Source organism: Falco cherrug, chromosome 2 (assembly GCF_023634085.1).
Source record: "Falco cherrug isolate bFalChe1 chromosome 2, bFalChe1.pri, whole genome shotgun sequence".
NCBI lineage: Eukaryota > Metazoa > Chordata > Aves > Falconiformes > Falconidae > Falco > Falco cherrug.
Window position 1 is genome coordinate 5434560 of NC_073698.1, and position 288358 is coordinate 5722917.

Here is a 288358-nt window from a genome sequence, read left to right on the forward strand (position 1 = left end):
CCTCTCAACACACAGGATCTTACCAGTTTCATTCAGAAGAAAACTGTCTAATATAACAAGATTGCCGTTACGCACCCCTTTCTAGTCCTTTCCTCTGCCTCATCTTTACTAATTCAATTGAGATAGAGCACCTTCTTCTCACCCCTTCTTGGACCTCCCATTTGCCCCATTCTGTCCCATCCCCTCCAGCACTTCTCGTTCTCCGCTTGTCCTTTCAAAATAGAAAACCACCAGACTTTCCAGGAATTGCAGACAGTAATTCCAAAACATCTTTTAAGAATCTTCATCTCCTCCCAACTCCGCTCTCCTCCATGCCTAAAGCCAGCACACCTGTGACAACCGCTGCAGACCCCAACCTCCAGCATTTCAGACCTTTCCATGTCTTGCACCTCGCTGCAGCCACTCCTGCCAACATCTCTAATGAGTCAAGTATCCTTTGCCACATCTTAACAACTTGATTTTCATACATTTCCTCCCTATTTTATCAGCTGCCCCAAACAGCCAACTATTCAGTCTCTCAGTTCTGATGCTTTGCCCTCCTGTGGCTACCTCAGTTCCTCTCCAGGTTATCTTGGTTGTCTTTTTCCCCTTTGATAAATCTGCTTTATTCCTCATTCCAACTCTGCATGCCTTCTCTCACTACATTCCATCTCTGTAATCTAACCCACAAACTTAACTTCACTATTAACATTAGGCAGATGTACCGGGTCCCCGTGCCCGGGCGCTGGCGGGGGCCGGGTGCCGGTGCCGCGGGCAGCTCCCCCCGGCCGGCAGAGCCGCTGCCCCCCGGCTCCAGGCCGGGCCCGCCGCTGGCCGAGGCCGAGCCCCGCAGCCGCGGGGGCAGCGCCGCGGGGAGAAGGGGCTGAGAAGGGGAAAAACCCCCGCGGGGGGGAACAGCGGCGGCAGCGAGGGGGGCCGGGAGGGGCGAGCAGCAGCCCCGCAGCCCCCCGGGGCAGGGCCGGGCCGGGCCGGGCCGGAGGAGGCCGGGGGGGCTCCGGGCGCCGCAGCAGAGGCTCCCCGGCAGCCCGCGGGGCAGGGCAGGGCAGGGCAGGGCAGGGCAGGGCAGCCCCCGGCGGGGCAGGCTGTGCCCCTCAGCCCACGGAGCCCGCGGGGGAGCAGCTCCCCCCCGCAGCCCGGGGCAGGGGGTGCCCGCGGGGGGCTGTGACCCGCGGGGGCCGCGCTGGAGCCGGCTCCGGGCAGGGCCCGTGGCCCCGCGGGGAGGAGCCCGGGCCGGGGCCGGGCTGCGGGCAGGGCCGGTGCCCCCGGGGGGGCTGGAGCCGGCTGGGCCTGAGGGGCTGCGCCCCGCGGGGGGCCCCGCGCTGGGGCCGGGCAGGGGGTGAGGACCCTCCCCCGGCGGGGCAGCAGCGGCCGGGACAGCGGGGGCGGCAGCGGCCGCGGCCCCGGGACAGCCCCGGCCCGGCTGGGCGCAGGGGCAGGGCGGCGGCGGCACCCGGGCCCGCCGGGTCAGCCCGGCACAGCACATGCTGATACGAGGGATAGGAGGGACAATGCTGTACCGCTGCTCGGTGGCGCAGGGGGCCTGGTGACAGAGGACATGGGAAAGGTACTCAGTGCCTTGTTGGTGTTGGCCTCTATGGGTAAGACACATCCTCAGCTGTCCCAGGTGTCTGAGCCTAGTGAGATAGTCTGGAGCAAGGAGGACATATCCTTGGTGGAAGAGGATCAGGTCAGGGAGCAAACTGGATATGCTTGAGTCCATGAGACCTGATAGGACATATCCATGAATGCTGAGATCTGGCTGATCTTCTTGTGAGGTTACTCTCAATTATCATTGAAAACTTGTAGCAATTGAGAAAGGTTCCTGAGGCCCAAACACAAACATCACTCCTATCTTTAGTACTGCAAAAAGGAGGATTCAGGGAACTATTGGCTGGTCAGCCTCAGTCCCTGGGAAGGTGACAGAGCATATCTTGGAAATTTCAAAGCATATGAAGTTCAAAAAGGTGGTTGGGAATAGTCAGCATGGATTTATGAAGGAGAAATCATGCTTAACCATCCCAATCACTGTCTGCAGGGAGGTGAGTGGCTCAGTGGATGAACGGAGAGCAGTGGATGTTGCCTATCTTGACTTAGTAATGTGTTGACAGTCTCCCATGACATCCTTATCGATAAACTGAAGACATATGACCTAAATAAATGGACAGGGAGGTGGACTGAAAACTGCCTGAACTGCCACGCTCAAAGTACGAGCAGCACAAAGTCCAGCCAGAGGCCAGTCGCTGGAGATATACCCCAGGGGTTGATACTGGGTCCAATACTATTAAGCCTCTCATTAATGGTCTGGAAGAGGCAGAGTGCAGCTTCAGCAAGTTTTCAGATGATACAAAACTGGAAGGAGTGGCTGATACACCAGAGGGTTGCACTGCTATTCAGAGGGACCTGAGCAGGCTAAAGAAATGAGCCCACAGAAACCTCCTGAAGTTCATCAAAGGAAAATGCCAAATCCTGCCCCTGGGAAGGAATAACCCCAGGCACCACCACAGGCTGGGGATAACTGGCTGGAAAGCAGCTTGGCAGAAAAGGACCCAGTAGGGGTCCTGGTAGATGCCATGTTGACCATGAGCGAGCAATGAGCAAGGCAAAAGGTTAATTGCCTCCTGAGCTACATTGCCAGCAGGTTGAGGGAGGTGATCCTTCCTCCGTACTCAGCCCTGCTGGGACACATCCAGGTGCTGGGTACCTTTCCAGGCTCCCCAGTACAAGAGAGACATGGACATACTGGAGCAAGTTGTGTGAACGGCTGTGATACTCCTTAAGGGACTGGAATATCTCTAATATGAGGAGAGGGTGAGAGAGTTGGGAGTTTTGTTAGTGTGCATAAAACCTGATGGGTAGTGTAAAAAAGATGGAGCCAGATGTTTCTTAGTGGAACATAGTGACAGGACAAGAGGCAATGGACACAACCCAAAATATGGGAAATTCCATTTGAACGTTAGTAAAACCTTATTTGCACTGAGCATGGTCAAACATTGGAACAAGTTCCCCAGAGAGGTTATGGAGGCCTCACTCACCGAGTTACTAAAAACTCAGCTGGACACAGCACTGAGCAACCTTCTTTAGGAAAGCTTGCTTTGAGCAGGTGGTTGGACTAGATGATTTCCAGTAGACCCTGCCAACCTCAAATAATCTCTGATTCTTTGATTCATGGTTCTACTTCTCTACCCTTTCCTGGTCTGTGTACTCAGTTGTCTCAGCTTTGCTTTCCTTCCATTTGAGGAGTCCCAGCTATGATCTCCAAGCAACCTTCCTTCTCTTTCACTGTGGACAATGCCACCATCCTGTCACATGCCTATAACCTTGATATCAGATTCAACTCATGCTCCTCTCCCAGATGCCACTTCCCAGTTAAATCACAGTCTTGCAGATCTGTTCTGTGCAACACACTGAAGATGTCTTTCCTCTCTATCTAGCCGTCTAGGTGAATCTCTTATCTCAGACTTTATCATTGAACATCTTAATTACTGCAGAATCCCTTTTTCTCATTGTTCACAGATGTTAATTTGCTCTGATGATATTCCCTGGATGCAAAGGCCCTTTTCCCACATATACCATTGATTTCCCTTCAGCATTTATATCAAAACTAGGCTGTCCGCATCCAGTCAACCCACACAACCATTTTCCTCAGTCCATGTGCTGGATTTTCAAATGACTGCTTTTGTATTTTCTTCCATGCTACTCTCCATAAATATCTATAAAATAACCTTTCTATTCTCTTCCTTTCACTGCAGCAATATCTAGAAAGCACTGACAAGGGCTAGGCTGCAGATGCTCTATTCGCCTTGCCTGTCATACTGACCAGCAGTTCTTTATTACATCTGTGGGTCTCCATCTGTCTGTCACTATCCATGGCTTCTTGATTTGTACTTAGATGTAAATAATTTCATGCAGAGAATGTCTATGTTTCTGGAGTGCCTGCCACAGGGAAAATGAGTCCTTGACTGGGACTGTAATGCAAATTACAATTGTCAGATAACAAAAATAAACACAGATCAATAATAGACATGTTCTAAAGAAATTAGGGAAATTCTTCATAACTGATTAGAGAAATCCACACAAGAAACATTACAACTATCGTAATTTGATTTTAAACAACAAAACATAATTAAAACACCCCAGGTACTGGAATTAGTACTCACTTTTTGTATTTACCTTCTTAGAAATGTCTAGGAATAATCCATCAAATACTTCTTGTAGGATACAGTTTTAATCTGGACATGTGTTACTCTCAGTCTACCTGCAAAAAGACACACACACACACACACACAAATCAGTGTTTTATTTAGTGATTTTTAACTTATTTGCTACCCTAAATGATTTAAAAACAAATTATAACAGTTAGACAGGGCACATAAAACAGTTATCTATACGTATGTGGTTCCTAGTATAATATCACATCAGCACTGTACTAAGGTATGCTTAATCATCTCCTGGAAATAAATGTGTTTGTTAAATACAATCTAAGGCTTCCTGTACAGCTCTTAGATTTAAATGCCTGTCCATGGCTAACTGTGCAAATATCCATCCCTTTGCCAAAAGAGTAATTTACCAGTTGCTCTATTGTAGTTTCAAAGGTTTCCAATTAACATGGTAGTTGTTCCTTTCATTGTGTGATTTTGCAGTCCTCGGGTGAAAAAAATCTTTTTATTTATGTGGTATCCCAAGTATTTCCTTCCTTAAATCTTATACCTTTGTTAGAGCGAAACGACTGAGATCTTACACAGATGCTTCTTGTTGTTTCCACTCACATCAGTAAATTTTGTCTTATCTGAGCTGCTTGTGGTGGAAGAGCCTCAGTTTAAAAGTGATGATTCATGTGTGACAAACCTGTCACACCACAAGCAGGAGGTTCAAAGGAAGTGTAGTACAGCACTGGGGCTCCTCTTCTCTTGCACCTCTCATTAGCTGATTAGCCTCAAGCCCCTCCTCTTAGCTCCTTTTCTCGTCTCAGGGAGACAAAGTCCCATAGGGTCTGGGGAGGTGGAGAAGAGACCACAGCAACTCGGTGTGTGTAGTTTCATTGAAAGACAACTTTGCCAGGGCCAGCAACTTTCCTAGGCTACCCATTTTGCTTGATATGCATCTATTTTACATGCATTCTGGTCTACAAGGTCTTACAGAATTGGAAAACACTAAAATTAAGAAGCCTGAATGATGTGATAACATGCTATTATAGAGGTGGGCTTCCACATAATTTCTTGGCAACTTGTTTCTGCATATATGGTCCAAAACTACACTGACCTTTTAATCCTGCCAATTGTAAATTAATTTTGAATCCAAGCTGTCCACTGAAAAGGTGCAAAGGTCACCTTTAAATATCTTCTCTGCTAGGTTGCCCTTTACTCCATGGTCCACATCCTTTGGCTTCCTCCCAATTATTCTGCTTCTTGAACAACCCTCCTTTCTGCTGATTGCGTCCTTGTACAGATTATTTCTCCCCCACATGCATTTTTCGAGGCTGCATCTCATTTTGTCATTTCCTGCCTAAGGTTTCTAATCTCTCTATCTTCACTGATTTATGCAGTGCCTCCCAATTTGGATCATCTGTGATTTTAATTAACATGTACTCTTTTCCTGTCTTTTGGCTAATGAATGAAGATGTTTAAAGAAGACTGGACTCAAGACTGCTCCCTGATGTTCCCCCACTGGAAAACTCATGCAATTCAATGCATTTTCATTTATTATCTCACTTTGCTAATGGCCCTGTGGATGGTTTTTAATCAACATCACAGGGTCCTTATCTAAGCCAATCTGAATTAATTTTGTGAGTCTCCTCTCTCACTGGTGTTCACTTCAATGAGAGGGAAAACAAAAGCAGAAGAGGCTATCGCTCACCAGAATGCTTTTCTGGGAGATCTGGAAATGAGGAGGATGTGAGAATAAATTGTTCATTCTCCTTTCTCAGGACTCTGGTAAACTTACGGTCCCCCACTACCATAGCATCTATACTTCTCCTGATTTTTAATATATGTATTTTTAAACTGCTTGTCAAGGTAGGGAAGTGCTATTATTTCCACTTTTGTGAATAGGCTCCAGCATAGAGAGAATAAGGAGGTGGTCAGCTCTGCTCTTTTAGCAGTCATGGTTACAAATTGAAAAGTTACAGTTGCTTGTGCATTTGCACCTCTCTTCTGGAAGTTACAGTGCCCTGCCTGCCTGTGTATCTCTGAGATAACCCATCAAATGCACCATCAAGGTGATTTCTTCTCTTTAAAACAAAAAAATCTATGCTTATATGTCAGTATGTACGTATCTATGTCATGACCTGAATGCCATTTTGAAAGACCAAGCCCAAGTAGATGTAAAGCGATGCCAGAAAGTGAGCATCAGGCACCCAGAGCACATAACTGCTTAATCCAGACCACAGGCTATAGAATAAGACATACAGCAATACCATTTGGATCTGGTCCTGAAAGTTATTTGGGTACCTCCTGCTCACTCAGCAGGGTGGTGAGGGATTTTGGAGGACCTGGTCCACAGTGATTTCCGTGATGTTATACAGGAAGTTTGTCCTGAATTTAAACCTAGATCTGTAAAGCTTAAAATGTGTCCCCCACCTAAGGACTTCCTTAATTTCCTCTCAAGAGGACAGTAACACTATGGGATGGACATTTAAGCTCTAGTCACTGCTCTATGACTGCACTCTTTTTTTCCCTCAAATGTAGGGTCTCACCTGGTCTGCATGCACAACTTCCTCTACTGTCACCTCCTGATAAACAGTTTTAATGCAGTAGTAACATTCATTTTGGATGAAAATAAAAACCAACTTTCTGCTACAGAGAAAAGGATTAGGAAAAGCATTTGTAGTATGGACTTACTTTACATGGGTTGTTTGTTTTCTGAAATAAAATACTGATGTTTCTGAATCAGCTTTGAAATAGTCTCAAAAACTTCAAGTTTTTGATCCAGCAGAATTAAAGAAAAAGAAGACAATCATCCCCTCTTCTCTCCCACCCCCCTCACCAATCAAAACTCATAGGGGGGGAAAAATAAAACAAAAAACAAACAACAACAACAACAACAACAAAAAGGAAAGAAAAAGAAGGAAAAAGGAAAGGGACCAAATATTTTCAGGAGCTTCAGCAGTCACAAAAAGCTAATCATGAGCTAAGATATGATCTATGGGAGCATAAAGGGAGGTAAAAACATGAAGAAGACAAATGTAGAAAATATTTGCAGGAGCAAAATTTATAAATATGCATTATATTTTTTAAACACATGTCAAAATTAATATGTGTTGTTGCTTTTGCCTTTCTCATTGATGTATTCATTGCAAAAAGATGTGTAGGACAAAATATTTGTCACCAATATTCTCATCCTATTAGGAAGTAATTACAGGCTTTTCACTCTAAACTTTTAAACACGGCATAGCTGGAAATGAATTGCCTTCGACTTGCTAAAAATAAGCATAAGAAACTTAATCTAAGTCCACTGCCAGTGCAATTTATACTGTACACAACTTCAGTGAGGTGTAATTAGCAGTGCATTGCAATAATTTATTATTGGTTTAAAAAGCCTGAACAATCAGGACCTTACAGCAAAATGGGAAAATGGGAAGCTGTGCTCCAGACATATTATTCTGGTTTATATTAATTCAGTTATTTTACCTTTGGTGCACATTCATCTATCCATACAATGCAAATGCTCCATTGAGAAGGATGCTGGATATTGAACCTTTGGCTCAATATGAAATATGAACTCTGAGGCATAGCTGCAATAATACTTTAATTTGCATTATTATGATTAACATTCCTCTGAATAGGAAGCATCCAGTAATATTAATTGCAGAAATAGTGAGATTCCAATTGTCATAAATCACTGTGCAGTGTAAAGCAAGCTCTCTGAAAACCTTATAGAAAAACTCTTTTTTTGTCTGTTTTTTGGAGTTAATTTCAACCTCATTTGCACCAGGCTTTCCCATTTGTGTCTGTTGACAAGACAGTAATTATGCTTTTCTCTTGATTAACACATTCTTTTCAGTAAGGTCCCAAACAGCTTTCACATGAAAGGCTGAATGCAACAGAGCATGTTTCTTCTCATTAAAGACTTAGCATTCACCCATAGTTAATTTATCACACAGATACTTCCTGTCTCAGAGGAAGAAGGGTGGCCTTGAAGCTAATGCTCTTGATTTGATCAGAAGTTTTCTCCACAGCAGTTTAAATGAATGCTTTTTCAATATGAAGATTACTGAATTCATTTAATAAGTGAAAATGGGGTGGGGGGGTGGGGGGATGTGGGAAATGGTGTACAGTTTCTTTACCAAATCACAGATCCAAGGGAGATTTTGCCTTACTTGAAAAAAATATCATCTCTAAATCTATATAAACTTATCATATCAATATCTTATATATTTATGTCTTTGTAATGATTCAATATTTCCTCCTTCACTACCATTTTTTCCCTCAACACTGTTAGAAAAATTGGCAATATTCATTGATTAATCAAAGTGAGCAACCTTGACATTTGGTGCATCAGCTTTTATTCGCAACAGGCGTATGACGCAATGATTTATTTTGATGCATTACATTGTGCCCTAAAGAGCATCCAAAAAGAAAATGTTTTCATTGTAAGTGTTGTGAAAATAAGGCACCTGCATTAGGGACCACACAGAAGGAGAGAACAATTTTTGCCACCTGTGGTCTTTAATCCAGATTTTTGATGGTTGGATTGTTTTGGGGTTTACTTGCTTGGGGCCTTTTCGGATATGTTATTTCCAAATGTATTATATATTCCAAAAGCAATTGAAGGGTCAAAGCAGTGCTCAGCCCTAGAAATAGCAGAGCTTTTCCTGGCTAGCCTGCTGCTGTGGTCCCTCCTTGATTAACTCACAGTAGGTGGGATGCCTCTGAATTACTGTGGTACCAATTGAATTCCTAATGACAGTGCCCACTTTGCAAGCAAACACCACCCCTGAGATGGCAGTAATTAGTGCCATCCTCAACAGCACAAGAAATGGTGGTAGATGGCCTGGTTGCTGCTGGGAGGCTGAGTGAAGGAGGTAGATCATGAATGTGCCCTCACCATGGATGTTCAGACTAACTGTGCATTTGTGGCAAGCAATACTTTAGTCCCCACCTCTGGGCCTGAACTGAGGATCCTGCAAAGCAGTTCGCCATGTTCTGTGGTCCCCTCCATCCCCAAATAATGCTTTTAGCAGACGTTTACCATTAAGCATAAGTTTAAGTCTTGCTGGAGTTAGTAGAGCTTCACTATGTCCCTGAAGTCAGGTGTTCCTTCAAAATACCGTGGCCAAATGAGGACAGTCTGATAAGTTGGAGACACTTACTCATGACCAGGATTAAATAAATGCATACATATATAAACCGGTCACTGCAGCACACTTCTCTCCATCTCTTTTTCCATTATCACCCTCTGCTGTAAGCGATGGCTGGGGGTTTGCTGTCTAACACAGCAGCTAAGTAGAGTGAGGTGGGAAGCGGAGACAGCGCATGCGGAAATGAGCTGAAAATCATCCTCCCAATTGAAGCCCTGCTCACAGGACAACCTCTCATTATTTTGTTCCCCCATGGAGAACAGGAAGGCATGGCTGATATATTCCAGAGATCACAGGCATGTTCCAAAAGGCAGCAAATGAAAGCAGAAGAGAATCTCGTTGGGTTCAGCAGAATCAAAGAACATCTTTCTGTAAGCATATTCCTTTGCAATGACTGAAGCCAAACCACCACCATAATCTTCTCGCTCTCTACAGCTACCTGACAGGAGGTTGTAGCAAGGTGGGGTCAGTCTCTTCTCCCAAGTTACAAGTGACAGGACAAGAAGAAATGGCCTCAAGTTGCACCAGGGGAGGTTTAGATTGGGTATTAGGAAAAATTCCTTCCCTGAAAGGCTGTCAAGAAGTGGAACAGGCTGCCCAGGGAGGTGGTGGAGTCACCATCCCTGGAGGTGTTTAAAAGACACATAGATAAGGCACTGAGGGACGTGGTTTAGTGGTAGACTTGGCAGTCCTGGGTTAACAGTTGGGCTCAATGATCTTAAAGGTCTTTTCCATATTAAATGATTCTGTGATTCTATAGGCACGCTCCAGACCTGCACAGGTTTTCCTTTTTACACCAAATTGACACTCCATGTAGAAATACTCATTGGTTTTGGCCTTATGTTTCATTATCATATATGCTCACAGATTGTCATAAGAAAAAACAAATTAGTATAATTATCATCACAATTGTCATCCACACAATCAGCCCGTGGTGGCAAACACATGGGGAAGGCAGAGCTTAGAAATCTGGGAGGAGGTCCTTCATAACCAACCCATAACAGGTGGCAAGGTTTGCCTGAAGGGACCATCATCCCCAGACACTGAGTCAGTTGGGGAAGAGTTAAGGCTTGTTATCCATCCCTCTTTTGGATAAAAAGGAAACAAGGGAGGACCATTAGAGGGAGGATGGAGAGTGCAGTCTGAGCCACCCTTGGGGAGGAACTACAAAAGCAGTTAAGCCTGGAGAGCTGTTCTTCCCCTAAGCACCTCTTCTTTTTAGCCCACATATCAACTCAATTTTGAACCCCATCAGCCAGGACAGCTAGCTCCCAGCAGAGTGAGTCTTTTGCGCATCCCAATCTGTTCCAATTGTTGTAGGGGCCATTTCACGGTATTTTCTGTTTGCTGTTTTTTTGGGGGTTCTTTGAAGAAGGGTGAGGCTGTTTTTTAAGCAGTCTGTAGAGCAGGTTGGAAAAGGTTACACAGTGGAGGCTTCTCAGAATTAAGATAATTTTCTCAGTGTGTAATAATTTCAGGTGAAAAACTGGATTTCTGGGAAATGGTTCCACAAGTAAAGGATGTAGAATGGGTCCTGTCGAGCTTCAGCAGAATTACATTTTAACATTCATCAAAGAATTACTGTCCTGTGCTCTTTGTATACCAAGCTCTTCTTCCTCACTTGTTGCAAGATCACGAGATATGCTTTGTGCAAAAAGTTAGCTTTCATGTTCTACTTTTAATTGTGCCATATGTAAGTCTTATTTGCTTGTATATGCTTTGGTAATCACAGATTTCTCTCAGCTGACTTTAGACATGTGCATATTAGACTTTAAAGAGTTATTAACCTAGACTTGCTTAGATGCCTAGTTTTTAGTTGCATAAATTAACAAAGAATCTCAGCCCAAACTATATTTTCTCAGTACAAGTGAATACCTACCCCTCCAGCCAATAACTATAATGTTGCCTTGACGAAGGCTGAGCAGCATTTCAGTAATGACACTGTTCAAAACGTTACAGTTGGCCATGATAATGAACTGTTAAATAACTTATTTTAGCAAAACAGGAGAAGCTGAGGACAAAATATCCAATTTTGGCCAACTGGAACAAAGAACAGGGCATTTTCATCAGCCTGAAGTGTAGCGACCTTAATTGAGTTGCTTCTGTTGTGGGAATTTGATTCATTAAACTTAGATTTCAGGTGGGCTAAGTGATTGTACAGAAATGCAACAGCTTCTTTTTTGTAGTGAATTAGTTGCCTAATTTAAAATTAACATACCCATCTGATCAAGGCTTGCAAAGCAGTTTAGAAAGCAGCCTTCCTGCATGTGTAAAACCTTTCTTTGGCTCTTACCACAAAATTTGCTTTGAAATTATCATAATCCATATCACTATATTCAAAGCATTAAAATACATCTTTTGTGCAATAACATCTCCAAGATAAATATTTTTCTGGTCTACTGTGAAAAATAAAATGTCGTCTTTGGCTACTGGATCATTTTTTCAGCTACTCCTTTTTCTGTGGGAAAAAATATTTTTTCTGTTGGGTTCATTTCATAAGTAAAACCAGTTCTCCTTGCCTATTTTAACTGGCTATTAAAAATGTCCCTGTAGAAGAAAGAATTTCTGTATGGCCTAGAAAAGTATCACAGTATGTTTCCCAGTTCACAACAGATGTTTCTATAATTGTTGCTCAATTGTTGTCCTGTAATGGCTTCAGGTCTTTCATCATTGACTTGACCGACAATAAAACATAATCTCACAGTCAATACACTTTTCATTAAAGCTGTTAAATGGAGACAATAATCTTTTGCTTTATCCAGTGCCGATCTTTAATCCAGACCCCTTCAAATGCTCTGCAACGAAGGGTAATTTCTGCCCCTGCTTTTTTCGGCAATGGGTAGGTAAGCTGACATTGAGAAGTTCACAGGAGCACAGCTATTGATCTCATGGATGGAAAACTTGACCCTAATACAGGCTGGCAATTGTGGGCTAACCTATGTGGAGCTCAAGTTTCTTGTAGACTATAAACACTCCTGCATACCTCCTTATACATGCTATCTGGTCATTTTGTAGGTTATTTGTACACCTCAGCTTTGACATACTCTGACTTGAAAATGTTGAGAAAAATTACAATTCCTTGCAATGCTTTTATCCCATTTGCCACAGATGACACATTGTCCACAAAAACTCCACTGGAATATTTGTGTTTGCAAATGTCTTAAAAGTAGAATAAGCATAAAAAAATGTGAGACACCAGTGATTAACGAGATGTACAAAGCAAAAGCTCCTGGTATAACTGTTGTAACAAATTAATGGTACGTGAAATGGATATTAAATAATCTTTTAACATCTTTTTAAAAGCTGTTTTCTCAGAATTTAAAATGTTACATAGCTGCTGGACCAACAGGTAGATTGGGCGAGATAGTTCTGCACTGCCTGGGGGCACATTGTGCCTGATACAGGCTGCTGCACCCATTCCTTAATTTGTAATTGATTTACTGGTGTAAATCAGCTGGCTGTTGCATTGGTGTGACCAGTACTAGGTCAACAGAGGCCAAGGACACTGTTCCTTGAAGCTCAGTGCTTCTGGGTTAGGAGGATGTGCTCCTCAGCATTGTCTCCTGACTTCCTAGGGGGTGTAACACTGCTGGGGGACACTGCTGAGAAAGAGGGGCACTCAAGGTGGGCCACATAGGGACTCCATGTACCGTCCCCTGTGCCTGTGCCACAGCCTTTCTCCTCCAGCTCAATGTGATTACAGCCCAACACAGGACAGGTCCAAAGAGGAATGGGCAGTACTTCTCCAAGGGTGCTTCTGACCCTGAGAGATGCCATCACCTATCTGAGGCATCTTCTGGGCTGGCAGGTTTGACACAATACTTAAGAAAGACCTGCCCCTTTCCAAACCAGCAAAGAGAGGCCACATTGAATGTCCTAGGACATCCCGAATGACTCAAACTTTTAATCCATCAGAGAATACATTCATAACTGTACTCTTTCTTTGCAGCCCACCACATGCTATGTCTACCCCATTGCTACATGCTTAGCAGCCTGTCCTGCTGGCCATCATGCTGAGGCAAATGTAGGCATGCTGTGATGCTCTTTCTAGAAACCATGGAAGAATTTACCTCCTGCATTTAGGTGACATATTGGCATTTGAATGGCTTTAACGAGGATCCCCACTGAAAGGAGCAATCAAGGGCAGAGCTATGAAAAGGTTTTCATTTGTGGTGACAGGAGAGGTCTGTGGCCTCTGAATGCCCTTCTCTCCCTCCGTTGGTTGCCTATCCTGGAATCCCAGAATGAGTGATTTAGATACTTCTGGAAAGCCCCAGGAATGAGGTGGTATTAAAAAGGGTCAAAGCATACACTTCATTTATGTGGCTGCACATGCGCACACAAATGTATGTATGTAGGTATACATACACATACATATACACACACTGTGACCTTTGCTGTTACCAGAACTACAAACTCCAAATACGGGCTGAACATCTGGAGCTGGATTGCCATGTTGTACTGTACTGTAATGACTCAGCACAGGAGTATTTAATTTCCTCCCAGAGGCAAAATGTCTGTCCTTCTCAACTGGAAAGACTGGGGTGGCTGAGCCGCCTTTGCTTTTTGCTGAGTACATACAATGACACTAAGTGCTATACTTCAATGAAGAAGATGCTGTGGATCAGAATTGCAGTATTTATTTATTTATTTATTTATTTCCCTTGGAATGCGAAGAAAATGGGCATTCAAGTATTAGCTACACAGAAGAACTCAAACGTCTCAGTATTCACAGCCAAATGCAAAAATACCGTTCAGTTCCTACCTCTGCCAGAAATAACTTCTGTGTCATGGGAAAAGCCCTATCACTAACCCTTGCTTCAGACCTTCTTTCTGCTCAATCCCTTAATAAAACCAGAACACACCCTCTGTCGAGTGCTGGGACTGCAAGAAGGAACCTGTTTAATGAGATGCCGGAACAGCCTCTCCACCAGACTTGCCATAAGTAACTTTACAGCTGTGATTGTACCAGGAATAGTTGACTGGATTATTTTTTTATAACCAGCCTCAATATTCTCCACGCCCTTCCCAGTTAATAGTTTGTATAAAGATAACATTTCAGTTTTTATATAAAATTTGGAATTCTCTGGTGGCCACAGCCCCCCTCTCCAGGCTACTTCCCTAGGACAATATGTTGTACAAATAGCATTAAGGTTTGACTTTGAGCTACTCTTCCTCATTTCATTATTTAATACATCTCAAGGCAGGCTTGAAGCTAATGCTATCATCTTGAGCAAATTGATGGGATCTTTCCCTGCACAATAGAAGCTGAATAAAAGCAGAGAATCCTCATGCACCCCCCTCACCCATGCTGCAGCTCTGCTCCCAGCAGCTCCATCCCTCCTGACGATGCTGTGTACTTTAGATTGGCATTTTACTGCTTACCAATAGATCTCCATCATTCTGTGAATGAGAATGACATTCCTTCAGACCTGGTTTTGTCAGGCAAACCTATATCCATACGAGCAATTAGTCCCCTGCTGTGAGTTTAGACACGCCAGCTATACTGCAGCTGCTCTCTGTTGCCAGCACTAAATTTTCCTCAGTAGTGGATCAACGTGTTTAAACACTTTGATCTTCTTTATCTCAGCAACGAGATTTGAAAGCCTCCTGGATGAACAAGTTTTCTTTCGGGTGCAACTCCATCTCATCCACCATTTCAGTGCTGACCTGAAACTTTTGTGCTTTATTTACTGGAGTGTCATCGTCTTTTGAAATGGCTTCTCACATCCTCTCAGAAAGATTCTCCTCCCCGCATCCCCCCGCCCCAGCCCCCAACGCTGAGCTTAAGTAACGGTACTTCAAACAGCAGATAAGAGGCACAAAGGGGACTCAGTCTTATAAACAGCAATTCAGAATCATCTTAATCTCCGTCATGCACTTTCTGATTTTCTTTTAAATCTCCCACAGCACAGTATGCACCAAACACAGCTGAGAACTTGCTATTTAAGCTGCCTGATTACTGTTACGCTATGAAAGCTTAACTAATGTTTAGAATATATGAGCACAAATAAACTGAAGCAAGGGAACGTGCACGTTGCATGTGGCTACAGGTAAGTAGATGATGTGAGATAAGAATTAGTGTCACCATCCTCTTTCTGGTGGGTTGAGGCTCATTCTGTTTTCTCACTTCTCAAGGAGCCACAGGTGAACTATTAGTTACATGAAACTGCTGAGCAGAAAAAAGCATGGGGTGACTGCCAGGCTTATTCCTCCAACCACTGCAGAATTCCTGATTTTCCTACCCAAACTAGCTCTCTGTCCCTTTGCATGCCATGGGGTTGGTACAGTTGTGAATGGGCAATACAACTCATATCATATTAATAAAATTACTTATCTGAGCTTTGGACTGTAGATTGGTTTAACCCCAAATGGATCTAATTCATATAAAATGTTTCCTCCTGTGATAAAGGCGAGTGAGTTACTCTGCCTGTAAAGCGGGTGGGAGGAGATGAAGGAGAGACCTTACTGTGGCCTTCCGGTACTTAAAGGGGGCTTATAAGAAAGATGGGGACAGACCTTTTAGTAGGGCCTGTGGCAATAGGACAAGAGGTAATGGTTTTAAACTGAAAGAGGGGAGATATACATTAGATAGAAAGAAGAAATATTTTATGCTGACGGTGGTGAGACACTGACACAGGTTGCCCAGAGAGGTGGTAGATGCCCCATCCCTGGGAACATTCAAAGCCAGGCTAGATGGGGCTCTGAGCAACCTGGTCTAGTGGAAGGTGTCTCTGCTTATGGCAGGTGGTTGGACTAGATGACTTTTAAAGGTCTGTGATTCTATAAGGAGCCCAGAGAGTATAATTGATATTACAACTTTCTGAACGTTAGGACCAAATTAACAGGGCTGCGATCTTAACAAAATCCTTGCTCAGCAATGCAGATGAGGCATTTTCCCTCACCCCCGTATTTGGTGCTGGCTGTGACACAGAGCTCTAGAATAAACAGCATAATAAGAAACCTTTTTTCATGAAGGTTTGCTCCCTAGGCATGATTTTAGTACCCCAGCCGATCAGGAGAGTTGATGGAGAGACAGATAACTGAGTCAAAATTTAGGTGAAGATTATTTCTGCTGCGGTTTGAGTGCTCCCACCCTGCACTGGCTGGTTTTATTACGCAGATGGATGGAATGTGCTCTGTTCCATTTCCAAAGGAGCTACACAAGCCCAGCATAAATCAGTCAGCAAGTACCTTGAACTGCACATATTAGGAATGCAAGTGAGAGGAATTCCAAAATGAAGCATGTTTAGACAAAGAGGCAATTATGGCATGAAGAGAAAGGAAGTGCAAAAATTTCATCTGGAACTAGGGACAGAGTACAGTAGCTCAAGGAGGTGGAAAGTCTGATTCTGTATTTATACAGCCTCATAAATGGGGTGATTTTAATCTCCTGAATATGATATAGCAATGTCTATTGGAAGTGAATATTACAGGCTGGTTCCCAAAGAGGATTTTGGAGACTGGTCTTCTAATATCCATACAGTTCAGAGAGCCAAATTATGGTCTCGTTTACAAAAGGGCTGCCCAGGTGTGCTTTTATGGACGTTGATGTGCAACACAGAATGGAGGCAAATGATATCCAAGTAACTCGTGTTTGCACTGCAGAAAAAGGAGGGGAGAACAGAGGGATTCGTATGAATGCATGCTGCAAGTTTGACCATAAAAATGCATTCCCAGTGGGTCAGCACCTGTTTAGATAAATGGTTTACTTGAATACACAATGCAGTAGAGCTCGCACATTTATCCATATGGCACTAACACGAACTGCCAGCTGTGGCCAGTCGTCCAATATGTTCTCCCTCCATCTATGACATATGAAACCATATGGAATCATCTATCCATTAGGAAGAGATCATTTTCAGACAGGAAGGTTTTCTGACACAATTATTAGCTGTGACGTTCTTGACCAGGAACAGGCAGAAATAGCCAGGAAACAAAAAGGAGCTTATGTTGTCTTAAAGCGTCATGTGAAGAATTTTCTGTTTCTAAACCATCTTTCAAGCTGGTCCTTTTATTTTGAAGACTGCCTTTTATCTCTCAGCTTAATGTCATTCTGCTGCATGGGTTTCTTTTCTCTCCACCCATTTCTGCGATGAGTGATCATGGTGCGTGAGGGCTACTGGTTTCCCCTGAGTTTGGGTTTCATTAGGGCCAGCAGACAGGTACGTGACTTGCTAGAAACAATCTGTTTTAGGGGCAACTGCTACACACTCTATTCACAAAAGAGTGGTCCCAGAACAGGGACTCAATTGTATTTCCCTCCCAAGCGACCTTCTCTTTGGCTTCACTGTGAACCAAAGCTAAACACTGTGTATCAGCATAAAATCAAAGGAAAACAGTGACAAAACAGAGTCAGTGGCTGAATTCAATAATATTTTTATTGAGAGAGAAAATCCTATTAGAGCAGTTTGCCTGCTCTCAATCTGGAATAACTCAATTACTCTTGATTTGCACCAATGCAAATGAGATGAGAATCTGCCCCCAGAACACTTGCTAGCTGCGCTCATTGACATGATCAGAAGTACAGTGTTCCCTGTAATCATCCCAGGTTTACCTCTAATGGATATAAGCAGAGACAAGAGCCTCAGGCATTTCAGGCTCTGTAGTGAATAGCTGATCCCTGTCTGCCTGTAAAGTATGCAGATTATGTATGGAGAGTATGAGAAGCTTATTTTGGAAATGATGTGGCCCCCAAATGAGTCTGAAATCTGGAAATATTTCTTAACAGTAGCACTCAGATATACTGGACCTCTCTCACCTAATCCAGCAGAAGAACTGAGTTAAATCAGCATGAGATGAAAATCAGCTCTGACCTGTGGTACAGCATGAACTATCCAAGCAAGAGAAAGATAGCATAACTACTGCTGGTATTAAAAATAAATTTGAAGTAAGAAATTATTCGATCTAGCACCCTGGTACTTGATTTGGGCTCCTACATGCTTTAGTGATTCTGGATAGACCAGTCGGTATTAACAAGTTCAAAACTCAGGTGTGAGAATTGCAGACTTGGTAAGATGCCATCAAACAGAGGTGAAGTTTTCTAAAGTGATCGGTTACTGTTTTCCCTTTAACATAGCCACAGCCCACCTCCGGTCCGTTTCTTCCCCTTCCCTTTTTATAGGAGCTGATTGTCACTGAAAGAATCTAAAGCTGGGTAACAAGTTGTGTGCTGCCCTGCTGACACCATCGTATCACGTATTCTGGAAAAGGAAGATCCACACTGCTTGTGGTCCCACCACAGCCCACAGTTAGGGATGTAAAATGGGAAGCCAGGAAAATCACAACACTTTTTTTTTTCTTTTTCTTTTTTTGTTAAAGTAATCTTCACATCAGCAAGCCAGTCTCTGCACATGTCCAGTTGTTTAGATGTGTTTTCTATACCCAAATAATGGTATCCACACCGTATTTCCTTTCTTGTCAGCTGTGCCAGTTTCTGTAGTCATAGACCTGAAAGTGTCCACTGTCCCCAGCAACGGTTATCAGAGCATTAGTGAGAAAAGACTAAGAACCTTTGCAACCAGACTAGGAGATACTCACACCACAACAGGGCAATTTAAAGTGTAGTAAGTGGAGGCTGCAGACAACTTTTTCCTGGTTAGATGGCCACATGCAGAAGGTGACCACGATGGACACAGTAAACACAAATTCATATCATACACTTCAGAATATTTTAGGCACCTAATTTCATGCAACGCAAAACACCTGAAAGGGGGAACCTAAATCCTCTGCCTAGTTAACGCAGACATTTCCAGATAAACTAACATTTTAAACTAACATTTAAAACTAACAACTAACATTTAAAATCAAATGGCGTGAATGCACCCGTAATTGTCCACTTTGCTGGCAAAATCAACAAGGAGGTAGTAAGCGTCAGTCTTGCCTAGAGACAGAGCACTAACTGGAAGCAAGATACATGGATTTGTTTCCTATCTACATTAAATTACCTCCATATGCTAATAATTCCAGGGATGTTAGTCCACATTTTTCTGGTCCTGTTTTGCTGGCACTCCAGCTGATAAGGGATGGTGTTGTCCATCTACTAGCCACAAGCAGTTGTTCCAGACTTCTCCCTTTTTCCCATGACCAGGGACAATTTTGTGATGCATCTGATGCTCAGATGTTTCTGAATACGTTTTGCTTTCCTGAGCTACAGCACTGAGCAACACTGGCATACTGGCATCTCGGGAGGTTTCTCATAGTCTGAAGATTATAATCCCAGTTCCTTTTGCAGTCATTTGTTTATTTTTATGACATTGTGACAATCGTTCACCCACTGATGATTTGCCTTTCTTTGGTCCTGTAACTGCTTATACTTCAGCAGCATGCCTTTATCATGCATCCCCGACATATTTTGAAACACTGCATGGAAGCATCTCACCACATGAGCAGTTTAGCTCAATGCCATGCCGTGCATAGATAGTTCAACCTATTGCTTTCCTAACTTTAAATCCATAGCAAAAATTTCCTCACTTCTATTTGTCACTGGCTGCCAGCTACCAAGTCAACATATCACTTTAGCTCTGACATATATCTCTGCTTGAGACTACAATCTGGATCAGATAGCTTCCTAAATCTACAGAGTGTATTGATTGGGACTACAAAGATCATAATCAATCAGGAAGTGATAAAACAAGCTAATCCATATGCTTCAATACATCTATATGTACAGTCAGGTTGTTTAAAACATACAGATCCCTAAAAATATTTACATAGCCACCAACATTTTATAAATCAACATTTGCTGCTTTTTTAACTGTATTTGAACAAAACATCTGAGAAATTCAGCAAAACTTAGAGGTTGCCATTCCAACCTGGTATTTTTGCTGGGAATTGATAGGATTATTTGCTTTGTTCAATCTTTCCCTGTACTTCCACACCCACCACAAACAAGTGCTATGCCACCAGTGCCAACCTAAAAGCTTGTATCCTGAGAACATGGTTGATAGTAACAGAATTTATCTCAAGCACAAAGCATTTTGCATATATGAAGCACTAACAAAGCCCTCATGCTGCACAGATCAGGCTACCAGTCTTGAGTAAGTAGTCTGTTCTACAAAATGTTGCAGCCCAGCTGCAGGAGCAGCAAGCTCCAGAGCTGCCCATCAGCCAATCTCAGAGCCATTACACTAAAAACCCTGGAGAAGAAAAGTCAACTGAAGTTGACTGCTTTAGTATATTTGTCACACCGAGCCTCAAAGAAAATTCTGCAGGAGCATTTATTTTCACACTTTCTCAAGCACCTCTTGTTACAAGTTGAAGCCAACTTGCCAAATGTGGCAGGAACTCTACCAAACTGTAACAGGACCTGAATTCATTCTTATTTCTGTTTTAGTTAGTGATTGGGAAGAAGATGCCCAAGACACTCTTCAAGGTGGATCAGACTATTAAGTGCTCTTTCAGGCTGCAAAACAAAGGTGCCAGCCAGATACTTTTTGAGAAGCCCCTGGCACATAACTCCCCAGAGCTGAAGATAACAAACCAGACGTTTAGACAGCTGGGGCCTAATTAGAATTACCCTGGCTTTTCATTAACTTCAGTAGAGCTGCATTGACACTGATGTGGAATTAGAGTGAAGACTAGTTTGCCTCCTCCTGTAGCAAGCAAATGCCAGCCCAGATCCAGGGATGAGACATGCACCTTGTCCAGCATGACCATTCAACAGATTTATGACTCATTTATGCCTCTGATTCCTTTCCCACTTGTTGCCTACTGAGACGTGATGCCTTCTGGGGCAGGGTCTGTCTTAACACGCATTTACCCGTGGACTCACGTTGCCTGAAACTATGGCAGCACTCAACTGCTGCAGCTGCATGCAAATATAAATACTCAACAGAAAAATGTTTACACCTGCATCATATCTTTCCTGTGTCGGAAGAGGAATAAGCTGCAAAAGGAAAAGGTGGATTTACTGTCATGCAATACTATGGCTTGTAACAATATACTTATTTTAGTAGAATATTTATATTCTCAGGTGACATCGTTATACTGCTAAAAACTTCCAGTGCTCACCCAGTCTGTGCTGGAGCAGAATCTCTCACAGTGCTGCTGCAGTCCTGACTGGTACCCGTGAATGTTATCATAATGTAAATAATGAATAACAAAAAGTAATAATTGGACATGAACTGCATGCACTGTGCTGTCATGGGTAGGCAATACAAATTACTTGCAGAACTGTTTCCTACTCCCCTCTATTCTGCTCTAGGTGACAAGCTCTTTGTTAACTTTTCCTTCACTGTTAGCAATGAAAATGTGCATATGTGGCAGCTAGTAACTCAAGCTTCCCATGGGGACAGTTAATTCTCTGCTCCTTGGTCCTGTGCTGAGTTCCCTGAGTCACTTTTCCCCTACGGATCCAGTAACAGAGCAGAAGACATGCTGGAAAGAGAATAAGAGCAATAATTAACCACAAGGAATGGAGAAACAGGACTGGTTAGAAAGAGCAAGAAACAATGGCATGTCAAACAGCAAAACATCAGTGCTTAATGGTTTAAACAAGTAACATGAAAGCCTTTTCTTTCTTGTCCAGTGACACAGGAGTCTCCCTATCCACAGAAATATCTCGCTGTTAAAGGATAACATTAAACAATCCAATCTTTAATAAGCCAGTGGAAACCCAGAGGCACAAGACAGACCCCCTTTGTTTATCACAGACCCTGTAGCTCAGAGGTCTTCAGATGAATGAGGTGCCAGACAGCAGTCTGGAAAGGCTGGGGGTGTTAACTCAACACCCTCCGTCAGCTTCACAAACCCATCACTGCATGCACTCAGCTGCACCCTGCCTTTCTCACAGTGGCTGAGGATAATGAGGAAATTATTCCAAAATTACTAAAAGTCTAAAATAATTCCTCTTCTATCTAAAAGTAAAGTTTTATGCCATATATTTACTACTGGATTGACATGCCAAGAAAAAAATCTTCACTTTCATGAGTTCAACAGTAAAACTCCAAAAGAGTCACTCACTCACCTAAGTAGGAACATCTAGTCCTGTTTGAGATCTCCTGAGGTATCCCAGGGCTTCTTTCCCATCTCATGCACATCTTTTGGAATACCTCCTGACATCTTATCTAGCAGTGAATGCCTATGTTTAGGTACCTGAATTGCTTTTCAGTCTTTACAGGGCCACAGTTTCACCCTAAGGCTAGTTTGTGATGAGATAGCAGAGTTTGCAGAAAGCTTCCTTTCCTTGCTTGGATCACAATAGCAGTTAGTCCTTGGAGAACAAACATTGCAGAAACAGGATGAAAATATGTGACCAGTGTAGAGCTCGTTTACCCTCTCTGGCTTGCAGCATGGAGAACAGATCATGCATTTCAACCCACAGGAAGCATTAGAAGAAAAAAACCACACCTTAGTTCTGGATGTCAGGATTGTAAGATTTTTCTTATTTGTAGGCTGAAGACTGAAAACTGTAACCTCTTAAATAGGGATTTACCTAATGCCTTATATAAAGCTTGCTGAGTTCTGCTCTAATACCAGCTCTACACGTGCATGACAATGTTAGCTTCCACATTCGCACCACTGGGGCACCAAGTCTACATTAATTTCATTGCAAGAATTAGATCTACCTGCAGACGGGCAGTTTCAAGACTCGGGATTTAGAAGATCCATCCAAATCCTTGATTAAGACAAGGAAACCCCAATCTACCTGTTTAATGTTTCTCTTTCAACAGCAAACTAACATAGGGGATAAAACAAGGCTTCTGTGCTTTGCATGAGGGCTGAGCTGGCAGGTTCCGCTCAGGACTTCCTTCACATCAAGCTCCAAGCATGGCCACCTGGGAGTTACTCGGCTCCCAGACTTGGTCAGACTCATGGCAACTTCCCAAGCATTCTTACGCTTGCTCTAAGAAAAGAGATCCAGCACTATCTTTAAAATTGAAGCAACCCAGAGCTCTGTCCCATTAGCTCCTCAGGACAGATAAGTTCAAAAGCACTTTGGCAGGGAACATGTATCTGACACCTTTCCTTTCCGTGATGCCTCTCCGAGTAGACTCCTAAGTTAACCTGCAGTCTTTGATAGGACACTTGGTAAAACCTAAAGGGGATTCAGAAAGGTATCTGGCAAAAACGGCCTAGTTGATAATGCGCATTATGCCCAGAAAACTCCTTTGAGCTTGCACTTCATCAGGCTAGATGATTCCCTCTGTGAAGAGTAATCTAAAAAGGTGGTGAGGCACATGCAAATAGGTAAGTGAATCCCTGCACAAAGTGCAGCCCCTCTCTGAAAGGTGTTATGGAGAATTAAATGCACGTGGGCTGGGTGAAAATTCCTCATTTGCACCAGGGCAAGAGTGTATAACAGCCTCCTTTCCCGTCCTCACTCCTCACACTTGCAGAATAAAGGCTCCCAAAACCTTTAAAGATGCCAGCATAGTGTTTACATCTTGCTACAAAGAGCAGCGAGCAGCAGGGTTTTGATCATGAAAAACTTCTTCAGGGTGAAATAATCACATGAAGGGAGAGTGGGAAAATAGGTTGACTGTAGATGTGACATAAAAAGATACTATGATTTTTCTTGAACTTACGGAGTTAATTTATGAGAATTTACAATACTGCCAAGCTTCTAAGAAAATCCTTGGTGTAGGATGAGCTTACACATGATCAGTTTGCTCTTCCTTGTATTTTCCCCTTCTGACAGACCTTAGAGATGGATTTGCCAGGCAGATGGAGCTGGACATTTTTTGGAAGGAGGCATCGCGGGCAGGGAAGGGTTACAACCACAGATGCCCCACATTTGCAGCACTTCTCTAAGCCCGGTGTGCACACAAACAAGAGACACTGCTGTGCCCCTCTTCACTTTAAGAAAGATAAAATCAGGTCACAAGACAGGCAGAAGAAAGAACAAAACCAAACCAGAGTTCAGAAATCACTACTGAGGGAACATCCTGTACAAGTATGAGTAAGGCAAAGGAAGAAGTGAAATTCCTGCAGACTCCAGTTCTTGCCCCAATTCCCTCTGTTGCCGTGAGATTTTTTTTCCTGCCTTTATATCCCCACCTACAAAATGGGGACAGTACTTACATCATTGCTTTGCAAAGTGCATAGGAGGATTAGCTGACTATTATTTGTCATCTAAACAGAGCTATGAAAGTGCAAAGGTATATTTTTAATAATTAGCTCATTACCTTGTTATATCTTTTACTTCAGTTCTTCCCAAGAAGGTCAATAAAATTTTATTTTTTCTGCCACCACCCCCCCCCACCTCCAAACTGCAGACCCCTTATCTGATGAGCTGTCTTTATCTAAAATGACTTACACACGACACCTACTTTTATACAATGTGCTTCTCTTGGTCAGTCATGTATGCGAGCCACAGTGAGCAGCACATTAAACAATAACAGATTGATTTGTATTTTAATAATCTGACCTTGTTTTAGCTGGACAGGCAATGTTGTTATATATCCCGTCATGCTGCAGACACGACAGGTTATGGATCCTTGTTAGGCTGCTGTGAATATTGAGTGACTCCAGTGAAGGCTTCAGACTTCTGCCACAGAAACGGAGATCAAAGCAATTTTAAATAATTTGGGATATTTAAATAACTTGGAAGTGGCTGCAGCCTTGCTCTTCAGGCTTTAACCTGCACAAGCTTGAGAGATTTTGTGTCCTTTGCAACTAAGGGTCGGGGCAAATTTCTTTTCCAGCGTACCCAAAGCCTATTTTATTTGTTCTAATCAGATTGACCTGGATTCAGTTGGCTTCCTCCAAGCAAAATTCACTGAACTGCTCATGGGAAAAAAAAAAGGCCTCACAATATCTGCCAGATGTAGTGACCCTCAGCTAAAAAAAAAAAAAAAAAAAAAAATTTCATCAGCATATTATTTTATTTCTTCAGCTGATTTGCTTTTGTCTTCTAAAAGCCTGTGGGACACAAAGGCAGCACTAACTTTCCTCCCCATCACAATGCTCAGCGCTAACATTAGCTGACCCACTTCAGTGCTGCGATGAGTTGTGCTGTTAAAGGACTGAAGGCAAATTGACTCTCCTGTCTTTCTGCAATGCAAGTCTCAATGCATATGAAGAAACTTCTATATTTTTTTACATTATAAAAGCTTACCACTTAACCGAAGAGTGCTTTCTAGGGAGAAGAAAGCTGCCATATTACCTGTGTAAAGATGGTAAACAGTAATTTAGACTGTTTACTTTGCACATTACACAAGAGAACGGCTATAATAGGTCTGAATTAACAGTGGAGGGTAACTCGTTTTTCTGTCTTTGGTCAACTCAGTGCAGAAGGACAGGTGCGATGGATGTGGCACCTGGGCTGTGCTGCAGACATTCAAATAGATAGACTCAGAAAACAGCAGGAAAATGGAAAAGGATTCAGCCTAACTGTGATCCAGGTCTTTCCATGGGATTTTTCTAAAGGTGGCCCAGCTGCCTTCACAAAAGTAGATTATAGAACAACTTCTGTTCCTATTTTCTGACTATGTCTGCATGCTGGAACAGGGTGCTGCCCGTGGCAGACTTTGCTCATGCCAGAATGCAGTTCTCTGCCCTCTTTGCTTCCTTAGATGTTGTCACTGCACCAGATGACTGGATCCACTCCTACTCTTGAAGTGACTGAAAGCCTTCTTCACCTTTCTGTCATTCCTGAGTTGAGGTCTCACTCATCTTCCTTCATCAGGCTGTGGTAAATGATCTTCCTCCCTCTCTTGCGTACAAGGCATGCAGAAACAGAAATAACTGTTTGCTTCTGAACCCTTGTGAGCACATGCAGATCTCAGTGGCTGCTGATAGCTACATCCAGACTTGACCCCTCCTCCACTTTTTTTTGACATTGCCCCGGTAGGAGGTGGAATTTCCTCCTGCTCCAATCCTGCTAGAAGGCAAGCATAGACTCATAGAAGCATAGAATGGTTTGGATTGGAAGGGACTTTAAAATCATCTAGTTCCAACTCCTCACCACAGGCAGGGCCCCCTCCCCCCAGCCCAGGCTGCTCCCAGCCCCGTCCAGCCTGGCCTTGAGCCCTGCCAGGGATGGGGCACCCACAGCTGCTCTGGGCAGCCTGGGCCAGCGCCTCGCCGCCCTCATGGTAAAGAATTTCTTCCTTATATCTAATTTCAATCTCCTCTCTTTCAGTCTAAAGCCATTCCCCCTTGTGGTATCACTACAGGTCCTTGTAAGAAGCCCCTCCCCAGCTTTCCTGTCGGCCCCTCCAGGCACTGGCAGCTGCTCTAAGGTCTCCCCGGAGCCTTCTCCTCCCCAGGCTGCACAGCCCCAGCTCTCCCAGCCTGTCCCCATAGCAGAGGGGCTCCAGCCCTCTGACTATCTCTGTGGCCTCCTCTGGGACCGCCCCAACAGGTCCATGTCCCCCTGATGTTGGGGGGCCCAGAGATGAACACAGTAGTGCAGGTGGGGAGCTTAGGCATCAGCCTAAGCTGGCCTTGTCATCAAATCTTATTGGACTTGGAAGTAAATGATTGCAAATGGGCTGCTTTGAGAAAATGATAATACAGTCCGATAGATACATCTGTTCCCCCTTGAAGTCTAGGGAGATACTTGTCTGATATGAGATGAAGAGAAAAATTGGGATGAAAAGCAGCTGGGTTTGGGCTCATTTTAAAGAGGCTTCCTCATTCAGTCATAAAATATTCTGACTATTCACAGCAGGGTTGGTTCAGGGATGGATGTATCTTCCAGGGCAGAGGAAGGGATGGTCTCCATCCACTGCTTACTTATAACCAAAGGGCTCACTGAATGCTGGCATTTAGTTAGGCAAAATGGAAGGAAGGGATGGGAAGGCCATCAGCTTAGTTAAATTCATTATCAATCCATTGTTAATATGCTTAATATATAATGATGACCTTTTTTTCCACATCAGAAAGCAGTTCATGCTAACAGAGCGTTATAATGAGAACAGGAGAACAACATTTCCCAGATCAAAGCAGATGGGCACATATTTTGAATACCACGCTGGGGGAAGGGGAGGATACCTTCATGGGTTGGGAACTCTTAACAAGCAGGATGGAATTGCACAATAAACTGCATGCTGGGCATGTATTACAGTAATCTCCACCACTAGGGACTCACTAATTGGGCATTTAAGAGCAGGCACATAAATAAAATACCTCCAGATTGTAGACAGATTACATGCACGCATTCAGTTCTGTTATGGCTACACTTTCTTCATGATTCCTGTTACATGGCCCATTGATAGGATTTTAAAATTTAATCCCCTAGGCCAGCAAGTCCAGAAAGTACTTCCTAAATAACATTTTGCCAATACTGATCTGAATTAAGACCAGCCTGTAAATGCTGTACCACGCTATTGATTTGGCTTTACACTGTTTGTTTTGTTTGGTTTTTTTTTTCTTTTCGTTCCATTCTTCCCAGATGATATAAAACAATAATGCATTTCGAGGAGGGGGGCAGGGTGGGAGGGAAAGACAAGGAGATAATTGTTATTTTGGTATTTAGCTGAGAAACAAGAGTAATACCTCTGAGGGTTTGAAAGAACACTGTTAAGCAGTTTCAGAACATAATTTTAGTTTTGTGAAAGCAAAGATAGTAACAGTTTACATAGCTGCACTGCCTTCCATTTCAGAAGATCCTGAAAATCTTTACAAATTGAAATTTGTGGAAAAGTGTCATACGGCAATCTGACTAAAACTCTGGCAACTCTGTATGAACATTTAGCAACAAGACAGTGAATTCTGTGAAAAATGCCCTGTTGATGTGCACTGTGTGTGAAATATATCCACTATCTCAAAATTATTTCCATTTTTTTCTAATGCACATATGATAGATGAAGTACTCAGTTTGTCTGATGAAGCAATTTTCAGTTCCTCAGCAGATCAAAAATAATTGCTCTTTATAAATTTGGTATATTTGCCAGATCTTGAAGATTTGGTCATTTTTCTTCGGAAGTCCAGTTTCAGTTGTGATCCATAACTTTATAACTGACAATCAAATAAAAAAACAGTCAACAAAGCTGGTGATAGATGGCCACCAGGTCTATGAGTTGGTTATTCTTATTTTTAAACAAAAAGATTTCAAACTTTCATTCCAAAGAAAGTCTTAGATTTTAAATATGCTCTTGGTTACTCATCATTTTCTTTTTCAAAATGTTTAAAAACTCTAAAAGAATGGAAGCATTTACATCAACCCCAAATACATGCATTTGTTTTTTCCCCTAGGCAGTCTTTTATATATCTGCTTCAGGTCTGCTTGACACAATATCTCTGCCCTCTATTTTTGGAACACCCTCTGTTTTGGTGAATCCCAAACTTATTACACAGCTGCCCTGTTTCATTCTGTCTTACTTCAGGCTGGGGAGAGCATGTCTGAACAGAGCCTGAGCTCTCCTTCAACACTTCTGCGTACGTACAGGTGGCTCATGAAATGTCGAGTATTTGTTGGTTTAGCTGTAGAAAAGAGCCAGGCGTGGAGGAAATTGTGACTCAGAGATGAACACTTTGTAGTACTTCCTGGCTTCTTCAGGGCTGCTGTAAGTGACTCATGATGCGCAGCCCTTGCTGAGGGCTGTACACACGACGGGATGATGCTTTCACACTTGGTGGAGGTCAGTACATGCCCCGTGAGTCAATAGAGGGATGCTGACTTGCACCAAGATGGAGCATGGCCCAGGCTCTAACCCTGATCTTCCAGGGGAATGCAATCTTGTCCCAGGTATCACAGGACACCTCTGTACTGTCAGCTACCATGGGCCAGGGGCTGAGCTCCAGCACTGGCTCTCCAGTTGCTGGCACTGTTTGGCTGCTGGTGCTCCATAGCTGTGTTTTGGACCATTACTGCTTGGTCTCACCAAAATAGCTCTGGAGAGGGTAGCTATGACGATATGAACTTCTTGCCACTTGTCCTTTGGTCTATAAGTAAGTTCCTAGCACTCTTTTACCTTTTTTTTTTTTTTTTTTTTTTTTCCCCTCACAGCATAGACACTGCTGTAGAGACCACAGACAAGCCATCTTCTTCCAGGGGAGGTTTCCCCAGGTGCATTTCTGAGTGTCTTCCTTTTTTGTGATCATATTTTTTTTTCTTTACCTTTTTTAAATGCATATTCTTCAGAAGCTGCACCGCTGATCTACTTTCTAAAATGCATCATAGAAGCCCCTGGTTCTTCGAACGTTTAATACCAAATTTATACTGCAAAGGTTAGTCAGAGCAGGTAGCAGGCCAAAGCAAACGTTTACTATAGCATGTGTGAAATGAAAAAATAAAAATAATACTGAGATTTTGTCAGTCCCGTGAATAATGCAAACAGTGAGCTGAACTGTGTCGAAACATAAACCAGGCAATTCTTTTTAGCCATGCAAATCTTCTGTAGCCAGTCTGAAGTCTCAATCACAAAGCTTTTTCTGCAATATTAAAGAGAAGACTTTCCTTTCACCGCAGAGTGATAAAGAGGCACTAAGCCCTGCTCCGTCGTTAGTCACAAGTCATTTTAATGTGGGTCTGTAACACTGTGAAAGATGACCTGCAAAAGGCAAGTGGCAGGCTATAATTCTGTGCCTTGGAAGGTAACACCGGGATCTGCTAGCTGATAATTGACTTTCCTGTTATACACTTATCATCTGTAACACTGTTAGACCCTCACTGGCTCCTTGCTAGCGGTGTGTGTGTTAATCCCTGCGACAGGCACAGGGCAGCAAGCTTTCCATAGCATGGAAATGACTGTCCCATCCTGTCTGAAAGCAGCAGCAGCAAACACTTAACTCTGAACCCAATTCCAGTTGCCAACCACTAATTATCATTCTTTTCTATGACACAGGTACTACCTGGCCTTGAAATTTACTGGTATCCTGTTGTACAAGCACAGTGGAATATTTTCTTTCTGCCCTGAAGAATGTATTATCTGGCCAGGTGAAGGACTGTGAGAGTATTTGGGAAATGCCATGTTTTCAAACACCTCCCTAAGCTCTGACAAGTGGCTACTGCCAGAGACAGATACGAGCCTAGATGGACCTTTGATTTGCCTGTCTGAGTGTGAAAAGCAGTGAGAGAAAATCCCTGTACTAAGGACTGAAGTGATTTAGGCAGAGCCAGGTCAACAGCTGAAGAGGGCAGAGAGCCCAGGGGTTGCAGCCTGGAGCCCAGCCTGGGAACTGCTGCAGTGCATCCAGTTGAGGCTTCTCCTCCTCCTCCTCCCCGGGCGCTGCAGACAGCCTAATAAGACTTGTATCCACTTTAAGACGGGATTTCCAGAGTGTGGCAAGAGCGCTGACACAGACATTGCTTGGGCTGCTTGCATTGCTGCTTCTACACCTCTGACACCGCAGAGTGGCAGGACTAGCTGCAAAAGCCAGCCTGGTTAACACAGATAGTGAAGCCATCTGCGCGTACCTGCTCAGCCCAAGCAGTGACATGTTCACATGTGTATTCCAGTTACTTGAGGAGTTTGATATTCACCTCCATGTGATGAGACAGCCTTTAAAGCAGCACTGCTGAAACCAGCAGAGGCTGCAGACGGCTCCTCTACAGATACACGGATTTAAGCAAGGAAGGAGAACCACCAGAGCAGGCGGAGAAGAAAAAGTACAGCTGGGTATTTCTGTACTGCTCCCTGCTAGCCTGGAGGAAGGTGTAACGGGTGTAGGAACATGAGCCAGCAGCATTGCTCAGCTTAAGAAATGCGAGAAGAGATAAAGCCTTGGCTTTATGCCCCTTTGCTGCCTTGATGAGGGGTGTCTCCCACCTGCGATTCCTAGTTTGCGCTGTCATCCTCACCTGCCTCGGTGTGTATATTTTGGATACAGACTTGAAAGTCGTGATGGTGTCTGGTTTTCAATAAAGTCTCCCCAGCCATACCTAGCAGGTAATTTGGCTCTGGTTTATTTTGTAAATTTGATACATCTCTTCCTAAGGCAACTAGATGTGTTTGTTTTTGGACGGCAGAGAAGGAAGGAGCAGAGAAAAGGGATGGGAAGATTCAGCAAAGTCTACATTAAAAAAATGCTAAAATCCTCTAGATCTATGGACCCATTTTTTCCCTTTCTTTGGTTTCTTTAACTGACTAAGGAACTAATGCTGATTTTTATCTGGTAACTCATTTGGGATGTTGCGTATGTGATGAGTCCTAAAGCAATAAGTTTTGTTATTCTAATTTGTTATTACTGAACTGAATTTCACCAAAGCAAGCTGGTAGATGTAGAAAAATGTCTTCAGCCAGTTTCAGTTCTGAACCAGACCATGAAATTATACATAAGAGTCATGTCCTCTATAAACCAGTGGAAATATGTCTGTAAAACAGTTTACTTTTGGGCCATGACTAAACTCGAACATCTGAACGTAGTTTAGAAGGACTATGTGTATGTGAAGGAGAAAAAAAATTGAAAAGTATCTAGAAGTGGAAGTGGGTTATGATCCTTTATTTAAACTCATCATGTCTGTCTTCTTGGAATTGGGTACCCCTAAATACTTGTCAAGAACTGCAGCTATTTGAAATCATGATACCAAACTGAAAAACATCCTTTCACCTTGAATGCAAGAGTCAATACTGATTCCCTTTACTATGTGATAGCGGATTTCAAGGTCAGTCTCCCACTGGCGATGTGGAGCCAGGATACATGCTGCAGTGCAAGTCTTCTATTTCCATATTGCCTCATTTATCTGGAGCAAAATACATATGAGCTTTATCTTGGCAATACCCTGTTTCCCAACCAACTCAGATACCACAGTCCTGAAACTCAACCACTTTCTCCCTTGATTTCTTCCCCTCTTGAGAATGTCCTGTCTTTTTTTACCTATTTCTCTTCCCTGTCCCTTCTCTATTAAACTCAGAAACTCCCTCACTCAAAACATGGCCCTTAGTAACATGCCACTACTATTCAAGTTTTTGGAATTCGGGTTCAATCCACCAGCGGGAAAGATTACTTCTCACTTCTGAAGTCCAAAATGAGGAAAATATAATTCTACCTGCAGAATCCAGAGCAGAGCCATATTTGTATAAGCTAATAAGTATACCTATCTTAATCTCTTCAGCCACTCATGTATTTTAGTACTGACAAATGACAAACTAAGTCAGGGTTTCTGAAGAGATGTTCCTCAATAAGTCATTAAGAAGAGAAGTCACAAACCCTGATTTGGGCTGCCTTATGAGATCTAGAGCTCAGTGTGAAAAATGAAGAAGTTTTGTGAGCTTCCGGATTTTTTTTTTGTCATGTTCACTTGTACTCAAAAAAAAAAAAAAAACAACCAAAAAAAAATTGGCAGGAAGCTTAAATAACATATTACGTCTATGCAATTCTTTAAAACAATATCTGATTGTTAGATATATTGTTTAGATATATTACTTGGGGGGTTTGTAATGATTTTTTTTTTTTACTTAGGAAAAAAATATTTCTTTCGACAGGACGTCAATTGTTGCAAGGAAACAATTTATCTGTTTTTGTGTGTCCTTTGTCTTCTAGAGCTACATGGTGTGAGAAGGTCTGTTCTGTTTAGGGGAACCAAACTGTGACAATCATTTTGTTCTGAGACATACTGCTTCTGCCTGGTGCTTTTGAAGATCTGGTGGCCTAAATTCAAGCACGTCTGAAGGACGTTACTTGATGCTTGGCTGAAAATGTTGCTTTCTTTCTAACTGGACTTTTTTATAAAACATGGATATTGAGAAGGGAGTTCCAGTGGCAAGGGAAGGCACTGAACACTGGGTATGTCATTCTCTAATGCATGTTGGCATAGATTTACATAAATATATGTCTACACATATAGAATTATATATAAATAAGCTTTATATATAATGCTGTATGTACAGCTGTGGTCTCTGTACAGAACAACGCACAAACAGGAAAATGTATTTTTATATCTATAAATAAGGCAAGATTCAATGTTATTAATCTATACCACCAAGACCTGTTGCCATGATGTAGTTAGAACACCTCAAATCACTTTTTTCACTAGCATAAAAAAAAGCATCCAGGGAGCTAGTGAATGGTCAAAATCATTTGCCAGTATAAATATAAGTCCTCATAAACCTGGTTTCCAGGTACAGCTACACTCTCAAATCTGGCACTATGTAGACCATGCTTATGCCCTCAAAGGGAAAACAAGCCCCATGGTTGTATCTAAATTGGTGTCATGTATTTCCTTTCTCTGCGAGGTGAGGAGCCACATGGAAAAAAATCAGTCACCGCTTTTCAGAGCTACTTAAGGGGTTGTACATACCCAATTCCCTTTCACTTTAGTGGCCATTCAGTTTTAAGCTCTAGAATTCTACCCTGAATTCCTCAAAGCACCATGAGTTTGTGATAAAGTAAATCAGTCTTATCCCTTAGCAAAAATGATAAACCTAAGGAGAGGCATTTTAAGATTTTGGAAACATAACAAAGAAAATCTGCAGGTAAGAGGTACTATGCCTTAGGGGGAACACTTCTTTCCCTTGACCAGGGTGGCTTTGGCTATCAAGAGGTGAAGATCACTAGAAGAATTCTGTAACTTTCTGAGCAACTTTTTTCAGCTGGCCCAGAAGAGGGCACTTATATGTCATTCATGGTACTCAATGTTGTGTATTGCCCTTGACTACAATTCTTGGTGCTCAGAGGCAGAAGGTTCTCCCACAGTCTGCACAGAAGAGCAAGGAAAAGTAGAGAGACAAAGTACTTTTCCAAGGTCACTTTGCATGTTGAGACTTAAAATTTGGGTGTTAAACTACATGTGCTGCACCCTGGAGAAGAACAGCTTTCAAATTTCACTGAAGCCTCTGGCTAAGCAGGAGAACACAAGAACAGCCTACTTTCCAGTTAAAAACTCAACTTGGCCAATATGCAACAACTGAGTTCAAAGACGAAGCCAAGTTCTGAGTCTTTCCCACTAATTAATGCATGACTGACAGGTTGCCAGTGAATGCTTTATAAAATATTTAATTAATCCTGAAATTATTTTCCAATTCGATTTTATTTTTTCTTTCCTGAGAACATCCCCATCCTTGAGACATCTAAACAAATCCTTATTTCCAATGAAACCACTAAGAGAAAAGCTCATTAGCTACTTTTTAATTTGGAGCAATGAACCTCTTAAAGTTTTCAATGAGGTTTAGCACTTCCTGATGGTTTCTTGCTTCAAGCAGAGCTCAGTGTTCATGAAAAACACAAAGGGGCAATAAAGACATCAAGAAGTGAATGGATTTGTCTAGGATCCCCTATTTTACAGCACCGGAGACAGAGAGACTACCTGAATCTACTGATATTTCCATCACTGAGATCTCCAATAACCCACATTCACTGCCTTCCTTTTGTGATGAGGACCATGCAGGATATGCCGCTAGATGAATAGGGAGCAAAGAGCTGTGGGTTCCTGTAAGGTGTCCTGCCATGCTCAGGCAGCCTCAGCATATCTAAGCCAACCTCTGAGGCACCTCGTTAGGCTCTGCAATCCCACTAGGACTCCCTAGCCAACTCACCCTCTACCACAAAGCCCTTTCTGTCTTGCTCCCATCCTTTATACAACAGAATTCATTTTCCCATTTGGTATTTTATTTTGATGTTCCAGACATAAAAAAGCAAATGGTTCCCTCAAGCCATTTCCTCTCTATGAAACTGTGAAATAGCTTTGCAATTTTGGAGCAGTTTAAAATACATTGTTATATTGAGAAAGAAAAGGGGAGGAGGGGAGAAGCTTCTTTTCTAACTTTGAATACTGAATGCTATAGGGAAACCAAATTGAAATTTTTCAAATAAGGATTTCATAGCTTCTGCAGTTATCAAGGCGGATGGCTCCCTATTTGCATACTGCCATCTATATAAAAGAAATGAGACTCAACGGTTTTATTATAATTATATAGCTCGGTTTTTAGTATTAATAAGCCTATTGTTATCACCACTGCCTTTCAAAAAAACCTCCACATTTCTGTCACACAAACTGAAATATTGGAATTTATTTTTATGGCACGTACTAAAAAAGTAAATCCTTTCCAAAGACTCTCCTTGGTTTGTTGCTCATCACTGAACTAGTTTTGCCAGAGATTATCACCAAGGACTGTGTTTGATCATTGGGTTTTTCAATACTCCCGTGCTTGCTGAGTGCAGCTCAGGATGCACAGTGCTGTATTTAAAATTCACAGCGGAAGGGAGATGCATACTTTAAAGATGGTATCAGTGCCATTTTCTGTGGGACTTCAGGCAGTTCCTAGGTGCCTGCCTTGATGTTCTATTAAAATGGAGCTTACTTCATTGAAGCACAAAAGAAGGTGACTGATAATTAAAGTGAAAATGCTGCTCTCCTGTCTACGCTGCAGAACTCTTATCAGACGTGTGAACTCTTATCAGGCGCCCTCTTATCTCTCCTCCTGTGCATCCTGTGCTGGAATCCCACACCGCACTCCCATGGAGATCAACAGGAGCTCTGCTCTGGGTTGTGAAAGCACAATAGCTGGTGGAGTCTCCCCAAGTCTGGCTCTGCAAGAACAACGTGGTCTTGGGGACATGGTACACACAGGGGAAATGTAAAAGTAAAATCAATGGCTTTGGAGGCTGATACAATATATATGTTCATATACAGCAAAATTGTTTATTTGGTGTCACAGCCAGAAGAAGAAGCGAAGGCTCAAAGCAGAAATGCTTCATCTTCGGATATTCATGGGGACACATTCTGATGGGGTGAAAAAAGTTTTTTCTCCCAGGGTAGGGAAATGTAAAGAAACCTGCGGCTCAGTTTCAGAGTCTTTTTGCATAGGAAAAACAGAAGCTTAACTTTTTCAAGCAGATAATACAAAGGAGCCTTGTGGAGAAGGTCACAGTCATAAAAGCAGGGGTTTATCTAAGCTAAATCTCGGCATGTCAGTCACTTCAACTTCAGAAATATCAGAGGTCCAATTTGCCATCTCTGTGGCTGATCTCAATCCATTTCTTATGGGCACAGTGATAGAATTGGGTTTTCGGGGAGAGGCTGGAAAAGGATAGATATTTGAGGTATTTGGGGGAGGCAGGCAGAGGCTTTGAACACCACAAGAGGTTTGAACATCAGGTGGTGAGAGAGAGTGCTGTCAAAAGAGATAAAAGGTAGATGAAGAAGAATGGTAGAAAGATTTTTTTACAGTCAAACAACACTAAAGAGAAATTTCTAGAGCGGGCAGAAAACACAGGTATATGATATGGCAGAGAAGGGGCTACTATAATCCACAAAGGAGATACTCAAGCTTTACGGCAACTTTCTTAGAAATATCAAGCCCACAAGCTGATTCTGAGCATGCGGTTGAATGAACCTTTGATAATACCCTTTTGTTAGGATTTCACCCTAAGACTTCACTTGCATGCTTCTGGATGCCCTGAATTCCCCCTAAGCCCTGAAATTGGGCACAAGTATAGGAAATGCAGGCCCTAACCCTTTTCAGTTAATATAAACCCGTATCATTAAACTACTGAACCACAGGTACTTTTTGAAGAACTATAGTGTAGGAGTTACTAGGCATGTGACTCTTTTATACTGTCTTTCATGGCAACCGCATGACTACAACACTGCCTGGTGCCTGAAAAAATTACCATTGAGATTTGTTCCTCTCCACGAAAACAGTTCTAGCTCATTCTTCACCTACCATGAAAAAGACCTTGTCCAGATTTATCATCTCCCTGCATACTTGTCAGCTTGCATTATCCTGACAGAATACAAAAAAACTTGAACACATATCCTCTAGTAAAGAATTCATAGACTCCCAGTGTGGGAAGGATTAAGCATCGTCATAGCCAAACCAAACAGTTTCTTCAGAGTTTCATATAAAGTCTGTCAAACATGCTCCATAGCTCTGAGAAGAAAAACAAATGCATATGTGAACCACCTCTAGGAAAGGCAACTTCTGTTGGGTGTCCAAATCCGCTAAATGAATCTATTTATTTTCATTTGGGCAGAGTCCACAAGCTTTCACCATCTACAGAACCACACGACGAGGGAGCACACTGACTATGTTTGGCATGTTTGTATTGGAAGTTCCCAGGGCAGTTTACTAAACTGAAGGTACCTTAAAAAAATTCAACTCAGCTGAAAGAGCTTCAGCAATGAAGGAAAAAAATAGTATTAAGGATTTGACCACTGCCAAAGAAACTCCATCTTCTGCATCTTCCATCATCACAATTTGAGAATTATGCCTTTGACTTAACATGTGAACACACGGACCCAAACTGTCATCCAACATAATATACAGCTATGAGCTACAGGCTCTGGAAGATTTAGCCAGAATTGACACCAGACTCGGAAACTTAATTGCAGGTTAGTTTGGAAGAATCTAGACCTACAAAATTATTGACTGTCTCAGTAAGTATGGTAATCTGAATTACTGAAGAAACTGCACACCTCATTCTTTGTCATGTCTCTCAGACACACTTAAATCAACAAATTCCTTCCAGTATCAAAGAAAAGAGCTGAATGCTGGAAGAGTGCTTGATAAGCAGTTCCAGTTTCCATGCCAGCTTCAAAGGTCTGTTCCTTCATTAAGGGTTAACTTGTGTCACAAAGAATACCCTTGGTATGGAGTGAAATGCACCTGCTAGCAGAGGAATTGTCGAAAGAAGAGACAGCAAAATTTACTGTCTGAAAACAGAAGCTAGATAAACTCCGACTAAAATTATTGAAACTCATAGAACAGCGAGAATAGTTAAGAGTCTGCCAAAAGTTCCAGTGGAGTAACCAATAATGCCAATTTCTGGCATTGGATGAGCAATTCTCCAGCACACAAAGACATGATGTGCTGTAGTTCAGAAAGGAAGCTGCTCAGGGGAATGCTGTAGCCCCTGTGACAAAACAGATGTTGGTGGTGTGCTTTTCTGGCTTTCTCGACTGAGTCCTTCAGCTTCATCAAGTCAACAAGACAGAGAGCTCCTGTTCGCACTCACTATTTGTTAGACCTTGAGACAACCTTTATGCCTCTGCTCCCTCCCATCTCTTAACCTGTCTGAGGCTGAGGACTCTTCTGGGGACACCATGTCTGTATATTTGTCTACGTCTCAGGAACCTGCTCCCGTGTAGGGTGATATAGCTAAGCATTACTGTAATTTCAATGGAATCCATTTGTAACACCTTTTTTTGTTGTTGTTGCTAGGTAGGGCCTGGCAGCCGGAAGATGTCGCGCTGTACGGAAACATAGGGCCCCCCTCCAGGTAGCCAACAGCTTTTAGCTTATGACGTAAGAAGACGGAAGTGACACTGTAAACCTAGGCTATATAGTGTGGTGCCGCTCAGCAATAAACGCCATTTGCCATCCACCACATTGGTGTCTGTGAGCTGATGGACCGCGCGGCCAGGGGTTGGCCGCCGTGCCGTTCCTGAACCAGGTCACTGCACGCCTGTGAAGGCAACAGTTGTTGTTCCCCTTCTCAGCGGTATCTCTCAGCAACTTTCCCTATGTTAGTTAATGCAACAAATGAGATTACACTATCTGCTACTGTTGATATGCCCAGACAGCATGCTGCCCATGTTATCAATGTCACTCCCCACCATCCTTTCTCATTCTTGCTAACTTAAACCTTTCAAAACCACTAGCCAACATGGACTAATCTATTACTAATCTCTGACAAATCCTTTGTTAATCCTTCCTCACTTGTGGCCTGATCGGTTCCTATTCAAACCAATGGGAATTTGACTCAAAAAGGACATGAATTTATGACCGTGATGCACAGACATAGTTCATATATGGAGTAAAAATAGATCTGATTCCTACCAAACAGAGTTTCAGGGAAACGGACAGATCAGGTTGCTTATTATCTTCTAGAGGATTAATGAAACAACTGTGCATAGTGGTTTTGTGCTTCATAACACACTGTTTTATGCAACAGTGTTTTTCTGGAGTGAGCTGATAAATTCTTTAAAAAATTGTCTTATACTCTCTGGTTGGTGTAGCTGGTACATGAGATGTACAAGTACAGTTGAAAGATTCATCCTCTCTGTTATAAGAATGATAAAGCTGACCCTCCAATACACTGTATCGTTTGTTAGAGAGCAAGAAGAATTTTGTGACAACCCATAATTTGGTAAGTTTAATTTCCTTTTCTAACCTGTTTTTCTCCCTGGACTTATAGCAAATATTTTCTGATATGAAATTCTAAAAGTCATCCTCTCACATTTTTGCAAATTCTAAGTTTTATTTGCTGGTATTTTTTATTCTTCATCTTCTAGCAACTACCAGGAAGAGCAATCTGGAATCAAGACTTTCTTACTCTATATGCTGGACAGACAAATATTTAAAACAAATATTCTGCAAACACTATGTACCGTCTGGATCAGAGAAGAGATTAAATAAACACAGGAAGAAGAAGAGTGAAAATGAAGGAGTTCACAAAATGAGAAAATTATCTGACACAATGAGTTTCAATTTATTTTTCCGTCCATTAATGTGAAAAGATCTTATTAACAGTCACAAAAATCTCTATGCTCTAATAATTGTCACATTGTTTCATTCAAGAGTGCAGTTGGTACCTTAAATCTGAAAAGTGAGAAGTTTGAGTGAAACTCCAAGTGTAAGGTGAAGGATAGCCCTGTTTCCTTCACTTTGGAGTTAATATTTTTGAAACATGTAAAGTGTATCAGTGTGCCTGAAGACTACAATCTTTTTTTGTGTGGGTTTTTTTTTTGTTTGTTTGTTTTTAATATATAGAAAGAAAATACAAAGATTAAGTGATTTAGGCAGGGTCACACAGGGAGCTTGGTGATGAAAGTAGAATCCAAGGGCCTTACCCTCAAGTTTGTTCTTTATATTGTGAGATCCTCTTTCTTGAAAACAAAACAAAACAAAAAAACCAAAACAAAACAGAAAACCCAAAACAAACAAAAAACCCAAAAACCCCAAAACCCCCTCACAACCAAAAAACCCAACCAAATAGAAAAAAATATACAAGCAGCCAGTGGGGAATTACCCTAAAAAATTAAAAGTCAGTCATGCTTGCCCAAACAATTGACACTACATTTTGGAGAGTAGAGGCACTCTTTTAGGCATATGTGCTCCCTTGCTAACTTGTGAAATTTGTAATAAATATTTGCTGTAATGTACTGTGGTATTTGTCACTCACTCACAGGTTTTTGCTTCAACAAAATAAAATTTCCTATGAATCACTGGAGAAGTAAGTAAATGTGAGAATGCATCCTTGTGGTGTGTTTAAGTGTTATCTTCATTTTATAGATTGGGAAAATGAGGAATAGAAAACTTAAGTGTTAACCTCCATATTCAAGAAAAAAATGGAGATATTAAAATTTAAACCCAAAACCTACTTAATTCTCTTCCTTGAGTTTTGTGCCCTGGACCAATTTTAAGTAGGATATGTGACTGTAGTACCTCCAACAAAAGACTTGTAAATAAACAGGTCAATGACAGTACTTTTGTCTTGATTAAAAGTCTAATGTTCCCTTATTGGAAGTCTACTAAAGTGTAATTTGGTTTCTATAGAGATTATGCTAAATGCTATTTTAATAAAGAAATCCTTACAATAGGACTTTTTAAAGCATCCTATAAGATTCCATACAAGAGTTATGACTCTCCATATACTCCAGCAAAGCATTTATTAAAGATGACAAAAGTAAAAGCACAGAAAGTAAGTGACATCCTATTACATTCAGCTGAAATTTCCTACATGTGTGGATTGCAAAAAATCCAGGAGACCTTTTTCCCAAACTCTCCCATGCAAAGGGATCCAGATATGAAACATCTCTTCCCAGTTGTGTACGTTCCCAGTGAATTAGCATTAAGGTTACCAAAGCCCTTTTCTGTCCTTCCCCATACCGCTGGGTTTGTTTCATGGAAATGGCACCTTGTTCTTGCCTCCTTATGTTGCAATGATCGGTCTTGACAAGGGTTTTTCAAGGCGGGGGAGCAGTCATGGCTGTGGGCAAAATCACAGCTTCTGAACTTCATGCTTGTCAATAGCTGTTTTAGTTTGCATCGCCATACTAATGTGCCTTATAAATATTCCCCGGGGCTCTACACACCACCACGTTGCTGTTGTCTTATTCATCAATACAGTCAAAACAGAAGCAGATGCTGTCAGTTAAGGTCAAGACGTGCTTCTTCCAGATCTCTGGAGTAAAAAGGCCTCGATCCCATCATATAAAAGAGGGCTTTTCATATTCTATAAATTCTATATAAATTGTATATATAAAAATGTAATAAAATATATATATTCTGTATTTATTTTAAGTAACTCTCGGGGCTCAGACTTCTCCCATGATGACCCCAACAATTAACCTTAACTGCTGTACACAGATTTACCCTTCGTGCCATCCTCTCCGCTCTCCTCATTTTACTTGCTCTTTTCTCCTGGAGTGTTTTTAGCACTTGGCACCCACACCGCCGCACTGTCTGCAGGCCATGCTGTGTGAGGTGGCACCTAACAGGATAGGAAATGACAGCCCAGCCTTCATCCCAAACGAATGAAAAATCAAGTGAAAGACTGGAGTGTGAAAGGTTTTGGGAAGGACAGCCTCTTCTTGTCTACAAGATGGGTGAAGATGGAGGTGCTGCCGGCTGGAGTTTTCCCAGCATTGAAAACTCCAGCTCTAGAGACGTTTCTGAAGGTACTTACACAAATTAGTACATCAGTTCTTAGCTTATTTTCTTCTTTTTTTTTTTATTTATTTTTTATTTATTGTATTTTATTTTTGAAAGTTTCACCCTGAAGCAGTGCACCCATTTGGAACGAGATTTTCAAACAAACTCTGTTTCCTTTAAACCTGAAAATACATGCTACTATATACCAATAAATACAGATTCCCACAGCTCTTTAAGTCCTTTGAAAATCTTGCTATGAGCTTCACACTGGAAATCAGTGACTTTGAACATTATGGTCAGTGTGTTTCTATTTAGGCGCTGATGTGGGATTGATTCGGAAACCAAGGGGAGCTGAACACTTCAAAATGTAGCTCCAGGGAAGAGTAATTTTTCACAAAGTCCTTGGCTTTTCTGCTAAGACTAGTGACAAAGCAAACATCTGGCATGTGTGTGGATGTCTGCGTTACATGCACTTATGTTTGTGGAGACCTGGTGGCGTTGCCCAGAGATGTTGTCTTCTCAGAGCTTGCCCTTGTGCATCTTCATAATGAAACTTGCTTTATTAGTGCCTCCTCGTGCTCCCTGCCTGAACTATTCCCACCAAACTTATTCCTGGGCAAATCATGTTGTTTGATGGAGAAATTCTGCTGCCGTGGATTATTACATGTCTTTAAATGTGCTACAGCACTTGTAAATAAGCAGCTTACCAACAATTTCACGTAGTATCAGTAACTCACGCAGCACAGTTTGATGACCTCAGTCTCAAAGCACAGTGAACCCATTTGTGGTGCCCTAATTGCTATGTGCCGTACCTAACAGAGAGGTTTACTCTTATTTTAATGCTAGTCGTCTTCTACAAAAGATACGGCATGTCAGCAAAGTAAGACAACTGCCTACAGAGCCGGAGACACAGTGATTGTCTGAAGACTTTAATAATAGTGGCAGCAATAAGAGAGAAGTAAAATATAGCCTCCATTTCTCATGCAAGCCTTGTTTGATAAAATCTGTTATCATTCAGCAAGCACACAAATTACAAAGAAGACATGCTGAGCGTGCAGAGCGGGCAGACTTATCTGGGGAGCAGTAGGTGCTGCAGACCCCCTGTGGCATTGCCTGCCTCTCTTCTCATGAAGGGAAGACCTGTCCTGCCCCCCTCTTTCCTCTGCTGCTCTGCCATCATGTGACTGATTTGATAAACTGTCCTCTTCAAGATACCCATTCCTGGAAAGAAGGATTTACTCAAAATTTTCCCTGCACGCTCCGATATCCTTAGAACTGTTTGTCTGGCATGACCTCACCTTGATGGGGTTATTTGGCCATGCAAAGAAGTTTTGTACTCATCTGGGTGAAAGTTTTCTCATTGTGCAAAAATACCGCTCATTCTTCTCTGGAAACAAAATCTTTCTGAGTATTGATGCATGAAAAATATGTAATGTCTGCCCCACTTTACAGCACATACTTAAACACATCACTTTTATAAATCAGCCTCAGCTTCCTAAAACTCTCTGGATGGATGGCTGTCAGCCCGTTGGCCTATGGCTAACAAGAAGTGTTAAGAAAAAAGAGCCACCAAAGTCACATCGTACATGGAGAGTGCACGCCACACTGAACAGGGGGAACAGCAACATCTGGAATTGGCTTATGAACAAGGACCATCTTAAAGCCAACTCATGCAGATGTGTTTGGCTCCAAGGAAGCTTACAGTGCTCATCCTTAACCTAAAGAAATGCAATAAGCTCCAGAAAGAAAAATGGGATCAAAATATGTATTTGATTTAGTATGAAGGGGTGGAGTGGTGGTGGTGTAGGAAGAAGAATGTGAAACTTTCCATTGGCTTATTAAACTCTTCTTTTTAAAGTTGTTCCTGTTCAAACGAGAGCCTTGCCAGTTTAGCTAAGCTGGTAACTTCAGAGCCAAATGTGTTCAGTTCCAGTGCCATCAAAAAGGATAGATTATAGAGCTGCTGCTCATTTATGTGTTTGCTCTGATGAAATACAGACATTTATCTTTGTGGAACTAGTAAAACAATTGCATCATTTTCCACTGCAAATTGAATCAATGTACCCAGTGGCTGCTGAGCTAGGAGCAGAGCTGAAAACTGTATCTTCTGCTGTGCAGTGGCTCTGATGGTAGGATCCACTTCTCACTCATCTGCAGTGCCTTCACCTTCCTTGTCCATTCTCAAGCCTCTTTTAGAAAAACCTCACATACATACAACAAACTTTTCTTTTCTTTTCTTTTCCTTTTTTTTTTTTTTTTTTTTTTATCCACAGGCCCTCACCTTGTGAGCCTGAGGGCCTTAACACTGGTGGTCCCTTGTCCAAGTACAAATTGCTGAGGAGACTACCATACCTCCATGCAAAATGCAGATCCCACCTGGAATTCCTCCCAATGCATAGCAATGTTTGCCTCTGGGATTTTCACCCAGGTCACCTCTCCTTACAGAGCATCAAACAGTGCTCCATTCTCTTGTCAGACCCCACACAGAGCAAGCAATTTGGTAAAATATCATAGCCGTTTATTCAAACAAAGAAGACAAGGACACTTCCTTTGAGACCTCATGCCCCCCGGGCAAGTCTAAATGTCTGGAATCGCCTATCAAAGTGTAATCGCTACCATAAACAAAAAAGACTGCTCCAGAGAATACAACTTCGTGTGGGGAAGGAAGCAAGTGCTATGATACATATGGTGGAACTGCCAAAGAGCCCTGTGGAAATGCAACAAATGTTAATTATAAATAGTTTCTTACCAGTATTCCCATGATACGCTCATTAACTATATCTTACATCACTAATGTTCTCGGGGTCCCCAAGTAAGACCAGCCAGGTAGATTTTAGTGACCTGGGTATTATCCTGCTTGGTTTCCATCTGCCATCCCAGAAGGTGGTGGATTTCTTGCAGATCCTAAGTCACAGCTACCATTCCAAGGTGGAAAGCTCAGATACTGCTGGGTTTATACAAAGGCAGGAAATACCAGTGTTTATGCACCTGAATCCCATCTGGCACATCAGCAAAACCAAGAACTCCTTTCCATCGAGGAACTCTGCCACTGACAAATTATATGGCAAGAGGTAAGAGAAGAAGGCAGGCAGAAGGGAGAGCACAAGAAAATGATGACACTCTAGCACAGTGCTGCAATCACAGCTGGCCCACAGCTGGCTGGTCGTTGGGACTTCTTTAGCACTCGATGAAGGACGGTTTCAAAAGGTATCTCAGGTAGGAATGTGATGCAGCTGTATTGTATTAAGGAGCAAAGTTGCCCCCCCTAGGCATGACAGTCAGCAGCGGAAGAAAGCATGGAAGTGCCCGGCGCACTGCTATGAAGACATTCACATGTTAGGCAGAACATATTGCAAATGTGAGGGGTTTTTGTTTTTTGGTTTGTTTGTTTGTTTGTTTGTTTGTTTGTTTGTGTGTGTGTGGTTTGGGTTTTTTTGTGGTTTTGGAGTGTGGTTTTTTTTTTTTTGGGGGGGTGGTATTGTTGGGGGGTTTTTTATGTGGGTCTTTCAGCTTCTATTTCTATAACTCTGAAGCAAGAAAAAAATAGTCCTGCAAAGAAACAATAGTGAAGTGCCTAACTATGAAAGTAAACAGTACTCTGAAGACGATGTTGGAAATGCACTTATTTATGCTATAACAGATGATTTAAAAAATCTCCGGCTGGATTAGGTAGCTGTCCTTGTTCCACAACTTGTCTCATTCCTGAAATGGTTTTGTAAATCTGTAGTTCCTGATTTTATTTATGCACATTCCAGTAGTGTCTAGGGACTCTAAACAGCATTATTGGTGCCTACCATACAAACCTAGATAAAAGACAGTGTTTTCCCTGAAGGCAAATAGAAACAGGGAGAAGATGCATCTGTGGTATAGAAAACTGCAGAAAGGAAAAAGCTGTCATGAGAAAGGATCCAAAGAAAAGCCAAGATTTGCAAAAGTGTTTGGTTGTTTATAGGGCCTCAGGGTTTAACTGCTCCAGCTGAGATGCTTCCAAAGGGGCTTGATAATGTGAAGCATTCATTGCCATAAAACAGGATTTGAGCCTGCCTCAAGTTAGTCACTTATCGTACACTTCTAAAGTATTCTCCGTTTAGACTCCCACAAATTAATCTTCATCCAGTGCTAATGGTGCTTGGTACTGGCTCTTAAAACTCCACACAAGAATAGTTCACAGTCATGTTGCCTTCAGGTTTTTCTAGTTATTATGAGAAAAAACCCCAAACACTGAAGTAAATCTAAAATAGGCTTTGAAAGAGGCAACATTTGTGGGGAGAGATTTTATCTTTTATTAGCCCAACAGATAAATGTGGAGAAAATGAGTGAGCTTTTAGACACATGCTCAGGCTTGAAGCAGAAGCAGGAAAATTCAAGCTGAATAAAAACTAAGAATAATTGCTCCAAAGTTATCATTCTACAATACTTTGGCAAAAAAAAGTTAGTGTAAGACTTCATAGTCCCACGCAGTCAGTCCTGCTGGATCCCTATTACTCTCCATTCACTGACTTGGGCTAATACCATCTGCATGACTGTGATTTTAAGAAGGGTATTAGATTATATTTATTTAAAAGTGGTGTTTCCTTTTCTTTTTATCTGAATTGAGTGACTGCACGACAACACCTACAAACTATGTAACAAAATGAGGCAGCAGACTGCAGAAGAAACAAGAAGGTGAGGACAAGAATTTCTTAAAACGGCTTTAGTGCCAAAAGCAACATACTGGGTTATTACATCCTCAAGTTTAATTAATCTGTGTTACTCAATTAAAAAATTCAAGGGAAAAAAGATTGCTAGTGCCTTTGGAGCAGAGTGAGCTGCTGGCCAAAGAGAGATGATTTGCCTTGACAGAAGAGAAACAGGGATTCATTTAGTTATCCAAGTCACTAGTGTGAGGATTGTATTGCACTTCATTGAAAACATTTGTACTGTTCACCTGTGTCCTGTACCGAAATATCCTTCACCAGGTAGTTCCAGGTCATCACCAGTGCACCAGCAGGGCTTCACTGCCCACTACTGCATATGGGCAACAGCATGGAACTGGGCAACAGCACGAAACCCCCACTGTCTGACAAACAGCCCCTATATCAGAATTTACCTGGCTCCGCTGCTGCTGCTTTTCCTCCCCCCGTAGAACGCCACAGGCTACAGACAGATGAAACGGGAAATATTATAGCCTTTCAAAAGACCAGTGTAACTCTTAAGGGGAAATTATCCTTTGATTGTACAACAGAGATTCCTGAACACAGCTGATATTAGGAAACACCCATGTAACACTACCTTCAATAAAGAGGCACAACAAAACATAAGTGTTTCTCAAGTCAAAAGAATGAGACCTGGCAGCTTTGCACGGCTGTTTGGCAAGGAATATGAGTGCTCTAAAGTGGCTGGTTAAATGCTAGAATTATAATGGGAACTGGAAATGGAAAAGTCTGGAAACCTTCTAATTTTGGAGGTTGAAAGCTATTTTCTGTTTCTCCTGACCAGTATATAATGAGACACTGTGGCTGCTCTCTGTTGCTGCTCTTTTGCATAAATACATTCCAGAAATAGGAGCGGACAGCTGCAGAAAAATCCATTGAGATCTACTAAACACAAAGATACCACCTCTGGCTCAAGTAGTCCCAGCACAGCAGATTGCTGGGAGCTGGGAGGTGGTGCAGGGGAACTGCACCCTGTGTCTGTCCTGCACCCGCATCTCAGTACGAGGGGGATCGGGTACCGCAGCTGGCAGCTTCTGCCCTTACCCACTACAGCTCTTTGTATGCTGTGCTGGTAAATGAGCTCTTTGTCATATGGCATTCACTAGGCGCTTTTCGAAACAGATGTTTCACAAAGATGCTTTCATGACTGCTTTGGGCCAGTTAAAGTGGCTTTCAGGAAAAAAGACACCTCCACATTCAGTGAAATCTACCCTTTGCAAGGGCTTACAGGCTGTTGTCTCTTGTACCACGCTAAATCCCCACCAAACATGGTTATACGGCCAGAGGCTGGATTCCACTGAAAAATACAGATCCTAAAATAAAGTTTTTTAAAGTGCAAAGGTATTTGGATGTCAGGAAGAGACAGCTCTTTCAGGTCAGCCTCTACTTACAAGTTACCCATCCTTTTTACTGTGAGGATGCAGGGCTCAGTTCCCATCTCAAATCCCACACTTTACCAAGCATTTAGCCAAGTCCCCATAGTCTGGTCAGAAAAGAAAAGAAATTACAGCATATCTAGCTTGTTTAGACAACGGAATGCTTTTTTCTTTCCTTGCTCTTCCACATGTGAGAAAAAAGCCTAAAAAGAATTTACTTTCCAACCTGGGAGTGAAAAACCCCACCTTTAAGCAAAGCCACCCTCAGAAAGTTTCATTTGATGAAATGATCTTTTCAGAAACTTCATCAGCAGGAAAAGAGCTGTAAAGAACCATCTGTAACACAAAACTTAACAGTGGGCCCCAACAGAAAACTGCGGCTTATATGTTTGCGCATGTACATACACACAGGTATGTAAAAATGTGCCAAAGTTATTCAGAAAATAAAAAGACTAACACATAAAGATGAAAAGGAGGAACTTCAGAATGAAGTAGTATGTGGGGATGGCAGGGGGGAAGGAATCAGAAATATTTATGAAGCCACCATCTAACCATCATCTTAAAAACATTTCATCATGTACCAATCACAGTTGGTGGACCTGGTTAGGTCAGCGGTCCCAAAAAACAGAGGTCTGGGAAGCTCATAACCTGACAGGAGGCCTGTTAGTGTTATGCACCCGAACCCTGTCGAGTTTAGGCTGGATTTGGGACACTCAAGAGCTATAAGCTCTTTTAAAGTTGAGCTGCAGGTGTCAGAGCCTAAAAGCTCTGGCCATTTATTCCTCTTCTAGAAACTTGTGTGACCCTTTTGTCAAACTCAGTAACATTTTCAAAATTGAGGGGAGTCAGAACAACAGACTTTTGGAGTCCATAAAGTGTCTGCCATATGGGAAAAGTTAAAAAAGAAATAGGCACACGCGTAAGACAGCTTGAGAAATGATGGCTTTGCTTGGCCTGGGCAGCACTTGTCCTCTCCTCAAAGGATTTTCAGCTTCCTGGGCAATCAATCCAAGCACTAAATTTGCCGCTTCTTGTCTTTGTTAAGGCAAATCTACCAATAAATCCCCATAAGAGTTTGTGTAACCCAGATCAGTCAGTTATTTCCCTCTCCCTCAGCATTCACAGCTCCACCAGCCAGCTTTCGCGCTGCCCAAGCACGGATCTTGTTAGGCACCGGAGGCTGATGGAGACAGCCTGCAAGTTGCTTTCGTGTTGCATTTCTGGGATGCAGACACACCCTGAACGCTCCAGAATATACTTTTTGTGTAAAAAACAAATAAGCAGGAAAGCCCCACAGTAATTTGTTTTCTTTTATGCTAAACAGGAAGATGTATGGGAAGAGGAGCACTGCTTATTAATCCCAACCAAACAGTCAGCTCCAGCTGAGCAAACTCTGCCATTTGGTGGATGGAATTTCTTAATCAGGAAAACATATGGGGAGGCAGTTTTCAGCAACCGAGACAGAAGCAGTTGCAAATGCTTTCCAATTGGTGCAAACCAGAAAGACAGCACAGTTTGCATTAAAAAAAACCTGGAAATATTTTTGCTTTTCTTCCTTGCATGAGCAAATTAATGTTAAGGGAATTCAACAGCTTCCCTGTAGTGTTGTGAGAGCAGCAGAACTGGTAAAGATGGCTCAATTAGAAAAATAAGAAAGTTGTATACAAGCTGAAAATCAAATGAAGCAAAACTAACCCATGCTTCTGTTCTGCTCATCCACCCACCCCAGGAATGTATGGCAAGATAACAGCTCAAAATCTGGATTCTATTGCCAGCGAAAAGAGGCAGAAAACCACTCAAAGTAGCCCAATAAATGGCAAAAGCAAAGCCCGGAGAGGAAACCTGCTGCATTTCCATACAGTCATAGAATCATAGAATGGTTTGGGTTGGAAGTGACCTCTAAAGGTCATCTAGTTCAACCCCCTTCCATGAGCACGGACATCTTCAACCAGACCAGGTTGCTCAGAGCCCCGTCCAACCTGACCTTGAACGTTCCCAGGGATGGGGCATCTACCGCCTCTCTGGGCAACCTGTGCCAGTCTCTCACCACCCTCATCGTAAAAAATTTCTTACTTAAATCTAGTCTAAGTCTACCCTCATTTAGTTTAAACCCATTACCCCTCGTCCTATTGAAACAGGCCCTACTAAAAAGTCTGTCCCCAATTTTTTACCAGCAGGTATATTTAGCCAGTAACATCTTTTCCTCCCTAGCTACTGTATTGGTGAAGACACAGTCTCTCAGACTTCAAAAAAACAATCTCTTGAATATTTATGATCATGTTTGGGACCAGCACTAAGTCCATCAGCTTTTGCCTGCGGCCAAAGAGGTTATGAGTGGATGGAGCAGATGCCATATTGCTGGGGCATTTTGGTAAAATGATTCCTCTGTGCCCTCTGTAGCTTAAAACAAACTGTGAGTGCCCCAAAACTTAAAGTCAGACAAACAAGTTGACCCTGCAGGTCAATAAATGTATGCAGAAGCAATGTCCCCAGGCTAGGTAGCAAGGGGCAAACAACAGTCCTGTAATACAGTGGAAAGGTGGAGTATAATTATGTACATGGCATTGCTGGGATGTAAAGTAGGCAGAGGGTGAGAAATTAACTCTGAAGTTTCAGGCTGATCTGGTCAACAGCTTTTTTGTTATTACCTCTCAGTGTTTCATCAAGTTGTGTATATTAAAAGAAAATCATCTGCAAAACCTTTATTAAAAGAGGAAAGGCACAGATTCAAGGCAGCTTGTAAAGAGATATATGGAAACTGAGTGTTAGCACCTCAAGAGATTTCTGTGGTGAAGGGACATGTGTCATTAATTGTTCACAACCAGAGAACCCTGCAGGTGAAAATGAGTGACTAACTGGAAATGCCCTTGACCAGGCAACGGTAGCAGGTAGGTACCTAGAATCCACAAAGAAGCCCTGACTCTTGCTTTCACATATAATAAAACTCTATATGCAGCATTAATTACAATCCAAAGTATAATTGCAATTAATTCATAAGCTGTTCTATAAAAGCAACTGAATTGCTCTTTCTTTACCCCATCAACGGAAATTGTGAGATCCAGCCTTCCCACAATGATCTCATTCTCTTTAGATGCTTGCTTATCAGTAGAAAAACATATTAAACTGTAAGTAAGCCTCATCCTTCCTTCCTTTCACAACAGTATAGGATCAAGAGTAACCCCCTGCCGGTAAGAAATGGCCTGACCCCACCGTGAAAGAGAGGCAAGAGAGGCCAGATGGATACCCAACACCACATTGAGCATCAAGGGCTGGAGGGAGCAGGACGACACCAGAAGAAAAAGGGCTTTGCAGATCTCGCCATGAAGTAACTGTAGGGATTTTTTCACCTTCTCAAGGCACTGCACCAACATCTGTTTGTCACTGATATTAATACAGCAGCCTCACAGCCATGACTGAGTTAGATGGCCCTGTCACGACTCGGTGTGAAAGCATCCAAAAGCAGTAGCTGGCACTGGAATGTGATGTGGAGGGGGACAGGCAGGGCAAAAAATGTCACTAACCATTGACCAAATCATCTCGAACAAAGCGGGAGCTGTCTTCAAGCAAGGGTCACAAAATAGGATCACAGACCCTGAGAAAAGCCCTCCTGGCAAGTTTAGAAGTTGGAAGGGGTGGGGGGGAAGGCGCAATGACAAACTTGCTACCTGCCAACATGTCACTCCAGCTTGTAAAATAACAGCCCAGGTGAGTGTCATCCAGCAGCAAAGCTCTGCTTTACTTTCTTTTGCTGCAGGAACTCACACCACACTCCTCAGAGGGGTTTCTGACCATTTTAAAGCATGGATTTGAAAGGACATTATCCACCTTAGATCAGTTGAAATGTTCAGAAGACTACAAGTTTTGTGGGTTTTGACAAGATTCATCTCTCCTGTCTTTAGACATCTACAAAGTACATCTCGGCGTCTGAGCTGGTCCTTTGATATTCACTTTAGAGCAAAGGAAGGTGCTTCTGGGGCGTGATTCATTCCATCCCAAGGTAGACATCTGAAACAGGTCAGGGAAATCACACCTGAAAAGTGTCTATTTTGCCCCTCCATTGACTGCAGGAGTTTAGTTGGGGAGCTGACATGCAGAAAACTTAACTACACTAAAACGTCTGAAGCTGGAGGAGGCAAATCCCACCCTAGAATTAATCTTTCCCAGGAGCTGCCAAAGCTCTTCACTGAAACTCTTTGAGGCAAGGAATTATTTAGACTGCAGAGCTTTAGGTGATCTCTTACTGTGGGCTTGAAAAGTTATTGACATATTGGAAACTCAGTTTCAATGAAAGTCTTTACACACTGTAGCGATAACAACCTGGTGGGAGTTTCAGATTATTCCTGTTTAAAAGAAAAAGGGACACGATCTGTTGCTTGTGGCTAAACATGGTCCCACTCTCCACTATACAAAATACCATAGCTAATGAGTCTGTCTCATCTAAATTGCCTTAATGCAATGAGAAGTGGTACCACCAAAATCTGTAAAATTACATTGGTCTAAACCTTAGAGAAAGGAAATCCAGGATCAGGCCTATCCCATTCCATGTTGATTTCTAAGTTTTCCCTATGTTTAGCTCTCAAAATGGCTCAAATATTGATGACATGCAGGAATGAAGTCCTGTAAAATGTCATCTTTGATGTTTATTTAATTCTGCTAATTGTGAATTGGTACCCTCCGCCTCTCATTTGTACATTTAAAACATATTCAATTCCCTGCTAGTGAAATTCTCTTGACAAAGGAGATTCAGCCTTTGTCGCTAGCTTGGGCTCACAGCCTCATCTGAGGAAAAGATAAATACAATTGTTTAGATAAATGCAGAGAGATAATTTAATAAAACCTAAAGCGAATGCAAACACTTAAAAACTTAAAATACGTTTAATAAAAATCCTTTGTCTTGCTGGTGTGGAGGATTTTTTGTCCTTTCAGTGAGGCTGAACGTTTTGGCCTAAGAACAGAGGTCTGTTAAGCATTTCAGAAGGTAAAAATCTGATGCTGTTCATAAGAATTCTTTAAAGTAATTTCTCCAAATAATTTTATTAGTTGTTTTAACACATAACACACAGCTCTGCATTGCCTTCAGTGCATGACCCACAACAGCTTTACCACCATTTCCTTGCTCTTCTGTGATGCAAGTCAGTAAGAGCATTTCCAAGCTCTCTGGTTCTGCATTTTGGTCCTTACATCAGGGCTCCTTTGCCTACGATGGGTGGGCGTTCAGAAGAGCATCCCTGTGAGAACAGCCTGTTTGCCAGCCCACCCACCTTGCCAATGTGTGGCTGTGGCATGACAGTGAGTGGGCTTTTCTGGGGAAGCTCAAAGACCAGCTGCCCTCATGTGCTGGGTGGGGACATGCATGTGTGGGGACATGGCATCGCAACTGCTTTCGTGGGAACCTGGTGGCACTGCTGGGGCCGTGTGGAGTGCGTGATCTCTTGTGTGGTTTCAGAGCAATCCTCAAATAACAGGAACCTTTGGGGAGAGAGGACCCCTGGGGCGTGCTGGTGCAGCACCTTTCTGTGCTGGTTTCCCTTCTGTTTGTGGGATGGTGAGTCCTCCACACATCAGTGAAGAATAAAACCAGACGTAATAGCAGCTTCACAATAGCTGTCATGGCAAGATAGAAACTTGGAAAAAAAAGGAGATCTGCTGTGCCCTAATATTAATATATGATAATTTCCATCCCAATGGCATTTTACCAAAAGGGAGGATGTTCACATGCCCTGAGGATGTCAGAAGAACAAGAATACAAGGCAGAAAAAGAAACAAACTTCTCTACTTCAGAGTCTCAAGCTCAATGAAGTGTGCCTGTGCACGTGGGTGCATGTGCATACACACAAATACTCAGGGAGGCTGGATGGGGGAAATTATATTTTCAAAAATATAAAAACTTACCAGTTTCTTACCCTCCAGAACACTAAATACAGCACAGAGAAGGGACATATTTAACAACTCTGACTCAAAACTGACTGAGCTCTGGGAAATCACCTGTTGATTTCACACTCGTTATAGATCAAGCTCACTGTGCAGGAATGCGATTTCTTTCATCAGAAGATGTCTACATTTAATTGGGTGACTGTATTTTTTATTGTGTGTTAATTCTCCCTGTTCTTGTCATTAGGATTTTTATTTACAATAGTGGTGAACACTTCAATAATAAAAAAATCTTGAATGCAAGTTTATTAGAATTCTCTTCCTTAAGCAAAAGTAAACCAACATCCAAAGCTGTTAATTACACATGCTGTCCTTTGTGAGAAGTGTTTTCAAATGCAATGTCTCTAACAACTTTGTTCTACTGTTGTGACTTATGTTCACAGATTCTGTGAGGTCTAAATGAAGCAGAAGGATTAATTGCATACAGATGCTTTCCTAGTTTTGCTTGCCACCATTTTTTATTATTCTTTTGTGTTTTTTTTTTAAAAAACCCCAAACCCAATAAAAGGAATTTACATTATACTAAGAAAGTTAAACACAACCTGTGAGAAGTAATTACAGGCACAAAACATATGGAAATGCCATCTCTTGTTTTGGTTACATTTGCACATAATGTATGCAGAACAAGTCATGATTAGCAGACAGGAAGCGCGGTCTGTGATTATGCAGGATTTGGTAATTGAATCCACCAAGGATAATGATGCTGACCTTCCCATTTGAAAATAAACTAGGCATTCAAGTTTAAAGTGGTTTGCATTAATTCTAATTGCATAGACATGTCTACGCAGAGCTGCTGCTGGGAGGACATGGGACAGGTAAATAATGATTACCTTAGTGTGTTTTATTACCAACTAAAGTAATACTGTTTACAGCAAAGGTGTTTGGACCTTATAAAACTGAAATTTAAATATCTAGGAGCCATCATTTTCACTGAGGTAGACATGCTTATGCTGTATCAACCGCAATGAGAAGTTACCTGAGAGGGTTGATGATTATAGTCTACCACTTGCAAACTCACACAGAAGAACCAAGTAGCTAGTTAATTCAGGATAGGTCTGGTTTCTTACCTCATCTATTAACCTTCCATCCTTCAGGAATGAAAGGGTTCCAAAAGGCTGAAAATTCACTGGAACTTGTATAAATAAATGCAATATTTGTCCTGCAGACATGGCATGGTTTGAACTATCTACTAAACCACAGGTTGTTGGGGATATTTTTATTTTCTTTTGCAGTGGTTCTCTTTTGCAGAGTTATTAACTTGGTTCTACTACTGCAGTTCAAGAACAGAGGCTATTTGTCATGCAGAAACAGACCACTGGTGTGCTGAATCTGCTATCTTGCCGCCACTACAAGGTGACCCAGTTCTCAGTCCAGCGAACCCACCCACAAGTCCATCTGTGATGCTCTTTCCTAAGCCCTGAAGGCAAAGTTGCCTCAGTCCAAAGCCTGCAGCATAATTTTACTTACTGTACCACCAAGTCTGTGTTTCCCCATCTGCAGTGTGACAAATTTGTCAGGGAACAGAGGGGAAAAGCAAAGACTGGTGGCTTAGAGAAAGCTGTAGGCCCCATATTCCCAGGGTCACAGCAGAAACACGTTGCTGATTGGGAACAGAGTAAAGGCCACGGCCTCCTACCAGTTTTGTCTGCTAGAGCTATAGTCTGTTTAGAGTAATTTGGGTTTTCTTCTGGGGAAAAAAAAAAAAAAAAAAGGTTACAGATTTTTACATTTCTCCTAGATTTCTCATGTGTGTCAGCCCCAGTCAGATACAGGATCCAGTTGCCTGCCTCAGGTCTGGAAATTACAGACATTTCCATGTTGCTTGCACAGATCAGCTCTGTGGCGCAGGCATGGAAAACAAACATTTTCTCCCTGGAAATTCTGGACTTATACATGCTCTGTAGTCCCAGGCTGCAACAACAGTGCACCAAATTCTTGCAGGAAACACCAGGCACGCACAGGACTCACCTGGGAAGGTGTCCAGCATGTGCATTGCAAGTCCAGTGTGTTCACTAAGCATTAGGCTTATTACTTGTGTGCTTTACAGCTATGCACAGACATTTACACCTGGACAACAGCAGGAAGAAATACTGCAGCTTAATTTCTGCTTTTCTTTGCCCCCCTGATCCAAATAAAACTAAGCCATTGACTGGTTTCCACCTGGCCCTTAATGCAGATGATTGAAGTCTATAGGAATAGCTCAGGGACTCAAGCACTGCAAATTCTGGGAGTTTGGCCTCAGTCAGGGTATGTGTGATCCAGAACTGCAGAAACATCTCTGGAGTGTCCAACCACCAGGGCAGACTGACTGCACCATCTCTGCTAGGACACACAGGTGGGAATGATCATTCATTGGCGATTATAGAGCAAGAAGCTCCCAGCAATAGTAAAAATAATGGATGGCTGTTCTATGGTGGATCTATCAAGCTGAGAGTGCTTAGAATCTAAATTATTGGAAAACAAATTAGAGGACTCACACCAAAGCTCTATAACTGCACTGAAATTTAGTTATATAGTTAGATTTTGCATATGTAATAAATTTGCAATATGGAACGCAGAGGCTTTTCACCTCTGGGTCACTGGCTTACTGCTCCATTATTTTTTATGTACAAACAGAAAAACATTATGTAGTCCTCACTTAGAGTGTATTTATGTCTCAACAACACACTGAAAGTATGTCCAAAACCATTTTTTCAGCTCATTAGAATAACTGCAGGAGGGAACCATGATAGTCTGGGGTTTGTAAGGTGATGTGGAGGTCAAATACATCCCAAAATCACTGTAACCAGAAGTTTTTTTAGTTACTTCCCACTCTCTGCTGTCTACAGTATGGATTGATGGTCTCAGTCCAAGTCCAAGTGGTTAGATATATCTGTCATGTGTGCCTCACATAGGACATAGGTAAAGAAAGGATAAATGTCACTTGCTTGTCCAGAAAGAAAAAAAACCCAAAACCAAACAAAAAACAACAACAACAACAACAAAAAAACAACCCCCAAAAAACCCATCCTGTATCTTTGAGCACAAAAGTCAAGCCTTCAGTCTAGATAATGGCCTTTTGGCCTCCCGGACAATGGGAGAGACCTTTATCGACTGCTTCTTTCACTCTTACCTCATCTCCAAGGTCCTGGATACAAGCATTTATAAGAGCAACAACTCAACTCAAAGGCCAAAAAGAGTTTGTGAAACTGTAGGGACACACAATGAGCTGTTCACTGGCTGTGTAACGTTGCCTTTTCTCCCTTGCCCCTACACATCAGGCTCTGCTTCCAAGGGAATTTAACAGCAACGTGGGAGGGATGGGAGCTTGAAACCTGGGGATAACAACAGTGATGGCAGCAGCAAGAGCTCAGCGCTAAGGTGTTGAACTGCCTTGTGTCTTGTGGTGTTGGTAAAGATAAAGCAATGTGGCAGAGGCAGCGGGGCAGCTCTTCGCATCCACCATTGCAGGAAAGAAGCAAGCAGGCTCTATCAGCACCCACCAGTTGCTCTCAGCCTCAGTTTCTCTTTCATGAAAAAGGTCATCGAATCTGCTGCACAATCTCTAGCAAGAGGCAAGAGACACAAGGACCGGAATTAGAAATGTTCCCCTCCCTTTCCTAGACTTCCCCATCTGCAGAAAAATAGGCTAAAAGGAAATTTGAGTCACAATCGTCTCGCTTAGTGAAAGACTCCTGGGATCAGCTGATAGAGGCAGCTTTTCTCTTTTCAAGGGTGACTAGCACCCAGAATGAATGCTTGTGATAGTCAAACCAGAAATTAAGAGAAATAGCTACACGGAATCCCCTCCTGATGCAGACAGGCAGCGTGCTCACAGCCGGCCCTGGATCAAGCTGATAATAGTCTGCTTCTGTTCACAGATGAAGGAAAATGAGTTTCAAATTACCAGACCTGTCCCTGGGTTTTGATACTATCATGCACACTGCTGCTATCCAGCCTCAAAGTCATAACAGGGGCAAGCAGCATGGCACCAACAAGGGACAACGCGGTTCAGAAAAGCACATGCAGACACACCAAAAAAAAAAAAAAAAAGAAAGAAAAGCACATCCTTTCTGATATCCACCATCCAACTTATTTAGTATCATGATCCTTAGTTTCTTATGCTATCACATCACATGGGGCCCAAAATATTCCTCAAGTTAATAAATGGCAAAGTCAGGCACAAAAGCTACAACTATTCTGATAAATTAAACAGGGATGGCATTTTGGCTTGAGGACTTGAGCGCAACAGCCCATATTGCTTAATTTCAGCACCCTTTCTGGTTTGGGTTTGGTCCATGATAACAAGTAATCTTCTAGATAAAGCCCAGATGTATTTTGCGGGATATATGAAACAGGAGAATAAAGCCGTTGATAATGTGAGGATATGACAAAATGCATAGCAGACCTATGGAGAGCTTGACTTCACTTTGTTATCACCAGCTAACTAGCTTGATACTTGCTCCTTCCAAACCTCTTTCTCTAAATAACGCTACTGAGACATTAAAGGATCAGGGCAAAGGACAGTCAGCTGCAACCCACAATATTAATTATGGCTCTGGCACTGGTTTCTGAGGAATCACAATCTTTCTGTCTGCTAAGTGAGAAGATGGCTATCGCAAATCCTTACCACATACCAGGAAGGAGAGACTTAAATAATACTCAGAAAGTGCTTTGGAGACTAAATGTGCAAGTCTTAATGTCATGTGAGCTAAATATTATTACTGAATTCAGATTCATAGGTTTGGGCAGAGGTTCCCAGAAAGAAAAGCATCAAGGGCAGGAAGCAAAGAATGCTCTTACAGAAAAATACTTGATGTAACTTGTTCTGAAGCTCTTTCCCAACAGCAATGTGATTGTTTTCCTCTAGGTACAAGGTTAAAAGCCTTTCTGCTAAATTCTAGGAATTTATCAGCATTTAGGATTATGATATGAGCCACAATCTTCTCCAAAACAGCTCTCATTATTAGGAGGAGCATACACGTAGTTAACTGATTCCTTAGGTGCAGGCATGGCTTTGCGGAGTTGGGGTTTCCACTCTCTGTACCCTCTGACGAGCAGTCTTTAGTAGACAGCTAAAGAAAAAGTGTTAAATATGGGCAATAGACACCAGCTCTGATTGCTTTTTAGTCTCTTGCTTCCCTATATGGTACAGTCAGAAGACTGGGAGTTCATCTCAAATGTAATGGAAGTTGGGCCATAAAGGAAGGAGTAAGGGAGGGTCCAAAGGGACAGCTACCAGAGACTAAAACGAAGCTCCAGCAGTCAAAGGCAAGGCTCTTGCCCAGAGCAAAAAGCATCCAACAGTGCTTTTATTTAGTGCTTTATATTCCCCAATCCTTCTGGAAAATGAGCTATTTCAAAGGTCTACCTTCTTGAACAGGTCAATTTTCCCCCCAGTAGAAAAGAAAGCAGTGAAGTGTTACTGCATAGGTGGCCACAGAAGAGCTCTCAGTGTGAGGAATGGGATGAGCTAACAAAGCAGATGTAGAAAAGCATGGATCTTTCATCAGTGAAACTAATCTGAATTTTGCCACAGGTTCTGGCAAGAATGCACATAATTGCTATATGCTGATGCTCAGAGATTCATGGATTTTAAAGGACCTTCACAATCACCGTTCTGCAATCCTGCATAATGTCTTTGAACAAGATCCTATATTGTAAGAAGATATCTTATCTTGATTTTAAAATCCCCATTTATTTGCAGGATTAAATACAACCCTTGAAAAACTGGTGCCTAATTTCAAGAAGGTTGTCTAGGTTCAGGCTGTATCAAGATCTTCTCAGCTCTTTTCAACAGATTGAAGAGCTATTCACAATGTTTATTTTCTGCAAAAGTATATGTAAGGACCTAATCAAGTCACTTTCTACTTAACTCAAACAATATTTATGGTATCCTGAAATCTTCCATTATGTGCATGTGTCTTAATTGCTTAATCATTCCTGAGAATCTTGCCTGAAACTTCCCCGTTTTTTTTAACATCTATGTCGATACCACATGCAATATTCTGATAGCAGTTTCATCAGCGCAAAATACAAAGGTGACACAGTTAGTTTTACTCAAGATCCCCCAAAAGCTACATTACTTATTTTTGGCACTGATAAGCAGTGAGTGATAAGCCAGGACCCCTCAAACATATCTCTGAATCACCACTTCTGAAAATAGAATCAGTCTGTGGCCTTTGTTCCTACACATTTGACTTTACTTTTGTCTCATACCCTGCTATCAAAGCAGTCCAGATTGTTCTGTATCACCGATCAGTCCTATTCATGATTTATGACTCCCTCAAACTGTGAAATCTGAAAGCTTTATCAGTAATGAGTACATCTTCTTCCATATTGTTCCTAGAAATATCAAACAGCTGAGGCTCAGCAAATCGTATGCGCTTGGCCCACTAGAAACAGACCTGCTTGATGTTCCCATTCACAAACACGTTTCAAGACCTGATATTCAGCCATGTTTTATCCTTTTAATAAGTTCTGGTTTGAGCTTGTATCATTCTGGTTTCTTAATCAGCATGTCATGCAGCACAAAGTCAAGCCTTATAGAAGTCTAAGTCTATTACATCAAAACTCTTACCTTTCTATACCAAACTTGTAATCTCATAAAAAAGACATCAGGATGATTTGACAAGATATATAGGGGTTTTTTTTTCAGAAAACTACATTGATTGGCATTAATTACATTACCCTCCTGTATGTCTTTACTGTTTGAGAGCTGCATCAGCCATTCCATTATTTTCCCTGGGATCGATGTCAATCTGACAAGACTATAATTACCTGGGTTGTTCCATTTACCCTTTTAAAACATCAGTACAACGTTAGGTTTCCTTAAGCTTCGTTACGAATGGAGGGTTTCAGGGGAGTTTTCACATCATCCCAGCCCATTTTGACATCTCAAGGCCATGACAGAGACTGGTGCCTCTATGGGTGAAGTTCCCAGTACAATAATTATTACTTCAGATCTGCCATGCTTGCAAAGATTAAAAGGTCAGCATTACTCTCCAGAACCCCAGCCTAAGAAAGTCTGCTTGAAGAGAAGCGCCGCAGCAGCATACGAAGTCTCATGCACTGAGAATGATGATGACCTGATACCACCAGAATGAGGTTGATCTGATACCATCTCACATGCTTCCATCACTGTATGTCCGAACACCTTTACTGTGGGCATCCATGGCTTACTCTGCCATCCTCTTTCCTGCTCCCTGGCCCCACACATTTCTGGCTGGTCATGAGCCACGAGCTAGTTGTGTGTGAAGTCACCAGTGAAAAGAAGCCTCCAGCCCTGCACTGCCGGGGATGCCTTGCCTCTGAAGAAGGCCATTCGAGCCATACCTGGTCAACATGGTCAGAATGGGAGGGTTTGCTTGGAGAGAAGCTATGGCTGAGGCAGCACAGAGAAGGGCTAGTTCAACACATTTCCAAGACCACTCTGCTGGAAGAGCTTCTAAGAAGCCCTCTGAGCAGCAAAGTTGTATTTGCAGTGAAGAATGGAAATTTTTTTTTATCTTTTCTGTTGCTTCACAGGGACTAAGATGCTGCTAGAAACACAAGGCTGAGGTGTAGACTACTACAGCCCTGTTGGGAAAAAACAGTCTTTGGCAGCAAAGGAAAGATGCAAGAAGAGAAAATCTGGCCAAAACAAGTATTACCTCTAACAAGTGTTAGCTCTATCAGGCTGAGTTTTAAGACTCTGTCCAAGTTCAAGGTTGGCAGAAGCAGGCACTGCTGCAACACCTCAGTTTACCCAAAGCTCCCATCAGTGTTCCTCCCTTTCAATGCACTGACCTGAAGGAGGCTGGCTGCGCTGCCTATCTCTGGCACACAGCAGCTCGCTCAGACCCACAGTCACATAAAGCTGTATTCCCGAGACACAGAGGTCAAGATGCTCCCTTAAAACCTGCAGAAACAGGTCCTTTTTCACAGCTCTTGTAGCTGGAGGTCTCGCAGCACGTCACCCGTGCTCCCTAGGTGAGCAGAGATTATGCCTGGCCATGACATCTGCTCTCGGCTGTAACCAAGGTCTCAGCCTTCCAGATCAGTTATTTTTATTCTGTTCTGTTATCAGGGCACTTTGAAATATCTGCTTTGTTAATACATGTTTTATCCACAGTGTTTATTTCAGTGGTCAATTCCAGCACTACTAATTTGAAAAAAATACTTCTTTCAACTATTCAAAGCTTATCAGACTGCATAAAGCTACAAAAGATCTGATCATCAGCCACAAATTCATAGGCATCACATGCAACTATGTCTAAAATTATTTCCTAGACCAAGATGACAATACAAAGAGCTGTATTTGGTGCATGATATGCAGTTTAAATTTCAAACCAGTATGGTCTGAAGTAAGGATTCATTCATGGTACTCACTTATATTGGTATGCTCATTCTGCAGCAGCTCAGAGAAGCAAACCATTGTATTAAATTTTATCCATCCCCCCAAATGCGGGAAAAAATTCTGTATTTTCTTTTGAATAAAACGTACCTCAAAAGTACTCCATCTACTTGATGATGTAGAAAACAAAGACATGCAGGACTAAAAACAAGGAGAAAGCACATCCTGTGTACAATTAAATATGGCCATACTGCCTATAATTTAATTAAGACACTTTAATGTGCTCCTGTGTTCTTGTTGCCTAGTACCTGCACTCAGGCAGCGGTTAATTAAACATGCAGCTTAGCATGGTGACTGCATCACACATTTCACAATGCCTTGTATTAAAATTTTATCTGTGGCTCAAACAAAAAAAAAATAAATTACTTGTTCAGTTTTCTCATCTCGGGTAAGTGTGAAGAACTACAATCAATCCGAAAATGTGCAATGTTTATGACTTTTAATACTGAGTAAGACCAAGAAGAAATAGGCAAATGCGGAAAATACATGACAGCTCTTTGGGGATCACCCATGTTGGGAGAGAATAGACTCTGGTGCTATATCTCATTTTTGTATTTAATGTAAAATAAGTAAAAAAAAAGAAGACGTGTTGAAATATGCCTAGGTTAGAAACGAAACACCTCCTTCATAATTTATAAATGATGAACAAAGTATTTCTTTTCCTCATCTGCTGAGGATATTTTAAATACATTTTGTATTATCTGCTGTATTTGGTGAGGCTTCTTTTTGTATGGGGATGGCACATGCCATCTGAAATGACTGAATACATGTAGCTGCATTCACGATGTAAGACCCATCACTTCTGACAGATCCAGAAGCTCTCAATTTTCCCCTTTGCTTGTGCCCCATGAACAAAGACAGACTCGGGCCTGGCTTGTGTGAATAAGTGAGTAGACACCTATTCTGTAGCTATCTTACCTGGTGGTGAGCTTGCCATCACGGTGTGCACACCTATCCCTAGCAGCATCTTCACGGGTTTTCCCATACAGCCTTCTAGGACGCTTATTGACACAATATCCTCAGGAAGGCTCTTTGGAATGCATCTCATTATAACGTATAGAAAGATTATTGTGAAGTGATGCACTTTGTCAGTATGTTAAGTGGCCACATATTCAATCCCAGGCAATTAACTGCCCAACACAGTCAATTATCAAATAATAAAACCGGACCCTTCAAGATTTCCAACTAAATTAAAGGGTCTCCTGCAGAAGAAACAGACAGCCATAAAACTCTCTGCGACTTAACACTGTTAGAAGAGTCTAAACATTTCCTGAGTCCATTTGGAATATAGATTTTTTTATTTTCTTCCCAAATGACCACAGGAAACAGGTTATATCATTTTAATTATTGCTGATGCTGCTCAGAGGTTCTGAGGGCAAGTCAGTAATTCCGAAAACAGGTCTCTTCTAATATGCAGTTCCTCTTCACCTTCTACTCCCACACTTAAACTCTCCATCCACCTTACATGCTGCCTTTTTTAAAGAAGCCTTGAATATTGTACCTAAAACACTTTCATTCTCCCTCTTCTCCTCTTTCTCTTGCTCCTTCCCCCATCGTTAACTGCAAAGTCCAGATTGTGAGACTCGCAGGCTAATGGAATGTCTAATGCAGAGCAGCTGTACATTTTTAATGCAAAAGGGGAAAAATAAAGGCAGCATATGGTTTTATGTAATCTTCCTATGAATTTTTAACTGAGCGTCCTAATTCATGTTGGACAGAAAGAGCTTTTTTACTGGTCCTTTGTGGTTAGAGCCTGCTAGCATGAAGCATGCAGTACTTTAAAGCCACAGTGAGTGCAGGTGGGATTGCTCGGCAGTAGATGCTGGTGTGGGTGGCACTTCGTTGGTACTGATGACTTTAAACATCCCAATTCAGTAGCTGGAAAAGCAAAAGAATGTATAAATAGGACAGATGAACTGATCTCCTCTGGACATGCGTGTTCTTGAGGGTTCCTGCACTTTTTTTCTTGTAAAGTGCTCACAAAGCCCAAAAAGAAAGGGGGGTGGGGGTGGGTGGGAGGGGGTGAAGGCAGTTTTGCGGTTTTGCTTTTTGGTTTGTTTTTGTTTTCCCTAGAAGTTCATATTTAAGGATAATATATGTTGACTCTGCTCTCTGACCTATCATATGTCACTATGCAGCTCACCAGGAGGTTTGAATTCCTTCAGTCCTAACTGACATTCATTTTTTCCCTACGTGGCTAGTTCCAGTAGCCTAGATATACATTATACATTGCACTGTGAGTTACCAGTGCTTGCATAGAAGATCGTCCTGGGACCCTGCTGGTGGACTGAGCTCTATGGTCCTTATCTCTATGCAAACAGCAGTAGACATGAGAACCCCAGCCCAGCTAAGGAAGATGTTGACATATTCAAGATGTCCTCCTAAAGAGCTGCTCCCAAAATACCACCTGAGCATCTTCTGGTATATAAGTAAACTGGATGGTAGAAAAGTCTCAACGTGGGAGCAAGCCTGAAAAAAAAAAGAATTGTTCAGTTTTGAGCCCTTTGCTTCAAAGAAGGTGTGGATCACCTGGAAAGACTTCAGAAGACAACATTTTGAGGATTGCCAGAACAAGTGGATGCACAGTAACTGTGGTGAAATGCATACAAGGCTGCTACAAAGAGGAAAAGAGTAATTTCTCCTCCACATCCACTGAGGCCAGGAGAAGAACTAACTACTTCCAAATAATGCAAGGAGAGTTCAGATATAACATTCAGAGGAACTTTCTAAGAGTAAGGAAAATGCTGAAATCGATGGTCTAGGGAGGCTGTAGACTTTCCATCAAAGGAAGTCGTCAAAACAAATTATGGAAACGTGCCAGAAATGACAGTGATACAGCTGATCCTGCTTTTGTCTTTTGAGTCCCTTCCAGACTTATGTTCCTATGATTCCTTTATTATTAACTGCCAGCATGGATGTACCCTCTGTAGCCTCAGAGCTGATCAATACAGATTCCTCTGTTACTTAGCTACCACACTCTGAATGTCCCCACATTAAGCCGATCTCTCACATTCCTCCATTTTCGTTGCTTTCAGTTTCCTTCCTTCCCCAGCTTGTTGCTCACTCAATTTTTTTCTAATGCTACATTTAAGAATTGTCTGCTTCCCCCTTTTTTGTCTCCAAAGTGGCTGCCCTCCTCTCTAACATATCAGCTCCACTCTTCATATTCAGCTTTTTCAGCAATCAGTAGAACTCAGAAGTGTTTTAGGAAGGAGGCCATTTTACAGGTGAATAAACTGAATCTGTGGGAAGAAAGTAACTTGCTAAATTGCCAGCAAAGAAGCCAGTCTGCCATGCCGGTGTGAAATCCAGCAGGCAATACTTCTTCATTGTTATCCATTCAGGATGACCTGATGTAATTTTCTTCTCAGACAAACAGAGAGGAGGGCTGGGAAGGCGGGGTGAGAAACCCTAAGGAGGAGATGAAGAGAACATTTGTGGTGGTGTTGCCATCCAATAAGGTTAACACATTCTGTAATAGCAATTATGGACCAAACAAATGCCATCTTTTCTTATACCACACAGTCTTCCTAAGTCCATACATCTTCATATGTCATTAAAAGTTTCATTAAAAAGGGGAAAAAAATCCAAAGAAAAAGTGTAAAAGTTTTTCCCTTGGATCTTAACAATTTGTTCCAGAATTAGGGCATGTTTTCAAGCTAATACCTTGTGACTAGAAAATCTGAGAACCTTTTCCTTTTTAAGCAAAGGGTGAAATCTTTGTCTAATTATCTGACTCCAAGATCTCAAGAATCACAAACACGGTTGAACTCACAATAAGCTTTCTACTATTCTTAATACTGAAACCAATCCTCTAAGAAGAGCATTCCATCATATTTCCACCCTCAAATACTCCTACTTTGTGATTAGTCTTTGTCTTATATCACACTTACAATGTAAATGCCTACAGAAAAAACAGTAAAATTAGAGAGATTTGGTCCTAATTTTCATCCAAAGGTGGGTTATCTGGAGCTCTGTTTTCTAGTGCTACCTGAAATTGCATATGGAGACGTCTTCTGTGAGATTCCAGCACTGTGCTATATACCCCAAGTGCCTTGATTTTCTCCTTTATGGGTCTTTATTTGCTTTTACCATTAGAATGAATCATAACCAAATATTAAGGACTACACATGGATGCCTAAATTATAAATGCATATAAGGATGCAGCCCCATGCAATTGTGCCTGAAGACAAAGATAGTCCTTACTGACTTAGATCAAAAAGCTGGATCGCATTGCAAAGATGTTGCTGCTTTTACCAGTATCTTGTCATGGGGCTTGCTATGGACTCAGTTCTTCTTTGGTACAGTGATGCAAGTCTGCATTAATGCAGTAAACTCAAATAATTCTGAAGTTATTCTGCAATTACAGGAGAATAACATTTGCCATATAGTCATGGGCCTCATTCAGCCAGAAGATGTCAAGAATTTACAAACGCAAAAAGCAAAACTGAAGCAATTAACTGGCAGACTGCAGTGCTTGGAAGCAATCAGCATGGTTGTTCAGAGGAAGAAATGTATATGAATCCAGTATGACTGATCCAAAGACTGAGTCCAAAGACTTATCCAAAGGCAGATAAAAACAACCAGAACACATCCTTTCTTGCCTTACACATTTATCAATGCTTTATGTCTGACTTTATGGTCATATGGACAATCCATAATGAAACTCACATTTTTTAGGTCTTATTTTAAGGAGAATAAGGAGTTGGGTAGTATCTGTCCTCCCTTTATGGGGAGGAAAACGAAGAATTCTCTGCCCTGGCCAGTGTAGCCATTAAAGAGAGAAGAATTCAATCTTAAATATCATGCAGACTCATGAGAGTATTCACCATTACAAAGTCAACCTTTTACCTAACATAAATGCAGTGACACAAAAAATAACCCAGCCCAACCCAAACAAAAACCAACTGGATTTTCTATGAAAAGGGACAGAACTTTATTTCTCCTCCCAAACCATCTTTACATGGTTCAAAAATATCTTTCAAGTACTGGAGGACAAGTTTATAGGCTTAGCTCCACCTTCTCTGGACTTACTCACTTTTCTAGTTATTTTACTTTACCATCACCTCCTTCCCTTCATATGAAATGGACTACTATACCTTGTTTATATATAGAACACTCTGAAACCCTTTACTTAGATATGGCCTGAGTGAAAGAGATGTATGTAGCAGCATTAACAACTGAGTCACAGCAGTAGCTTAAATAAAGCTTATATTATTTTTAGGTTTGATGTAATATAATTTCTTTTGAATTGTGTTTTCATTGCACACCTCTCCCTGCCCCTTTTCTGCTGCATGCCTTTCTGTTGCAAATATTTTGTTTCACTCATAGCTTTTCTGGTGCTGGCCATGCAAACAGATGACTGTGTGCCACAGAGATCTGAAAACTGGAGGATGCAGGGCAGATCACAATGGAAAACTTTGACTATTAGACACTAACAAAAAAGCTTTAGAAATTATAAGAGTAAAAAAAAAAATATTTGGAAAACACTAGTCAAGGTGAAAGTTGCCATTATTTTTTAGTTGGAATGATAAACCTGTTGGGATTACCTTGAAAATGCTCCTTGTCTAAGATTAAAGTGCAATCATTACATACTACTAGTACGATAGTTTACTGATTGTGCATCTTTACCTTCTGGATCAGTGAATAATTGGTTCAAGCTACGGCAGGAATTCATTCATTCTTGACATCTGAATGAGTAAGAGATTAAAAACTCCAAGGATTTCCTGCAAGAAGGGAGTCTCTTCTCCCAACGCTGTATTTGTCGAGGTTTCATTGTTCGTTTGCAGTCCTGCTCTGATGATCCACAGAAGATCATAAGAAGCATAGCTTCCTGGGACTATTGCTGCACTCATAACCACAAGTCTCATGAAGCCTAAAATATGTCAGAACAGCAGGGGTTCATTAAATGTGGTCACTGTCGTAGCACTTTATTCACAGGAATGTATAAGGATTCACTAATGAGGAATGACTTCTGAAGGTAAATATACAGAATATGGTTATATGATGACAAAGGTGTCCAAAGAGCGCACAGACTTTGGGACACGTCAGCATCTTTGAGTCGAGGGAACTGTTTAAAGCAGTGCAAAATGCTTGGAGCATGGGGATGTATTTAAGAAACGGAAATACTGTGGTTATTAGGGAAGGAAGCCATAAAAATACTGATGATAAAATGGTTTATCCAAAATAGCTGCCTTGTCAGTAGATTCAACTGCGCAGAATACATTGACAGAGAATAGAAAGTTACTGCCTTTGTTAGGGAAGCCTGCCTTTCCACCTTTAAATCGCAGAGATTGTCATTCAGCTATGGGATCCAAGTGGGTTTACAAAATTTCCTTCCCCCCCACCCCCCTTTGTTTATATTTATTTGCTGTCTGTGCTCACAGCGGCAGTGCAGAGAGCTGAACGCACACCCACGTGGCAGCAGTTAAACACTCCCTTGCTAGTGCTAAAGATATGTCACAGACTCCATAGACAACGTTCCTACTCTTCCTATCCTGTTAGCTTTAATAATCAGTAGGGATTTTAGAAAGATAAGACTTAGCAGCCAAGCAAAGAGTCTCAGACTACATTCCAGCACTCATCTCAAATGCCATTGGAACCCAGGAGCCTTGAATCCTTGGTGGAACATACTGCTGCGGGGATCCAGATTTGAAACAGGGTATTTTGAAACTGTTGGCAGCTTTGGTCAACTCTACATGAAAACGATTGCTAACAAAACCACCGCCATCTTAAGTCCAAGCATCTAAAAAGCATGAACTAGGTCCTCAGATACTGAGTGGCTTAAAAACCTTTATGGTCCTTCTGGATTTTTAATCTCTCTTCTGAACTCAGGCCATGTTTCCATGGCCCAGAAGTACGAACTGTCTCTATTAGAGGTGACAGTGACAATGAACTTGTGGCTGTGTTAAGTCATGCCAGCCCACTGGCTTAGGTTTCCCTTGAAGCATCTTGTGCTTTTCACTTTTAGAGTCAGGAGAGTTAAAGGGATTAACTTGGGAAATTGCTCCTTGATATTCTCCAGTAGCATGCTTTTTTCCCCCAGGTTTTGCATAGAAGTATATATTGGGAAAAGAGAGAATGTGGGCAGAAAGGCATCCTTTTTCACCTTTCAGTCACTACCTTCCATAGTGTTTATAGTCTGGGCAATACCTTGTGAGCAGATAACGATACTTCTGTGGATACAAGACTCAGCTCCAGGTCAAAACATGTGACTATGTTGTCAGGAATACAGCTCTGAGCTGATATATCCCATTAATACCGAGACGATTAGTATGGGCTTGGCCACATGCTATATGGTGACAACTTCTGCTTGTCCTGGAGATGGAGACCGCCGGAGCACATGCCAGCCCATGCCACACCACAACGCAGAGAGTATTACAGGTTTCTCCACCTGTGAGTGGGACTGTCACCAGAGTCTATCTGGAAGCTTTATGCTTCCCAAATGGCAGTAAAGGAGGAGTCATCTCTTGTATGTACTGACAACATGGGGAGGAACATGGTAACACACAGTGATGGGTACTCATCCCTTTGGAAAACAGAATAAAGACTGTTTCCAAAACCAAGAGGTACCCAAGAAAAATCATGAGGAGAAGAGTGGAAGCAAAGAGCATCTTTCAGGTTCACAGTCCAGTTGAGTATGTTTGTGTTTACCCCCTCGCTGTGGGGATTAAATGGCCTGCTACATTGCAGCACATCCAAATGTCACGTCTCAGAACACTGAGCACGTGCATTGGCTGCAGGAGGTGTGGATTTCATTGCAAGAATTTAATCCATGCAGCTGGAAGGCTGTTTGTGTGCACGTTTCAAGTAACGCAAACTTTTTCAAACATCAGGTAGTAAATCATACAGATAACCATTTCAAGCCTGAAGAGAGGGTTATGGTTCATTTCTGGCTTTTGGGGGCTGCCAGGAGAGAGCAAATACGGCTTTCTCTGAACTGGCGTGCATTCCCATAATGAGCCCTGGTGCTTTTTCTTGACTAACTAGACTGTGACCCCTGGAGCCAGTACTTTACGCTTAGAAATGCACAGAAAATGGTCTGCATAATGCTGCAAAGAGTTGGGAATTACAGATTGTTATCAATAATTAGTACGATTTTTTGCCATTTACTTAACAAAAAGACAGAAAGAGGCTGGGTCAGTGGCAGTGGTTCAGGCTTGTCACTTTTCATCAGCTTAAGTGCTGAGAGCAGATGTGAATCAGGTTACAGCTAAAAGCTTTATACACCAGTATTCGCAGCCAAGAGTGCATCAGCCATGAGCATTTGGTTAACTTTTATATGTTGTGATTCCTAAAAGGGGAAGGTTCTTGATGACTAAGAACCCATTTGAGGTAATGAGAGCTCACTTGGAGCTAACAGGCTCAACTTCATTAAGTAGTGCATGCAAATAACCTGGATCCTGCTGCAAGCTATGCTGACAACTCAAGCACCCAACACAGCCGTCCACAGACTACAGCAAACTTCAGCCCGCATCATCACGTAGCTCATATGAGCATCTCCACCGCCTTTTTAAGCAGATAAGCCACGTTTGTTGATCTTAATGTCCAATAGGTGACTAATATATGTAACATTCAGAAAAAGCTGTATATACTTGGGGAAGGGGGCCTACTCCATGGAACAACTCAACATAGACACCGCACTTCTCTTCCCAAGCTACCTTGTATAAATTTCCTGTCTCCATCTAACTGCTCAGTTAGCTGAAAACAAGCAACCATGTTAAGAAGGTAAAGCCTTTTTATGGTTTCTGAGTTGCAAGCTCCCATTTTGCATTTGGAAGTGTTCGGAGATCGGCTGCGTGAACACCCACCTGCTTGCTTGCCAGAGCAAAAGCAGCTCCTTACCCCTTATTAAAGTTCTGTCTGGGGCACTGCCTGTGGGTGGCAGAGAGTCACTAGTCAGAGCTTTCCGATTTTTAGTTTATTGGATGATCTTATTATTAACCAACCATATTGTGGCCTCGGGACCTGTGGATACATAAATCATGAATCCGACACAGCAATACTAAACTTTTTATCAAATAGTCAAATACCTGTCTGAAAAGTGTCATTGAGTTTTAAGGTGGTTCCAGACAAGTGAGGTGAATTTGAGCCTTGATCTGTGGAAGATGTTGTTGGAATGAGCCTGCATCAGCCCAGTAAATATTTTTTTTGCTGGCTGGCATATCCTTCCCACCATAAGAAATCACCCAATCTGTGCACTGACTTGCAGAAAGGTACAAAACAAATAGGATTTTTTTTTCTTTGTAAAACAATATGCAGTCTGTATTAAGAGCCATGTCTTAGAAAGTTCCTGACTGCAGCTGTCAAGCAAGAAATGCAAATAACAACTCTACACTGGGTTAAAAGTAACAGCTTTCTAAAATCCTGTTGTCTGTATAGTTTCCATGTTTCCTGCCTTTTAGTAACTCTACCCTATCATAAGAAAAATGTCAATTGTCTTCCTGTGCAGATCTAGGATTAATGATATAGTAAACAGATGCACTGCAGGAGCAACAGACAGTGATATTTTTTGCTTAACTTAAGTTGTAGGTAAGGCTTAAGGCTGCAAGTAAGGTGTATAGGAGAAAGAGATAAGGTTTTAAGAAAAAGCCTAATGGATCCAAGCATGGTTTACAATCTGGTCTCCCCACTATGTAAAAGGTTGGATTGTGATGAAGACACATCTATACATGCACAAATGCACACACATAAATACATAGAAGTGAAGCAAAATAGATGGGTCTGTGGCAAAACTGCCACTGAAACAGCTAACAGTGGCAATCACCACCAGTGATCAAAGTCTGATCATATATTTTTGCTTCTAACTGCTGGACCAGTTCCAGCCAGTACTCTAATCATATTGCTAAATCTGTTAATCCTGTAGAGGAGCCGGGTGCATCTCAGGTCACCTGGATGTGAGCAAAGACAGTAAGGAAAGGTTAACAGCATCAAAGGCTAATTTTCCAGTAAAACCAGCAACTAGGATAGTGCTAGATATCACTGATCTTCATGATTTGAGTGGTACACTAACCACCAGGTGGAGTCAGGAAAAACTAGTGGGGGCTATCATGAAGTATATATAATTTTGTTTTCTTCTGCAGTTTGTAACTTTTGTTGTTTCAGCTCTGGTAGAGCAAAGGTGGGTTAAGGTCCAGATTCAGACACCTAAAATTAGACCTCTACACGAGGGGCAGATGTCTGTCTACACTTCAGTTACAGGCAGAGGAGACCTAATCAGCCCAGTTGGTGGAGTCTAGAAAGCCATTTGGCTGGTCAAATGCAGGTGTCTGCCTCAGGGTCAGATAAATAGCTCGGTAGACTCCATTGCCCATATTGAGTAGATCAAGTTTAAAGGGAGCTTCACTGCCTAGCTCACAATTCAATTCACAAGACACTACAATTCCTGCGGCTGAACATGCAGATGAATCCTGCCCAATGGTTATTTTATTTTAATATCTTTATTTATTTTGATGTGGCCATTCCCAGGTCATCTGCATGCATGCATGTATTAAGATGAAGCAATGAAACAGCTCAGGCGCAGCATGCCTGAGACATTTACCTAAAGAAGCATCCTCACTGCAATATTACAGGTACCTCTGTTGATACTACAAGGGAGCCAAAAACCGCACACCGCCTCGATTGCTGTGCAACTGCAGATTTCCAGGAAGATAATAAGCAACACATTTTTCCCAAACTGTAAAACATGTCCCCCGTTTCTACATTCTCCTTGTTCTGATAATACTCACTCTCTCCTTCAAACTAATCATCCAGCTTATCACACTTTAATGAAATTCATACCATGCATACTTACAAATATATAGATCTGAGATAGTAAACCAAGGCCAATGCAGTGAAAGTGGAGCCCTGAAATACAAGTACCTCTCCAAAACTTCTATCAAACATGTAACCCAATCAACAAAACTAACCTTACAACAATCTAAACAGTTTTTATTATATGTTAAGGGTTGTTTTATTCAGTTGCCTTCCCCCCCTGCCCCCCGAGAAATCTCTTTGTGAAGAACAAAAAGCAGCAACTGCTGCCAGACAAATGTTATTCAAAATAACCTGTACTCACAGCTCTTCATCTTTCCTCACCTTGAATCAGAAAAATCTGAAGTGAGAGCATATGATGTCCAAACACATTACTTGACCTCCTCTAGAATAGTACATCAAGAGGAAATGAAGGGAAATTGGCTTTAGCTGTCATAAAAGCTTGTGCTGTCCTTGAACAAAGTGCTAGCAAGGAAGCATTATGCTCAATTAAATTGTTTATTTCTGTAAAGTCTCCAGACCAATGTATTTTGTCACTAATTACATGGAAGCAAAGGTAGCATATTTACCAAAGATAAAAAGGGCCAAAACTGGTCATTGTGTTGACACTGAAAATCATGAGATGTGCCGAACTTTATGTAGCAATCAAAACTAAATAATGAACCTCCACACCATCTTGTTCTTGTAGAAGTAGCTCCTATGAGCCCCATCTTGTAGCAATGTAGACTGGGAACAAATATAGTAATTGAGAGAGAGATATGAAATCTCAGGAGCTCCTCCATATAAACCTGCATTCAAATAATTAAAAAAAGAAAAAAAAAAAAAAAAAAAAAAAGCTAGCGTATCATTTTTGTTTCCTATTTCTTCCAAGGTACTTTCCTAAAGGAGGTCAAGTACATCCCTTTTGGTATGAGATGGAGCCCATTAAACCTGGTAAGTTGTAAAACAACAGCAATGACATTGTTAGCTCTAGCAATCGACTTGCAAACCCCAACTTTCTTCATGGCATCAGTTCCAATGGTTTTAACAACCTTGTTGTTTTCCCACTGATATCAGTGTGGGGGGTGGGGGGGTGCAGGGGTAGGGAAGAGCACAAGTGGGCGAAGTTAGGCTTGTTTTGCAGAACAGCACCATAGAGTATAAGATACTGCACATGTCTGTTTGACTAAGTAATTTCCCACCTGTCACAGGAGAGAGTCAAATCCAATGCTTAAATCTTTGATATACCCTGAGGTTCCATCATTTCATCTCTCCTGAAACACCAAATTGTTCATTTCTCATTAATTGTCCTTTATGCAGAGAGTTTTCAATTAAATTGGGAGTAGTGTTACACTCCTTACTTTGCAATATTAGCCCCCAAAGATTAATAGATGGCTCGTAATTTCTGAATTGCCGTCTGTGTTCTATTACGCCTTTGTCATTTGTTCTGGTTATGAAACCAAAACAGAAAGTGTCTCATGGAGAGTGGCAGTAGCCATCTGGATCCCTGGGGGAGCTGTTTTGGTTGAAAGAATGGCCAACTCGGGCTGAATGCAATGACAAAACTGAAGTGATTGCATGAAAGCCTACAGCTCCGTGAAGGATGCCATCCAAATTTCCGTTCAATTTACTAACTCCTGAACAATGCAATCCAGGTGTCTTTATGCATGATCAACTTTGTGTGCTTCTGAGTTAGTGAGGTTTTTCTGTGGTGTTAAAAAAGAGACTGGAAAAAGCCCAACACCTTATAATTATAGGAAAACCTGGTTTTTAAAGCTGTGTCTTCTGAAGAGACAATAGTAAACAAATTGGAACATATTGTCTTAAAGAAGGCATATTGTATAATAAACCTGTGATACTTACTGCCCTGCTTTTATCATTCTTATTTCATATTTGTACTTGATAACTAGCATGCAGATGTCCTAACAAATATATTAAGATTAAGTATCTGCTGTAAAATTTTACCAGTTTCAGAAAAAAAAAAATTATTTTATATTCACAAAGCCTTTTATTTGGGATGTTAGTGAAGATAATCCATCCTTTAACAGCCTCAGGTTTGAAAATAAGTCCCCCTATACAGAAGCTAATCTATAATCATCCACATTAATAGTCTTGTAACTTCCAAAGAAGCATTTGCAATGGTGCATATCCCAGGATGTGGGATAAGATGGGTTAAGCCTGACCTAGCAATTCCTGTCACTTGAAAGGGGGCAGAACAACTATGAGTATGGAAGAAATAAACAGCCAAACACCTGAACGCTCACCAAAATAAAATGAGTCCTGCTCTTCACACACCAGCACTTTCTACGACAAATACGAAAAAAGTAGGAGGAGTCATAAATTGCCTGAAAAAAAAGTGTTTAACATCCAGCCTTTAGCTATGGCTTTAGCTACAGCTCAGGCCAGTGGCAGCTCAAGCTAGATGTACAGCTACTGGTAGATAGCACTCATCAGCTGTTGTAGCCTCAACAATGTCCAGCATGGCCAGTGGTCTCCTCCAAGGCTCTGCAAGACCACAGTTATCTGTCCTTGTTCACAATTGTCAATGTTCTTCATATAACCTCTGTAATTTTTTTCTAAGAAGAATGGGTTTGGTTTTGGGAAGTCATCTAATTTTGGGGGTTTTGTGCTGTAAGCTCTGGAATCCCCAGTACAAGAAAGACACGGACCTGTTAGAGCAGGCACAGAGGAGGGCCACAGAAATCATCAGAGGGCTGGAACAACTCTTTTATGAAGAAAGGATGAGAGAGGTGGGAGACTAGAAGGCTTCAGGGGGACCTTACTGCAGCTTTTCAATACTTAAAGAGGGGTTATAAGAAAGATGGAGAGAGACGTTTTGTTGAGGCGTGTAGTGAGGGACAATAGTTTCAAATTGAAAGAGGGCAAGTTTAAACTGTGCATAAGGAAGACATTTTTGACATTGAGGATGGTGAGACACTGGCACAGGCTGCCCAGAGAAGCTGTAGATGCCCCGTCCCTGGAAGTGTTCAAGGCCAGGTTGGATGGGGCTATGAGCAACTTAGTCTAGTTGAAGATGTCCCTCCTTATGGCAGGGAGGGTTGGACTAGATGATCTTTGACAGCACCTGCCAACCCAGATCTTTCTATGATTCTATATAATTGAGGGTCAAATTTATTTCTAGCTTAAATATCTGTTAGGTGATGAAGGAGAAGGCAATGTAAACTATGTATGTTATGTGGCCATTTTTGAAAATTTTTGGGTGGTCAGATATTTCAATAACTCCTTTTTGGTATGTGACACTTCCAAACAAGAGGATAAAAATAGATAAGTAAACAATGCAGAATTCAGATGAGAAGAAAAAGATATCTTGCTATAATGCAATATGTAACGTGGCCAGAATATTTCTGAATTTCAGCACGGTCTGAGGTTGCCTGATGTACTACTACATAACAAACTGCATGTCCTTAGCATATCTGGAAGAAACAAGAATACAGTAAGTGCTATAAAGACATGCACACATCAGCTAGGGGAATAAGCACCTGTGGTGGGTTGACCTTGGCTGGATGTCAGGTGTCCACCAAGCCCCTCTCTCACTCCCCTTCTCAACAGGACAGGGGGTGGGTGGCAAGAAAATAAGACGGAAAAAAATCATGGGTCAAGATAAAAGAAGTTTAATAAAGCAAAAGCAAAGGCCATGTGTGGAAGCAAAGGAAAACAGATGTTGTTCTCTACTCCCCATCAGCAGGCAACTTCCCGGGAAGCAGGGCTTCGGTACACATTGCAATTGCTCTGGAATACAAGTGTCATAATAACACATGCCCCTCCTCCTCCTCTCTCTTTGCATTTATTGCTGAGCAGATGTCACCTGGTATGGAATATCCCTCTGGTCAGCGTGGATCAGCTGTCCTGGCTGTGTCCCCTCCAAGATCTTGCCCATCCCCAGCCTGCTGGTGAGGGGGGAGTGTTTTAGAGACAACCTTGATGCTGTTCAAGCACTGCTCAGCAGCAGCCAAAACCCTGGTGCGTTATCACCACCTTCCCAGCCACCGATGCAAAGCACAGCACTATGAGGGCTGCTGTGGGCAAAATCAACTCAATCTCAGCCAGACTCAATACAGCATCCAGACTTTTTATTTCTGATATTTTAAGTTTTGGCCCATCTCAATTAAAATCAGTTAGAAGTCAATTTCACAGCTGTTGGTTTTTAAGATCTCACAAAAATGATAATTCACTGCTAGGCAATAATTTACTTCAGTGCAGCCGTTCCCAGGATAAAGCTGACATGTTTTAAGTGTCTCTCCCTCCCTTATATCCATCCTTTCATAAGCCAGGGCTGTGGAAAAGACAATGATATTTCCTCTTGAAAAGTATGGGGAGGAAGAAGGGGGTTACAGATCTATTTAAGTCACCCACAGCCACATCTCACCGAGATTATTTCCTAGGCATAAGGTGAACAGGAACTGTCCATGCCTGGTCTGCCGAGTTCTGAACCCTCCTTGTGCTTCACTTTGCCTACACACGATATTGCCAAGTAATGACATCCCATGGGAAGATGATCCTGAATGCAAGTCATTCCATGACTGGAGCTTGAGAGGGTTTTTTATATGAAATCTCCTTCTTTTTGGTTAGAATATTTGGAATATTTTTACATTTTGAAACCTACCCTAAGCACCCTCCTGACGGATCAGAACAAGATCAGTCCTTCAGTGGAATTTGTTTTTCAAGGAAAGGTTAAAAATATTGTGCTGGAAACCTTAGACACATTTTCAAGTGGATAATTAAACCAGACTGTCCCCAAGAGGGGTGGCCTTTAGTGCAAGTTGGTTGCCAGTACATGTCTATTTAATAGGTTGTATGTTATTTCTTTCAGGTTTGTTTGGCTTGTATTTGAATGCATGGAATTGAAAGTAAATTGGGTAACAGGCATTACCTAAAGTTATATGGACTTGGATTGCTCACGTGAGTGAGAATGATGAGGCAGAGGGGTATGCAGTCCTGGACCCCCAAATCCAGCCAGGAGCTGAACCTGGGTGTTAGGTTCAGTAGTGTGATGCAGTACACCTCTGAAATGCAGCCGAGAGGGATGCTGTAGGGCTTGGTGCACTTCTGTGAGGAATATAGAAAATTTTTCCCAGGTCTAGTGGGATTCATACAATTTTTCAGAGTAAATCTAAGTCCACATTGCAAAACTTGAGGATTGAATCACTTAGCTCAGCTGCCATACTACTGAATTCTGGTAAATCTTAAGCCTGTCTTTCTTTTGGGACAAAATTCAGTTTATTTGTATAGGAAGTAGAAAAATGATGCCTTGATCTCAATTAGTTGCTAATGTTATATGAATGCCCATCTTTAATAACCATAATCTACAGAGGCCTGACAAAGGATTAGGTAAAAGAGAATCTGGATTTAGTTCAACCCTGATAAAATGTGTTTCCAATACGAGATCTAAAATTATCCAAGTTTACCTTTCCTCTCCTAAAGACCATGCTTTTAACAGTAATGAATTAACACAGCTCCCACAAAGCCAGTGGGATTATGCACATACAAAACTAACTGATATTTGAAGCACATCCATTTTCTTCAACATTATTTTCGCATATTTTCCCTGATGACAGGCTTCCACTCATTTTTCTGTAAGTTATTACAGTAGATCATATACCTTTTGCTTCAACCTTACCCTCCATTACCAACATTTGACATAGGTTTGTACAGGTCTACAGCTGTAATTAATATATTCCCAATAATCTACCTTTGTTTCACTACATGCAGCTTTCTGTGTATCGAAGTATGTTTTGATGCAAATTAACAATTTCTGTATCCTGGTGTATCACTTGCAAAGTACTTTTAGATGGTGGGTCATGAATGCCACTACAGAAACCTCTCATTTATTCCTGATGTGGATGAACATGCCTTAACTGTAGACCTCTGCTAAATTTATTAAAAATAAAAAATAATTTAAAAAAGCCATTTCAAAGAGTCAAAGTTTGCCCGGTTCCAAAGGGCAGCATCAGAGCACTTAAACAAAAACACAGCAGGGAATTTAATCATGAGAAAACTGAAGTGAAAGAAGATTTTGTATGGACACAGCTAGTTTTAGTTCTTTCATGGCAAAAATAAAGGGGTCAGAGAGATCAAGAGGTCACCCATTCATGGGTTAAAAAAAAAAAGAACAAAAAAGACTTTTCTATAGTCTACTGTGCAGTGTTAGGAAATGTCCAGATCAGGGTTTCTCCACCCTGTATTCTACCCACCTTGAAGAATAAAGAAAACAAAATCCTTGGGCTTCAACCTCCCAGACAGCTTTTATCATAATCCATATTATTCGCAAAATAGACTGGAGGTGACTTATGTGGCGACCTCTCACCACAATTCAAAACGAGTCTTAATGAACTAGGGTAATTCATTCCTCTGGCAGAGCTTATGAGATAAGGCAAGACCGCACTGGTGGGCTCAGCAGACTGAAATGTTAATCTTTTGTAGTCTTTGCTCCAGGGGACCCCCAGGTCAAATCCTGGTGCTGCTGAGAAGTAGCCGTGCCTTTGTTTGGAGTTGGAGAAGCACGGTTCTTGATTTCATTGTTGCCATTCATTTTGCAGAATGCAGTGTGTGTGTGTGTGTGTGTGTGTGTGAGTAAAAACAGCCCGTAAAGTTATTTATAACCGTACAACAGAATTATCTGTTGAAAGGCAGAAAACAAAGCCTTAAAAAAAAAAAAAAAAAAGAGTTTAAGGAGGTTGAAATAAAAAAAAAAAGCCAGGACAATAAGGCTGTGCATTTGTGGTCATTGTCCTGCTCTCTAGGTCACTAAAAATCCACCATGCCATTGCTTCAGGAGTTAGCTGGAAAGAAACCCGAAGTTAACCAGTTTTGATTATTCATTACAAAACAGGAATGTGTTTATCCTCATCCTCCGGTAGCCACAGAAAAGTATGATGGACTTTATGGAATGGGGTAGCATGTAAACATCTCTCATGTTCTCCGTTCCCTGCTCCTAGACAGCTAGCTAGCTGCCTCTCAACTTCAGTGGATGGAGGAATCACTGGTATTCCTAGTTTCGAATCAGTTAAAAAAGGTGTTGAGATAGAAAAGGATATGTTTAAAGTTGCACCAGAAAAATATGGAGAGAGGAATTGAACTCGAGTTCCCAGATTCCAGGCTCCTGCCCTAATCTCCTGCTTGTGCCTTTCTCTTGGCTCTGGCAACACTTGCCAGGTATCAAAACCAGTGAGAAGGCCCTTGGATATTTGGATCAAAAACCAAGAGTGAAAATGGGAAAGTTAGAAACTGTGAGCCTGGCTGCAAACAAACTAATGGAGAAGAGTTAGCAAGGAAAAGTTGAGGAGACTTACTGGGAAAGGGAGAGTGGACATAGTTAAAAAACAGTTTTAAAGCTGATTAAATGGTTTGCTTTAGATTTAGATCTCTTTTTCAAGAAGGTAGCAAGGTAAATGTACACAGGAACCAGAGCATCCCTAATATAGTAACAGTAGACTCCAGACTGCTGAAAAATTATATATGGGTGGGGAAAGCATGCCTGGGAACTACTCATAGGCACCCTGACTTCAGCAAGTGACCCTTAAAGTGGCACTTTGGTGGCCAGCAGAGACCAGTCTCCTCGCCAGCTGCAGGGCTGGAGGCAGAAGACCAGAGAAAAATCTTAGTTTCTTAAGTCATGGAGAAATCTCCGCTGGACTTCAGTGGCATTGAGATGTTGGGCTGTATATTGTCGCCAGTGAGATGGGTATCTGTGGCAGGAGAGACTTCAAACTACTGACACATTTCTGAATTTATTGGAAAATGATACCGGTATTGACAACTACAGATGGTCTTTTGCTTTTGTGGTCAGGGTTGTTGAAGAAGGACCACTTCTGAGATCCACTCAGAATGCACTGTCCTAAAGCCTTCCTTTTTTCCCTGGTTCTTCCTCCTCCCATGTTGAACTTCAGACTGTTTGGATGATGAGCCACACGAAGCACCATTAACTGCCATGGAAACTGAATGTGATAAACTTCCTTGCACACTATTATTGTTGTTGTTGTTATTATTACTATTAATTTTTAGAAGCAGACTCTGACTTATGCACCTCTGTGTGTGGATGTAATACAGAATGAAAGGACCAATTTTCCTCGGCTTTAGTTACAATGTCACCTTTTCGCCCTTGAGTTAATTTCCGCAAAGGGGAAAGGAGGAAAGAGTTGTTGTTTCCAGCCAGGAAAGGATTCTGGGATGGGGTTTGAGCAGGGCTGAGCACCACATCACATCAGTGAGTCCACAGGGCCCTTCCTCCCAATGGAAACCTCCCTGAATAACCATGATCTCTCACACAGATGCTTGAATTGGGTAATTACGGCAGCAGGTATGTGGACCATAATTGAGGCCAAAGGGCGCTGGCCTCCAGAAAAAAAAAAAAAAAAGTCCCTCCAAATTTAATGTCAACCATCTCAAGTCAGTACAACCCGCAAACATTGCTCCCTTGCACACATTTGTGAAAGCTGTGTGAGCCAGTGGCAAATCAGACCAAGATGCTTTCTTATCATCTCTGTCAGTTGTTCCCCCCTCCCCCCCTTATTATTATTTCTGTTTGCACTCAGCTGCACAGCTCACAGACTTCTTTTCAAGCCTGATCCTACAACCAATTCATGAACAGAAACCCAAGCAGAACTGGAAATTGCATTTGAGCACCCGTATTATGAAGGCTCCTCCCTTTACCTCTGGGTAATTAAAGCTACCCATGGTTAGATTTGCTGCAGCAACAAGGAGGCATGGTTTCAACAAGTTGATGATTATTTTCTTTTGCAGCCAAGCATTTGAAGAATATTTCTACTGTGAATGCAACTCGTGTCAATGCAAGCTAGTCATCTGAGTTTGAAGAATACTGCTGCTCCAAAGGCTGCATTTCTATAATATTATAGAGAAAGAATTTTCTTCGTCTTCGTTTTTATTACCTTCCTTAAATTGGATCTGTAATGACTTCTAAAAAAAAAAAAAAAAAAAAAAAAAAGAAAAGGGGAGAAAGGAAGAAAGAAGGATTTGTACTGCAAAGCAATATACTCGGAGAGCTCAAATAAAATATACGGCTATGTTATCTCAGAGTAATGCCCTATAATTACACCTTTTCCTTTATTTCCTACAAGTTTGTATATAACAATCCACTAAACCAAAAGGACAGATCACTCAGCTATCTAGATCCCTTGCAGTCTACTTAGCCAAGGGTGAAATTAATTGAAATTCAATGGTGATATGCTGATTTACAAGTAGAGGATCTTTCTCAGAGTACCATAAAAGTCTCTTTTGCTTTTGAATGGTTGAGTGGTTAGATTTAGATTAGAGAACTTATATAAACACAAAAAGATAAACAGTTCCCATAGCCTTTTCTCAGATCATAAAAAATAATTGGATGCAGGGTTAGCTTTCTAAAAAGAACAATCTACAGAAGGAAAAAATAAAGGAGCATCTTAAGCTGCTGTCACCGTACTCTGAAGTGCCCACACAATAGGTTCACTTCAGAGTGAAACCAGTTCTCCTTTTGGTTCATTTGCTGACATTGTCTGATGGGCAGCTTTGCTCTTTGCAAATAACGGTTCAGAAATCCTGAGTGAAAGGTTCAGAGCTGGATGGAGAAGACAGTCATTCATCCATTCTGCCATCACAAAATTCAGGCTCCTGTGTGGCTTGTGAGGAGGCAACTACACTTAAAGCCAGGATGGGAGAAGAGCTGCCTGCTCCTAGAACAAGTGTCTGAACTTGGGCCCCCAGAAGTATTTAACCAGAAATTTGCCTAGAGGGTCTGGTTGCCAGTTGTCTTTTCTGCTTCCCTCGGTCTCTGAAAGGGGTTCTTTTTGATGAATGATTGCTATCTGCCACTGTTCCCCTTAAGGTGAACCTTTATGCCCTTTAAACAGCATTGACCAAAGACCAAGAAGTAAAATAAAAGGAAGAAGAAGGAAAACACCTCTGGCAGGAAGTGTTGGATGTCCAGGAGAGCAAACCTGGGTCTCTTTCATTGATCAGTTATTGAAAACACAAGATCATGCCCTTAAACACCCCCGAAGCATCACATTTAACCTCTGCCTGACTAACACATGGAGGAAGGTCCAAAGTAGTCGGTGCCTTGGCAGGGATGCATTTGTGACCTGAGAAGCAGCTGTCTCCAGATAGCAGGTCTTTGTGTCAGCAGAGACCTCACACCATGTCTGAGTATCCTAGTCGCTGACCCAAAAAGTAAGATTCTGCCTGTGACTCTGTGCCCACCTAGCTACTTTCCCTTGCTCAAGCACCCTGATGAGAAACACTGTCCCTGGCAGAAGGGTGGCATGGGTGTGGGAGGCTCAGACCACGAGGATCTTGAGGTCACATCAGGCCAAAATATTGTTGCCAAAGACATGATTGGGAAAAAAAAAAGAAAAAAGCTTTGAGCATTAAATCTGCTTTGCTTTTCATACCTAAGGTCCCCTCTCAGTCAAAAAAAAAAAAAAAAAAAAAAAAAAAAAGAAGAAAATAAATCAATTAGATTTCCCTTGACTGAAGGCTAATAAAGAGACAAGGAAAGTGAGCAGGACTTGTCTGACTTTCTGACCTCAGTAGCATGTTCCAGTTTTGTCCAATTTCAACATTGCAGGGATCAGCTAAGGATGAGATCTAGGAGCCACACATTTCACAAAAAGCCAGTATTATGTAAACCCATATTTTCACTACAGAACCTCCTTAAGAAAGACTTGGCCCTTTCTGCTTGATATTCTGATCCTACATAGACTTCTTAACATTGGCGTTTCTAATTCACAGTCTCAGCCAAAGTATGAGCTGGAGTAAACTGAAAAGCTGTTGTACCACTGTGCTCCTTAGAGACAAGATAACCAGTACAAGATGTTCTCTTCCTCCCTGAGGTCCCCCCCCACTGGATTGAGGAGCCAGTCCGGTGTGTTCCTTCGCTCACTAAATTGCCACTTAGAGGAAGACACTGTTAAACATGGTCACCTCTGGTGATCTGCCTTCTGCACAGTGATGAAGCCGTCAGGGGGCCACTAGATAAGCCAGCTAAAGAGGGTCAAGAAAGCTGTCCTCTACTTGATAGCAGCATCTTAATAGCTTTCTAAAAACAGCGGGCCATCAAGTACCCGGACAATTTAATTTCACTTCTCAGCTGGAAAATAAGTACAGTACTTGCTTTCATTCAGAAAAGAGAGGAAAAAGAAGAACTCATCTGCCTAATGATTCATTTGTTCACTCCTTTCCTGTGTTTACTTTGCCATACTGCAAGTTGCAAACTTTCAGAAAACTTTCTGAGCTGATACATGATGACACTTTCATCTACCATCAGTACTTTCCTTGTCACTTTTATAAGCTTTTAGGGTGCTCGGTTATCTTGTGATGCTATAGGCAATGTCTAGATAATATTCAGAGATGATAGTAATTGCATGACTGTATTTCTGCTACCCTGCCTCATAGTGATACAGCTAAAAACATCAATGTATGGAGTGGGGCACCTGTGTCTCCTCAAGCTTTTGAAAAAGTCCCATGCTGAATAAGTTTCAAATTCGGCATACATTACAATAAAGTGAGAGCAACTCACCATCTTTCAAAGAGTTTCTTGCAGACTTGGGCAGACACTGACAGACTTACTGTTAAATCTTATTCTGTAGTGAATGGTTAAAACAAAATCTGGCAATGATCCAGTTTTTCCAAACTTCTTCATAAATGGTTCAGTCCAGACATTCTTTCATTTTGTCATTAACTGGACTGAAATTGTAGTTCATTATGCAAACAGCAGTGTTGGGAGTTTTGTATAATTTTGTGTGTGTGTGTGTGTGTGTTTAGCTTTTAAAAAGTTATCAAATGACTTAGATGAAGCAGAGGTTTGCTTTCTGCTTTTCTCAGTGTTCATCACAGTGGGTCTGCAGTCCCAGCATACAACCACAGTAAAGATCCCAGCCACAGGGCTCCCCACAGCAAAGCCACCGATTGCTGTGAGATTAATGCGGATTGGCACCAGAGCAACAGGCAGTCTGGAGTGGCAAGAGCAAACCCGTGATTTATCTGCCAAATTGGGGATAAGTTGTATACAGTGACTTACAGTAGTATTTAAAACATCTTTTGCTCCAGTGATGCACTTTAACCAGTGCTTTGATATACCTACAGCTCCTCAGCCCTGCGTATCAGACTTGATAAGCTGAAGACATGCCTATAAGGCTACAACATCATGAAAAGGACTCCATCAGTGCTGGGCTGCATGGCATTTAACCACAAGTAATAAAGGTCCTTACTTGCTTGGGTGGAACTGTTTTGACTAGTCAACAAATGTCTGTGTAGTAATCAAAAAAATTTAAATTATATTATTAGTTATTAGGGTGATCAGAATAATCTCTTCCAGTTTTCTAATCTAAAAGACATGCTTTTTTAAATCACTGCGTGTGAATGCTTTCAAATAAGTAAAGACAGCCTGGAAATCCCTTGAATTGCTCCCACCAATGCCCTACTGGCAGTCTTTTATATATTCTGTGCAACTTTGCAGGCAGAAATCTCATCAAGGTACCAAATTAAACTGTCATGCTGCTCTGTGACTCCTGAACTACTGGCACGCCCCAGCTGTAGTGCATGTTATTAATAACACCAAGTTGTTGGGAAAACAGTTTCCAGGTCATATTGTAAAGGCATCTAATTGGTAACAATGAATGGCAGATTCCCTTTAAAGTTCAGGAAATAACTGAATGTGCCACACAATGATGCAAAATGTAGAGACAGCCAAGATTAAGACCTAGTTTTGGCACAGGTGTACCTCGCTAAGGCCCAAAAGCCAAACCAAAGCATCTGCAGAGAATCTTAAGCATCCAAATGTTTCATTTTCCATGCAGGAATTAGTTGCAGACAGTGTAGCAGGAGAATGAATAAATAATGTGGGTCACAGCTGATTATTATCATTAATCTATAATAACTAGCTAACCAAACATAAAGTAAAGGTTAAATTTCCAGAGGTGTTGAGATATTATCGATAGGTTTGCATGACCAAATTAAGACCACCAAGTTTATACCTTAGATTTTCTCTTTAACCTTTGAGGAAACAGAGGCACTGCTAGGGCATGATTCATCACATCTTAAAGGTGACATCTGCAATAGCTGTGACCGATCACTCCTTTAATAGTGCCTTTTCCTTAGCATGGATTACAAATAAAGCCCAGGGTGCCCAGCTTAGATGAAGACATCTAAGTTTAAGCAAGGTGAATCCCAGCCTTTGAGAACGAAAGCCACGTAAGGTGTGGCCCACCCAGAAAGATGGGTGGAAGGATGCACTACATATGCCCCAGGTGGGTAAGTTTGATAACCAAACTTTCCCACACTGATTTCTCCCTCAGTGGTCACAGGTTTGTGAGCAGGAATAACTGCAAAAAGAAAAAAAAAAAAAAAATCACATAAAGCACTGTTCAAAATGCTTCTGTTTATTGCCTAGCTTATTAAACCAAGCTGCTACCAATCTTGCATACCAAGGCATAGCCTACAGCCATTTGGGACCTGCCTTTCCGGGAGTCTCCAGGGACAGGGCAGACACATGGGATTTGAGCATCTCCTGGGGTAAGTACCGAGCAGGGTGCCTACCTCCCATGAGTGCACATCACTTCTACTTTGAGGACAGAAAGGGATTTAAGCAGTACAGAAATGTAGCCGTATCACTGCAGCAGGGTGAATTTCACCCTCGGTGCCTCAGCTCATTGTCTGCAAAATGATTCAGAGATGCTCAGGCTCTAAGGCCAGAGGGAACTTTCACCAGCCCTTCTCAACACACAGGCAAAACAGCTACTCCCGAGAGGTGGATTAAGCCATTTTTGAAAGATAAATAATCTTGTTTTAAAGAACCAGAACAATGATGAGTCTCTCGCCTCTCCTGGTAAGGTGTTGCAATGCTTAGTTACCCTCACCGCTAGAAAATTGCACATTCCTTCAAGGTTGAATCTGTTTAGCTTTGTCTTCCAGCCAATGAGCTGTGTTGTGCCTTAGCCTGCAAGACCAAAAAGACCTCCATGTCTAAAAGTTTATCTAGGTGTTGGTGCCTGCATACTGAAGCCAAGTCCCTGTCAATCTGCACTTGATAAACAGCAGACGGTGAACTCCTTAACCTCCACATCGCATGAGCGGTCTCCCTGGATCTTCTTTTTGAGCTGCCTCTCAATGCTCTGAAGCTCTCCTCCATTGCTCTCCAACTTGCTGGAGGAGGGACAGGACAGGATGGCTGCAGGGCACCCTGGGCTCGGGATACCCATAGGGCATCCTGTGCATCCGGTAACGTCTGACCCACAACACGCAGAATAGGAGCTAAGCTCGATTGCTGGGTTTCACTTGCTGTCTTAACAACTCTCCTCCGTCTCCACCCAAGCCTCATTAGCGCCTGCCCTTCTCTAATAGAATTAGCCTGTTTTAGGGTAAATTATATGCTATCCCTATAAATCTCTGATTTTTCACTGCTTCGTTCTCAAATTTTAACTGCATTTATTCCCCCCCTCCCTCCCTGCTGCCCTGAGATCCAGAGGTTAATTGTTATATTGTATGTTTTTTGGAAAAAAAATGATCTATATATCAGGCTTAAATTTGCTACCACACACTTTCATTGGATAACTTCTTCATCTTGTTTTCTTAATATGGTTTCTGACAGGTGAAATGGAAAAATCTGATTCATTTACTCACTACAAAACTTTTTCTACACAGGTTCAACTAATCATATGCCTTTCCTCTCTGAATTACTGTTTCAATCTTCTTCCTCTTATGTAGAAAGTCTCTCCTCAACTATAGCAAATTTCTTCATTTCTCTGCTGCTTCTGTTGCATCTCTCTGAAGTTTATACTGAACACATGCAAAATTATACCATTATTTCACAATATTTAAAATATTCTTTTGATAGCTGGCAAACATACAGTGTAACATTTTGCCTACTTTTTTGACTGACATTGACCTATTATGTACAGAAACTGTCACTCAACTTTGTGCAACTAGAATCCGATTTTTTTATTATTTTTTTTACTGGGGGTGCAGGTTTGCAGACACTCAGCAATCAGGTAAATATACCAGGAAAATTTGGAAAAAAACCCCTGTGATCAGCTTTCTCAGATTCAGGTTGCTTATAAGCTTTGAAGTTTAGCCTTGGTTGCAACCAAAATTATAAAAAACAGCGGCAGCTGGGCTGTAGAAATTATACAACCCAGCACAAATATTAGTATGTGTTGCACCTCTGCTGCGCTCTGGTGAGACCCCACCTGCATCACTGGCTCCAGCTCTGGAGCCCTCAGCACAGGAAAGACATGGACCTGTTGGAGCAGGTCCAGAGGAGGGACACAAATATGGTCAGAGGCCTGGAGCCCCTCTGCTGAGAGGACAGGCTGGGAGAGCTGGGGCTGTTCTGTTCAGGGAGACCTTATTGTGGCCTCTCAATGCTTAAAGGGGGCTTATAAGAAAGATGGGGATGAACTTTTTTGATAGAGCCTGTTGTGGCAGCACAAGGGGAAATGGTTTTCAACTAAAAGAGGGTAGATTCAGACAAGATAGAAGATATTTTTTACAATGAGGGTGGTGAGGCTCTGGCACAGTTTCCCAGAGAGGTGGTAGATACCCCATCCCTGGAACCATTCAAGGTCAGGTTGGACGGGGCTCTGAGCAACCTGGTCTGCTTGAAGATGTCCCTCATGGCAGGGGGGTTGGACTAGGTGACCTGTAAAGGTTCCTTCCAAACCAAACTACTCTGTGATTCTATAAGGTGGGAAGAAGGCAGGTTGTTGCATGAGAAGGAGGTGCCCATCCTAGTATTTTTGCCACTCACCTAAGCAAGGCATGGTGGGGGGGAAAGGAAAAGAAAAAAGAAAATCCTGAAGAATTATTAATCAGCTCGGTTGAGATTGCATTTGCAAAATCTGCACAATAGCAGTTCCTGGGAAGCGCTGGCAGCAGCGCAAACCTGAGTGGGGCCCTGCAACTCTAATCAGCTTCCCAATGCTGAGGGCAACGCTGCGAAAGCCATGCCTTGCGGGAACAAAGCTGCGATCACAGTGATGGATGATTCCCCAACTGCTGCTACAGGCACTGCAGGAAGGGGGTTGGAAAGGCAGGAAACAGATTCTGGGGAAGGAAGGGATGAAAAAGGAGACAGCGGTTAAGTATATAAGTAAAAGCTGAGGAGCACGGGTGGAGGGACTGATAATCATGTGGGGTTACAGGATGTGACTGGCAAAAGAACGCTTCCAAGTCATGACATGAATAGGTATTTATGTGCGAGAGAGGAAGGGCAGAAAGAGGGAAGACAGAAAAGATTAAGGCGGCAGGAGAAATGGTTAGAAAAAAAACCAAGAAATACATACCTGGACAGCAGAAAGAGTGAAAAAAAGTACCACTGCACAAAGGTCATGGGTGAACAGTAAAAGCGGCAAATGTAAATTCTGGATATCTAGGTTTGGGTAGGAATAGTCTCATTCCCATCAGACAACGAGAAATGAAGGGCTGGTAGAAAAGGGATACTTAAGAAAAAGATGTAGATTCTTTCTCTTTACTCTAACAATGCCTCTGCTGATACGCAGCCGTGGGCAAGCTATTTTAATATTGTGAGTCTCGTTTCTGTTTTGCATAAAAGATAACCATGTCAGGCACACCAAGCAGTTTGTAGACATTACTGATGTCCATACGGTATCATTTTGAAAGTACCTTACAGTTATGAGATAATTAAGCATCACAACAGCACTGTGAATAAATTGTATTGTTGTTTTAGAAACAGGTCAGTCATTCACAAGAAATGTAAGATCAGAAATTTGGCACCCATGCACATGTTAAAATCAATAGTTCAAGGCTCCTAATTTAGACTGGATGCCTGATGGTTCAGCAGTTCATTGCAATAGTGTGGAAACAGGATTTCCCTAAAGTGGGATTCCTGCTCTACTTTAAAAAATGCTAAGAATGTAAACCAGGAATTTCTGTAGTTCTAATGCAAGTGATCATAGTCTGACACTGCAGCTTTCTTAGCACCATCAATATTCATCATGTCCTGCAGAAGCTCAGCCAGCTTGGATTTCAGCTGCCAGCCTCTCCCCAGTACTCCCAGAGCTCGCTGGCCTCAGTGACCCCAAAATCCAGAACTTCATGTCCACAGTTCCCAGACAGCCAGCATGAGCTCAGCCTTGCTACAGCCAGCATCCTGGCCCTCCTATGAGCAGTTCTGGCCTCTCTCCTCTGCACTGAGTCCTTTTGCAGATTTTTCCTGCTGGGGTGGAGTGAATACCACTGGCAGAATAGCAAAATGTAGCTAAGGCAGGAGGTAGGTGCCCTTTGCAAGTGCTCAAAGCAAGGGTACTCTGGTGGTTTTCTGCCTCCCACCACCTCCTGCAGCTCTAGAGCTGCTTCAGGGCCAAACCTGTCCAAAACCCCCTGTCCTCAACCTCTTTCTTGCTCATGGGTGTAAAAATTGCCCACAAGGACTAACACAGGTGAGCACAGGTCATCTAACACAGGTCAAGCATATTTATGGCACCACCTCTCCCTGATCAATCTCGCCACCTAGACTTCAGGTGGCTAAAATAGGGTGTGTGATCGAGCCCACTCTACAGGCAAATGAACTATGGGAGGACTCTGGGGAGGCTGTTCCACAAAGATCCCGATCATGAGCACCAGGGTATCATGTCTAATAAGGCAGGAGGCAAATGGCCTCCCTTCGCCTTGCCACTCACTGCAGGCCAAAGTACCCGACTTTGTGTACACACACGCTGGGTACCACTCGTCTTCATGACACAGATGATGAAAACTTACACTGCGCTCAGGCAACGTGCTTGAGGAAGGTTTTACCTGCTGCAAATAAGTGGCACTCTACCATCTTTTCAGTATTTTAAAAAGTTCTTCCATAAAAAACATGGGTGTGATTTACTAGCATTAAATAGCGAAAAGATCTGGAGAGGCATCTATCTATCCTTCTGTCCATCCATCATTAGATGTAATTTAATACTTAATGACATTTGTGATCATCATGCCATGCTTGTAATTGAAAATGAATAATTGAAATTCCAATTACCACAGGGGTCAACATAAGGGGAATTCGTATAGTAACTTGCCAGGCAATAGCCTAAATTTGCAGTCATGTTAGGACTGCAAACAATGTGTCTCATTCTTCAATTATTTATTGGGAAATGTCTTTAATTCTTTTAGCTATTTCTGCGAACAGTCAGGACGTTGTCCTGAGAGACAGAAAATCTAGACTTCCTCATGCTCATTCAGCATCTAGCTGGAGAGTCCTGGATCAACACTCCTGTGGGTCTTCCCAATGACATCTATCCTTACCAGTGCAACTGAAGATACCACCAGCAGACTGACCAAACGTGTTTCAATACCCACCATAAGTCTTTCAGCATGGGGGAAATGGCAAGAAAGCATAGAGCTGCACAAGACCAAGAATAGATGATAACAGTGGAGCTAGCCCTAAATAATCGATTCTGGGCTTCAAACAACATCCAGTGGCAAATCAACATAACAAAAGAGACTCATTTTCAGGCCATTAGCCGCTTGCAGTACAAGGAACTTTTCTGGCTTTCTCAGAAATTTGATCCCCTAATGACTGCAGAAAGGGCATGAGGACAGAAAATAATTACAGTCTGTCAGACAGTCTGGCATTCAACCTTCCACATGGTCCAGCAGACGGTGTCAAAGATTTGACCTCAAGGGGGTTTAAAGCACATTGTCAGAAAATACTCATCTAAATGGTCTACAGAGCATCCTACAGCTGATCAATGTCTTAAGTGAGCAATACTTAGCAGCTGGAATGTGTTTGATTAGTATATCTAACCCCTGATTGATTGGTATTCTAAATAATTAATTGCCTTGTTCATGGGGGAACAAAATAAAACTTTAATAAGTGACAAGGATCTCAGTGTTTCTGTAGCAGGCTATGAGGATGTTCGCTCTGCTTTTCACTGATCAGCTTAAAATTCACGTGTGAAACCACCTGTATGTCCACCCAGAGTTGCAGAATTTCACCGCTTTCCTCATACCCAAGAACTTGGCTCGGTGGACATTTCCCTTAGACTTGCTTTGCTTCCAGGAATTTTAAATATTGCTTTCACTTACCTTTTAATCCATCTGATGTTTTCAGAAAGGTGCAATGGTTTGAGGCATTAAACACCGAACACCTGACTTTTAAACCAGCTATGACAACTACATATATTCATATTGGTTTTTTGAATAGGTCACTGATCAGCCCACATGAGACATCTGTGTGTAAGCTAGTCTCCCCTGGCTTTTCTTTGCACCCAGTGGAAATAGGTACCTCCAGAAGGCAACAGATCTGGTCTGTCTTAAGACGCATCTCTTTTAAGCGCCTGGGTTTGCGCAGTGACTCCTACTCAACATGTTAGGCTCTATGTGCCCAAACTAATCAGGCGGTGCCTTTGATCAAGGAGCTGTGACGTGACTCTGACAATCCGCTGCAGATCCAAGTTCACAGGTAGAAAGAGACATGCAGCCCGTGGTAACCAGCTCCAGTAGGGAGTTGATATACAGTCCTTCGTTAATAAAATCTGGAGGGACTGATTATTTCTGCAATCATTGGAATGTGTGCACAGCCTGACCTCAAATGCAAACTAGCTGGACTGGAATGATTTACATCCCTTCTACAGAGATACCAGACTGAAGGGCAAGAGATAATCATACCACTGTCTAGTCCTCACCCATCCCGTAATGCCCTTCTGGCCTTGTCTGATAAAAGCAAGTACCACATTTTTTCTAGAAGAAAAAAGCAACAGAAGATTTTGATGAAGTTAGCTGGGAAAGGCTCATCTGAGGACAGAAATTTCCCTCCTGTGACTAAGGACCTGCCTCCACCCCTACCTCCACCAGCAGTGCTGGTGCCCCTAATTCCAACCTCAGTCCGTCGCGCACTGTCTCACCAAGACCTAGATTTATCTTTGCAGCAAACAAATATTTCCTAAATACCTGTATCCCAGGAAATACATCAGAGCTCTTCCCCATATGGCACTCACTTTTCCTGTTCTGGTCTGGGTCTGGATCTGGATCCAGAAGCAGGACTGGATCCAAGGCACCAAAGAGCCAGCCACTCCGTCGGGGTGTTCAGGTCCTGATTTTTTTTAGATGAAGAAGAACAGGCACCTCAACATGCAACTAACATCCTTTACTCTTTGGGCCAGCAATGCCACCACAGGACACACAATATGGCCAAGCTAAGTAATGGTTGGTCCTCCATACTGAGCCAGCCCCTTCTACTGCAGGTCTATAGCATGGAAGAATTTTTTTCTATACTGCAATCTCAACTTTAACATTTTCTGGTATATAACTGGTAGTGTGTTAGAAAGATCTTCCTGTTGTCTGAGCCTGTGCTTTTTTTGGTCAGCACTACCACATTGCTGGGCAGGTCATGATGTTGTTATTAGTGTCAGATTTATAAGGACTATCAGTGGGTGAAGTGCCCTTGGAGAGGCTTTTTAAACAAACCTGATTTCAGCTTATGGAACCAGACCATCATTATGTCTCTCACCAACCAAAGAATGTGTGTTTACACAAGAGGAGGCCACGGGTCAGAGGCAGGGAGCAGAAGCACAGACAGTGCAAATCAATATTTTTAGATAGTTTACTGTTAAATAAACTGTAAGACCAGGCCCAGCTGGTTTGCATCAGCTTCACCACTCGGTATCAACGGAAGACGTACCGTTTACTTCTATCAGAGTTATGGATCTTGGCATAGTTATCTCGATAAATTTCTGGCTGGAAAACCTTAGAGCTTCTCTAATTAGATACTCATTGAGAAAATGGAAGAAGTATTCAGCTTCTTGGCTTACAAATAAAGCAATTAAATAGCAATTTAGAAATCAGGGTAAGATCAAATATTTAAGTTCTCAGAGCCTTTGAGTAATCAGGGACTTCTGGGTGTCATACAGGTCACAGGATTGGAAAGACATGTATTATGACCAAGACAAGCAGTTCCTCCGTCTCCTGATGCTCAGCCCAGGGTCCTTCCCTCTGGATGCAGAGCCCCATCCCTCCTATGCACGGCAAAGTCCAAAAGGCAAAAAGTTTCATAGCAGAGAAACCAAAACAGATGCCATCCCATTCGTTGACAAATTTAGGGCATCTTTTCCTACATTGCTGTGAGGTTGGCTGTGGTGGCGTGGCGGGGTGGAAAAGTTGCCTTTGCTCTGCTGCAGAGGACAAAAGCAGGCTGAGTCCAGCCACGAGAAATGTCACGCAGAATAAAGTTCCTGACAGGCTTGGCGGTGACGGCGGTCAGGGTTGTTCACCTGCTTACTGGTGAGTCATGTCCAACTTTTGGACAGCATTTCCACATCTATCCAACACAGCCTGAGGTGGGCACTAAGGAGAGGCCTGGTTTTGACGTGTGTTGACATACCCAGCGCAGCTGCCTAGTGCAGGTGCTGCTTTGCACGTATTTCTGCGCACAGTATTTGTGAGTCAAGGCGGGCTCTGGCTCAACAATGCTCACTTGGGAACTCCCCACTCCAGGCTCCAAATTCTGCCAATACCCTGCACAACTTTCATGAATACATTAAACATCTATAGATCATCTACCTTCTGGGAGGATTACTATAAGCCTTGTCTGATAACATAGTCAAAGAATTACAAAAATTCAATTTTTTTAACCAGTGAAGCTTACAATGAGGCTTTTTTTAACCTCCAAGCTATCATGTCTTCTTCCTCTGCTCTTAGCTTTCAAATACTACTTTGTAAAGTTTAACCTTTCATTTACTTTTTTCCTTACTGAAATAGTCAGAATTGATTTGTTTAATTTTTTTTTTACTAATTAAGACACAGAAACTCAAAGAAACAATCAAATTACCTGAAGGCTAAATATTATAAATGGTTCTACTCTCCTTTCACTTGAAAGCCAAAACATTTTTTTAATTGCCTGTTAAATCATGATGGAAAATGTTAATTCAAAAGCTCAATTACACATCATTCCAATGGGAATTTGGTCAAATCACCTCACTTTACAAAAGTCTAGCCAGGATACGTGTCTGATGGCTGCATTTTTAATTATTATTGTTAGGAGAAAATATTTTTGCTATAGTAGAATACCAAATTCCTGATGGGAATTACTATTATTACTACTTCAGCTCTCCTGCAGCAAGCATTATCCATATCCATGTGTAATAAGATATACTCTTACACCACTTAGTTGAATTTAATAAACAAACTCTATTCCACAGCGGACATCTTACAGACTTTTGCTCTGATGGCTTTTTGTCATTGCTGTCTTCATTGCTTTTATTTCCCCGTTTTCCCTGTATATTTTCTGGGCATCATTCCCATACAGAAGACCTTATTCATGCAGTCACTCCAACCAGGTGAAGTTTGTGCATGGTATACTCTGGCTCCAAATAAAATAGTAACATATTTCACTGCAAAATTAAAACAAATGCCAAACACTATCGTTAGTGTTTGATCTCACCTCAGTAATGCACGTTCCAGCCACTGGTTTAGGCTACTAAAGGAGTTTTGCAAGGCTGTGGCTTTGTTTCCCTTTTTGATACACCAGCTGAATCCCAGAAAATCAAAAAGGAGCAACTATGTCTTGGGCTGACTTGTGTGAGCTTTCTTAGTGTTTTTCTTTTCACTAACAAAACAGCTGCAAAAATGAAGAGGAAAAAGAGGAGAAGAAAGGAAAGGAATCAACTGAAACATTTTACTTGGACTGAAATATCATGTTTTCTTTTGTGACAGTTGGAGTTTTCCTTCTTTCTTTTACATTTTCATTTCTTTAGGCCAAGAGGCTTAAACCAACAGTTTCTACCAAGCCACTGAAATCTTTCATGTCAATGTTTTTCTAGTTCTCATTTTTCTTCTCTGGAGGAGAGAGCTGCTAAAATATATCGGTGTCACACCACATTATACAGCAAACAGACTACTCCAAAATATTATAGCCAATTCTATTTAGATGGTCATTTAACTATAAGATCAGGACATTACCAGTAGCAGCAGCAAGGAATTAGGACTCATGCAGACTCAGTACAAATTCTCCCTGTCTATCTTTTGGCAGAGAAAGGAGGTAAGAGAGTGGCCTCCTTACGCTTCCTCTGCAACAGACATTTTCAATCTTCATTCTCCTGTGACCTCCTATGGATTTTCCACTGCAGCAAGGACCTCTATGCCATGTGTAAAAGTCCACTAAAAATGTATTTGTAGATTTCTTTGTTACCATTCGAGTTCACACACAGAATTCACAGAGTCCCAGTTTCTCCAGAAAGAGAGTATAGGATGCCACCAAGGAGAGGATGTCACTTGGCTCTGCCCCCACTCCTGGTTTAAGAACTGAAATGATTTGGTTCATAGGCTGGCTAGCCCTCCTCAACCTCAGTGCCTATAACCTTTCAGTAACTCTCTCTTTGTTCTTCCAAGACATGGACAAGGGTGCGTTGGCCTGTTCCCTACTCTTTTATGCAGTGAGGTATTGACCTAAACTTTCAAAAAGAAATAGAAGTTCTACATTCAAAACTTGCTTCTTCAGGCGGAGGTGAGAAAGGGCTCCTGCTAGCGCAGGACCTAACCTCCTCCCGGCTGAGTGATCTCAGAACCAGTTTAAAGGCTGTGTAGAGGGGGATGCTCTTTTTCCTCCTTGTTGACATTTTTCAACTTTGCAGGCCAGAATGCAAGGCAGCCGAGCTACCTGCAAGAATGGGGTCACCACTTTGTAGCTGAGTAGTTAGAAGACTAATCTCCTGGTTTCTCAGCCACGGAACAGTGTCTTTCCTGCACAGTGGAGTAACGCCAACATGAGCAATAGAGAGAGATCCCATGCAGATAAGAAGGAAAATCATATAACTTTAGTCATCTCCAGTGTCCATCCAAACTTGTTACCCTGGGCTCCTTTTTTAATCCCCAGAGAAAAACAGACAATTTTAAGGGACATATTATGGGTTTCTGTATTATGTGTGTCTTTTAAAGTGAAAAGATTGCACCCTGTATGCGCTTGTTTCTCTCACTGATGAAAAAAACCTGTGGTGACCGTCTCAGCTGTGAATATTTACATTTGATCAGATGCACCTAATCCAGGCTGTTTTTCTGTAGGCTTTGCCATCTTCTTTTCCAAACAAAACTTGCCTTTTGTTAAGAAGCATCTTTCATACTATCTCAAAACAAAACTTCTATAAAACCCAGGATAAAAAAAAAAAAAAAAATCAAATTAAAACCTCCTGGTTTCAGACATTCATGTCCCAGAATAGACCCTGAAATCTAACCACTGCTATTTGGGCAACCAGAGGGAGAAACAGACTATAAACAAAACTGAAACAGATTTTATTGATTTTTCCCCGTGCAGGCTAAGCCACATGCAAAATCAAAATCAAACATAGAATATCAATAGCTAACAACAAGTCAAGTGCGTTTTCAAATGAATTCCTTCTCCATGGTCTAAGGCATTCCTGCAATGTCAGATTAAGAAAGATACCTGCAAGTTATGATTTGAAGTGGATTATGTCTATTTAAGGATTCATTTCAATGTGTTTTCATGCCAATGACCTCGATGGAATAAAGGAAGTTTTATTACCCCAGAGTGGTTAACCAGGCACAGTTCTCTATTGCTTGTGTATCATAACGGTAAAATGTTTTCAAAAAAGAGCTACCATGAGGCTTTTCTTCTTACTCCAATGCCTAACCCCTTTTCCCTGAGCTTTGTATACACATTTCCATCTTACTGAGCTATGGTACCTCACCACATCAGAGCTCTGACTCTAAGACTTGGCTCGCAATTAGCGTTTAACCTAGCAAGTTTTGGCAAAAACAGAGGGCAGGCCAGGGACATACAAGCAGACACTTACTCTGAACTACTCCACACACAGGATTCATTTTTCATTAAACTCTGAATGTTGAGGACATCTTCATGTGAGCTAGCCACCCTCAACTCCTTTTACTGTTGATGGAAAGAAACTACTACTACTGGCTCCCTCCCAGCTGGGATGAACCCCAGCCTAGGAGCGCATCTTAGGATAGAGCCAAGCTAATACAGCTCATGAGTTGCTGCAACATTACTGACCTGGGCTTCTAATATGCCCTCTGTGGGCAAGAAGATGGTTGTACTGGGATGACTCCTTTCGAATGAAATGGCTTGCTGAAGAACGGGTAACACTGAATAACTCAGTTAACTTAGTTATAACTAAGTTGCCGTGAAGACGCAACCTATATCCGTGAATCACAGATTTCTCCAGAACTGCTTGGGTGGAAAACTTCTAAAGTATTTCATTACAGTCCCAGACTCTGTATGTAGTCTGGACGGCTTATGTACATTGCATTTAAATTCCCTGGATTTTTTCATACAAATAAATATCACAAAGAAAGGACAATTCAATTTACATTTGGTGGGGTTCAAAAGTCACTGTAATTGAATGATAATTTGCCGTGAAGCATGGATGTGAGTCCTCATGTTTGCCTTTTGACCTGAAAGGATACGGCTAGTGAAAACGTCTAGCAGATAATTACTGCTAGGCTAACCCTGAGGCTTGGCTATTATTCACAGGTCAATCTCTCTAAGATAATTCCCAGGATAATATTACTGAGGAACACATTCCCCCTGCATAATGCAACACCTGCCTCTGTCGTGAGACCCCAGGGATGGGGAATTGAGCTTTACCTCTTCTTTGGTCTTTTTATTAAGCTTCCTTGTAGGGCAGAAGAGGATGGAAGCAGTAAAAGGGGACAATAAGGGAAAAGTCACCTTGCAATAGAGCACCTGATTTTATTTTTGTTACTTATCAGGGTTATGATTTTGCGCAGAGGGCGTAAAGATTAAGAACACCCCAATTCTCATGTCACATGACAGGATCAGGTTTTGCTGTTGGGGAAAGGATGGGACTGGTTTGAATTCACAAAATATTTGCTAGCCAAAAAATACTAACCAATGGGCCAGGCTACAGCATATCATCCTCGTTTGCGTCTACGATAATGCACACCTTTCACTGCTAGAAAGAACACAACTTGTAGAGTAACAATGCTGTGAGGAGATTGGCGTGTTTCAGTTTGTATTCAACCAGTTTAAAGGCCAGCAAAACATTTCTTTTTATAAATTCTATTGCGGATGACCAAGAGGAAAAATAAACATGTTGAAAAGTGCTCTCGGCAGATCACTTAAAATTATTGTTTGGTCCACTTTTTGTCAACAAAAAGATGGACTTCCAGGACCCAGGGGGAGCAGTCAGGTATGTGCTGTATGTTAGGCAGGGTCAGGATGCTCCCTGGGCTCCTACAGCATGGGGGCACATGCACGGGACAGACCAGGTCATAACCATGCCTGGGGGTGAGCCCAGCCTGCTTTATTCCCCTCATAGGAACTTAGGGCCATAAAAGATCTCTAGAGGTCATCTGGTCCGTCCCCTTGCCTCAAGGCAGGCTTAACTACAGGGAGGTCATGCCTGACAGATGTTTGTTTAACTTGCTCTCATCATGATGGAAACTCCGCAACCACTGCAGATAATCTGTGCCTGGTCTTTAGTGTCCTCAACTGCTAGAAATATTTCTTTCCCAGCTTTATAAATCCACCCTTGCTGTTGTAAGACAAGAAGCAGGAAAATGTACAGGGGGAGAAAAATTCAATACCCAAGGGAGAAAAAGGGGAATAAAAGAAAAAACATACAAGGGTGCATAGGTTGATGTGCAGTAGCTGAGATTTTGCATCTCTGAAAGCAGCGGTGAAGGGGAAAGTTTAGTGGTCCCAGTGCCAGCAGTAAGAATAATAATTAATAATAATTATGCATCTGGTCAGAGGTCAATGGTATAGTAAGGTTACATGATTAGTCTGGACAGCCACATAGAGAGGGGATGGGGAAAAGTATGTAAGGGTCTTAATTAATGCCACTTATAATGCTATTAATTATGTATGATTAACTATTTAAATATTAATAACTTTTTTTACTTTCTCTTATTTTGCTATATTGCATAGAAGGCAAAAACATCATCTCTGCCTGCAATAGCTTATATGTAAAAGTTACTGGTAGATTTTCAACACTGTATTTGGAATAAACATAGGTCTTGATGTTCTGATTTAAATTTTTATAAATCTCTTTAATTCCAATTGTGTTAATTATGTCTAGCTCTTTTGCTGAAAGAACTGGAAGTATCATAACTACTTACTTTAGTAATTAGTGTATTTTGTGTATTGTTTCTTGCTTTGCTTCAGATTTTTTTTTTTTTAGAAAATACAGTTGCATGAACTAGTTTGTCCTAGAGTAGCAACGCAGTGTGAAACAGCTCCAAAAGATACCAGTTTAAAGTGGAAACGGTTGGGAAAGGGGAAAGTCTCGAGTCACTACTACTACTGTAACTGGAAACAACTTTACAAGTGCATTTGGATAATTCATATTATTTTGCCAACACTTTGAAGTTACACTTTCCTCCTTCATTTCTTAACTCAGCAAGAAATGGTTATTAAAGGCATCTCTTTAAAAAAATGAAACTGTCAAGATGTGGCTTTGAAATCTTTGAAAAGACGCCTGCAACTTATAATGTGCTATAAGCACGTCTATTAAATCATGGCTCTTGTGGTTCTAACACAGAAATACCAGAAAAGAATTCTTTTCACATAGGATCAGTAGCTACCAAATAATGGGAAACACTTGGGCTGAAGGTAAAAGTTGGCTAAAGCAAACTCCTTCCCATCTGCTTGTTATCAGCAGTTGTGGGAGCAAAGCAGGTGACCCATAAATATTTTTTTTTTTAAATGGCAAGCTTTTGTTTCTGACTGTGTCACCATGAAGGGTCTCATTTTAACTTTATAGAGATATTGTCCAGGAGTTCAACATTAAATAGCACCTGTTAGTAAAGAAAAGAGCAGTGCTGGGAGAAACTGAAATGATTTTCCCATATTAGAAAAAAAAAAAAAAAAAAAGAAAAAAAAAGCTAATAAAAATAGTGTCCTCAGAATTTGCCAGACACTGTTGTGCTTGAAAATGAGAAGGAGACTGAAATCAATAGAGGAATTGATCAATTAATTTCCCCTGTCCCGGGTAAATGAAATGCAAAGAAAGGTAAAAGCACTGGGGAAGACCGTAAAGAGAAAAAATTATTCATGTGCACAAATAAATCCAAGAGGAGGAGACAGACACCGGAGCACACCCTTTAATATTGAAAGACAGAAACCAAGGATTGAAAGGTAAAGCTAAACAAACACACCAGAAAAAAAAGGTATAGATGCTTAACAGTGAATGCGTTCCACCACTTCAGCCCAGCTGCGATAGGCATGGTGGCATGGTGGGATCTCTATCTCTGAATGTGCTCAGTGCCTTTCTGGAAGATAAGAGTTGTCCGCACAGAAGTTGCTAGGCTCCAACTGGGAATGAATGAAATTCCATCACCCCTATTAACTGGGAGGTCAAGGTGGAAGAGCTAATGGTTTCTCTGACCTCAAAAATCTTTGAAATTATGAAACTATTAGATTAGGTTGCTGATCTAATTGTCTGGGTCACTTGGAGTTGTGGGGTGTTTTTTTATATAGGCTTTTTAATTTAATATATTGCTTATGACTTACTATAGTTGGGATAGATACAATAATTAACCTTTAGTTATTTCTCAAGACATAGCTTCTCTAAAAACAAGGGGGTTTTGTCGATTGTAAGTGCTGGTTGACATTCAGTACCTACAATGTGAAAAAAAACCCTTCAAGATCCCTTAAAGCCATTCTCTGTGCTGCATCTCCTTTTAAATGTTTTGTCATAAACAACATTAGTGAATTGCTAAACCAATTAAATATTTGTTAATTAACAGCAATAAAGAAAAATCAACTTATGTAATTATAAGTGAATTTAAAACAATGGAATTATTACTAATACTAAAGATTGGCATTCTTCCCAGAGCTGTAAGTTTAATTTTACTTGCCTTTTTAAAGCTAAATTCCTTCTCTGCAATTCATCCAGACAAAATTCTTGGTGCTTGTTTTGTCATTAAGGGTTTTGCAGATGCAGGAAAAAGAGAGTGCTCTCGCAGAGATACACTTCGTGGCCTAACGCAGTGAATATAATGATTTGAAATTCTTTAATGTTCAGGTTCAAGGACAGATGTTTCATAGCAACAAAGGAACAACTAAACTAAAACATCTTTTTATGGAATCTTCAACAGGCTTGACATGAGATTGTATTCAAGATGATCTACTGAACCTTCAGGGCAAATCTGGATGTACGTAAGCTTTTCTACTGAGGTAAAAAATAAGACCAGTCTGTCAAATTAAGACTTAGATTGTGAGTTCAGGGTTGCTCAGTTACAGGGTTTTAGTCTGTCCCATCAAGCGAGTCTTTAAGTCAAACAACAGTCCAAACCACCCTAATTTTCATGACTGTCCAGGCTAGTTCACCTTTGAGAGCTGCTCTGTCCGTGCGAAGGGGAGGTGTGATTGGAATAACGAAACCAAGTAAAGAGCCCACTTGGTTCTGCTCTGTGATGGAGCAATGTATGATTGGATTCTCTTCTTGGACTGATCTGTTGCTCATTTTAGTACACATGTGAAACACAAAGTTAGAGAAGATCAACAAAATTGCTCTTACTTGAGAATGAAGAGGCAATAACAGAAACCAAGGGTGCCCAGGCTGCATATGTGTGCCCTTGCAAGTCAGCCATCAGCCTGAACCCTGCTCCCACAGCATTAATGATGTCTCCTTGGGAATAGCTTCTATCACCAGTGCTGCTGTACTGGTTCCACACCTTCCTAAAGGCTGCGGGGAGGCAAAGGAGCAAGATGTTGACTCCAAAGAGCGGTGATTAGACTGTGGCTGGGAGAAAAGTCCAAGGGCATGAACCGCCAGGCTCAACGCAGGTTTAATCAATGAGATCCTGCTGCACAGAAGGTGAAGTAGGTGTTCTGTTGCTTTATTTTGGCATAATCTGCCTATTTATTAATTAAAAAGCAGCTGCAGAATGTGGGAAGAAATTCAGCTGCTCTTTTCCTTCAGCCCCCGCAAGTAGGCTCTCTCAGTACCTACCATCATCTTGCTCTCCTTGCTGTTTCCTTTGCTTTTGTTTGCTTAGTGCCTTCTGTCTTACCCTTGCTTTCTGTGCTGTTTGTCCTGCCTAAATGTGTTTTTTCATCTTCTATTTTGTAAATTCAGCTCTCTCAGGTCTCCCTTCTCCATTTTCTAGTGGCCAGCAGTGCTGGGGATCTGGTGCCCATCACTTTGTTCCCTGCCTGTCAGCGGTACTAACATAGGAAGCTTGAAATAAAACCAAACCTGCTGATAGGCCTGGCCAGGCAGTGGTTTGATCCAATTAAATACTAATTCAGATTCAGATTTGTGATGGTTTGTAACCAATCAATTCCCAAGGCCGCTTCGTCCTTTAGACATAGTCATGTAGTTGTCTCCTTAACACCAGCAGAATGGCTATATATATATTTACATGGTAAAAGATATGTTGTCTTGCTAAAAGCATCTTAGTCTCTCAAGGTCTGTTGGGAGACCTCCGGAGACAGCGGTGTTCTACTGCAGCCCAAATATTCATCCTGAATCCTCAAAGACCTAGCAATTATTTTTTTTTTTCCTAAAACAATTAGACAGCTGTGGTTTTAAATTATTATAAAATGGATGTGGAGCTGAAGCTCCTTGGTGAGATGGCAGGGCTGTGTATTGCCATCGTTACTTCACACCTTGGTCAGTGTTGTAGGCTGCTAGCTGCCTGTATGGCTATACTCATACAGAACCTAGTCTTCAATTAAACCTATATTAAAAGTGTCACCTTGTCCCCTTTACGACAGGGAAAGGGCAGCAACAGCGGCATAAGACGTATTCCTGCTGATAGCCAATTATTTCCACTAGGCAGAGATGTGCGTCTTCACTGACAGTGGTACAACACCTTTGAAATATGGAGCAGCCCTCAGTCAAGATGCACTAACCTTGGTCTCACCTAGATATTTTCCTGCTCAAAACATGAGGGAATAGTCCATTTATTTTACAACAAAGTCTAAATATCAGCAGAAATTGTTAGGGTCACTGTGAACACGCTAGTTCTGTCTTGGTACTGAAAAGCTGAAGATGTGAGCAACTGTTAGAAAAAAAAGTGTTCTAGTTTTCACTCTGAAACAATTTATTTATGTATTTATTTTTCATATATACATTTTGTCACAAACTTTAACTTAAGTCAAACATTTTCCTGTGGAAATTTTTACCTTCTTGACCCTCTTGAGCAAAACAGAGATCCGTGATACCCAGTTAACTGTCCCTGGTCATGCTTAAACCTACTGAAATTCTAAGCTTTTCTGTGTTCTTGATCTGTGTGCGCTTGTGTGCATTTGTGTGTGGTTTTCAAGACCTTCTGAAGACTTCACATGCGTTCACATCTCCACTCATGAACAAGAAGAAGAGAAAGCACTGATCTCAGAACTTAGGAACCTCCAAGCAAAATAGCTGTCTATGCTCCGATACACAACTTTACATTGCAGTGGAAACATGCGGGCTTTATCTGTGCGACCTCATCCTTCAGTCTGGCTCCCTGTACATCAATATCACAGCAAACTGTGTGCTATATATCACTATGCAGATCCTGAAGAAAGACACCTGTTCAATATCAGTGTTCAATCTCCTGAGTTAAAAAACACATTCAGGGAGTTATTATTATTTCATAAATATGGTTTATTAATCTGTCAGGCTGTAATGTTTGAATTTGAAATGAATCCTTCTATCTCACATGACTATTGATAGAAAATGCCATCATCAAAGACACTGTTGCACAGGCTGGTAAGAAAATTGTTTTCTTGTGCATAATAATTATTCTGCTAGAAAAGACGCTCAGCAATCCTTTGGACATACACATACTTTCACCTATTTTTACAACAGTCTAATTAAGCTGAATCTTTATGAATTTCTATTCAAGTTGTGTATAGGTGCTTTTAAATAGCACCTAAAGCCAGCTATGTTGTAGTGTGAGGTTAACTGAGTACGATGAAGTATAAGAAGTCCCAGATAATTACACCATAAGTGCAGTACACCTGTTTGCAGGAATGCCAGCAAATGTAAAATAGCTTAGTATTTCACAATACAGGGAAATGGAAATGACTGGCAACATCAGTAGGAAATACTGTTGAAGATTGTTATACATGTTCTAAGCCTGATTTTTAAAAAAAATAATAAGCACATAACTACAAGATTTCTACTAACTCCTTGGAAACTGCTAGTAATACTGTGACTGACAGAAAGGGAACATCAAATGTCCAGAGGTTAAATATCTGCTTATTTTGTATTTGACTTATAAAGAAAAGGCAAATTAACTGTCTGATGATTTTAGATTTTGTAGAATCTCACATGTATTTTGACAACTTATTGGTAATAGGGTAAATAAGATTTCAAAAAGTATCCTTTCAATATACTCTAGGGTTTTTTTGCATGTGCTTTTTGAAGGTTTTCTCATGCTTTCGCCCCGTGCACCTATTAATACAGACTTTACAATTTATTTATCTTTATCAGCAGAGAAATTCAAGGATTGAAAGAGAACAGTTCCACAATATCCTAGTTAAGATACCAGCTCGGGATTTGTTTGTGTCTTTCCAGACAGAGGCCAATTAAAAAAAAAAAGGGGAGAAAAAAAAGGGGAAAAAGTAACAATAGCAAAGGACTGATTGACAAGTGCTATCGAACAAAACTTCCTTCAAATATTTTATGAAAGGGACATTGGATTTCATTAAATTCTGTTTTCAAAAACCATCTCTACTGAAAAGAATGCATTTAGAGGAATTAACTGTTTCTGTCCTGCAGATCACATACCAAACTCAGAATTCACATTCTCGTGGCAGGAGGCCTTTCCCTCTTGCCCTATCTGCAATAGGAAGATAAGAGGCAGGTGGAAAGGTCTTGCATCCTTATTATATGCAAAGAGTAAAGGTATTTGTGCAGGGCTGGGTGCATTTTTAAGGACCAGCTTAAAATACATAATTGCTTTATCTGCTGATACACTGAGGATTGTGCTATCTAGGCCACACAGGTGAGGGAAAAGAGTACTCAGAAAACCGCTTAAAAATCTATTTTGCAAGCTCTGCAGTGAGCCTTCTCACCATGGAAACTTCCTTCACTATTTCTAATGGCACAAAACTTCAAATTACTCCTATCAGCTGAAGGCCACCAAAGTGCAATGGAAATTGACACAGCAGAAGACACAGCTCAGGCAACCCTTGGCCAAAAACACCCTCCACCCCAAGTCTGTGAATGTTTTACTACAATATGGGACTCATGCAACAGGCATGGATTTGGAGGGGGTTAAGAAAATTTTTCAAGGAGCATCTCACACAGCAATAGTAGTTGGAGGCACCAAAACCGGCACAGATCTAGATACAGAGAGGACAACACAGTGTGCGATTCTCTTCAGAGCAGTGGCTGAGGGAAAACCAGTCTGTCTACCTAGACCCAACTGCACTAAAACCTGAGGAGAAAAGGAAACATAGGAATACTACTGTTGTGAGGGTTAAAGAGCCTGAAATAGCAATTCTGGCTCAATGCACAGGTGCTGTGGAGCTTTCTTCTCAGGCCTTTGGCATGGTACACACACTGTTGATTTCCTACCTACAACCCTGCTTTCTTGTAGTACAGAAACAAGGAGACAAGCAGAAAAGTTTGCTTCCCCTGCCCATGCCACAGGTAGGAAAAGAAGCAATGATAAAGGAATGGGACTGAGTGGAGATGAGAAAGGGGGGGAGCGGATGGTAGGAGAATCCTGATGAGTATCTCAGATGTTGTCTGTATGGCCTATCTGTTAGCTGGCAGTCTGGCTTCGAGTTGAAGCAAATCACAGTGCATTTTGAGTAGGAAAATTCAAGCATGGGAGAAGCCACTTGGCCCATATCTTGACCCCCCAGGCAGTTTGGATTTGGCTATAGTGTCCATCATATTGCTGTTAGAAGCAACCTGAGTCAGGGATCCAGAAGGATTAACCTCCTTCTTAGCAGGGATATTCTGAAGTGGCTGATAACAGTTCACTTTTGTTGTTGACATACAGCCATATGAAGGAACTTACAAGGATGGAAAAGCCTCCAGCCGGGAATCTCATCCCGCTTCTTTGCATGGGGATATCTAGTGCAGAATAGGCAGTTCTAAATCCCCACTATAAAAGTGATGATATGGAGAAAGGCAAGTTCAGCTAACGTTTAGCTGAAGCTAAATGTGGGTGTCAGCAAATTCAGCTGACCTCTCCTCACACTGTTTGCAAGAGCTGTCAGAGAAGGTGGACTTGTCCTTCCCTCTGAGAAACAGATAAACAGAAAACCTCCTTGTCCCACTAAGGTATCTGTAGCTATAGAGAGGCCTTTGGATAATGACAAAGGTGCACTTTCCAGATTTTTCTTTGAACTTTCTTCTTTGATGGTCTCTCTTCCTAGAATCACAAAATAATTCAGTTTTGAGCAGGACCTCTGGAGATCTGTACTCAAACCTCCATCTCACAAGTAGGTGAGTTAGATTAGGTGGTTCAAGAACTTGTCCCACTATTTGAAAGTCATCAGGGATGGAGATTACCCAACTTCCCTGGACAAGCTGTTCAAACATCTGATCACCTTCATGTGGAAGAAGTTAAAAAAAAAATATTTGGCAGTTTTTATTTTTTAACCATTTTGTACCTATTACACAATTTATTCTCCCATAGGCTGGCAATGGTAGTGACTTCAAACCTGAAGCTACCACAGTGTCAGTCTTGTTAATTCCATTAAAAATATTAAGTTTCTAAAGATAGTTTTGGTTTCTAGGAGAGCTCTATGCCTCATTCCACATAATATAGTTATCCCTACAGGTTTATATCTGAGGAAAAGAATTACTATGCACATCAACAAATATGTTTCTTCTTGTCCCATCTCTGAAAACAGAATCAGCTTTATTTGCCAGTTTTGTGGCATTGCATGCCTTTCCCAAATCCTTCTGATAAATAATCATGCAGCAACACCAACCATGCACTATAGAAATGATCAATGTCTAATGAAACAGGTAGTGTATTTTAATATTTTCAACTAAAAGATAGGGTGCTGCAAATAAGTTTATATAGTGGAGACTGCAAGTATATGACCTATTGCCATCCTGGGCCCATTTTCTGGAAAGAGTGTATCATCAAGGGGGGGAAAGAAAAAAAAAAAAATATATATATAAACCCATGCAACTATTATGGGGTGGTTTTATTCTATTTATCTCAATGTCCTTTACAAATATCCATCAATCTGATTAATTTCATTGTATAAGTGGGCAAGACAGACTGATATAATCCATCAAACCCTTGTAAATGCAGAGTAGATGTAAGATTATTTTACCACATCTCAGCCCTGTGGTCTCCACACTAGGCTACACCACAGCTCTTAATTTTTTGCAGGATCTGAAACTGAAATGTGATCATAGAAAGAACAAACCATGTGGGATAAATGCATGAACTAAGGGCATGGTGGGATGATCATTTCTGATCATCTCCTGTGCGCCTTTTCCATTACAATACGGGTGGATCCTGACACGGAGCAATAAGTGGCTTGATTTTGTGGTGCATTCATCTTGCAGTCTGGCTACCTTGAAGCACTGTCAGCAGAAGGAAATCTCAATTTCTTAGTAGGAACCAATAAAAAGCATCCCAACCAGTGCTCATTTGACCACTTTTTATGAAAAGGAACCACAACACTTCCCATGAACAGCACTTGTACTGGCTTGGGGAAAATATTCCTACCTAGACATATTCTGCCTCCTCACTGAAATTCAGCTATGTCAAGAGCTCCAACAGCTCGAGAAGCACCGTTAATAAAAATGATTGACACTGCTGCCTTTTCTTGTCTCCATCAACACCCTACTTGTAGTAAGCAGAACAGATTTCACTTTTATAGAAGGTCTTTCAAGCTTGGGGTCCTGAAGACATGGCACCAGCAAAACAATAGCCTTGATTCAGTATATGCCTTACATAGGTTCCCTGTGTGTTTATTATGGAAGCTCAACGTGCCCAGTGTGCAACCAAGGATTATTTTTCTTCCAAAGGCCAAGCTTGCATGGAATTCTGTTAATTAAATGCACTGTGGAAATGTCAGCCTTTACCCCTCTCTATATATAGCATCCTTTGTCCTTCACATAATGATTTTAAAGTGTTCTGCAGACATCATTTGATAGAATAATAAGATATTATTATTGAATTTTTATGTCTCCTATTGTCCCAGGAGCACTGACCTTGCTTCTCCAATACAGAGGTCTGTCTATCAGGCTAATCACACTGATATCTGAGTACCTCAGAGGAGATCCTTATGGGGCAACACTTCTGCAGGAACTCAAAACTGGCCAGACATCCTGACAAGATCCATTTATTACTCCTGTGCATTTCTGCGAGGTTATAAAGCAATTCCTATTTCAAATGTAAATCCCCATCCTGGTGACATGCAGGGAGACGCATGGTTCAGATAACTCAAATTCCCCCCAGTTGTCAGGGTTCCCCATACAGGTAGGGGTGGATGGGATTTACTATCAAATAGTAACCACGGGGAACCGAGATGAATTAATCCCCTCTTCACTTTTTTTTCCAGCAGATATTTAGTACTGATTAATGTCTTGTAACTACTGAATTGCTATGGGAATAACCCTTCATTCATGTCCTTCACTTTCATTTGCTAGGACAATGTATGAACATTATGTTTTATCCATGGACAACCAGATATTAGCACACCTTCCCATAAATATTTTTTTTTTTTCCTTGACTGTATATGCTGTATAGACGTATCCATAAATATCCATGCACACAGCAGGGTATACACAATACATCTGGCAGGGAATGGTTACCCCCAGCACAATACCAATTTTTAATATAATCTTGGCTTGTTTCCATAGCTGTGAAAAAGTCTAGGTTAGGTTGATAGGTCTCTTACAAAGTATAATTTACAGCAATTGAGGGTTTTTTTCTTCTTTTTAAGAAAGTCCTGATACTTATGAGGGCTTTTTCTTCCAGGAATGAGATATTTTAATAGCTGCTGAACGAATTCTGAGATAAAAGCTCCTATCTGGAGAAATGCAGATATGTCACGGAATCATCAACATCTTTTGCATATCTACATGTCTGAGAAAATGTCCAACTGTTCCACTTTACCACTCAGAGGCTTTTCATTTTTCTTTTCTTTTCTGAAAGGAAATCTGAGTGCTCTACTGTTGCCTCACCACACTTTTCATCTGTCCTGAAAAACCTTGTTTTCTCCCCCTAACACAGTGGAGATGCCTAGGCAATAGTTTCTTTTCTTGAAATATCTCTAGGAATCCCCAAAAGAAAGAGAAAAGAGGCTTGATGTAATGACATTATTGCTATACCACTCTCTACCAAATCACTCAACTACAGTCAGAAATCTAAACACTCCTTAACATACTTTTATTTTAATAAAGACATATCAAGAACAATCTGCCTGTCATTGTTACAATGCGTATTTTCAAGAACTTGCCCAAAGCTGCAAGAATTCAGACTAGCCTCATTACTGTATAAACAGAGTAATCTGAAATATGTAATTATAGCCTGGACCGAGGGAAGAATACAAGCATAGGCTTATTGTTTAAAACAAAAGGAGAATCAGTACATTCTTGAAACACGAAATTATGCTTTGAACCCTGTCTCAGTAAAAGCATTCTCCTGTGCTGGATTTCAAAACCAGAAATGTCATAGGACTCTTAGCTCTGTCCTTTTAAGTCAGACAATTACAGCTCTTGTTGATTTCTTTCTGTACTTTGAAACATGGAGTTCCTGACTTGGAGTTGTAGAAATAAACTTAACTGTGCTTCTAAACCTTTATCTATGCCTAGTTAAAGCTTTGGTATATGTAGGACTTTAAGAACATATCAAATTTCTATCGATTTTCTTTTGGTCTCTTTGAAATACTTTGGAATGTGCACTCATTTGTAAAACTGAGGTACAGCATTCTGTGGCTGACAAGGTCTGTTTATTATTTCTTAAGCACTAATACTGTTTTATGAACAACAATACAGTTCTAAAAGGTATCTTATGCAGCATTATTAGATGAATCAGAAGTAGTAGATCCACATGATATTACAAAATCAGTGGTGGTTACATTCATTCAGCAAAAGTGTTGGTGGAAGTCAAGATAAAGTTGTCAGTTCGGAAGTCAGCATACAGTTTGTATGTGTTGGGGAAAAAGGTGTTATCTTTTTTGTATTGGGAGTGTGGAAGGGTAAAGAGGTGCGTGTTGGTAGGTATTTCATGAGATGCTGGTGAAACAGAGAATTGTGGCTCTGTAGTAAAGAATAAATTACGTTAAGTAGTATATGAGCTGCCATGAAATTATATTTAGGATATTTCTTATGCTTGAAATGAACTTCCAGAACAGCACATTAACATTGAAAATGTCATTTATTCAAGCTTCAGGAACCTGGGATCATTTATTGTCTTGATTCAATCACTTTGGTTAAATCTCTTGTTAATACAGAAAAAAATGGATCTTCCAAGTGATCACTATTTATTAGACAATAAATTTAAAATGGCACTGCAAATATAATTTCATGGTTTTGCTCTTTTCATTTCTTTAAAGAAAAGTAAGGATAGAATCAAGAGACAATTAAAGATGTTTTAAAATATCACAAGGAGTAGCTTGATTTATCAATTCCACTTCAGTGTAAACACACATTGAAAGGAAATTATAAACGTATAAATCCCACACCCAAGATAGATCGTTAGTTTTCTTTCTCTCATTTTTACAAATAAATCTAAAAAACAATAGTAATGTACTTACATATTTCAGATCCTCATCTGTCTAAGAATAGAAAGCACTCAAGTCATGTGTCAGAATAACTCAGGTGGTCTCTTCTTAATCCCCTTTTTGTGTTCACCATCCACAAAAATCAGTGCGCCACTGCCACGGTCCAGCCATTCTCACTACAGAAAAGGAGCCAGGTGTTGGGTGTCAGAAAAGACTAGCATGGGTTTATAAAGGTTGTCTGCATGGCAGCTGTCAGGATCCTCCATGTCGGATCCCTCACATGTTCAAAGACCCAGACTCCTCCTAACTGTGAGTGCTTCAGCTGAAGTACCTACATCAGAAGCATGTTCTCCCCAGGCTACCATCTCATCAGACAGCAACTAGTATCTGTCTTTATTTCTGTATTGATACAGAGAAGTGGATATCGTCTTTCATACCTACAGGACAGCCGTGCCCAAGCTGCCTTCCCATGCTTTGATTTCCCCAGGAACCTGAGCAACTAGAACAAGAGTTATGGCACGTTGCAGGCTCATCTCTACCCAAGATATAGAGGTTGTGCCACCATCCAAGGGGACCTTCACAGTGCTCCTGGATAAGAAGCAACTGCGCACCAAATGTGATGTGCTTCAAGCTGAGTGGAGTAACATTGGACTTAAGTTAGCATGAACACGTATTTAAAACTGGAGAAAGAGAAAATATGTTTTTCACGGGGCAAACCTTCTAACAGCACTAAGTTTTCTTCTTTTCTAGATTTCATGCTTAGAGCTGGTAATAAAGCACATTTCATTATTTTAAGATATCATTAAAATATTGTGGCTTTTACAAACTTGTATTGGTCTTTTTAAAGAATTTAGATGAGAGACTTCTGTGTCTGACACCTGGATACGGCCAATTGTTTCAACGTATTAAAAAACCACTGTCTCAGTCTCATGGTCCATATTGCTCAGACACTTTAAATTTAATTGGATCATGTCATGAGCATTTTTTCAGCAGCTCAATATATAATGGGGAGTTGACCACAACTCTTAATTTTGTAGGCACTTATATCTATATATAAGTTTACTGTGAAGCATATTTGATAATGTCACTCACTTTAGTGACAACACTCACAGGTGTCATATGTGGCACAGCAGTGAAATTGAGCCAGTATATGATCTTGCTAAAGGCCAACAGCTTCTGATAGGTCACAATTAGCATGCCCCTCAGTGTTATCAAAAAAAAACTTGAAAAATTGTGGCTGCAGATGTAAGACACAGCCTAGCTCAGCTGGCAACACAAAACTGTCCAGTGCCACTAGAGATGCCCTGGTTATCCTGATTGTCCTTCAGCTGCCATCCAGAAAGACAAAGGATTCCTGCAGATCCTGCATCTTCTCTGCCAATCTCCTAAATAGCATCTCAAATGGTTCTAAGTTTATTATAAAACTAAATCATGCACAAAATCACAAGTCAGACATTGATAACAGGACGCTGAGATCCCCCCACCTCACTATTGTTACTCCCCATATATAATACCAGCACACCACCCCGTTCCACATGTACCGCTCATAGGGACTGGGTGGCATATTGAGATGCCAACACTTTCATGTCGTATGCTGTTTGTGCACATGCATGCCTGCTGTATCAAGGCTCACTTTTTTGTTGTTGTTATTTAACTAATATTGCTTTTTTTTTTGGTAAAAATTAAAGCAATGGCAATTCAAAAAAGCCATTATGTTTTGATTGTTAGAAGCTAACATAAATGGAATCCAGTAGCGATAATGCTGCAAATGTTGCTCATGTTACAAGTTGGCCCACCTATCGTCACTTCAGGAAGCAGAGGTTTAAATATAAATCTCCTATTTTTAACTGAGTTAATATTAGAATTGAAGGAGGAGATGTTCAGCTGGAGTAAATAGTAGCTTCACTGATGTAAGTGGCATTATCCTGATTTACAGCAGCAAAGGAACTGTCAGAAATGGCTTATCTTCTCTCCACCAACAGCTCCATTAATGTATTTATAATATTAATTCAATAAGGAAAAGAAAAATCACAACACAAAGGAAAGTTGAGATTATTCAAAGGTATCTGGCCAGTCCTGACAAACTTCTATAAGCAGATGAATGGAAATACAGAGTGTGTGTCTTAGCCCACTAGACTGCTTCGAATCCCTGAGCTAAAACCTGCATGCTAAATAACTATGTGTTTTGTTTACAATGAGTGGTATATTCCAGACATAATCAAAATAAAGAAAATTGCTACTGGATACCTCTTGATGATAAAAAACCCAAACACACAAACAAACAAACCAAAAAAACCAAGCCCAAACCCAAGGTATTAAATGAGGTGGTTTCATATATGCTAAACATTTATTTATGTTTTCTTCTTGAAGCTGCAGTTCCTGGAGTACTGTGAGTAAATAAGATTACTATTAAAAATAAAAGCAGGACTCAGATATTGTTACTAAATTGGAAATGGGAGTTCTGTGGTTGGAAGAGAAATAAAAAGAACAAAAATATTATAACGTTTAAAACTCACAATTCTAAATACCTTTATTTATCATGAGTTGTTAAATATACTAGTGTTGGGTATTAATTCTGGGTGCCTGCTCCATAGCACTTGGGCTTTGTAATACTATATAAACAAAATTACAAAAATCTATTAAGTTTAACCCAAGAAGAACCTTACTTCTTATCCAAAACTCCGACTAAAGGAGCCAAAGTTGTGTTTTCTTTTTAAATTACTTTCTCTAGCTTAGGTGTTTAAAGACTCCATAATGAAGCATAGCACAGAGTAAAACATTGGAGGGCTGTGACTGTAGGCTTTAGGGAGATTAAGGGCTGCAAAGCTGCTCCTTTTTGTTACATTGACCTGCCCGGGAAGGCAATTCCCCCCACAGCCCCCATGCCCAGTCCCCATAAGTGGAGACATATGGCCGTTCTGTGATACAGAGAACACACTGTGGTAGTTTTATTGATACTGGGACTGCTCCTTAGCCAGTGTCTCTGCTCAGCTACGAATTGATCCCATTGACTCTTGGCAAAGGGAGAACAGTCATGCTGCCCTTGCAGTCGTATTCCTGCTCTGAATTGCCCTCCAGAGGTGCCTCTCTCCACTGACTCCAGGGAGATTTGCATATTAAATTTAGGCTAGAGCTAACTTTTGTGACCCTGCTGATTCGGTGGGATTGATTTGTAATGGTGTGCCTTTGTCTTTGTGAACAGCTGGTCCATAATTCTCAGATGTGAGCGTATTGATAGAAAACCATCAGAAGTAGCAATAAGAGTGGTGCAAGCTGAGCATGGCCATCTCTGTCTTCTCATCTGGTGGAACGTCAAGATGATCAAAGCTTCTCCCTACCTCTCTCCTCTGCCTGTCTGCCATCTAACTGAGCACGGTAACCATTAAAACATTTCAAAGCCCAGATCTCAATGCTTCCACATTGATTTAACATTATATTGTTGGTTAACATGTATTACCCTGAATCAGAGAGCTTCTATGTGTCTTGCAAGGACCTTGCAAAAGGGGTTTTCAGCTCAGATTCCTGGCTAAAGGACAAAGTGTGTTGGCTGTGTGGCACAACATTGCATGCACACAAGCACACAGAGATCGTTTCATATTTTCTGCCTCCCTCCTCAGATTTCTCTCCTCCTGCCGCCAGCTTCTCTGCTAACCTTGAAACTGCGGGAAATTTCATTCTGTGGCTTGTGTTTCCTCCAAAGCACAACTGCAGGACCTCAGTTCCCCCCTAGAAATTATGTCTTTTTGAGTCATTATCCCTCTCGGCCTCAGACCACTTCCTGCAATTTCAGAACCACTGAAAACATCAGTTTCAAATGAGCTATTAACCCATGAAGGCTAAACCAGCCTGGATCCACCAGCGTTCCTTAGATGCATTTTCCTTTTCTTCTCTCCCTGAACTTTGATTGAAACAGAACCCAAAAGATTTGTCCCCAGACAGGTTTTGTCCCATTTTAGAGAACTTATCACTGCCTGAATACTTTTTTTCTTTTCACCTCCGTTTTTCTGCTACAGACTACTATTTACCAAATTCATCTTTCTTGAAGAATTCTGATGACCTGTAAAAGCTGAAAGGTTAGCTATCAAAACCCTTGGGTATACCCACAAATGATTATGTAAGGCTGGAAGCACAATGCCAGATGAACAGACTACAGACCCATTTATCATTATTAGGAACAGGCACATTAATTGGCTATGAAACCAGTACCGTCTTCCAGCATTAACAAAACTCCTCTTGATCCTGAATGTACCACCAGAACATCCTTTATTAAATAAGATGAATATTGCGGAGGCCAAGGGTCACCCTGCTTCAGCTGAGAAAGCTCAATTATTTATGGATACTTCACTCACTAAGGCACCAACAGGTTACCAAGCCTTGTTATGAGAGATTTTTGATCTCCTGAATGAAGGTTATTATTCTGCCCATACCCATTTTCTGTATCAGGTCATCAACAGCAGAGAAATTAAAACTCTTAGGTCCTGTAAAGCTTCTGGACTGGGGGAGAGTGGTCAAACATTGGAAGAGGCTGCCCAGAGAGGTGGTGGAGTGCGCAACCTTGGTGACATTCTGGACACAACCCTGAGGTGTTGTGGCTGACCCTGCTTTGAGCAGGGTGGGTTGGTCTAGATTATCTCCATGTCCCTTCCAGTCTTTGTCATACCCCGCGGTTCCGAGTCCATAAGATGAAGCCACTCCAATGGATTCCCAGGTTTCTGTGCATGGCTTTTCCATGTACTCTCACAAAAGCCAAAATACTCATAATTGGTCACTGTTGCCAGCTGCCTCACCATGGCAAGAGGAATTCCGTCTTGAGAGACTTCAGTGCCAATTTTCTTGCATACTCTCCAACTGGGGATGTGAAAAAGGAACAAGTGGCCATTGCTTAATATTGAACCTGCAGAATTTCCTGCAGTTAAGTGAACTTGTCTGCAAAATGGAAACTACTTGACCCTGTCAGGCACAGCTGCTAGCTGCTATGCAAATATTGTATATTATTCCAGGCAAACTGGAGTAATGTGTTTGTGTGTCAGCTTTGTCACCTTGGTTAGTTCAGATGCAGTGATACAATCCAACAGCTCTGCTCATCTTTGGATTGGATATAATCCAATGGCTTTCCATCTCAGGATGGGGAAAGTAAAATACTGCTAATTTTACTGGAGTATCAGCCATACATTGCAAGTAGTGGAAACAAAACATTTCTTTCAAGTGTGTCTTTCACCTGCTTTTATATCAGTTGGCAATAAATGGTTGTGACCCATTTCACTGGAGGAAGAGCTCAAAGGTGATACTCTAATATTTCCTGTGACACTGAGAGGACCAGCTGGGTCAGGTCTGTTTTGCCAACACCAATGAATTTTTGCACTGGCACACAATTTCTGCCTGGTGGTCGCGTGTTACTACCATGGCTGCACTTGACACACATAGATTTTGATGCTACCAGCCCCCCTTCATATAGCTTGTTGACTAATTATGTGTTGCTCCTATCATAAATGATATTTCCTCCCTCTCTTTATCATCTGTTTGTTTTGTTTTGTTTTGTTTTGTTTTGTTTTGTTTTTTTTATAATGGCAAGAAAACTATTTATTTATTTATTTATTTATTTTTCTCCCCAGAGGGCTTGGGAACTTTTTTATCAGAATGTTAGAAAATTTCCTCCATACTTGGAAGGAAGCATTTTGTTTGCACACAACACACTACGGGGGAATTTTCAGTGTTGACACTATGACAGGCTGGCAGGCAGGCTTTGTACCTGTGCAGCCAAAGGAACTGGCAGATGGTTGGTGACAAAAGGAGCATCCCATGGAACTGGAGAACCATCTCAACAGTTCCAAGATTTCAGAGCCTGAAAGACACTGTGCAACAGCCCAACCGTAGCGCTGCTCAGCATTCAGCCAGAAGCAAGGCAGGTGCTTGAAACATTTGCCAGGATTCACTGACTTAAAAGGACTTAGTCTCCAAGCCAGAAATAAATCCGGCAAATCAGTGTGGGATGCTCTTGCAAAGAGACCTAAGGGCAACTGCTTGGTGTAGGACAGCATCTACAGCCTTGGCTCCTTAACTTTTTGAAAGCAAGAGGACAGACCTCTCCAAAATTGTCCCTTCCAGAAGAAGCAGAACAGGCTGTAGAGAACTAGTGGGAGCAATGATAAAACACGTCAAATGAATTGGTAGTTCAAAGAGAAGGAGATATGCTACCCAGCAAGTCTCCTTTGATCATGGGTCTGCTGGACACATCACCTGCCACCCCACAGCATTTGGTGCCAGGGACCATTCCATAGGAGATGCGGCTGTTTATGATTCAGTGCTGCATAAACACACGAGATGTAACCCTGGCTGATAGCATTGGGGAGGACCTGGGCTCAGTGTGTTAGACTTGGCAGGTCTGCATCAGTCCTGCTCCCTGCTCGACAGCTTCATGTATCATGTCATTCTACCTCTAGTAGGCGCATGACATACTTGGAGTTCTGCCTCTCATCTGAGCTAGTTAATTAATTTTTTTTCTGCATCTTTCCTTCTTCAGGTTGGTGGAAGACAGAGAAGGAAGGATACAGGTCTTCGCACTATACTGTTAATTTATTTTCTTAAATCCTTTTTCCTGTGAACTTTTCCAGTACCTGCCCCTGCTCCTGCTCCCATGCTGCAGCTGCAACTGCAACGCATTGACATGATTCACAGTTCTTGTTAAGCAATGGTGAACCTGTCCAGAATATGTTGAGCCTCCTCCTTCTACAAAAGAAATGAACTGTAGCAAAGATCATCGGAGACAATCTGTCTTCAGACTCAAGAAGTTTCTTCTGCACCTCTGCATTTCAGATGACCTTTATCAGATGTAAAGCCTACAAATATGTTTTGACTGTGTAGGGCAGACTACGGATATAGGATTTGATGTACAAATGTAACAGCTCTCCTCCTATCATGCATCACTGGTACAGCACAGATGCAATGTCACAGAAATAAAAACACAAAGCGGAGGGAACAAACATAAAAACTAGCTTATAGTTAAGTTTGCCAGTGGGGAAAAGGAGCCCGAGTAAAACAGTTTATACTGAGGTTCCAATGGAGTACTGTGAAATTAGTATCCCTAGAGCAGATAAGGGAAGCCAGCCGCAATATTATCTCTCTAAATGCAAACATTATTTGAGAGGGACAGTGTTTTTGTGATCAGGCCAGCAAGAACAAGATCAAGACAGCTATTTGCTGAGTAAGCAACTGGGCTTGCTGGTGTAGGAAGTGTTGTGCACACTGATGCCCTAGGGCATTGATTTCATGATCAGGAGACCCTGAGACCTACTTCAGCTTTCCTATAATGAGTGGATTGAGTGCATTTATCAAGCCTGAGATTTCAGGGCTCAAAGTTCAAAAAGCTACCAGAGGTGAAATCATTCCCCTCCTTCGTCCTTTTCTCATCGCTTCAAAAAACAACCCCACTATATTTTTTTTCTTCCCATTTGACTGAAATCACCTGGGGGTCAATTATCTTTCTGGGATGGAAACCATATGCCATTTCACGTTCTTGCATAAGGTTAAGCTGCATATGATGAAACTGATCAATTAAATCTTGCAGGAAGAGAAGGGAGTGTGAAGCCTGGCCAGGAGTTAACGTTCTCATTTACTGACAACCTAATCCAAGGTATCAGACACATACAGAAATTTGTTTTCCCACAAGGAACAAAGGAGAGAAAGCGCTGCCTGTGTCGGCATAAAAGGAAGCTGGAGAACATTAAAGTGGGGAACATTAATGTAAACAAGATGGGGACATGCACTACCTAAGACTTGTAAGAATTGGACTATGGAAAAGTTGAATTATTTAAAAAACAATTTTTTCAGTGGATTTTGGTCATTGCTTTTTGGGTTGGTTGGTTTGTTTGTTTGCTTGTTTACATCATGCAGTTTGCTTTGATCACAGCAGATATCCTGCTGATGTGCATTCATAAAATGCAGCCTGCTGTGTGGGTCTATGCTTGTCACTGTACTTTAGTCCAGGAACAGTCCCCTAAAATGCTTGTCTGAGTTTCCAGTCTATCTGGCATGTTGGTTCTTATCATCGTGGATGGTTTTCCTTCAAGCTAGAATATGGATTTTTCGTGCTGGTCTGGCAGGGTTTAAAGAGAAGAAGGCAAAATAGTTGCCTCACACTGGTAAAATTCCATGCCCACAGGAACTGCAAGTGGAAATAAGATCTACAGCCACAAACTACGCATGCAACTGTAGGGAAACAGTGCAACTCAGGCTGCAACCTTTTTACAAATAAGTTCTTGATAACCCCTAAAACAATAACTTTGTTGCCTGTGTCGCTTAATTTCCTTGTCAAAGAGCAACTTCCTCTTCGCCAGGGAAAAAGAAAAACGCTGAGAACCACTCAATCCACAGCTCTGAAGAGCTTAGGTTGTACCTAGGGTAACATTTCAGCGCAGTTACACTTCCCCAGCATCTAACATTTGGAAAGTGTGTTACTGAAAAGAAATAGGCAGAAACACACACAAATGTCTACTGTTCTGGCTTCAAATAACCCTTGTGGAGAAAGAGGGGCGTGTGTATATATATATGCATGGGTGGGCACGTGTGTGGGTATGCGTGGGAAAGCAAAGTGAGCTTTATTTTTACTCTGAATCCCACCTAAACAAAGATCCTAATGTTATCCCCTGGAATGAGGTAAGAAACATGATCATTTGGGTTCCAAGACCTGCCTGTAACTACAGGTTTTGTAGCCTTGAATGAGCAGCAGCCAAAGTAGGAGAGATCAGATGAACTGCATTTAGAAGCGATGCAGTGAACTGGTACAAGGGGAAAGTGCTTTTAGTGATCAATATGAAAACAGGGGGCTTTCATCTAACCACAGTGAGGATGGCAAAGAGGAATTTGGGCAATATAATATGGGATAAAAGGGTAGATAGCCTCTTATTTCAATCTAAAGACTTAATGATGCTTATTAAAAGGTTGTTACTTGGTTTCATGGAAGAATTATGGCCCTCTGCTTCTTTCTTTAGAATGAATGGCCTGACAGGGAAAGGCAAGGGTTTTTTTAAGTCCTTGGTCCTTGTTAAGGTGGTGCTCTTCTCATTTCTCTGCAACTTTGCCAAAAGATCAGCTCATGCAAACAAGCGATTCACACACATGTTTTTCTTTTGAAGGCCACCGCGTCTTGCCGTACACAATGCAACTCATCAGGCAGCATGTTCATACAACAGCACTTGGGCAGTAAATTATTATGATTTGATTCACATAAATATTAAGATTTGGGTCGCCTTTACCAATGAGTGAGAGCTGTGAAAGGGCAAATTTGCCTTATGCTTAAGAAGATGCATTGGGCCAAAATAGGTCTGGAGAAGACACATTTAAGTCAATGAACTTCCAGCAGGTGAGCTGGGCTGCACATTTCTGCTGGGGAAACCTTTCCACAACTGCAGCATTTCATTATAGCTGTCATTTTCTTTATGAATTATTGCTTTTGTGTAAGATTTACCTCCCCTTCCACTTCAAAACAGTCATCTGGGGAGCAGGCCAGCAACAAAACAAAACCTCCTGGAGGTTAATGTAGCAGCAACAACAACAACAAAAAAAGGAGTTGGTCTACCTCTTAAACAGGGGGGGAAAACCACATGGTACTTGTTCAGCTACAAGAATCCAATCTGTCCATGTCTGACTATAACAGGAAGCACTGCTGTTCTGGCACTGGATATCAACAAAGTGTTTTGAACTCACTGTTACGAGATATATTTTTAGATTATTTAGCATGCCTTAAAGCCTTACAGGTCTTCAGCAGTGACTAGCAAAGACAATTTGGATAAATTACTGCCTTAATATATTTTTTTTTTCATATATATATATATGAATTAGCTTTTCAATTAATGTTAGGAAATCCCATATTGCATTTGAATATAAGTGTACAAGGTGCTGGCATTCCTGCAGGTCTACAGTGAAGAGACAGGGAGCAGAGAGATGCCCTGGGAGACAGAAGTCCAGAGCACCCAACTGCCCCTCTTCCTGTTAGACGAATTTGTCCCATCAGTATGAACTGGCCGTCTGTAGGTTAAAGAATTATCCTCCCACTTATTGTAGAACAAATCATGGGAGATAAGTTTAGATATAGTTATCTAAAATTAGATAAACTGGGCCAAACCTATGACAAGCCATGTTGTTCCTGTATTCCACCTGAAGGTGTTCGACTTACGGGTGAAATGTAACTTCTGAGCTAAACCTAACTGGTATCCAGAGGGAGCATAACGATCCAAGATGCAGATTCAAATACCTTCAAATTGTAAAATGGGGGAAACATTTTTTAACTTAAATATTTTCAGACGTGTGGAGTGTAAGAAGGTTCCTTTAGAAATTAACATGGCATGGAATTAAGCGATGATCAAGGGAATGAAATTAAAGAGCAGTTCATCTGTTGCCTTCCTTGAATGGTCATTTATGAACCAGAAAGTAAATGCACAAATAATCTTAAATCACAATCACTCACCCTAGCAAAACTTTTACACTCATTTCACAGTACTAAATGTTTTAAAAGCCAGAACAACTGCAACAGGAGATCAAGCCCAACTTTAATGGAACAAATTATGCTTTGAATTAGGTTGGTGCAGTGCCACAGAAGTCAATGGCATATGACCTTTGGAACTAATGAAAGAGGTTCACTAAGTTTGTCCTAGTCATCTTGGTTGCACAGCCACGTTGCACATTCTGTGCACAGGCTCCTGTTGCCTCTCTTAGGATAAGTAAAAAAATAATTTTTAAAAAATCAGTTAAAATATAAGCTAGTGAATGTGAGAGACACCCTTTTACAGTAAATCCTCCTGGCATTACAGACACTACACCGGAAACTGTAGACCAGATTTACATGTAAACTGATATAACTTGATGAAGCTGACAAAGTTCTTTCGCTGTAAGATCTCTTTATAAAGGAGCAGATTTGCTATGAGGCATAGGAGATTGGTAAGCATTTTACATTTACAGCTACTGTTGCCCAGTGCAGCCCTAGTTATTGCTTGGGTGACTCCAGAGCAATCATGGAGCAGGTCCTCAATCCTTTGCCTCCTTCCCATCCACATCACATTTGATCCCAACCCTGCATATGACAGTGGGGTAAAGAAATTCCTGAGGTCCTTACACCTAAAATGTTTGGCATCAGGCGTCACCTGATGATCCTGTCAAACACACCCTTGGGAAATGCCTATAGAGATGAGTTTGTTTATTCTTTAAGCAAGAGATTCAGTTAACAAGTGGAAGGAGGGGGAAGGAGGGAGGCAGTGAAAATAATGAGAAATTAGTGTAACTATCATTACCCACAAATATTAAAGCAGATTAACAGATTATGAGATAAAAAAGCAAATGGAGCTTCCATAGTTTAAGGTTTCGTGTCAAGTTGTTATAAGTTAATTGCCATTAATTTTTCATAGCTAAATAGCAGAAGAAATGGGATTCCTGTATTAGTGGCCGTACACTCTAGCTGTGAAGGGAGTCCAACGTGAATGGAACATAGTTAAAAAGTCTCATCAGAAGATAATTGAAATTATGGCTGGAAAAGGTTTACTAATCCATACCTTGGCCACTGCATATTCTTCTTTACTATGGAGCATTCGATGAAGTATCCCACTCGAGGTTTAAAAGTGACTCAGTGATTTAGAATTTTTTCCTCTTAATTGGATAAATTACTTTTTTTAGTGAAACTTCTCAGCAAGTAGTCTTTAAATACTGTATGCTATACATTCTCACACAATTAGAAATATATTATGTATTAGAAAGGCATCTGAGCTCAGTGCAAGAAGCAGTGTTTATCCTTTCATTTTGATGCAAACAGCTCATTGCCTCCTTTCCATTTTTACAAAATGATGCTGTTTCATTCAGTGTCATGAGGAGCTTGTTCAAACCACTTTCCTTAGACATCTGACTTAAGCATCCCGAAAACTTTTCTTATTGACTATTTACAGACTTCTGGGGTCTGACAGACCCATATAGGAAAGCAGTCTAAATCAGTCATTTCTACCCTGATCTTGATGTCACAAGACATACGTTATGAGTTCTGGTATTCACAAAGTGCATATCCAAACCTTTTTTTTTCGGAAGGCTGTATCTACATCATCAACAAAATAACAGGGATGCTGGGCTTCCAACAGTGTGCATACCAGAGAAAAACCTATGCAGTGGCAGAATAAATATTAACCTATTCTGCTGAATAGGAAAGCATATATGTGTAGTGCATCAGCTAACAGGCTGCAGTCCGTGCATAAACTTCTGTGTTAAACCACCAGTAGAAGGTGGCAGAACATCACAAGGAGTTAATGGTAATGTTTATTCCCCAGGGTAGTTCAGAAAAATGACTTCATGCAAGGTCATCATGATATGTGTAATGTAACTAGCTATAAACCAGTGACACTTGCAGGATACTGCCATTGTCAAATGCGCAGAATGCACAATCTGAAGACATAGCTTACTGAATTTCATTTAGGTTTAATTTAAAAAGTTACTTAGAACAAATTAAGTTATGATTAACTTTTCAATGCTGACATCCGTTTTTAATTGCGTAAATGTCTTCTACCATATACTTCAGAAAATTCTTTAAGTTACACTGCAGCAGGAATTTCTTCCTGCTTTGCAGCTCAAATTTTCTTTTGTTTAACATAATCCCATCATGCCTGTCTTTGTCACCTTGGGATAACAGAAGCATTCTTTTCCCTTTATCCTCTGAGTGCATGACTTTTTTTTTCCTACCAAGTCAGGTTGTTCAGCCCCATAATGATTTTTGCTGCTGTTCTCGGAATTCCCTTCAATTTGTCAACATCCATCACTAGATTCAAGGTGCAATCTCATCGCTGCTGTATAGCAAGAAAATCACCTCCCTGTGGACAAAGGAATGAAGACTCTGCACGCAGACACCCAAATCACACCATCCCCTTTTGTCATCTTCTAGCATTCCAGCATGCATATATATTATTTGCTGTCTGCTAAAACCCCAAGGTCTCCTTTGACATTTCTGCTTTCCAGGTATCTTTGTCTGACTTAATAACTGTGCTTTAGATTATTTCACTCTCAGATTTATTATCCTACATTTTTCTGGGTCAAATCTCATTTTGTTACTTGAAGCACATATTTCTGACATGTCCCATTCTCCTCGTAATTAAACATAGCTTATTATTTTGAGGCAGAAGTTGGAAAGCCCTTATTAACATTTGGATAGGAATTGATCGTAGTTCAGTCCTTTTATCCTATGATGTCTTGCCCTGATCCTGCTAGGTGCTACATCCTTGTTCACTGCTAGAACACTCTTTTTTTTTTTTTTTTCATCAATGTGATGGAATATACAGGTGCCCTGGAACTATCCCATATCCTTGCATTATGGCCAGAAAGAAAAATGCAACCATCCTACCTAAGTTTTGGTATCTATACTATAGACAGTCCACACCTGAACCAGTCTAAGCTCCCCTATAGTTGTAACCTGAACTCATCCTGAAATAAGCATCAAACCCAAATTTAACAAACTACACCCTGGAAGTATTTGTTTCTTTTCAGTGACCATGTAAAGAGCCCAGTAGACCTGGCTGTAGATATGTAAGCAGCTATAGACAACTGTAGACCATTGTGGACATCTTTGACTAGCTTCATTATTTACCCTTGCACTTTTTTCTAACTACTGAAATGTAAAAGTGTAACAGCTTCTTTAGATTCAGTTGTCCTTTTTCCACGTCGTAAAGTTTTTCCTATGGGTAACTTAGGATTTTTTTTAATGATCCATGTTTAACGGTGGGTTTTACCCAGCAGATGTCTAGGCAGTTAAAGTATGACACAAATACTATACCCTGTGTCCAGCTTTTGGATAACTAGTCTAAAGAATTTATATTTTCTTTCATTTCAAGGCCTATAACAGATGCCTACAGATGTCTTTCATCCTTTGTAATTTAATCCAAAGTACTCCACTATTCTGCTATTTATTATCAAATTGTATCTTAATGACATTGCAAACACATAAAACTATTCATGGTTTCAGTGAGGAGTGGTAATGAAGGGAAAAAAAGAACCAACACAAATAAATAAACCAACCCTCTCATGTATTTACTGCCTTAAAAACTCTGTTATGTAGGACATGCTTCTCTCTATGTTATACACAACGGTCTCCAAGTGTTTCTTGCATTACTACATTAAGAAAACTTCAGATAGGTTACTACAACCATAACTGCAGCAGCCAAACAGTTCTACAAATTTTCAACTACATTAATATATTACAAACTTAAGAGTTGAAGGTGAAATTTTTATTACAACCTGACTTCTCGAACAGTGCCATGACATAATCCCTGAATCCCATTAAACCTGCCAAATACGAAGATACTTGCCCATCATATGATACTGTACATTAAGTTTATTTCAACAAGAGAAATATCTTTAAATTTTATTGTAGAAATAACGATGAATTTTATTGTTTGTTTAATAACATGGAACATTCCATAAAGACCAGAAACCTTAATTACACTCCTCTACCTAATTCTCCAGGGAATTCGTTGGAACATTTTAAGGTTTTTTTCTGGTTCTAGAGGTGGTTCTTCTCTTAGCTATTGCCATTTTCCACACATACTTTTACAAAGAAGTCAAATACAACTTCAGTAGCTCTACAAGCCAGTGGGATCTTGTTTTCTCAGTAGCCTGAAAAATGTGTGTTTACAAGGTAAGCTACATGTCTTTTTAACATCTGAAATGTTTTTGTAGAAGTTGTGGTGACAGCAACAAGTAACTTGTTAATATCTGCTGCTAAAATGAGCAATGACTATGCAGAAACAACGCCTTATTCAGCAAGTTTGTTTCCTCTTCTTCCACTACGTTCCTATTGATTTCAGGGATAAGCTTTATTGCGTAGCTGTCTTTGCATTTCCAACATGGATGCAAATGAAACTCTATTCCTGTGCATACCTCCCCAAAGTAAGTGTTAGTTATGCTCCAAATAATTGCACTGTTATAAACCAGTATACAGTGCCGGGGGTTGAATATCTATCAATGAGTACATAATTTCCGGAGGAAGTATTTACCCAGGGAAAATCAGGGGAAAAATATCCTTTCAAAGCATCACTCACTCAGAAAGGTTGGAAGAATCCTGTAGACACCCTGTCATGTTTGAAAAAAAAAACCCTGATCTAGACCAGTATATGATATGAGTCTGTACTAGACAGACCTTCAAAATGAAAGGTATAGAATGAAGTGAAAGCAGTCTTGTTCATTTTGTGTATTTAATTGTAACTGCAAAGCAATATTAATGCCAGAGCAAGGCATCCAGATGCAGGTCAAAGCGTCTCCTTGAATTAATTAGTGGTAGAATTACTGATAGTATCTTAGAAACAACGGGAAGTGACCACTCTGTAGGAAACTACTTTAATAGTTCAAAACTTTCCATGTGAGAGTGAATCCCTCCATTAATGGTGTACTTTGGGTGGTGTGGGCAGTCAGTCAGCCTTATGAGAATTTTATTAAAGGGGCAAGTGTTTTCCAGACTTTGGCTTTTTCTCAAGGAGTGAACATCACTGGAGACCACAAGAAAGGTCATGATGTCCCCCAGGAGTAAGACACAGGTTGGATCCATGGAAAGGATACATGCTAGGGAATGTGTTTACAACCTGGCCTTATGTGACTGAAACGTCCAACAGCATCAGTGGGATACACGAGCTATCCCACAGAAAAAGGCAATTTGGATTAAATTTCTGATATAAGAAGCCAATAGTTTTCAAGTGAATGTTTCAGAAGAAAGCATAAAAACTGGAGATGTTTCAGTGCTACTCATGATTTCTAGATTCTGGTAAAAAAGTACATATATCTGTAGACAATATTTTCCTCTCAGGTACAAAATCTAAATATAGTTGGTCTTGAAGAGTCAAGATTAGAGAATATTCTTGAATACTGAAAACTAGAAGCCTGCAGTAATCTTTATGAGTTGTTCTAGGAAGCTTTGAAGCCATGATTGTACAGTCCTTAGGCTGGATTAATTTGGATCTTAACTAGCATTGCTTCTTCATATACTAACAAGAAAATTCCTCCTCCTAGAAATGGTTTCTTAGCTTTTAGATGATGCCTTGACAAAAATTATTTATCTTCCCAAAAGAAGGTGGCAAAACATAGGTGGTCCGGATTGAGCACAGCATCTGGTGAGGAGAACATAATAGTATGGGACAATAAATAAAGAACACTATATCCAATTCAAAGTTGTAATGAAAGCATAAGGATAATTTTTGCTTGTGTTTGAATGTTTTCACCTTGCAGGTTAAAAATAAAATTGGATTAAATCTGCTTTATGTTTTCCACATTTTATACAAATGAGTAATTTTTCAATATTTATTGCAATTTTGCCATGGCTTTTCTTTTTCTTCAGGCAAACCAAAAAGGAAAGAAAGAAAAAAAAAAAGAAAAAAAAAAGAAAGAAAAAGAAATAATTAACCAAGCAACACAGATTTTTGGACCTCCTGCAGCTAACTGAAAAAAAAATTAAATAAACTGGGATGCCAAACAATAAAGCCAATAATGTCAGTAATTATTTTAACAGGCACGATGAAGCAGACTTGCAAGCGGGTGTCTGTTGCTGTTTCAAAACCACAAAAAAGTAGGCTGCCAATACTGCTAACTGAGAGGAAACAAATACACATGTAACTTCTCGGCACTGAATTGTAACTGGTATTTATTGCATTTAAGCTCATTTTATCTGACTTTTCATTTAATTTTACTTTGCTCCTCATAGAATGCATCATATTAAATATTTACTGTCTTGGTTAGTATATCAAGGCACACTTTACTTACTGTCTTATTAAATTACTGAATAGTAAGTAGTTCGTGTAGGAATTATTTAGGGTTGCTGAAGGTGGAAAATTAGATGTGATGGGGTGAAATTAGAAAGGGAAGAAGTATAGACAGTTAATCAAGTCATATCCAGCTGTAAACCATTCCCCAGGGAAGAACTAGATCATAGAATCATAAAATTATCTTGGTTGGAATGGACCTTAGAGATCAGCTAGTCCAACCCCCCTGCCATGGGCAGGGAATATCCTTCCTTCAGATTTTTTCAAATAGATTAGGTGGACTTACAACAGCTGTTCAATAATAAATATTCCTGCACGGTAAGAATAAATCACGGTCTTTGTTGACTTGATAGCACAATGGTCTCCTGCTGTAAGCAGTGGCCAAGGAGTCCGGAGACATTTACGCAGCTGTCACTGACTTTCTTTGTAACCTTGGTTGGCTCACCTCAGCAATTTCATTTTCCTCTCAAGTCTCTTGCAGTCTCAAAACTCGCAAAGTGAGGTCTAACTCTTAAGTGGGGCTTGTCATTGCTGCAGTGCAATCTCATTGTCATTTGCTTTAGTGTAAATAACAGAGAAATGCTGTATTTTCTAGAAATACTCACACTCTTCATCTTACACCACCTTCTGTATCTTTTTTTTTTCCCCCATCGAATTGTGGCAGGATCTAAAAGAACCCAATCACTTTCTTGAGTTCTACACCCCTGGGAAACTCTTGATGTTAAAAAAACGTTACACTCTACAAGTGAAAGGATCTCAAGTCTCAGAAAGTCATCCCTCATCATTTTCCCTAGTCCTCCATCACCTACCAGCATCCAACATCTGAAGAGCTCACCACTTAACAGCTCTTTTTCACGACACATGGCTGGTAATAGACATAACTTTCTCAGAGATAGGTGTTCCTGCTTTGTTAGTCATTGTGTTTCTTCTACAATTGAGCATTGAGAACCACCTCCACAAAACTATTTTCTTTCCCTCTATTAATGATACAGGAGGCCCAAATGATTCCCTTCGGAATGACTGTACTAGGTTGGACCAGTGATTCATCAAGTCAAGTGACCAACATGGACTTCTAGAGCAGCAGTGCATGAACAGGCAAGCATAACAGAAGTTAAGTCTGTCAAACATTATCCCAGACCTCAATAAACTGTGACTCAAGGGCCTCTCCAGTTAGAGAAAGAGATGCTGTGATTAATAGCTTTCAAAGGATATTTCTCCTTGTAGTCATTTAAAACATCCAAAACCAGCTAGATAACTAATCTTTAGATGGCTAAAATTAGCAAGAAGCAGCTCACTCTGTAACCCTTGTATTTTATCGATGTTCTACAGTAATTTTTCTTCTTTACTTCTGGTGGCCTTGATAGTCCCCTCTTTCTGCAGGAGAAGAAAACCACCATGTCTGCAGAACTGGCAGCATGAATACTATTCAGTGCCCTCTAGAAGACAGGAGGGTGGGATATCTTCCTAGGACAGACTGGATCAAGTGGTCAGGCTTCTTGCAGGGAGAGCAGAGTAACTCAAGGTTAAAGGCTAGAGAAGGAATTGAGGGATAAGGGGAATGAAAAAAAAAAAAAAAAAAGTGTGGTTCCTTTCTACCCAGCAAACAACCATACTTTCCAGGTGTGGCTTGGAGCCAGGACTCTCTTCCAAGTGCACCTCTGAACTTGGTCCACCACACTTCCCAGGAGGTTAAATCTCATTAAACTACTAATATTTTATTGAAAATTGATAGCTTGTTCTACTGATCTATAAACTCCTACTCCATACAGCAGCTGTCTTTTAAATCATGGGTTGGAGGCTTTCCCAATTTCTAACTTCTAAAGTCTACCCAGTTGTCATAAAACTACTATTATCTCCCACACTTGTTTACAGTAGGCCTGTTTTATGCTTGTTTATTTTGCTGCTGTGGATTTATTTTGATCCCAATGGATCACTGTCATGGCATGAATAATATCTTCAAAACAGCAACCATAATCCCATCTATCATCACAAAAACTTGAGCAAAAGGCAGCACAGCTCTCCTGTTCCTCTGTGAGCTACTGGACCAATTCTCATTGTATTTTCTCCCAAATTCAGCATCAGTCTGGGAAAGCATCACCATAGGAAAGCCCTGCTGGAGAATGGGAGAAGGGCTGGCTTTTTAGTGCCAATAAGCCATCAGAATTTCATGATAAAGAGCACAACTGTGTAGCCTCTCCATGCAGTTCCTACAGTTATTCTAAGGAAAGAGATGAAATGGGATTTTCTTTAAGAAACTTTTTTTCCTTGACGATTTCACATCAAGTTCAATGTAAATCAATACAAAATATGTCCTCATGCTTGTAACGGAAGATGAGATCTCGAAGATGAGATCTCCACTGTATGCTCTTCACCAAGATGCCTGATCAGCTGTCAGTTTTCTCATTTGTAAATATATGCAAAGGAGTCGTCAATGCCATGCTCCTGGGTGGACCGACCACTGCAGTCCTTGCACAAAAGCCATCTAGAAGGACCTTGTGATGACATGTTGATCTTGTGACCTTGTTGCACAGATTTATCATCCCTTGGTCAAATATCTGCTTGATGGGATGGATTCTGAGGAGGGCATGGCGAGGGTTTTAGTACTGAAGACCAAGAGTTTCTGTTACTGAATACATCTAGGGGAAGCTGGTGACAAGGTCAAGGACAAGGCGTACTGTGGGGACTAAAAGCAATAGATAGGAGTAGCGAGGGGGAAAAAAGTGACATGCCAAAGATAAGCAATAGTTTTAAACCGCCAAAATGCCCAATCAGCTGTAGTTTGCAGCTCTGTCAGATACTTTAAACCCACTTCCTGGCGTCAAAGCTGAAGTGGAATCTGCTCAGTGCTCAGCATTACTTTTCATTAAAGAAAGTGGCTGCTGGGAGCGCAAGTTGCAAGCAGGCTTTGGAGGAGAAGATGGGAAGGGAGAGGATCAAGGACATCTCAGAGAGAGAGAGAGAGAGGGGTGACTAAAAAAAACCCAGCAAGCCAGACTTGATTCACTTAAAGCAGTTTTACTTGTTAAAACAGCTAATTTCAGAAGATCTGCCCTGCGTTTACAGCACTATGAGACCAAGTGTGTTCCAGGGGAATTTATTTTACAATATGTATGGTCTCTGTATTCTTTTTTCTGCCTTTTTTGCTATCCTTCTTTGTAGTTGCTAGGAAAAATACAGTAAATAAAGTAAATACATTGCTTTATAAAGAAGATTAAAAAATAAACCAAATAAAGTGTTTTCCCAGAGTTCACATTCACAAGTCACTTATGATGGTATGACACAGATTTCTGAATTTGGACCAGTGTTATATGCAGATGATGACATATGTCAACAAGTATGGCTGTTAACAGGTCCCCTCCCCAAAAAAACAACAAATTATTACTATAATGTACAGAGGGTGACTGTCACATTTCTCATTTTGCCTTATTTAACAACAAATATCTATGTATTTGCAATAGAGAGGCCCAGGGAATATCACAAATTTTAAGGTAACTGTTAAAAGGTCAAATAACCCAGCTGAACCAGTTTTAAGGGCACACGTTTTGTATGATGCTTGCTTATTGAGTAGCCAAGTACTCTGCAATCTTAAAGGTGGTTCTGTTTACATGTGAAAGCATGAAAATGGCTATCAGGAAAAAAAATATATAAACATTGTGTTGCCTGGCCCTTGACAGTTGAGGCTATGGACAATATATTACACACAGATGTACATTTTGTAATGCTTTCATTTAAAAGGTTTAAGCTGTTTCCAAGGGGACTGCTCCAGCTCCCAGACAAACGGCCGCTTGACAGCTCTCCTAGTGCTCAAAGCTCTCATGCAATTTTGTTCAATACACAAAGTGCCAGACTGAAGGAAATTGCTGTTCCTCATCTGATGTTAAGTGATTGGCTTTCTATCTTCATTAAATGTGTGCTACTCGATGCCTCAAAGACATTTTACCTTGTCCTAGAACGTGAACTTTAGCAGCTTTGTGAAATACCCAGAAGGGCTCCATGGAAATAAGAAGAAAATTCCTAAGTCCTGCCTGCCTGTGCCCTTGCCCCTATTAAATCGATTAAAGATTGGACAGATCAGATGTTGTCTCACTAGATGCACTGAATTACCCTTAAAAGTCGGTTTCTGAATTCAAACGAGATTTTTTTTTCCAAGGACCCCAATCTCATGCGCAAAGGTGAACTAGGAATGGAGGGAAAGGTGGAAAAGAAAGGAAGTTTTTGGCTTTGGGGTGGGGATTTATGTATGACTGATTACAAAATCAAGGTAGTACCAGGGAAGCATTGGTGGTGGTTGTGACAGTAGGCTTCTCTGTGCTAGCTAAGGTGCCAGGTGCCCTCCCTTCTCGTTAATTCTGATGAGAATTCTGGTACTTATTTTCATAAAAAATGGGTCTCAGCCCAAGCATCTGAAACCAGCTACTGATCCCCAGAGCATGGTGGGATATGAGGCATCTCAAAGTCTTTGACATCTTTGACATCTCAGAGTCTTTGACCAGGCATGACAAAGAAAGGGAGACTGGTCTCTCAATGGTCATTAAAGGAATAAGCACACACACCCACACACACCCCTTTTTTTTTTCCTTTTCTTTTTTTCCATTTTGGTAATAATGAAGAGCTGCTGCACCTCTCAAAGCTTGAAAACATGACTGTGCTGTTGAAAGCCACTATAATGAGATCTCTGTTTGAGAGTCAGGTCTGATCAAATAATAGACCTTCCCTGTTTGTGTTTAAGGATGAGTAAACAACCTCAATGTGAATCCTAACCAGAAGAAATTGCATGAGCTTCTCGCATTTGTGCAGCTGGTTTATCCCAGTACTATTCAGAGCTTTACCGGCATGTGACTGGACCTAGGTCTGATCACTACTTATTTACAAAGAAAGGTGACTGTTTACCCTGCTAACAATTCAGCACACAAGAGAAAGACTGAAAAAGGCAAGAGCATTATGTCTTGTGAAGAACACAGTCACATTTGAAAGACTGGATGAATGGTAGCATGATGAGTTTTCAATCATTCCTTCCTGTACTCCCTGAGCAGCAAACGCCTATGTGTGGAAAGGATGTAACGGTGAAAGCATCATTACTGGGTTGGGCAGAATGAGGAATAGCCTATTCTAGTCAAGTGTGAGGGGACAAATTTGCATTAAAAAATCCCAGGAACAGAGTGGTGCCAGAATCCTAGTGGCAATGTCAGTGCAGCTTCCAGGTGGGAATAGTCCCCGTAACACTTTATGACCCACTAGAGAAAAGAAGATTCACACAGTTGTTGGTACACAAACATCCTCTTCCATCCCCTGAAAATGTTCCAGCCTGCACAGTCTACATCAGCTGAGAAGGAAAATCATAGTAAACTCACAGGCTGTGGAACTCTTCCAGCCCAGGGATGAGGTTAACATTCTCCAGAGGCTGCCTGCACATTTGAAGACCTTTCCAGGTGGTTCCACATGATTTACCAAAGTGAATAGCTCAACATCCTCAACAGAGCCTGGCATTGGAGGATTCTGGGGGACAGATTCTTCTCACCCTGAACTTAAACACTTAACTGAGCTGCTAAATTAAAACCATAATCCTTTTGGGGAATGGAAATAGCCCACTGCCAGATGAAGGTGCTTCTGTCCACGGGCTAAAAAGACCATCTAGAGCAACTGAAATTTTGATATCATTGTCACAGTTAGAAGCCAAAAATTAGACATTATCAATCCTGATTCTTCCCCTTGTAAGACAGGATTTCCTTGAAGATTTCAATCGCTTCACTTATGAAACCTTCTCCTATAAATGTTTAGTCTCCTTAGCTGGTCTACTTCATGACATAATCATGAAATCAGCCTAACAGACACAAAATATCCCACTTTTTTAAAAATGAAAATACTCGGGAGTAAAAATGAAGTGAATGTTCAGATTAATCATTTCCCAGTTCAGCCAAAGCCCTATGATCTAGGGGAGCAGATTGCAGTGCCAATGACATTTTCTCAACAGGGGCCCAAGAATTATTTGTGAAGCGGACAACTGAGTTTTCTCTCTTCCTTTTTTATTAAAAAAATCATAAATCAAATAAAGAGTTGACATTTTTATTTAAATTTCAGGTCTCTATTAGAATAAAAATGGAAAAATGAGATTTAGTAGTTTAAGAGTTTTCAATATTAGGTGCTGGGCAGGGACTGGCTACAGGAGAACCTACAGGAAAAAGAATGATGTTTTCCCGATGCAAGTTGCACAGGAGCAGGGATAAACAACCAATCTGCTTGGAAACACAATTCCAGCAGCAGTTGTTTGCAGTTATGAATGTACAATCCTATCTTTATATTCCACATGTGGATATAAATTGCCAGTCTTGCTCTGCACTTACCAATATGTCATACCTGTGAAATATTTTATTATATAAACAAAACAATGTTTCACTTTATATGGGCCAGTATTTCTATGTAGATCTGACATCAAAAGGGTGCTGTGCTACACACTTATTATTTTGTCTGTCAGGAAGCTCAACCAATGTCTTTTAGCATGCAGAACTGGAAGACAGCCCCTTCCACTCTAATCTTGCGACAAAGATCAAGGCATATATTCTTTCTCCCTATTTCCCTGCCTATTAAATGGGGAAAACACCTGTTTCTTCCACAGGGTGGTGAATGTTTGTGAAGTTTTCAAAAGAGTACATGAAATTATTCATGAAGAACATAAATATTAATGGCTTGATTCAACATAGCAATAATCCGTCTTTCTTTAAGACATTATAACATTCTCCATCATCACAGCATCTTAAAAAAAAAAAAAAACAACAAAAAACAAACAACAAACAAACCCCCAAACCACATAATATTTCACGAGAAACCAAGAGTGATAGAAAAGTTCTGGGACTTCATGATGGTGCAATGGCTTCTCTCTTTGGCAATAATTCTTAGGTTTTAGAAGGGAGAATTTTCCATTTTTGTTCTTCCTTTGATTTGTGGTTTTGATGGTTGATTGATTTTACTGTGTAACTGATTTTATTTTGCTGTTATTTGATTTACTGAAGTCACAGTTGTGAGAGGTAGAGGGCATGCCCATGTTCTGAACAAATTTCATGTTATGTTGGAAGGATTTTTTTCTCCCAGGTGAGTGCTAGACATTTATAACACCCATGTAACTGTAGTTTTCCGTCAGTCAAACTTTTGCATTGGTATAATGGGGAAATTGTTAGTTATCAATAACAGTGCAAAACCTCAGATTGGAGAAATTTATCAAATAAATTAAGTGGAACAGATTAGAAAGAATTTCACCAGAAACAATGCTGTAAACCAGGTATAAAAGAGTGCTGAACCTAACCCCTATTTGTTCACTGGCTCAGTACTGGTCTCTGCTATGAGGCTGAGAAGGTATGCCCAAGGTTTTGCCCTGTCTATACTGGTGGAGAAGGGTGACATCTGAACTTTGCTTATCACAGCCATGAGGACTGGCCCCAAGGATGCTTTCTCACAGGGGCTCTGCTAAATTAGGTTACACTACAGAGGTAATTTAAATGCACAAAAACCGTTCACGAGCAGAGGCCAACTGGCATGGAGCAGTCTGCCTAAGCTAGGGACCTCTCTTAGCCTCCAAAACCACACAGATATGTAAAAAGCACCTGGTGGGAATGATCTTTGGGTTTTTTTCCAGTTCCTGATCCAGATTTGGGAATTCTCTGGGAGAGCACTAGTTGATGCAGGCAAATGCCATGTCACAGATGCTTCTAACAGTGCAGAAGAGATGACTGTATTCTAGTGCCTGGGACTGTTCCCAGACACTGTTAAATTTACATGTTGGAGATAGTCTTAATGTTCCCATCAGTGAGATGAACATTAACATCTACTGCAGAGCAAAAAATTATTCAATACATGCCCTGACTATGCCAGTGCAGGATGGACTGGAAATGTTAAAGTAGTTGCCAAGCAGTAATGCACCATCTTTTAATTATTCAGAACAACTCTACCATTGTCACAGACAAAAGAGAAGGGCTTGGCAGAGAAAATTCAGATTAAAAACCCACCACCACCGCCACCACCATCAGCAAAATCAGCAGGGAATTTAGAATCACCAGGTGTTTCTTTCCAGATGTTGTGTCTGATAATGCTGTTGAGTAGATTTAACTCTTGAGCCAGAGGATAAATGTGAAAGTACTGTTCTGTACCAATGCTTATCTGCACCTTTTTAGTACAAACAGCACAATTCAGGTAGAGGAGGTTAATGATTTCCCACACAATGTAATCTAGTTTATAGATCTGTATAAAGGTTTTATGGCAACACTTGATTATGTGATGTCCCAAATGATTTATCAAAGAAGCTGATGTAAAAGACCAGCAAGAAATGCTGGGGAATTAACTATCTAATGCTTTCTGGGAAATAAACAAACACTCAGAGCCCTCAGGAAACTTGAAACCTGTCTGGTGTGGAAAACAACTCGTAATTTGTTTGCCTTTCATTACTTTCCTTAGTCGCAGGTAATAGTGATAAATTCACAACTCGTGACAAGTAAAAAGAAGAGTGGGAAAGGCACAGCGCATGTTAAATTTGTTTAATCAGCTACAGAATACGATGTCTACAAAGCAGGTTTCCCCTCACAGTGCTTTACTGCTCAAACTGGGGGGGGGGGGGGGGGGGGGGGGGGGAGGGGAGAGAAAAAACAGGCTGCACAATGGACTTTTAAAAGCTGAAATAGCAAAATACCAGGAACAGAATGGCAAATGAAATTAAGATTAGCTGAGAGAAGTGTATCATCCAGCTTCCATGTTTTTATCTCATTGCAAAAGGCTGTTCATCAGGACTGTCCCCACCACACAGGTTACCAAGACACAAACTCCATCGGTAGCGCTTTCTCTCTGTGTGACCAACACACAATGCCAGGCTCCGAGCAAGAGCTGCAGCCACCGCCGATCCGCGCCAGCTCTGACTGCGTGAGGAGCTCTGCTCTCTGCTAATGAACTTCTGAGGATGAAGCCACATGGCAAAGTTGGTCCAGGGTTCAGGATGCTGCTCTTTTAAACACTCCAGCAACCCAGTGATGGTCCTCTGATCTACTTATTTCCTGCGTGCTTGGACAAGAGAGGTAGTCGCAGATTCATCCTGAACTGTAAGCACTTACTTGAAGCATTTGAATGAGAAGTGCAGAGGTCCAGGTAGTTCCAGAGAGAAGCACAGCTCATGTGGTGATGAAAGGTCAGTTAACTACATTTTTACCTTTGGTATCTAGTTACCTTTTAAATCTAGTTTTTAAAGTCTTACCCTCTGTAAAAACAGAGGTAATCATACTTTCCTTTTTTAAAAAAAAGAGCTGTAAGAACCTAGAATAAATAATGAAACAGCTTACAATTTTTCTTGAGGAAATTTTCTATCCTGACAGTGCGTGTGCTGGCCCATCCTTTTACCAGCCTAAGAGAGTCATTATTAAAGGGACTTTAATAAAGGGACTTTAATAAAGACTTATTTTCTTCCCTGGGCAATTCCATACTTCCTACGTATACTCCTGGGAACACCTACCATTGAAGAAGCAAACAAATGAGCACAAAAGCAACAAAGTAAGGTCTGCGACCTGACCTTCTATGTCAAACATTTTTATAAGTGACCATTTGGAAAGTGATACAATATTCCTACAAGAATCAGAAATGTTTTTTGGCAAAGGATTTGCAAACAAGGCTGAAAGCCTGACCCTTGTGTTCTGTAACTGAGGTAGAAGACCCATCAGTTTATTGCTTAGAGCCATCGCAAGATGAAGATCTATTTCTGACTTAAAAGTCCAAAGGTGGCATACATATTGGCATGCAGTCACTAAACACAGTTCTGGCATAAAGGGTACTCACTGAACCCAGAACATTTTATCTAAGTAAGCAAAACTTCATAGATTTGGTCATCAGGAGCTACATCTACTCTGGGTAAATTAGAGTGTCAGAAGTACGAGCACTAACCTGTGATCGTCCCCACTGTAAAACTGCTCATATGGCCCCTGGCAGAGTTTTGATCCAGCACTTACAATTAATTTTGGGGAATAATCAGTGTTGTATGGGCAAGAGATCATTCCTAAGAGGGTTGTGCAACAGTTCAACCCCATCTGAAGGAGAAAAGAGTTTAGCAATGAAATCCTAAATAATAAAAGTTATCTGAGAGAAAAATAAAAACCAACTCGGACTCCAAGGGGAAGTGTGGTGCCTTGGTCATTATTAAAGCCTGAGAGATAAAGAAAGGGACATTCACTGGAATGTGGCCAGCTGCTTAAATTGTAGGACAAGAACAAAATGAAAGTCAAAGACGATATAATCAACAATAACTTGTAAACTTAAACTTTTAAATGGCCAAGATTAGAGGAAATGAAACCCACCTAAGCTGTTACTTGTCTGAAGAAAAGAGACAATGCTTGACATCAGCCTTTATTGCCTCTTAACTTTCAGCAAGCAGTCCCTATGGACAAAAAGTCCCAGAAGCTGAGTTTTATACGACTTTGGAGTAAGAGATCTTCCTGGCAGAACTGCAAACAGGTCATCTAAGGCTATTCAGCCCACTGTGGCAGGACAACATGTACATGTCAGCAGCAGCACGTTGCTTATGAGAAGCCTGGTAGCAAGAAGGGAAAGACACTTTGCTTCTGCCCTCACATGAAACCAATGAATTCTTGTACCATAGCAAGAGCTACTGTAAAAACTGTGCAGAATTGTGAAAAAATGCCATAATCAAAGAATCATAAAATTATAGAATGGTTTGGCTTAGAAGGGACCTTTAAAGGCCATCTAGTCCAACTCCCTGCCATGGGAAGGGGCACCTGCTGCCAGATCAGGCTGCTCAGAGCCCCGTCCAACCTGACCTTGAATGTTCCCAGGGATGGGGCATCTACCGCCTCTCTGGGCAACCTGTGCCAGTCTCTCACCACCCTCATTGTAAAAAATTTCTTACTTAAATCTAGTCTAAGTCTACCCTCTTTTAGTTTATAACCATTACCCCTTGTCTTATTGCAACAAGCCCTGGTAAAAAGTTTGTCCCATCTTTTTTATAAGCCCCCTTCAAGGCCTCAATAAGGTCTCCCCGCAGCCTTCTCCTCCCCAGGCTGCACAGTCCCAACTCTCCCAGCCTGTCTCCATAGCAGAGGGGCTCCAGCCCTCTGATCATTCTTGTGTCCCTCCTCTGGACCCGCTCCAACAGGTCCATGTCTTATATGAATACCATTTCTGCTTTATGTCTATGGCTGATGTGATATTAAATTTTTGGTTGTGAACTGTGATCTCACAGGTCTCGTTCTAGAAAAGGTGTGAGGTGCTTTGGATTGTAAAAGGACTGAAAAAAATGAAGGAGGTGACGGAAAATATTTTGAATCAACAAGAAAATATTAATGAGAAAATATTTGATCAGAAGCTTCTAGAAAAAATACAAATAAAAACCTGTTAAACAGTTTGTTGGAGATGACAGCCCAAATTGTCTATCTTCAAAACAGAATTCCAAAACTCACTTTGAATTTATGTGCTTACGTGTTTATGTATACGTACACATATATGTATACTTACATGTAGAGATATAAATAAATAGTAGGAAAAGGCTGCTTCACTTAATATAATGAATGGTACTTAATGTTTAAAAAAGACAAGAATTTGTGGCTCAAACTTGGAATAAAGCCATACTCGTTCAGTGTAAATTAGTAGTTGCATGCCAAGAGGTAGCTGGTCTGCTAAGATGTTTGCAGTGTTTTATTGCCTGGATTAATTAATGATAATGGTTAAGAGAATGATAATCTATTAGCTTCCAAGAGGGCATCAGGCAGTCTTCCCTGCTCAATGGAGTGTTAGAAGATTTGAAATATTTGAGGCACCAGAGGCTACTAGGAAGATTTATACAAGTCAATGCTCAAGCTGCCCAGTCTTAGAATTTTATTATTAGAAGGTTTCCTCGAGCTTAAGTGGATATTATTGCTTCATAATGTACTTTTATTCTTCTGTAATTTCTGGAAGTTTAAGGTTGTTCAAAAAAATACACGCAATTGATTTATTATTTTTTTTTTAATCTTTCACTTTTCAATGCATTATATGTATGTTTCAGGTTGGGTTGTCATTTTCTGTTTTGATTAGTTAGATATAGAACCAGTCATTTCAAGTGCTTGTCTAAAGTATCACTACGTAACAATCACTTACGTTCTCCTAGTATGTTTTTTTTCAAGCCATTTTTTATCAAGCCAAAAATCTTTAATTTGAAAACAGCACTGGATATATTCTGTGAAAGAGCAAATATTTTTTTTTTCTTTTTGTATGACAGCTAACCCTTCACTCAGATTTCTCGTTCTTGGAAACATACCTTTGTATCATACATGATCTGAGGAAAGAAACCATCCATGAACTCAATATTTAAAGTCTTTCAGCCACAGACAAAAAGGAGCATATTTTGAAAGAGGACTCAACATTTTTTGACTGGGATAGTAAAGACTCTTACCACTCTGTTCTTAAGGCTTCTGTATATCAATAAATGCTTTTTCTACAGAATATAATTTTCCCAATTATTATTTACAAAAATATTGGAGGTGATGTTTTAATGCACTTATTGAAAGATTACTAGAGGCACCCTAGTAGTAAAGAGCTTGTCACTCTAAAGATTAAAAAACTGGTGAATAACTGAAGTAGAAACTGAAGAGGTACATGACACTGGTACATAAACATTCTTCAAGGATTTCTTTTTTTCTTTTTACTGAAATGTTACAGAAACCATTCTTTGTTAGTTAGATGCAATCATTAAAGCTGTACATATGCAAGTGTCTAATATGAAAAAAGGAAGTATTTACATTTCTTGTATTTTCCAAACAGTACTGCTGTTTCTGCATAACCACGTTAGCTTAGCAGGAAAATAGCATTCATTTAAGTATTCCTTTAAGGGAAAAGTTTTCTGCTCTGGAGGTTTGATCCTCTTCATGACAACAGCTCAACACAGCTCTGCATCTTTAATCTGAGAAGTATGAGACAGGTGTGGAGACTATTTCTTGGCATGGACTTTTATGTTGATAAGCTCCGCTATTTTTAATTTATTTCCTCCTAGCAGCTGGTGCAGTAGATTTGTAAACCATTCCTGTAACTTTCTTGGATGAAAATTTTATACCCCTTCAAGGACACCCACAAGTCATGTACTGACTTGACAGGGGAGGCTGTCAGCTTCTTGATAGTATTTTCAGTCCCTTTAGTTTTATCCTCTGAGAACAGCCTTTGTTATCCACGAGTGGCTGTTCAGTATATGTTTTGACTGGCACTGATTCAGGCACTGCTCTTTTCACTGACGCTAGCTGGTTTAGATATCTGCCTACCCTTTCAGAAGCTGGGTCTGAAAACACAGTCTAAAAATTACTGTGGTAATCACATCTACACATAATTTAAAGCCAGAAGAGATTGCTAGATCATTTTGTCTGACTGCGTGTATGTCACAAGCCATTACATCTAAGCACTGCACCATATTAATTTCAAAAATTCAGTTTGGCTAAACTGTGTAGATCCAGATTTATCCTATGTAACAGAAGGCACCCAATGAAATGCCTGTCTTTGTTCCTTTGTAGACTAAAGTCTATGGAAAGAAATAACCCCTTGAGATTGCAAATCAGGCTGGGATATGAGCTGCTGTGTGAAGAACTCCTCTTTTTATACACAAGGATGGCCTTGAACTTGTAAAAAAATCCCTGGCAGGTTTACTGACTTCTTCTATGACCCTGTGGCTACTCACATGGCAAAAGAACATCAGAGAAATTGAGAAATAAATAGAGAACAAAAAGAAAAGTATGATTACATTATCGGATAAAGTTCCAGTGTGTCCAGTCCTCACATGTGAAATGCAGATAGACAAAGAGCTGAACTTTATATGCCAAAAAATGTGAAAACCAGATATTACAAAGGAAATGCAGATGATCAAAAGCATAGGTAAGCTTGCACATGAGGAACAACTACATGTACTGAGGTTCTTCAGCTTGCCAGAGACAGCTGAGAGAGGCTGCGATTGAGACACTTTCTGGATGCTTTCATGGTCCCTTTCAAAACCAGTTTTAGCAAACAGCAAACAAAGCCAGGTGGCAGGTTTAAGCCAAAGGGAGGGGATTTGTGTGCATGTAGGTACGCTGCATAGCATGTAGTTACGCTGTGAAACTCAGAAGTCTATTAAAATGAAATAGGAGCGTTTATTATCTAAGGCTTCAGTCCTCCAGAAGTTTTTAAACAAATCTCATCATTTAACAACTTTGCTTCCTAAATAGGAAACCATTTGGTTATTTGAATTGTGCAGGAAGTATAAATGACAAAAAGTGAGAGAAAAAAAAAAATCATCGACTTGCAGCTTTTGCAGCTCCAGGAACAGACGCTGTGTACAGGCAAAATAGCAGCTCAGGAGCAACGGTGCCTGGTGTTGGGCAAAGCAACATCTGTCTGAGAAAAAACATCTGGACTGCTGCAGCTTTCAGTAAGAAGCAAAATTTATCTTGAAGATATTCCCTGGCCACTGTCAAAAATGCACTTTTTTTACATAGAGCTGCTTTTTAGCAGTCCAATAGAACTACCAGATTTTTCAGTGTACTCTGAAGTGGCTATAACGCATGCCCTTTCAGGGAGCTGTGCTGTCAGCATCACATTGACAATACTCGAAACACTTCCAAAAGCCAATCGAGAGCCAGACTACTCTTCATATTGGAGATCAATAGAGAGACCCTCACGCTTTCTCAGTATTCCAAGGGTTTGGGTTCAGTTTCAGCTATCCTCTGCCGCACTTGAGGCACATTAAAGTACAACAGAAGGATGCGAGACCACCCTCCCAGGTGCTCTGCAGCAGCCTGCTTGAGCTCGCTCGTAAATTCAGGGTGGGGGGGTGGGGGGGAAACGCTGTCTTCAGCTGGCAGATCTGAATGTCACAAGGAACAGACATATGTTAAAGAAGATCACAGGCTGTTCTAATCTGTACCTGCAACCGGATCCAGGACAAAACACGCCCTTCTGCTTTTAGAAAACTATCTGTGTGCCAAAAGGCATATCCCAGAATTATAGTGGTTGTAACCAATTTCATATAAGCAAAATCTGCCTGATTTAAAAGAATACAGTTACTCTGTGGTTGTGAAACACAACCTTTGTAAATTCAATCAACGTTTTTTTAAACATTTAGTGATATTAAAAAGAAAGTGACTGGCTTTAGGGTATATGAAGCATCACAGCCCCATAAAGTTTAAGCGCAGGCAGAGAAGAAAAATAGTTAAAGTGAGCTGATCAGCAGCTGGCTTATTTTTGTTGATCAGCTAGTAGTGATGGGCAAGATCCTTTCTTGCATCCTTGCAGCTGGAAGAAGAGAGATGGCCTATAAAGTAAAGGGTATTGGAACCACCAAGCGATTGGAACTGGTATCCTGGTATGCGCTGCAATGTTTTCATCACAACGTTGCATCAGTAAAGAAAGATGCTGGATTGTAGTGGGACATCTCTCTGTAATAATTCTGTAGCTTTCTGCAACTTCATGTGGTGATTGAGCAGCTCTCCTGCTTTTGATCATCAAATGATGAGTGGCACCTGCCTAAGCAGGGAGACCATGCTTTTCAGATCAATGAGGTATCTGCTGAGATCAAACAGCAGAGTCACCTTTCAGATCTAACATCACGTATCCAGGATCACTCTCGGTATGACAAAAACGACTTGTGTGTCTAGTGATGAAGGATTTACATTCACCCAGTGGGAGGTGAAAGATGAGACCTTCACATTATGTACCAAAATTTCTGTGATACAGCCCACGGGGAACCCAGTCCTACTCCACACTCCACAAACGCCCACCAAGACACAAGCTGCAGATTGATGAGCCTACTTCACCTGGCAGAAAGAAGGAAAAAGTCATATCCTTTTTGACGTGTAAAACTGAAGCTGAAGTCCATATGCACAGCAGCTATTCTAAATTTCTCTCTTCAACGTTACAGCTACTATGATGACTCAGCAGTAGCAATTCAGATCATCACTCCTAAAGGCGTCCAGATCCTAACCCATCCTGTCCACTGAAAGAAGAAAAGAAACCTTTACACCAAAATTAAACATGGACAGTAAGCTGTATGATTTCATACAAATGAGTAAGGCTTACATTATTTAAAATGGCTTCCTGATTTGTGAGCAAGTATTAGCATATTCTTGTTTAAGCTATAAAAGTAAAAAAAAAAAATAAAAAAACACCAGACCACAAACTTAAAAACATAGCTCTGTTAAATCTTTTGTCATATGGGTCACCCTTAATGCTAAAAATTGAGCCCATTTAGAAATGTATATTAGACTTAATATATATTAGACTCAAATACTTAATAGATTCAAGTGGTTAACCTAGAGACTCACAGGAATTCAGCTGCAAAGCTGTGTCTCAGACACAGGGACAATCTTCCCACCTACCACCAAACAGTAATTAAGATGCCCAGACATGTGAAGAAATGTTTTTTCTTAATCTTATTAAAATTCACCCATTACTAGGAATGCACTCCGTTAAATGCATGGTTTGCTCTAAGTGTTATGCTATTACATATTACCTAGAATACTTAATTGTTTCCGAAGAATAGCAAACGCTTAACAGCTTTCCAAACAAGGGCTGTGGAGCTAGCTCCTGTAAATCACTGCAGTTCCACTGGCTGCAATCACACCAACTGAAGAGCTAGCCTTTTTTAAAAATAAAAATAAAAATAAAATAAAATAAAATAAAATAAAATAAATAAAATAAAATAAAATAAAATAAAAAAAAAAAAACCTGTGCACAGAAGAAGCAGATAAGCTTTACACATCCTAAAAGGCAACTGTGAAACCAGTGTGTGGAGCAGCTAGTCAGCTACAAAGAGGAAGCTGCCAACTGCAAGAGAGTGCAAAGTAACTCGGAGGTGTCAAAATACGCAGGTATAGCGATACGGCTTACTCAGGTTAATGGTCTGATAATATCACTGCCAAGGCTCAGAAAGCCATTGCCTTGACATCCTTTGCTGGCAATGTCAATACAAACTCCGCAGGGCTGGGGCTAGGGGCAAAATCCGGGGCTTCACATGCAGGGCTGATGAAAGAAGGGAAATCTATTTCAGTGCTTAAAGGACAGAGTGGCTTTTGGTGCAGAAGGTCAGACAGATACACGGGTAAGTTGCTGTATAGGAGTAGACTCAAAAAGGATGACTGAAATGAAAACCAGATAAGGACCTGGAACAAGATCCTACAGTCTATCAATGCCCTAGGATAGTGTAAGAGAGACACATGGGAACTCAGACATAAGGAAAGCAGGGTTTTTTTGCAGTGTTGACAATAAATATGTTTGTTCTATGGCAGAAAAAAAAACCCTTGGAACAAAAAGCCCTTGAAGGCTGATATGGGAAGAAAAGCCTGTTTGTGGTGAATACAATGGAGAATTTGTTCACACCGATGCAAACAGATGCATCACTTGAAAGCTGAAGTCATTTTTTTGACCCTGTTCACTCTACGTTATCGAGTCAACTCAACTGGGCATTTAATTCCCCCAGAGCTGGGGAAATCCATCCCTCTCCCCTCTCACGATAAAAGGAAAACTGACTGTGTCTGGGTGTTTAGGCAGAAGACTTAAGCCTGTCAGGTGCTGGATTTGTGCAGCATCCCACTGCTGGCTGGCTGCATCTTGCAAGCCTTGCTGCCACCTGCATGAGAAAGCTGCTCCATACCTGGTCCTCCACCAGTGTTTTCTTCATTTCAGACTACATCCCTCGCTAGAAATGGAATTTATTAGTTCCTCTCTAACAAATTTTAGGATGTGCTCATTTCTACAGAGCTTTCTAGCACAAGAAGTCTTTCATGACATAGGACACAATGAAGCATGAAGACCTAGAAACAAAATCAATCAAAAAATACAATCTGGAGAAGGAACAAAAATAACCAGTTTACTTGGAGTTTCAGTAGACACTCTGCTTCCATGCAAATTTCAGGTGAAGATTCAGGGAAGAGGAAAAGGATGTGCTTTTATTCTGGTCAGACTTCAAACCAGCATAGGGATCGACAGCAAAAGCATGAGAGAAATCTGGCTGAAGTCACTACTTGGGCTGCCAGTTACATGCAGGCTGTAGTTTGCTGCTGGAGTTGGGCTTTTGTGGGTTGCGAGGACAGGAAAGAGGGTCTTCAGACCGAGACAGTTTTCTCACACAAGTATCCAAGACCCTATTCCCAATTTACTTACCAGCTTAATCCCTCTCTCTTTGCTATCATTTGAGCATCCTCAGTTCTCCATCTCTGAAAAGGTTATTGCCTGCTTTTCAGGAAATGAATTGGGGCTTAAGTAATTCTCTGGGTTAAATAATTCAGGTTTCTAGAAGGAAGGCTCAGCTTCCAAGTCTTATTTTAAATTTAATAAAACAGTGTAGGTATTGAAGGAGCAGCAGAAGCAATAAACCTATTCAGATGCCTTGTGATTTTGAACTGCTGTAGCAAAGGAATTCACAGATTTCAAGGCTGGAAAGCACTTGATCTCCCAAGTCACAGACTGGAGATCTACCATGGTATCCAGCAGACCTAAGTCCAAATCTGATGGTACTCTATGCCCAAGACCTTCACACATTGCAGCCAGCCCACCTGGGTGCTGTATGGCACTGTTTCTTGATGGGTAGCATAGATGCCAAATCCAGCCCCCATGAGATAACGCGGTGGCCAAATGGTTCTCCCAGTCTGGTCTGTACAAAAGCACCCCTGAACGCTAGGGCACCGAGCATTGCATCAGATATTGCTGGGAGGGCAGAGCTGCCAGGACCTGGCTTCCCTGGGGGAGTCCTCTACTTTGAATGATGTTAGAAGGATACTGTAATGAGTCAGTCAGGGGTAACTTGACTAAACTTCTATTATCTTGTGGTCATCTTCCCTAACAAGCCATCCAGAAGAAGATGGGTGTCAGAGACAGGATGAGAGGTGAAGTGATATTGGTTGGAGGGCAGCAGGGATCAAAAGCCCAGGCAAACGGGTCAGGACATGGGTGCATGGATTTATGGGTGCATGGGTGATGGGATCAGAATGGAGAACTAAAGTTGTAATGTGGTTGTGGAAGATCTGAGACCTAGATGGGGAAACTTTCAGAGGAAGACAGCTGCTGAAAAAAGTGATCTCAGAGGATGGAGTAACAGTAGAGTTTGGGGAATAAAAAGTAGTGGCAGATCCTTCTGAACGGACACGGTGGGGAAAACAAGAGGTGGATGTAGGGGCAGAAACAGGAGTGAGGAGGAGAAAGGAAGAAAACAGAGGCCTTGAAGAAGGAAAGGCGTGGGAATCAATTTTAACTCACTATGCAAATAGTAATGGATAATAATAGTACTAAGATCTTCTGTGAGAATTTGTGTTTTTGCTGAGGGAACGAGAAGCTTTAGCCTCCATAGAAGAAGATGGGCTGGTTTATAACAGGAAGATCCTTGCGTAAAGTAACAGAAAGCTCTTTTGGCACAGGTTAGATTTACCTCTTATACAAAGATCTATCACAAAATAATGCCTCAGAACACCAAACCATCATGCACTTTAGGTTGTGACAAACACTGTAAGAAACAAGCCCAGGGGCAAGGGCAGCTCCTGCCTACATCAGCACTGCTACTCTTCCCACGGGTCCTGAGGAAGGACCAGAGCTCTGAAGAAGCTGCCTAAGGTGGAGAACTTCAAGGACACAGCATTATCCATTCTTGTCTCTTTGCCCGGAATCACACTCATCTTTCATAATCAGCAAGACAGCAGCAAAACTGTCTGGCATCACACCACGTTTTCATTTTTCTTCATTTAATTGTGCTCCATCCCACAGCACGGATCAACTAGCAAACAACAACATGCAGAAAAGGAATGAAGAATTAGTCAGCAGGCCTGGCTGACTATATTTACTTCTCAAGAGTTGGGAGCAGAGCCAGATCCACCTGATGGTGGGGCTTGCTGAGGGAGGTGGGGGCAGTGCTGGGGTTTTGTAAATAACTCAGAAAGAAGAGGCCAGAAAACCAAAATCTGAATGAAATAATCTTTCCATTTCACATAGTGGGACATAAAAGTCCACATGGGGAAATTGATTCAACTCTGAGCCGGCACCGCACAACACTTCATCCTCCATCATGGCCTCCACAGCTAGAGATTTACAAAAGCAGAGCAAGGCCAGGTGCCGTATTTTTCCGTCCTAGCAAAGGAGTTCTGTGGTTTAACTGAAATGGCTTTTCTAACACATCATATCTTAATTCTAGATTGTTCCTACCCTCCATGCCTCCCACAATCTCTTCTCCCACCCTCCCCCAAATCATGCTGTTTCAATGAACAGCTTGCGCATTTCAATGCCATCTTAATTTGATTTCCCAAAAGCTATGAAATCTCTTTTTCTCTCTTTCCCCGGCACGTGCACGCTATGCAGCAGCGATGACACCAAACCGGTTTTTGCTGTGTGCGAGCTGTTGATGCCTGCCTAGCTGTTTCCTAACGAGGCACTGAATTCTCACACATCGGTGAGATGCAGGGAAGACGTGCCCTGTGGTTAAACTCATGCAGTGGGCAAGACAGCAGGAAGGAGAGAGAAAGATGCATCCTTGTCATAGATTTCTCCAAAAGCCCTGGTAACCCTCTAGCAAACCCCCGTGACAACAGAGATAACTATGCCGTCCCCAGGAAGAGGCCAGAGGCCAAACCTCAGCGTCAATCTCATTTATGATGGGGAATGGAGGCAACCAGGAGCTATAGCATGCTTCATCCATACAGTGTTCTGAGATAAGCAACTGTAAGACCATAGCTGAGCTGTACCCGGGTTGCCTATTGCACCTGTCATTCATGAATGTCAGGAAACTTTAAAAGTATGTGTGGTTTTCAGTTTGTTGTTGTTTTTTTTTTAAAAAATATGTTTATCCCCATATTACTCATTGACCAGCTGATGCATGCTGAAGTGAGATGAATTCAGCAAAGTCATGCAGCAATGGCAAAGCTGTGAATAGCCAAGATCTTGAAGAAAAACCTCCCACTCAGAAACCATCACGTTGCCTTGACATCAACCACTGGATATTTTTGCAATACTGTTGTTCATGACATACCTGTTGTTCACGTGTAGTGACAATAGGTATGTTGTTCACGACAAAGGGATACTCTCAGGTCCCCTTGCTGTTCCCAATATGCATACAGAGTTATTTAAAGATATGGGATGTGATACAATGAGACACAATTGTTTATTTCACTAGACCTGGATAGCGCAGTCACTCCTCAAGCTGAGATCGAAGAATGGGAAGAGGGGAGGAGGTACCCACACTTCTGGCTGAAGAAACTCAGCTCAAGTAAGAAGAAAGCAAACTGGAGGATCTTCTAAAGCACAGACATGTTGCTTTTATCTAACATAGCAAAGCTGTTCTCCAGTTTTATGCAACTGACTCTACTATGTGTGTTGGTGGTGTTACTCCTTCTGCAAAGAAGACTATTATCCTATCTGGTATTCGGACTAGCTTCCTGCATTGCACTCCGTGTAGGTCTAAAAGTTTGCCCAGAAACTTCATCTGATCTTGAAGTCTAATGATCACCTTCCCTAGCCATACTTTACGTATCTATCAAGCTGAACCACTGCTCCATAGACAGGTTTTGATGTATTTTTTCATGCCGCTTAGAATTATGGTTTGTGCTCTGGTGACAGACAAGATCACTTGCCTACTTTTATTATTGCTTAAAAGTTATGACCTGCTGATAACTTCTAGATTTATTTATTATAAGGCTGTCAGAAGAGCAAAAGTCGACTTTAGCAAAAAATACTCTTTTCCATGCAACAAGTAGCTTATTACCCATCAGGGTGTACTTCAGGATCTGCCAGTGTATTTAGACATACTCTGTTGTTTGGCACGGTAGGGGATGAAAACACTATTTCAGGTCTGTTGACACTTTGTCAATGTAACTGATTTCACTAGGTGGCTTTGTTCTATATTTTTGGATAGACTCAAGATATAAATTTTTGAAAAAATGAACAGCAAGAGACATTTGGTGAATAGGGAGTTGAAACTTCAAAAACAGCAGTATCAGGAAGGAACTGGGTCTCCAGCTTTCTAGGGACTCTGTCTTCCGCTATGAAATCTGGCTTTTTGCCTCTTCCCTCAAACTTTTTCATCTAGGTAGTGATAAGCTTGTGCTACTACCTCCTGACACAAGAGGAAAGATAGCAGCTCTGTCCAGAGGAGATGGCAGCGCTGCAGTAAATGACTCTCTGATGCTTTTGTGCAGGAGTAGCCTAGCAGAAAGCTTTCATCTGATTTTCCCTGCTAGAAAAACACCACAAATGATAACTCCACTCTGCAACTTTAGCATTGCAAGCCATGGTTCTGTGAAATTTGCCAAGAAAACAAAGGTTGGTTTAACAAAGGATTTGTATAAGAACAGGGATACACAAGATACACAAGATACACAAGAGTGGGTGATACACAAGAGTCAATCCCTTGGTTCACACTGGGTGAGCAAGGAAAAGAAAATGAAGTAAGAAATTGAATCTCTGTCCTCTGTCATTTCTGGTTCCTTCTGATGGAGACGATTTCATTCTGTTTACAAGCTCTGTTTGAAAGAAAAGAGAGTGGGAAACTAGAGTTGGGTCCTTCATTCCCTCACTGTGTGTAATAATATTTAGTTACCCTGTATGTAACAACATTTAGTTTTTCTGGTCCCACGGTCTATTTGGTGATTATATCTGACCTAGGTAAGTTCTCCCTGCATCACTTGGCAGGAAAACTTCTCATTCTGTCTCAAAATTTCTCATGTAATGAGGCAGGATGCTGGTAAGTCAGTTGCTGAGCTTCACCCATAAGGTGACTGCACTACAGAGCATGGCACATTCTACATCCATACCCACAGACGTCTGTAAAACACAACAGGGTCCAGACAGGGTTTTGCAGATGCAGGAGCACAGTCATGTTACCAGGGTACTATCATTCAGATCCCCATCCCACTTCGCATTTACCAGCTGATGGCTGCACGGGTTGCCAATTCAACAAGTGAAGGACACTCATCAAACTGTTCCTCTTCTCCCTTCTATCCAGGGGCACAAACATGCCTAGAAAATTCCGCTGTTCTGCAGAGAGCAATTTAGGCCTGATGCTCCGATGTTAAACTAGCAGGTCTGTATTACAAGCAGTCATTTAGTTCAAGGAGGTGAATGTATGGTCAAGTGAGGTTGAATAATGCCTGCTCGATTTATGTCAAAAAGTTATTCTGTTAATTTCTCTGTCTGATCCTGACTCTTGCCCTGCAACTGACAACACTATTATTAATGCTAATTATTCTAGGCTAAGTAATATGATCATCATGGAAGGAACAGCTTTGATGTATGCAAGTGACATCTAATATGTGGTAAAAAATTGCTCTGTTACTACTCAATAAAATTATATTTCTGATGATTAAATACAGGAACTGGAAACTCAGTCCCATTAAGTTAATGGCAAAACTCCCAGTAACTCAAATGGGATGAGTATTGCACACTTTTATAAAAATCCACTTATTTCACCAGTTTTTACATTTGAGTAAGCAAAAGGAAATGAGGTTGTGCCACTGCCAAAGAGTTTATTTCCCCTTTTCTACAATTCATGCCTTCACTGGACTCAGTTTTAAAAATCAGATCTATGTCTTTTTCTCCCCATCTTACCATCGTTGAGCCACCGTGCTGCCTGCCCACAGCATGCATATACCACCTTAGTTAAGTGACGCAAACTCTGCTTCAGGTTCTTACACTGGGTCAGAAATTGGGCCTGCTTCTGTGACTTTATACTGTTTTAAAATATCATAAATAAATTAAGCCAACACTGACCCAGAATAAGAGCATGCACACAGCCTTTTACATCAGTTTAAATAAATCTATTCATCTTAACCTCAGGAATTTAGAAGCACACGCCTTCTTTTACTAAGCTTTTTTGTTTGGTTGGGTTTGGTGTCTTTTTTTTAAAACAACAACAACAACAACAAAACAGCTGTAATTTGAAGACTTGATTATTTGGAGTTCAAAATATCCACTATTGTAACTAGAAAAATAGGTCTATCTAGAAAAAATAAAATCACCTCCACAGTTTCCTTTCTATTCAAGCCATTCTACGACCCTAAAGTATCGGGAAATCCTGCACAAGCGCAGGTCAAATCTTTGGTGGATGCATGAGGAACATAACTCAGCTGGGATGCCCCTATCATTCCCTATGTACCTTGGATAACCCACTCATCTGTTAACAGCACGTCTAATGCATACAGTAGACATCAGACTCAGTGGGCATATCTACCCATCAGCAGCACAGCGCAGCTGTGGTAGACCTCAGGGTTTCCTAATACTTCAGTCCTATGACACGTGGCCTTCCCAGATCCACCACTTATCACCAGTAAGTATGAAATGGGTGGGACGGGTTGAGTTTCCACATTCTGTGCAGGCCATCTGTACAAACTAAAAATACTCCAGAGGGAAAGTTTAGCCTTGAGCAAACTTTCACATTATCCAGCACAGCTGTAAACACAGCCACATCTTTGCTCTGTCTATAAAGCTTGCCTGACACTTTCTCTTGCATAGTGTATAAATAATGTTGTTCTTCTATTCCCTGTCCTCATTGATCCACACTGGCCTTTACAACTTCATCTTGGATGACCCTGCAGTCGAAGGTAAGACCTGTCTGCAGAAGAGCTAAGGACCCACAGCATAAAGCAATGTTTACTATGTTGTGACTGTCACCGTAACCCGCCTGGGTGCTTTTGCTGAGTTATGCACAGCTCAGGTAGGGTTTTCTTACCTGAGCCTGAGAGGTCACCACAGAAATGGAATCACTTCTTACAGAGTTCCCTTAATCTTCCTTCCTACATCAGTGCCTCCAAATCCTATATCTGCTCTGAAAGACTATTGTCTTGGGGAAAAAAAAAAAAAGAGGGGGGGGTGCACTTCATCTAGTTTATCTTAATTACCATAACATTTAAAGAAGACACATGATTCCCTTAATCCAAAAGGCTAATGAATCATTTTTACCCATACAAAAATGCCATGTCCTATAGTGGTAAGCAGCCTAAAGAAAGCAGTAGGAGTTGGTAGGCATATGCTGGCTTGCTCTTTCTGTTGCATGAAAAAAAAATACATCAGCCTGCTGCTGGCTCCTGACTGCACATGCTTTTCTAAACTTTGGAGAAGTAATCACTTTCTCCTCTACTCGCTCGTCTCTCTTCGTCCTTTGATTGCAGATTCCAGATGGGTTTGGTAGCCAGTAATTACTTTTATAACTAAAACTCACTTGCAATGCATCAGGTTAATGTTAATGGCATTCTGTAAGACACTCATAATCTTCTCTCTGTTTTCTAACTTCTCTCCCATCCCAATATAATCGTATTTCCTTAATACTAACCAAAGAGTAATCTCTTATCTTTTTTCTTTTTTTGACAGTGGGTATGTGGGGAGGACCAATTTACATTTTTCCAGGCTCTCTCCCCTTCCTTCGCTATGTTTATTAAATCTGTATCTGTAATTTTTATGTCTTAATGCCAATGGATTTTCCTTTTAATTAAAGCAATCTGATTTCAGTTTATTTAAATGCTGATTTATGTTTATGCTATCCCCTGGTATCAATTTCATTCCAACTAGTTCCCAGTGTAACTTAATTACTTGTAGTCTTGTCATTCCAAGCTAATGCTAATTAAAACAGTTTTATTACTGCAAGGTATTAAAGATTAACCCCTCCACTGGTCTATAGGAAATGAAGTAGTAAAGTCAAGGTAGGGAAATAGAAGGCTTACAAAAAACAGAGAAAAAAGCACACAGGAATGACCACTACATCATTTTCTTTCCATCACACAATGTCCTGTAATTGCCCCAGGTTCGCAGTCTGGTTGTGTTGTTCTGGAGATGTCTACCTGTGCTCATCCCACATTGTACCCATCTCCTCTTTTTTAACCCTGTCTGTGGGCAACAGTTGCAACAGCTGAAGATGCACACCTACTAGTGGGCAGCCTCTTGACCCTTCATGTCCCCATGTCACTCTTCCTCCACCTCTGCCCACATCTCTCCATACCTGCTCTCAGTTGTGTCTCACCTGCTCTCTATCCTCCTCTTCATCACGCGTCCTACTCTTTGCCCTTCCCTCAAACAACACATTTATCCACATTCAAGAAACACAGAGTTTTAATCCAGTTCTCTTCCTTCTACACTTACAATGGATGGAGATCTTTGTCCATATCTTGCCCACTCCTTTTGTTTCCAGGAGGAGATGGAGCTGAAGAACTGACCAGCCTAAGCTTTTCATAGCAAGGGCTTTGCAACCAAAGAGGGATCAATCCCAGACCATACGTACTGCGCAATAACAGAATATATTGCGATGACTCTTCAAGCAAACTAGAGAAGTTAGTAGGACTGTAAAGCACCAGCTGAGTGCAATTATCTCCTGCACAATGCTTGTAAACTTTACCTGTCACTTCAGCGCTCCCCGTAAATCCCTCCGACTGCAGTACACCACTGCGGCGGCTGTGCACACCCTGTGGCTTCCCCAAATCCCTCTCCGTCTCATACACAGCGTTATTCCCCCCCACCTTGCCACTAAGTTCACATTTGCAGAAATGGTGATAAACTAAGGCAGTTATTTTAAGAAATTCCCCAAGTCCTTATTCTTTAATACTAAAATAAATCCACATATATCTCTTCAGGCATATATATGCACATATATGCAAATGGGTACAGTATTGTGCTCAGGTGTTGGGCTTTCCAGCATAGTTTTTCACTTGGTTGCCAGGTAACTGGAACATTTTTGATACACATGTGCAGAAGACATACTTAATTGTTTTTCACGTGCACCCAAATTAGGAGACAGCGAAGGCTAGTGTTTTTTCTGCTGATGAGTAGGTGACATCTGTGGGAAAACAGAAAACTACAGAGTGTGTCTGTCTGGGGCTAATTGATTTATAAAACTTGCCGACAGACAGATGTGAACAAACACTCCCGACAAACAACATGATTATAAATTAGCTTCTTCTTTTTATAGGTGGTAGGCTAAAAACACACAGCAAAGATAAGTAATGGGTGCAGGAGACAAGTTATTTATTTTCTGCATCCAGTGAAGCATGGCAATTGTACTCTTATTCTGTGGGCTGGTTTCCCTTCGGAGCCTGGGAGTAAGGGAAAAGAAGCTAAAGAATGAGGATGATTTTCTACAAAGTAGGAAGCATATTTGCCTGTATATCCTGTATCCCAGGAAAAGCAAGCTGTTAGGCAAGATGTAAATATGACCTCTCTGAGCTCTCAGTCTGGATCTGTGGTTTTTAGCCGAAGGCAGTGGATAGGTTGTAGTGTTATTAAGGAATTTCTGTGCTGTCTTGCTTAATGAAATTCACTCCTACGCAGCCTGAGCCACTCCATTTCAGCATCTGTGCTTTAAAGGAGAAGGGAGTGTGAACTTCATCACATTTCTTTGATGAGTGAGTATAAAGTTGTGCAATCCCTTTGAATTGTCTTTTCAGTCCATGAACACTACTGATATACTTAGGAGAAGAAGGGAAAGTGTAAGGGGGAGGTGAGCCCATGAGACAACTGAAGTCACTATGTGGTTATGTGGATGCTGACACCATTCTCCAAATGAACTAAGTGGTCTCTCCTCAGTGTCCCAGAAAAAGTTAACAGGGACAAAAAAACCTGAAGAAAACCCCCACCCAAATCTCTTAGACCTATGTTATTTCTGAAAACTAGTTCCACTTACTATTGTCTGGATGAGAATTCCGTTTCGTTTTCCCATACATAAGCAGGAGGCAATAAGAAATAGAATTTAAATTAACTGGGCTCAAAGCTATGGTCAAAACTGGGTGAAATGAAATAAATAAAAAAACCCAAACACGACAACATATCACAGAAATTCAAAACTTATCTTACATTATCTAAAGTCATTGGTAAAGCAAATGGAGAAATTTAAGATAAAGGTAAGTAAGAATCTTCTTACCATCCCTCAGACTCCAAACATCCCCTATCTGCACCTCGTCTGGGTTCTGCTGGTCCCATTGCTGAACACATGGCAGCAACGATGGGGAATAGCAGAGAGGAGTATGCTGTGCATCCACATATTTTATACACGGAGGGCTCACCGCCCATCATCACAGGTCCAGAGGGAGAGGCAATCCTAAATCTTTCCTTTCTGATGCTTTCTGCCACAATGTAAAGAGAGAGAATGAGTGCTAAGTGCACAGGCACACACATAGAAATAGAGCGGGGCGGGGGGGGGGGGGGGGGGGGGGGGGGGCGGAAATCATTACTCATCAGTCTTAAGATTTACAGCCTTCAAGGTCTGCAGTGAGGGTGGGAGCTGAGCACAGGCAGCAGCCAACATCACTGCTTCCCAGCTAAGGCATGACCTGCCCTGGGCAAGCAGATGATGGGGAGAAGGTCAGGGAAAGCTCCTGCTGCTCATTTCTGGGGATGCTGCCCTTGTGCACACCTGTGTGCCAGGCAGAAAAAGCAGTGGCATTCAGCCCTGGAGCTGGGTGGGGGGTTGGGCAGCCAGCAGCAATTTTGGTGGTCAATTAGGGATTTTTAGGACAAGACAGCTGAGTGCAATCAAGAAGTAGCTGAAGGATTCCCCAGAGCTGTGGTGTCTGGGAGCAGAAGGTGGCGGGTATAGAGGCAGACATGCAGGGGGTGCCTGGATAGGGGTTCAAGGGGTTTACCCTGCTGAGGGTCAGTGGTGCAGTGTGGTTTAGCACTGAGGGTCCTGTTCCCTCATAGCATCCAGCAGAAGCTGGTACCAAGAGGAATAAATACCAGCAAATTCTTCCTTGAGGTCCCAAAGTTCATGTGGATGCTCAAATCTAGGCTGAAGTCCTGACAGACATGCCATGCCAGTGGGACACAAGACACCAAGTATCCCTGAGAAGATGATGTTAATTATTCTTGTCATTAAGAGCAGCAGGAAATGAGTCTTTGAAAGCAGCTTGTCTCACATACATGCATGCATGCGTGCACTCAGACACAAGCCAAAGCAAGCTTTAGCAGACGAGGCTGTTGCTCAATGTAAAGGAAACTAAGTCAATATTATCTTTTAATAACAAATCCAAAAGGAGGCAAGCTGTCCCAAAGAATGAGCCAACAGAAAACATGATTCACAGGAATATGACAGATCAAGGGGCCTCAGCTGAACAAATTAGCATGTGCAAATATTTGGGCTGATGAGCTGGATGGAGATTTAAATTGTAGAGACCATATTAGCAAGTGACATCCTGAACCTGAGTTCCATAAAAAAGAACCTCCTCCCAACCCAGGAATTGTTTTCCCTGCCTTGTTTTCTTTCACTTAGTAGAAAACATTTTTCCTTCACGCTGTGAGAAACAACCTTTTTTTTTTTTTTTTTTTTTCCATCCACATGCTTGCTCTCACTTTTCTGATGACTGCTCCGAGTTTAATAAGCTGCTGTCAGACATGTGCAGTTAAAGCTCGGGGTTGTGTTTTTGTTTTCCCTTGTAGTTACACAGCACAATTCCAGCGGTGTCACTTTTACAAGGCATGATGCAACCCCTCACAGCAACAATGCAAGACAAAAGCAAGGTGTTTATGGAGCACTGAAGCATCCTTCCCCTGCTGTGGGACATATGTGCAAGGAAAAAAGGAGAAAAAAAGATCTCTTGTAGTCCCTCTTCATCTTAAACTCATCGGGGTTTTTCCAAAGTGCTTACTGAATAAACAGGGTAGGAAGGACAATGTTCTATACACATGTAAAAATAGCAATTTGCTTTCTCTTTTTTTTTTTTTTTTCCCCCACCTTAATATGTTTCCAGTTTTCATGCTTTTGCATGGGTAACAGAATAAATGTTAGGGAGGCTGAATAGAAGCCAAATTTTGCACCTGAGGAGGAAATGAGAAACAGTGAGGGAAATGAACTGTCCGCTTCTGTTTTGCTCCGATTCAGTTCTTGATCCCAAGGAGGGAGAAGATGAAGCACGAAACAAGTTCTTACATGGCCACCTTGATTTTCTCTTTTTCTCTTTACTGCCACCAAAGCAAGGAATGGAAAAAAGGGATGCTGGTAATTCTTGTGCTCCAGTGTAGGGTTAAGGCATAACTTTCTGAACTGAAAATCACGTGCCTGCCACACATGAAATAAAGGCAGGCATTTGCTTTTGTATTTACTATGGTTACGTCAATTGCTGTTCACAGTCTTAAGCCTTACTCCGGCTGCCATTTTGTGCTGATCACAGTGCTAGACGAGGCAAAGCTTATGAGCATATGGTAGCATTTGGCTGCTCACACATTCTCGGGATGTCACCCAGTTCTCATTGACTTTCAATGGCATCTGGACAACTAATTGCCACAGGCATCTTTCAAAGCCTCAGTTCACAGTACTCCCAAGTACTCAGGCTACTTTACAGTCTAACCACACAAAACAACAGGTTCCCTTCCTCCAGGCACTTGCACCTACTCTTAGATGCATATCCTTAAGTGTGGCAAAGATAAGTGAAGCAAGGCAGAGTGGTTGTGGTAAGTCTCAGGCCAGGTGTGTCTACAAGGCTTTGGGAAGAGCTGGGCTAGTACCCTGAGTTCTGTCATCCCCCTTGCAGGGACCATCACCAGGTGTAGCAGGAAAGGTGCTGAGCAGCCCGTGCTCTGAGGTGCGGTTCTTTCATTCTCTGCCACTGATGTCCAGTAGCACCTCTGTCATGTCACTTAGTATCTGTGCCATTGTTTCTCTCTTAGCTCACAAAGTGCTGGGAACAACAATCGGCTCCCGTCACCCCTGTGCAAAGGAGCTCACCTGGGAAGTTCTGGCATGGGCTGGAATCTGAACTGAAATGAGTCTATGAGAAATAATGGCAGCAAAGCCTTTCCGTGTCCTCAAAAGTGTGTGGATCCATCTGCGCTCTGTAAACTAAGGGTACCCACTTAAGTGATCTGTGAAAGTGGCTGGCCTTGATTTTGGCGAGCTTGTTTCCTTCGCAGCCCCCCGGTTTCTGCAGGGCAGAGGAAATGCTTTTGAACAAGCTGATCCAGAACAGAGGAAAACAGCGTGTCGCATAAACAACTCTCTGAAATGGAAGAAAAATGAAACCTCCTCTATCCTAAACAACAGCAAGACCACTGCAGAGGTCAGAATAGCCAGGGCTGTAAAAAGCTTCTAAAAATGTTTGTGCCACTGTTGAATTGCTTTGCCCTTGTCTCCTGAGCTTCCCAGGGAATTGTATTCAGTCTTGAGTTTTATGAAGACGAGCCCAATGAAGCTTTGATCTGCAGCATTTCTGGCTGTAGTCTGAAATGTTGCTCAGGATGTCTTTAAAGATTTAAAAGGAATTTAGCTTTAGCCTTGTCCGTGTGTGATTATTTTTTTTTTCCAAACCGCAAAATTGCTGAGAGGTTTTATACCTTTTCTATTTTCTCCCTTCAAAGATTGCAGATAGACTCATCACCTAATTATTTTGTTTCCATCTTGCAAACAAGATCTGGAGAATAAGATAGCAAAGAACATATCTTTGCTTGCATCTTACAACATGCCTACACTGAAAAAAAATTACACAAAACAAAATTTCATTTCAATTTCCTGTAACACCCTGTGTAGAGGGGAAGAAAAAATATGAGACACCGTTAGACATGGTCTGTGCTGTACAGTTGTACACTTTTGGGAAGCTCTGCTAGATGGAAATTTTCAGTTTCAAGAAACCTTTATTGACATATCCAGTAATATTAATATATTTGTCAAATATAAAAAGAATAAAATATCCACAGAAGTTATTTAAGCAGTCCTTCCCTGTCACATAGGAAAGCCAGACTTCTCAGTTTTAAAAACCTGAAAAATAAGGTGACTAGGAGGCACAAAGAAAAGCTTCTTTGGTTGCTTTTGTTTTTATTTTTTACACCTTCCTTTTCCAATTTCAGTCAAAACCAAAGAAAATAAACATGTAAACTGACATTTTTAAAGTTAAGTTTTAATAACCATCATGGTTGCTTTTAAAGAAAGTTGAGAAAAATACTTGCTTACAGTGTAATTTTAGTTTGCTGTGCTCCTTCACAAGCAGCTGGAATAATGGCCTATCTGCATTCATGTTCAGAAAATAACCCTCTGCAAACCTTCTGCAATATTTTTTTTTCCCTTCATTTTGTAGGCTGGGAACCATCTCATCAGCTTGTGAGAACCTCTGTGGAGATCATGGGTTTAAGGGAGACATTTATTTTTTAGGTACATACTACGCTTTTTAGACACGTGGTTCCTGGACTAAGGAGATCAGTGACAACACCCGGTGGTTGGTAGTAGAAAAATGGAAATATTCTAAATGGAACAGAATTCTTGCCTTATTCAAATGTTAAATAAAGCAATTACCGTATCTGGTTGCCTATTTTTCTATTATTATTTCTATTTTCTATTATATTTTCTATGATAGCAAGTCACACAGAGAAAGAAAAGTCGGGGAAAAAATAAACCCACTCTCATTAGACCTGCAGCCTGAGGACAAGAGTTTTGTAAGGACCACCTTATGATCTCCAGGGTCTGCAAAACCAGAAAATGCATGAGGGATCCAAATCACAGGCAAGTCCACTAAGCATTTTGGAGTCTACTTAATGTTCTGGTTTTCCTTTAGTAAATACTCACCCTTAAATGCCTGGCTTTTTATAGGAAAGTGCAAATGGCTGAGTTTGACCTTACAGCTTTAGACTTGCGTACAAGAAAGCATCCTGATTCGGGAAGATATAAGGAGTCATACCGATGTCAAAGGAAATCTCCTGATGTTAGGGCATCTTTAAGGCCTTAAAGGTATCAGTAGGATTTCAGCACATTCAAAGTTGATAATGTGTTTACACATCCTTTCTGATGTGGGTCCAACAGCCCAACTGAGCCTTTCAGAAAGTCTTTAATCCTGACAGACTTCAGAATGTGCTTCCCCATTTTATTCTCTACTGACTGTCTTTCCTTGAGATTTAGGTAGTGATGCATGTGTTACTATAGAATTAGAGTAGGATGAGAGGTCACCCACTTTGGAAACCCCATGAGTTCATGGTGCCTGGCTGTGTTGGGAGCTGGGGCTGTCCACTGTCCCAGTTATCCCTCTATATAGAGGACATGGAAGCGTTGGGGCTCATGGGGGGGCACCTTCCTGAAGCCCTCCATGGGCATCTCTGACTGTATGGATCTCAAACCCATGCAGCATCCAACCACCTTTGCCTTTTCTTTATGTAAAGTCTGTACAATGACAAGGGTTTCGGAATCAGTGGTGTTCCTGTAGCTTTTCCTCCAACTGTGGGGTTTTTTTGCAAATAAATTTTAAGTTGAAATTCAATTTAACTAAATGCGCAGGTCAGCTGCTGGACTCCAGTGAGTGCTGAGCATGGAAATATTTCCCAATGCTTTTACTAGCCGTTTCACCTGACGGTGATGTCTTTCAAGACTGCAAGAAATTCATCAAAAGAAAAGGTGATGGGGGAAGCCAGCTTCTTCCCACTGCTTGCAGCCAGCCCAGCGTGAAGTGAAACGAGCTGTTGGAGCTCGCACGGAGTGCAAGGGAGACTCGCAGCCCCATGCCTGTCGTGCCAGGGCATTTTGGTGGTGTGATACGTGGCACTAATCACAAGGATGGACTCTGGCAATCTGAACACTCCGTCAAAAGGCAAAGCCTTCCTTTCCCTGCCAAAAATGTACGTGAACAGTGTTTGTCAACCCCCACCCCAGTCTTTCTTACTGGTTCTGGGTAAAGTCATGTCCCGGGGTGGGATGTGGGAGCTGTACAGCACCTTCGTGGACAATGCCACCAGCTGCAGGTTTAATTAATAATGAAGTATTTTCCACAAAGGCCACTAGCCTATGCCCACCCAGATCCCAAGGCTGCAATTAATATCGTCCTTGCTGCTCTGGGGACTCCCTCCTCGGCTTAGAAGACAGATCCCCCTGCTCCTCGAGGCAAGCTTCCTTGCTTGCTCAGTATCCCTTGTTCACCAGCGAAGGGCTTCCGTGCTAAAGCAAAATTAACAGTAGAAGCCTTAACGGTAATTCTGATCATCTGTGAATGCACTAAAGGAGTGTTTGAGAGTAAGGTGCGCTTCACTCCCCAAAGAAGCGAGGAAGCATGCATTTATGCTTTAAAATCAAGGGAAATAAAGATAGAAGGCTAAAATGAAAAATAAGGTAGAAAGGCTAAAAGGAACGATTTATTTTTCTTCCCCAGGAAATCACTACTTGAAAATTTCACGGACATCACAGCCACTTGAATAATGAATAAAGTAGACGGGTTTAAATGCAGTGAAATTGCCCTCTCCTCGGCTTTCTTTTAATCCTTTGTGGCCCTACAAGGGGCCTTAGAAGAGGAGGCCCTGTGACATGCTAATCCAGCAGTCCTCCAGCAGCTCAGCTTAATCAGTCTGTAAGAGCTGAAGCCACTATGCAGATTTTCAAGCAGGATCCTCAAATTCCTTTTTTGATGGCTAAACACTTGTTTTTAGATCTGCTGAATTAACCACGGGGGTGGGGGCGGTGGGGAGAAAAAAAGAAAAAAAAAAAGGAAAAAAAAAAAAAAAAGACAGTAACCACAAACAAATTACTAAATCCACGTTGCTAATAATTCCTTAATTGCTGACCTGAAAGTCCATAACAGTCCTGATTGCTGACTGTCACTCAGGTTATTTTATAAATGCATGTTGCTTTTGAAATTGTAACGATGCTGAATGAGTAAATGGATGGGGCAGAATGGTTTTCTGAGTCAGGGGCCCTACATTATGAATGAAAAGGTTTCCCATCTGCGTAGCTCCTGGGATCTCAAAACATTTAAACAAAAATTAATTCACCATTACTCAGAACACCCTGGGAAGTAATCAGACTTTCATGTTTTGCAGAAGTTAAAACCACAGCACTAACACAAACCTGATGGCTTGTATCCTGCCACCAGGTCCGGCCGTGTGAGGCAGGACTGGGGCCAGAAAATCTGATTTTGATGGAAACTGATAGAAACCCATTTTTCTGTGGAGCTGTGTCTTGCAATTAATTACCGGTGTGTCTAGAAAGGTGCAGACTCCAGCTAGAGTCACAGTTTCATCTCTCTCTTGAGATTCCATCCTGATGCATTGCACGTGGTGAGCAATTCCTGAGCCCCCCTGCCTTAGGCTGACCACAGGGTCACCTTCCCCGCAGGACCTGAACAACCTCAGGGGCTGTTATTTGGCTGAGAAGAAGTGGTGGCAGAGGCATAGACAAAAAGAAAAAGCGAATGCATATAAGAAGAGCAGTGGGATAACATTTTTTTTTTTTTTTTTAAGAAATGAACCTAAAAATAGAATGTTTGCTTTCTATTTGTACATTTCACAAAACTGATCATTTTTAATTTTTCTATTTCCTCCTGGTGCAACCAGATAGACTGCAAGACTGGAGTGTGGTCCTTGCCAGTGGACTCTGGTAATTGGGAAAGTCTGTAGCTGGTTAGAGTTCACTGCAGCAACAGGGATTCAATGTATTTCTCCCTTGCTGTACAGACCTTTCGAAAGAACTGAAGAAAGCTTTGAACACTTTTGTGGTTTTGGGGTTGTTTTTTGTTTTTTGGGTTTGTTTTTTTTTTGTTTTGTTTGTGTGTGTGTTTTTGGTTTGTGTGTTGTTTTTGGTTGTTTTTTTTTTAATCAAATGTTACTAAGGAAATCAGGACAAAGTGCACAGTCCAGAATTGATTTTCCTTTAATGAATAAAAAAAAAGTTGAGAGTGCACCTTCAAGGAACCAGCTTGAAATTACCTAAAAAATAAGCAGAAAGCAGAACCACATTCTGGCTTTAGTTTGCTTATCTACACGCTGACCATTTGATCACCTTCACGCCTTACAGGCGTGAAGGAACTCCAGCGGGATGAAACCAACTACTTCCACTAGGAATGCATCCCAGCAGTCAGCAATCACGTTATTTAACATTAACATCAATATTTGACGTTGTTCTAATGTCCAGGTGTGCTTTTGGCCAACCTGTTGTGGATGGAAAAATGGATTTTCATATGTGAAGGGTTGACCTGCAGCTCCTCAGAAGATCTTTATGGGGTTAAAAGTCTCCTTCTGTGGAGAAGCTAGCAGCTGATGAATATATTAGCTCAACTCAACTCCATTTCCCTCCTGACTATGCAAAGAGGAGCTACACCAGCATGCCCAAGACAGGAATCAATTACCCCTCGTTCCCATGCTGCTAAATATTCAGATCTCGTTGGTGCATCTCCTACTGTTGGCTCCAGTTCTCTTGCAGGTTAGCAAGGAAATCAGATGCAAATCACATAGGTGATTCCTCTGCGGGAGGACAGAGCTGTGGCTGCCAAGAAGGAGGCAGGCTGCCTTTGTGTTTTTCAGAGTCACATAGCACTTAGCCACACGGTTCCCATTGACTTTCAAATGGCAAATATGTAGATGCGAGTCAGAGTTATGGAAATGTAGCCTTTCACTGTATCATTAGTTTTTTGTTTCCACATGACAGAAACTCATGATTTATTTTGAATATTTAAACTATGTCAGTGCAGCTTTTTTTTTTTTTTTTTTTTTGGGGGGGGGGCGTGGTGACTGTGAAATAAGCAATCCCTACAGTACTGGCAATGCAGCATTAAGAAGCTAACATAGCTGCAAAACATTGTAAAGGGGCCTATTTTGCATACCATCTAATCTAACTGCAACATATGTAGTGTCTTTGTAATTATAGGACAGGAAAATGGAGGTGGCCGCCTGGGTTGTGTTCTTCCCTGCTGGACAAATCAATTAGACTATATGCTACATCTGCAAAGTAGAAATAATGCCTTAATCACATGGAAATTTTAAAGCTTTGTCAAGGCTTGGGTAGTTCTCTGATATTCTCAGATTCAGTACAACATAGTGCCTAGGCTGTGTACAGATATCAGCAAGCTTGAGACTGTTATAGTTCCTTCGCTCACACCATCCCACTAAGCATCTTTTATTGGTATCTTGGCTGCCACTTATGTCTGTGGTTTAAGACTGGGCTACATAGGACACAGTCAGCAGGATCTTCTGTCCTCTCGTTAACACTAAAGAAACCTAGAAATTAACTCCACTGAAAGCAAGGCTACAGCCAGTTTCAAACTGAGCTGCAGAGATAAAGCCTGCTGCAATGTCTTTTTCTTTTTCTTTTTTTTTTTTTTTTATCATCTCCTCAAAGTCTTATGCAATCCTGAACATTTAGATTTAGCAGAATCCCTCACCTGATGGTTTGATTTATCTCACTGGAGCCTGCAAAGCAGTTGAGCTACTTAGCAATTCAGCTGAGATTACTGCTGAAAAGCCCGTGCTGGTGTGTCTTGCTAAATCATGTCCTTACTACAAAAACTTCGGGGGCCACCAGACGGTCTGGCCAATGTGCTAAGAGGGATCATTTCTCTTAACTAAGTTTTTCACAGAAGTAAATGGATATATGCATATTTTTACCAGTAGTATTAGGCTTTAATTAGTTATAAGGAAGGCATAACGGTATCTGCCTATAGATTATCTATTGACAGGCACCTATCTGTACGTTACTTTACTCTTCAGGACACCTCACTGGGGCTTCTGCCTTTGTGCAGAAGCAGAAATTACTGGTCTGATTCTTCTCTCAATTAAGTAACAAATCATGAACAGTTTCACCAAAACCAGTGAAACTTCAATGTTGTAAAACTGATGGGGAAAGACAAGAGGAACCTTGAACTTCATAGCTGTGTCTTTGACCACGTTTCCACAAGAGTGATGCAGAGTATTTACAAAGAATGGGGCTAAACAGGATTTTTTCATGGATCACGCAGCACGTAACACACTTTTCCCAATATTCATCTATTAAATAGAGACCAAACGGTGATCAGCTGCTTCATGACTGGGACATCTTGAAAACAGAGAAGTGTCCCCAGTAATTTACTATGTGTACTGTCCAAATTTGTGAAAGAATTTGAGTTGGGATCGATTTTTTGGCAGTAACACAGTAGTGCTAAAACTCTGAAAAAACAGCTGGGTGAAGCGGTTTGCCAAAAAAAAAAAAAACCCAAAAAAAACCCCAAACACACACACACAACTATTTTTAGCAATATCTGAATTATTATCTAATCTGTCTGGTCAAAAGGCTTGGGACAGAATATAAAAAAAAGTGAGATTACAGAAGAGGGATGAAATTGATACAGTTTTCTTGATAAGAGCATCTCCATTCCTCCCTGAAGCCATTGCAAAAGCAACAATTTGTGATGATACTGAGCTGCCTTTTGAGGGGATCTTATATTTCATAGCTTCCCAGATGCTTTTGTGTTGCATTAATCTCTGTAATGACTGAATCTCTTTCCCTAATAAGATATAATTGAGGTGGAAAAGAATTTCGATCACTGCTGTGAGAAACAAGCACTGTGTTCAGATCCTGGAAATTCAGCTCTCTCTTACCTTCCTGCAGCAACAGGGGAAAATTGGATATATGTGCGCGGGGGGCTGAGCAGGTGGAGGGGAAGAGGGCCTGGAAGAAATGAGTGCACAGCCCCTATTCCCACATGTGCCTCAGCCTCAAGGTGTTTATTGCCCTTACTATCTCTTAAAGGCATTTAAAAACTTTTTTCCAGAACATGTCTTCACCAAATTTTTCACTTCATTTTTTGTGATCTCTGCCAAGCTCCTCTCCTGAGGATAGAACAGGAAAGTTCCTTATAGGCATATTTTTATTTATTTATTTATTTATTTATTTTAAAGGCATGTGGGCAGTAATGTTGGTCACTGAGAACCAAAGGTGTTGAAACAGCGGGAGGGAAAGGGAAGAACCAGTTTTCAGACTAGGAAATGCTAGAAATTAATCAAAGGGCTCGCAGGCATGTAATCTTACTCTGTCTTTGTGCATGTGTTTTGTGATCCCAAACTGGAGAGGAAGATGAAACCAGTGTTTACAAGCTGGTGTTGCAGGTGCAGTCTGAAAGTTTCATCCCCGTGATTGTCAATTGCTTTTCATCCTTTCTTTCAGTCTTTATCCTCCCTTTCCCTGGTGATGACAAATGGGGGTACAAAGAAATAGGAAGGAACAGAGTGAAGTGCTTCTCTCCAGCAGCCACTCGAACCTTGAGCAAAATACTGAAAGAACCCACAGGAAAGAACAGAGGATTATTTTTTTTTTTCTCCACTTGCTCCTTGTTAAGCTTCACAGCTCAACAAGTGTCCTACTTTGAAAGAGAAAAAGGAACAAAAATACCCACTCACTTTTCCAACTCCCTAACTAACCTTTTCCCCGCCCCTCATCTACATTTCCCTTTAGTGCTCTCTTTCCCAATTTTGTGAGACAAAATGGTGGAAGGTGAGACAAAATGGCAGAGGAATAAACCACCAGTAATTGGGAATCTTTTCAGGAAAAACATGCTCAGAGCACATGCAAAGGTGCTGCCTCTCTACTTAGATCATTCCCTTGGCAGCAGGACAGGACAGGAAAAATCAAACCAACATTCAGAGACTTTCAGATGCAGATCTCAAGTTTTGGCAAGCTTCTTTATCGTTGTTTTCCAAATGGGAAAGCAAAGGGACAGGGAATTTGAGAACATATGGTGATAGAATAATAAAGTGGTAAACAGACCCCTTCCAGGCTGTGTCCTTCATTGAACCCAAAAGGCAATTAACAATGATAATTTCAATATGCTAATAATAGGTACAGGACACGATTTCAGAAAGCCAGAAGACAGCCCCTGAAAGTGTCTTCAGCCTCCTGTTGTCCAAGCTGAACTGATGTACAGCAAGTAAAGTTCACCTCAAAAGCATAAATCCAAACTCAGCACTGAGTTTTGCCATTTTGCTGCCTGGTGTGTTCCCACTGACTCCTGTTGAGCTAAGCTTCTGGAGATCAAACAAATCATGGAAAAGACAGGTCAAAACAGTTTTACCACTGAAATACATCCCTTATCTGCAGATGTTTCTTTCACTAAGATGCTGCAATTCTAAAAACATATCTATAAAGATGATAACAAATACAAGGATCTCCTTGGTACTGAGATATGCTTCTGACCCTGAGGCCATTATCACAATCCTGTTAATCTAAACTTTAGAAATATATTATGTGTTTAATTTAGCTATGAACAAAATAATGAGCACTATCCCAGCAAGTATTTGGTTACCTCCTCATCTGTATACCATGAGGGGACACATGGAAGAAGATCTGTTGCTGAACAAGTTACTTTCTTTTATTACACTGGTTGCCAGCACCCCTGAAGTTCACAAAAATTAAAAAATGGGAAAAGTAATTAAAGCATGCTAGGCCTAATTACTTTCCTGCCTGCTTCGGCAGTGTTTTGGGGGAGAGAAATCATAGTACTTCAAACCCCCATGTCTGCTTAGGAACTGCAATCCCCAAGCCTTCTGCTGAGTAGAAAGTTGGAATTCTCCCTTCTCAACTGGACAGCTTCCTGCTTTCATCAAGAAACTTGACATTTTCCATAGCCAGCTCCACATGGAACTCCTTCCACAAGACACCATTGAGACCCAGGGATTTGAAGAGGAAAATACAAATGAGTATTTATATGCCCGACACTGAGAATGTTGTGAATTCGATGCTGGTTGTTGAAGGATGCTGAGAATATTTAAACTTACAGGTAAATACCCAGGAATAAACAAGGTTGTTGGAAGGCAGAGGATGGTTCATGCTTCAGCAGTTCCTGTCGCTACTCTGAAGTTGGCTATTTTAGAGGCGCAAAGGTTGACACAAAAAGGCCCTGGGAACATAATAATAATAATAATAATAATAATAATAATAATAATAATAATAATAATAATAATAATAATAATAATAATAATAATAATAATAAAAAACCCAACAGATGAAAATATTTGACAAACAGTGGAAGGAAAGGGAAAATCCAAAAGGGAAGAAAACTAGTGACAAGAAAAACACAGAGAAAAGGGATGTAAAATGCAAATAGGGTAAGTAACAGCAAACATGTGGAGTAGAAGGACTGCCTACTAGATTGTTTTGTTTTGTTTTGTTTTGTTTTGTTTTGTTTTCTTTTCTTTTCTTTTCTTTTCTTTTCTTTTATTTTCTTTTCTTTTATTTTATTTTATTTTTCCCAAGAAAAAGGGATTTGAAGCCAGAAAAAAAAAATAAAAAGGTGATTGGAATAAGGGAAAATGAATATTTCAGAAGAAGTACTTTTCTCCCATTACTCGGCAGTCATCCAGTCACATCTGGAATACTGCATCCAGCTGGGCCCCCAACAAAAGAAGGCTGTTGACAAACTTCAGGGAGTCCAGCATAGGCCACCAAAGTGGTCAGGAGATTGGAGCACATGATACACAAGGAAAGGTAGAGAGGGCTGGATTTGTTCAGCCCCAATAGTCAGCGGGGACCCCGTAGCAGCCTTACAGCACCTCTGAGCAAGTTATTAAGAAGTTGAAGCCAAGCAGAGGTGCATAACATGGAAGGATCCATCCGGATAAAAGGAAAAAAAAAAATCCAGTATGAGATATTCAAGGCCATATTAGTTGTGGGACCTCCATCCTTTGAAATTTTCAAGGCCCAACTGGTGAAAACCCTGAGCAATGTGGTCTGAATTCAGTGCTGACCCAGCTGAACAGAGCAGGAGGTTGGGCTAGAGACCTCCAGAGGTCCCTTCCAACCTGTATGACCCTCTGATGCTGTGATAATTTCAGCAGAGACCTTTCACAGAGAATAACTTGGGAGATGGAAGGGCTAAAAGGCAGAAAGAAAAGCTGTAGTTACTGAAACACAGGACAGCCTGAGTACAAGCCACAATATTTCAGTGGTTAAGATGGACTTTTGGGAAAGAAACAAAAGGATTTTGAAGACTGCAAAGGATGAATAAGGATGTCAGACTTGTCAAAATTATAATCTGTGAATCTATTCTTTCTAGAGTGACGAATAAAGTTTTAAGTGAAAAGTGGGCAAGCTCATACCCACAATCCCCCCTTTGGCTCTACCTTTTGAACAACCATGGAGCTCTAGATTCTCCAGAATGTAATCCAGTGCTTTCTTGTGCCCCCGTTTCTGCCCCACACAAATAATTTGAGTTTATATTTGGTTTCGAAACAAGTTAGGATACTTTGCACATAGATTTTAATGGGAACAGCTTACACAAGTGAAACCTTTTTTGTTGTCATCCTTCTTATAGACAAGAACACTTAGGCTACATCGATGCAGGGTGGACTCTTGTGTCTTCAGGCCTGCTGTTAGACTTCATTCTATGTGAAATAGGTAATAAGAGAAGCTGCAAGATGTACAAGAACATGAAGTTGAGATGTTTGGATGGGTTGTGACCAAAGTTTGGACAATACTTTCAGAGCTGCTAGAGGTGCTGCCACAGTACTGTTAACGTTTGCTTGTTAACAGGCAACAGTTATTGTGCATTTTGCACAGGGCCCACATTCTGCTTTCTTTATCAATGTCTGCGCTTGACTCCTCATCAAGTATCCCTGCTCCACAGGGAACATTTGTAGATCAAGGTTCTGGATAAGTAAAATTTTGGCGTTCCTGAGGGCAAAGGGGCATTGGTTTCAATCTGCGCTGAGGCCAGGATTTTAGCACATAGTATGTTCAACATTTAGGGAGAAAGTATGGCTCACACATATCACCAAATGGTAGCAGCTTTACAAAATAAAATTGCTATGATATTTTGTTTTGCATTGCCTACTCTGTATGTTTAGCAGGTTAGCGATGTGCCCTGGAGTTTCATTTCTTGGAATGGAAACTCAATCATTAAATTTGATGCCAATGCTGCTTTGCAAGACTTTTCATTACAGTTTCTTTGCAGCATAACTAAGAAGTGCAATCAGGAACAAAAGATGGTACTTCCCACTCTTTGATGCCATCTCCTCAGACCACACCTACATCCTGCTTATATTGGATATTAAGAAACATTTCTTCACTGAAAGGGCTGTCAAGCATTGGAACAGGTGTCCAGGGAACTGGTGGAGTCATCATCCCTGGAAGTATTTAAAAAGTGTGTAGATATGGTGCTTATGGACATGCTTTAGTGGTGGACTTGGCAGTGCTGGGTTAATGGTTGGACTCAATTGTCTTAAGGTCTCTTCCAACCTAAATGACTCTATGATTCTATGATTCTATCTTAGCCCTTCTTTCATTTGCCATTATTTACAATGAACATATTAAAAAGGTTGTGCTAACACAGGGAGCTTGTGAACCTTTAAGAGGACCCAATGACTGGCTTGAATAAAACATTCATAAATTCAGATGCCTGAGTTCTATGCAGTTGATTTGATCTTTCCAAGACCCACAGTGCCCTGACAATGATTTTGAGGCGTATTATTGGATGAAGAATCACAGTGTCGTACTTGTCAATATAATATGCAATGACAAATTGTAATCCTGATGGTACAGAACTTATCACCTTCCCCAATACTTCTAAATTTTGTGTAGTCTTTATAGTCTTACATGAGCTCAAATATTCTCCCCAAGAAAATAAGGACACTTCCTCTATATGCTAAAAAATAATTCCTACACATTCACTGACAAGCTCCCAATACTGTATTAATTATGAGCAAATGGGACCACAGGGAATTATGAAGGAGCATCCCCTCCCAGTCTGTAATTCACTTTGCAGGATGGTGAGATGGAGAGTCTAGTCTAAGTGATGTGCTTTCCCACTGAATTTAAGTCCATACCCCCAAGCAATGGTAGAAGTAGTTGCCATGGTGTACTCGGGGACAAGTGATCACAGACGGGAGATATTAGTCAATATTTGTCCAACAATTGAGTAGCTCTTATGCTACTTAGACAGGAGATGCCCTAAGAAGAACTTGCCACATTAAGACATAGGTCCACTGTATTTCTGATACTTTTTAATTCAAGATCTCTCCACAAGGCAGGACCTAGAAGCCACCTGCATTTTTTGAGACTCTTCCATGTCAGTCATTTTTAGGGATGCAAGTAATCTGGAAAGGAACACAGATCCTTCAGTGCAGTGGAGAAAACCTTTTCCAGGGATTGCCTTCATTTACACTTTATAGTAGCTGGTTATTATAGAGTTTTAGTTACTCTACAGGCTCCGAATTTTACCCAGATGTGGATGGTGCTGACAGTTTGCTGGAAGCCAGATAACAACAGAAAAAGCAGGACAGAGCATTCCCTGCTTCTAAAATGTACAGCGGTGATTTGCTGGAAACACTGAATCTCAGTACCCCACCTGACAGCTACCTTCATCTTTAACTTGTGAAGTTGAATAAAACGGAAATGTTGCCTCCTGGGGTACATCGTCTACACGATTTGCTCAAACACCACCGAAAGCTCCAAGGCACAAGATTTTTTTTTTGTGATGGACTGGACAGTGCGTGCAGCCACAACTGCCTTTCTGATCCACACCTGACATCAGGAAACATTTTTTTTTTTTTTTGTCACAGAATCAAAACCAGCCACAGTTAAAATTTCTAAGAGCGAAAGAAAAATCTCACAAGAAAAGGACATGGGGAATTCAAATTAACTCAGCTGCTTCACTTGGCACGTGATATTCCAAGGGATCAAGAGGTATTATATGAGAAAAATGCACAGAAGACATACTGTGGATTGCCGATCATTATCAAATTAGCACCTTTTATATCATGTTTCAATCTCCTCTCGGGTTTTGCCTTGTAATACATGTGATTAGAAGAGAATTAATAATAGCAATAATGTGCCAGAGAGTCCATTTTTTAGCGACTACTTTAAAACAAAAATGAAAAAGGCACTTTTACAATATTTTTAATAAATACTTCATTAAGTGGAGGGAGGTATACTAGAGGCACAAAATTCCATGCTCATGAAAACACTGTACAAGCACACAATTGCCAGGCCTCTGCCTTTAATTGCATCTGAAAGTCATTGTTCCCCAAACAAAAGACACGGTGGGGTGAGTGTTTTATGTTTCATTGTGTCTTTATCAGCTTCCATCACTCAATATGAAAGAGGCGCCCAAATCACTGGTGCCAAAGATCTGCTAGTTTCTTACTGGTCTAGCTGCTAAGGTATTATTTTTCCCAACTAATTTTAGCCATTCATAAATGTTTCCCTGCCTCACAATACGATGCATTCACATAGTGCTTTTTCTCTGGTGACCTCAAATTCTTTAAGCAAACAGTTAATTTTACACCACTGTGCTGCAGAGAAGTTGCTCTGCAGAAGGCATAGTCAGAGTAGTGGTTGCTCAAAGTCTGAAGCCAATAGTTGAGCCAGGAACCTTTAATTAATTTTAAGAGTGAAGGGCCTAACATTTTATTTGTATCTTCTGTTTTGCAAAGACACAAAATAAGTACATGGTACAACATTTGAAAAAAGTATCCTCATCCCTAAAAAGGGGTATTCTGGGGTGGCTGGGGTTTTTGTTGTTGTTTTACTAAAATTAGCCAGGTAAAAAGCCTTATAGAAGATAGGCTAGCAAACAGACAGAAAGCAATACTTATCATCTTAGTGCTGCTGTTTGAAAGTATTGAGGACTATAGGGGGTAGGGCTTCTTCCTATAAATGAGAAAACAGAAGGTACAAGACCGAACAAAGTTATGTATGAATGAATTTAAGTGTAGTGTAAGTGTGATTTGATTTCCACTATGGCTTCAACTGAAAGAATATATTCATTTTCCTCTTCTTTTCATGTTCTTTCCTCAGCTCTCATTTTTTAGCTTACAAAGGGAAAGAAAGAAGAGAAATAACTTTATAGCATCGTCCCTACACAAGTATGGATACAGAGCTTGGAAAGTGCACACAAAACAATCACAGTTAAATCCCATCTGTCCCCTACAGACACACAGATGATACATTTTTCTTTCAGGTAGGCTGGGGACACTGCCCAGTATTGTCCCCCTGTCACAGTACCTCCCCCTTGGCTTTCAGCATCGTTCCCCATGGGAAATCTGTGATGAGAGCTAATCAGGAGCAACAGACTGGGACTTCAGATATTCTGTGGGCAGTGTGCACCAATAAGGATTACCTTCCTTTGTTTCACAGAAATAAAGACATTATAACTGTTAATGAGTAAGTCAATTGATAGAGCCATCTTTTTTTTTTTTTTTTTTTTTTTTTTTTTTTTGCTTTGGGTTCCCCGATTTGCTTTCTGGTTATAAAGCACCTAGCACTTCTGGGATATCCCTGTGGAGCATCAATAATATGACACTGCTAGTATTATCCCTTGACTTTCTAGGAAAGTTCAATCAGAAAAAAAAAAGATGTGTCTGGGCAGGCAAATTGGACCTTCGAAACACCTAATTAAGGCTACGTTTGCATACTGATTTCAAGGTTGACTACCTTTGTCCATTCACCCAACATGGACCATATGTAAGCAACAGCAGGATATTAATCACAATGAAAGAGCACGTTCTCCCGCTACTTAGACTTGCTGTACTTGTCCTTTTTCCTAAATGTTTTATATTCAGAGAGCTGAGGCATTACTATCAGAAACTATTAAAACAGAGACAATACCTTACACTTGCTCTTTTGCAGTGGGAAGGCAACATACATTTGCTCCATCTTGAAAAATAAAGAACCACAAAGGATTATAGATGGTTTTGTGCTAGCTTTTCTCCCTGCACAGCAATACCCTTACTATCTATTAGATAAGCATCTCTTCTCTCCATGATCCCCAGAAATAAACTTAAGGTGCTTTCAATTTGGTCTTTCTCACTTTCCAGGCTTCTCATTGCCTGAACTAACATTCTCTTCCCCAATCCTCATGTTCTAAAGAGCTCCCACCTCATGGAAAAAAAACTTTAAGAAGCATTCTGGTTTGAAAAAAAAAAACCCTCCTCTCTCCATTGCTGTGGACATACAGGGACAGCAAAAAAATAAATCTTTCTTCCTTTGTTTTTGTTTTTCATTTTCTTTTCCAGGCTTCATTGTATATTCTTTAATCATGCATACAGTGAACATGATTGTCAATTCAAAATTATGCGATGTCAGACTACAGAGAACAGCTTAAAGCAGAATTTTTCTACATGATAGTGTTTTTATTTCCTGAAGTTGCCTAAGAGGAAACCTATTGAATTTGCCATTTTACACACTATTCTTCATATGTGCAAATAGAAAAAGAAAGTACAAACAGAACTATCCATACTAAATGTGCAAATAGAAACCAGATGATTGCTACCATAAGTACAGAATACATATAACTCAAAAGTGCATCTTGAAAAAAACATTTAAAAATAAAACACAAAAAAAGAGTGCATTTCAATTTGAAAGGGAACAGAGGCAAAAATGCGCACAAGGATACAAAGATATTGCACTGAAACCTGCTTTCATACTGCCCTGAATCCAAAATATTTTACAATGCTTTATGGAATCACCCCCATATATAGCAATGGAAGAGAAAAAAATCTGTTCGCTTGGTCATTCTCCTACCCAAACCTCTTCCCCAGAGCTGTGAGAAAGAGAGGCAATACATAAAAAAACTACAGTTCTGATCCACACTCACAATCTTGTGAGAGTGCGGTGCTGGGTCCATAAAAATTCTGTATTTAAACACCTAATTAACAAACTTACAGCAATGGGTGGGCATGGCTCCTGGCAGTGCAGGCTTTCATTTGCTGGGAATGGGACAGTTCCACCACCTCACTGGCACCCCACCTGCCATCATTCCCACTGAAAATTTACTTTGCCTTCTAGGGAAAGAGAGGCCAAAAACTTTTGGCTTCTTCCAGGTAGAAGATCCTCTCCAAGATGAGCCCTGGAGTTTCCTCATTCTTGTTTAGGTCTCCAGACCTGAGGAACACAGGAAAGTTTGCCAAAGGAGGATCAAGGAACAGACCAGGAGGCAGTGAAACTTCAAAAGTGAAACTTCAATCAGTGCCAAAACACTGGGGTTTTTTCCTTCCTTTATATAGATGTGAAGCACAAAAAAAAGATAAAGATCTTATTTTCCTGGCATGACACAGATGGTAGCTCACACCTGCCAGTCCATTTCTCATCGTCTATGCACCTCAGCAGCTCCGGCTCACGCATGTAGGGTCTGACGACTCTTCCTTGTCTTTTATGTACAAATTCTATTTCACAAAGGCAATGAGATTCCCTAGGCAGCTCATTTCAGGGATTGAAATAATATTGCATTTTTTCAAGCAGTTAGTCACTTGGCCTTCAAGGTCCAGCACTGTGCCTTGTGACACACCACGTAAAGGCTCTCAGTAAAAGCTGGAAATTGTGCCACGTCCCAGTACTTGTATGATGGGGAATGAACACTTGGAGGCTCCTCTGCCCCCCCACTGGTTTTGGACCCCTATCACTCTTCTCAGCTGTCTTTCTGTCACCTTCCCTGTGTGCTGAGCATGTTCCTCACTGCCTCCAGCAAACTGCCTCTTCTCCTCCTCCTCCTCCTTCACTCACCATCTTCTTATCTCTTCTCCCCCAGCTTCTGCTGCTAATTAAGGAAAGAATCTTCCCATCCTGGAAATTGCCCGATTCATTCCCCGTTTATGGAAGCATCTCTTCTACTCGCTTTCCTTTGGTCCTGTTGCTTATTTTTATTTATATACTTTCTTTTCCCCAATAATCCTGCATTAATTAACCCCTCTTCTCTTCTTCCCACCGATATCACCCTTCCAAAACCCTTCCAGAATTCATGCTGGGAATTTGATAGGTCATTATTTACTGCCAAGCCCTCAGACAGTGGAGGTGGCCTGAATGAACAGACATTGGGGAAGTCCTGATGCAAACCACAAGACAGCTGCACAACTCATTATAGAAAATAACAGGAGATGCTTTCTAACAAGATGAGGTTCTCAGCTGGTAAAAAAAATGTGTCATTTATTTCAGAAGGAAGTCAAGGACCTGCCGCTCCAGGATCTGTCCCTGAGATAGAAATCCTGAATATAACTGAATAAGTCAACATCATCCCACATTTTCAAAATGCCCTGGCTTGCCCTTTACATCTTTAATTTAGTGGTAGAAGGGACTAAATTCTGGGTACTTCAGTACCAGGGAATTACAAACTCAGTTTGGAGTTTTATCTTTTTTAGTTTTCCTGCCTTACCCCCTCACCCCTCCCCAGATTATATGCAGCACTTAAACCTTCTCATGAGATAATCAGACTTTTTGGTAGTATTATTATTTATGTTTAAGTCTTATCTGAAATTAGAAAGCAATAGGAGCTGCTTTGCTGGCTCAGCAAGCTGAGGGGCTGCTGTATAGATTGTTTTGCACTCAAGGGACTGGAGTCTGATCTCCTTCCCACATAACCTATTTGGGTAGAAAAATCACAACCACTATAATGAGTAGTATCTTTATCTCTGTGTGTCAGCTCAGAGGGTGCTCTTCTGGGAGAAAATTAAATGTGACCTTCCACAGCTGATGTGACACAAACACTCATATACTGCACAAGCTTCTGGATCAATGGCTGTTGCTTGCAGCTTTCTGATGTGCAATACTCCTTAAGAAGGATATGAGCCCCAGCACTTTTCTTTGTAGATCCAAGATCGTTTTTGAAAGATGTTGGAAGTGAGCTGAATATTGCAAATGTTTTGGGATGTTTTCGGCTCAGCACAAACTGGGTGAAACCCTGTTAACTTCAGTGTCACCTCTGGGCATAAGATGTCATGATAGCAGAAGTCAGTTCCCATTTTATAAGGTAATAAAGTGGTTTGGTAACTTTACAACATCATGTGCTGTGGGACTGTGCTGCTGTACTCTTTCAACTACCATATAATGGAAGTTCACAGATGTCCCAACAACCACACTATTCAAGGTAACAACAGTATTCATTAGCTGGACATAAATCAGATAATTCTTCTGAAGGCAATGAGTTTGCAGATGCATGTAAGACATCATGATCCAAACCACTTGAGATCCAGGCTTTAGGACAGCCCCCACCTCTGCCTCCATTCCTTTCTCTGCTCATTTCATATCTGGGTTTGTGGACTAGTTTTGGCTGGGATGGGATCAGTTATATTCATAGTAGTTTGTTTCGGATTTGTGACTTAAACAGTGTTAGTTACTGCTGGGCAGTGCTCACACCGAGCCAAGGGCTTTGCTGCCCCTCACCCCACCCCAGCAGCGAGGGGGCTGGGGGGGCACAAGGAGCGGGGAGGGGACACGGCCGGCACAGCTGACCCCCCTGACCCAAGGGATGTTCCATACCATATGGCGTCATGCTCAGCATATAGAGCTGGGGGAAGAAGGAGGAAGGGGGGGACGCGGGGAGTGACGGCGTTTGTCTTCCCAAGTCCCCGTTGCGCGTGACGGAGCCCGGCTGCCCTGGGGATGGCTGAGCCCCTGCCTGCCCGTGGGAAGCGGTGGGTTGTGCACATGGCTTTTGCTTTACCCTTTACACTGTCTTTATCTCAGTGCACTAGTTTTCTCACTTTTACTTTTCTGATTCTCTCCTCCTTCCCATCAGGGGAAAGCGAGTGAGTGGCTGTGCAGGGCTTAGCTGCCTACTGGGGTTAACAGCTTGATAGATAATATTATTTCTCCTGTGTAAGAAGGTCCTATAGACCTGCCACACGTTACAAAACATTTCTTTGTAACCTTAACCCTTACGTTCATTATAGTACAAGTACTGAGCTAAATGAAGGACTCCCTTTAAGCAAATGTGAATACCAGGTTCATTAAATGGTCTTCTGTCTTCATGAGGCAGAGCCACTCAGCAAAGAAATTGTGGCATGTTTCTGTTTCTCACGCATCTGCCCACAAAGAGTGGACAGAGACTGCAGAGAATAGTGATGGTCACTGACTTGATAACATGTGCTCAACAAAACTCTCTTTCCAATCATTATTGAGAAATGAAAAGAGTACCTATGAATCTGAAGCCTGTTTCTCATTTGCTATAGCAGACTCATAAATAACTGCATGAGAAGCTATGTTATATCGTTTAACATGGATGGGTCTGTATGGATCAGAACTAAATTTCCAGGGCATAGGAATTTGCCACTCGATAACACCACCGATAGCAAGCCTATAATTTGAGTGATGTCAGTGGAGTCACACCAGCCTATAACTGGACTAATGGGAATGAAAACCTATCCCATGGGTAAAGATAAAAAGATATATAGTATTAAATAAAAATAGACAGTCAGAATAACTACCTCAGCCTTGGGTAATATGTTGGGTAATAGCCTTTACTATTACTTTTACTCATGGGAAATTTTACACAGGGAGGGGAGGCTAAATTTCATGTGGAAGAATCAATTCTTTGGACAAAGGAAAATGACAAAGATAAAAGCAATGACAAATATGGCTGAAGGTATCAGAGAGAAACAATTGCTTTTCAGATTAACCATCTCCTTTTTTAAATTGCCAGTGGTACTTCGTTATTACAAAAAATAAAAAAAAGGAGGGGGGGTGTTTCTAAAATCAATACATTAGGCATTTTGGGTCCCAACTTGTGAGAGTCCCTTAGAAAGGGAGGAAACTTTTGTATCATTCTTCATTAATTCTCCACTTCCTTAAGTGCTTTGGGAATTATCTGTTAAAACAGGAATGCAGTGAAGAAAAACTGAAAGAATGTGTAAGTACATAGAGTTGGCCCCATGTCAGCAAAGCCTGGAGCATGATAAGGAAAGCTTTGTGCAAGGAGTACGTATTTTATGATGCCACAATTATTGGTTCAATAATCAATTATCAGGGGTTTCAAGCTGCAAGGAAAGCTATCGCTTGCCAAACCAAACACTAAAAAAGGAAAAATGAATAAGGCCTTGAACACTGCTGCACTTATAAGTTACCAGTACCTGGAGTCATGCTCATGAGCATATGGGTTGCTAAGTTTTGCAGAGCCCAACAATTTTCTGGAAGCAAAATAACATGGTCTCATAACACCGCGTTTGCCCCGCCACCTCAGTTCCCAAAATGCCCATCCGTTCCCATAAAGCCAAACCCCTTGTCCCACTCTCTCCCCAGTTCTGACAGAAGACAAAACACGGTTGATCTCTGTCTAATTGGGAAGACTGAAATGAGAACAGCTGGAAATACAAATTGGGCAGCGATATTTCTTTCTCTGTGTTCCAGCCTATTAGGGCTTGCTCTTCTTCTTGTTTGACCTTAAAGTATGAAAAGCTATAGGCCAAATTCATCAGATGGATGCCACGATCTACAAACTACCTTCTTATTTGGATTGTTCTTTATAAAGCTGTTAAAGTTTCTGTACAGAAAAGGGTCTGACTCCATATAGTTCAGAGCCTTGTGAAGTGACTCTGATCATGTATTCTCTCTTAGGATTTATTTTGCACTGGTGTGACTGGCTGCAAAAGGCAAGACCAATGAAGAACAAGGATTTCCTCCATCCACTGGTCACATTGATCAGGTTTGCGTCTGTTTTGAAAAATCTGAGTGAGTGAAACCCTTTGGTGGGTCAGGTAGTTTTGGATTGATGTTGTCTTATTGCAGTTTGAGGGAATGAATAAATGAGCAACTCCAATCAAGGCACTTCAAGAAGTCAGCACATGTCTCTGTCTCTGGACCTGTCCACATGTTTGCTTATAGCCGTTCCCAAGATCTTATGTCTCAGTGATCCTTGTTTTAACTTTGATGTAATCATGAAGAGTTACACTAAGAGATACACAGGCGATATGGACTGGTGCTAGCAGCAGATCAGAGGCTCGCCTTCCATTTCAGCAACATTAAAGAGAGAACAGAGTTTTCCTTTTCTCTTACTTCTTCCTTTGCTTGTTAATAAGATCAATAGATTTGTTGTCTTGTTCTTCTTGAAAAAAAAACCCCACATCTCCGTATGATGTGAAGTCAGTGTTGCAGACTGGGCCAAGGCAGAGAACTAAGAGGGATCTTGAGGCTGCAAAGCACAAGTCTGCTGCAAAATGGGACCCAACTGCTTGGACAGAGATTTCTCTGGGTTAGCAACAGATAACAATTTTCAGATGAAATAAATGCTATGTGTTCATATCCATGCTTTCTCTACTCCAAAACCCTCAAAACCTGAAAGGAACCATTTTTTATTTCCAGGGTTGACTATTTTTAGATTTATTTCAGTTTTGTATCTATTCTTAAATTCCATTTCAATCTAGATCCAGTAGTAGACACTTGACTCTCTGCTGCTTTGCATGATCTATCTCTTGTCACATATGGGATATATAGGGATGCAAACTGCTATCAAATTATAAGTGATATACATTCATTTTATACAGATGCAGATTAATACAAAACATGAAGAGTGGCAAAAAATACAGATGATTATAAGAAAACCTGATTTCTCACATGTTCAGTTTCATTATATTCAGATTTAGGACACGTGAGTACCTCAGATCAAGCTTTTGATAAACAAAAGAGAGAAAAAAAACCCAACTAAAAAACCCTGAACGGTTTTAGAAATCAAAGCTCAGCTCAGGAAATGCACTTGTCAGTATTTCTAAAACATGCACAAGGCAAAGACCACTGCTATCCCCATGGGAGGTTGTAGAATGAGATGCTGAATGTCAAAATATGCGTATACTGGGTATTCAGAAGTTATACACATAAGAGGAGCCACTAGCCAGACCCTTCGTGCAACACAGAGTGAAGCATGAGGCTGAGTTAATTCCAGCTTTAACAAAAGTAGATACTGAAACCACAACAAAGCAAAATATATTCCAAGTCTAGAGAATCATTGTATTCCTCCTCAGGTTGTTCCCTTCATAGTAAATGATGTGTAGCTTGCTTTGGGTCTCCTTGCCTAGCTTCAGCTTCCTGACATTCCTTACTGATACATTGTTGTCGCATACAGTCAGAAGAACCCCCTGCCAGGGGAGTTTTATTGCCTCTATAAGCAGTCAAAATGATGACGTCGGTCCTCAGCTTGCACTTTGAGGAGGTAAGCAACTGGAGTTCTTCCGGTTGTTCCCTGTGTGATCTGTTACCAAGCATTTAATAATTGTCGTATCTGTTTTCTTAATTTTCTCTAGCTTATCAACATTCCTACTCTATCACTGGTACCAAACCAAAGAAGTATTAATAGCAGTTAACCCATGTGAAATACTGAGGTGATTTCACTATGCCTACATGACACTCCCCTGTTCGTGTACATGACTAAAGGTTCACGTTCAACTGGAATGCTCCTTTTTTACCCAATTATCCATCGTGCCAGTGAAGTGTTTTGCAGTCTTGGAGTGCCTGGATGGAGTATCCCAAATGACAAGTATGCCTTGCTTTTTCTTTTCTTTGGTATATGAGTTTGCGTTTCACTACATTAAAGAAGAGATTGCTTGCCTTTACCTGGCTTACCAAGATACTTAGATCTCTGTCACCATCTCCTGCTCCTTCAGTACTAACTCCCCCAACTTTTAGATCACCTATAAACTATTGGCAATGGTCATATTTTTTAAATCAGGTCACTGATAAACATGGGCAGCAACATAAATCCAGGAAATGGTGTCTCATAATCTTGTAAAAATTTAGTTGAAAAGGCAAGTAAGAAATAAAAATATCAGTAATAACTTACGAGAGAGACTTAAACACTGTACCAGAACAATTCCCTTTATGAATAAAACTTTAGTCAGAAATAGCCCTTCTTATACAGATAGGCACTAGTTAATCTGTGTTGCTGTATCCAATATACTTTATAAAGGATAAAAAACATTTTGACTTAATGTGTTTGGGTTATTAAGAGTCAACTGACACCTGCAGATAACTAAAGACAAATAACGGGAATACTGAAACCATTATACACTTACTCATCTCACAGAAGGGTCTTTAACCTTCTAGTTTTCATTTTACACAGTTTGATTACTAAAGCAGTTCTCCTGTCATCCTAAGTTCTTGGCAATACTGGATACTGTGGCAACTCTGAAAACTACACTGTTTACTGTAAAACATTTTTGTGAGGTTTTTTGGGTGTTGGGTTTTTTTTTTTTTTTTGGTTGAAATATACTCAATATTCTTTGAAAAATATTACTTGGCAGTGCCTCTGTCTTTATCTCTGACTTTCAGTCACCATTTCTCAAGTGGGAAATAATATGCCTTGGAGTTATTAATAATCGTATGGAACTTTTTCAAAGAGTAGTTGGGGTGTGAAGAAATATATACCAAGGACATCCATGTCATTCTCATACCTTCTTACCTACATGTTAGCTAACTTATCAGTCATAAAGTATTTCTAATTAGGACCATGAAGACAGAGAGCCAATAACAAGAAATGACAGGGAGCTACTGGTATTCCAGTTTTGCCCCAAAGAGAATTTGAAAACCTAGAATTTGACAGGGGTTTCCTTACAAACAGTGACTCTGCCTTATTTTGCAAATAAGAAAAAAACCCTAAAAAGCGTGGTCCCACCTGCCTGTCCTACATTAATATTGAGAATATAAACTGACCTGAATTGCTGGTAAGAACCTAATTAGCATGGCTACAGGGTGAGCAGTAGTCCCTCCAACATAATAATTTATTAGCTAGAAATCCCTGGGCCTTGGCCAACGCGAGCTTCCTGCCAAGGAGATCTGAAGAAGAAAGGAACCTAACCCACCGGATTTTCTGACTCCTAGCACAATGAGTTTTGACAAGGAACCTGCCTTCACCACATTCACCCTAAGTTAAATAGGAGGAGGAAAAAAGGGATTTGATACTCGTTGGGCTGTGGCGGTTACTTTAAATTCTTTTAGTAAGCAGCTCCCTGGTGACCACCAGGTAACAGCCTCCATCAGGAGCTCCTGCACTGTCCTTTATCGAAGAGAAAAGCAGCATCTGCTTTGGATAGGCTCACTAAATAGAGGCTTTAACTGGACAGATACTGAAAAAAATGTTGGCATGTTTGCCTCAGGGGGGTTTCATAATCTGTCTTCATCATGTCTCCCACTGCAGCTTCTATGAAAAGATGGAGGTTTCTTGTGTTAATCTTTTAAAAAAATATTTTCCTACTCTATCCTTTTTCTCTGGATGACTCCCCAAAAGGTTGTCTAAACTAACAGTAATTGGTATGTGCAAGGTTTGAAAATATTTAGGTTTATCAGCTTATTTTGGGATGCTCCCCTCCCTACGCTTCCTGTGTTTCAGTTTGAAGGGCTGATCTTTTCATATGAATGAAACTGAGTCATCCTGCATGGCCCTTTTATGTTATCCGATTTGTGTGGCTTTAGTGCATCAGTTGCTTCAACCAATGTGAAGAAGAAAATTTTTAGACTTGGGGGGTCTTTCTCCACCTGCCAGTCCCATACTTCTCCCAACACCTTCATTCAGAAGGGCAGAAAGCAGCCCAGGCATGAGTGGTACTTGACCTAACAGTTAAGATAAGGGTATGTTTTGGGTTTGTCTTTTACTAGCCCTTTTGTAACACCAATGAGGATAAATTAAGGCAACAAAATGACTTGCTTTCATTTAGAATCGCAGATCTTTTCTCAATTTGCAATCCCGGCTAGTCTGCTTCATTCAGCATTTTCTTTTTCTACCCCAGTTCTCCCGTGTGGAAAGCACTGAGTCATTGCTGATAAACAAGCTGGAAAGTTAACTATATTGTTACCACCTATCAACATCTTATATGAAGAGAATATATCTACACTAAAGTAATGGGCCAGATGCCTAAAACTCTGCTAATATTGGATCAGAGGTAGTTTGGAAATGTATGCCTCTTTTAAGACTATACTTGGGATGGGTAAGTGGAAAATTCAATAGCCAAGAGTAGTAACATGGGGTGATTTTGTACCCAGGTCCATTTTGCCTTTTTTCCATTATTAATGTCCTTTTCTTCCTTTCACAGAAGGCAGATTCATAGAATCACAGAATTATAGAATAGTTTGGGTTTGAAAGGACCTTTACAGGTCATCTAGTCCACACCCCCCCTGCAATGAGCAGGGATATCTTCAGCCATACCAGTTTGCTCAGAGCCCTGTCCAGCCTGACCTTGGATGTTTCCAAGGACGGGGTATCTACCACCTCTCTGGGCAACCTGTGCCAGTGTCTCACCACCCTCATAGTAAAAAAAAAATATTTCTTTATGTCTAATCTAAATGTTCCCTCTTACAGTTTATAACCATTACCACTTGTCTTATTGCAAAGGGCCCTACTGCAATATGTGTCCCCATCTTTCCTATAAGCCCCTTTTAATTACTGAAAGGCCACAATAAGGTCTCCCCAGAGCCTTCTCTTCCCCAGGCTGCACAACCCCAACTCTCCCAGCCTGTCTCCATAGCAGAGGGGCTCCAGCCCTCTGATCATTCTTGTGCCCCTCTCTGGACACACTCCAACAGGTCCGTGTCTGTCTTGTGCTGAGGGCTCCAGAGCTGGATGCAGTGCTGCAGGGGGGATAAGGACAAGACACTGTCCAGCCAAGAAGAGACCCACCCACAACATATTGGAGCACAGGTCAAGTGCATGCTCTGAAACTACCAACCTCTGATGAATATGGGATCTGCAGAAAGGAAATATGCATGTATTGTCAGAATGACCCAGGATTCAGCTCTTTTGGTGTAATATAGGATTCAGCTCATTTCTAAAACTGACATTTGGGACAATATAGATCTGGGAATGCATCTAGACCGAACACAACACGTTATAGACAGTACTGGATCCTGCAAGCTCCTGACAGCTAAATGGCTAATTTCTTCCAAGTGGAAGTGAAAATTTTCTGTCTCATACAGAACAATGGATTTGCAATTGAGAAGTTCTGACAAATTTAGAAAGCATTTTGTGCACATGTTTGAAGAAAGTGACAGTTTTACAGTCTGGCCTGGAATTGTCTTCTAGGATAGCGCTGAAGGGATCAAAGTAAACAGGAACCTAATAAAACCAAATGCCCAAAAAGACAGATAACTGGCTTTCTACTTCCCAGCTTGAGTGCAAATGTGATTCCCATTTGATAATTTTGTATGAAGAATGATAGACGGGATTTCTGTAGCCTAAAACAAGTGCTGCCAGGGCACTGCAGTGATGTGTTAAAGGAAGGGAGCATGAGAGGCAGAGCTGCCAGGACACTGAAACAATTTGGCAAAGAGGAAATAATGAGGTAGTTGTTAGAAAACTTTTTCTAAGGACAGACAAATTAAGAGACAAAAATGCAAGCGACTTCTGCTGGGTCACAACACAGATCAGCAAACAGATCAGAAGTCCCCATGTCCCCTCCTTTAAACTACTTACTAAGGTCAAGCTGTCTCCTTAATGATTATTTAGCGTAGCTACAACTGTATCTAGTTTAATCAGGACATTCAGAACTGCTTTATATTTATGTTTCAGATATAAGGTCTACCCAGCACTAAACCAGAAGGAACTGGAAAAGGAGCGCTGGGGACCACGTTCCCATGAAGCAGCAGGGAAGACACATCTCTACAAGGATCGTAAAACAGTGACAGAAAAGGGATCAGCTAACCTGCCCTGTGGGACACGGCCTGCAGGCTGGGGGCTGCTCAGCTCCTGCCCAAGCCGTCTAACACAAACGCTGTAAAAACAAGTGTCAGCTAATGGAGCGTGCCCTTATGCTCAAGGAGAGAGCAAAGTGCATCCTGCTGCCTGTCCCGGTGGAGTCGGGCTCTGGACAGGCAGAGACCAACCACCGCGGACAGGCTGTGCTGAGAGTGTCCATCAGGTGTTAATTTTCAATATCAATCTGTCATTCCCCCTTGTTTTCCCTTAAATGTGGTCCCGCTGGTCAAGGGTTGTCATTGCGAAATGATACTTTCTTGGGTATTCTCACTTATCAGAGGAAAGGATAATCCCCATGCTCCTTTTGAGCAGGATCACAGCTGCATCAAAGTTGGTTATGATCAAATTTTTTGCCTATATTATACGGAAGAATGATAACCCTGGACGGAATGAATCAGCTTGATGAAAGATATCTTCGAAAAACCTTCCTCCAAGAAATGAGCCTGAAATCTACACCAGAGGCACAGGGTTAAAATCAGAGATGAATGGCATAAAACTTCCCTTGTTCGTCATCCCAGCTGCAAGAATCTTGCAGTGAGTTACCTAGTGAGACAGGAATTACTGGAGCTGGTCCAACTCCGCCATGCAAAGAAGTCTAACAAGCAAAAGCATCATTTGTAGCAATTTTCCTGAAGTTCCAGGATGACTCCCATGAAACCTCAAAGGTGAAACGATCTAACTGAAATGGGGAACTGTTTTGAGAATGAAAAATCCCACACGTCACACTAAGTGTAGCTAGAAAATAGGACCCAAAATGCCTTGCCTCCTCTTGCTCTGAAAGAGAAGTGGTTAATTGCCGTATTGGGTGAAAAATGTATTTAAAAGCATAAAATTGGAGGTTTAATTATATTTGGTATGTGTTACTGGCAGAGCTTCATGAAATGATCAACAATTATCTTTCTCATCCATCAAGTGCTCAGGGATCACACAAGGACAGGGAGTAGAAATACGAAGTATGCTGTGCCAAAAACATAAAATGTGTTGTTTCTCTTGTAGCTTTCTTCATTTTTTCCCACATTTTCCATGCACATCATTCAAATCTAATTTTTTTTCAGCCGAGCTACTTTCCCACTTATCTGGAAGCAATCAACCCCACAAAACCTTTTTAACATCAAACTCACTACAGGAAGGCACAAGTTTTTCAGGACACAGTGGAGTTTCATTTTAAACCAAGGACAAATTAACACATTCTGATTTAACTTCAGCACTTGATTAACCCAAAATGAATCAAAAAATGCTGCTCATTGACATGCAAAACCATCTTTATTATATTGCTCCTCATAAAACTTCATATGCAATGGCACAACTGTGCCAAAACATTCAGACAACAAAAAACAGCTTAATTTCAGAGATTTACACATGTTCCTGAAAGACTGAAATATTTCATGCCTACAACCAAACTTTAAACAGAGCTAAATTTACAATACAGTGCACCCCATCAAAGTAGGCATGCTATTTATAGCTGCGTATTTAACTCTTCGGTTGCCAGGTGCTCTGTGCATCGGGATCACTAGCATCCTATTTAGCTAAGAAATTCATCACTCAGTGCTTAAAACACAGCTGGAGGGAGACGCACAATATGCCATGCTGTAAATGCCACTGGAAAGATGTGCAGCACACGAACGAGCGGTGGTTTCATGAATACAACTTGCACACTTATCTATTTACTTTCTGATTATTTCTCTTTGAGATACTCAGCCTGTTTGTGAAGGACAAACAGAGAAAGCCTGATGCTGCAAACAGATGTGGATGCACTTAATGGGGAAATCCATTACTTTAAGGAAGGGCTGAGATTTCTACGGGACTCTGCACAAGACTAAGCCCTTGGCACTTCTATAAAAGACTCAGCAAAACATTTAGTTGCTGTTTGTTTTGGGGGGGATGTTTGGAGTATTAGCTTGAGGTCTGAGAGTGCTCCAAATTCATCACGTAACATGCACAATTTTAGTTTGATGGCAGGGGATCACAGCTTGAACGCTAGTATTTGGTGTTACAGCCTGACCATCATGACTGAAGCACAACCCACACTGCTATCACCATCCAAAATGGGACTTCTGAGAAGAGGGGCCGTGTAATGGAATTGTTCCCTATCGCTACACAGTACGCAGTCCCAACAAGCACAGAGAGAAAGTCAGTGCTTGCCTGCCACTCAGGAATTCATCTTTGTCCAGATTTTATTGAAGACTCTTTGGATAGAGGGAACAGGTGACTTGGTTGAAGGAACAGGAGCTCCTTTAATTTCTGTGCTTGAAATCTGTTTGCTACCAATTACCCACTTTCCAAGCCATTCACTCAGGTGCTTACATTTAGCTGGGATGAATTGGGACCGGAGTAGGCAGAGATGTGGCAAAGTTGCACGCAGTGTAGAGGTGACAGAGCACTTTCCCCGTCCTATAATGGGGGACCTATAGCAGATATTTTGACCTGAGGGTTCTGTGCAGCGACCTTCCACTAGGCATGTCAGATATGCTGTTAGCACTGCTTAGGTTTAAGGAACTCAAGATTATGCCTGTACTGGTCAGGTAACCATGATGGGATACTTTGGAAACAAAGCTCTATCTTCCTTGTAAAGGACAGAATAATCCAATGGCAATTCCACAGAGTAAAAGTTAGATGCTCTGAATGCCCAAAAGAGCTGTTTTCAAAGGTCATATACATTGTTAATGAAAAGCTGGAATAACAGCAAGGAGAAAACTGTGAAATATCCAATATCTCAGATGGAAAACCAGATATCAGGTTATAGACAGCAGAAGCATAAGGCATGATCCCAATCTATAGAAGGTTTCCTTTCAAATCTGCATGTCTACTTGCAGATATCCACTAAAAGCCCACACAGTAATTACAAAGGGAAAAAAGATAAGAGTTCAATTCATTTAGCTCTTTTGTTCCAGGCATTTCATGGCTGTCAGTCTGAAATTTTGAAAGAGGCCCACATTGAAGATAACCCTATAAACAGGATAACTTGGGACTTTAAAAAACAAAAAAAACCCCAACAACAAACTATACTTCCCCCACATATGATTATAACAGATGTGGTTTTAAATTACCGTTGGGACATAATAATGTTTTTTGAATAGACTGAATGCTAAATAGTTGGCTCCTCCTATGTGACAGACATCAGTGCTCAGTAGTTTAAGCAGAAAACTCCCCATTTCCGTCTTTAGCTGGCATGTTCTTCATTTTCAGCCTACATTGGTCAGTATGATTTAATACCTTGGCCTGATGTCCCTTTTAGCAGTAAGAGAAAGGATAAAATAGGATTAAATAAATGAAACAAAACAAAAACAGGCAACATGCCCCCCCCTCCCAGCAGACAATGCCAGGCTGCCTGCATTGTTCCTTACACAACAACTCCTGCAGCCCTGCAATGGAAACTCACTGGAGAGGACAGCCGAGGAAGAAAAACGTTAAATAATTCAAAGCCACTAACATCAAGCCCGATGTAAGTATAAAAATAGTTACAAAACACCACTCTACATGTTGTCATTATAGGAACTTTGACTTACTTGGAAACATCAAGAAAACCCCCAAACCAATCACCCTCCCAGCCTTGTACGCTCAATTAGTCCGGCAGTGGAAATGACATCCATTTCCAAACCAGCCTTCAATTTTCATGGCCATTTCATGTTTCTGCACTGGGGGAGCCAACAGAGTTCCACAGCAGGAGTGAAAAAGTCTGATCCAGAGCCCATTAAAACCAACAGGAGCCTTTGAATTAACAGTAATGATCCTTGGATCTGGCCCTGGTTTAGGTTAAAGTGTTGCGGTGCTTTGGGGATTCAAGCGAGATTAGATGTGACTGGCTTTTGTTATCTCCAAAAATCTCTGTCGCTGGGAATGTCCACTTCCAAACACTCAGTCTGTGAGAGCAGTGCACATTTTAAAAAGAAGCCTTCATGAAATATTCAAGGAAACATGATGCTAGGTGAGCTGCCATATAGTCTGCGTAAAGTTAACTCAAGATATTTTCATTTGAACAGAGGGAGAGAGAAACAAACAGGAGTATTCACAGATGAAGAGTGTGTGCCCACACACACACACATTTGATCAGCAGCTTTGCTGGGGCTGGGTGTGGAGAAATGAAATAGTAACTGACAAGTAAAAAGTATCCTGCTTTTTATTTATTTATTTATGTCATGTGCAGCAGAGATGTTACAGAATTTTTAGCCTTCTGTACTCTGAAAGGGGAGGGGATAAAAACAACAACCAACCCCAAAAGAAAAAAGCAAAACCACCATCTTCATTGCACAGAGCACAACGAAACACCAGCTGCAGCACCGAAAGAGCTGGCAGAGGTCTCCCTATTCCTGCTATTCCCCCAGTTCCTTACCCCCAAGGCCACCTCCCAAAAAGACCCACATTTCTTCCCTAGTATCAGCCTCTGATATCCCCTTCTTTCCTGTTACCACCTTCTCAGCTAGACACTTGCTGTCTGATAATCTCAGGAGAAGACATAAAAATTCATAATAAATAAATACATAAAATTAAACAAAACATTAATTATGCAGAAGGCATAAAATAATACAAAACTAAGTGATGCAGGTGTACAATAACGTTGCTCCCTGGAGCCCACACTCAGCAGCGTTTGGCACAGGGAGCCCCAAATAAATGACATTTTAATGCATATGGGGGGTATGCAGGGATGTAAGCAATGGTTTGTAGCTCCTATATGAGTCATTTGTGCATCCCTCCAACCCCAAGTAATATTGTGAATAGCACCAGCAATAACAAGCTACAAAACCCAAGCCCTAAAGCAAGCACTGTTCAGGTAGACCCAAACGCCCATCAACAGACAGGGCTTGAAGTGACAGACAGGTGGCTTTGTCTGCTCACGCTTTCTTGTGAACTAAAAGCAAAACCAGGAGAGTATTGAAAGTTTCTTGTGTCCATGCAGGGCATCATGGACACAACATGGATTTTAGGATAGGAAGAAGTGATATTTAGGAGATGGAGATGCAGGGGGAGCGTGCTAGCTGTGAGAAGATGGTCATTAAGTCACCCTTTGGTTCAGGGCTCAGGTGCTCCAGCATGGATGAAGCCAGGGGCATAATCTGCTGTTTGAGGGAAGAGCAAATGCTGGCTAGAAAGAAGCCTAAGAAAAAAGACTCATTCAGATGCTGTTGATGAGCAGCAAAAACATTTGAGCCACGGTCAGCTTCATAGTTGGTTGTCACAAGACAGGCAGGATGGTTGTTCTTACTTGATATTAAGTGTATTTTGCTGCTTGTATTTTTGTTCAGATTATCCCCAGGACAAGAATAAAAGTCAAAACGAGAGCCTTTTTCATTGCTGGGTTTTCTGATTCTCTCCTGAAGCCTCCAACCATTACACCACAACCTACTCTCACAGTGCTGAGTAACTAGCTGGGTGATAAAAACATCAGACGAAATTCAGTATCAATAAAAGCAAAGTAATGCATAAAGGGAAAAACAGTTCTAACAATGCATACACAACACGGGCTCTAAATTAACTGTTACCACACAGGAAGGTGGCTGGGGAATCACCATGGGATGCCCTCTACAAATACAGGCTCTCTGCTCCTGCCAGTCAAACATACAGTGAAAATCTGGAGCTAGGCTAGGAAAAAAAAAAATATGAGAAAAAGAGAAAAATGTAACAGGATGGTGCTGTACAAGCTAATGATGCATTCCTATCTTAATGCCATAAACATTTTTGGCCAATCCATCTCTAAAATAGATAGTGGAATTAACAGATAAAAGGACTGCAAAGATTATCAGGAATATGGAAAGATTTTTGCAGGAGAGATGAACTAAACTGGAGATTTTCAGCTTGGAAAAGAGCAATAAAAAGTGGGAGGAACAGACTTCTATTAAATCATTATGCCTATAACCCACAAAGTAGGAGTCAATTAATGAAATTACTGATTTGTGAGTTTAAAGCAGAAAAAAAGGAAGGCTTTTTCATTCATTGCATGATTTTCAATTTTAAAACTTTTTTATGTGACCATCAAGACTATACCCTGGGTTCAATAAGAATCCAGCATATTGTTAGAGGACAACTGCTTCAGTGCCTACTGAGCAGGATGGTACGTAAGACTGTCCTGAAGATAGAACAGTGTAATGAAAAATTGCACTCTGTATTTTAATATGAATAAAATTAGGCTTCATATCAGCACGGTACAACTGCTGTAAACAGTTGGCAACCTGTGAAAAACCTTCTGGGTCATGAGACTAGCCTAAAAACTCATCACCTCCAAAAAGCAGCTTGTACCCCCTTCTTTCTCCCTTCTCAAACCCCTAGCAAAAGGCAGTCAGTTTTCTCCTGGGTTGATGAATTCAATCATCAGACACATTCTGAAGCAGTAGGACAAGAGCTGGGGAGGCAGGACACTTGGGCTGGGGGGGTGGGGGGGTGGGGAGAGGGGAAAACAGGACCCCTCTCCTTCCATGGCAATGAGTCCTGAGGTTGGCTTTGGTGTAAAGCTACAGCTTTAGCAGTCACCTGTAACAATGATAAAAAAAAAGGAAAAAGCTGATCACACAAAAAATACAATTACCTGCTCTTTCAGTTTTAGGGGTTTCCTTTCCCTCCTCCCCACCCCCACCCCCTGCCTTGTTTTTTTGGCTGTTATTTGCAGTAACAGTTGCTGTTGCAAGAGAATGTTGTTATAAAAAAACCAGAATTCTTCTGTTAGAAGGACCATGAACCCGAAGGTGGGGTACATGGGAATTCGTGTGATTGCTCTGTCAGTGCAACATCTCCTGAGATTTCTTTGTGCTTAATCCCATTCTACAAATCCTGCAATGTTGTATCGCTTTGATGCGGCTTTGTGGGATTCTCATTAATTGTATTCACTTTTGTTTCCAGGAAGCTTGCGATTTCATCATCTGCTAACATATGCTGAAATGCATGTGTCAGTTTTATAATAAATTTCCAATATATAAAAATATCTATAAAACACACAAATACAGAATTAGTTTGTAACAAAATCTCAAGTTATCTCTTTATTAGGGAAAAGCAAAGTTGGTAATGCTGTCAATTATGGGAAGAGCGAGGCAGCTTTAATAATAAAACAGCATTCGCAGTTTCTCATAACTATACTAAGCAAATTGTTTGGGCTGAAAATTTCCATGCCAGCTGTCTGCCTCAGGCTGAAGTTTTTTGGAAAATTTCAGTCAAAACAGTTCAGCAGATTCTGAGAACAAGGCTAGGGGAAAATATGTTGTTTTACCCATGTTAAAAAATGCCTTTAGCCTTCTCTCTAAAACCTCCTCTGGGATCTCTAGGACTTTAGAGGAAAGACTTGAAATTTGCCTGGAAGAGAACTGTTTTCCTTTTAATGAATTTTGTGTGAATCTGTGTGAATTTGCCAAGTTTAGACATCTTTGATAAAAACACAGTTGCTACATGCTCCTGGGTACGTTTGTACACATTTGCCAGCTTCCATCATTTAAAAGTCTACCTGTGTGGGACTAAACAAGATGCTTTGTGCTGTGCGGGACATGCCAGGGCTGCATCCAAGTATGAAAATTGAAATGAGAGATGCTCTCCGGTGCTCGGAGTGATCCCCAGCCAGGAGGATCTGAATGAGTTTGGGGTGAGAGACCTGCTGAGCAGGGATTAGAGGGATGAGAATGGGATTGCAGAATAGAGCTGGAAGAAGCAGGAGATGAGGGGAGGACCAGGCTGAGCAGCATGGACTGGGAGGGAACTGTTTAGGGGAGCAGAATACTCTGTTAAACCAAGCACTGATGATCTGTTAGTTTAAGCCATTGACACATACAAACACCAAAATCATGGGAGATGACAAAGCTTCTAGCTTTCCCAAGACTTAAAAAAAAAAAAGAAAAAAAAAAAAGAAATATCCAACAAAAAACAGATTAACAGAACAATAATAAGATTTAGAAGTATGTATCAGAGACCCAGAATTTAAGAAAAAAAACCACAATGAAAGTTGCCTTACTTAAGCACCCTGCCTTCATTACCATACAGTCATTGTTCAGAAGACCATGTTTTATCTAAGCCAGCCTGAAGATGAAGGACTGAGAATGAGGAGTAGAAGATGAGGTTAACCATCCCTGCCTCACCCACTGCAGAGCTGGAAGGTTTGTAGTGACTAAGCAGAGGACGGAGAAATGAGGATGAATGTGTTTGAAATTAAGGCAGCACGAACGATGCCCCAAGACTGTGGGCAATGTTGGGCAAGTCATTTCAACTCAACATTTCATAACTGTGTCAAAGCGAAGTATGTTGCAACTACTGGATGATCAACTTGGTAGCTTGGAGGCTGATCTGCTTATGTGTCAAACGCCCACAACAGCACTTAAAGGCCATGTGAACTTTGCTTCACTTTAGCACTGCAACTCACCCCCAATCATGGCTCTGTCTGCAGGAACGCATGGCAAGATCGGCTCCAGAGATTGTTCTCTGCTTTCTAGCACAGAAATCTGTGCCAACGCCAAAAAGCTGATCACACCTTAAACCCCGCTGCACAAAGGGCAATTTTCTAGAAATAGCAGCATTAACATTAGCTTGTTCCCGGCTGACAGGATCTGTGCTGCACGAAGCCCAGCCACCCATTACTGTGTATATCAACAAGCAGGAAGCAAAAACCAGTGTCTCTCATGCTCCATCAGTTTTTCCAACCTCTTATGGCAGTTACTTCTGAAGGCTTTTTGACTAACCAAACATTGACAACCCTTTCTGTTCTTCGCTACGTTACAGAGGTGAGGGGAAAAGGGTTTTCAGCCTCCAACGATACAGAGGCAGTTCAAAAGGAATTAGCATAATTTTGAAAACTTACCATCATCAAATTTAGGAGTTCAGTTCATCTATAAGATTGGGCCATTTAAGTCCAAGGGACCCAGTGGACGAGATGCTTTAAGACTTGGTGGCATCCAGGACTTTGCTTCCATGTGGAAAGACAGCCCTTGAAGGAGCTCCTACTCAGGAAATGAATCCTGGCTTGTCTTGCCCTCCATACAGCGTGATGTGGAAGAACAAGACTGATTTTATGCAAGGACCCAATATTCCTTGGAAGGCACAGCCCTAGACTGAAAGTTTTAAGCAATCTTCAGATTTTAAGTGCACTTACTGGAGTTTGAGGGGGAGAAGACAAAGCCTGTGAGCTCGTATTGCATAGATAACACAGGGCTGAATAAAAACATTAAAATAAGATTAAATCCTTCTGTTTTCTAACTTTTGACTGGTTAACTGATCAACCACCAGAATACTTTGAAGACTCGGTGTGTGCAAACACGTAAGCAGACGAGCGATACAGTGTCTTCTCAGTGTTTAAAGAGAAAACTGCACTGAATAATCACTTAAAACCTAAATCAATGGGTAGCGAGGCAGCTCCTGCTTTCACATTTGCTGTTGCTGCCTGGGTAGCACATCGGCCACTGGTGCCTGAGTGGTGGTTCTGGTGGTGAAGTGGAATTCTGGACTGCAGTGGTTTTCCTAGGCTGTAGCAAATATTACTTCACTAAAGCCTGAGGAGGTATCAGCGAAATCTAGTTGAAACATCCCCATTTCAATGGACTGATAAACGTGGTTCAGCAAGCTTCTCCACCTAAAATGACCATCAGCGGCTCCTCTCCTTTACCCCCCCGGCTTTTTAAAAAAACAAGGATGTGCCACATCCTAGAAAGCAAGTCTAACTTTGAGTAGGAACCTTTACTACCAGCCTATTCCATTTCACAGTGCGTTTTCCTCCTAGCTACCAACACATTGGAAGAACATAGATTTCTGTGTCTGCTGCTTTCCCAGACATCTTTACATTCAAAAGATCACCTCTGCCTGATACCCAGCAGGACAAATTGCGATGAAGTTTGAATCCCTCTACAGCACAAACAGCTTGTTCACAGAAATTTGATATAAAGGTATAAGGTTATCAGTACGTAAAGCTCAAACTTCCTAAGAAATTTGAACTTTCTGAAAGGAGTGTTTGTCGGTCCACATAGCCAAGGAAACATGCCCTCCTATTCAGATTTCAATTCTGCATTTAAAGATGTTCCAGGAAGAGTGATTCAGGAAAGCTGGGGAAAAAAAAATATCTAGGAAAACTATTTGACTATGAATGCAACAACTGTGAAAGGGAACAGAGGAACAGAAATCATACATTTATTCCTGAGTAAAAATATAAGTCCTATAGCCACACTACAGGACCACTCCCCAAGCTATACTGATATAGTTAAGATATAAAATTTCTTCGTGATTTTTTTTCCTTTTGATCTACGGCAAAGACAAACTACATATATATTTTTTAAAGTATTTAATTACCAGACTTTTTTTCTGAAACATATTGTTCAAAGACCCACAGATTCCCAGTTCACTGGGAAGTGGTGCACATTACTTTGTCAAAGTACCCAGCAATGACAATCTGCAGGTTAAAAGTAGAAACAGAATATTTTAGCTTTTAGTTACAATAAGCTGTTCTGATAGACCCTGTAACAGGGCAGGTAACAGCCAGTCTTTAAGTCTGAATTGACATTGATTTACAGAGTTTCATTTCTTTGAATCAAATCTGAGAGAGAGTTTCAAGCTGCTTCACTTTTTGATACTACAATTACACATTTCTTAAACACAGAAGAGTGCTTAAAAAGAAAACAGCCTCAAGTGCCTACGGAGATAAGATAAAAAGAGAAAGTGATGTTAAAAAAGATATCAAATGAACAAGTTTAGGGGTTCTTTTTCATCATTTTTAATTCTACTTTTTTGCCCCATAAATTTTTTATATCGCCTTGATTTGAAATCCTAATAAGAAATCACATGTCATACAACATTCCTCCTGCCAAATCTCTCTCATCGTGGTATTACTGCAATATTTGTAACTTTTGATCTGGAAACATCAGGTTATGTAAGATCATAGTTCTGCTCCTTGCAAGGATGTGATTCTGTCAGAAAATGAACCAGTGAAGCGGGAACTCAAACAGAACTGGAAATGACTTTCCCAGGGAAAAGGTAGTTTTGCTTAAGCATCTCAGCTATTCTAAAGTGTAAGAACTCAACATTTTATTCTCCTGAGCAGAGAAATGGTAAACTATCAGGTTAAAAATAGCCAGAGTGGGCTCTTAATTGGAATAGTGTACATGCTGTAGTGGGAATGAAATAACATTTTCGTTATTATGCACTCCAGGAAACCAATCAAATAAAATAAAGCAAAAAAATTCCTCACTTTGTAAAACAAAAGAGAACATTTTCCCTTGCTAGTGTACTATCTGCTCACCAAAACAAAAGAAAAGCATCGAATTTAAATGAGTCAAGCAAAATAATTAAGCTACAAGGACTTCAAAACCCCACAGTCTTCTCAGTGCAAACCTCACTCCTTCCCCAGACCCATCGAAACTGCAGCGACGTCTCCCTTTTTCCACACAGGTAATAAAATGAAGGAGGGGGTGGGATGGGGGTATCTCCCCTTCCTCCCCAACCAAAACCAGATGAGCAGTTTTACTTACTCCTCTCTATTTTTCCATATCGCTTGCAGTCAAAGAAGGCAAAATCTCTCCCGCCCCCCCCCCCCCCCCCCCAAATAAAAAAGCCTTTCTAAACTAGGACCCCTGGCTAATAAAAAAGGAAACTACAAAGTTAACTTCTGCACCTCCTTTTGCCTCTTCCCCCTTCCAGTGCCAAAGCCCAGCCTTTCCGCACCAAAGACCCTTTGCCCACCAAAACATGACATTCTTTTCTCTAGATCACACAAATAAATGACAGTGAAACTGAAAATCGCCGCTGGTAAAGATGAGCACGCGCACGCACGTATGTAGGGGAAGGGAGGGGGAGGCGCAGAAGCAGGAGTCCCTGCGGAGCTGTAGTACATCTCAGTGCAGTGGCAGTCATTCCCAATTCTGGTGACTTTTTTGGGGGGAAGGGAAAAGGGGAAAACACAGAAACAGGTTGCCTGCAAAGGCACCTCTCCTATCCCTGCCCCAGCTGCGGGTGCAGACCCCCCTCACAGGTCGGCCTGGTGCAGAGCAGCGGTCCCACTCCCCGGGGAAGGCACAACCCAAGTCACACCTTCACGTGCCTGGCCACACACCGCGACCCCCACGCTCCCCTCCCCATCCCCAAACCTGCTGGAAACCAGCGCGGACCCTCATTTTCCTGGCCCATGTGCTCGTTTAGGTGTCACGTTCTTAAGGGATCATGGCAGCAGGGAATCCTCATGGCCACGAACCAGCCCGCGCCAGCAAGGGCTGGTCCAGCAGCATGGCATAGGCTGGGAGCAGGGAATTTTAGCAGGGAAGGGCAGCTCGCGATGGCCACGAACCAGCAAATTCCTACAGCCTTGTAACACAGGCAGAGCCAAGCGAGCTGCTTGGAAGGCTTGTCTCACTGCAAAACCATGCCACAGAGACACGTCTTCCTTACCTTTAAGTCCATCATCACACACACACCCATACTATATATATACACACACACATATATTTTTATATATATATGTACATATATATACACAGTCCTTGTTTTTTCCACTCAAGCCTATAAAAGTGCTACAGGCTGAGACACTAAGTGGGAGGCGCTTGGCTTGGAAGAGGCCAATGAAATAAATTAAATACAAATCACTGGCTCAGCCCCAGCCACCCCCAGCAAACTGGGGAGCTGCTGGGGCTGCCGATGGCCAATAGCCTTGTCCTGGCTGGACCCAGTGTGTGGCTGGCGTATGTGGGCTGCTGGCATCATATAGGCGTACACGGTAAACCTTGGGTATAGCAAGCACATATGGCGCACATGTTGGGAGCAGAGCACTTTCTGCAGGAGGGGAGGGGCCACCCTACTAGTAAGCAATTTTATTACGGTCAATGAGGCAGAAAGTAACCCGTTTGGGATAGGCTGGGATCTACCAAGTTCCCCTGCCCAGCTCCTGCACCCCAGAGCAGGGAGAAGCACACTAACAACTTGCCAGGCTACAGCAGAAGTTTACCTATAAAAAGCACACAGACAACTTCCAACTTCAAAGCTTTGTTCTCATTTTCTCATTTTACGTCCCTCCCCTCACACAGGACTTTTCTCAGAAAAAAAAAAAAAAAAATTAAAAAAATGCAGCTATAAATTCTAGATGAGCCTTCACTGCAAAAAGTTAAGGAGGAAGACAGGGTGGAGGTGGAGAAATTATTTTATAGTTTGATTCAGGGTTCTGATGTCTGCTGGTTTTTTGTTGGGTTGTTTGTTTTTTTTTTTAATCATAAGGACTTGAACTTTCCTGGAAGAGCCATGAGCAAATGCATTCAAGACACAGAATAGTCTTGTCTATCCAGTCAATAAGTATTTATTTAGCTCTGTTTGGCTGTATGAAAAATGTATTTCAGACTGTGTATCCCCATAAGACAAGGAAGACTGTGGCATAAATATGTATTTTTATTTTTTTTCCCAAATCATGTGCTTACATGGTTGTAACCACTGCGAATTTCTAAGCATGGTCAGGGCAAGAAAGAGTAAATGCCTACTGCTTTACAAATACTTTAAGAGTTTTTTAACTTATTTTTTAAGGATTTGGCATTCCTTAACGACTACTTATTCCAAGTAAAATTTCCCAGATATTTTAGCCCAAGAATATATATATGTATTTTTAATCAAAACAACTACCAAGAAACTAATGCCTTTTGGTAGCAGCCTGTTCTTATGTTCAACAGCCAAAATTTGTATTTGTAAATGCAAATTGCTGAGAATACGAGTATGAGTCTGAACCACTGCAGTTCTCCCAGGCACTCTAGCATCTTTTCTCAAACGCCACACTATTTGGGGGAGCTTTTAATACTGGCAGGGCACGGCTGGAAGCAGGGCTTTAACATTTAATGCCTAAGAAACAGAATTGTCACTCAAGTTGCAGTCAAGCGCGTTTTTCTTATTTTTGTTGGAGGCAAACCTACCCTCCCGTTGGAAAATGGGAGACCCCTTCCCCATCCCCATCCCTGAGTCTATCACAGAGCCAAATGTAAACATACACACACACACACTTCCACCACGCACCACCCTGCAGCAGGACATGGGGACGGGGCGGGGGGTTCAGGCAGAGCAAAAGGAGCTTTGTGCAGCTGAGAAATACCGAGGCATTGCTTTTTTTTTTGCTTTTTTTTTTTTTTACTTCTTTCTCCCCCCCCCCCCACCCCACCCCCCTTCCTCTCGGCTTTTACTATTACATAAATAACACCGATTGATCTTAAAGCTGCATCCTTGCTCCAGTGCCTCCAAATCTGCACTGCTGCCTTCCCCCCGGCACAGCCGCACCGCCTGGGGTGCAGAGGGAAGGGTTGGGGGGCGGGGGTGGGTGGAGGGGCTGGATGGGAAAAGGCACCCCAAACATACCCTGGAGCAAGGTCTGGCCAGTCTGAGGGCGTCTGGTCCCCACCACCCCAGCCAGGAGCTCCAACAGCATCTTTGCCTCCTGCTACATTGCTGCAAACTGTGCGCGGAGGGAGCAGCAGGGCTGGGATGCGAGGGGAGGAAAACGAGCTGGGCTTGGGAGGGAGGGATGGTGGGGAGGAAAAACCAGGGATTCAGGGAGCTTATCCTCAGCCCCAACCCGTGTGCCTGTCTGTTTGGTGGGAAGAGGAAAGGGGGAAGGGAAAACTGGAGGGAGGCGATCGCACAAATGCACTTTTCAGAGCAAAAAGCGAAGCTTACCATGTCTGCAGGCTTCCCCCCACCGAAATGCCACTTATGTGTCCAGCGATCCCAAAGTGGGCAACTACAGCCAGGCACCGGAGCTCATCTCAGCAGGCAGCTCGGCAATACACCACTGCCACCCCCAAAAATAAAAATCAAAATAAATTAAAAAAAAAAATAAAATTGAAAAGGACCGGTCCAGCTTCTTTCCTGGCAGGAATCGTCCCTGGTTGGACTGCCCAAAATAAGCAGCTGCAATCCAAAGGCTTTATTTAAAGCTTCCCCCCTCCTCCTCCTCCTCTCCTTGCCTCGCTCGCTCTCTCCCTCTCTCTGTTACACACAGAGAGAAAGAGAGACACACACAGGTTACATGAATGGGAGGCAGGAGCCGGCGCTCCCGGGCTGGGAATGACAGGCACACATGCGGCCGGCTGCTGCGCACCGCTCGGCACGGCACGGCACGGCACGGGGGTGGCCTGGGCATGGGCAGGGATGGGGGTGGCATGCGGAGGGGATGGGCATTGCGTGGATATGGGTATTGGGTGGGAAGGGGCATGGGGTGGGGGGCATGGGCATGGGGAGGAGATGGGCAGAGTAGGAGATAGGAACGGGCACGGACATGGGCATGACACAGGCGTGGGGCAGGGTGGCACGAGCATGACATTGGCATAATGTAGGAGTGGGGCAGGGGTGGGCATAGACATGGCGTGGACATGGGATGGAGCTGGGAATGTGTATGGGCACGGTATAGGCATGGGAGCGGGAGGACATAGGCATGGGCAAGGTGGCATGGCAGGGGCATGAGGCACAGTCAGGCATGGGCATGGGCATGGGCATGGGCATGGACATAAGCGTGGAGAGGGGATATAAGTAGGCATGGACATGGGCATGGCATGGAGAGGAGGTGGACGGCAGCATGGAGGGAGCGGGCATGGGCATGACATGCACATGGGCATAAGTATGGGCATGGTGGTGGGATGGGTTGGGTGTGGACATTAGCATTACAAGGTAATAGGGAGGGAAGAGGATGTGCTTGAGCATGTGACAGCCATGGGCTGGGCTTGGGCATGGGTTTTGCATAGGCGTGGAGATGAGATGGAATGAGCATTGATTTCAGCATATGAATGGGATGGGGGTCAGGATGGGGACAAGGATGGAGGATGGTGAGGGCCTTGAGTAGTGCTTTCATGTCCTGGCCCTGGTAAGCCTCTCTTTTCTTGGGGTCAAGTGGGCTACAGCTTCAGCACATGTGATGAGGAGGAGGAAACCTCTGGTCCTCTGTTGTCCCTAGTTAAGCAACCTGCCTAATATATTGTTTTTGGGCTCAGGAAGCATCATTTACAGTGGTGTTGGGATATCTCTTAATTTTCATCATCATCATCACCACCGTTATTAATTATGCTTTTTTATAAATAACATCAGATTCTCAGGAAGAAGGCCTGCAAGATTTCAGTTGCATGATTTAAGGTTACTTCCTCTTTGGGAAGAAGATCAGTGTTACCAATTTCTGCCTTTTAAATGTTTGTAGCGTTGCATTGGGTTTTTTTTATTATTATTATTTTGTTTTAAAACTGTAGTGACAGGAAACTAGGTCTTTTGAATGCTGCTGTTCAACACGGTCTGAAGGAAGAAAGGGCTGTGCTGTTACCAGGTGTCAAGCCCTATTACTGCTTTGCTACCTGACCTTGGGCAAGTCCTCAGTAACTTATCCCTACCAGGATTCATCACCTGTTGCTGTTTGCGCTCAGCCTATCATTTTCTCATTCACCAAATAATCACACTTTTCTCTTCCAGGTCCCTCCTCAAAATCCACTCGTACAAAACTTTCTGCAACAGTCTCTACATGGCTTATGCTGGCACCACAAATCTTAGCACGATACTGGATTAGTCCCTAAAACTGCACTGTAAGAAGAGCGCTGAACATATCGGACTGCGGTACTTCGTGCAGTGCTTTGAGCTATATGGGAATTGTCCTCTTCATGGCATGCCTTTAAATCAGCCAGGTGCAAGCCTGCTATGTACTGCCTTTTCTATTTTGTTTTTATTCCTTGTCCTAAAATTTCCAGCCTCGGTGGAAGGCAAGAGGTAAGACTGTGCTCTAGTCCAAACCGAGAAATCAGGATGAAAAGGCACAGAGCAAATCAGAACATAATCTTAAACAGGAGAGTTCTCAACATAGAGGTCTGCTTTGCAAAATAGCTGCTGCTGTTCACTCTTTTCAGTCATACATATTAAGAATGAAATACATTTGCATTTGCCTTATTGCCTCTGGAATATATTCCACATCAGGAATCTACACTCTAGACAAAGTAATTTAGGTCTCTGGAAGGGCAAAGTTTAATTGAGAAATATATATATTGTTAGGAATAGACCTCATCCAAATTCAATGGTAATTGTATAAGCCTTTCAAAAATCATACAGTATGCAAGCTTCCAAAATTTCTGAACAAGAAACATTTCCATTTAAATGCCAAGAAGCAATTTTCCCTCCCTTGTTCAATACTAAATCAGTCACATGAGCAGTTTGCATTTGATTTTAGAAAGGAAATGGAACATCTTCGCTTCCAATTGCATGTAACTTTTGCTTTTTCTTGTTCTTAGTGCTCTTACTTCTTTGCGGTACTTTCCTGCAGTTTTGAAATTCTTCTATTCAATTTGCCTGCTCACTCTGGTCATTTATTTATTTATTTATTTATTTATATATATATATATATATATATATATATTTAACTCCAGCAACATTATTAAAAGAAAACTAGTAAGGAGTGGAATGCTGTTTGTTTGAATTGTGTTTGGTAAATCCAAGTTTAACAGATCAGCTCTGCTTGTGTAATTGGCCTTTCCCTGGTAACTGAACTAGACAATGATGCTCTTGGAAGAAGAAGAGAAAAAAAAAAAGAGAGAGAGAAAAAAAAAAAGATCACTAGTAATTTAATGGGAAAAAACGACTTTGCTTAGGAAAATCCCCCTGCTTCAATTCACAGTGAATTACTGTGGTTGCAGAAGTGTGCTGCATACCAATTCAGAGCATATTTTATGAAGACGTACATTTCAAAACGTCAGTGTTCACCAGCCTGCCATATTGTACCTGTGTCCTGCACCACAGCAGCTTTGCTCAGTTGAAATGCTTCTTGTGAACAAAGGCTATTAAGTCAAACTCTCTTCCAAACAGTGTTTTTTGCAGAATTTGTAAAAAAAGCTACATCTGTGGAACAAGAAGGTGATTGAAAAGACTAATGCATGAGCCTATTAGACCTAGCACGCTGGGAGAGCAAGGAGAGCAAGTCCTGGAGCTGCCGCTCAAATTAGCCCTTAATAGTCCTGGTGTCGGGTTGTGTTTCCATGTTGACATTTGCTCCAAAACAATGGAAACACCTATCGTCAAGTCCCCATTCATCAAGCAAAAAAAAAGTAGCAACATTTGCTATGGTCAAAGGTTTCTTGCTGAAGAAGTTCAGCAGCAGAACTGTCTTCAGTGGGTTAGGTAAGCCCTTTGCCAAGAGGTGCTGCACTAGTTGACAGCCACTGCTAAAGTTTTGTTGTTTTTTTATTTTTCCCCTATTTCCAGGAGAGTAATCCAGAGGGAAAAACTCATATATTTTAATCAATGGAAGTGAAACCATTTGCCTTTCAGAGACTATAAAATAATACACACCCCAGGGTTCAATGCTCTTTTCTACTCCTCCAGAACGTTCTTAAGGGGAAATCACTCTTTTCTTGATGAATGTGCAATTCAAATGTGGAAATATGCCATTCTTCATGCTTTCTCCATAGGGAGCAAAATGATTTCTGTAATTAAACCCTTTTTGCCAACATTTCCTGATGAGAACAGGGGTTTTTTTGGTTTGTTTGGGGTTTTTTTTGTTGTTTTTTTGGTTTTTTTTTTGACAAGGGGAAAAGCCACGTACAAGAGAGTTTTCAAAACCAGGTCTGGAGTGTTTGACCTTTAAACCTCTATTTGAATTAGTCATTTTGGTTTAACGGTGCATGAGGATGAGGATAAGGCATGTGAGTAAGGGCTGCAGCCTAAGTTTCTAATAGGGCACAGCTGAAAGGATATGGCTGCAGGACGAAGGAAGATACGGGCACCACTGCTAAAGCTAGGCTAGCTGTTAGGGATGACTTTGGCACTGCAGACACACAGCCCAGTCTTCAATGCATTTTAGCAGCCCCAAGTGTGTATCCAGGGTCCCTGCTGGGCTCGTGCTGAAGTCTGTACTACATCATCATTGCTGCACTGGTTCCCATGGTAGCTAGATTGAAGAAATCCAGCTGCTTTGATATGTATCAGGCTGTCATGGGCAGTGTAGACAAAACTGGAGTTAAATAAGAAGTTAAGCATATATGTGAGCTTTTGTAGGACACAAACCTGAAGTTCACAGCATGTGCCTTGTCACCACAGAATGGACCATGTAATACACAGAGACCAGGGTATGGGACAGAGCTTTTAACCACCTGCACAGGTGAGGGTTGAAACTTCATTCCTGTATGATGGATGGCAGAGTTGAACCAGAGCTAGATGCAGAGCTGAATGCTGAAATTCCTACTCTGAGTTATGTTTTGCCTTTCTGCCAAAGCTCTTGAGCAGGGTGGTGGATCAGAAATCACAGAGGCTTTTTACAAAAAGAAGCATTTCCCTGCTCTTCCTCCTCACTCCATGGATGCCTGCAGCTTAAATCAGTCTTCATTGACTCAGAGAGATGTCTCCACTGCTGGCACCATAAGGTGGACTCCAGAGTGGGGACAGAAGTGAAAGAAGGGTCTTTATTTTTATTAGCTGACTTTTAGCAAGATGCTAAAGGTTGAAGAGGGTCATTCTGTCTTGACTGTGCCTTTTGTAGCATTCCAGTTGATCTCAGGGCTTAAGGAAGGCAGAACTGAGCATCTACCCACAGTACTGGGTCTTATAATGTTTCTGTCCTTGTTTGCGAAGTACCAGTGTCTGTTGTCATACCTGAGAATCAGCAGAGGCATGCGATGGAGCTGAGAATCTGCTCCTACTGCTTACTCAGGAAAAGTTCCCATCAAGTGAATTGGGCATTTGCCCGAGTGAGTGTTGCAGGATTCGTCCCATATGCTTCTCAGCTCTTATATTTGCATAGTGCAGAATATGCTTACAGTACAGTGCCAATAAAACAAAACTACATACAGTAAGCACAGAAAAATCAAGAGCACAGTTAAGACCGTTTACAAACAGCAGCTGAGCTCTGCAGCTGACATCCAGGCTTACAACACTGCCAGAGACCACGCTCTGTTGTGGGTAATACATGCAAGGCAATTATTTGTAGACAATTAGGTGGAAGGTCCTGTAAGTGTATAGGTCTCTCTTCTCCTTTCCCTATGCCTATTATTTTTTCTTTCTCTATGAATTATTTATATTTTCACTCTGTACATGTGTCTTTTTTTTTTTTTTTTTAACTAAGCAAAGCATTTCAGGAGGCCACTTTTGTGGAAGACACTTGTTCTTCAAGTGCGTGCTCTGGTATTGTGTAAACATGCTGCATATAGCGTATACAGCCACCTTCAATCCAGAAACTGGTTCAGTCGTTGTAATGAAGTAGAATGAGGACTCTTTTGTCTCTGGAAATTCCACTAATGTCTTATGAAGGAGGAAGAAGATCTTCATCAAAGAGGTGCAGATCATATCACTAAGAATACAAATTGCCCTGAGGATTAAATGACACCTTTTCATAGTCACATTTTCCTCTACAGAATTTAAAGCATGGTTGTTGGTTTTGTTAATCCATGGGATAGGATAGAATATTTCATAATCCACAATACTTGAAAAAATGGCTGCAAACAACTGTAATATAATACATCTTCAATATAAGTGACCGTAAGTATATTAGAAGAACCTCTAAACAATAATTACCCTATCACTGCACTGTGACTTCACATCCAGTTCTGCTCACCTCACCGTACAAAATGGATGGAATAGATTACTTTAATATTTTTAATAGTAATGAAATGTTCAGGATTTGATATAGAAACCTGACTACCAAAGTAATAGGTATGTGTAAGAACCTATTTAGAATAGTTGTGTGAATGGGAATTGCCATTAAATTGCAATGAAATACTGTAGCATATCAAACAATATTTGAAATCAAATAAAACTCGGAAGGCCAATCTGCACTGATATGCAAGCCATAATCTCATTGTGAAGGAGATTTTCCTGGTGAAATCTGCTGGTTTAGACAACTGTGTAATATTTCCTTATCCTCCAATAAGGCCACCTATCTCAACCAGCTTTAAATGACTCGCTCCAGATTTATGCTTGTGCAATAGCAAAATTCATATGAATGTACTACTAGTGCTACCAGTCACATGCTAGATGCTCGTGGGAAATGAAAAGCCAGTTATTTCGCTCATACAGCCCTGATCTTACTAAAAGAACAGGTCAGAACTAGAGACATCTCCTTTCCCTTCGAAGAATGACCTCTGAGACAACGGAATAAAGCCCCCACTTCCCCAACACCTTCACTTCAAGCATCTCTTTTCCACGCGTTGAACCAATTGTTAAACTTTGAGACGGCAAAGTAAGCACATTATTGTGTGATTACAGAGAGCAAAGGTGAGCTGGTGGCAGCAGCACAGCAGATCTGAGTACGATTACTATCTCTGATACACATTTTCATCACTTGTTAATCTCTTAGGGCTCAACCAAGAGCCTGTCTCAGTGCATCCTCACCAGACAAGTAAACAGCATCAAAGTTTTCTTTGCCCCCCGCCCGGGCTGCTTCCATCAGCAGACACGCCACCACACACGAACATGGAGAATCGGGCTCTGCTCCCGCTTTCTGCTCTGTCCTCCAGATAAATTGTGTTAGTTTACCGGCAAAATCTAGTTTGTATTATTGTTTGCACTTCAGAGTCAATATGGATATGGAAGAATAAGCTGAAATATATGCCTTGTGCATCATTAATAATAGCGTGGCCTCTCTGCAGCTACGTGACAATTCCCGAACACTTTATTTAACAGTCAGCAATTTATCATGTCTGCTCTATCATCACCGAGTAGTTCAGTATCCCCAATTTACAAGAAGCGCTACTCTCTGTGCCTGTTTGCACCGCTCATATCAAGACAGACCAACAGTCTGAGTGCTGGCTTTCAACTCAGAAAATAGAGGTTCAGTTCCCTGGTGTAGCAAAAAATGATCTAGGCTTCAGTTTCCTCTATATATGATACAGATAAAAATACTTCCTCACTTTATCAGATGTTTTGAGGATAAATGCATTAAAGACTGTAAGTCCCACCAGTACTACAATAGCCATCATTACTTCAAATAGATACAAGCAGTGCAAGTACAGTGATATTTAATACATACCCTATGTATATAAACCATGAGTCAGGGCTGATTACAAACAGAAGCTATACTAAGGAGTTAAAAATGGTGCTTACTTGCATGTTCCTCCCTGGCTTATGCTCCATTAAAGTTTATATATCAGAGACCAGCTTTGGCTCTCAGTCACAACGGAGCACGTCTGCTAAAGTCAGTGGTTTTGTGCCAGTCGTACACTCATGTAGGCAGGAGCCCATTGTCTGGGCTGAGACACTCAATCTGGAAGAGAAAGAATAAAAGGACTCCAGTGTGTAAAGTCATTCATTACAATTTGGAATGAACGAGGAAATCAGTGGGGTTGCTGGAGGTTAAGCAAGGGCAGATATTGGTCTTTTATCATTAAAATGCCATAGGAGGGTTAAAAAAAAAAAAAAAAAAAAAAGCTATGGATCTTATCCTGCACTCTCTGCTCACATCTCTTCCCTTTATTCATTGCAAGGAGTCACAATCATGTACATTTGTAGGACCAGATGCAAAATTCCTTTATAACAGTCTCTCATAAGCAGGCAACTTCTTTTTTGTAAGGTGGAGATGCTATGAAATTTTGGTATGACCTTTATATACTTTCAGATAAAATAAGATTATTTGGATTGCCATCCTATATAAGCAAATTTTCTACAGAACTTCAAACTCAGAGAGATGAGAACATCCTGCAGAAGTCAGTGAATATTTTTGAAGAATGGACCTGATGTTTTTTTAGGAGGAACTTTTGCAGTGAAAGAAAAGAAAGAGGGATGATTACAAAGCTTTTGATAGTGAAGGCGCATCGGATTACATGGAAAATGTGGAGTGAAAGTTGTTCTGAAATGCTCCAGCAGCATCTGTGCTTATTTTATTGTACTGGATACCCTCAGCTGTGATAACTTTATGCATAGCATCAAAAGCATGAAACGTTTTGAGAGCTATCCTACACATTTAAATAAAATTCTGAGTAACACCATTTCTTTCAAAAATGCAGCAAGTGACATTACTTTCTGAAACTTTTTACTCTTTCCATTTCAGGACTGTCCCACGCTGCAGTCAACAACTACAAACAAGCATCCAGACTTCAGATAAACACAGCAGTGAGGACAACTGAAAGTGCCCTTGCTGATCACAGTTCTTCAAGCAGGTAATTGGGTTGAACCAAGGGTCCCCCCAACTGTCCTGGGGGGGGGAACCTGATAACCACTGGAGCTAAATTTTGCTCTCATATCAACTCTGCATGTGGTGATCCTTCCAACTGTGGCATTTCACCTTTAACTTCCTTTACACTCCCCACCTCACATGCCAGCTCACTAGAAGCCAGAGGATGCTAAATGGAGGGATGCTACAGAAATTACCATCTGTATCTGAGGCCAGATAAAATAAGTGGTTGATCCTATAGACTGTTAATCGTGAGTCTAAGAGGGACCAAAGAGTCCAAAAACTGAACTGCTACCGTACACCACTACTACTACACACCAGAGAGGGGCTGCAGAGTTTGAATTTTTGCTGTAGCATTTTCACATTTAGTGACTGCAGCTTTATAAAGTGATGTTTAAGTGGGTTTAAGATTCAGTAGACAGTAGATTTAAAGTAGATTTTTTCTTGTTTGAAATCCCCAGATATAGGCTACATTGCTTGTTAGGCTTGATCATGTCTGATCCAGCCATTTTCAGAGTGCAACTGGGTCAGAGGATGGGTTCAGTCATTTGCAGGATGAGAGACTACAGTCTTAATATGCTATTTAATTTATCCTGTTGGGCTGGGTAAAGAAAACCATCAGAAAAGCTTTCATGAGCCTATTGGGTCGGATTAAGAAAAGCCACACAAATGCCTTTAAATGACAATGCACAAAGGAGTAATGAAGCCAGTGACAAATTTGCCTGCCTTTGCCTTTCCCTTTTGAATGAGTAGCTACCCCAGTTTGCTGTGAATCTACCGAAGACAGAACAGTACTTTAAACTCACACCTTCAAAACAAAATAAAGTACTTTGCTTGCTTTTAATCTACATCTCTCTGCAGAAATGCCTGACACATGACATCTGCTAATGAGGGTCATAATCTGCCCCCCCATCCTATAACCCCATACTAGCAGTGCTTAGACCCAACGGCCTTTTTTCCTAAGGAAATAAGGCTTTTATAGGAGTACTGTCTGTCCATCTGGCTCCCCATCTGTCAGTCCTGCACCCAACAACACATTCTGAACCTGGTGGCTAATTTCACCCCATTCTCTAGAGAGCCAAAAGCTTAAAAGACATAAATATCCCACATCTTTTATGAAAATCAGCGGTGTGGGAGACAGCGACAAAGCACAGCTCGTTTGAGTGAAAGGCGGCGATATAAGCTCGTTAGTTAATTGCTTGGCTCAGGCTGCCAGCTGGCCAGTCAGCACGTGCAAACCGGCCAGCTCAGCTACCTGTTAGTAACTTGTTGGATCTTCACACGCTGCATCTGGCCAGCCACAGAGCGGGAGAGGAGACCTTTGCAGAGGGAATAGGTGTGTGTGAGGACAGACGAAAAATGGAAATGAAGACATGGCGAGGGCTGAGGTGAAAGAGAAAATGGTGTTATTGAAGCGGAGAAGCAAAGGAAGGACAGAGGGTATGGTTTTGTCGGGGAGGAATCTGTGATTTAAATTGCTAATGGAGCGAATTGGTTGTTCCTCCTGTGCTGGGGGACAGCGTTGGACCTTGCTTCTCCAGTGAGGGCTGTCCTTCCTTTTTATCTGCAGGGCCTAAGAACAACTGCTCTGGTTAAAAGTAAAGGTCCTCATAATCCTATACCTTGTTTCAGATGGTTACCATTAGGGAGAGGTTAAGGAAAGAGCAGAACAACAGGACGCGAGCAGAGGACAACCTACGGAAGGAGTCTTATGGTTCCCCCTCCACAGCCAATGAACAGAGGCACCAGAAGACAAACAGGATTACATTTCAAAAGTTCAATTTAAAACGCTCTCAGTAAAGGTATGCAGCAAATTTGCCACAGTGGCAAAGTCAGAGCAGCCAGTCTCCAAATCTCTGGTGGGGGAACCTGCCTGATGTAAGCGGCAGCAGAGCTGCCCAGCTCACCTCTGCATCCAGCTGCAGGCGCGGTGTGCGGGGGGAGGTACTACCCATGGTCTGACAGTGGGAAATGAAAACCCGTCTCTGGCTTGGTCCTACCATCAGTTAAGCAGATCCTAGTGTCGCTGCTCTTTTGAATACATTTTGGCATTGTTTAGTACCGCCCCACTCCTAGAAACGTGGTTTTCCTCATTCCCCCGCCTCCCTCACCCCTTGCATGCCCTTCTGTGCTTAGTGCATGGTCACCCACAGCATAAAACATCGAGCACAAACATTCAGGACTGACAGACACCTAAAAAATCAGCTGAATTCAGGATTTCCAGTGTCAGATTGTAAGGCGCCCAAGCTCACCTACTGATAAAATACAGGGTAAGCAAACCCTGTGATCTACATAGATAGCTTAAGCTTCTGCAGTGCTAATTGCTATTACAATCTTAAGCTAATATTTGAGCCTTTCTTTTGAGCAAGGATGTATAACAATTAGATTACAGGATTTGGGGCATTACAAAGAGAGATAAAAGCAGCAGTTAGGTCATGGTATGCGTTATTTTGTTTACACAGAGATAATAGCAGTGACAATAATAATATTAATAATAACTGTTCTATTTAGGTCCGTATTCTGATTTCAGGTGCATCAGACCAGATCTGGAATAAACGTTTTGCCTGCAACAGAACTATCCCAAACTTATTTGGGGTGAAGCATGCAGATCTCTAGTCAGGGACTATTTTATTGTCACTGAAGAGCCCAGCACGATGTATGACGAGCTCTAGCTACTCACAGTAGTAAACAGTGAGCCAACATTTCTGAAGCAGTGCCTGAGCTTGGATATTTCTCTGTACTTCTGTCCTAAGCATTGCTGAGAGCTCTGAAGGCATCTATTGCACCCTGGTCCTGATGAATGCATGACAACTCCAGCAATGAAACAGACCTCTGGTTTTTTGCTCTCTACAATCCTTATGCTTTTCTCTCTTCCTCCTCTAAATGTATATACATATGTAAAAGCACAATATGCTTGAATACAGTGATAATGCATAGCATAGAGAAAAAATACCAAATGCTAAACTACAGAGAAAAACCAGTTCTCTATAGCAGCATGCCAGATTTAATACATGTTACATTTTATTATGCCTGGGTCACAATTTTTAAAACTTTCTGCAGAGTATTAATAAGAAAACGTATTTTCTTCTGCATATTTTTAGGACATATTTTTCTATTTCACACCGGGGGTTTTTATTTCTTCTCTTAGGCTCCCAGGGGAAAAAAAAAAAATCACCCCATGTTCATAACAACAGGTTCTGATGAACCATAGAATTCCTTGCCTCAGAGATAAGTCAGCTTATACAAATGAGCATTTGGCCCCTGCAGTTTTGCTGCTGCTGAGATCCTGGAAAATAAATGACAAAGACCCCTGTCACCAAAACCAGAAGTTGAGATTTTCCTCTGCTTTAGATACTAAAATCAAACTTCTTAACTATAGGAGTTTTTCAGGTATTTAGCACCAATATCCTGGAAGACAGAATTAGTCACGCAAAGCAAAGCAAAGCAAATGGGTGTATCCACTCAGGAAGATTAAAAATACTATTACAGCATTAAAAAACTAAACATATGTGCTAGCAATGGATTTAAAGTAACTCCTGACAGCTGAAAATCCAGTCCCATAGTTACACACAGCAAACAAGCAAAGCAACTCAACTGAAAAAGACAAGTTTCCTTGTTTTAGCAAGCCCTCATTCCACTTTTAGTCTATCATCAATATATGAGAAACCTCAAAGCAGGCAAGGTAGCCAGATAGGATGATACTTTGTCTTACCCATAGGCACCAAGGTCCTTTAAGAAAACTGCATCCTGCAGACTGTCGATACTTGGTTGAAACCTTGAAAAACAGGTTTTAAGCAAAAACTCTTTTGAGAATTAGATCCAGACTCAAGAGGCTAAAAGCATCACTTGAAACAGCCGGTTTAATTTATTCAAATAAAAGCCACATAGCTCAAGGACAGGTAAGTAGGTAAATAAGCCATCACCAGCCCCTTCTTGGCAAAGAAAGGTACCGTGAAAAGCCTGCATTAAAGTAGATCTCTGCGTAGGAAATGAAGGAGCCTCAGGTATAGACATTTGATTTATTTTTTTCTGAGTGTGGCACAGGGGAGCACGCACTGGCTCAACCTGTTGTAATCAAACATGTGGGTTGCTAGTTGTTGCGATGATATTGCAGCAGCCTCTTCATTAAAGAGGCTGTGTCTTTAGCAGCAACGATTAATTTCCTACATATAAAATCAAGACTTTACCAGTGCTGCTATTGCTCTCTGTTGTTCTTTTCTTCCCCTTCACCACTTCCCCCCCACTCTGCCCGCCCCCCCCTTTCTTTTTTTCTAGTGAGCAGGAAGGAATGCGGTGAAGGAAGGATAGGTACTATATGTTTCTGATTTGCTGAGCTGACAATCCTTTTGCTACTTGATTTCACTTTAATAGGATCTTCTTGTTACCCACCTACTGTAGCTCAGCGTGGAAAATCCGTGCATCAAAAGGTTGAAAGCTCGAGGCAAAACTTGCCTCCCTGCAGCTCTAGATGGGGTGAGGAGGAGACAAAGTCATCTGGCTGCTTTGCAAACAGTATTAAGGCAGTTCAGGGAAGTGTAGGTTAAGGACATTATCTTCTCCATAAATTAATCTCCAGCAGGCTTCTACTTTTTCTAAAGGCAGAGAAGCTAAGGGAAGAGTTAAATATGTTTTTAAAGTGTATAACTATCAAGGAGAAGTGCTCAAAGAATTTCTTGCATGTGAGATGTGAGTGCATTTTTGTTCAGTGTGTGTGTGTTTGCCTACAAGCAAAAGGGACCCTGTGACAGAAAGATGTGTGACAAGCAAAAGGAGAGGAAAAAATGCCTCACAACTATGTTTCTGGGCAGCCTTCAACTTTGTGTAGGTATGCAGGAATGAGTGTGTATCCGTGCACGGATTCATTCGTAGGCAGCGCTGGGACCAGCCGGGGACCTTTCAAGGGGGTCCCTCTGCCATCCCTGCTTCAGGGAAAAGGCAACCCCGATTTAAAGTAGCCTTTGGCATATAATACTAAAACCTTACACTTAAAAGCAAAACAGCTTTTGGAGCCCTGGTTGCACCTGTGTTTCCCAGCACTTACTCTGGGACTTAAAATCCAACATCTATGTAAGTCCTATTGCAGGGGTGGTGTATGTGAGAGTTGGCCTGGGGACGCCTCATTTCTTGGTCTGGGGGAACGGGAAGGTAAGACCATCGAGGTGAGGAGCCAGAGGGGATTAAATGAGGTGTGCGTGTGGGGAAGATTCAGCCCTGCAGAGAGGAGACCTGACATTTCTGCCGGCTGCTCTGCACAGCGTGTGTACCACTTCCCTCTGCTGGAGGCAGCCCAGACTGTTACCTGCCTCCCTCCATCCCAGGATAGTTCTACAGGTACCACAGATACTCCAACCCCTATCATCCAGCACACCAGTGATAATGAAGTGCCCACGGATCATTTCAGTAACTTCTCTTTATGTAAAAAATCTCCGTTGCTGACGGCGGGGTGGAACAGAGCAGCTCTTACAGCGCGCAGAAAAAAAAATAGGACTAGAAGAAAGGGATGTGTGCTGCAGAGACTGTTTAAGCTGACACGTTTCGAAAGGAGGCAGAATACCACAGCCTGGGCATGTAATACTTCTTAAAAGAAGAATGAACTGTCTGATTGCACACAGCTACGCACAGCCATGCACACACACAGAGCCCTTTGCACCCCTTGCAGCGCCAGTCAGGGAGTGCTTTTGGGGGTTTTTAATATACTGATGTCAATATAAACATGCACTGATCAAACTTGTTTTGGTGCTTATGCAAGATCAGAGGTCAAGGGAATGTGGAGCACTGAATAAATTAGTGGAAAGAAGAATCTGTCTGCGAGCCATCTCCCCTGCTCCCCTCTTGCATCATCTTCAGGCATTAAAATACCTAGTGGGATACTGTATAACTGATATATTTCCCCATCTAATCCCTTTGTTTACTTTGTAAACATCAGTGGTTTTATGACCAGAGTCAGTTGTGGGCTGTAGAAATGTATAGGCCAGATGGAAATATATTTTTTTTTCTATCTGAAGTTTGCAGAATATTTCCTAATGTTTAAGGTGTTATATTTCCCCCGAGAGAAATACTCATGACTTGCTCCATTAGTCTTGTGGGACCCGTCCCAGCTGGACCACCACCCCTGTAAGCCTGTTGGCTGCTACAGGCTTTGCATGTCCGTGGGAAAGTCCTGGTGAGCCAAGGCTGGCCAGCAGTCTCTGCATCTCCCATGAGTGGCCTCCTGATACTCTGCCATTTTTCTGATATCATCCTTGTCATCGTCCTCTCGTAAGTATTCTTGTAAAAGGAATCTGGTAGCACTTTATCATCAATACGCTAAACCCTATAAAGATTTTTTTGAAGAGCTAGAGAGCCATTGCAGGGAGACAAAAGCATGTTTCACAACAGGATACGCAGCTGAAGAGGAGAGGGCTCCATTTATTACAAAGATATTGCCCATTAGAAAGTGGAAAAAAAATGAAAGTGAAGCTTATGTTTTGTGCACAAACCATTCTTGTTTACCTACTATCTTCCTCAAATAACCTGGTTTTGTAAAGGATGTGCATTTTCCCCAGATTTCATGTAATCTTGATGGTGTGGTAAACTACACTACCCCCTCAGTCACCTTTACCCACACCACTGTGAAACAAGGCTTGTTCTGTGCTTCACATTGAAGCTTCATTTCTAAATCCAGCCTCAGTAAAACACCAACAAATACCTCTTCTGTATGAAAAAATGGGGAGTGAGGAAATAACAGAGAGATTAAGTCATTTTACTACTTATTCATTTATTTTTAGAGGGGAGAGGGGTGGCATTTGCCTCACAAACTGAATCATGACACCCATCTAAACCACCAGAGATGACTATTGCAAATAGAAGGAGCAACGGCATCCAGAGTAGGTGTTAAATAAGCAGCCCTATGATACTGGAAATAAAAAGGAAACAAGTTTTCTGTACCTCACATGTATACATCTACACTGGCATTTTACTTTGTATCAGGAGCATGCTATTGAGGCAAATCTGTTGATGGTCCCCACTCACTGTGATTTGGTTTGCACCTCCAAGTTGCCTTGGAGCAAACTAGATCCCTTTCAGCTAGAAGTGAGGGGGAAGATGGGCTACAGAAGTTGACTTGATATGTTCCAGCCACCAAAGTTCATTTACTCTATGGGACTAGAGTAGAGCTAGCTCGAAACAACACACCAAAAAAAAAAAAAATTATAATGGGGATGTCAGATCTTCAGAATAAGCTCCTTCAGTCTATGAATCTGCTCCTGCTGTGCTGTACTATGTTGCTCACGTAGCTGTAGCTCAAGAAGACCAGAATTCAAAGTGCATTTCTTTATCCAAGTACAACTATGAAGAAAGCCATGTGACAAAAACTAAAATGGCAGCCTGAGGGACACACGCCTCAGCCCATGGCATCCCAGGCTATGGCCACACTAGCATTTCTGCAGGGATTAGAGGGTTAAACTAGTAGGATAGCTCTTGTTATGATGATGGAAGGTGACAGCTGAGAGAGACTAAAACTATGGTATATCAAAATATTCCTAGATATCAAGGCAGAATTCCTCCTGAAGATATATGACACAGACCGGAGTTGTCCTAGAAAAGCTATCCAATGGAAGTGGAAAAATTAGGGACATAAAACGATCTAAGCACTGTCCCTCCAGTTCAATGCTTTGCACCTGAATTTCAAGAAATCACATGATGACAGTTGTGCAAAACAGAAAATATGGGTTATTAGCTCACATTTGAAAATAATGACTAAATTTATCCTATGTAAAACTGCACTGGAGCCAAAGAAATTACAGAAATGAGGTTAGTCTGCAGTGGTCATTCATGCCTTTGAGATTTAAATCTCACTGGAAGTGTGGAAAATTAGGCTTCCACTTACTGTGTCAAACCGATGACAACCTCCATAGGCGCTTCTTTATTCATATTCAAACAGTAAAGAAGAAAAGAAATAAAGAAGAAGGCAAAAAAGAAAAAAAGAAAAAGAAGGAAAAGGAAAAGATAAAAAAAAGGGGGGGGGAAAGAGAAATAGGAAAAAAAGAAAAAGAAAAGCTAGTCAGAATGTTTTACAATGTGTATTAAAGGGACTACTCTCTGAACCAGTAGGAAACAAACTGACTATCTTCTTCCTTTTTCCTCACAAAGAAATTCTCATTTCCTTACTTCAAGCAAGGAAAGACAACTAAATGATAGAGCATACTGCTCACAGCACAGGTGCTTTATTTGAAATAGCATTTGGTCTATGTCTAATATCCCTGATTATCTCCTACTGCACGCATTAATTTGGCAACGGATGTCCATACAGTTAGGGTATGGTACTGGAAATTATACTAACATTTAAATCTCTCCAACTAACTTCTAAAATGGCTTCCACCTTACTTTCCAAACGTTTCCTGTAATTACTGCTCTCCGTTGACCAGGAAAAATAACAGGCATATAAATAAAATCAGAAAGGGAATACAGCTCAATGGTGACTTCCCTTGCAAAGGGAAAGAAGAAGAAAAAACTTTCTTCCCTCTCATTAGAGTGACTGCCTGCAATGTGGTGAGCCTGAGCAGGGACAGTGATGGAGGGAGAGACCCGAGGCAAGGCAAGAACTGGGCCAGGTGCTTCCCAGGGATTGTCACATTTGGCTGAGGACAGGCAGGTTTGGCAGGGCTGCAACCAGCCCATCATCCTGCTGGAGAAAGAACGAGGCCGTGAGGCAGATTAGGGAGGAAACATTGACCTTATTTTTTTTCCCCAAAGATGCTATTTCTTCCGTAAGTTGATTTGAAAAGGAAAAAAAAAAAAAACCAAACCACAAACCAACCAACCAAACAAAAAAAAAACCAACCCAAAAGACAGAATGCTTTTTGTAGAAATGAAATACAAAATAATATAGCACGTGTTTACCAACAAGGCGAAACTGTTCTGGTCTGTATATGTTAATGCACACTCAGAGTGGTACCGTAGCCTCCATGGCCTCATTCTACACCAGGACAAGTCACAATGCCTACAGGGTCTGAACAGAAGATGCCACAGTGAAGTTTCAGTCCCCAGACAAGGCACTCCTGAGCCTCAGTTTCCCTCATTCAGAAAAGTTAAATAACACACTTCCTGAACCTTTCAGAGTTCTTTGATATCCTCTGCCAGAAAGAAGGCTAATTCTGCTGAAATATTTCATACCAAATGTTTTCCCATCCGCAGCAGAAGATTGGTTTCAGAAGAGCTGCAGCATTTGACCATCGGCTTTGTAAAGCTCTATCAGACCTGCAAACTACAGTAAATATTATGGAGCTAAGCGCGACTTCACCATTCTTGTGGATTTTGGCTTTACATAGTAAGACACATAAAGGTCTCTCCAGAGGTGTCCCTGCTCAGGACTGGGCTTTTCCTGCAGCTTTTTTCCATTCATGTGTGTCTCGTGCTTTGCTCTGTACAAATGTTTGCAATGATTTGTAAGCAGTCTGCGCAGAGGTAGGGCCAGCTGAGAGTTATTACACTCAGACAGCTTTACGCATTGACAGAAGATAAAATACACTCATCTCCTTAATACTATATATACACTTTCTCTATAAATAGTATTAAAGCGTCCTTACTGACATTCTAACCATAGGATCAGTAGCTTGCATTTATATTTATACCTTTTTTCTTTTTCTTTAGACCTACCACAGTAGCATTCAGGCTGAATCAAGATAGCTTTGTTTAGTTTTGTTCCAGACTATATAGTTTCTAACATTGCAGGGATGCTGAAGTTCAGAGCGTAGCTCTTCAGACCAGGAGTCTGGACAACTGCTACTGAGCAACTGTGTGCTCAAGTCTTCTTACCTTCTTTGTAAACTGAGGAGAGCAGTGATTTGTAAAGCTGCCTGGAGATCTGTGTCAGGTAGATGCCAAGTTTGACTATAAATATAATTTGGGCAGCCAAAGGGGCTGGAGCCAAATTCTTTCAGAAGCACATTTTTTAACTAAGAGTGCTGAAAATCTCAGGCTCCCTATCTAAGCTAGGATGCTTTCAAAGCTTGCCAAATCGTCCACCAATTCAAGAAGAAAAAGAGTACTGTCAAGAAGTCAGGTGGCCTTGGACAAGCTCTCTTTGGCCACTAAAATCAAGAGGATCGATAGTAATCATTATATCAAAGATTATTAGAAGGCTGCATTCTTCATTCAGCAGAATTCTAGACCTTCAACAAGGATTTTGGGCCACTAATAAAAGTTAATATGTGTTCCTACACAGAAAAAGAGTTCAATATTTTTTCTTTCTCTCCATCACCAATACATGGTAGCTGCTGCAACTCTGCTAAGATTTCTAAAGTGAATCCACTGCAGCCCATTGTGAAATCTATTCCCCATTCTCAAGGTTCAAAGACTGGTGGGTCGGTGCTGTAAATATGAATTTCTACACTGATGCAGCCATAGTATTAAATGACAAGGATGACAGTATTGCTAATTTATGCAGGCACTGAAAAGAGAGCTAACCCATAATTTTTTTATGTTTTCAGGGCTTGACTTTTGTTCTAAATGTCAACAGGGTGTGCAAATGCCATGCAAGTCTCCCTTAGGACTTGGCTGCAGTTCATATGCAGATATTTCTGAGGATGCCTTGGATTCATGAACTTAAGAAACTCGGCTTAAATATAGGAAAGGGAAAAACAGTCTTGATAGATAATGTAAAAGTACTGTATAAACTCCTGAAGACTTCTACGTGTTTGTGCTTATATATGCATGCATATATAGATAAACACACACAGATAGATATACACACATGCATACTATGCACACAAGATTTCAAGATAAACTCTAGCCAATTTTAAACAGTCCTACAGGATAAAGTATAATTTTCCAGTTTTCCTCCTTGGATTACATTCCTAGCTGATTCACCTGTTTTTCCCCCTTTCCCTTTTAATTAAAATGTAATATAAAAGTAGATGCCAAAAACTTCTTCGAATGATAGTCCTGGAAGCTGTCTTTCAAAAGAAGTAGTATATAAGCACTGGGAGAGGAAACTCCTCCAAAGTACTCCAACACTGCACGTCAGACTTCTTCTCCATGGAAATGCTTATAGATGTGAGACACCCAGCGACACAAAAGTTCCGATGTAGATCCCTCTGGGAGCATGGCAGTGCTGAATTGCTTGGCAGGGCTGAATATAAAAATCTGGGCAAAAAGCTGTCCCTGCACTTGCTCACGCAAAGAGAGGGCTTGTGTAGATCACCACTGCATGAAGATCTGGAAGGCAGGGCCTGTTCCTGACAAAGATATTGGGTATTTTTAGAAGTTTCCTGAATGTGTGGAGGACGTAGAAGGGTTTGAAGAAGAGAGATTCTTGAGCGAGGACCTCTCTGAACGTCTGTTTGGTAGCACTGTCAGATAAATTTCATTGGTAGAGAGAGTCTAGGAATATTTGAATGAAAAGGTAAAAGAAAGTGAGAAGCAGTAGAAATAGTCTAAAATGGGAAAGTCTGTGAACTTAGTAGGAAAAGGCATCTGGAGATACAGAACCAAGGTGCTTCTTATGAACCCACAGGGTCTTTGTTAGGCTACCAAATTAAAAAAAAAATAAATAAAATTAAAAAAATGGTTTACTGGAAGGCAAAAATGGGCAATACTTTGTGCCTTCACTCTCATGAGACCTCACCTGGAGTGCTGAGTACTGTGTCCAGCTCTGAGGCCCCAAGCACATGAAAGACATGGACCTGTTAGAGCAGGTCAAGAGGAGGGCCATGGAAAATGTCAGGGGGCTGGAGCGCCTCTCCTATGAAGAAAAGCTGAGAGAGTTGGGCTTCGTCAGCATGGAGAAGAGAAGGCTCTGGGGAGACCTTATTGTGGCCTTCCAGTACTTACAGGAGGCTTATAAGAAAGATGGAGACTTTTTACCAGGGCCTGTAGTGATAGGATAAGGGGTAACAATTTTAAGCTAAAATAAAGTAGATTTAGAACAGGATTAGGAAGAAACCTTTCCCTGTGAGGGCGGCGAGGCGCTGGCCCAGGCTGCCCAGAGCAGCTGTGGGTGCCCCATCCCTGGCAGGGCTCAAGGCCAGGCTGGACGGGGCTGGGAGCAGCCTGGGCTGGGGGGAGGGGGCCCTGCCCCTGGCAGGGGGTGGGACTGGGTGGTCCTGAAGGTCAATTCCACCCAAATCATTCTATGATTCATTGATTCTTTAAAAGATTTAGGACATAAACAGAGCAGTAGCGATTCTTCTTTTGGAACAGAACACAGTACTTGTTTTCCAGGCTAAATTTTAGTTTACCTTCATTTCCATTATATCAAAACTTTCCAAGTTGCCCAGGTCTCCAAAGTATTGGAACTTTAAAGACATAACAATATTCCACATATTCCTGTTGAATTTGAATCACAAAACTTTATTTCCCTCCCACATATAGGTAGTAGAATCATTGTTTCTCTGCCACTTCTCTCCTATTACTTGACTCTCGGCATTGGAAATTATATGGATCAGGCATCTTGCTTGAAAATGAGCATGTTACTAGTGTTTAGGAATGTGCTAGTCTGTTTGTTTGACAGTGTAAAAGAAGTTACACCCACCTCTTCTCATAGGCAGTAAGTTGGTTGATTTACTTCATTAAGAAAATAATTAAAAATGAAATGCATTTTGTCCAAAACCCAGTTCCTAATACTAGGAGTGGCCTTCATCCCAGAAACAAAAATTTATGCATTGCCTAAGCAGCAGTTAATGACACATTAGTCTAAACAAGCCTGAAGTGCATATTTTGGAACACAGTTTCCTTGCACCATCAAAGTGAAACCAAGTATGGACACATAATGTTTGTACTACAGTCTTTCTCCCTGCACCTCCTCTTTACTTAAAGATGTACAAAAGATAAAGTTCTCTTGGACTTACACCTGCATCTGAACTTAGAATAGAGATGTGTTTGAAGAAGGCATAGGAGACCCTGTTTTTCATAAAGGCTGAGATTATTCAAATTCATTTTAATCTGCGATATCTAACAGGCATAGCAAACTTCCTAGTAGCTCACTGGTTTGGTAGTTCTGACTTATCATCTCTCTGCCAGATGGGTATATGACTATTATACACATCAAGAAATCAGTTATACATTCTTGTAATAATAATTAAAAAAAAAAAATAATTGATGAGGCCACACACACAAAACCCTTTTCCAATTGTGTTCTTGGACATAAAACGCCAGTTATGTCCATGAAAACTGAGCCTTACCATCCAGTCACCACCACCACCACCATCCAGCTTCATCTCTTCCACTGTTCAGCTTTCACACCAAACACTTCTTATCCCCTTGTAACAGACATGTAGACTTACTTGAAGCCAACATCAATGCTGGTCTTCTTTGGTGCCATACTGAGGGATGTACAGCGTTATAAAGCTGTTGGCAATTATGGACTGAACGTCACTTGAACGTGTGTTATGCGCTGCAGCATGCAGAATGTTTGACAACCCAAATCTTTCCTTGTCAAAGCAGGAGCAGTACCTGATCCCACAGCTACAATGGCTTCACTCCTTGAAAAATTGTTAGTAGCTATTGTGTTTTTCAGATTAGTTCTATAACAGGGTTTCAGTGTTCCCTGTTGAATGTCAGTATCAAAGATGAAGCTGATTTTATTCCCGTATTTCGGGCTTTTGAGTTAAATACACATTTTTGAAATGTTTTTCTGAGGCTTCCCTTACTAATGAATGTTTTCAGAAATAAATGTTGGGTGACACACACACACAAATATTTTCACATTTCTGTCTCATTTCCTGTCATTTTATAAACTCTTTTGAAATTGGCCATTCAAAATAGTAAACAGATGTTCTAATAATAATTAACAAGTATAAGTGCAAGTAGGGGAACTCACAGAGCCTGCACACCGATGGCTTTCTGCTTTGCTCTATCTACTGCCTCCCTGCACCACAACAACCCCTTCTTTTTCCCCCTTCCTTCCTCATTTCCCTGTGATCTCAGCCCTCACTTCCAAAGCCTGCAGATACCCTGAGGATAACCATTTCCCCTCGGTACCCTCCGTGCCTTCAGGCTTTCTCCTAAGTCTAGCAATGACCAGCTGGCAAAAGGCACTGCATTCTGTGTGGTTCCAACTTTGGAACTGTGGTTCCAAAACACATGTGTGGTAGCTGGCCGGTCACTACCTACAGGCTGATTGTGCAGGGTCAGAACAAGCAGAAAAAAATTCCTGTCACAGCCTTCCTAAACTGAGGGTTCCTCCCACATTTGGAGTGTATTAATTCCAGTCTTTTCTTCCTACTCTCCCAGTAGTTTTCATGGAACTTACCAGTGCCTCATTATATTTTCTTGGCAACTTTGAGCCCTTGTCCAACATGATTAATTCAATGATGATTTCCGTTTTTAGAAAGGGGACTGATAAAGAGATGGACGGACAGAATAATTGCATAAGGCTTCAGGAATCCAGACGGAAAACCAGACTGTCACAGCAAAGCCTGTACTCTAAGGAGCTCTGGAGACTTGATGTCTATTAATGAATTCGACTTCATGATATCACCTCATCAAAGAGATAAATATTATTGTCCTTAATTTATCAATAGGTCAACACAGACATGAAGAGGTTAGGGGACTTCTCAAGTTTCTAGACCAAGTCTGTGGCAGGTTCAGAGATATTTTTTTAGCTGGCCTGTACTGTAACCTCAAAACCACTGTGCTTAACTGGGTCTCTAGTAAAGGTGTGACTCTGCCATGAAGTAGGACTAGGAATAAAGGTGAAAACCATGGGGAGTCTTTTGGGATAGCTGGCATGTCCTGACTTATTGGATCCTTGACCCATCCGTCTTACAAGCAGCGGATACCGTCACCTGAGCCATGGTCCCTGCACGGGGAGAGGGGCAGAAAGGGATAAGGGACACAGGTGGCACTTGCAGACTCACTAGATTTCTGAAGGTTAAATTTTCTACTCCTGACACTCATCTTGTGAGGCCTTGGCCTCGCACATTTGTCTTGTGTGCTCTCAGCAGCCCATCCTCAGATCCCGCCATGGGCCCGTGGCTCAGTTCCTTTCTCTCCTAGGGGGTCCCCCTGCACTGATGCTGGTAGTGGCCAGCTTTCTCCTCTGACTAGGTTTGTCACTGAGACTGCCTTTACACCACCTCCTCTCAAGTTCAGATCACCTCAATCAAGCCTTCCCCGTTAGCCCTTTCCTCTCCTTGAAGCAGATGACAACTCCATGCTGCACAACACCCCCAAAGGACATGAGACTTGAATGACAAGGGAATAAATCTCAGGAGCCCTAACATGAAATTCTGCCTCTAAGTGAAGTCAACAGCAAAAATTTTATTCCTTGATTTTTTCCATAATCCCACAGTTCTCTTTGCCTGGAGTTGCACCACTTGTTCTGAAAGGCCTAGGTCTCAGCACAGTTTCCCTGGATTTATTGCACATTTTCTTCACAACAGCCATCTTAAAATTCCTTAAACTCCTTGGGTATGACCCTATCCCCTGTTCTCTATCTCCTGATTTGGTTTGGTGACCTCCTCACGCACCTCATAAAGAGAGGTTAGAGATGTTTACCAGGGAAATCTCTGCCATTCAGACTCAGCTTTGTTTTCCCAGACTGAACGGCTCTTCAGCCCCTGGGAGTTTGTATGATTAAGGACTCAATGAACCTCATGAAAGGCTCTGCAATTTGCACAGCTATTGGCATTTGAAACCGCAGTGCTTAGATCTTCCTACACCTCATGATATGAAACATGTTTACACTTATGAGTCTAATTATTTTTAACCAAATTAAGTGGATGTTAGGTTTTCCCCATCATCCTGTCCTGAGAAAAGATAGCCTTGAGACCATCTCAGGTCGTTTTAATAAGCTACAAATATTTTGGATGTGTCTTTTCTTTATTGCTCAAATGAGGGTTCACCCACTGCAAAAAAGAAACAGCAAAAAAATGTGACGTGGTTTTTAGACAGAGAAGAAAAAGGGAAGGGAAAGGGAAAGGGAAAGAGAAAGGGAAAGGGAAAGGGAAAGGGAAAGGAAAGGAAAGGAAAGGAAAGGAAAGGAAAGGAAAGGAAAGGAAAGGAAAGGAAAGGAAAGGAAAGGAAAGGAAAGGAAAGGAAAGGAAAGGAAAGGAAAGGAAAGGAAAGGAAAGGAAAGGAAAGGAAAGGAAAGGAAAGGAAAGGAAAGGAAAGGAAAGGGGAAAGGAAAGGGGAAAGGAAAGGAGTTATTTAATCTCTTTTTCTATCTAATTCTTTTGCTGCTCATTGATGAAACACAGATGGAAAAAATAGTAATCTCATAAGTTAGTTAAAGGAACCTGGATTCAGTTTCTGAATTCACTATCATAGTGAATTTCCATGTGACCTTGGGCCAGCAGTTTCCTCATCTTAAATAGTAGCATCCAAACATACCCTCAAATTTTGGGCTGAAACAAATCATTAGCTCATCAGACAAGCCTTACCTGTCACTATGGCCATGTATGTGCATATGGCCATGTATGCGCAGACGGCCCTGATCTCAACTGACACCTCTAAGTGCTAATGCAATGCAAAGACTCTGCAGTCAAAACTTTGCAGTCAACTGCACTAAGTCAATAATTTCATGAAAAATAAAAGCTATGAGAATCCAATGACAAGCAAATAAATAGATAAACAACAAGCAACCCCCCCTCACCCCCACCCCATATTTCAGATCACATTGGTTTGGACAGGAACAAGAAGTCAGGAATGGTGTGAACAGCAGCCCTTAGTTCTCCTTTCTAAAAGCTCCCCTTGAAATTGCTGCCTTCCTGCACTTCACATTTTATTACTGGAGCACAGCAACAATGTACTAAAAATAAAACATATTTTCACCCGACCATCTTGCCACTTGAGGATTGTAGCCATTTATGAGATGTGATAATCTCCTAACTACTTTTCTCAATTAAAGAGCAAGCATTCTACACCTCTGTAAACAGGAATTAGCTCACAGAGCTGGCTGAGGCTGAACCAGGAGCCTGCCACATCCAATCCACTTCAGGTTTTTCTAGACCAGCAATTCTCAAGTGCCTCAGGGCAGCTAGATTTGGCTATCCAGATCTCTGTGTGTGTTCTTTGTACTTCCAGATAATCCACATTATAACACTTTGACAATAAAAACCATGGTCGTCATGGATTTGCATGAGATCTGCTGCTTAACACAACTGCTGGCCTGCAATTTTTGATGAAATCTCCTTTTCTGTCCTTCATGTGAAAATATTAATTTGTCAAAATTGGCACCAGCCACAAAAACCACACCAGCTTCAGCTGAAACTTTTGTCAGAAAAAAAGCTTTCTGGCTGCAGCTACGTGGTTGTGAAGCAGAAAGTCACTCACCCCAAAAGACCTAGCTGCTTGATGACCAGCAAAGTCCTCTTGCAGCTGTATAAATAATGAAATATTCATTCTGCCAGAAAAGAGACAAGCTCTTTAGTCCCGTGGTTAAAAACTAATTTGGGACGTGAGAAACCTGCACACTGAAGTCCTTGCTCCAATAAACACGTATTTATTCAAATAAAGAGCTTGGGCACCAGAGGGTGGGGCAGAAAGACTGGCCTCAGGGAGACCCAGGAGGATCTTGATACCCAAAGCATTTTTTCTGAAAATAAAATCATTACTAATGGCATGACATGTACATGCTCTTTCCCTCCTCTTCTTCCAAGAGAGCTTTGGTACAAAATTTATTTTAAATGCTGAAGAGTTTTGTGGGGACAGGAAAACCATTTCCAAACCCACCCAACTCTACATGGCATCCATCACCACAGAAGCAGACACTCAAATACTAATGGTGCCTGTAAAGCATAAATTGAACTTTGCTAAGCAAAATTAAACCAATCAATCATAGGCCAAAACTTCAGAAAAAGCAAAAGTCTTACAGTATGTTGTGAAAGCTGCCAACTTCTGGGTTTTGCAGCAGTCTCACTCACAGGACCAGTGTGTTACTCTGCCTCTGCAACAGCTATGTTAGAAACAGAGCTTTCAACAGGGCCAGTAGCATTATCAAGTAGAGGGTCATACTTGTCTCACATACATGCAAATTAGCTCAGACTCAAGACTTTTTTTTTGCTTTGTGGAATTGTTTTGGTAAAATAGGGCTAAAAATACTAGAAATGCCCTGGGGATGGATCGTTTTGCAGTTTGCCAGGATTTTCTGTCCCCAGTCTTCTGTTGAAGATAGATATCTTCATGAATATGTCCTGCTTGCTCCTCCTCCTTTCCTCATGATGAGAGCTATCACACGTGCACACACAAATTTGCAAAGATACGGCGGGTACACACATGAGGAAATACTCAGACCTTCCCAGCTGTAGTTGCCTTTAAATGAGTCTCCCCTGACTTTCAGCAGTTTATCCTTTTCCATTGACCGTAGCAAGATCCTCGGTGGTTATTCTTGCAGGTATAAATATTTTCCTTGAAAAAGTCTTGGCTTTTTCAGACTGGACAGATGGGTTGTGTATGGACCTAGAGAGGCAATGCCCTTGCAGCAAAGCCATTTGCATAGGTGGTGGCAAGCCAGGTTGGCTCGAAGAAGGTGGAATTCACACCGTTGCTCTTGTGACAGGTAGCACTGTAGATGCCTGCCTGTTAACATGCTGTGAACGGTTGCATATGTGCTTTCTGACAAAAAGGAGTCCATGCCATAATGCATTTGCCAGGAGAGTCCCTTACTGCCTAGCTCAAATGATTCTGGATTTCAATCCAGCTTTGCCGTTGTGCACTGCAAAGGTATTCACATTTACAATAACTCCCTCCCCTCAGCCCAGAAAACCCATCCTATCTTGGTACCTAGAGATATAGGCAGACTTTATAATCAAACAACAGATCAAGTCATTTCGCTCAAATCAGCAGAGTACGCCATACTGTTAAAAAAAAAAAAAAAAAAAAAAAAAGGAAAAAACGTCATTTATGAGATTTTCTGGCTTCTTGTCAAGTTTAGGACCATGATTGCCAAGTATCTCATGAAGGATGGTTTAGACATTATTCAGGGATCCTCCTGAAAGTAGCATGTACCAAAAACTCATTCCACAACCTAGTCAGTTTTGCAGACTCAGGGTGTATTAGATGAACCTTTCCACCCTGAGATAAATCCAACAAGCAATTATTCTGAGATACATTTTATCCTGGCAGAAGCAGTGGTGGATTCAAGTACCTGAAGATTTAAGGAACTTGCATTTTGGTCCAGACTTTAATCCAGTTTTAGTTGTTTGGCAGGGTACTGTTCCTCAGTTTACCCATACCCAGTGATACTTGTCTTTTTTGTAAAGGGCTTGGAGAGAAACAAGTGAAAAATACAATGTAATAGGAAATGTTTGCTTCCAGGAATGGGACATTGACCACCTCTCTGAGCAACCTGTGCCAGTGTTTCACCACCCTCATTGTACAAAATTTCTGCCTTCTATCTAGTCTAAATCTAGGCTCTTTTAATTTAAAATCATTACCCCTTGTCCTACAGCTACAGATCCTAATGAAGAGTTTGTTCCCATCTTTCTTATAGGCCCCCTTTAAGTATTAAAGGTTGCAATAAAGTTTCTCCAGAGCCTTTGCTTCTCCAGGTTGAATGACCCCAATTTTCTCAGCCTATCTCCATAGGAGAAGTGTTTCACCCCTCTGATCATCTTCATGGCCTCCTCTAGACCAGCAGGTCCATGTCCTTCTTATGTTGGGGGCCCCAGACGTGGACGCAGTATTGCAGGTTGGGGTCTCATCAGAGTGGAGCAGAGGGTCAGAATCCCCTCCCTCCACCTGCTGCCCATGCTACTTTTGATGCAACCCAGGGCATGGTTGGTTTTTCAGGCTGTGAGCACACATTGCTGGCTCATGTCCAGCTTTTCATCCACCACCAAGTCCTCCTCTGCAGGGCTGCTCTCCATCCCTTCATCCCCCAGCCTGTACTGATCTTGTGGGTTGCCCCAACTCATGTGCAGGACCTTGCACTTGGCCTTGTTGAGCCTCATGAGGTTCACATTCTCAAGCTTGTTCAGGTCCCTCTGGATGTCATCCCATCCCTCAGGTGTGTCAACTGCACCACGCAGCTTGATGTCATCTGCAAACTTGCTGAAGGTGCACTTGATCCCATTGTCTGGTGGGATGTAACCCTTCATAATTCTTTTGCACTCCATGAGGTGGGTTGAAAAATTTTTCTAAATTCAGATGATATCATTTCTGATGTGATAGAGCACTGAAGTGGAAGGGGCCTTGAGATGCCATCTAATCCACCCCGTCTGAGCCATGCCTATGTCATTTCACACAGATGCTTTCTTAGCCTGTCCTTAGAAGCATACTGTACCTTTTTAGAAAAAATTCCTACTGTTTATATACACATAGCTTTAGAAAGTTTTATTAAACTAGACCTTTTCATCTGCATATTTGTTTTCTTGTGTGGTCATTGGTGATCGTGTACAGTACATATTCACCCCCTCTTTGTGGTAACATTTTCATAAATAAATTGTAAAACTGTCCCTCAGCCCTTGCTTCTCTTGGCTAAAGAAATCCCACTTCTTCAACCTTCCTTCCATGGACACATTTTTGTGATGTCTGATCATTTTCCTTTCCTTTCACTGGACTTTTGTGCTGCTCATACTAACCTGTAGTGTGCCAAACCGGCCATGTTACCTATGCTAAGGTGTTCATCAGGAGTAATTCATGTAACCTTATGTGCACATCTGTCTGGTTACACATTAGGACATGATATTTTTTCACTGCAGTGTATTGTTGCAAGTTTAGGCTCAAACTTGCTATGATCCTCAGACACAGACAGGCAGAACTGTTCCCTGTAACAGTGGAGGCGATGGCTCCCCTGTGGGCTTTTCACACTCACCTTTGTTATTTCAGACTATCTAAGAAGATCGGTTTGAATTCTACAGACCTCTACATGTTTGAGAGCTCTCCTTGCTTCGTGTAATTTGCAGTACTAGGAAATGGGGTTTATTTCATCCTCCCAGTCATCAGTGAAATATCGAGCAGAATTAGACCAAGACCTGACCACCACCAGTCCTCAGGTGGAACCTCTTTTCACTAACAAAAATCTCTTCTAGCACATCCACTCCTATTGTATTTTCATCTAAGCCTAACTTTGTTAAAAGAATGATGTGTCTGAGCCTTTCAACAGCGTTACCGAGGTCAAAGAAGGTTTACACTGGGAATTTATATTGGTCCTGGAATTATCAAAGATCAGTCTTAACAGAACCCCTCTGCTGATTTCTTCAATATTCTATGAGTAACTACATCAGACTCTGCTAATTTGAAAACATCTAACTGGTCCAAAAAGTTTCTTACCTTCCCTTCCTTGTTTAACTGTTTGTTAACTCTTTTCACCCCTGGTATTAATTTTGTTAGTCATCCAATCACAGTTAATCTTTCTTGGGAAGACTAAAGCAAAAAGGCATTAAATGCCTCAGCCCCATCATCGGTTATTTACTTTCTTTGCCCATTGAGTAATGGTCCTGCACTTAACATTTCTTTCAGTGACAGAACTGCTTTAGGCAGCTCCCAGACTCTCCTCCTCCTCTCCCTTTGCCATCCCCCTCTCCCTTGCATTACCGCTCATTTGTGCCAGTACGACAGTTTGCAGGACCGCATGGTGAACAAATTAACTGATTCAAGATAAAAATAAACATGTTTTGCTGGGTTATTTCTTCATGCTCTTTCCTTCCTCTTATTATTACTAATGCACCTTCCCAATATGATTTTATATTGCTGCAAATCTTTTGCATAACATTTTGTCCTTTCTTCGTCCTTATGTGCTTGTGCTTATATTATTTCCCACTGATTTGACCTGCCTTCCACCTTCTCTGCATTTTTTTCCTAAATTTCAAGGAACAGAGATGATCATGCATCAAACAAGTTCCTATTAACCTTCCTACACCTTCCACAGGATAATTTGAACCCCAGAGTTGTCTCAGTGAGTTTTTTGGAACTCTTTCCCCCTAGGTTTGCTTCCCATGAGATCCTTTCTACCAATTAACTGAATTTATTGATGTCTCCTTTCTTAAATCCTCTTTGCTTTTTACTTTCTGGTTCTCTCTCTCTTATTTTCCCAGGAATTAGGGTATTTACCTTCTTCTTGGTGTCTTATTCTCAACCAATTCATATCTATTGGTCATAAGAGAACCTACAAGAGCTTTTTCTCACATCAACCATCCCAATTTTGGGGCATAAAAGGCAGCTTCCAGAGCAACACAGGAATTTGATATTCTTGCTGCGTTTCTGTCCTGGCTGATGTATGATGTCGATGTCCCCCACTGACAACAGCACCTGGGGTTTGAAATATTCTAGTAGTTGCTCAAGTCATTCATCTCACTTGCCTGCTTTGACAGTCACCACCAGCCCATCCCACCACTCCGCTGGCTTCCTTTCTATTTCAGCAAGACAGTTTCAGCAAGTCTATCTCACACTGAATTCTAGCCCTCAGAGCCAATATGTCCTTGATCTATAAACCACATCTTCTTTCTTTTCTGCTGTCCTCTCTGAACAAGCCATACCTTTTACATCAATATTCCAGTCATGTGACTTAGCCTAGAAAACCTCTGCTAAGCCAATTAAGACATAATTCTAATTATGTGTTAAGATTCCCAGTTCCTCTGGCTTATTCCCCGTACATCTTACATTAGTGTATAACCATTTAAAATGTTCAGAAGATTGACCCAGTGGTTTTCTTTTCATATCCCCTTTGTTCCTTTATGTTTACTCTCTCCTGTTTCTGATAAATTTGAGTTCATCCATACCACCCTCATTTATAACTGGTAAGCAAAATACTGGAGTCATACGTGTCGGCATTGAGGTAAAGAATAGTACTCAAATATTGCACTATTAAAATATTAAAATATTCTTAAGCACTTGAATTTTGCAAAGGAAGATATTTTCTGTGAAATAACAGCACAGCAACTGGGTGTGTTAATAATGCTAAAACAAGAATGAGTGAGACGGATAGGTATTAGTTTGTGGGAAAAAAAATATCCATAAATAAAAATCAGACACACTAGGAATGAGTCATATAGATGATTCCTTATTAATAGAGATTTTTTTTCCCAAATCATGTTAGACCATCCCCACACTTTATCCCTACCCCAGGCTATCACAACAGTAGGTATTGCTTTATTTGGCAGTAGGTTGGGTTTTTTTCTCTTGGAGAATTTGTTTATAAATTGTCTTGAATAGCCAAATTCCAAAGGGCTTCAGACTTCTGACAAAGCAGCCTCTCCCTATATTTCCTACATTACATTTCCCTTGCTTTCTTTCATACAAATCAGTACCTGTACTTACTCATGTACATACTCAGGCACACAGATACACAGCCAGCAGAGCAGCTATAGTTTCCTGAAAGTTGCAGTGAGGCAAAAGAAGAAAAAAGATGACACATTTAGCTATAAAAAAATGGCCACATTACACTGCAGCTGTAATAACAAATGATAATATTTTACTTAGTATTTCCATAGCACTTTCCATCCATCATGGACTTGTATTTTGGCAGCAGCTTTCTGTGCATCCATGTTTTTTTGTGCCAGTATTCTCCAATGTGAGAAAGCACCATGCCTTTAATCCTAAACACCTGAAGTGTCCCTTGGTGTTCTGGAGCATGTGGTATTGGTCATTATTAAATAAGCTACTACTAGACCCACTGTTGTCCTACAGAAATGCTGTTAATATGAATCAGGCTATAAAATCTACGTTAGAACAAATATATTAGTATTGCAGGCTTCAGTTCCTCTGCGCTGCAGGTCTCCACTGAAGGAGCTGGAATGTCATTATACCCATTGTACATAAGAAAACACAGAGGAAATCCCAAAGAAAAAAAGTCCCGGTGACCTCAGTTTGTGAGTATTCAATTTCTGAAACTTTAAGGCTCACGAACCTCACATTTAATGAGAGAGACCTAGCAGTCTTGCACCGTGCAGTCAAAAAACAAAGTGTTAAAGACTGGAATTGCACAAAATTAATTAGTTGTAAGGAATAGGCCAACGATGACCGTAAACACTTTTTTTTTTTGTCAGTCAATATAGAGAGACAGCTCCAATGGGAAGCTGAGATCTTATGGTTCCATCAGCTACAGAAGAGCCCTGAGACTCTAAAATCAGGCTGCTCAGTGAAACACCTGAAGTTAAGCAGGGTGGATCCAGCCTTACATGACTCATGCAGACCTGGTAACAAAGCCAGGACTAGAAACAGCCTCTCGGCTCCCTGCCCACCATTGTAATGGTCACACTGTGCCTCTGGCAGATCAAAGCCTGCATGAGGGACCTGCATGCCAGGTACTTGCAGCACCTCCCAAACCACTGCCAAGCCCAGACACTGGATTTACTATGCACCATCCCTACCGATAAGCATCCTTCTTAGAGCCCTAATTGCAAACATCATTTAAAAACGGTTCCAAACGTACAGTAGAGAAATAAGCAGCCTCAGGGGGTGGGAGCCCTTAAATCATAGTCACCATCATGTGGAAGTGGATGGCTCATCTCCCATACAAATAGTGAAGTACCACAGTGCTAATAAAATAAGGCCTGCTCACAGCAGACGCAGGCATATCTTTCAGCCCACTCTCTGTGATAATAGATGTAGTAACGTTTTGACTACCGCCTTGTGTTTACTGTGGGTGTTAGCTGAGACATTTCCATGTAAATAAAACATTTATCAAGCTCACAAAAATGTCTGCAGAGCAATTATTGCACAAGAATGGTGAGCACTGGAGAAGCAGGCTCATTCATCCATTCCATGTACCTGCTTAGGCTTGTTGCAAAGGAGGATGCTGCTTTCACAGATGTTGGAATTAGGTCACGTCTCCTGTGTGGAAGCTGTGTGGGCCAAGGAATAAGGTTTGGCATCAGGAGACCTGATTTCTATTTGCAGAGCTTCTGCTGACTTACTATATGGCCTTGAGCAACTCACTTTGCTGCTCCATGATGCTGTTTCCCACCCATCTGTAAAATGGGGTTAATGGTACTTACCAGCATCCGTAAAGTACTCTTGTGATGTAGGAATGAAAATTATGGTGACTGCTAATTGTTTTCACACTTTCCATGGAAAGAAGTTCCTTGCCCTCCAGGAGTGTAAACCCCAGCACATTTTCTGCTAGTTGTATAGTTTAAGATTACATTTACATTGATTGTAGCACCCTTTCCTATAGTTTTTCATAAACACGATGTGCAACATCTAAGATGGGGACTTTCTGAGGCTGGGTACTCTACAGCCTCAGCGCAACAATGGGCAGCACCACAGATCTGACAATACGGAGATGTCACAACAGGGTAGGGGAAAACAAGTGCTCTCCACATGAACTGAGGGCAATAAGAGGTTGACTTGCTTCACCAAGTTCAGAGGATATATTTAAGAAGCTGTGATGAAGTCCACATATCCTGGTCTCCAGGTTAGTGAATTAGCCACAAGAACTTCCTTCCTGTCCTCCATAATGTCCTTCTGGAATAATAATAGACACTGCCAGGAAACTTTACTTTGTGGTTTAGTTTTCATTTTCAGAGTATTCCTGCTCCCTAAATAACTGCTTTTCCTACAGAATGATCACTGACAACATGCGGTAGTGGAGGTAAGTATCTGAAATTTCTTAAGTTACTGGAAAAGAAGGGCTCCAGAAACCTTACCTTATTAGCACATTAATTGCAGCTGTCACAGACAGCAATTATTTGCTCAATTTTCCTCAGATTCACCGTTTTCTTAAAAAACAAAACCAAACCCAAAACCGCAGTAATGAATATTCAGAGTATCCTGGCACTTGAAATCCTGTTCTCATTTCATAGCTGGCTGTGGCTTCCTCCTATCTGAATACCTTGCACACCTTTCAGGCATGTATGATTGATAGCTGTCCTGCATGCATAGCAAAACAAAGTTTAATCCCCCATATCACAGACAAATGTACTTTGACGGCTTCAGTGCTGAGCAGCACACCATGCCATACACCCAGATCAGGTACCCCCTAGAGCAAACGCTGCCTTGTCTCAACTCCAGTGGACATTTCAAGTTCATCTGCAGCCACCTGGGTGTGCTGGTTTTGTCTGGGGTAGTATTAATTTTCTTCGTAGTAGCTGCTATGAGGCTCTGTTTTGGATTTGTGCTGGAAACAGTGTGGATAACACAGGGCTGTTTTCATCACCACCAAGCGGTGCTCACACCGAGCCAAGGGCTTTGCTGCCCCTCACCCCACCCCACCAGCGAGGGGGCTGGGGGGGCACAAGGAGCAGCGAGGGGACACGGCCGGCACAGCTGACCCCCCTGACCCAAGGGATGTTCCATACCATTTGATGTTGTGTTTAGAAATAAAAGCTGGTGGAACAAGGAGGAAAGGAGGACATTCAGAATTATGCTGTTTGTCTTCCCAAGTCCCCGTTGCGCGTGACGGAGCCCGGCTGCCCTGGGGATGGCTGAGCCCCTGCCTGCCCGTGGGAAGCGCTGGGTGAATCCCTTGGTCTACTTTACTTGTGCACATGGCTTTTGCTTTACTTATTAAACTGTCTTCATTGCAATCCATGAGTTTTCTCACATTTACCTTTCCAGTTCCCTCCTCCATCCCACTGTGGGGAGAGTGAGCGAGTGGCTGCGTGGGGCTGAGTTGCTGGCAGGGGTTAAACCATGACACTGGGCAACAAAAATCATCTGCAGTTATTGGTCTTCCAGCTGTAGGAGAGAATTGCAGGTAATTCCTGTGATCATGCTTGTCCTTTAGCTATATCAACTATAAAAAGCCCAGGGAACTGTGTTGCTCACCTTTAGTGTTTCTCTAACTCCAGCTCTCTGAGCTGTTTGCCCTCATACACTCTATCAAGAGGGGAGAGTGCAGACCAGGAGGATTACAGCGTCTCTGGAAAACAGGCAAGTCCTTCAGATCAGAGGGACCTCAGTTCTGAAAACCATTCTCAGAGGCCTAAATGTAGTTCTTCACAAACTCCAGAAGGCACCCTTGGTGTATGCATGTTTGTATGTGTGTGCATCTATCTATCTATCTATATATGAATGAGCAATATTACAGCCTTTACACTGAGAAACAGTGAGTTTGGGAAATGATAGATTAGGCTGTACGCAGTCTGTAGGAGGGATGAATAGATGCCTGTTGTTGGGATGCTGGGGAAGCCATGTACTTTGTCCACTTGCATCAGGCAGTAAGAGTGCAGGCAATTTTAATTGAGTAACACTGAGCTGGCACAGTATATACAAAATCAATTTATTGTGATGGAATATTTACTATCATTATTTGGATTAGTGCATTTTGTCACTAGACAGTGCATTTACGACCACCTAATGTAACTTTCTACATATCATCTAGCGATTCCTGTAGCTTCAGAACAAATGGCAAAGCTACAACATGTCTTTTAGAGAGACAGCCCATCTTGATTTAGAGCCTTCAAGTCATGGAAAATCTAACACCTCCATTGTAAATTGTTCCCAAGGTTCATTACTCTTGCTGATAAAATTTGCACCTTATCTTTAGTTTGAATCTGTCTGGCATTGACTTCCAGTCACTGGATCTTGTTATACCTTTGTCTGAGAGATGAAAGAGCCCTAGCCTACTGAAAACTGGCTTTCTGTGTAGGTTCTTACACAGTGTCAGCAAGTCTCCCCTTAACCTTCTTTCCAACAAGCTAAATACACTCAGTGTCAAAATTACTCTTTCTTGGGGTGGGAAGATTGATGGTACCAAACTCAGGCAACTACCTGTGCCTGCTTGCCTGAGCATCCCTCTGTAATCAGTGGAGGCTCCTCCAGAAGGCATTTTAACTTCAAATATGAATATTCCCTGAAGGCATCTCTCTCTCTCCAGTATCTATTTAACTGTTCCAGGGCAACCATGACCTTCAGTTGGATGCCTTGTTTAAGTGACTGAGGTTTGGTGGGATTTCCAGGTTTTAAATAATCTTTTACTTCTTTCTGAAATCCTTTCTGTTTTCTCAATAACTTTTTGGAAGGAGAGATATGAGAAATGGAGACACGCCAGCCCCAGCTTCCCTCAGTATCCCAATACATGGTTAGCAATGCCTCCATGGTCCTGTTCAACTTGCCCACATTTGACGAGAGCAGAATTAGCCTTGCCTCTTAGCCATTAACTCCACATTCACAGTTCATATTCAGTACATTGTCTGCCATGACCTTTCAGTATTTTTTCAGAGCTTCAGCTTTCCTGAATACAGTCCCACATCCCCTAAGGCTCAGAGATACAGAATTTTCAATTTGGGGTTATATTAAAATAGATTTGTAGTGTACTTGGAGCTGCCAATCAGGATCAGGGACTCACCATGCAAACACACAGTGAGAGACAGCCCCTGCCCTGAAGAATTTACACTCTATATTAGACAAGACAGACAGTAGTAGTGTGTGGGGGCAGTTAAATGGAGACACTGAAAAGGGAAGGCCATGACGAGATTTGAGCTTTCCCAGCCCTTCTTACCCCCACTAGCTTATCAAAGGGATGGATATAAGAGACTTGTCTTGCTGATACCCCCTGCACAAGTCCATCTCAGCATCCTTCCTGCTGCAACCCTGCATGGCTGCAGGTGCAGGGCTGCTATCACTTGACCAGCTCTGTCTGACTGATGTCTGACAAGAGGTCAAACGTATTTCAGCAGAAGTGTATGCTGGATGGGCTCTGTGCTGCGGGAGACCCCAGGGGCAGAAGCACAACTGTGATGAAACGTCCTGGCAGAGCTTCTTCCAGGCGCAGACATAGCTCATGATCGCTGCCAAGACCAAACTAGGCTTCAGCAGTCCCCAGTAACAATGTCTAGCTCTCCAGTGGCTGGGTTTCTTTGCTGTTGGTGTTCTAGAGGACCAGAAACCAGGCAAGGGTAAATTTATCTCTGAGGAGCAAAGCAAACGTACAACATGAAGTTCTACATGTCTCCTTGCCAGTGCTAGAGCTGGCGCACTTTTCTAACACTCTTCAGGGTGACCACCCAGGTTCTCTTAAGACTCTTTCACTCCAACTTTTTGCAACAGGAAGAAAGACTGAAATCTACTTGAACTTTAAAGTTTTTTGAGTATATTTGCGTTATAAGCCTATATATAAGATAGATAGATATAAGATAAAAAAGCTTATATATAAGTATATATAAGCTATAAGAAAGTACAGACTTTCTAGCTGAACAGTTTGCAGTCTACAGCAAGAGGTGCAGACACAGGACAGCTGCTGGGCAGGAGAGGGTGCCAGGTGGACCACTTGCTCTCACAAGTTTTGGAGCCATTCTCTTGCTTTGGGCAGCTCTGCAGCTTGTAGATACATGAACAAGCTGGAAGTAGGGTTTGCATGGTACAGTTTTCCATAGATACATTCTGCTTCACGTAAATTCCATGTAACTTTTCTTGCCCTTACAAGGAAAAGCAGGATTTGGCCCTTGTTTTAACCTTACTTTTTCTGTGATTGCCCAGTTTTTCTTCCTTTGTAGGTTAAGCTACTAGGAAAATGAAATGAGAGAAAACAAAACACAAATGGTTTGGCAATCAATTTCAGCCACTGAATGAGCAGTAAGTACTTTCTTGGGAAGAAAATAATTTAATAGAGGTGTTTAAACACACTGTAAAATCATTTTGAGAAAATAACATACAGCATTTGGAAATGGAATCTCTGTGGCAAGTACCTGCAAGACTCTGAGCACATTCACTTCTCATGCATGTCCGTGGTAGCTAAAGACAATCAAAGCTCAAACCTGTATTAACTGAAGTCAAGAGCAGTAACCTACGGCATTCAGCACCTTCCAATAGGTATTCAGCTCCAGTGCTGCTACTCTCCACGTATCTTTCTAGTTTATAACAAACCATGTCCTGCTCAAAAAAATTCACCTCTGCTAAACATGTCCTTTCCTTTCACAGCTCCTAGCACTGACTAGATTTTCCACACAACATGGGGGTAAATTGGCTAAATATTTTCAAACCAGGTCCACAGTGTGAAGCCAGACTTGCCGTTGTAAAGATTATTCTTAATTGCTCCAGACTGGGGTCAGGAACTACGCTGAACTTGACCCCAGCCACCGCCTAACCTGTAAGGCTGAAATGCAGAACAAGCTGAACTGGAAAGAAGTAAAGCAGGAAACTGTAACAGGGATATGATGGGTCTGGGGTTGGTGGTGGGAAGAGCAAACAGGGACTGGCAAAGGTAGGTAGGGTAAATCTGGGCTGTGTTATATGGCATTATGTTTTGAGACACCTGGCACTGGAAGGGAATACTGGGAGTTAACAGTCCTCCTTTACCTTACAGAAATATATAAATATCAGTTAGCTAGCTTTCCTCAAGGACAAGGGGACAAAACTGCTGAACACCTCAGAAAAGAACATAGGCATATTAACTTCTTTGATTCTAGTCAACAAGCCACAAAAGGGTGAAAATTATATATATATATGTATGCATAATATGTTTATTATAATTATTTATATATGTAAAATCAAAATAATGAAGATAAAAACTTCTAAGCACTCTGCACCTATGGTACTACATGAAGTAAGGAGTCAAAAAATAAATCCCTTAGCAACAAAACCTGTGTATTTAATGAATACTAAATGAAAGGGACAGTAAACGTCTCACAGGCGACCTTCATTTTGGATTTTCTATGTTTTTCAGTGTTTGACTTTGAAGCATTAATGACATTCTGCCAGGCTGGCGTGGTATGCATTCTGGTTTTTGGTAGCAATGTCATCTTTCTGAGTAAAGTGCTTCTCTGCTCGGTGCTACTCTTGGGGAGAAAAAGAGAAAAGAGAGATAAAACCAGATGTGCTGGGTACTAATCTGATTGCTTAACGTGTTTTTTGGAAGATGCTCTGATACTGTGATGATTCAAGCTAAATGAGAACTTGCAGATAAGTGGAACTGAGCCCCAGGTTGTCAGTAATGAACTTCAACTAACTCACACTGGGCCTAAGCCCAGTAGCACTGGGCACTTTTACCTACCGCAGAAGGCAATGATAAGACACGAGTACACTGATCTCCCTGCGGATCCAAGATATGATACCACTTGCAGGCAAAATTACATTAGCTGCTTACTGTGCTGCAAATTTTAATGGTTTACAAGCAACTAGAAATTGCCACATTATAAATTTGGGATGGATGACAGAAAGCAGACAGACTTACAGGGGATGTTCCCTTCACTCTCAGCTGAGTTGTACTTTATTAATATCCTGCTTTCTCTTTGTTACAGCACTGATTGCTTTTATGAGTGGGAAAAGTGCATTTTGCTCATTTGTTTTGCTTTAGCATAGAGAAACAAGGAAAAAAAAAACCAAAAACCAAACCACAAAAAAACCCACAACCAACCAAAAAAGCAAAAAAGGGAATCAAGTCCTTTCTGTTTTACTCTTTTCCCTTCCCAGACCTCATACCCACACCAGGGGAGGAGTTATATTAGTGACAGCGTAAGTATCACTAAACATAGTTGTTGCTAGAAAGGTCCTAACATTGTCTCCTTGACGACGTGCCTAGGTACCATGGTGATGAGCGTGGTAGCGTCTTGAATGGGGACATCTACCCTTTTCTTTTTGCTTTGGATTTCCTCTTGCTGCTGCCACCAGTTCTCCTATAGCAGGGACAAGAGTGCACACAGAAGCAGGCTATGTGGTTGATGGCATAGACACGTTCTTAGTGAAAAACCTTCCCTGTTAGCAGGGCACTGCACATCCCGCCCTTGCTCCATCTCCTCTTTGCAGTGAGTCTACCAGATAACCAGTGTAAGGGTGAACCCATGTGCACTACAAGAGTGTGTGGATCCCACCCTGATGCCCTGAAGATGATGAAAAGACACTAGGCTCCATGACATTCAGCATCCCTTTATCGTGTTGTGTTCATTAGTGAGGTAAGTTGCACATATAGAGTCTTGGGAAGTAAACAACTACTATTTAGGTAAGCAGTCAGTAAGTCTCATGAGTATGGTTAAGCCCCGGGTTGCATATTTACCACTCAGCCTTTAGACTCATGAAATCATAGAATAATTTGGGTTGAAAGGAACCATTAAAGGTCATCAAGTCCAACCCCCTGCAATGGACAGGGACATCTTCAGCCAGATCGATTTGCTCAGAGCCCCATCCAATCTTTAATGTTTTCAGGGATGGGGTATCTACCACCTCTCTGGGCAACCTGTGCCAGTGCCTCACCACCCTCAGCATAAAAATTTTCTTCTTTCTATCTAGTCTAAATCTCCCCTCTTTTAGTTTAAAACCATTCCTCCTTATCCTATTGCAAAGGGCCCTACTAAGTTTGACTCCATCTTTCTTATAGTCCTCCTTTAAGAACTAAAAGGCTGCAATAAATTCTCCCCGGAGCCTTATCTTCTCTGGAATACAACTCTTGAAGGCTGAACAACCCCAACTCTTGCAGCCTGTCTCCATAGGAGAGGTGCTCCAGCCCCTTGATCATTCTTGTGGCCTCCTCTGGACTCGCTCCAACAGACCTATGTCTTTTCTGTACTGAGGACCCCAGAGCTGAATGCAGCAGGTGGGGTCTCACCAGACTGGAGCAGAGGGGCAGAATCCCCTCCCTCCACCTGCTGGCCATGCTGCTTTTGATGTAGCCCAGGGCATGGTTGGCCTTTTGGGCTGCAAGCTCACATTGCTGGCTCATGTCCAGCTTTTCATCCACCAGTACCACCAAGTCCTTCTCTACAGGGCTTCTCTCAATCCTTTCATCACCCAGCTGTACTTATACTGGGAGTTGCCCTGACCAAGGTGCAGAACCTTGCACTTGGCCTTGTTGAGCCTCATCAGGTTCACATGGGCCTACTTCTAGAGCTTGTTCAGGTCCCTTTGGACGCCATCCCATCCCTCAGGTGTGTCAACTGCACCACTCTGCTTGATGTCATCTGCAAACTTACTGAGGATGCACTCGATCCCACTGTCTATGTCATCAATGAAAATATTGAACAGCACTAGTCCCAGTATCAACCCCTGAGGGATAACACTTGTCACAGATGTCCATCCAGATATTGAGCCATTGACCACTGCCCTCTGGATGCAACCATCCACCAAATTCTTCTCTCTCTAATTTAGAGAGAAGGATATTGTGCGGGACCATGTCAAAGGCCTTCCAGATGTCCAGAAAGACAACATCCATAGCTCTTGCCTTATCCACTGGTGTAGTCACTCCATCATAGAAGGCCACTAGGTTGGTCAGGCAGGACTTGCCCTTGGTGAAACCATGCTGGCTACGTCGAATCAACTCCCTGTCCTCCATGTGCCTTAGCACAGCTCGTAGGAGGATCTGTTCCATGATCTTCCCAGGCACAGGGGTGGGGCTGACAGGTCAGTAGTTCCCAGTGTCCTCCTTTCTACCCTTTTCAAAAATGGCTGCAATGTTTCCTTTTTTGCAGCCACCAAGGACTTCACCTGACTGCCATGACTTTTTTTTTTTTTTCCTTTAATGCTGTAAAAGAGGATTTGAGAATTTCCTCTGAGTCCTTGGAATTCACATTCACACCACCCACGCTAACATATGTAGCCAGAAGTGCGGACAAAAAGTGAGGATGCTTATGCACGAGACTGTTTCTCAAGTACATGCACCTCTAAACGAATGGCGCGAAAACGTGATGAATTACATCCCGAGCAATACATTTCCCTCTGTCTTGCTGCTGAGCTCCGTGCTCAGAGACATAGTAATATTATATGCACAGCTTATGAGATGCGCACGCTAATATTACTGCTGCCACTTAGAAGGGTAGCGAGGAGGGAGTAACAAATGCTGCATTGTCAGTCTGCAACAATAAAGAATCATTTTCATTCCTTGTGCACAAAAGCTCCAATTATAATCTAATTCAATTCAGATTAACTATGCTTTGATGGCATTTCCATTACATAAAAAATAAATTTATTAGCCAAGTATAATGTGTTTTGACTATAGTTCTAATGCTAATAAGGAGGCTGTTTAACTGCTTTAATGCTGCATTTTAACCACAGTTATAAGCTATTTCTTCAAAATTTATAATCAGGGTGTGCAAATATTACACTGGAAACTCACATAAAGGAAAATTATCAGGATTTTCAGGTGAGCTGTTAATAAAGCCTTAAAATCCACTGGGTTCAAATCCCACCCATTAAGAATTTTCATAATGCGCTTTCATCAAAATCTCTTACCAGGTGTTTCATCCCAGGCTAATTGCATGGTCTGGTGAAAGGTGGCAAATGTGATGGGATCAAATTAATGTTGCTTTATCTAAGGATTGTTAATGACTCATTGCAGGTATGTCTAAACCACAGACACCTAATCCAATTATAGTACTAAAGATGTGTCTTTGTGCTCTGTGAATGATCTCAATACCTTTAGAACCGCCCGCCTCTCCAGCAGTCCTCATCCTCTCCTTGAGTTTCTGACAGGTTTGTTTTTGGATCGTTGTTTGTATTTTAATTTCTGTTCTGGGTTTGTAAGGACAGAGTGCTCACCATTGCCATCTTTGCCCGGTGCACAAATGGAAGGAGGCTCCTAACTACTTAGCCATTCTGGTCTATGGAGCACATATTTATGCTTCCATCCAGGGCTTTAGGAGATGTGTTTGGGATATTACAAATGAGAATCCAAAGCAATCTTTCCTCCTGCTCAAAGGAATCATGAAGCTGGATCACTCTGCATCACTTTGCTGGTCTTTAAGCCATCATTTGCCTTTTGGCAGACTGTGCACAGGATGCTGGCATGGAGTTTGGAGGCTGAGAGCTCTTCTCTTCATCAAAATACGAGGGGCTCTCTAAAGCTAGAACAAACCGTGAAACTATACCATGGGGTAACACACGCAGCACACACTCACCCCATTTATTGCAGAAAAGACCTGACCTGACAAACCACCTCAAGGTAAATGGTCATTTTTGTGTAGCTTGCAACTGAATTGAAATGGCCACTGCTTGGGGAGCTTACTTTAGTCAAGAAACAGTTGTGGAAGAAGCTAGATCCCCCAGCTCTGGTACCACTCAGAAGTGGATGCAGTAACAGATGGAAAATTCTGATTACTCCAAATTTATGTCTATGGAAGCTCCATTTTAATTACATTCCACGGTAACAGAAAACCAGACCCCTGCTGTACTTATGAATTACTTTGTATTCAAATTTACTTCTCATTGATGCCATTAATTTATGTGAACAAAAACTAACATTTGATATCTTTTTCTCTTTAACAGCTTCTTTTCAGAACAAGAAACCACTTTCATTGGGAAGTCATCATTGAATGAAATCATATCTGGGATAAAAAACCCAAATAACCACCAAAAAACAGCCACCACCCCCACCCCCCAAGCTTTGAAGGAATATCTTCCAAGAGGAGGGGGAAGACAAAAATGCCAAAGCAGATTTGGGCCAATAGTCAGCCTTCTGCAATTATTTATGATGAGCAATTTATCCACTCTTTTTAATACTTTTATGGGGAAAATACATTTTCCACAGACAGATCAACAATTTAATATTTTTTTTTCTCAACTTTTCTTTTTATTGCTTAACACACATCTGTAGATAATATATCTAAGCCCCCGAATTTGTCATTTTCTTTGCAAGTGCGATTACTTACATGGGTAAAAGATTTATTATAGCAATCTAAAAGATCAAGAAACAACAAGATCTAATGACTGGACTCTAAAGCTGGATTAATTGACTCTGGATATGCTGCATATATTTTTTTTTTATGGTACTCTTACGGCAATTAGTCATTGAGATAACTTATCTGCAGATAAGGCAGGCTGCCTATCACTGCAAATGTCTGAGACAAGACTTTCTAAAATACCTATTTCAGCTAAACCAGAAGATGGGAGCTACCTGTCAAACTCCACAGCCTTTTGCTTGTAGAATGTCAGATTACATGAGCATAATGTTCCCTTCTGGCCTTAAATTTATGAAGTATTTATTTCAGAGTTGATCAGGACTAGTCACCTAGGTCAAATAATAGGTCAAGCATTTGTGAAAAACCAGACAAGCAGATACAAGCATCACCATGGGGCAGAAAATGGCAATCTTCACCCTGTTAAATGCTTCAGCCAGATCCTCAAAATGATGACCAGAAAAGCTGAGGGCAACCTGCAGTTCTAAACCAGCAGCTTTAGTGACAATTTGAAGGGAAACAACCAACACTGGAATAAAATATCACCACCTCAGCTGGCAGGTTACAGCTGCTGAAAATGTGCTCAAGCCATTTGCTTGTTTCTAACCTGTAAATTAGACATAAATTTGCAATTGATTCATAACAGGGAAGGGGAAGATCAAACAAAACCTAACACCCCCCAAACCCTATTAAAACTTTATTCCAGAGTGCATAAACAGAATCACCGCCGTGTTTCTCGGTGAGGTGGTAACAACCTCTCCTTTGTGCTCAGTGCCAGGGACACAACATCTGGAAAGGTGTTCAGCTGAAACACCTCGTTATCAGAAAGAGCTGGAGGCACTTCAGAGGCATCCACCCAAACAATTAAAGAGGTAGGAGGACTGATCTGGGAGCAAACAGCCTCTGAATAACTCGGGAAAGTGATGACTAAGGCACTGTGTTGGGTCTTTGTGACTTCTATGGGAGGTTTTGCAGAAGTTTCAAAGGGATCTTGATGAGGACAAAGGTATGCTAATCAATAGTAAATGTTCAAAACGTATGAAAAAGGGGAGGAAAAGGAATATTTAGCCAGTTCATAGACTAGAAATGAGGTGGAATTAGAAGGGAAAAATTAGAAGCGAACTTTCCTAAAACATCAGAATTCATAACAGGTAGATGATGCAAAGAAAATGAGTAGAACAATCCCATGGATCAGAATTATTTTTTTAAATTATTTTTTTGTGCTAACTTCACTCATGGAAAAAATATTAGGACTTGATATGACATAAACTGGAAATTGAGATTTCCTAGTCCTGATGATGAGCCTGGGTAAAGCTCTGAGAGAATCTCAGTTGATTGTGGGAGCCCAAATGCAGATTCCAGTTTGTTATCTCTATTGCAAACCAAAGCCCTCTGACCTGATTATATCCAAAGCAAAAGGTCTTCCAAACCACAAGCTCCTCTTTCCCAATTCTTTTGCTATCAAAGTTTCAGAGTAATTACTGAAAGATGAAAATGTTTTCACCTCAAAACCATGTAACTCGGTCCTACCACAGAGCACACTGCTACTGGATTCAGCAGAAAAGGGGGATATTTTTTTTTTTTTTATAAGATCCCTGGATAGAAATATATATATAGTTCCAAATCAAGGTTTAGAGGCTTGTGTCTTACTGTCCACTATGGAAAAGTCTGTCTTCTACATATGGAGATGAATTCAGCATCTGATGAACAGTGAGCTGCACAGTGCTCAAACTTTTGACTTGTTCAGTGAAAAAGTTCCATGTCAGTACTCATCTTTTGCTTCCTTATTTTCCTTTTTTTTATGCACTCCTATCCACAACACTCCAAATATTTAATTTATGAATAATGAGGGGTCACAGGAAGGAAATCTGCTCCAATATTTATTTCCTTTGAGATTAAGTATCCTTGCATTTCTCTGGGTTTTCAGGTTTGTTGTGGTTTTTGGTTTTTTTGTTGGTTTTTTTTTTGGTTTGTTTTTCATTAGGTTGGTTTTGGATTTTTTTTTTTTTTTGGGGGGGGTGTTGTTTGTTTTGTTTCTTTTTGTCTGGAGGGTCAGTGCTACAAGAAAAATGATCAACTCTAAGAAGAGGCAGTTGTTACCAACTTAATGATCAGTGAGTAAGTGGATGCTGCAAAGACCCAAGGGCTTTTGGTTCACAACAGTCAATGACTACTGAAGATACACAGCCTTTTTCAGCACTGATCCTTATTTATACAATTCAGAAAAACCCTGAGAGCAGGAGAAACTATGTTGATGGCAATAAGGCGTCTAAGGCCTTGAGAAGCTCCTGTTCCCTGGAAGCCTGTAAGTAAAACCTCAGGTTTTCTTCTGACTCTGCAGCTGCTGTAAATGATACAGAATGGCAGTGTTGGGTACAGAAACATTTGAGTAGCTTTAATTACAATATAGAAACATGTTGCACTCCTTTTGTGTACATCCTCTCTCTTTTAGCACTTAGCCTTCCCTTTTGTTCTTTGTGGAGATGCTGGATAATGCATGTGATGTACTGAAGTGGTTCTTTTTGAAAGGCAGAAAGCAGGGTGCATGAGGAAGGAAAGAAAAAAGGTGAGGGATGGACAAGTAGTAAGTGAGAACTGAAAAATAAATTGCAAGAATCTTCTAAAAAATATTTTATAGGAGAAAAAAATGTAGCCATCTCCACACTGATATCTAAGCAGTCCATTTGTTTGGGCACGGAAGCAGCCCCTAAGCAAGGAGTAATGATTAAGCAGTTAGAGTCTGGTAAGGTAGCAGCCCCCATGCCAAGTCAGCAAAGCTGCTGTAGACCTCTCTGTTTCATGTCAGCCAAACAGTACAGACTTGTTGGCACGTTTACACCAGTGACACACCAGCCTCTCTACTCCAAACCTCTGGTGGTCTTCTCTATGTGTGATTGTCTAAAATCAGCAAGCCCATAACTGTACTGTATACTTCCTATATGTCATACTGGATCCATCAGCGCACCTACACTCTCTCCAAACACCCCTCCCCAGAAAAAAATCCTGGAAGTGCTGATGAACCCTTCTGCCGCACAATAAATAAGGGAAGACTGTAAGTGATGACCAGCGATGGTGTCTATCCTGGTCTTCTGGAAACTCTGGTCCTTCATCCTAAGCACTTTCCTCTGTGCCTTAGGGCAAGGACTGACTGCAGAGTGAGCAAAGATGGGATTTCTGAAAACTCCAGCTGTGCAAAAACTGGGTGCACTGAGGAGGAAAAAGAAAGACTTGCATCCCTCTAGACTCAGGTGGCAGCATGGGTTGTCACTTCATAGAGCAGGAAGGTGCTGAGTACATAGCCTGGGACAGGCTTTATATTGCTGGAAATGGGAGCTCTCGCAGCGGACCAACAGCATGAGAAATGGGCTGCGGAGACACCAGAAGGAAGGACAGACTGGAGTGTGCTGAACAAACAAAGGGAAAGTCACACAGGGAGAAAAGGTACAGCCCTTGGCAAGACCTCTGGTAGTAAAATCTATGTTAACAATATCACCTTGTAAATTTGTTGAATGCATGTAACTCTGCTTCCTCTGGATAATATTTTTATTATGAAAAAAAAAAAGCCTTCCTCAAAAGACAAGTATGTTTCAAAGGAAATTTGAGTGGAGTTTTAACAGATCACACACTTTCATAAAAAGAAAAGAAATGCAACATTCAAACATTGCTTGCAGTACAAATGAGAAATTTGTGGCCAGCTGCAAGTCTTTGGGTTTTCTTTTCCAAATTAACAACGAGGAGGCCAGCTCAGTTTGCTTTCCTGGCATTATAGCCAGAGAACATTTATTTTCATGCAGGTTGGCTGTGGCTCGGGGGGATATGAAACCATTTGCATTAATAATAATCAAGGCTATCTACCATCAAAACAAGTCATAGACTTGACAGTCTGATTACATCATTTTAGGGAAAGGAAATGAAGTTTAGCATTTGTTTAAAAGTAGTGAAATGAATTTAAGAAGTTACTAAAAAAACATTAAAACTCATCTCCCACTCATTCAGTTTCATTACGGATAAAAATCAGCAGACTAAGAGAGAGGAAGGGTCTTAGATACCCTGACCCTTGAGAGTATTTTGTTAAGAGTGACTCATTTAATAAAAAGTGCATTTCAATTTAGACAAATGCAAGGTCCTCCATCTAGGAACCAGGGATACAGACCCTGCTTAAAACACAGGGATATGCTATGCTGAAACAAGACCTAAGGCTTCTTCCTGTATAACCAATTGCCGGGGGGTGGGTGGGGTGGCGGGCGGGGGAGTAAAAACTGTGTGATGCTGCATGCTGTATGTGATGCTGTAACAAAGAAGGCAAATAAAATTTTGGGTCCTTAAGCATCAAGTTAGAGAACAGAAATGCTCCTAGTGATATGACGTGTGAGGTTTTTCCTGGACCGTTTCCAGCAACCACACTTCCAAAAAAGATATTAATTAAGAAAGAATTTGGAAATTATCTTAAAAGGGTAATCTAAAGTAGGAAAACATGCCTTTAAGGGGAAATCACAGTTTCCCAATCTGTTCAGTACACTTGTAGGTGATGGGAAGTTGACCCTGTCTGGATTGTATGCACTTAGAGAAGGAAGAGTTTTCTGACTGTAAACTGATCTTTAATTTCACAGGATCATAGAAGACTTTGGTTGGAAAAGACCTTTAAGATCATTGAGTCCAGCCGTTTACCCAGCACTACCAAGTCCACCACTAAACCAGGTCCCTAAGTGCCCCGTCTACACATCTTTTAAATATCTCCAGAGATTGTAACTCCACCACCTCCCTGGGCAGCCTGTTCCAGTACTTGACAGCCCTTTCAGGGAAGAAATGCTTCCTAATACCCAGTCTAAACCTCCCCTGGCACAGCTTGAGACTATTTCTTCTTGTCCTATCACTTTTTCCTTGGAAGAAGAGTCTGACCCACACCTCACTACAACCTCCTTTCAGGTAGTGTGGAGAGCAATATGGTCTCCCCTCAGCCTCCACTAGAAGGCTCCTTTAGGAGGCTGAGGGGACACATTATTTAGAAGAAGTAAAACCAAACAAAGTGTACCATCCAGTGTTTGGAAGATGAAACTAGATAAATTCAGGCTAAAGCATCAGCATGATAGCACAAACCTGGAGGAGATCTGCCAGAGCATTAGGTCACCTATGGACAACCAGATCACTGAAGGATGTAGCAAGGATGAACTGAGGGTGTCCTTACTGCTGCTGAAGCTCTGTCAAGCCACCCATTCCCCCAAAACAAGACTGTGGATCCCCTCCAAGTCCTTGACACACAGCTCCAGACACAACTAATCACCCAAGAAAACAGCTGGCCCCAATCCATGGGTTCCTGCAACGGGTGAGAGCCTTCTGCGTTATGCAAAAGCCAAGGGAATTGTGCAGGTGCAGTGGCAGTTACCTGTCCCAATGCCTTGCCTGGAGCCCTCCCATGTCACACAAGGCTTAAGCAGGAGATGCTCAGCCCACCACCCACATGGTGAATGACTGCCCCTTGTCTTCACTTTCCTTTGTTAGAAAGTCAGAGCAGAGGATCATACTGTTTCTCATTCACAACTGTTTTGCATCTCTAAAAATTATGATTACCCTCCTTTTTTCTTTTACTCAGCTACAGAGTGGTTTATACTTAATGATTCAGCCCAGACTAGAAAAAAACATCTATTCAGAAAACTAACTGATGTTTTCATGCTCACTTTTTTTTTCATCATCATCATCCATTTAACATTGACAGGGATTAGTACGTCTTGAAAATGTATTGTTTAACCATAGCAGATAACACATTTTCAAATAATACAATTTTCACCTTTAGTCTGTGAAAAGTGGTGATTAGAAATATGTTAATTATCTGCTACAGTCAGTTTGTTTCTGTAGTCTAGAAGAAAGCCCATCTCAAGCTACATTTACAGAAACAAGTTTAGAAAAGCATAGAGATTATGTTAGGTTTACATCAGCATTATTCTCACAGGTGGGGTATCCAAAACAAGTCCAGTCGTAGGTAAAATTTTATTTGAAGAACATAGCTACTCTCAATAATTTTGGATGTTTGTAGTTATGGAATTTTCAGTATTATTAGAAATATGTCAAGGTACAATTTTTTTTTCTCTGCCATGTGTTTGGAAGACTAAAAGGAAAATGTTTATGTGTACGTATATGTGTGTGTATGCATGTGTATGCATGTATATGTGCACACATATATCTAATTTCAATTTTTACTTCTTCTGTGTCCTAAAACAATATGTCTCCTACACAGATCTTTTTTTCAGGCCTATAACTGACTATTAGTAATGCTAAAATAATCCATTACTCCATTCATCTATTGTGACAAAAACAAGTTTTACTGAGTGGTAACATATAATCCTTCTTTCTCGTTGGATAGAAGGAAAATGCTCAGACAAAAGCTTATACAACTCCCTAAGTATGAATAAATTATTTCAGTATGGCATAATAGGTATATTATGCAACTAGAAGTGATTATGAACATGCAAAATGTCCTTATCCACTTTAGTTAATCCTCAGTAATTCATTTGCTTAGATTTGGGTTTCTTTGTTTCGATCTGTTAAAACCTGATTCAACAATGGCAGGTACGTTTTAAAAACAGGATAGCAAAAAAGGACTGGCATTGTATATATAGAACCTGCTATAGTAGTTTCAAACACTGCAAACAGGCTTTGAGTAGATCCATTGGCAACACGTTTAAGAATGAACAAATAAGTTAATGCTTTTTGTGTCAGGCATAAGCCACCACATTAAAATGAAATACTGTATTACTTTACAAGATGAAAATAGCACAAAAGATTTTGACCTTCCAGGGGACACACAGAACCACTCTGGATTTCCAGGTCAGCTGCAACCGGACTCCCTCTCAGAGGCTCGAGATGATACAATCTTTATCGTTAGAACTTTTACTTACATCTGCATTTCAAAAAAAATGATGATCTATCAGCTTTCTGCTCAGTCACATAAACGGAATGGAGATTGCATTCTTTCACGATTGGCTTTGAATGGAAAACCTGTTCTGCTTCTCTACCTGCTATGTATTTTACAAGTAATTACCATCTTTGGTTCTTTTTGTAGAGCATGTATATACAGATGTGCTACGGGACTGTGAATAGACATGTACATGTGGACACCATCACGTTCACGCATTTTGTAGGTATCCAAAGCATTCTTCTGCCGGTTCCCTGAACATACCCTGTGCTGTTCAAGGAATTCTGGTCAGTCAGTAAAGAAGGACGGAGAAGGATCCCAGGTTGTAAACCACCCAGTGTCCTTCACCAAAGACAGAAAACTTGGTAGAGTCAAGTGGAAAACTTCACTCTAACAAATGTGTTGCATAAAGGAAGAACTGTATCAGTAGAGGGGAATTTATGATGAAAGCCTCTGGGCAAACTGGCCATTCTCAGGCCAGCTGATGTCTCGACATTGCTGAGTAGGTCCTGCTGCTGTGTCAGAGCCTAAGGGCAGAGCCTGATGGGATTGCAAATGATAAAAATAGGAGTCTTTGCTACTACTTGATTCTCTTGTTGATTCCATTCACCACTTGTTCCTTAGTTTCATACACTGACACGGCTGTTTCCATAAATTATCGCATTTTATGGTTTTATTGCTGCAAAATAAACTTTGATGACATATTTAAAAGATGTCAAGGCTATGAAAATGAGTTTGTATTTGCAGAATATTTTTAAGTTGGAGTATTTTCAATGTACTACAGCTAAAGGTGGAAAAAAAAAGTGTTTAAATAAAAGTGACACAGTGAAGGTTATTCTGGCCACATATACCCACAGACACATGCAAAAATGACCTTGAAAGATGTCCCATCTGCCAGGTCTCTCCATCTGACTAAAGCAGGGAGTTGCTTTACAGCCAACCCATGCTAAACAGAATGAATTCAACAAAAAATGTGGCAGGCAGCTTCTTGTCAGTCTAACTAATTAAAAAAAAAAAAAAAAGCAAACAGATGGACAAGAAATGACTCTTATTCAACAGGAATTTCAGAGCTCAAAGTGAGAAGGCACTGTCATAATTTCCTTAGGATGTAAAAAGGAGTGTCCTTATAGATCAGTTTTCAGGTTCTAGATCTTAGGGCTTGATGCTGTGTTTCTGATTGTCCCCCTGCAATGCCTGCACCACCACCTTCCACCCCCCCACCTCCCCTTGCTCTTATACTGAATTCTGCCTTGCAATGTAAGAGTAAGGGTCTGAGCAGTTCTTGAAGAAATGGGAGAGGAAAAGGTAAGAAAAACCAGAGATCACAGGATTTAGTTATGCTGCTCTTTTTAGTCTTTTTTAATCCTGAATTTATATATTCAGCTTTTGCACTAGTGAATTATTACCACATCAGCAGTGACTGAGGGAGGATTGCTAAGAGGGAGGGTGATGGCTTCCAAGGAGCAGCGAGACTGAAATCAGGCAAGTGAAAGAGGAGAGGGAGATGCAATGCTTGAAGCTTGCTCTGGGGTGAGGGTGAAACCAGGTGCAAGAGATAGCACACATGAAATAACGTGAGCTGAAATGAGATGCTGCCAGGGAGGGCTCTGTGGGCTCCTGAGCAATGTGCTTTAAATTGGTGCAAAGCAACTGGACCCTGCAGATGATTTTAAGGAAGAAAAGAGAAGGGAGAAGAAAGGGAATAGCCTATACCAGGAAGCAATGGGGATTGCTTTATTTGCAGCAGCTTGGACAGAGTTAAGGGAGGCTAAAAGTGAAGGGGAAGCTACAGGAGCTGAACTGGGAAGGTGGTAGTTGAGTGTTAACCGCACAGACAGTGAAACTCAGTTGCTACTTTTTCAAAGGAGGATGAGCCCTTCTCCCACCTCATTGACATGACAAGAATCAGACACGACCATGCATAGAAAAATTGTACATCAAAAATAACAGGAATAATGGAAACATATGCTTTACAGTGCATTTTTTTCCAGTATTCTGTCCATATAAACATATAAATAAATGATCTCATTTGAACTTTTGGTACCTCTGCTAAAGATTTTATAGTGTAAGACTACAGACGTGTTTAAGTCTATACATGGCAAAATGTTTGCAGGGCTTTATTCTGTGCATAGCAGTAAGCATGTGTTTAAGCCTTTCCAGGGCAAGAAGACTAGGGATCCCAGGAACTCCAGAACTGATGAGCTGAACTGCCAAAGTCATGAGATTTGGCCTGAAAGTTATTAAATTTTTCTGTGTGAGCCTCCAAAATTTTGCTTTTTGAACAGCCTCTTCTGACTCTGAGCATACGAGCCAACTCACAACAATTTCTAGTGAACAAGGCCAGCTTTCTAGTCTCTTTGGGAGCCCTCACTAGAAGAACCAGCTGGGACTAAATCACAAAAAGCTGCCAGATGGTGTAGCCACCTTTTCCCCTCCAACCAAAATGCCCAATGAGAAATAATTATGTGCTTCTGTAACCTACTATGTGCCAGCCCACTAATATTGCAGCAGCTCATTATTTATCCTTCTTTCCACCATTTCAGTTTGAGTCTTTATCATTCACTACGTCAATTAATTTTCCATTCTTCACCTTAACATGTTCTGAGTTTCAAGCCTGGGATCAGCAATAATGGGGGGTTAAGTCACATAACCTGGAAGCAGCTGGAGGACCATAGGATATACCCTGGGTTCCTGGATGCCTACAACTCACACCTTTTTTTCTGTGCCAACACTGTCACCTGCTCTTTCTTCCTTACTCATCCCAAGCCTTCCTGGTAGTCTTGGAAGGGGAGAGAGGAAGCTGCATCTTTTTCCTTACAACTGCTCTGAATACCTGCAGTATGGTCAACCATGAATATTCTAAAATCATTAATTACTCTCCTAAAAACATCAACAAGTTATTGAAAAGCTGTACTAGGGTCATATTTTCAAGTTTTTCTCTTATACGTAACTGAAAGCGCAGGTCTTCACATGAACTTATAATTTCTGAAGGTGCAAATTACAAAAATATTGATCACATAAGGCAACACTGTAGAATCATGACAGTTACAGTGAACCTCTTGCCTGAGGAATCGCTATACAAGTCTTAATTTAGACAGATCAATGATTTTTAACACCAGTCTACAAACCACAATGGGATCTGTAGGCAAGTTCTAACAGATCTGCAAAATAAAACTGGGAGAAAGCAAGTGAAATGCAAATAGGTGACAACTCTCAAAAAGGAATATCTCCAGCTGAAGATGTTAATAATTCTTAAAAAAAAAAAAAAAAAAGGTTAAAAATCACTGGAATTGATTATTTTATCTTTTACACTCTGGCTGAATATATTGTGTTCTTTTTACAAACCAACAACACAAATCCCAGCAACCACATTTCAGGGAAAAACTGAAACCCAGATGTCCTGGTCCTGCTCCCAGTTATTGGAGTGTTAAAATGAGAAATAACTTCATGAATGCCAATGCACTATTATTTGTGGAGAACAGAGTATAACAGCATCAATATCTACAAACTTCAGAGTTTTATCAGTGTTATCATTAGCAAGGCCAAAATGTGAAATCCTCAGTCTGTTCCTGCATCAAAACTCTCCCTGACTTGTACGGGACTTAAGGGCTGAGGTTGATCCCATCCTAGGTGTTCCCTCAAAGTCCTTGCACAAACCCTACTGATGAGATTTTTAGGTTTGTTACATTTCTGTGATTCAATCCATGGATAGCACCCTCCCACAGAGTCCTGGATCAGACTCAGAATCCACCTTTTTCTCTAAAGGTCCACAGAGAAACTTTCCCCCTTTAGGAACCGATGAGTGTATGAGAGGTGAAAAAATCTCTGCAGACCTTACCATCTCTGTTTCAAATGTGACCCCACTGCAGTCTCCAGCCTAAACAGAGACCTGTCTGCACATGAAAGAAAAACAAAAAAACAAAAAAACAAACCCAAACCAAAAAGCCCCAAAACTACTAAAAAAGGCATATAAAACTCCGTAACAAAACCTACCAAAATGAAACTGTCTCCTGCACATCAAACTCTCCCACTTTTCAAGGGGAGTGGTGGTGATGGGAAAAGTGACAGGGAGAACAGATCTTGATGTGACAGATGTTAGTCATACTGCTTAATGTGCTTCTGGAAAGCACTCAGATCGTGCGGTGATAAAGGCTGGGTATGAAGCAGAGCAGAACATAATTCTTTCTTTTTCCATCATGTTTTGGAGTCTACATCCTTTGCTCTCTCTCGAGCATGATGATCAGCTTTCTCTCTCATTAGGTCCAAATGTAATTTGACAAACATTCACACTTATTGATTTCATTCATTCGCTCAGCTGAATACACAGGACTAGAGAAATCATCCTCAGTGGCCCAAATCAAATATTTACACTTTAGTTTGCATATATGAAAACCCTAAAAGCTCACAATTCCCATGAGACTATAAATGCGACTGAATAACAAAACACCCAGCTTTACTTTCCGCACTCTTTCTGCTCCCGCTCATGTTTTAGATGCATACTGCTCTTAATTATTTTATTCAGCACAGTCAAGGTACTCATCTTAACAAGACACAAATATAATATCAATCCCTAATTCCTGGTAAAAACAAGGATTACAGGTTGCTTCAGCTCTCCTGGCTTATGGCGGTTCCCTGCTTTTCTGTCTCTTGCCACATCCTGAATAATTACTGGAGTCAAGGTGCCGCTTGCAACATTAATTGCATCATTATGTGGTTTAACAAAGACTTTTTGACCGATGCTGCACATTTTACAGGGCTGCCTATACTGTCACTGTGAGAAGAAAGACCAATACTCTCAGTCAGACGCAACTATTTTTAATAATGTTGAATTTTCAACTCAGTGATTAAAATTTCTTTCATACAGAATTTACTTCCTGAAGGATTTGTTGAACTGCCTGAAGGATTTGTGGTGAGACAATCAATGGCAATATTTCTTGTTCTTCTCTGAATGTCTTTAAGCTTAAATCCTATGCTCTGTTCCTATTACCTCTTTTTTATTAGTGCTTCTCAGCTCTAAATTTCCAAGTACTTCACCAAAAAATATGTAAGGGTCATTAGATATGTTTTATGGATGGAAACCTGAGGCAAAGGGTATAAGCCAAGTAAAACCTTGGATCATTACACTACATGATCTTTCAGAAAAATTAGCAATCCCAGATAATAACAAATACCATTATACTATATTAGTTTTGAATGAACTAATGCATCAGCTTATTTTCAACTTACTTTGCCTTTGCCTGGCGATGAACATAATCATTATACTTAGTGTTAGTAACACTAAAAGGAAGAAAATCTTAACAGGCTTTATGTATGAATTCACGTTGTGCAGGTATAATAAAAAGGCATTCATTTCAGTATCACTAATGGGACAGGCTAATTTGGCATGAAAGAAGGGTAGAGCTCCTGCTCTGGGTGTTGTACAGCAATAACAGGCTGGTTTGGATTTGTTTTATTTTATTTTATTTTATTTTTATTTTATTTTATTTTATTTTATTTTATTTTATTTTATTTTATTTTATTTTATTTTATTTTATTTTATTTCTGTTGTTTTAGGCTGTTTTGGGGGGCTGGGTTTTTTTCCCTCTTTTTAATTTGTGTGTGTGTATTATTGTATTTTAAACACTTCAGATTCATAGGCTTGTATTTAACAAATGTAACATCAACCTAGCCATACCACAGAGCCATCCTGAAGACTGAGTAATAACTGAAGCCCAGCTCTCCTTTTCCTTTAACCGTCATGAATTTGTGTCTTAAAATAACTCCATGGATTTTAGTCTTCCCTCCAAACCCTGAATGTGCTGAGAACACACAATAGAGCATACCCACGGACAAACAAAAGAAAGGCAGATTCAACAAAGACTGAGCAAAAATGAGAGATACCAGCATTGTAAATCTAACGTGACATTTGAAAACATTCCTTCTTCTGCTAATTTCTACAGGACTTCCTCCTGCCTCTTTCACCTTCTATTTATTCAGCCTGTAAAGATCTCTTTTTCAGGTCAAGAGCTGTGTTTTATTTCCATTGCCTAACGTAAGAGGGACCCAGTTCGGGGCATTTTTCTAGCATAAAGAAAATGATAAACACTGCCAATACTAAGAGGAGCTAATTTTGGGGAGGAAGTGCTGACAGTTAAGAGCTGCTCCTTTATCTGTACTTTTGATTAAACTATCGGTGACTCTTTCTGCAGACACACGTGTGTGCGAACATGCTACTGGAGAAGCAATGCAGGAGGAAAATTAGGAGACCCAAGCAGTGGTTCCTGGGAAAGGGGTTACTATATTTCAGCATGAGAGACAAATCTCTCAAAAAACCCCAACCAAAGTCCCTAGCTTGCATCTTCTGTTAGCCGGCATGGGGCAGCCGAAGAGAACACTGAACGCCATCGTCTTACCCCTGCGTGCTGGTTAGCAAACCTTTGTGTCACATCACCACGTCAGCTCGCCTGGGTCTGCCTTGGGAGCTGCTATGCTGAGACATCCTGCAGCCTTATCACCTCGCTGTTCAATGAAGAGGACAAAGCCCGAGACAGAGAACAGAAAATGAGACAAGGCGGGCTGTTCAGCAGCAAAAAGGCTGATGCAGACATCACCTGCTGCACGTGCGGCTGAAAGCAAGAGCCGCTGCAGAAGGTTAAACTGTGTGAGGACACAAGGACAAGTGGCATTTGGGGTTGCTCCAGAAATACTGGATGAAAACCTGCACAGCAGAGTGTGAAGGAAACCAGAAAGTAGGAGGCGAGTCAGTCTCCTCTCATGGGTTAAAAAAAAAAGCTGTAAAGGTAGGGAGAAGCAGTTTGGGGACAGAGGGAAAAGATATGTGAGCAAAGAGTGGATAAGATAATTTTATCTGCATCAAGGGTTAAACAAACTCTTTTTAGCTTTACTGACTCAATATAGTGGGGGGAGGAAATTCCTAAGCTTTTGTTTTGTTGCTCTTTCCAAGTTGGAAAAAAAAAAAGGAGAGAAAGTGAGAGAGACTTCTTGCTCAGGATTAATTATTGAGTGTTCCAAAGCTTTATAATATATTTATATACTCCCTAGAGCTTGGCACGTGTTCTTCCCTCCCACTCTCTGTTTTACTGTGTCATCTCCAACCCAGCACTTTTCACTCAAATACTTCATAAGACCCTATGTGGTACCAGAAGAGATGGAGGTGCTGGGGGAAGTGCTGGTGTGCAGTGCCATGCTGCTGCTGCTAGCGTTGCTCCTGCTCAGGGCTTCCTGAGCACCTCCTCCAAACAGCTTCGCTCTCAGGAGTCCAGGAACATGGCTGCAGAAGCATTTACTTACACCAAAGCCCAGTAATTAAACTTGTAGTTCACCTCGACATACGTTCCACTACCGCAATTATTACCCATGGCCACAGGATTTGGTCTGCTTGTGCCCCTTTTCCACGCAGTTTGTTTTTTGTTTTTGTTTTGTTGGGTTTTTTTATTTATTATTATTATCCCTCCCGCTGCAGCATAAGAAGCAAAAACAGATTAAAATGTATTTCAAGTTTGAAATGAGGGATGGCAGAAGGATTTTGGTTAATAACTACCACAGGAGAATTAATTTTATTACATGTAAGTGCTGCTGCCAGACAACTCGGATGACCTGGAGGATGATGCAGAGATTACAGTCGAGGGATGAAAAGTGAGAGCAGTGTTTGCCACTGTTAATGAGCACTTTGGTGGTATGCTGCCTTGCCAAAGCCCTAAGCAAACATTAATTAACACATTCATTAACGGTCCTCCACTTGCAGAGACAGGGAAAGAGCTGAAGAAGGTGAAGTCTTGGCCCTGTTGACCCCAGTAATGGTTAGATCATTTTTGTGAAGCCAGGACCTCACACCAAAGTGGTTTTCTACAGACTACACTGCAAGCAGCTCATCTGAAAAGCACTGTCATGGTTTTCCACTGTTGTTATGCTGGCAATAATGAATGCCCTGGTTTACACGGCCACTTTGTCAAGCGGAGAATCTACAGATGTTTTTATAGAAATGTTCTAGATATTTGATTTACTTGTAGAGCTTGGGACACCAGTAGGAAAAAAATACAAAAACCAATTCTGAATGAAAGTGATGTCAACTGTTTCCTTGTTATATACTTGGTTCCCTGTAGAAGAAATAACATTAATTCTATTTCTTCATTGAGATTGGCATGAATGCGGTGAAGAAATATCTTTGAGGCACTGGCTACAGGCGTTTGTTCAGAATATTTCTCATTGTTAAGAAATGCCCTGATTGAATAGCATGTTACCAAATGGTGACATGCAGAATTCACATCGTTTGTATGTGAAACTGGAGCTGGGTCTGTGCGCTGGGTGTTGTATACTTACATACACTCCAATATAGACATGGGTTGCAGTAACTGTACGAGGATGTGTTACAGTTTATGGAAAAAATGGCATGAGTTTAAAAATTACATGTTAAAGCATTTACACAAGGAATAACAGCTTTATTGATCTACGAAAATGAGCACAGTTTACCAGTTATTTAACGTTTGCATTTTAAGGTAGGGAAGCTATTGTAGTCTGTTATCTAAAGAATATAAATACGGTTACGGAGGAGGAATATTTGCCCAAACACAAACTTCAGTAACGTGTAGATGTCTTTATCTGAGTTAGCCAACCTGGGCTTCCTTTGTACTTCTCTGACTCCATGTAGAGGCAATACACCTCCAGAAGCAGAATCACTTCATCTTAAAAGAAACTTCTGAAATAAGTCAGATGAATCTCATGTTTTTCTTGACTCACTCTGGAGGGAGTCCAGCCAACCAGCTTACATACGGTCACCTGCACTGTAGATATCTAAAGTTAGGGGAGGTGAATCTTATGCTCGGTAGCTTATGATACTTCCCCAGCCGCATCTCAAGGCAACAGACCCAAAGTCTTTGGAAATATTTATCAGAGAAATAATCTAATCCAAACTGGCCAATGGAGAGAGTGAGCTACATACAGACAACCACTCAGTCTAACCTGAGATACATCCTATGGAGTTACATTTCTCTATTTCCTCTGACTAGATAAGACACTTAAATTTCATGTGGCTACAGACAGGGGAAAAAAAAAATAAAAATCCCCCAGGGCTGAATGTCTTCCTATGGTTCAGTGAACCAACAACTGATTTCAGTTTAATTCTCTCTCACAATGTTTCGAGGAGCGTGGAACAGTTTAGCTTTATCCTTGCTACAGCCTGCCTCTCTGACAAAGGATACGTCTCAACAAGCGATAAAAAGTGGAACTTTAAAACTAGGACTTGCATTACTTGAGCTACATTTTCAAAACACTGACAAACTTGGGTGGCTCAGTTTTCAGGAGTCAGGCTTGGATACCTGAAGAGGGTGATTTTCAGAACTCTTTGGCCCTGATAAAATATGGTGGCATTTAGAATGTATTTCAGTCTGAGCACTCGGAATAACTACATGTTTTGGAAATGCAGTCTCTAGTATCAGTAGTGCTTACAGGTACCTGGAAAAACATTAAAACCCACCACCCCATGTAAATATATTAACACCTCAGTTGTATCTGTTGCATCTCAATAATTTTAAAATCATTCAATTTTCAGTCTCGTGGCTGTATCCTGACTTAATTAAAGACACACCGCTTTCTAAGTGTGCTTAATTTTTATTAAAATGTTCTCAGAACAGACAGGAGAGGGAAATATTTTCAGTTATTATAAAATCAGCATGTGAATCTGGTATCCTACACAGGACTAAATCCATGTGAATGTGTGAGGGCAAATGCGGTAAAATACGGCCCATGCTCCAAAAAATACTCCTGAGAGGCCATCACTAGCTGTCATAAGAAGCACTAATCTTTATATTAATTTTGCAGACAGTGCTTCAAAAGATTCCCTACTGCCCTTACACTTCCTTCACAGCCTGCTTTCACCTTCTGCCAGCTGGATCTTGATGCAGGAAAGAATTTAGACCTTTGGTCTCTTAGTTTTGTCAGCCTCAGATACTTCTCCTGTCATCGTAAATCCTTCACAAATCAAGCAAAGGAAACTGCATTTATCTTGCTACAGGTAAGCAATGAAAAACATTTTATAACGGACCAACAGGGGTTGGTCCCCACTCCAATTTTAATGTCTATTAATCAGCTGAGATCAGATTCAGACTCCACAGAGTCACGCAACAGAGTTGATCAGTTGAATGTCCCTAACTCAGCTGTTATGACACAACAGATTAGTGCTACACACTCCAATCCAGCTCAGAGCAAATCTTTACATCTCTGTGTACATGTTTGTGTAAAGAAATCTGTGTTCCTTTTTATACCACACTCTTTAAGGGCAGTATCATGAAGACTCTTTGCTCATTCGAATAATAACAAACCTGCTGACATTTCAGTTTAACTTCCAGGAGTCTGCACATTTATGTTAGAGGACAAGACTATATTCAGCTACAGGTCACAGTGGTAATCCCTTTTAATACTTTTGATATATGAGGAACACATCTCCTATCTCCCTTTCTGATCCAGCTTTCAAGAGCAATGTAATGTCAGTATTTCATTCCTGATAATCGTTTTCTTAATCACTGGATTTTTCTAAGATGACCTCCTGGAGCTTTGCTTTGTTTTTGTGTTTGCTCAGTCTCCATTCAACACAGCTTGCCACATAACGGTATTTAGTCAGGCAGTTCTCTAGCTCCATTGTCAGTAGGCTTAATGGAAATGACCTGTTCTCCTTCCAATGATAATTCTGGAGCGCATCCAACACATGGAAGGACCAACTTCTAACTCCCTTTTTTTCCCCTGTGGAATATACACTTCTTTTCCATCAGGATTTCTCTGGTTTTGTGTTTCATTCAGTACTTCAGCTCAGCGACTACTAGTACTGAAGTAAAAAAAAAAAAAAAAAAATCAGCATAAGAAGAAATAGTAAACCCCAAGTGCCACTAATAATGAATGTTTTCTAAGAAGAATTATCAACTAATTGTGTTATTTTTCGGCTATTTGCTTTTCAAAGCTTCTCTCTCTCTCAAAAGCCTTACAGAAAAAAATCTCAGAGCCAGGCAGAGTTCAGGCCATAATAACACAATTCACAACTTTGAGCCAGAAGAGGTTTACACGAGCCAAAAAGAAAGTCTGATGGAAGATTTCAAACCCTGTCTTTTGGGCATGTCCCTACCGGCCTGAGCCAATACGAGACTGAGGTTTGGTGCCAAAACTGTCTCCAACACGTCAACACCTCAGTTATTTCTTTGGCTATAGGCAAGTGGATAAACAAGGGTGATGTCCAACTTCAGCTGGGTTCAGCAACTGGGAAACTTGGGAAAGGCAAGCCATAGTTCTGCAGAGTGCCCGGAGAACAGGCGGGGCTGAAGGTGTGCTACATCTCCATGCTGAAGGTAGACCAGCAGGTAGGAAAAAAGCAAGCTTTGGATGGCCAGAGGTAAATAAAGCATGTCACTCTGTGACACGAACACCTTGTGGGAGAGAGGATCTCTCCATTCCAGTTGCTGTTCTGGTTTTATGAATCACATTGATGCATTTCTGGCTGTACTATATGTGTAAAATAGACATTACTGGGGATGTGGCAAAGTGCTGAAAGAGCTAGGGAAGCCTTCGATTCGGTGCAGCTTCCCAAGTCAGGTTTCCCTGTGCCACTCTCCCTTGTGCACCATAGACAGCTTGCCATTTGGTTTGATTTCTGGGTGGCTCAAAGGGATGTCAGCACTAAAATTCAGTGTAAGGTACGTATTAGGAGCCTGGATCTTTTCTGGATGTAATCCTCTAGGTTTCACTTCTGATCATCCAGCGTATTATAGCATACTGAAAGAGAGACTGAGCGAATTTCCCTGTGTCTAACAAGGAGGCTGCTGGAGGAAGAGATTTAGGCATTGCTGTCTGTCATTTGCATGAACAGACTACTGGGCTTTGCCTTTTCATGAAGTTGAAAATGACATGATAGCCACCTAGGTGTTATGCAAAAAAGGCAAATGGAAAATTTAGAATGAAAAAAGAGTGCCAAATTTTGTTTCAAAACAAAATTTATAATAAATATGTCTACTATGCTACTAATTATGAATGATTTGACTTGTTCTCTTGCATATGCAACTACAGGGAAAAGATTAACAAGATATTGTAGATATAGGGAATAGATTAATATATCCAGATTCATTGTTCTGGTTTGTGGGTAATTTAGATCTCAACCTAGGCTGATGGCTTTTTTATCATTCCAAAATGTTCACAGCTGAGATTTTTTTCCCAATCATAGCATTCAAAATATTATTTTAATCAGGAACACTTGACTCCATCCTTCCAAAGTAGAAACAGCAGTGGAATTCAATACATCTCATTGGCTCATGGAACTTACTATTCTTTGTCAGCAATTTTAGACTGATTGTTAGGGAAGGCTGAATAATATTTCTGTAACTGGGGTTCTGTGAACCAGGGTGACATAGTGTTAACACTAGCCATGCTGAGTCAGAGGGTCAGTTATACCCTGTTGCCATAATGAAAGGTTTGTGTGAAGACTAAGAATGAAATATTATCCAAATATATAACAAATGTATCTTAACAATTACCCTAACTTTTGAAAGTATTTTCACCTTCATAATCACAGCTTTTATATTTTTCATCTCTCTTTTTGTGCCTTTCTTCTCCTTCTCTTTATTCATCTCTCTCCCCTTTTTCATCCTTCCACATTTCTTTATTATAGCAACTCCTAGTTTCTCATCTTGGCCTTTACCTTCATCTCATAAAAGATCAATAATTTCATAGTGAATGATGACATGAGAAAGTCTTAGACTCTAGCACAGCATCCCAAAGAAAACAGAGGTAAGAAATATACATATCCCAAAGACATGGGTTTAGGCTGTTGATTCAGTAAATACCGAGTCAGTGGCTCTGTACATTTGGGAAGTTTTTCTTCCCAACCCAAGAATATACTCCAGATATCTAAAAAAAAAGAAACCCATCCCTTAGATTCTGCCAAAACTGAATGTGCCATAAACATACGAAGCAGAATGGAATCAGCCCTCAGGAAGGATGTTTAACACCTCTGTTCTTCATATCATCTTGTCTCTCCTCGATTCAGGCAAACTGCAAAAAGCTCACTGCCAACCTTACAGGACTCTCATGCATCTGCGTTTACTCAAGCATTTTGCAGAAACCATCTTCACAACAGCTGGGTGCTGTAGGCACACAACTACTTCTTGTTTTACAACTGGGAAACTGAGTCATGGTGATACTAAATGGCTTGGCCAGAAGTCACTCCGAGAAAACAGTGGCAGAGCCAAGTGTAAACCTGATGGTCTCAACTCTGTCTCTATCATGAATCAATTGATTTTATTTTCTCTCTCTCTGTCATTCTACAAGGACACTCTAAACATGTTGAATTATGTTTTGACACTTTAGAAACATGACTTTTTTACTAAATTCTTATATATTCAATTTATACCATCTGCAGACATTCTCAAAGCTGCAGTTTAACTTGGCTTTTGTTGTATGGCACTGAAATAGAGAAGATTTAATGAAACTCATATTCCATCCCATTCAAAGTGAAGAATGAATCTTACTTTACAGTACAATTAATATCGATTATATTACTTGAAAAAGTAAGAGACTGCACATATATATATATTTTCTGTGAATCAGTGTTCTAGCAAGGACCTATATTTATTATAGCTGCTGAATGTGATCAAAGAAGTGAATCTTTAAAGTAAATAGTTCAAAGTATGAAATTAAATATCACGATTAATTCTTCCTAGAGGAATGGCACTTCTATACAGCAAAAGTGCAGAGAACATCTTTGGTAAGAATAGCTCACAGTTAAGGGGACAGTTTGGAGAACGGCATAGAGAATTTAATTCTTTGCTAATTGTGTGAGTCTGGGAAAATTATAGTCTCTCTGCTTCTCAGCCAAATGCAAGTAACGTCTCACAGTACGTCTTCAGAGGGAGGCAGTGATGATTTGCTCAATAAATTTGTGCTGAAAGTATGGACATGCAGCACACCCATTCTCACACTGGGGAGATTATCTTTGGTGGAACAGGGGCACGGCTGAAGATTCAGAGGATGGCAGACAGTGCACAAGCAGGAGTCCTATGGGTGTCAAAAGTTGGTGTGTTCAGCCAGTCTCAGACCGTATTCCACCTCTGCATCTATGACAAAAAGCATCCACTCTTTTTGGTGCTGTCACAATTTCTCTGTGCTACTTGTCCTCTCCTTCAAGTTGCTGCACTATGTTTTCTCCCCTCCCTATCACTCCATCTCCTTGACCCTATCTGTCATCCTGCCATACGTACTGTGAACTGCACATCTCAGAAAAAAACAGAATTAGCCATGGGGCTGGAGTCAGGTGCATAATCCCTTGGAAGAAGTTCTGAGTCCCTCAGAGGTCACTGAAGCTCTACCAAGGTACTGCCTGCAGGGATTTTGTGGCATAGGTGCACATATGATGAGGCTGGCTGCTTGCTTCTTTTTTTTTTTCCTCTTCTTTTTTTTTTTTTTCTTTTCCTAGCTATTTAACTGTATTTTGGCTGTGCCAATAATCCACCCCCAATTCATAACAGCACGGTGACTGTATTTCAGAATGCCAGTGGTGTTTGAGATCCCGTGATTTAATTTCACAGGAATTTCATATCACACATTTACAAAGTACAGACCAACAAACAATTTTAATTGTGCTCCAGGTAGGCCGTGCTAGATGGTATACCAATCTACAAAAGATGAAAGAGTAAAACCTCATAATCAATCACTTTTTTTTTTTTTTTTCATTTTTTTGTTTTCCTGGTTAGAAAAAGAAGCGGCTTGATTTTCTAAACATCTCAGTGCCCTCTAACACCAATGACGCAAGTCACCATCTGCACCAAAGCAAATTGGGATAAGGGTAACCCAGGACAGGACCTCTCTTCCGAGAAGACCATGCTATGGGCAGAGCTAAATGGATGGAGGTGACCCTACCAGGCAAAGCAGTTCAGATAATGTCCAGCAGAGATCAGTAGTGAATAGACACCTGTCAATCAACAGAAACCCCTGTCTGCTGATCGTGGCAGACAGCATTCGCCAAGGGCTGTGCACCAAACCCAGACTGCTGAAACTCCAGCACAATGTCTGAGCCACAAAACCATCCCATTTCTCTGTAAATGGAGTACAGGAGTGTTAGGAGACAGGTTTAAAACAAGGGGGGAGGGCATTCCTCCCAACAACTCAGATTTCATAGATCAGAGCCAACAGAAGCAGCAGGTTTCTGGCTACGCTGCATTTAGATCAAAGACTCTGTTATAGCTTATATGATTAATGAAAGATGAACAGCATTCCAAAGATTAGCAAATTTAATTCCTGAGTGTGTAGCAGTTATCTGTGTGGGCAGACTGACCCCTAATCTCTGACTTGGTGCTGGACCGTGCCACTCTCATGTTTCTCTCCCCCCAGCCTCTACTGCCACTTTCACGCCGGCAACTGAAAGATGACATTGAGTAGATGGGTTCAGCACAGGAAGATAAAAACAATGTGAAAGGATGGAGATTGGGAGCTTATCAGCCAAACAGGACACAGGATATAAAAAGTAATCAACTTAAAGCTCTTATCAAAATGTCTCCTGGGAACAGTTTTTCTTTTTTCTTTTTTTTTTTTTTTTTTTTAATATCTGTCATTGCTCAGGAAAAATTATAGGATTATTTTTAAAGCAATTTCATCTGATATACTCTGCATATGGGGGTGTATGTGTTTCCTGAAGAATGCACATGCTTTGTAATTTGAGGTGTTTTAAGCCAAGGGAATCAAGTTATCATGTACAAAAGAGGTATATTTAAAAGAGGAACCCAGACATGACATTTTCTGTCTTATTTTAAAAGTGAATTGAAAAGCACTGAAAAGGAATGCACACGCTGCAATATGTTAAGAATTTAAACAATTAACAAAATATTTAGACAAATTACATATAATTACGTGCTAAAACAAAATAGCTGCCTGTAAGATCCTCCCTACCAGGATTCTATAGAGCTTCATTTGCAGAAGTGCTTCTTTGAAAAGGTTTTCAAATCTTACAGAAAATCCTGTAATCTGATTACAGCAAACAACTCTGAAAGTGGAATATTTTTGAATTTCCGTTGTTGTTGGATTCAGTTTTCAGGATTAATCATTTTCAGTTTACATGCCCAGTCCAGTATACATCCAACCTCTTCTCCACTGCTAAGAACCTACATTCCCTAATCTATACAATATCATCCACTCATTTAGAGAGTCTCCTGCCCATCAGGGACAAAAAAAAAGTTATGTGATATTTTTTCATGTATTTTTCACAACTATTCAAGAGAAATAAAGCATTTTGTATATATATATTTTTTTTAATGAAAAAGCTAATTGGCATATGAGTGATGGGTTTACAGTGAAGTTATAACACTTCTTAAGCAGGTACATAATATGAGAGCACTAAATGCATGATAATAAGAAAACATAGTATAGAAATACTATCACATGGAAAATGGTGTAATAAAGCCAGAAAGATACTTTTGACAGTGAGACCTTGACTCCATCCTGGTTTCCTTATGGCATTTGGCATAGCTTACTTGGGAATGGGTTGAAGGCAAATTAGGCTTTATGCCACATTTGTACTCCAGCAATTTGTTTGGTTGCCAGCATAAATTAGAGTGGCCTTAGGGCTGCTCCAGTTTATACTTGGCTTCCTATGCCCAGAATCCAGACTATGTTGTGGTTTAGGTTCTGTGCTGGCCAAAAGACCCCTGTGCATTGGAAATCCACCAACTACATAACAAAGTATGTTATGGTTTCAGTGGTATTTAAATGAACTCCATAGGTCAGAGAGGCTTCTGAGCTGGATACTACAAGACAACCCAGTTAGGCAAGGACAGAACTCCAGCTGTCCCTTCATCTCTTCCAGAAGAGAAGTCCATTTCTTTTAGTCACAAAAGGGATTTGCACAACACATGGCACAGCTCTGCCTCCTGCCCATGCCTTTCACCCACACACAATGAGAGGGTTCAGTCAGGCTGGAATCCTGCAGTAGGTGTGTTCTTAATATTCAATTGTTCATGAATTTTTAAAGGCAGTAAGTGTCAAATTAAATGTTTAACGATCTTGTTTATATTTAAAAGACCTTGGGAAGGATCAAGAAGAAGCCAAGCTCTCTAAATTGGCCAGTTACTGAGCTCAGAGAAGCATCTCCAACAGCTTCTGCTGCTCTGGAGCATGTACCCTGTGACAGCAATGGTGGATGAATTAAAAGACAGGCACACTGATGTGGTAACACCTACCAGCAACAAAAATATCTGTGTTTTGGGCTATCCCAATAGTCCTAGTATAGGTGGATCTTAAAATGATGATTCATCAACTGGCTAGCACCTCTGTGGTCCCTTTTCTTATTTTTTTGTAGTAACTCTGGGATTTCCTTATGACTTCTTGACATGTTAAGGTGTATGTAGTAGATTTTAAGTAATTTTAAGTAAATTCACCTGCTTGAAACTACCCATTTCTATGATACTTCATCATGACCAACCTGGATCTTATCTGTTTAACATAGCTGTGGAGAAGAAATCCTCTACATGGTGGAATTTTCTGCAGAGACACAGACATTTAGAAAAAGGTGTTTTTTGTTTTTTTTTCCACAAACCATCTAGCAGCTCCCTTATTATACCCTATTTTTTTCAAGAAAGTGAGAGTTCAGTCCTCATTACTGCAAACTGTGGAAACAATATTTGTAATCTCAACTATTAAGGAACAGGGGAAAAAAAAGTTAATTACGTACAATTACAGTTACCTTCACCTTGGTATGCTTTAATGAACTACAAGAGTTTAATTCTGTACACATGACTTTTACAGAGGTGAACAGACTTGAGGCAAACTGAACAGTGCCCTGTGAGCCTCCAGAGCGAGAGGTGGCACAGGGGAGAGTAAAGGTGGTAGCTGAAATTGTGGTGAAGAAGCACATTGTTTCACAGCCTCTACACATTTGGTCTCTTCCCCTCTCAGCTCTGTATCGGCTTAAATTATTGTTATCTTGCATTCATTTGAAATCAGACCAAGCTTTTTAAATAGTGCAAGAGAAACATTGTTTTCAATTTTTGCTCTTTCTTATGGCTTTGGATTTTTAGGTTTTAATGAAGCCAAGAAAATGTGAGCAAGCATTCAACTCAAAGCTACTTGTCCTGTTCACACACCCCAGTGTGGCGTTTACCTCTGGACTCATCAGTTTGTTTAGTTCTGCTTTGCCAGTAGAAGCTGAAGGCAAACAAAAGTCTCACTTCATTTAATTGAACCCCACTTATGTTGTCCAAAAAGAGTGCAGATACTTGATCTGTTACCATATTTTTTTTCTGTATTGCAACTATCTAGAAGTTCATGTGAGGGCTGAGGATCCAGAATTCTTAGCATTTCCCAAACAAACAATAAAAGGATAATCTCAAACTTCAAGAGATAATTTGACAAATGAGATCTCTGGAGGACAGCAATGTGAATCTTTCTGGATTTTTCTCTGTGGAGTTTGCTGGCTAAACAGTCTGTAACTCCTTTTTTTTTTTTTTTTCCCTGCTTGTTTTTCTTTATCTAAAGTAAGTGCAAGTTTTTCTTTGTGCCTGTAGGAAACCTTTCATTGACCCATTTCCTGAACCAAGCAAACAGCCATCAGCTTATAATTGGGTGAATTAGCCACAGGAGAGAAAGTAAACTTTAAAATAATTGCTCTTTTTTCCTTCTTTATATCAATGTTCTTTCTGCAACAAGCCACCTGGCTTCAAATATTTGTTTTCAATTCACCCAAATACAAAACTCACCAGACAGCAGACTCTGAAAGGTCCTATAGTGAAAATCTGCTCAAATCACACCATCAGTTTTCAAAACCCATTCAAAAGGAAAAGATGGGCAAAGCATACCCTCACACTGCACATTCTTTGGCTGGGAAAGCGAGCTCCCCTGCAGCTCACAGCTAAGGAAGCAGGAATTTTACTCTTTAAATCACATAAAGTATACAGAGAGAGGGAGGGAGGGAGCGTGGGGAAACTAGCACTGATCAGAGGAACTACTAATGGAACAGAAAAGCTTGGAGATGTCTGATCTCCCTTCTGCCTTGACTGCAGGCAAACTCTCAGATGAATTATGAAACACACAGCCCTGTCATGCCCACCTGAAAGTTCAAGGAGTAGAACAGTTGTGTACTCTTCACTGGGTACTCTGCCAACCTGCTACTTATTCTCCACCTGCTTTACAGAAAGAGATATTTTATATATTTTCCTTAGGCAATACAGACCTGTTTATACCAGCTTGCCTCCAATGTGCTCAGGGAAAGGATGGCTGTAAAATACTCCTTGACTTTTTGCACCTGCGTAGCAAGGCCATCAGCAATGGCTACACTGCAGGCTTGGCTCTGGTTTAAACGTTTCAGGTCCCAAGCAAGTTTACCTCCACCCTGCCGACCGCACAGCTACAGCTGTGGGAGTCATCTCACCTCTCTTCACTCATCTGCAGGGTAGATATCTGCATGCAAGGTAGTTTTCACCTTCCCCTCCTCACAATCGCAGGAAAGAAATAAGTCCTCCTAGGGAATGATTCATTTGACTAATTTCAAATAGCTACCTAATGGTGAGATAATTAGGCCTTAGAAAAGCCTAATAATTTCTGTTGACTGTAAAGGGAACCTTGAAGATTGCTAGATGTACAGAAACTGCCTCTGGCTCAGGTATTCCCTGAGCTGCAGATCACTGGTAGCTCCATGCTTGCCTTGTCCTTTTCCTTTTCCCTCAGCACCTGGCATCTACCACTGGTTATGGGCCAAATGGTCTTTCAGTGAAATTAAAATCTCACGAAATCGTGCAAGCCTTCTCGAGGACTCTCAGCCTTGCCTCTATCCATGACACCTGCTTCAGGGCAGGAACTGCAAAAAAAGTCTTGAAATGCAACCAGATCCTCCCCCTTTGGGAAGCTGCAGAAGCCCAGGCAAGGCAGGGAGCAATGACCCTTCCAGGGCAGAAGAGAAGGTTGCAAATCTGTGCTTAGGACGCAGCCTTGATGTGTAGCAGTGCAGACACCCTCTGTGATCACATGGTTTTCGTGGGAAGCAGGGTCTAAATGACTGCCCAGTCCTGTCTTCATGAAGACTTTCCTCAGAGGGGCAAAAAGGCTGGGGCTTCCTATCCACCTGCTTTTGCAATGGGCTGACTCAAAGGGACAATTTATACTTCAGATTATTTCTTCTCCAGACACTGAACCCAGGCCTCTGGGAACCAAATGGCAAGATTTACTGACTTCATATAGCAGATTGACCTTGGTTTGCCACCATGTGCCCACCAAGCTGCCCTCTCACTTCTCAGCGAGGCAGGGGAAGAATATACAGTGAAAAGCTCATGGGTCGAGATAAAGACAGAGAGATCACTCACCACACACCTTCACAGGCAAAACAAACTCAGCTTGGGGAGACAAATTTAACTTATTGCTAATTAATAACAGAGTAGGATAGTAAGAAATAAAAATAAATCTAGAAACACCTTCTACCCACTCCTCCCTTCTTCCCAGGCTCAACTTCCCTTATGAGTTTTCCACCCTTCCCCCTGAGCAGTGCAAGGGATGCAGGCTGCAGTCAGTCCGTAACACTTCATCCCTGCTGCTCCTTCATCCTCATGCTCTTCCCCTGCTCCAGCACCAGGTCCCTCCCACAGGATAGAGTCCTTCATGAACTTCTCTAATGTGGGTCCTTCCCATGAGCTGCCGTTCTTCAAGGACTGCTCCAGCATGGTTGGGTTTTTTTCTTGGTTGTTTTTCTCTACTGGGTGTAGTCCTTCAGGAACAGACTGCTCCTGCATGGGTTGGTCCCTCATGGGCCACAGATCCTGCCAGCAAACCTGCTCCTGCTGGGCTTCTTTCCACGAGCCACAGACCCTGCCAGGAGCCTGCTCCAGCATGGGCTCTGTTCCACAGGCTGCAGTGTGGGTATCTGCTCCATGGGCTGCAGGGGGACAACTTGCTTTACCATGAGATGTAAGGGAAACTCCACTGCAGCACCTGGAGCACCTCCTCCCTCTCCATTTTCACTGACCTTGGTACCTGCATAGATGTTTTTCTCACTCCCCTCTCTCACAACTACTGCACAGCAATTTTTTCCCTTTCTTCCATACGTTATCACAGAGACACCACTGGCATGGCTCATTTGCTCAGCACTGGAGAACAGTGAGTTCATCTTGGAGCCAGCTGAAACCATCTCTGTGCAACACGGTGGCAGTTCCTTGTGTCTTCCCACAGAATCCACCCCTGCATCCCACCCTGCTATCTAAACCTTGTCATTTAAACCCAATACACTTCAGAGCCAGGATTTCCATCCCTTTCTTCTTCTGGATTTGGCATTCAGACAGTGTATTTCACTATCAATGTATCTATCTATATATCTGTCTAGCCTCTCTTTTCCATAGTCCAGACTCTCCTCTTGGGCATATTTTTCCTTATTCCTTTTAACCTTAATTTAGGGCTATAGTAATTAGCCACAGATGCAAAGAGAACAGTTTCACACTTCCTACTGCAAAGAAGAAAGTGATAAATTCATTTTCCAGGTCTCTCTGCAACATGCCTTTTAGGCTCCTTATCAGGGCAATATTTCATCAGTGCTGGTCCCTTTGCTACTGTCAGTTATTTCAGGAATGCTGTGAAATTAATGAGGGTAATGGGTTTTGTTTCTTTTGGGTTTTTTTTTCGTGCCTTTTTTTTTTTTTTTAAGGTCTTATTTGTTTAGAGGTGCTTTATAGCCCTCATAACTCCCATTACACAACTCCCATTACATACTCTGACTGCCCATGGCCTTCTTATGAAAAAGAATAATTTGGGAAGCAGATATATGCCATCAACCTCCCCTCTGAGGAAGCTAAATGGAAAATCTAAATGATGCTGTTTTAGAAGCATTTCCATACAGAAATCTTAAAATATGAATTAACAGTATAGGTTAACATGCATTTCAAGGCAGATACAGGAAAGTCAGAAATGCAACTTATTGTCTTTAATCCTATTCCTGCCATTCTTCATGAATCATAAAATAACTTTGCAATTTTAACTGAGTTGTGGAGTTAAGCCTTTCATGTCTCCATCTCATACGTATACATCAAATTTCTTTGCACATATATGTAAATTCATGTATGTATATGTAGTAGCATAGGGATGTGGCGATGCGGAAGATCACGTGCTGTGACGGAAACGTAGGAACTAAGTAGAAAACCACCCACGAAGGGCTGGCTCTGCTACTAGGATGTAAGTGCCTGTGTCTTTCAATAAACTGCCATTTTGCCTTCCTCTCCATGAGAATCTGAGTGCTGCGCTGAGATTTGGACACGTCATGAGCTACAAGTGGTGACCCCGACGTGATCCTGGGAGGCAGCGCGCTGGACGACTCTGGACCGCTGGAGGGGCAATGAAGCCGAAAAAAGATGTTGATATTGATTCTGTGGTACAGGTACTGAAAAAATGGGTGAAGGTGGCGGGGGGAAAATGCCCGCGAAAAGATATAACAGAAATCATCCTGTGGATAAAGGGCAGAGGGTTGATTGTTAACCCGCAAGATATTATGTGTTGTGAACTGTGGGAAAAATTTGAACAAGAAATTTGGGAATCTGAGAAAATGGGCACGACGGCGTGGCGTTCAACCTGGGGTAAGACATGTCGTGCTATGAACAAAAAACGTGAAGGGACTCAAATATGGGCTGTGGCGGGAGCATTTATGTTTGGTATGGAGCATCCTTGGCTCCCGGGAATAAATCAGGAAACGCAGGTGGGCACTTCAATAGCAGGGGACTCTAAACCTCCTGGTCCTCCCCCTAGTCCACCGGGTAATCTACCGGACAGCCCACCGTCAGAAAGAAAGACAGAATGCTATCCGGTAGATAAGAAGAATGCACAGCGGGAACAAAAGAACTTATACCTGACAAATGACTTGGCAAATTTAATGCAGAGATTAAAAGTGGAGGAACAAGAACAGCAGGAAAGGGATAAGGCAAAAGAAAGTAGTGTGCGGGATAGAAAACGTGAAAGATGGTTGGCAGAGTTAGAAAAGGAGGAAGGACAGAAGGAAAAGGATTGGAAATCAGTAAAATGGTTACAGGAGGCTATTAGGCAGGGCGAAGACAGATTGCGCAGAATAGACAAAGCAGGGGACAACACCCACACATGGTGCCGGCGAGAACAGCCGCCGAGTTTTTCGGATGTGGCAACGCCCCCTTCATCTAGTTCAGATGAAGAGGAGGACTCAAAAAACTGTGGTAACGCAGCCAGCAATGAACTACCTGACATAGACTGGTTGCCTAGACACATCGACCCAAGGGGGGGAGAGAGACCAAGGACACACTCAGCACTGCTAGATAAGGAAGACAAGGGTACAGTCTGTCTAGCTAACAAAGGGAGGGCTTTAATCGACATAGAGGAGGAGGAGGGAGAAGGGACAGTTGAGCCACGAAGGGAGGCTGCGGTAGATTCAGCTACTGTACCAGCCCTTATGAAACAAATGCAAGCAACAGTTCAGCGAATACAGGATGTAGTGCAGCAGCAGAGAAGGGTAAAAGGAGGGATCTGAAGTTTTTTAGCACTGCTATTGGTTTTGGTGTCCTTGGTCAAAGGTGACTGCCCGTACAACTGGACACTGATACAACTTCAAGAATCGCGAATACTACAATCTATAGTGACTCCGGGTGCTCCCTCCTTCAATGTCACGGTCTGTCAGCTGATGGGCCCAGATCTACTGGATGGTTGGCGAGCCCCGAATTGTGCTAGTAACAGTAGCAGATGAGACACTGATGGTAGGAATACATATTGGTGCCCAAGTTCAAATCCCAGTAGAAGTTATTGTAATTCCCCTGGTTATTTTTATAGTGTCTACTGGGGTTGCGAAACTATTGCCACAGTGTGGACCCCGCGTCAACCTGATAGATTTCTTACGGTAACATGGGGTCCCTTTGGCTGTAAGACCCCTTCTAAAACTGATGGTGGGACGGTATGGCACCGTGGGAATTGTAGGTATCTCTGGATAAATGTCACTAACCCATCTGATCCAGCTTGGTTTATTGGCAAAACTTGGGGAGTAATGCTTTGGGCATCAGGTACTGATAGGAGCACCCTTATTAAAATCATAAAAGAACCCCCAGGGTACACCCCTCAACCTCAACTCCTAGGCCCCAACGTAATAATCTCAGGGCTTCTACCCCCACAGACCTGCGCCCCTGACACAACTCCCAAAGCAACTAAAGGTACAATTTGTGTCCCTCAAAGGGCTCATACTGAAAGCCCTGACCCTTATCCCCTTTGGTCCATGATGCAGGCGATGTATTTGATGTTGAATGAATCTAATCTGACCCTCACTAACCCCTGTTGGCTCTGCTATGACATCAAACCCCCATTTTATGAGGGTATTGCTTGGAATGGCACCTATAATTTCTCTACGGCGGATAACCCTGGTTCATGTAAGTGGGAGAAGTCTAATGTCGGCCTCACGATGTCAGCGATCAGGGGGGAGGGAACCTGTCTGGGCCGGGTAAAAAGGAGCTGGGTCTCGTGTGCTTATAACATCTCTCAACAGTCCTTTAGTGGAAACGTCAAATGGGTTATTCCCGGAGGAGGGTGGTGGATTTGTTCCAGGAAGGGCCTCGTACCGTGTGTATCACTTGAACCTTTTAATAACATCACTGATTTTTGTATCCAAGTCTTAGTTATGCCAAGGATTCTGTACCATCCCTCGGAGGACATATATGCACACTGGGAAAAACAACCATCACCTGTCCGGGTCAAGAGGGAGCTGATAACAGCCATAACGGTCGCAACCCTCATGGCACTTGGAATCACTGGAACGGCGACTGGCTTCACCTCCCTAGTTCAACAACGGAACGGCTGGACCTCCTTGCGCGCAGCAGTTGATGAGGATTTAGAAAGACTTGAATGATCTATCTCGGCCCTAGAGAAATCCCTATCCTCATTATCAGAGGTGGTCCTACAGAATAGGCGGCGCCTAGACCTTCTTTTCTTACAACAAGGAGGCCTCTGTGCAGCCCTGCAGGAAGAGTGCTGTTTTTATGTGGACCACACGGGCATAGTTAGAGATTCACTAGCGAAATTGCGTGAGGGTTTGCTACAGCGTAAATGAGAACGTGAGGCACAGCAAGCATGGTATGAATCCTGGTTTAACCAATCACCCTGGCTAACCACTTTATTATCTAGTCTTGCTGGTCCTCTTCTTATCCTGATGTTGCTTTTAACTTTTGGATCTTGCATTTTTAATAGACTAGTAGCATTTACTAAATCTCACTTTTACACAGTAGAGGCACAGTATGTTTTGTTGGCTCACATGACTGACCATCGTCACCAATGCACTTAATGTTGTATTCTTGTAATGTTGTATTCTTGGACACGTCATAAGCTGCTACATGTACACATATAAATTTGTAGAGCCTTGAAAATCTGGATGCCACTAACCAATGTAATCCCAAAGAAGGCAAAACACGTGTCACTTGAGTTTTTCACTGTTCTTTCTCTATATGTCTTATGCTGTTAGAACCGTAATTTCATTCACCTATACTGTAATTTCAGTATATGGTGAATTTTCAGCAGACAAGACTGTATGGATTATAGAGAGCACGGACTACCTGTTCTATCACTGATTAGTGATGCTAAGGGAGTAGTGTGAGGAAGTCAGGATTTTCCCTGTCCATATACCTATCCTTAGGATTAGTGACAGGTTTTATTTTGAAAGGCTGTTATCTTGACATCTTTTTATAGTGCTGCAGTTGCTGTCTGTGCCATAGAATCTCCAGAAAAAACAATTTACCTAGAAGCCACTAAAACTGCTTTTCCAGCTTTTTTTGGAGCTGGAAGAAGGAAAGTATTCAGAGCTTGCATTAGGGTCCTTGCTCTCTACCCAGGGGTATATGGGGTGCACTAATGTCTGTGTGAGGTACAGACTCCACAAAAGTTTTTATTAATATGAACCCTGACTAATGTGGTCATGAAGCTTCTCCCACTGTTAGAAAAGTTCCTGTCGAAGCTACCTTTGTTCTCTAAGGAGCCCAGGAGCACGGAAACTGTACCAGTGTAAACCCAGCTATTGTGCTACAGCCCATTCCAGGGTAACAGGAAAGAGAGAAAACTTCCTGAATAGCTAACGGGATACCAGTCCCACTGGAGAACTTGGAAATGGGCAATTATAGAAGAACACGTCCCCTGTTTGTCATTCAGGCAGTATGCCAATGGAGCCAAGTGCTTGAAGACAATGACAATTTTTAATTTTTTCTTCTTTGTAAACAAGAATGCAGAGAAGAACATATTCTAGGAGACTTAACTAAAGCAGCCACGACCACTCCTGTGTACCATTATGCACAGATGCATGCAAATACACCTGCTAAATTTTCCAGAAAAGTGAGCTAATTCTCTATATCAGATCCCTAGTCTGAATCTCACATCCTGTAATTTCTTTTTCTTTGTATAGAAAAGTGTCTATAATTCTTGTAGAAGGTAGTGCTGTGCTACAGAGGCCCATTACATGATTAAAACCACAATAATACAAAGTGAAGAACCCTTCCTTCCACTTCAATGAACAATGAAATACCTCCTAGTGTACATACACAAACCCACAGAGACACAAAATAAACTTGTAGTACCTCACGAAAATCAAATACAGACTTGAAGGAAGTAATGAAGAAGTTGGGGAACATTCCCACCAACCATGGGCAACGAGGGACAGACTTCTGTGTCATCATGTAGGGGTTATGTACAGACCCATCTTATTTGGTTTTGAGCTACGTTTACTGCTGGAGAAGGTAAACAAGCCACATACCAAAGTCAGTTCCTGCTGCTCTAATAAGACCTTCCATGAGAAGGTCTTTCTGCTCATAGACAGGGGACCCTCCAAGATATGTGCTTTGGCTGATGTGCCAGTAAACTCATCTGACTAACGTCTCAGACTCCACAGAGCTCAGCTGATATTTCTCAAATTATCATTGTATTCAAGCTTCCTGTTGCAGCCTTCCTAAGTGCAGGATACAATCACAGGTAAGAGTAGGACTACTGTGCAGACAGATGAACAGTTTAACCATGGGGCTATCTAGATTTGCTCTGAGTGGATAAGATATGAACTCTTCCACCAAAACAGGCTTACCACAGTGGCTAAGAACAAAGCTGCACCAGGGGAAGTCTAAAGGAAAACGAAAATATGCTAGTCCAGGCATACTGGTGCATGTAAACGCTCTTGTAGTGAAGCAAAAGAAATTTCCTAGTTTATTGATGTGGATTTTATATAAGGGATAACAGAAGATAAAGACAAACAGAAAAAAAAAAACCCCAAACCCTCAAGCAGGACATTGAGAAATCCTGACAAGAACAGTTTTGAGATTGTGAAATATTACAAGGAATGCAAAAATACTATGAGAGGTTGTTTTTTGCAAGTCTTCCAGGCCAAGATATTTTTATTTTATCTTTACCAATTTGAGCTGACTGCTAATCTGGGATGCAGCCAGAATTTTATTTTCCTTCTCTTGTGCCTAGTAAACACTTGCTTATTTAGTTAAAATGCAAATATTGTTAAGAACATTTTACCAGATGCTTCCTTAGGTTCAAAACACAATTGCCTTTGGAGCTTGCATTTGGTCTTTTCATTCTGCTTATGGTAATTCAGACAATGTATGTGATAGCAGTTAAACGCTCAAACCTTCACTTATAAGTGGTTTGCTCTAGGTCAAGTATTTCCCAAGAGATAATGCCCAGGAAATCAAGACTGTAAATATGAATAATCTAAAATAATATAAAGAGAACCTTCATGAGAACACAGTGTAAATGACAGCCTGAAACAATAAATAAAATTCAGTCTTGGGTCATTTGTGCTTTTACATCCATAAAACCAAAAGGAGAACCTTCATGAGACCACAGTGTAAATGACAGCCTGAAACAATAAATAAAATTCATTCTTGGGTCATTTGTGCTTTTACATCCATAAAACCAAAAGGAGATGTCTGCTCAGACCTTTGGGTATGCAGGTTTGATCTAAAAACTATTGCAAATTTTCTAACAAATGTAAGGAACTCTGCTTGTACTGGGTGTTTCTGTGCTGCTCCTATCAGCCTGTTCCGCTACACTGATCCCTGAACAGAAAGCATTGCTCTGGAGAATATTCATGCCAAAGGGTGACTACTTGCAATTCTAATGAAATGTCTTCATACTTCATCAAGGGAAGAAGGGATCCGCAGAAATGTCACTGTCAAGAAATATCTTTCTTTTTACATGATATCTTTATGCTGAATTTTTAAGGGTCAGGGAGAGGACTGCCAGTTCAGTTGCTGAATTACTGAGATCTGATGTGTTTATCAATGTGCTTTCGTATCAGCTGCGAACCAACGAGACAATAAAATGGCCTATCTTTTACTAGAGAGCAGATAGCTTGGCAAATGAAGCAGGTTGAGACAACATCTCTCGAACTTTGGAGCCCCAATCTGTGTTGCTGCTGTCAGTTTTACAGGGGTAGTGAATTTTGAGGTGAAAAGTGCTTACATCACTAGTCTGAAACACCTTGTGCATTATCAAGATACCTGAGGTATCAAGATACCTGAGAAATTTGCCATGACCTGTTGTTACCTTACGAACTAACCTCCAAGGTAAGGAAGCCATGTATTTCTCTTTGACAAATATGACAGTGAAATCCAGCGATCTGCTAAAAAACACACAAGCCAGATTAGGAAGAGGACAACTGGACCTGTATTTCCTATGTTCTGACCAGTGACGTCCTCAATCTCTGCATGTGCAAATCAGTTATTCTAAGGGAATTCAATAAGAGTTTAGTGAAGACTTGTGGCCCAATACCAGATAAGAAGCAGACCAGATCCCCATCCTTGAAATTTAGGGAAGTGATGGTAATTTTTAGTCCTTATTTTCAGAAAAGTATTTAATGAAAATATGTGGAACAGTAATGATTGTCCCCTCCACCTCCTTCTCTCGCATACTCATTTCACACTTCCATACCTGAACCTGGAAGATCATCATATGTTTTTCTGTAATGACCAGAGCTCCAGCCTGTTTGCAAGATCTGCACAGTTTAAGTCTTAAAGTTTTATTTTGTGACTATGTTTCTCCAAGGAATTGGCCTGACAACACAAATCTTTTTTTAAAAAATCCCTAAAAATATTCGCTTTCTAAAAAATATCCCTAAGTTGGCACTACATGACCTGTAACGACGCCTGAAATATGAAGACCGCATGCCCTGCAATTTTAATTTAACCTAGGTATTCCCTTTACTTAATGAGACCAAAGCAAGACCAATTTTCAGGTCCCTGTTACTTGCTTTATGCAGGAAACAAGGGATTAAAAAAATGCCACCGTATGTCTTAGAAGCAAGCAGCAACAATGGTGATCATGACCCCCTAAAGCCGGAGGCCTTGTTATTAGTCATCTACAGCTGTGCTCCCAGCGGATGCTTCCACCCTGGTCCAGTAAGATTCCAAAGGGCATGTCTACACTTCAGCCGCTGAGGCACTGTTAGATTTATTGTCATAACCAGAAGCAGGTGCTCTGCGATGAATAAACACGGCTGTGGCTCTGTCACTTTCTGATTGCACCAGTTAACAGATGGACGTAGAAATTTGGGTTGGCACCCGCTACCGCACCACTTCCCCCTTGTTTTCCCAAAGAGAACAGTTTTGCTTGATCTACACCGGTGGATGTGTAAGAGCAGAATCAGACCCCCAAAACTCTTCAGCAAGGAAACACAAGTGCATGCAAAGATAATGGTTTGCACAGCCCTGGAAAATATCAGCTTAGATTGTTTTAAATACAAATAAACTCAAGCAAGCTCAAGCAATTAGCTTGGCACAACTCTGAAATGTGTTTAATGGCTGAGTGATCAAAAGGGTTTCCATCAACTTTAGCTGAATCAAACTGGCAAGTAAATCTTTCCTTACACATAATTTTCCGAAGTTTGAAGTGACAAATTGGACTGAACTCAATTAAAGCAGCAGGTTCTATGCATTTAATTGCAAGCAGTGTCTATGATTGTGCAGGAATCCAATTCAGAATGAAAACACAGATGTGGCTGTGGCATAGCTCTGTAAAACACAAAGAGGTAAAACCCAGTTCAGTCAGGAAAAAGTTACAGGCGATGTCAAATTATGTATTCTGCCATACTTCTGGAGCCGTAGCTGTAGGCAAGTATTAAAATATGAAATTGGGAAATGTTCACCTAGCTACACCACTGCAGTCCAAAAAATGCTATGAGAAAAAGTAAGCAAATATTTGTAAAGCAGTTTGCCTGTGGAAAGTGCATGAAAATACTAATGGTATTTCCAATTACTATGCAATGACACTTACTTCAGAGAATTAATTGTATCATCAGTTAGAATATATTAAAAGAAAAAAGTTTGTGCTAAAAATGGTAATCAAAGAATGACTTTGTAATAGGACACTCAGTCATTTATGTGGGAAGTGCTTAGGGGGTAAAATCAGTATTTAGTCCTTCAGTGCACACACATGGCTCCCATTGATATTAACGGGAGCCACGTGCACCTTCAAGGGCAGGTTTCAACCTACACCAGGAAAGCTAAACTTAAAAAGAAAGCGAATACAGCAGATCAAGTTATTCTTAAAACTGACCCAGGCAAACACGACATGTGCTAGCATTTTAAGCCCTGCACTCAGTGAAAATTAAAGTTGTTAAATAAGCAACAGAATCAATTTTAAGCAATTGCAGTGTGTATTTATAGAAACAGCACCTCTGTCAAACATCTAAACAACTAAAAAAGGGAACCTATTACTGTTTAATTTTGGTCCTTGAAAGAAGATGATTTCCATAGTAAGGCAAATGTGAGAATCATTTTAAAATCTCAGCAGGGCATCTGTACAGCCTCTGAGTCCTGTTTGAAATTGGGAGCTTTTTATATGTATCTGTGTCAAACTGCAGACAGTATGTTGGATGTGGGATTCTTCGTCCTCTTACATCGTGGTTGGGGGTGAATTGTGGAGACTGTTGTGAAAGGGCTAACCCATCCAAAAGACTAGAAAGATTAAAAAGAAAAAATAAAAAAGGGAAAGAAAAAAAGACCAAAACCCCGAAGATTATATGGTTAAACAAGTGAGGTGAAAAAAACTATTTGAACTGAAAAGATATCCCTCAGAAAGCTGAATGAACTCTTCCAAAAAAGGGAAGCAGAAGAGAACTAGTTAAATATAAAAGCATAATACGGCAGGACAAAAGGAAAAAAAAAAATTGAAGAACATATTGCTAAAACCATAAAAATGAAAACTTTTTCCCCCAGCAACAGAATGAAGAAACCTGCCAGAGAGTTTGTAGGACTGAGAGATGATCAAGAAGTAAAAAGATCATACAGAGAAGATAGGGCTATAAAAAAAAGAAATCTCCATGATCAGTGTTGATATGTTTAGGGAGATTCTCACACCAGAAATGTTCCTTAAAAAGAACATTTTTAATTCAAAGATCTGTTTCAAATTAGAATATCAGCAGAAAAGTTTCAAGAGTGAATCAATAAAATTAACAGTATCACATCACCAGGACCAGATGGTATTCACCCAAGAGTTCCAGAAAAACTTGAGTATGAAATTTCTAAACTATTGATTATGCTTAGTAATCTTTCACCTAAAAGGGAGTGCCCACTGCAAAAATGGGATGCCAATGTGGGAAGGGAAGAAAAAAAAAAGTTTAAAAGAAAAAGGAAAAAGAAAATTCTTCCAGAAGAGGCACTGGAAACCAAAGATCGATAAAATCATACTGGTTAATTTGATAGAAATTATAATGAAGAATGGCAGATGGGAGTACATGGGAAATGGGAGACAATGGAAAAGCACATATTTTTTTTGAAGGGAAGTTGTTCTTCTGAAATCTTGTCAGAGCTCTCAATGTTTTATAAGGGTTTTTAAAACACGTTTTTAATTATATTTTGCCTCCCGTTAAATATCTTAAGAAGGGTGGAGTACAGTGAGAGAAGAGTCTATCTTCTAGCTGAGGAGGATATACATCCATAGGAAAGACAACACTGGAGGCTTTTCAGGGTAGGAAGAAGCAGGCAGTGACAGAGTGAGGTTTTGTTACTGTCCACACTTGTAGGTAGTTGCATCATCTCCAAGAAGACGTTGGTAAACTTGCCTGGGAGCTGCAAAGGTTGCGAACTTCATGAGATGTCCAGACAGGCTGTGTGCTGGGACAGGTGAGGAGCCAGAAATCTTCTCCTGAACAAGTATGTACTCTATAGACGTACATTTCTACTTACTGCTTTTAATACTCTGATGACTTAATTTTTTTAAAAGTCTTTGATGAGGAAACTTGATGAGTGACAGATGATGCTGAATAAAGAGAGCACACAAACTTGGCCACTCATGCAGGTAGTTTCCCCTGTGCTTACCAGGCACCTGCAATTGCTGTACTGTGCAAGTTGGAAGGTATATCTATGTTTATTCCCCTTAATATCTCAGTCTCTTTTTAACCCTGCTCCTGCTATCTGTGTCCACGACCACCCATGAAGAAAGTTGCGGTAATTTACTGCCCAGCAGCTCAAGAAGGGCTTTTATCTGTGCTAAACCAGTCTCCTGAGTGCCCTGGTTAAGTGTCCCCCAGTTCCTGTATTGCTGGATTGTGGCACTTCTAAATTCGCTTTACCCATGGTCTGCAAGACTGTAAGCGGCCACTTGATCCCCATGATCGTTTTAGTTGCCCTTTTCTGTTTCTAGTTCACTATACTTTCTGGTATATGAGGATCCACATTTATGAATATATATGATGTATATTCACGTGGGAAAATGAGACCTGCACATAGTATTCACAATGTGGACACACACCAGCTTTATAAAGCAGCGAAATAATGCCATCTGTCTTCTCTGTGTCCCATTCCTGATGACACAGAAAATTCTATTGACTTTTTTGGGGTGTCACTACCTCTTGAAATTACTATTTCAGGGACACATCAATAGTGACCTCAAGATCTCCTTCTTACAACTGTCTTTTCTGAGTTCAGCACCATGATGTTTTGCTCCAGATTGTTTTCTCTAGATTAATTCATTAACTTGTTTTTTTTTTTGTTTGTTTTTTGTTTTTTTTTTTTTTTTTTTTACAAAGAAACTCATTCACCAACTTTCAGCCTCTTTGCTCAGTTCTGTTAGTTTCTAAAGCATTTGAATACCTGATAAAGCTTAATATCATTTGTAATCATAAAGATTTCACTGTGCTTTGCTTTCTCAAGAGCATTGATGACAAGATCAAATTAAAACTGATGCTTATACCAGTCCTGGAGGCATTCCAATGCTGACTCTTTGTCATCCTGAAAAGCAACTAATAGCCCTTTGCTTCCTATCCTTTATTTAGCTTTCAGAAAGACTTTCCTCCATTCCCATAGCAACTTACTTCCTTCAATAATATTTGGCACAAAGACTTACCAGAGGTTTTGGGTTTTGTTTTGGTTTCAAAATCTAAATCTGGTATGACCACTCTATCCTTTTTATTAAGGTGTTTCCAAATTCACTGTAAAACTCCAGCATGGAGTAAGGCAGAATTTCCCTTTACAAAAGCCATACTAATCCTTTCCCAACAGGTGATGCTTATCTGTAATGCTCACTGATAATATTCTTTATTAGAAATTAGCATTTTACTAGGGACAGTGGTCAGACTTAACAGCCTGTCATGTCCAGGGTCTCCTCTAGAGCTGTTTGTATAGGTGGCTGCGATGTTTGCAACTCAGCAGTCAGCTTTCACAGCAGTTACTTGTAAAGAGAGGTGGTGTGCTTTGGTCACCAGCTGGAAGATGGATGCTGGAAGAGAGGCCATTGAGATGAAAGAATGCTGTTAGAGCTCTGTAAAATATGGAGTGTCATGGAGAAGGTATGAATACCTATAATGTTTAACAGTTCAAGAGATACAGGACATCACGCACAATGTACTGTTAAACTGCAGTCTGTCCCCAGCCAGCCAGTCCCAGGAGTGCACTCAAGAGATCTGCTACTCTGAGAAGAACGAGTGGTCTAAGATGCCTTCCTTTTCCTCATTGATTCAATGTATGTGCTCATTTCTTTATGTGAGTGACGGGGGAAACACTCCCAGTGGGACAGAGACATACGGAAGGGTGCGTGTGTGTGTGTGTGGAGGTAGAGTAAGGGTGAAAAGTTTCTGTTTCCCTCCCTCTTCCCAAAGAATCACTGAGAGTTGCTGCACTAGGCAGGAAATTGAACTGTAAAAGCATCCCTGGGACTCCAAACCAGGGACAATGCTGAGACTCCAGGCTAAAAGTTTATGGCTACCAGCAAATGTGCAATCTAGAGAGCATTCAAAACAAAGTGCACAGAAAGATCCACCTTAGGTGTTTATGATGTGAGGAAACAACAGAATTGGTACTAAACTATTCAGCCTGCTAGACTATGAAATGGAAGAAATAATCGTTGCAATGAAACAATGGTGGTATTATTATTTGCTTATTATAATTTTGGATCTTTTTAATAATTTAGATGGAAATACTCCGAACTTGCTATTGAAAATCAATTGATTTTGGTTTTATTAGAAACAAAACATAGCTCTGCTATTTCAAACCATTTCAGATTAAAAGTATGACCATTAATGAGTCATAAAGTATGACCTTTATTTTATCTCCCTTCGAGTAGCTGAAAACTCCTTGATTGGATAAAGACTGAGATGTGAGATGTTTTTTATGACCTTATGACAACCAAACCAGTCCTAAATCTGAAGTAGTTTGTTTATCAGTTATTTGGCGCACCTGTGAAATTTCCTTGTCAACAGTTTCTGCTTTAAAAGATGATACTAGATCTTAGTTGTGAATTTAGATATAGCTCATCTCAGAGGAAGATTATATGCAGAACTGAGGACACTTTACATCTGAATAAGAGTTTCCACATGGGGTTTTAAGATACTTGAACAGCGATGCTCTTAGTTCACACCTCCAATTAATTTGAATTCATTTTCCTAAGTGTATAGATGTCAGCTGGCTCCAGAACTCTAGATATAAACAACTTCACACTCTGGCAAAGCCTAGATGTAAACTTGACAGCTTGGATGCATTTCTATTGACTTGAAGCCAGGACTCGAAGCAGACAGAACAAATTAATGTGTGAAATACCCTTAACCAGTATTTCAGAATTCTGAGAAACAAGTTTTACCAAAAACTGCTTGAGAAAGTCTGAACCCTATTTCAACAGTTATCATGTTTTAATAAGGTTTATCTAAGCTCAGCCTCTGGAAACTTTGAAGTTTGCTGTCTCTTGATAAAACTTGTTTCATTCCGTATCTACACATTCTGTGCTTAAATGAGCTTGGCACACTTCACATCAGCTAATGCTGCATTAAAGAGCTGTATATGGCACAAAAATGTCAAATGCGGCTTTAAAATGTAATGAAAATGCTCTGAATGGAGACTTGGAAAAAGATTCTTTTGCTGTTACATATTGGTACATGTATTATTGCACCAAGAGATATCAAGAGCTTTGATCTTACACGCACCTAAAAATACCCGACTTCAATAGAGCACTCAAACAATCCTTTTCCTTCACAATGAACCCATATGTTTTCTCAGCACAAAAGAAAATTATCTTTTACTGCTCAAAATTAAATGCTGTAGAACAAACAAAATATAGGTCATTCCTAGCAGGGCTGTGATCCTGTTAGATAACATAAAGCTAAGAAGGCTCAGGTCTGGGCAGTATATGCATGGAAAACAGCCAGAGGGTTGAAGAAAGCTGTAATTTGGTAAATAAATTGGAAATGAGCCAAGCAATGTACCCCAGTATTGAACTGGGCCCTTCCAGTTGTGAAAGGCAACTTCTCATTACAGAGGCAAGGGACAAATGGTGGTCATTAATGATGCTATAGCAATTGTCTGCAAAGAGTTTTATTAGTCCTGGTGTCCCAGATAAATTCTAGTTTCAGTAATGATATTCCACTGACCTACATTGCAGTATGAGCTGAACGAGGCTTTTCTTCTGTTTGTGTCTCTGTGACAGTTCATTATTGCCATGTGTTGACAAACAGATGTTAGGCTCAACCCGGGAGATGAGTGTGCACCACACATACTGTGCAATGGCTGTGGTAGCTGTACAACAGACCCCAGAACCATGGGGGCTGAACGTGTGACTCTGCACCTTTCTCAGCCACAATGTCTTTCGTTACATCTGTACAGCACCATGTGGCCAAAATCCACGTCAGTGTCTCTGGGTCCTGCAGGGACAGTGCGTTGTGGGGGCAATACTATTACTGATGTAGGAAGAGCCTGTGCTGTTTGCTATAATTTATTTCCTATAAGAATTCCTGCACATATCTTAAAAAAAAAAAATAAAAAAAATTGCAGGGCAACAATTTTGTTTGTAAAAACAGAACTTTCACCTGTATTTTCTAGACAGGTAAACAAAGGCACAAACATCTTCAAACAGCTGTTACACTCTGCTACCTTTCAAGCCATCCCAGAGGTTAGGGTTTGACACGAGAGACCATAACTTCCAGTGGTCACTGCCTGTGAAGGTGGCTTCAAATGGGCAACAAACTGATTGCCAAGACAAAGGTGAAGCAAAGTACTTGCAGTGGCTTGAGAGCAATGAAGCATTACCAGGTAGGAATAAGTGAGAATATAAAAGAGAACAGGAAAGGCAGGAGACAAGAAAGATGAAAAACAGGGCAAGGGGGTCTAATGAAAACTTAATGGGCTTGTGCTGGTGAGTGGTGTTTCTCTGTCACAGCAATCCTCAGTGTGAAGCAGCAAGACTTTTCTCACCGTATGTAATTGCGCCAGGGAGAGCATATAATAAATAGGAAGAGACAAGGCTGTATGCGTTCGCAATAAAGTCTCATTCTTTAATTTCCCCTTTGTGGAAAATATCAACTCAGAAGCTAATCTAAACTT

General features: G+C 41.3%; 1 long non-coding RNA gene across 1 annotated transcript; it reads right to left on the reverse strand.

The window, feature by feature from the left end:
• Positions 1-4157: 4157 nt before the first annotated feature.
• Positions 4158-201131, reverse strand: LOC129735436 (uncharacterized). Its single transcript, XR_008731074.1, has 3 exons — positions 200825-201131; positions 111448-111590; positions 4158-4255 (listed from the first exon to the last, which is right to left on the reverse strand). It is a non-coding gene; the product is annotated as an uncharacterized LOC129735436 (long non-coding RNA).
• Positions 201132-288358: the final 87227 nt, after the last annotated feature.